Source organism: Heloderma suspectum, chromosome 13, assembly GCF_057233095.1.
Source record: "Heloderma suspectum isolate Gila_16-S chromosome 13, 16-S_ref, whole genome shotgun sequence".
Lineage (NCBI taxonomy): Eukaryota > Metazoa > Chordata > Lepidosauria > Squamata > Helodermatidae > Heloderma > Heloderma suspectum.
The window spans coordinates 1,728,125-2,016,482 of NC_139470.1; the positions used below are offsets into that span (position 1 = coordinate 1,728,125).

Consider the following 288,358-nt stretch of genomic DNA (forward strand, 5'->3'; position numbering starts at 1 on the left):
ATGAAGGAACGGGAGCAATCTGACTGGAGCAATATTTTGGCCTGATTTGTATGGAATCAGGCAGGCAATTGTTCTCCTGCAGAGAGAAAAAGCCGGGAAAGGGCACAAGGATTCTCCAGCAAGTCAGGATGATGGATCGATCTTATGACATACTCAGATGTTTGTGTGCATGTGTGTGTGTGCCATGGGCAGAGTGGAAAAATACAAAGGGGAGCAAGGATTACGACAGTTCCTTGTGGCTGTTTAGCAGGAATACAAATTCAGAAGTTCCACCTGACCTCTCATCCTTGCTTTTGTGCATACCCAGGCTCTCTCCACAAAGGCAATTTAGTCTGACCTCTTGCTCACAAATAGGAAAAAGGCAGGAAAAAAGGAGACTCATATCAAAGAACCAAAATGTTTTATTTTGTATAAATCAAAGAGAGCTCAAAAAGCAGCTTCCAAAAGGTAAGGTCTGCTGTATCAGTCTCTCTCTCTCACACACACACACAAACGTGTTTGTGTTTTGGGGTAGGAAAGGCAGCGGGAGAAGCCAATGTCTACGGATGAACATGTTGCCTACAGATCTGTCTTTGATGATGCTTCTGATGAAACTTTGGCTCCTGGAGAGGAAAAAAGATATAAGAGATGTAGCTCAAAGAAAAACTGAGATTTATTTGGGTTTGCCAGCACCTCCATTCTGGTGTTCAGAATGAGCTTCCTCCTTCTTCCTGTCTGTCTTGTTTTGACATCCAATCTCTCACCACTGACGTAGTTCTGATCACCTTTGTTGGGATTCCCCAAGTCATGAAATAACCATTTTAGGTGAACCGACCAAGAGCTCAGCTTGCTAGATTAGGGCAAAATACTCAAACCCAGCTCAGATCCCCTGCAGATGGCACACAACTTGCAGATAAGTAAACATAACATTTGTTAAATCTAAGCTGCTCAGATCTCATTCCTTAATTGGCTCCTAATGAGCTCATCTACCAGGAAGCTAAGCGGATGATACCGAGCTTAGAATTTGAAACATTAAAGCTTGGCAAAATGAATAAAGTTGGGGCACAGATTGCAAACAGAGCAAAATAATCTCAAACTTTCCCCTCCAATTTCGGCATATATGTAGGAGGTGATGACTGCAAACATTAAAATTTCTGCACTGGTTTTCTTGCCTTTAAAGTTTTATTAAGGGTGAAAAATCCCAAAGACCCCTGTGCCAAGCCGTCCAGATTGGTGGGAGAAAGCTAACAGCAGTTGGCGGATTTGCATGATTGCTCAACGCCAATTTGGTGTGCTGAGATGATGCACTGCTGCATAGTGCTGTTCCTCTCGGAATACCTGCGGTTTTCTTCCCCTCTCTGTGATCCTTCAGAGTTTCTGTGGGGAGGAAAGGACCACGAGAACGCCAGTCACGTGCATTTTAAAGGAGGTCAACAGTAGAGAATGCGCATGCCAACATCACATCAGATGCAGGACACATGTATCTGGAGGACAAATTCATGGGGAATCAAGCCATCGATGGCTGTTCGTCATGATCACTGTATCTAACCACCACTATCAGAGGCAGTATGCCAGTTGCAGGGGAACACATAAGAAGACCCATGCCAGATCAGACCCAGGGTCCAGCATTCTGTTCCCACAGTGGCCGACATGAGGAGGAGGGTGCTGTTGTGCATTGGGACACCTGGTTGATTGGCCACTGTGGGAACAGGGTGCTGGACTGGAGAGACCTTTGGCCTGGTCCATCTTCAGTACTCTTCTTTTGCCCTTATGCTTTTGTATGCTGGAAAAGCACTTTGAATCTGCTCTGAGGTCCCCTCTTTATTCTCATTCCTTCATATGTTCCTGGCTTGGAAAACTGATTCTAAGAGTGAGACCAAAGTTTTCCACCCCCCACCCCAAACGCCATCTCCCCATGAATGATTTAAAACAAAAGACCCTGGGCCACCTCAGTTATGCAGATGGTGCTTCCTAAAAGAAATGTTTTATTAACACATCCAAGCCGCCTGGTGCTGCTTTAGCAGATTTGATCACAGCGGGACCCATGAGAAGATAGTCCAAAGACAGCCTCTTCACAAAATGCCTCCTAATTTGTTTTCAGCTTAACTTAACGACAGTGGTAGGCTGTTTGTTCAGGAGCCAGTGTTGACACCTGGCTCACAGAAATAAATCCTCGAAGCCAACATGACCAAGTTACTGGGAAATGCAGAACCAGTGGATTTTTTGAGCCAAAACCAAAATTCCCATAGGATTGTACATCTAGTTATGTTCATGCTGACTGATATTACCAACCTACCTCATGGGGGGAGAAGAGTTGTAACAATGCTGAAAAAAAAAATAACCCCATTTGTACTGTAATCATTAGCCATTTGTAATCCACCCAGAGAAAATTTAATTATTGGATTAAAAATACAACAGATAGATAAGAAATGATATTGCATGAACAGTCAACTGAGTGATGGACCCCACAAACACAATGCAATGTAGAAATTGACAAGGCAGCCTTCCCCAGCCTGGTGCCCTCCAGATGTTTTGGACTTCAACTCCCATCAACCCCACCCAGCATGGCCAATGGTCAGGAATGCTGGGAGGTGTCAGTCGGAACATCTGGAGAGCAGCAGGTTGGCAAAGCTGAGTTGAGATATCCAACAAACAGTGGATGGAGACTCCATCCATTGCTGAACTTCCTTCAATCAACCGAGTGCCCCGTAAGAACATCAGAGGAGCCCTGATGCTGGATCAGACCAAGGGTCCATCCAGTCCAGCATTCTGTTCCCACAGTGGCCAACCAGCTGCTCACAGGAAGCCCACAAGTAGGGCACGAGTGCAACAGCACCCTCCTCCCACCCATCTTACTCAGCAACTGGCATACATTGGCATGCTGCCTCTGATCTTGGAGGTAGCACATAGCCATCAGGACTAGTGGCCAGTTCCATCACTTGGAAATGGCAAAATTCAACAATCGTTAAGAGGGAAACAGGTCTCTGGAATCCACCATCCCTGAAGATGTCAGCACATTACCTTACGCTTTTCCTAGGTATTTCATCATGATACTATTTACATCGTCTTCTTTCCCTTCAGCCTCAGACCGCCGGTCATCTTTAGAACCTTCAGTGGCTTCTTTTCCAACACATCCTTCCCCTTCCAGCCTTTGGATCTTTGGCCGACTCTTGATGCTATCGGCACTTTTGAAAGACACAACAGAACCAGAAGATGACGATGAGTCAGAGAGGTTTCCAGGGTCCTCCCTGGATTTTGGACTTGGTGATAAAGTGGCCTTTATCTCAGAGAGGAAAGTGCGATTAAGAGCGACCTGGTCTTCGAAATGGACACTCATGGCCCGTTGACCTTCCTTCCTCTCTTTGGGACCTCTGGACAAGTTGCTTGCTGACTGAGTTTTCCGGATGGCTGGGAGGAAGTCATCAGACTCAGTGTTCATTTTCCTTTCATAGCTTAGAGTCGGGATCTTCCAAGAGAATGGGTCACTTTCCGTCTCTTCACTTGGAATCTCACCAAATCTCCTGCTTTGAAACACCAGAGGTTCTTTCCTCAAATCAGTATCCACTGTTTCTTCCAATGATGTCTCCAGGCAACTTCTCCATGGCTTAAGCTGCAATGTACTGAATGCATCTCCACTCAGGGTTGGAGAGCTGAGCTTTGTGTAAGTGTCATCTACGTTCTGAACAAGGGAGTCATAGGACCCAAACTTGGAGATCCTTTTCAGCGCAGGTGAGAGCGATGGCCGTGCCACATTCTCAGATGATACACTTCTCAGACTGGAGGAGCGAACTAGGCCAGCTCCAGTACTTTTGCCAAGTTCATCCAGTTTTACAGGGAGATCTTCATCATCCTTCAAAGACCTGCACCTTCTAAGGGAGGAGGCCCCCGTTGTTTGGTAAATGGGCAAAGAGGAGGCATCATCTAATGCTAAGGTCCCTGGCTCTTTGTCTTTCAATCTTTTTCTCCGCAGCTCTTCAACGTATTCAGAAAGTGCAGAGGAAGAGCGTGAGAGCCTGTCTTCTGCCAAAGGAGACGTCCTTCTAACCATAGATGGGGATAAAGGACTTGGCAATTTCTCTGCTGCTGCTGAAGATGACATCCTTCTCATCATAGATGGAGGCACAGCTCTTACTTTTTGAGGGGTATCAAACTCCTCCTTGCAAATGGGTTTCCCATATTCCCATCTTTGAGTAGCAAGGGAAGGGTTTTCAGCTTTGCCAAAGCCAGACTCCCCTGCATTCCTTCCATAGTGCCTTCTTTTCACACTTAATGGTGGTGCTGGCTGCTGGCTTGTTTCTTGATCCTTGTTTATCCTAGGACAAAAGTTGAAAAAGCAACACTGAGCTGGCTGTTAAGTGGAACAGCACACCACAGCACAGGTTCAATCACCAGAATTCAAACACAGACACACATGCTTATTTAAATTCAATATATGCATTAGAAACTGTTTCAGGTGCATGCTGCTTGCTTTCCCTATTTTGTGGGATGTAATTTCTGAACATCATTAAGATAATCACAAATGGCTGAATTATTTATTTGAAATATTTATATCCTGCCTTTCAACCAAACTGAGCTCTCCAATTAGAAGAGCGAGGAATCAGAGTTGCAGAGTTCAAGAAATGACTTGAGCATTGGGCCATTTTATTTATTTAGAATGTACCACATTTTCTGATCTCAATGAGCATCACATTTTTATCAAAATACAACAAAGCCAGTAAACCCACAAAAAGATGGCAGAATGCGAGGACAGTTCAACGAAGCACCTATCAGCCCCAAAATAGCAGCTCACAGTGGCCCGTCATTAAACCCGCCTCCAGAACGTACCTGAAACAGAAGCTACTTGCATCCCCTTTGAAAGGTCACAGAAAAGTATGGGTTTAAGTAGGGCATGAGGAAGAATCTTCCACAATTCCATGGGTTTGCTGGGAATATTTAGGAAACTGGGTGAATCGTCCATTTCACTGGCAAGAATGCCGTTTTATTAATTCCCTGGCATTTGCTGTGCCATGGAAATCTACACAGTTTTGTACAGATTGGTTACGTTTGCGTCACACACAGAATAGTAAAGCATTTGCAGAGATCCCTTAGTGGGGATGTGCCACGTGTGCAGAGCATGCACCCACGCACTGCGGGCTTCCCCTTTCACTCCGAACGAGGAGATGTCAGCACATGCAGACAAGGAGGCAGTTTAGAACTGGGTTGCCCATGGAGCAGGGAAGACTGTATGTGCTGGAGCTCCAGGTCTGCCCCACTGCATGCATGGGACTGTTGATTGGGATGATGGCAGTGTTGGGGCAGGCAACTGGCTGTGCGGAGGCCCAGCCCAGCCCTTGAGGGTTTTCCATCCAGCTGAGCTGAGACACTAGCAGAAGTCTCTTTCGCCACTTCTTCCTGCCCAGTCTGGACAGCAAGAGAGGCCTCAGCAGAGCTCTCTCCCTTTATGCACCTTGGCTGATCTCTCTCCTACAGAGACAACTGGGAGGAACTGGCTGGTGTGCATGATCCAGAGAGGGCTCCTTCTCCAAATTTTGTCACACAAGAGGGGCATGGGCAAGGGCTAAAGGGCCCCTTGGTCATGTCTCTGCTTGTGCATGGATGAATCCATGGGCAGAGCCCAGGTTGCTTCCTTCAGCTCTTGCTGCCCCTTGTTAGAAATCCGTCCTCAGCCTGACTGGTAGGGTCAATAAAAAGAGATGGGCCAGGTATTTGTAGAAAAGCAGGATGGTCCCATCTGTTTCACCTCAACCTTTTACTATGGAAGATGCTGGCCCACAAGCCAAACAAACCAGCTGGGTTTTTCTAGCTTGCATCAGAAAGCTTCAGTTCAGAAGACCCGGTTTCCTTTAAACAGGGGCAGCAAAAAGGCTTTAAGCTCCCAAATGGTGGAAATGACATGAGAATGAAGGGCTCTTCTGGCTGCGCGGCAAACAAGCCAAGCTGCCTGTTTGCCACCTGCACAGGAGGAAACAGCAGCCACCGACCAGAAAACCAGTTCTGAAAGTCAACACTAGTCAGCAATGAACCAAGAAGTGGGCAAATCCTGAACTGGGGATGAGCCCAGGCAAAGCCTAGCCATGGGTGCTCTCTTGAGACAAAGGGTGGAAGAGATGGGCCTCCAGGCCAAATCGTGGCATCCCCAAGCAGGCATTTTTTAGAAATGGCCATCACAAAACCACCAATATCGTTTCCTTTTCTGCATTTGCTCAGAAATAATGCTAAGTGCTTTTGCCATCCAACTGGGAAGGAGGAAGGAAAACAACACTCTCTAAACAAGCCTTCCCAACACCTCTGGAGGCCACCAGGCTGGGGAAGGGTGCCCTAAACCAACTCAAAGGATCTGTTTCCAGCAGGAGACTCATCTACAACTGGTTTAATGGGAAAACCTACAGTACAAAGTCATATGGGAATGTTCGTTATTAGGGGCTAAGCCAAACCCATGCACTATTTTTTCCTCCCTCTTTCACCAGGAGTGCCACAAATCACCTAAACATGTTTGCTTGAAATGCCCTCGCTAGCTCTCATTCTCCATTGTCACTGCAAGCCAAATTTGGTTGGCTATGCAGTGGTGTTATGTAATCTGTCTGGGTAGGAAGGAAGGAGGAAAAGCAGCAACGTTCTTGGGAAAACAAAGTCTGGTGCTCAACAGAATTTTTTAAAAAATGAATATTCACTCAACGTTTTTATTTTATTGTAATTTTAAAAAAAGAAAATCCCTTCCCACTGAAATTGTAAGTTGTTAGGCTTTTAAAAAATTAAAAAATAAAAATTTATTTTCCAAATTCAAAGACAAGCACATGCAAAAGTGACATCAAATTTAAATCCAGTTATTGCTAGCTTTAATCCCAGAATCAGAAGCACAAAATATTTTGCACAGCCCAAGTAACCAGCATTTTGTACCAGCTGTGGGAGGAAACCCTTATGTGCCTGGGCAGAAGAAGGTGGCGGAGCAGGGCGGGGGGTGGGCAAAATTTGCAAATGCCACCACTTGCTTAGACAAGGTAAACCTGGAAGCAGTTCAGCCTAGCCAAACAAAACTGCAGTTCCACAGTGCTCAGAGCAGCAGACTGAGAGACACCGGCCAGGAGTCGTCCCTCCTAGCCTTTGGCACCGAGTCCTGGCCACTTCCTAACAGCAAAATATGGCTGAACAGCCATGGCGAATGAACTGGTGAAGAAATTGCTCTGCTGGTAGGCAGGCTGTTAAAACTTTTCAAGCAACTTGAAGTTCCTTTACATGCCCACCTCCTTTCACACACGCAGTCATGTCTAGGCTAGAGGGGCGCTGAGTTATGGTGGGGCATAAGGAGCCCAGTTGCTGTAGGAATCCCATTCCCTTGATAGCTTTGTGCAACTGTCTCCTTGCTTGTGACGACAAAACCCACGTGCCAACGTGTGCAGAGGTTGTACCTGGGGTGCCTCTGCAGCATCCCCCTTCCTCGCTGCCCTCGCCCCAAGATCTGGTCATGGCTGGAGGCATTCTCTTCCTAAAGTCATGCATGCCAAGGACTGAGTCAAACTTCAGGGGAGGCAGCCAGTCGGTGTCCTCCTCAGCCCCTCCATCCTCAGTAGTTCCAGGGCTGTTCCCAGCACTGAGGCTAATGGGGTTTGTCTTTAGGGGATGCCTGGGGCAGGATGCAATCCTGTTCAGGGGCTGGGAGGCAAGGGAGCTGGCAATTCTCTCTGGGCTCCCCAGCCAAAGGGGTTAACTTCCAAAGCTAGAGAGAGCCAACTGGCGCTGTTAATGCCATATGGTGTCAGGGTGGAAACTGAGCCGATGGAACCCCAGAGCAGTTCTGATTCTGAGGAGGATCAGCAATCCGTGGGAGAGGAGCCAGCTCATCCCTCACAGGCACAGCAGCTGGCAGAGATTCCTCCTGCCAGCATTCCTGGGATAGATAGTGACCCTGGCAGTGAGCAAGTGCAGGAGGAGGGCTTGCTGGATGCTCAATGCAGTCGCAGGGAGCGACGAGCGATGCAGGGCGCGGAAAGGAGGCGTAGCGCCCGTTTGGCGCACAAGCAACGGCTGCCTCCCTTGGACCCAAGGGAAAGAGGGAGGATCTCTCCCTAGCCCATAAGTTCAGGGTCTGCAAGTGATTCTCGTTCAAACGGGGACCAACTGTTTCCAACCTGGGGCATAGGTTACTCTGCTGTTCATAGCTTAGACGCTGGTGATAGAGTTATTAAGTTGTAAAAGGAATAAAGCCTTGGAAAGAATCCTTTGTCTGTGTCTGGAGTTGACTATTGGAGTCTACTGAAAGAGGCCGCCAGGGCACTCCTGACACACAGGCAGATCCAGTCCCAAATCCACCAGCCCTGTTAAGTGCTAGGAAGTTCCATTAAATACATGGCTAAGTGGGGTTGAAAGGAGTTCAAGGAGGACTGGGCTGCTGCAGGTTCCTTGGAGGGCTGTTTGTCAGCACTTCTGTGCTGCCAACATTTCACTCCAAAGTTACCCGCTCCCCCAGCCACAAGAAGCTTGGAGGGAAGGGAACACATGCCTGGAAACCCTCCAAGTTTAACCAGCACAGTTGCCAAAGGAGTTTCCAAAGAGCTTCAGCAAACCAGCAATGCGACTAAGTGAAAGGAAAGACACTCTGTACATGCTCAGCATTCCCCTTCTCTATGATTAGGCCTCATGATCTAGAAGTGGAGCTCAACCTTAAAAGCTGGTTTCCAGCTAAGTTAACCACAGCCAGTCCACACACGTCTAGAATGAAAGGAGGGGCGAATGTCTTAACCCAGGCCAGTGGGAATGCCAGTGTCTCTTTGGACAGGCCATATATTAAATTAATGGATGTGCCCTGTTCAAAACAACTAACACCATGCAGTAAGTAAGGCAGAGAGAGAGAGAGAGAGAGTAAATTGCTAAATGCCACCACACAGTTTTCTCATTGTGTTGGGGCACCACTCTTCACTCTTCTGCCCCCAAATCCAACCCTCGCTGACCATTTCCACTGGTGACAGGGAGCAGAGCTCATCTCTTGTGCAAGCACTGGGTTATTCCCAAATAGTTATGAGAGCTAATAGGCAGCGGCATGTGAGGCAGAAAAACAGCCACTGTCAGTAGGAATGGCAGTCATGGAAAAGTGGCCAATAAGTTGACATTGTCAAGTGTGTCCAAATATTAACTCCTCAACAAGTATAATGATATTAGTAGCTGCTGGTGAAGAGGACTAGCTGGAAGCCAGAAAATCCCCACTTCCAAATCTCTCCTCAGCCACAAATTGAGTGGCATAGCTAAGGCCTCCCGATATCTCAGACATCGTCCTTTCAACAGCCTTGAATGTGAACACTCAAGAAGGTGACACAACCACCTCTGCAAAAACGATGGTTATGCTCAGCACTGTGAAGTTGCCTTTTGGCGACCATGAAAGATGGCCACACTACTTCTGCTATGCTGGAGACAAGCAGCTGAAGTCCGGAAGAGTGTCGTTGCACAAGCGGGGCACGCGTGAGGGGCACGGAGTGCATCTTCTACCCATCAAAGCCACAAGCGTATCTCAAAGACTGCTTTGTTGCCTTAGAACAGCCTTCCCCAACTGGGTGCCCTCAGATGTGTTGCACTGCAATTCCCATCAGCCCCAGCCATCAAGGCCATTGGCCATGCGAGTTGCAGTCCAGGGCACTAGCTTGGAGATGCCTGCCTTAGAAACTAGCTTGCCTTTATCAACTCCAAGGTGGAGGGGGGCAGACATATTCCCCAACTCTTCCTTTCTGCTCATCAGCAATACCACCTGGTCTGTCCTCACAGCTGACCAGAGACTCTGCAGAAAAAAAAGAGTCAGGACTTTCTTTCCTAGTAACTATAGCAGCAGTAGTAGCAGAAATCACAAAAACGCCTTGAGGACACGGTCTGATTTAGACTGACACAAACACGCCCTGTGGATGGCACATTCTGTTAAAAATACAGGCACGGCCTCTGCTGAACCATTCCTTGTGCTCATTCAAGGCTGAGTTTTGTCTGCAGCAAAGTTCCCCTTGGGGACTTCGTGGCCACAGGGTTATGGATGCAGTTTGTGTCGGATCTTGTTGAATTCTTCAGGATTCTTAGAATGGCTGAAATCTTGCTTCCCCTCAAACGTCCATGGGAAGGGAGGTGGATGCTCCATCAGATAACCAGAGGCAAGGCAGACATCAGTCTCCTTCTCTGATGGCATTCTGTGACTCGGGCTGTCTTTATGGCGCTTGCCCACACAACAGCCTTGTGAAGCAGGTCATACGGCTCCAGCTTTACAGGTGGCGACTGAGGCACAGAGGGAGCACAATTTCCCAAGGCTGCCTCATGAACATCCAGGAACCCCTTGTTCCCAGATGCCGAGTCAGATGGGACCACCACAGAAGAGGAAGAGGAGCCCCCTCCAAGTGCATCAAATGGGGGCCAGGAGGAGCCTGCCCCTCTGACTGACAACTCCGGAACAGCACGGACACGTACCCCTTGCCACATCCCTGTGCTCCCCGCATGCCACAGGGCCTGCCCTCTTGATCATCTCCTGAACCCGGAAGGAAGCCACCGTTAGACAGGAGAGCGCTCGCTTGGCGGCACAGCTTCCCTTCCCCAGCTCTGCTCTTGAGGATGAGGCCCCCACCTAATTGCCCCCAGGATCAGGGCCTCCACTGATATACCAGAAGGGAAAGCGCAAGGCCTACTACAAGAACCCTCCGTTGCTGCAGGTGCAACACCCACCCTGCCCCGCCCCGCCCCCTGGCCTGTGCCTTGGCAACCTTGGACAGCGCCCCATGGAGTAGCTGTTCTGTTGGGCCATCAACCCCAGCAATAACCCGCTTTAGCCCTGCTCCAGTTTCTCCCTTGCAGTTTCTGGGGGCCACCTTGCCCGGATGTGTGTTTGGAAATATCTCCAGTCGCTGCCGAGGAAGACGGAGAGCGGCTGGACAGATGGTGTGGAAGCCCCTTGAGGATGTGTTACTCCGAGAAACGGGGATGAAGAAGCTGTGAGTGTTGCAGTCTCTGGATCCCCTGTTTAAAAGCCTTCCTGCGAGAGAGCGAACGAATGTTGCCTTCAGAGCCAGTCTGATTCCTCCACCTGAAATCCATGGGTGGCTCTGGTGAAACTGAGAGCAATCAAGCAGTGGAGCTGGTTTCTCTCCCCCCTGCAGGCTCCCTCATTACAAGGCAATACAGGAGGGACTGTCAGGCGGCCGCCAGCCAGGGGCTTCAAGTGACAGGAAGAAGGGACGCATGGTGGGAGATGTGGCGGCCATGCTGGGTCTGGCGAGAGCTTCTCCTCAGCTTTCCCTTCTCAGCACACCTGCGGGGGCACAGCCTGCCACACGCACGGCTTGCATTACACCCACACAGAATAAGGAGCTGCCTTATTCTGGCTTTGACCAGCGGCCCAGGATGCTCTCCTCTGGGCTGTGAGCTGCATGGCGCCCACAATCTCATGCAGAATGCGGCCTAGCATGACATCAGGTGTGGTAGCCAAGTGGCCCACAGCCCAGGCTCTGAGCCAGGACTTCCTCTATCCAAATCTCAACTCAGCCACAAATGCTTTAGCTATCTAAATTTTTAGCTTTCTAAATTTTTATCTTTGCTGTTTTAAATCTGTATTTTAAACTCCTGTACTGCTGCTAGGTTTTATTGTGGTTGTATTGTTATATTGTGGTTTTAATGTTCTATATATTTTAAATTGTTTTATTGTGTGTTGTTTGGTTTTAATTTTTGTGAACCACCCAGAGCTTCGGCTATTGGGCGGTATAGAAATGAAATTAAATAAATAAATAAATAAATAAATAAATAAGGACTGACTTATTGGCCTTGGGCACGTTACTCCTTCTCAGCCTGTCTCTGCAACATGGAGGTGATAATGCCAGCCCACCTTACAGGGTTGTTGTAAGGACTGCTGACCTAAGAAGCACTTTGAGCAATAGGAGAACATACTGTAGATAAGACAATGAGATGAGTAACAACTGCATCCCTCATTAGCAAGATCTTTAAGGAACATTGGAAGCTGCTCTGAACCAGATCAGATTATTTGTCCACCTCACTCTGGTCAGCAGCAAGGCCTCTGTGGCAGAAAAAGGTCTCTTATCACCTCCTACCTGGGCTTCTTTTTGCTGAAGATGTCAGGGATCAAACCTGGTCCCTTCTGCCTGCAAAACAAGTGCTCCACCACAGAGCTACAGGTCTTCCTCCCCTTTCTGTTGTATGGCTTGGATTATTTTACGTAGTACTAAGGCAAAGGTGAGCGAACTTCCCTTTCACATGGTCTACTTTTCTCTCTTCTCCTCTTTGGAATCCCTATGATTAGCCCCCAGTAGACTTTTAAATCTACAAGTGCTTACTCATGATCACTTAAAAGTTACTGCTAACTAATCTGCCTTCAGTGATCCTCAGTATGTCCTCTTGCTTGAAAACATCAGCAGCTCCTTGCTGGATGAGACCTACACTAGAATACATTGCAAGGATCCCAGCAACCAGCTGGTCCACCAGAAACAGGCCAGAGGTTTACTGGTGGGCTTTAAATCTACCTTTTCCCCACCCCACTCTAAGGTCAAGAAAGGCAAACTTTTCCAGCAATTCACCACTATGCTGTCGGCACAAAGCAGGACCTTCGATTCTTTTTTTCCTCCCCAAGTTAAAAAAAAGTGCAAGCTAAGATCTAATGGGAGAATCTAAATGCATCCTTAAGCCAAATAGAATTTTTGTAGTGTGCAATCTGCACCAAAGCAAATGACATACAACAGTAATTAGCGAAGATTACACAGCAATTAGGGTGATTATGCTTATGCTAGTTGAAATAATTTATGCAATAATATCTGTACTTGAATTGAAGCACAGTGCATGTCCAGAGACAAAGGGAGAGGCGCTGTGATTTCTGCACCAGGCGGCGGGGGGGGGGGGGTTGGGCTCCCCTGAAACGTCACTCAGGCCCGGCTGGCGCTGCTGGCATTTGCCTGGGACACAAGGCAGCTCGCAAAGCTCCGACGGGAACCAACCGCTCTGGGCACGGTTGTGCCTCAAGCAGCTGGATCTTCTTGGCTCCAGACCTCTCGGATGAATGTATTTCAGACCAATGTACAGACTTAAGCTGCCCTTGCCACCGAAGCTCCCGGCCAGTTCCACCTCCTCCTCACTCCCCATGTTCCTTCTTCAGGTCTCCTCTTCTTCCTTTCCTTCCTCTGGACAGCTTCCCTTTGCCACCCTCCCATGCTAGCCGCCACTTCAACGGGTTGCCTGCTCCAGCCTCTGCCTCCAGCTTTCCCAAGCCCACGTTCATCAGAAGCCTCCTTGCCACACAGCCTCCTGTTTGCCCTGCTTCCCCCTCTAGGACCAGAGCAGCTTGGCCAGTGGCAGCCCCAGAGAGCCCTCTCCCTACCTGTCCTTCAGGGACATGTGGTCACACAGCCGGCCGCTGCCGGAACCTTCCTCGCTGCATCGCACCGAGCCCCTTGGTGCATGTCAAGCCAGGGGCTGCTGTAATGCCAGGCTGGGGAACGCCTTGCACCCTGAAGGCCCAGGTCCTCTCCAGGGCCATGCTCAGGGGCCACAGTGCAGCGGGGAGCAGGGCCAAGAGTGGGGGGGGGACTCCACAAAACGCCAACACACGGCGGCGTAAAGCTCTTCCGGCCTGCAACGAAGCCTTAGGAGGAGAGGCGGTGCAGCCTTTCAGAAGGAGGGGGGACTGCGCAAACAGCAGGAAACCATCAAATGATTGGTGGGGGGAAGGGGCAGGGCCACCTGGAGAACCCTGGAGAACCAGATTGGGACCCTGGAAAGGTCAGATTTGGCCCCTGGGGCTGAGGTTCCCCACCCCTGCTCCCAGTGCATGAGGTTCCTCTCTCTCTCTCTCTCTCTCTCACACACACACGCACACACACCACGTACGACTTGACCGCATTACAAAGTAAGAGGATCTCATCCACATCCGCATTTTAGCTATATTATATGGATTCCCTAAGGGTCCCCCCACTGCACACCCGCTCAGTCTGTCACTGCACACCTCTGCTGCTGATTCCCTAGCATGGACTGTGCAGCTCCATGTGCAATAATGGCCCATGTATGCCGCCACATGGCCATGGACTCAGCCAAGGACTGCAGAGGAGTCCTGATGTTGGATCAGACCAAAGGCCCACCACTGCTTCCTTTGCTGGCCAACAAGATGCCTCTGAGAAGCCTCGAAGCAGGCAAGCACTCTCTCCTGTTGTTGCCCCCCTGTAACTGGTAATGAGAGGTATACTGTCTCTGAACATGGAGGTTCCACTGACAGGTCTCTCCTTGGCCAAGAATGAGACCTCCTTTTAAAACCATCTAAGCTAGTGGCCATCAGCACCATCTTGCAGCAATGAGTTCCATAGAATAATTAGGTCTTGTCTGAAGAGAAGAAAGGATTTCCTTCAGGCTGTCCTGAATCTATTGCCCACCCATTTCAGTGGGTGACACAGTTCTAATTTTATGGGAGGGGGAGAAAATCCTCTCTCCACTTTCTCCACATCATGCATAATGGGCCAAACAAATGTTTATCCTGTTCTTCCTGCCCCCTGCCCCCAAGCATCCTTTCTTCCACTGAAATGAAAAGCCCCAAACACTTTAACCCTTTCTCGTGAGTGAATATGAGACCCAAACCCTTCAGGGGGGCAGGGCAGGGGGGAACTACGGCTAAGCAGGTAAATTAACCCAGGCCCAAAAGTCTTGAACAGTCCTCCACATGGAAGTGGATCCACAGAAAGGGACCATTAGGGAAATATTCTGGTCTGTGAGGCAGGAGATGTTCGGCGGCCTGAGGCCCCCGGGCTGAGCCTGGGCCCTGGACTGCTGGTGGCCTGCAGCCTTCCTTCATCTTGCTTGCCTTTCCTCCAGAAAGGCAACCATTCCCTTCCCACCCCAAGTACAACCGCGCCACAATCTCTCCTCCCTGCCAGCAAGACGAGCATATGGTGTGAACCCTCAAATAGACTGCATTATCTCTTCAAATTATCTCTGGAGAACACATCAAGAAACATTATCCTGCCCGAAGTGAGAGTGTTTTGATGTGGCATCTTTCATCTAACATTTGACTCACTCCAGTCTAGCAGCAGCTGCCCTCCTGGATGTGACGTTTCGACTGTAAATATTGCTGTCCCCCACTGCGTCGCCTTCTCCACAGGCCGAAATCCAGCCTCTTGAAACGGCCCGTGCCAGCCCCTCAGGCAGGGCGTTCCTCAAGAGGGGAGCCGGCGGCAGGGTGCTGGCCTGTACCGTCTGCTGCTGCGACATATTGAAGCTCACGACACAACAGCATTAAGCGCCACAGTCGCTTTCACGCTGGACTCTCCAGATCTGAATTTCACTGTCTCAGGCCGCCTCTTTTCCTCTTCAGTCTATATAAATGCTTATATGCCTGCAAACAAGATGGGGGCGACTCATTTTCCCCTCTTTCCCTCCTTCCTTCCAACCGCACTTGAGCTGCTGCACCAAATCCCTTTTCTGGAGCAGATTCCACCCCCATAGTACTGAAGTAGGCAAGACTGAGATCGAGGGTGAGCAACTTGTGGCCCACCAGATGTTCCCATCCACCCTAGCCAGACTAGCCAATGGTGAGGGATGATGGGGGTTGTAGGCCAGAACATTTGGAGGGCCACAAGCCCCCCCCCCACTTCTCGAGGCTTTGCACTACAACTCCTATAAGCTCCAGCCAGCATGGCCAATGTTTGGGGATTTGGGAATTGTAGTCCAAACACCTGGAGGGCACCAGAATGCCTCTCCCTGTCTTAGAATGTAACTTGGGTGGTGCAGTAGGGTGCCTCGCTCTGAGTGTAACAGGGGCACCAGAAAGGGTTTCAGTAACTAGGAGCATATCACACAGTATTCAACTGTGCAATTTTTATTTTCAAGCGTGGAATAATTACGCATCTTTTCCAGACGGCAGATGAAAAGAGTCAGATTCTGGCTTGCCACAAAATACATTGTGGGCAGTTGGCTAGGCAAACTATTGCAGCTCCTCAGTGACCTTTGTGCCGGCAGCCTAGCACAACAAAGCACATTCAGCCACTGACTACTGTGGGAAGAAAGGGGGGGACTCCCAGGTTACTCAAAAGCCATTGTGCAAATAAAGTAAGCTCCTGCTGATGCCCAGGAGAGACCCATCTCCAGCAGAGCACTAGGAATTTGCATTAAGAACTGTCAAGGTCCGCAACTGTTCTGACCCATCCTGGTGCCAGTTCCTGGGGCTGGGGGCATCAGGTTAGAAGCCTGCCCGCTCTGAGTGTCGGCATGACTAGGTCCAGTAGCGCCGGCCCATGACCTGGTCCCAACGGCAGCTCCATGAACAGCTCATGGAGGATCATGTGAGTAACAGGGCAAACAAGAATAGGAACCCGTGCAAGAATATGGCACAAAAAATACATGGGGAAAATAATGGCAAGGGATCCAGCCTCCTGCTCTTGTGTCTCTTATGCAATGGCTACTGAGAGCACCCTTCCTGAAGCTGGTGCCTGCCAGGTGTGTTGGACTACAACTCCTATCTTCCCCAGCAGGCTGTGACCTCTCTGTAGCCAAGACCCTGGGGAGATGCTGTCAATCCAAATAGGCAATAATGGGCGAGGTGGACCAAAGATCTGTCTTTAAAAGTTGGTCAAAAGCCACTCCAGAAATGGCCTTGCAGTCTGATGGGCCAAGAATGATGACTTGTCAAAATCTTCCTGCTGGGCTGCTCTCTGGCTTCCTGCTCCAATGGAAAACCCCACCCCACTTGGACACATGTGGGATAAACGCTGCTAGTCTCACACGGTAACAGGTGTCAGCTGCCCCGCCTCGCCTCCCCGTCTTTGGAGTTTACAAACTGCCACAGGTTGGAAGGTGGCTGAAGTACTTGCCAGCAACAATGCAAGTTCTTTAGCTGACGATGGTATTTTCCAGCTGCTTCAATATTCTCTGTGTTATGCAAACTTTGCAAAACTGCACAGAACTCTGCAGATTTTCATGGCACAGCATGCACCAGGGAACTCATAAAGGGGCATTGTCGCTTGGATAAATCCAGCAGAAATGCTTGGAATTGATTCCCTCTGCCCCGCCCTGTAGTCTACGCATGCGCACACACCCACAGAGGCAAAACCGTATTTACTGGGAAGAGAAAGAACGGCAAAAAACACGGAACTCCACTCTGCTTGATGCTGTCGAGGACAATCACACCCACCCAAGCAGCCCCTCAGTTCCCAGTCCACGTCTCCCTCCATGAGCCCTGCTGCGTGCACCAAGCCACCTCCAATTGCCATGCCTCAGCTTCAACACCACACTCACCCTTGGGACCAAACTCGAAGTGATGCCAGGGACACGCAGATGCATTTCACACACCTTTTAGTGTGCGTGCTAAAAGCACCTCCAGGGCTTCAGCACAAGTGGGTAGCAGAGGGGGCAAACTTTCTTGTCCCATGCCTATTTCCTGATGCAAATTGCCCCCTTCCTGGGAGCTGCTGTTAGCTACGGAGAAAGAATCATAGAATCATAGAATAGTAGGGTTGGAAGGGGCCTATAAGACCATTGAGTCCAACCCCCTGCTCAATGCAGGAATCAAGCAGGCACCCATATTGTGCCTATATACCTTCCCCTCCATGGCTAATAGCACCTCTAGGGGAAAGGGGAGATGTGGATTGGGGCCACTGATGCAAAGGGAAAGGGTTAATCCTGTCCCACAGGCCAAATCTCCCCCACCCCCACCCCATGTGCAGCTACTTTTAGCAGCAGCAGTAAGACTAAGATGTTGGAGATGCCTGGATGCACCCTGAGTCTGGCCCTCAGGGCAAACTTTTATTTACACACGAATGTATGCAAGGCAGTTCCAGTGGCCATTTTAAAAAAGAAATAAAGCAGCCTTGATAGAGAGTGGTTCTGAGCAGAGTGGGAGGGGTTGTCTGAGAAATTCATTTCAGTTTGTTTTGGCCAGAATGCACTGAATTCACACCTCCAGGAACCAAAGGTGCACCCAAAAGCTATCTGCGATCTAAGCCTGTACTTTTCTGAGTTTGCAATACGATTCTCAGAACAAACACATACACCCTGCAGAAGTGTTCCGAAAAATGTGTACATCCGAAAAATGTACATGGAAAAATGCATACTTCTGAAAATTGCACACAACTGATGTGTACATTTGGGGAAATGCACACCAAAATACATACAAATGTTCATGTGAAAAGGAAAAGGAAAGCGCACAATGTGATACGGAAAAGAGTCAGAACACGCTTCAGGGTGGAAGTCAGACAACCTCGGCAAGGTTGAATCTGGCTAATCTGCAGACACCTGCAGAGTGGAACCTTGTCCTGTCTCTGCTGGCTCTCAGTCTGAGGAGGAGGGCCCCCTCAAGCGTACCTGGAAGCAGGGCCAGGAAGTGCTTCCAGGAGGCACCATTTTAATATCGAACAATGCCCAGGATGTAGCATCATTGTCAGAAATTAAAACAGCAGCTCCAGAACCCAGAGAATTTTTCAACATGGCGGGGGGACACGACTTCCTTCAGTGCATCTGAGCGGCCGTCTACGTCATGGGATCAATTCCGCTGCTCTCGTGCACTGTAGGGCCCTTGAAATGGGGAGAAACATCCCCGGGGGATTCTATCTGGTCTGTGTACATTCAACACGTTTGTTCTTGAAAGGCCTATGAACCTTTACAAGAGCTAAATATCAACAAGCACCCTGGATTGTGAGTAAATGCCATTCCTCCAGAGGTCTCTTAACAATCCGAAATGCCGAATATTCAGAAGTCTCTTGAAATTAAAAGTGGGGTTTGGTATGCTTCGCTTCCAGAATTGCAGAAATTGGGAAAACGGGGGTGGCTGGAGCCAGAGAACACCCTGGTCAATTCAAGGCGCTTGACCTGTTCAGAGGCTGCAGATCGTGCTTAGCAGTCTACAAAGTCGGCCTGAGGTCGTTTGTGAGAAGAATGCAAGAATCGCTTGCAAAACATTGTAGGATCCAGCATCCTGCTTCTAGCACTTTCAAAGCAGTGAAAAGTGGTTGATAAATTATTACAACTCTGTAAGGAAGGCCACTGGTGTTGTCCCTGTACTACAAAATGCGGGGGGTCTGAAAAAGAGTGAGATCGCCCAGGGCAGAGGTGTTGACACTCAGGCCTACAGGATGACTCTGGTCCTCCAGGGCAACCCAGATGGCCCAGCCCCTTCCCCAGGCCCCGCCCCCTTTCCCTCAACCACTAGTAGCTTGCTGGCTTCCTGGTTTGTGTATTCCCCCCCCCCCCCCTGCATTCAAAAAGGCTGAAATGCCTCTCTGGAGGCAGAGTTCCTGGTAGCTGTAAGTGAAAATAGGCCCCATCCCATTTGCCTTTGGCCACACCCTTCAGCCGTGCCCAGCACTGGAATGTGGCTCCCAAGAGCTGCTCCGAAATGGAATCGGCCCTTGAGCTGAAAGAGGCTCAGCACCCCTGGCCAGGGCCACCAGGGGAGATCATGGCTGAGAAGAGGCTTGAATGGGGGACCTTGTGGCTGAGCGGAGCCCTGCGACATGAGGCCAGAGGCCCATGCAGCCCAGTGTCTTGTTTCTCCGGGATGGCTCCGGGAGCCCCACTGCCGTGCTTCCTGTAACTGGTACTAAGTCTGATCCTCAGGGAGCCACACTTCCCAAAGGAAATCCCGACGTGACACAAGGTCACCAGTGAGGGTCCAAACAACAGAAGGAAGAGTGGCCCTTCCCACCAGAGATGACACAAAGTACACCTGGCACTGGCACAGAGAGGAGCCAGGCTGCACACCCGGCATGCAGAGGCGCCGGATCCTGCCAGTGATGGCATCCCTAACTACTCCTGAGCAACCTACAAGCAATGAGCAAGCCTCTCTGAAGCAGGACACATCACTCAGCTATTGTGACACAGTGATCTTCTGGCCAGATATTACCGTTAGGGCAGCTTTTCCACATTTGGTCCCCCTTGATTGTTCATTGTTACTTTCTACAGAGATGCCAGTGTGGCTGGATGCCAACTATTGATCCGAAGGCCAGGGCAGCCATCAAACGCCATGGAAACACGTGGGACAGACTGCCGCTAACATCCCCCATGAATCCAAGGGGGACCTAAACAAGAGCAGAGCACACAGAACGCCACTGCTGGTGGATTGTGCCCTGTCTCTCCAGAAGCCTTGCAAGGCCCTCACTGCCCCTTACAGTCTCATACAAAACAGAGGAGTTGGAGTGTGTGTGTGGGGGGGGAGAATGGCAGAGCAGATTCAGATTTCCAGAGGCTCACCTGAACACAAGGGACAGGACTGGTGGAAGGTTCACCTACTCTCACCCTGCGGCCCGTTGGATAACAGGCTTTTGCGTTTCCTTTGCAAAAAGGGCAATAAACCATCACGACAGATAACTATCCAGGGGATCCTCCGCTTGTGCTGCAAATGCCACTGCTCTGGAGGTCTGACCTAGCAAAGGGAATCGTCATTCGGTAATGACGGCTGCTCCTTCAGAGTTCAGCGCTGTGCAACGTGTCCCAAGTTCACACGGGTGGGAAAAGCAATGGGCCACTGGCATGTGCGCATTACAAAAAGAAAGGGCAGGCAATTGCAGGTGCCCCAGAGCCCATGGCTGTTTGGGTGGTGTACATGAAGAGCCAACAACGGACACGCACAGAGACCTCAGGTATTATCCTTTTAGCAGGCACACAAGGTGGGTCTGTAATGGGTAACCAGCAAAGTCTTCACGCAGCCTTCCCCAACCTGGCACTCTCCAGATGTGTTGGTCTATATCTCCCAGCACTGTACAACTGGGGACACTGGACATTGCAGTCCAACACATCTGGAGGGCACCACGCTGGGGAGGGCTGTCTTAACATCCCAAGATGCCAGCAAGTCCTCAGTTGGGTTTGCCTGACCGTCATGTTCCCTTGATCTTTGGAACTGTTCCATCCTAGAAACCAGGGTACGGAAAGGGGGACATGAAACAGGAGCCTGAAATTCTGTGTGGTGTGGAGAAAGTGGACAAGGAGACATTTTTCTCCCTCTGTCATAGTGCTAGAACCCAATGGGGTCACCCCATGAAGCCAATTGGTGAGAGAATTAGGACAGACATAAGAACATCAGAAGAGCCCTGATGCTGGATCAGACCCAGGGGCCATCTAGACCAGCACTGTGTTCACATGGTGGCCGCCCAGCAGTTGAGCAGACAAAAGGAAGGACCTCTTCACTCAGCACAGAGTCAGACTTTGGGATTTGCTCCCACAACATGTGATGAGGGCTGCCAGCATGGCTGGCTTGAAAAGGGGATCAGACAAATTCATAGTGGACAAGGCTGTTAATGGGGAATAGTCACGATGGCCATATGTTCCCTCCAGTATCAGAGGCAGTATGCTGGGGAACAAGCAGGAGGGTGCAATGCACCCATGCCCTCTTGTAGACCTCCTGTTGGGCACCTGGTTGATTGAACCCTGTGGAAACGGAATACTGGAGCATGGTGGCCTTTGTTCTGATGCATCAGGGCTCGTGTTATATTCTCCCTTTCCAGGATTGTCACACACTGAAAGACACCAGGGCTCTCCAACTGGGCTCCCGGCAGTCAGGGACCATCACCTCCCGCACCACCAGCATTTCTGTTCCATGGGACGCCTGGCAGGCCAAGCTCTGTGTTACCAGGGGCCTCCTTGGCCCCAGGACCAGCCTTCTTGAGCCTCCAGTCAGCTGCACCCCAGCAGCCAGGCCCTGTCTCCCAGGCCCCATGAAACCACCTCCGCACTTGCCCCTCTGTCCAAGCCGCTGGCTTCTGCCATGAGGACCCTGCCTACGCGTACGTCCTCTTGGATCTTGACCCCTGCCCAGCTTTGACCACACCCCAGCCTCTGGCCCGGCCGGCTTGGACTGCTGCTCTGCATCTGGACTCCTGCTCATCTGGGAGAGAGCTGAGCTGGATGGACAGCCAGCTCTCCCAGATCCCGGAAACTTGGCAAGAGGCCCTTGGGGAGGCTTGACACATGCAGAGTGCCAAGATGGTTGCCCATGCACCCAGCTTCGAGCTCTCAAGGGTAGGAAGCAAGTATTACACTGTGAGTGCTGACTATCTCAAGTAAACGCCCCACCTTTGGTATTCAAGAAGTGGGACTGACAACAAAATGTTGCCATGTGGAGAGATCCAGCCAGCCAGATTCCATTCTCCATTCCAGTCTCCCTCCTCCCTGATTGTCTGGTCCCCCACAGTCAGCCGGCATTCCGTGCTCAGTTCTCACTGGGCTGTTTTGGGGTTTTCCCCCTAAAGATTTATTTTTTACTTATGCAAACCTCACGGCTGCCGTCGCCTCTGTTTTGCATGTGGAGGCTGCTGGCTTAGTTACATGCCAGCCGGTGGTGGGAGAGACGAGGTCGGCACAAGGACACAGAATGCCAGAGAAGGGTATTTGTCGAACACCGAAACACTCGATTTTAAAGTGTGAAATACTGGAAGTTAAATACTGAATATCAAATGCACAGTAGCAGTGGGTCATGGGTGGAGTCAGTCAAGGTCTTTCCATCACTGCTCTCAAGCAGCAGGTCCGCCTTCGCCCGGCCTCGCCCAGCACACACCTTGTTCTTGAGCAGGACTGTGCTCCCGGATGCCTCCGGAAATTGTCCCCCAGAAACTGGCCCCCAAGTGTCCCCATCCCTGCTGTAAACCGTTCCTCTACCAACGCTTTTGGTTTCTGCCCCTGACACAGACCCACCGCCTGGTCTGCCATCGCAACCATTCACTTGGATCTTGCCAAGAAGTTGCCCCCACCCACCCCCACTCCCAGGCACATAAGAATGCTTCTCACCTCAGGCTCTGGGCGCTGTGGCTGTCCACGGAGAGTTTGGAAAGGCTTCCTGCCAGGCTGGCGCCAGATGGAGATGACCACCCCGATGCTGAGCCCAGCCAGGACTTGAGGCTTCCTTCCAGCTCCAAGTTTAAGCTCACCGTTGACCCCATGCTCAGCTGACTCTCCCTGTGGGGGGAAGAGCAGAGAAGCAGCCCCTCACGTTGTGTCCCTTTCCCCACGAGGGCCAGTCTACACGTGCAGCAAAAGCGCATGGCCACAGCCGGCCATATTCTGCTGTGATACATAATAGAGCTGGTTTTTAAATTATTATTATTTGTAGGCACTGTACAAAGATTTAAGGAACAAGATGGTGCCTGCCTGCCAGTCTGTGGCCTAATAACAATACAAAAGGAAAAAGCGATGGGAGGGAAGAGGAAAATAAGCCAATCTGTGGACTCATCCTGCATAAAGCTACACAAATAGCAGGGAGAATGGCAATTGAGGGTGACCATTCTGGGTGAAAAGGAGGCAGGCAAACAGGGTCAGCAGCTGGTCCCATCTGAGCCAGTGGCATGTGGGGGGGGGGGTCCGTTCCCACTTTTCCTTCTGCTGCAGCCATGCAGACAACTGCAAGTAGATAACAAATAATGCCCTTATTCATAAAGCTAAGTGCCACTATGTAACTATGAAGGAAAGTAGTGAACTCAGTGCAGAGTGCCATATAAAACCCAAGAAGGAACAAGAATAAAGTACTGTATGAAGATAGAAATGTATTGCAAGTACAGTATAAAGAAAAATACAGTAAAGGCTTTAACAAATCTATATGTACCATCAAATACATAAACCATAACACCGGCGAGCCATGGGTAAAGTGGTGAATGGTGGAGACTCGTGTTCGAATCCCCACCCAGTCAGGAAGCTCAGTGGATGATCTTGGGCCAGCCACTCCCTCGTTCAAGCTAATGTACCTCACATGGTTGATGTGAAGAGAAAATGGATGAGGAGAGAGTCACGCATGTCACCCTGGGCTACTTGGAGGAAGGGAAAGGTGGGATGGAAATGGAGTAAATAAAAGTTCATAACAAAACGCACTTGGAAAGAGTATAAGCATCAAGGACCTATTTTTAAAAAAACACCACCCGGTATATGATATCCACAGTCACAGCAGCTATGCACACTCAATACCTATATTTTATATTCTTTGTAAGTGTGTTTGCTGTGAATGTTTATGTTCACACATATATATTTAGCTATAGCCTTTATTGATTTTTATATATGCAATTACTGGTATGCAATGCAATTATTTATATAATCAAATTTCTCTCCCTCAGGCTTTGCTGTCTTGCTTGGGCTGTTCATTTAATGGTAGGAGTTCAAAATCTGAACGTTTCCTTCACACGCACACGCACATTGGAAAAGCAGTATTAATGTACCAGGGGAAAAGAGTTCCATAGCAAGTTTCTCCCCCCAAATGCTAGACAGGGTCTGGCCTGGAGCCACATCAAATCCTGGCTTGATATCCTGCCTTGCTAACAAACCATGGCTTGAACAAGCCACAGTTTGCCAATGCCAAGTGCAACCACCACAACAAACCACAGTTTACAATAAACCATAAACTGAAGCTTGAAAGCACCTCCCCCTCTACATGTGAGCCCCAGTTTGTTGTTGTGCCTGACCCAAGCCAAACATGGAGGGTGTTTTCCACAGAGTGGTTTTTGTGTCAACCAATGTGTACTGAGAACGTAAAGCCCACGTTGATCAGCATGTGGAGAAGGGCCAACGCCCGGGGCAGAGCGCGTGCAGGAGGTCCCAGGGTCACTCCCCAGCATCTCTAGGTGGGGCTGGGAACAGATCCTGCCCAGCCGCTGCCAGCCAATACCAGGGGTGTTGAACCTCAGGCTCACGGGCCACATCCAGCCTGCCTGGGGGTCCCCAGATGGCCATGCTCCCTCCCCTTTTCCCCAGCCACCGATTCCTTCGTGGTTTCCCAGCTTTTGTGCAGCTTTGTCCCCATTCCAAGTGACTGAAATGCCTCCCTGAAGGCTGAGCCAGCGGCAGCCCGAGCTCTGAGCTGGAAGGTGCCGGGCAGCTTTTGTATTCTGGCCCCAGCCTGCCACTGAAATGCGGCCCCCGAGGGGATTTGGCCCTCGGTCTGAAAGAGATTAAACACTCGTGAAGTAGGGGCTTATTTCTGAGTAAGCCTGCAAAGGGTTACACCGTACATGCATCTTCACCCCTCTGAGCCCCTGTGCTGCACCTGGCTAAAGTAGGTGGGCCTCCGTCCCTAGCCAAAAAACAAAGTAGATCCTAAGCACCTGAAGTCTGCCCACTCTTGCTTTGAACGGTTGAGCCAAAAAGAAACTCCCACTTATTTTTGAGGCTGGGGGACTGGGGGGCAGGGCGGGGCGGGGAGGGGAGAGAACCCATTAATATCGATTGTGGTTAAGAGGCAGATCAGTGTGGATTCAAGTCACATGAAAGGGAATAAATCCAAAGAATTATTGGAAACTATTCAAAGGGCATGCCCCATCCCCCCACCTGCACTACGTAATACTGGCGTCCATTCAGCCAGCATTCACAGTCGCTAATCAATTAGTTCTATTCTCGAGTCACATACAAGCGTGAATGAGGCAACTCTCCTTGGGGCTCACTTACGTGTCTCGCTGTGAGCTGAGCGATTCTCGGGCCGTCTGGACACTGCAAGGAAGAGGGGTTGGAAAGAGAAATCGATCACTATTCCCAGTGATGGGTTATGCTCTCATTAAACACCAGGGAATATCAGAAGATCAGTCTTTGTCAGAGGAGAACATTCGAATGCAGCCACTGGCCTTGAGATGCCAGGAAGTGGAAAGCAGCCCAAACCCGCATGCTGCCACCATCCTGTCTGCAACAGACTCCCTTGAAACCACACCAACGGGAGAAGGAGTGCTTCTCACTCTGCTGGAAGAGGAAACATTCAGCGTCACCTTGGTTTAAAGAAACTGGGCACAAGAGTCCTTGCTATTGAAAAAAAATTGGGGAGGAAATCCATCATTTTTATATATAGAAATCCTGCCATGAAATGAAGGATGTCTGTATATTTGGTCTTAAAATGCACGCACATGTGCGCACACGCACACACACACACACCTTGGGGTGAAAAAGAGATACAACCGTAGAAACATGTTCTTCAATGCAAGAAATCCCATGGATGCATCTGTATTTCACTGGGCAGAAAGTTTATTTACAAAGGCTGGGGGACGGACAGAGCTCCCTCACCTGGTGGCAGCATTCCTTTAGAGCCCACTGCAGCATGTGGAGGTCCTGAGGTGGCAAACAAAGTCAAAGGTTGTGCTCAGCGGGCCCCTTGTGACAAAGCCGGGTCCCAGCATCCACGCAGGAGAAAAGAAAGGCCCAGCGCCCATACGGAGGAGTGATTTCTGGGCTGTTCTTTGAGCTTAACATTTGCTGCTTGGGGTGCTGGGATGAACGGGGAGGAAATGTGGCCATGCAGAGGCAGGCCGCACAGAGAGCGTCCCCTGCTTTAATGTTGGCGTTGACTTCGATTTCACTCTTTTTATTTGCTTCATATAGGAAGAAGGCAAAGGACCAAACTGAGGAGGAGAGCGGGGAAACTATTATCAAATCAGGGGTGAGGGCAAAGAACAGAAAACAAAACATTTTACTGGAAAATGTGTTTTCTTTTGCAGCCTCGCCGCTCAGAGACCGGGCCAAGTCCTTCGTTCCCGAATAGAAGCACCATTAATGATGCCAGCTGGCGGCCACGCATTAGCTTTGGCATAGGGGGCGTGGCCTCCTTTTGCAAGTTCTAATGGAGGCGCCTCCCACTCAGCGTGTTGGCTCCCTCAGGTCAGCTGGCTCTGGACTCAGGTCTGCAAGGTTCCTCTTAACTGGCAAAGGAGCCGAGGTCTGGCAAAGTACACGGCTCTGGATCTAGCTGCTTAGGTTTTGCAAGACTGGTTCTCATGGATTTGCGCATGAGCACTCTTGTCCTGATCTGGCAGACGCGGCTGCTTAATGCTTACTTGATCAGCAATGCCAAGAGCAATGATCGGGAAGCATCAGTGAAAGGGACACTAATCGGAGCCAGGAGGCGGCCTTTCATTGCAGTGAGAAAGAGAGAAGCGATCGCACCTCAAACCTGGCTGGTCTGTCTAAAGGGCAACAGTCACTGGTGCAAGGGCCCCGTCTGTCTTGCACTGGGGCAGCCCTGTGATCACCACCACCACCACCAAACACACACATACAGAATAAGAAAACCACAGGATTAGACCCCAAAGGGTCCATTTAGCATCCTGCTTCCCAAAGTGGCCAATCAGCTGCTTCCAGGAAGCCCACAAGCAGGGCATTAAGGTGTCAGGACCACTGGGAGCTACCCACGGCCCTGTTTTCTGCCTCCACGTTGCCTCTGGTGCCTCGACCTGTCTACTTTGTCTGGACTCTACCTGCTTGACGTGACCAGCCTCTGCTTACTGGATGGAACTTTATCTGCCTTCATCTGGCTCCACTGGATGCCACTGGCTTCCCCTGAGAGTCTCAAGCAACCACAGGCTGGGGCAGCAGGGAGCAGCCCACTCTTCTTGCTGCTTCCCAGCCTTTGACCACAGAGGCTCCACGTTCGTAGCAACTAGCTGCTATCTTGTGGGATGTGAAACAAAACGCTGCAGCATGTTCAGGGTTCCAGACAGCCCTTTCCCAGGATACTCCATCCCATCCCTTCTCTCCTGCTGGTCTTCCATTCCCCCACCCAACCCTCTGTCAGTAATGTATGTCCACTGAGCATGCTCAGTCCTTGTTGGGCTGTTTTGGGAGGCATCCCCCCACCCCAGCTTTCTTTTTTTCTGAAGAGGTTTTTTTTGTAGTTCTGCAAGCCCTGGGGATTTCCCAAGACTGCTGATCCCTCCCCTCTTGTGTGTGGATGGTGCCATTTTGGCTACATAAAGACCGCCTCCCTGGAAAATTGAGTTTGCTATTAGTATATACCCTAAGAATACAATAGCCTTCTTAGAGGAGGCCAAAAGTCCTTCTAGCAACTCATCCCTTATCCTGCTTCCCACAAGGAGGGCATGAAGACAAAGAGCCATCACGCCCCCCTTTGAGCTCAGTGACAGCAGTCGCTGAGTGACACAGAGGACAGGGAAGGGTGCCCTGCAGGCCAGGGTCAAGCAACATGTGAGCTGAGTGCAGCCTCCACAGCCCCCTGCCACCAATGCCAAAATTGGCAGCGAAGGCAGCAAGAAAACTGGTGGCAAACTGCTACAGAACACGACAATGGCCAAACGGAACTCGTTTCCACATTTGTTGCCGTATTCCGTTGTGGTTCACCCATTTTTTTGCCGTTGCCCCCAGACTTCCCAGCTTTAGATGAAGTGCACAAAAATTCTGGTGGCATAGAGCAGGAGCCCTGCTCTTGTTCCACTGCTGAACTGGGGAGCGGTGGGGGGGGCAGTAATTCTGCCACCGATGCATTTTCACAAAAGCCCCAGCCGTAGCACGTCCTGCCTGCGAGAAACCCCTCGAAGGCACTCCGGTCCTGAGAAGTCCCAGCCTGGCCATTCATTTTGCCGAAGGAACGTCCTATTAAATCTGCCGCTGGAGCAAAGGCCTTATCGGGGGGCTGCCAGCAGAAAATGATACATGCTCTGAAGTTGTCAGAGTGACAAATGGCAGCTCAGAAGACCCCAGACTGATTTACTATGGAGAGCTGGGTGAAGATGTCTGACAAACGTGTGTGTGTGTGTGTGGGGGGGATACTGACTGGCACTTTGGCAATTTGATTTAGATTGTCAAGGGCAGTTCCAGCAGTAGAAGTAGCACTGGCTCAGACGGGGGGACATCTCGGTCTGAGAAAAGACAGAGGAATGGCCAGAAATCTGCTAATTTCTAAAAAGAGAGCTTCCAGTCAGTCACACCCATGCCCCTCTGCCCCCACCTCTGCCTCCCTCCTAATCCTTCACAGGTGGGCAGCAGTGCACTTCACATGTTCAGAGTCATGAGAGTAACAATCAGCAACATCTCTCAAATTTTTTCAGCATTGAGCCGAGACGCTGAGACAGTTTCTGGATGTCTAAAGGGGGGGGGGGGGGTTGCACGCTGCACTGACAGTGCCCTTTTCACACACTGCAGGTTTTTAAAAGTCCAGAATCCTTTATTAGGCCAACTCAGAGATCCCCAAAAATTGTGCAAGCTTTCAAGATCTCCAGATTTCTTCATCAGACAACATATTACAAAAAGCTGGTTGGTAGGGGGAATAGGAAGAGAGAGAAAAGGGCTGGCTGATGATTCTAAGTAAGTCTGCAGAGTCAGAATCTCAAGATAATATGGGGGAGAACTTGCCTGATGAAGAGACCTGGAGATCTCAAAAGCTTGCAATTTGCGGGGGGGTGATCTCTGAGTTGTGCTAATAAAGGTATTGCCCTATATGTATTTGGGAATCTTTCTTATGGTTAACATGGCTGCCTTTGAGTTTTTTGCAGGTTTTAAAATGCACCCCCTACAATTCAGGGGCTTTGGTTCATATGCAGGGGATTTGCTGGGACCAAGGAACCATTTGGCTGACTTTCTGGATCCCGTCAGGTGATGGATTTCGGAAGCAGAATGCTGGGCTGTTAACCCACACTTCCTTTAAAAACCAATGCATTTTTTAATTGTTTGGTCATCTGAATGCAGTAGATTTCAGCATGAGGCTTATACATGGTTGAATACGATGAACTGTGCTGATATCTCCCCTGTTCCTCTCCTCCATGTTACCCTCTTGACCTTTGAGGTTGTACAATAAATGATTCTGACTCAGCTTGAAGCCCCAGATCCTGTTCCTGCAGCACCCAGAGAAACTCAAGCAAGTGGGTGACGACAACAGCCACCATCGTTCATGTACCTCTGATTATCCCAGATTATGGGGGGCCATCCCCAAATCTGGGGGCTTCGTCCATGGCCAATTGCCACTGAGTAGCTCCACTCTCTCTACATTTTCCAGGTGAGCCACGGCATGCAGCGCACATCTTGAGCCTCATGGAGCTTCAGATCGCAGCCAGTACATTCCGGCCCCTTTTTGTTTGCCTGCTTTTTCCAAGACTCTTTTGTTGCTTTCAGCTGCTGGATCAATTCCCTTCTCTGTTCATTACCCACACCCTGGAGTCGGGAAATGCCGAAGGCTGGCGCACCACCCACCAGGAGGAAGCCTGAAAATACGTTGGGAAAATGGAGCCCTTTGGCTCCAGTTCCGTGTCGCTGAGCCTCCCGCTGTGGATGGGTATTCTTCTGAAAAGTGAGTCCATTATGTGACGCTACCAAGAAAAAGACAAGATTTCAGCCGAGGCTGTTTTATTTTGGCTTTTACAAACCTGGAGGGGAAACCACCCTGATGGAACTGCGCTCCACACTCGAGACACTCAGCATTCAATCAAGGAGTGGGGCAGGTCTCAAAATCATGGAAGCCAAGACTGGGGCTAAAGAGGCTACCAAGGGGAACTCCCATCCAAACAATGGAAACACACACCCCAAGGACACCGTCTCTCATGTGGGCCACAACCAGAGCGCAGGGATGCCTCTGAGCCAGCAGCCCATATGACTCAAGAAAGCAAGGCCAGCTTCCCACTCCAAGGGGAAAGCGAAAGACCTCCCAGAGTTTCCAGAGCCTTCAGACAGGTAATTGGTTGGGGTGTAATTCTAGGCATCCTTGTGCCCCAGAGAAAGAGTTGCAGTAGACTGGGCACCAGGATTGCCCACAAAGGTGACCTTGCAGGATAGTGTGGAAAAGCCCGGCCAAGCACCTATGAACGTAAGCGCAGCCCTGTAGCTGGATCAGACCAAAGGGACATCTAGGCCAGCATTCTGTTCCCACAGTGACTAACCAGCTGCCCCAATGGGAAGTCCACAAGCGGGACAGGAGCAGGCTCCTGCCCTGCCACGAGTGACTGAAGGCACTCCCCCACTCCTGCCGGCGATGCTCCCCATGATTCATACTCCAGTCCCACGCTCAGTTCCCCACTGCCAGGCACTTGCGGTTCTTATTTCCTGTGTTGGCAGCAAGCCCTTGCTTTTTCACATGCTGTCTGAAAGCACCCACAGTGTGGCCGGCTGGGAACCCTGCAGTGCCAACAACTTCTTAAATTGTGGCAAGTTTTAACTGGAAGTCACCTAGGGGGCTCTATTTGGGCCGAAAGGCGACTCAGACATTTATAAATAAATACTTTAAAACACACACACAATACAGCCTCAAGAGAAGGAAAACAGGGAGACGTGGCAGGCTGAGAACCTGAGCCCCCTGACCTATTGGTGCACTCACCTCTCTGTGTCACTCTCGTCACTCGACTGCACTTCTTCCAGGGCCACCTGCAAATCGGCAATGCGCCGGATCGAGGTCTCCAGGTCTGCCTGCAAGGTCTGCCTCACCGCGGTCAGCTCATCCACTTGCTTCTCCTGGGGAAACAAGTGCCAGGGTTAGGGACTGACTGAGGAAGGGGGCACCCAGACAGCACAGTTGATTGATCGGCACCTCAGTCCTGCTCAGAAGCATCCACATTTCTTGAATGCATTTCTGCCTTGCCTGTAAGGCTAGAGAGGAGCTGTGTGCCTTCTACAGAGAGCCAAAGGTTGGTTGAAAGAGAGGCAGTGTGGAATAGCGGGTAGAGTGACAGGCTAGGACTGGATAGGCCCAGGTTCGAATCCTCACTCAGCCATTAAGCTCACTGAGCGACCTTGAGTGCATCACCGTCTCGGCCTAACCTCCCTCACAGGGTTAGTGTGAGTACAGAACAGGCAGGGAAGAGCCCCGTGTGGTGCTCCAGACTTCTTGAAGGAAGAGCAAGATAAAAAATAAAACCCAAGCAGAGGAGATGGATGCTTGGAGGATGTGGACGCTTATCCTCCTATTTCTTTGCTGTCTTTGCATACTGTTTCTAATGATTTAATATTTTATATTGTTTTTATACTGTATTATATATGATTTTCATGTGGACCACTTAGAGATGTTATTATATTCAGCAGCATGTAAGCATCATAAATAAATAAAAATGAATAAATCACCTTCGGTCAAAACAGGTCAGGAAGGTTTTTCTATATTTTCAAAAACCTGCAAAACCTGTTTTGACCAGAGCCAGTGCTGGGACAAAATGAAATGATCCTGTGCACATTCCATGGCAAGTGATGCCTCTCGCAAAACATTCTCAACTCTTTTAGGAGCTGTTGTTTATTCTCATCAATAAGGCAAATCAATTAAAATTAAAGGAATTCTTTGTGTCAGTGTTCCCTGGGGTTTATTATGGCAATAGTGTTGCACCCATTTAACTTCAGCTAGTCCAAAACAGGACAGCAAGATTGTTAACAGGGACTGGCCAACGAGATCACATTACGCCAGTACTTTCCAGCTGCACTGGCTGCCAGTCCCTTTCCAGCCCGATTCAAAGTGCTGGTGTTAACATTCAAAGCCCTAACGGCTCGGGGCACAGTTACCTGAAGGATCATCCAAGGTGTGAAGCTCCTTTAGAGTTCTGGCTGGTTCTGACTGAAACCCGGAGCAGATTCAGTGCCCCACTGACATCGGAGCCCCCAGCCCCAATGGCCTCTGGCAAAAGCAGAGTGGCTTGTCATTTAAAAGCCGGTGGCACTGCAATCCAGTGCCCTGATCTTCACTTCTATGGAGCGAGCATATTAAGCATATGATACAAATTCTAACCATACCCTCACACACATTCTTGCAGCGTCTTCCATTTGCAAGAGGCCCCGAGGGAACCTTGGAAGCGGAGGGAGCTGGCTTACAACCAGTCCGGCCAGTGCTCACGTCAGCTCCGAATGGCCTACGCTGACTGTCAGCGGCTCTCCAGGGCTTCAGGCAGAGAAGGGGACTTTCCCATCCCAGCCTGGAGATGCTGCAGATGGAAGCTGAGTCCTTCTGCATGCAAGGCAGGTGCCACGCCACTGAGCTGGGGCCCTGTTCTCTGAGCTTCAGATTCCCTCTCATTTTGTACTTCCCATTTTCTTTCGAATGTGTGAGTCTCTCTGAATCTCAAAATGAATGACTTCAAAAAAGAAGGGCTTTTGTCAGCCCCTCCACGCTCCCTCCCTGCAAAACCAGTATGAGCACCGGAGCTGCATGACCCTCAAATTCCTCTTGATCGAAGCTGCCAGCTGTAAAATTACCATCTCTGTGGCGACAAGGTGAGCGATGGTGAGCCGCATGAGCGGTGGCGGGCCTTTGCACCAGAGCCGGCCGCTGATCAGAGTAAATCATGGAGGCCTGTGCCCATGGAGTGAACGAGACAGAGGGAAGCAGGATCACAGCTCATTTTTTTTAAGGGAAAGAAAAAAATACACAGGGAACTGTTCAGCTCTGGATGGCTCAGCCGTGTGACAGACAGCTGCTAGAGAATAGCCAAGAAACGTTCATAATAAGAGCTGGAGCAGTCCAAGGTGCTGAGAGAGCCTGGGCTTTGGCCATCCTTCAAGCAAGAGGCACAGGTATAGATCAGACAGAGAAGGGAAGCGCACTCCATCCCTCCCTCCCAAGAGGTCTCCTTGCTACGGAGGATCTGGCTGGATGTGAAAAGTTGGCTGCGACCCACCACGGTGGCACTTCCCTGTCTGGAAAAATGCGAGACGGACAGCTTTTAGACAGAGCCAATGTGCCAGACCCCAAGGAAATCAAAACCTATGTCACAGACGTGCATTCGAAGCTGCATTTTTAAGAGGGCTGGGAAGGAAGGAAAAGGTCTCAGGCAACCACTTCACGAGCACCCGGGAGAATTAAGGCCTTTGGTCCCTGGAAGGGACACAGACGTCGTCCCCATCCCCCTGGGCTCAAGGGTGGAGCCAACTTCCACTGGCTGCCATGGGGTAATGCTGAATCCAGCCAGGTCATATAACGCACTTCTTCCACCAAACATTACTGAACACTTAGATAATACATCAGCTAAAAACAGGGCAGCCCAAATAGCAGCCATTCATGCAACATTCAAAGTTTGATGATTTTTAAGGCTTTCAATAGATGCCTAGAAACATACAAAGAAGGATCCCAAAGGATCTCCCCAAGAAGCGCAATTCCAAAGTTTTGGTACCACCACCAAAAAGGCCCTGTTCCTTGAATTTGTTTCTCTGATCTCACATGAAAACAGGACAGAGGGCACAGTCCCCAAAGCTGATCTTAGACCTCAGGCAGGTTTGTATGTGAGAAGATGCCCCTTTAATCTGGTCCTTAAGTTGTTTAGGGCTACAGAAGTAAACCTAGAACTGATAGATGAATCTTGTCCATCTAATAAGGCTAATCTTTTGCCTCCCTTTAAAAAAGCATAATGGATATTCTTAGCAAATATATATTAATTAGGCTAAAGACTGGGTGTTGCTTTCCTGTGGCCCTCTGAGTCCTACCATAGCCATTGGATGAATTGCTGTGCTGTCATGAATATTCATCAACATTCCAGCTACTCGGTGGGGAGCCACTGCCAACAAAACATTAATACATTGATTCTGAGAGAACTGGAGGGTAATTTCAGTAGGGAAGAATCCTTACAAAGGGCCTAGGGACAGGAGAGGCTGTATGTTGTTTTCAGGAGGGAGGTTTGGCAGCTGGGGAGCATTGAGACAAAAGATGTGGTCCAGGGGATGGTGTTTACATATGAACTGGAACCAACATACCAGGCCTTGGTCTGTAGTTCTCTAATAATTTCTAGCTCACATCAATCTATTACAGGATAGCTAAAAAATGACTTCAAGAATGGTTAAGGAAGTGTTAAAAATTATTTATAACTGATACCTTTGTAGAAAGCATGACCCACTTTATACTGACAGATGCAGGCACTGAAAGATTGCATCTCTCGGGGAAAAGTGCACAATGTTTAAAAGACAGCAGTGGCTGTAATCGGCAATTTGTAAATGAGAAATCAGGAAGGCAAACAACCTATTGATTCAAAATAAACTCAGCCCCTCTAACATTCTGATAATGACAGCTATTAAAATAATTCCTCTCCCCCCAGGAGATGAGGTTCAATTTATCACAGTTCCTTGGCTCTGTTCTTCTTTTCCTTCTCCCTGACATCTGAGAACGTTTGCCTGCCAACAACAATGGGGCGGAATTGGTTGGCAAGATTTGGAAATGTTGCCACCGCTTTCTCTCGCGATTGGGTGCAAAATATTTTTTTAAAAAGACCTCTGTGCAGTTTTCTCAATTTGAGAGAGAGAGAGAGAGAGAGAGAGAGAGAGAGAGAGAACATGACTAACAAACAATGCAATCTCCGGGGCTTTCATTAGGGAGGCAGCTCCTGTTCTTGTGCAGCAGGTGCCTCTGTACGCCAGCGTGGAGCTTGCCTTCTTTTCATGGTGCTCACACATTGGGAGCAGGGGGAGAGAGCTACGGCCTGTTGGTGGAACTCGACGACTAAGAGATTTTCAAGCTGTCACAGGGGTTTAGCATCTTGGGCTCTGGCAGCAGAAACATGGATGGAACAGGGGCTAGTTGGACCAATGAGGTGTAAGACATTGCCACACATGGCACAGAGAAATTGGGGGTGGGGGAGGGGGCAGCCGTGGGCATCAAAAGGATCATTGACTGGGATCTGACAACTGGGATCATTCAGATCTAGAGGTAAAATCTTGAGCTGGTTGGTTGGTTGTCCCGAAAGGACTAGCAAGTCCTGGAGAAGTGGTCTGCCCCTCTCCGTCGTTGTGAGGGACATCCCAGGCCTAGCCTGGCTTGGCCCCCTGGCCGATCTCCTGGTTTGGCAGAGAAAACACACATCACGCCTCCTGCGTTTTTTCATCTCAAGCAAGTCTGCAAGGACATCATCCACATACGTGGTGCAATGGCCATCCTCAGCCGCTGCTCCCCTCCTCTCCTGCCTTCCTACCGATTACTTCTCCAGACTTTGTCCTCACCAACACCAGGGTAGCTTATGGGACCTGCCTAACTACCTCACCCCTGAATATTGGGCTTGGTGATGGGTCCCACCACAGGACACAGGTGAGAAATACCTGCTGCTCAGATTAGCTTTTGTCAGCACCAGCCATAAACACAGGTAGAAACCAAGGAAGCCATAGGGCAGGGGTCCCCAACACAGCGCCCGTGGGTACTTCCAAGGGTGTCCACAAAGGAGTCCCCAGCGTGGTGCCTGTGGGCATCAGATATTATTATTACTACTACTGCTGCTGCTGCTGCTACTACTACTACTATTATTATTTTCCATTTTTTCCAGTCTATGTACATAGATATGTATGAAATGTATAGAACCTTCTAGCAATTATACATGGATTTCAACAAAAGTGGACCAAATATCCAAATAAGTATCCATTTGAAGGTGAGGTCAATATGCCACCTATTATTGAAAGCGTTGCAAGGTCCTCAATCCATGGCATTATAGGAGGTGAGCATTTATCCTTCCAGTGTTGCAATATCAGTCTTTTAGCTGTCAAAAGGGTGCAGAGAATCCATTTACGCTGACTATTTGTTAATTTCCATGAAGCAGGTAAATAATTTCAAAGAGCATGTACATCAGTGAATATTCAAAGACTGTTCCAGCACAGTTCCCTCAAAGGAAGCAATTACTGGACACTGCCAAAACACATGTTTAAAAGAAGCATTAGCTGCATTGCACCACCAGCAATTAGCTGAATTAGACCATCCCTAATGAAAGAGACATTGTGGTGTCTAATAGACACAAGACAAAAGTTTTTCCTGAATAAGATGTAGCCTAAGATCCATAAACATGACAGGCACAATTGCCAAAGTGGAATCCACTGATTAGGCATTTTGTGGTGGTGTCCACAGCATGGTCTCAAATTCCCAAATGTGCCCATAGGTCCAAAAAGGTTGGAGACCCCTGCCTAGGGGAATGCATTAGACCAGGACTACCTGCCCATTAAGCCCTACATTTATTTATTTATTTATTCATTCATTCATTCATTCATTCATTCATTTCATAACTTATACCACCCAATAGTCAAAACACGGAGTGGCACCAGCTCTCAGGGTCTCGGGGAGTGATGGTTCTTTCCCAGCACCTGCTACTCAATTCTTTTAACTGGAGATCCTACCACAGACTTGCCTTCTGCATGCACAGCAGGTGCGCTGCCTAATGCCTCGAGGGCTGGATTTTGGCCAAGGAGATGCAGGTTCAAATCTCCACTCGGCCACACACTCTCTCAGCCTAACCTACCTCACAGAGTTGTTGTGGGTAACCTTCATCTATGCATGCCTCCCTGAGCTTACCAGAGGAGAGGGCAGGGGGAGATACAATTGTGAATAATAAACCCCTACACAGAAACTACATCTATGAAAGGAAGGCACGAGTAACTCACCAGGTAAGGTCAGCCTTCCTCAACCAGGTACCCTCCAAATGTGTTGGACTATGAGCCCTGTTATCCCCCAGCCAGCATGGCCATGCTGTCTGCAGATGATGGGAGTTGTAATCCAACACAACCAGAGAGCAGCAAGTTGCGGGAGACCATTGGAGACTATTGCATATAATAGCCACACAGACAGAGATTTCATGACATCTGCACACCCCTGGAACCATGTTTAAGCCTCATGCAACACTCATGTGCTGAGGGGGTTCCATGTTGCATGCATGACATTAGAATCATAGAATCATAGAATAGTACGGTTGGAAGGAGCCTATAAGACCATTGAGTCCAACCCCCTGCTCAGTGCAGGAATCCAAGTCAGAGCATCCCTGACAGGTGGCTGTCCAGCCTCGTCTTGAACACCTCCAGTGTGGGAGAGCCCACCGCCTCCCTAGGGAATTGCTTCCATTGTCGTATTGCTTTAACAGTCAGGAAGTTTCTCCTGATGTTCAGCCAGAATCTGGCTTCCTGTAACTTGAGCCCATTATTCCGTGTCCTGCACTCTGGGATGATCGAGAAGTGATCCTGGCCCTCCTCCCTGTGACAACCTTTCAAGTACTTGAAGAGCGCTATCCTATCTCCCCTCAGTCTTCTCTCCTCAAGGCTAAACATGCCCAGTTCTTTCAGTCTCTCCTCATAGGGGTTTGTTTCCAGTCCTCTGATCATCTTTGTTGCCCTCCTCTGAACCCTCTCCAGTTTGTCTGCATCCTTCTTAAAGTGTGGTGCCCAGAACTGGACACAGTACTCCAGATGAGGCCTAACCAGTGCTGAGTAGAGGGGAACTAGTACTTCACAGGATTTGGAAGCGATGCTTCTATTAATGGAGCCCCAAAGAACATTTTCCTTTTTTGCAGCCACATCACATTGTTAGCTCATATTCAGCTTGTGATAGACAACAATTCCAAGATCCTTCTCGCTTGTAGTATTGTTGAGCCACGTATTCCCGATCTTGTAACTGTGCATTTGGTTTCTTTTTCTGTTTCCTAGGTGCAGAACTTGGCATTTATCCCTATTAAATGTCATTCTGTTGTTTTCTGCCCAGCGCTCCGGCCTATCAAGATCACTCTGAATTTTGATTCTGTCTTCCAGGGTATTAGCTATCCCGCCCAATTTTGTGTCATCTGCAAATCTGACAAGCATTCTCTGCACCTCCTCATCCAAGTCATTAATAAAAATGTTGAAGAGCACTGGGCCCAGGACTGAGCCCTGCAGTACCCCACTCATTACCTCTCCCCAGTTTGAGAAAATCCCACTGATAAGCACTCTTTGAGTCCCATTCTGTAGCCAACTGTGGATCCACTGGATCGTTGTTTCATGTAGCCCACTTTGAGCTAGTTTGCTCATCAGGATATCATGGGGTACTTCGTCAAAAGCTTTGCAGAAGTTGAGGTATATTATGTCCACAGCATTCCCACAGTCCACAAGGGAGATTACTTGATCAAAAAATGAGATCAGATTCGTCTGGCAGGATTTGTTCTTGACAAATCCATGTTGGCTTCGAGTGATCACTGCATTGTTTTCAAGGTGCTTACAGATGGATTGCTTTATCATCTGCTCCAGAATTTTCCCAGGGATTGATGTCAGACTGACTGTTCTGTAGTTCCCAGGTTCCTCCTTTTTACCCTTTTTGAAGATAGGGACAACATTAGCCCTCCTCCAGTCATTTGGCACTTCCCCCGTCCACCATGATTTCTCAAAGAGGATAGACAGTGGTTCTGAGAGTTCTTCTGCCAGTTCCTTTATTACTCTAGGGTGCTGTTCATCTGGCCCTGGAGACTTGAATCATTCAAAGTAATTAGGTGTTCCATGACCATATGCCTATCGATCTCAAGCTGCAATCCTGCCCCTTCAGCCTGTACTTCGCCTTTGCCAGGGGGGTCACAGACCCTCTTTTGGGAGAAGACTGAGCCAAAGTAGCAATTGAGCACTTCTGCTTTTTGTCATCTGTTATCATTTTGGCATCCTTATTTAATAACTGAACCACCATTTCTTTCCTCTGACTTTTACTATGCATGTATCTGAAGAAAGAAAGCCATTTTGTTGCTTTTAGCATCCCTCGCAAACTCAGCTCATTCTCAGTTTTAGCCTTCCTGACACCATCCCTGCAATTCTGTGCTACCTGCCTGTACTCTTCCTTTGTTGCTTGGCCTTCTTTCCACTTCCCATATGTGTCCTTTTTTGTTTTCAGGTCTCTAAGCTTTTTGTGAAGCCACATTGGCTTCTTCTGTTGTCTTCTGCCTTTTTTTTCTTGTTGGAATTGTTTGTAATTATGCCTTGAGAATTTCCTTCTTTAAAAACTCCCACCCATCTTGGACTCCTTTTCTCGTTAGAGTTGCTTGCCATGGGACGTTACGTATCATTGTTCTGAGTTTATTAAAAACTGGCTTTGCTAAAATCCAGGGTACGCGTTTGACTACACTCGGCTTTTGCTTCCTTTAAAACCATGAACTCAAGTATAACATGGTCACTTTCCCCCAGAGTTCCCGTGACTGCTACTTGATCCACTAAGTCATCTCTGTTGGGTAGGATCAAGTCAAGGATAGCCAATCCTCTAGTTCCTTCCTCCACTTTCTGTAGGAGGAAGTGATCTGCCACACAAGTCAGGAATTTCCTGGAGGGGCCATGTTTTGCAGAATTTGTCTCCCAACAAATATCGGGGAAATTGAAGTCCCCCATTAGTACTACACATCATGCTTCCTTGAAACATTGGCTATTTGCTTTTCAGAAGTTTCATCCTCTTCTTCTCCTTGATTGGGTTGCCGGTAGTAGACTCCGACCACCAGGTTCTTTTTATTCTTTGCTCCATTTATTTTGATCCAGATGCTCTCGATGGGGCTACCAAGCTCATCCTCCTGGATTTCTGTGCAGAGATATGCATTTTTCACATACAGTGCAACCCCACCTCCCTTTCTGTTCCTCCTGTTCTTTTTGAACAAGTTATATCCTTCAATTGCTGTATTCCAGTCATAAGGAGCCATCCCACCAAGTTTCAGTTACACGTATCAAGTCATAATTTCCCTCTCATATTAAGAGTTCAAGTTCGTTCTGTTTGTTTCCCATACTCTGGGCATTAGTATATAGACATCGAAGACCATGTGCTTCACAGTCTGGCTTTCTTCCTACAAGTTTTTGAAGACTATCATTGGGTGCTATTAGAGCTGTTCTCTCCCTTGTGGTGCATGAGCCTTCATCCATTTTTACCCCCAACTTTATGTCTCCATCCCCCATAGGATTCAGTTTAAAGCCCTCCTGATGAAGTTCGTCAGGCTGTGGCCAAACACGTTCTTCCCAGCCCTTGTGAGGTGCAACCCATCCCTTGCCAACAGTCCATCTTCCAGGAGGTATAGCCTGTGCTCCCAGAATCCAAATCTCTCACGCCAGCACCACCTTCATAGCCAGTCATTCACCTGGAGTAGTTTTCTTTCCCTTTCTATTCTAGACCCATCTAAACCCATTTCAGTCGGGCTTCAGGCTTGGGCATGGGACAGAAACGGCCTTGGTCACCTTGGTAGATGATATGAGGAGGGCTCTGGATAGGGCCGAATGCTCCTTCCTTGTTCTCCTCGACCTCTCAGCGGCTTTTGATACCGTTGACCACGGTATCCTCCTGGACCGCCCAGAGGGGTTGGGCATTGGAGACACCGTATTGCGGTGGTTCCGGTCCTTCCTCTCCAGCAGGTACCAGACGGTAGCACTGGGAGAGGAGGTTTCAGACCCGTGGCCACTTACTTGTGGGGTGCCACAGGGTTCCATCCTCTCCTCAATGCTATTTAACATCTATGTGAAGCCGCTGGGGGCTATCATCAGGAGGTTTGGGGTGCAGTGTCATCAATATGCGGATGACACGCAGCTCTACCTCTCATTCAAATCTTCACCAAGGTTGGCTGTAGAATCCCTGTCCAAATGTCTGGAGATGGTGAGTGGCTGGATGGGGAGGAATAAGCTGAAGCTAAACCCTGACAAGACCGAGGTACTTTTGGTGGGAGACAAGAGGAGGCTGGGGGATGTTGACCTGGTGTTGAATGGGGTACGGCTACCCTTGAAAGACCAGGTCCGCAGCCTGGGGGTCATTTTGGACTCCCAGCTGTCCATGGAGGCTCAGGTGTCAGCTGTGAGCCGGACAGCGCTGTATCAACTCCATCTGATACAGCGGCTGCGCCCCTTCCTTCCCGACCATCTGCTCCCATCGGTAGTACATGCCCTGGTCTCCTCTCGTTTAGACTACTGTAATGCACTCTACATGGGGTTACCCTTGAAGACGGTTCGGAAGCTGCAGCTGGTACAGAACGTGGCGGCTCGCCTGATTAAAGGCAGCCGCCGGCAAGATCACATCACTCCAGTGCTGAAGGAGTTGCACTGGTTACCAGTTGTTTTCCGGGCCAAATTCAAGGTGTTGGTTTTGACCTTTAAAACCCTATATGGTTCCGGCCCAGCCTATCTTAAGGAGCGCCTCCAGCAGCAACAGACAGGCCGCTTAACAAGCTCAGCCTTGGATGGCCTTCTCTCTGTCCCATCAGCCAGGACAGCTAGACTAGTGGGGACGAGGGAGAGGGCCTTTTCTGTGGTGGCCCCCACTCTGTGGAACTCCCTCCCTAGGGAACTCCGTCATGCCCCCTCTTTAATGAGCTTCCATCGTGCATTAAAAACGTGGCTGTTCAGGCAGGCATTTGGGGTGGGTTAGGGTATTTTAAAAAATGTTTTTATTGTTTTTATTGTATGTTGTACATCGCCCAGAGTGGCTGGGTGACCAGCCAGATGGGCGATTAATAAATTTAATAAATAACAAATAATAATAATAATACTCCTCTTCTAACCACTGGAAGGATGGATGGGAAAACTACCTGGGCCCCAAAGTTCTTGAGTTTCCTTCCCAAAGCTTCAAAGTCTGACGTGATTTCTTCATAGCTCTGCTTGGCGGTATCATTTGTTCCCACATGGATGAGAAGAAAGGGATATCTGTCAGTGGGCTTTATGAGTGCAGGCAATCCTTCAGTCACTTCTCTAATCCGTCCTCCTGGGAGACAGCATACCTGGCAAGTCCACAGGTCTTCGCGACATACTTAGGCTTTAATCTCATGCAGCAAGGAGTCTCCCACAACTACTACCCTTCTCTTCTTGTTGTTGTAGGCCTGGGTTTCATCGCCTCTGCTTGACTGGCCTTCAGCCTCTTGCTCACTCTCATGCGGGGTGAGACTTCTTCCTGTACTTCTTCCTCTGCAGGCTGTCCTCCCGTCTCCTCCTCAAGTACCTGGAAACGGTTCCATAGCTCCACTGCTTCCATTAACTGCGTATTTATGCACATCCTCCTCATGCAACAGATATTCTTCAGCTCTCCCTAGGTGGCTTTGGGGCAAATGATGGTTGCTGCTGCAGTTGTTTTCAAAGGGTCTGGGAACCGAGTTTTGGTTCTGAAAGAGAAGCCAACAGACGTCGCGCCTTTCAGAGAGGCCTGCTCTGCATTCAGGAGATGTTCAGCAGTGTTTATTATGGCTCCAAGTTGTGTCAGTTTGTTTGAAAACCTGGTAAGTTAAGCGCTGAGGCAGTTACTTTCTGTACATTGTGTACATTTTACTTTGTGTACAAAAGACATTTTAATGCCGCTGCAGAAACAGGAGTCGCACACGACGGTATGTGTGCTACGAGAGCAAGAGAGACCAATTAAAGAGACGAAGTGGGGGTGAGGGGGGGTTCAACATAACTGCACCATTCCAAAGATGTATAACATGCCACATCTGGGGTTGGTCCCCCCCTCCTTGATATTTTAAGTGTACCTTGAAAATGTGTTGTCTTCAGCTCATAAACCCATTAGGATTATTGACAGTGGAACGTAGGCATTTACAAGAAATGGAAAGAAGATTGAAGTGAGCCCTTTTAGAGGAAGATTTTGGCAAGAACTCATAGGAAACCGACACAATGAAAGATGACTTGCCTCCATCTTGTTCCTCTTTCATTGGGGATTCTAACACAGCAGCTTCATTTGAGTCTTGCTTAGACAGCGAGTGGGGAGGGGATGATCCATTCTTTACTTGAAATTCTGAGCCAATATTTGTCCTTCCTGATCTAGAGCCTTCCTCATGCAGATCTGCACAGAAAGCAAAAGCAACCAGCATCCTCCAAGTTTTTCCTTAGAGGGAATACATGAGCTATGCACTTGCGTGGACAATCTGCCACAATCCAGATGGCACGGAGAGTAAGGGCTGTAGCTCAGTGGCAGAGCACCTGCTCTGCATGCAAAGCATCCCATCTCCTCCAGGTAGGGCTGAGTAAGGCCCCTGCCTGAAACCCTGGAGACCCACTGCCAGGCACTGTAGGCCTGGGATCTCCACCACGGTGCCTGTGAGCACCACTGTGCCAATGGACACAGTGATGGCCCAGAGAGCATTCTTGGCTCTCTGACCAGGCTGGTTTTTATTCTGTCTTTAGAATGTGTAACTAATTTTTAAAAAGAAGAAGAGAGGCTGGCATGCTGCAAAGCAAAGCACTTGCCTTCTGCACCAGCTTTATTTCCAAGAACAACTCTGTCCCCACATGGCCCCCACGAAAATAATTAGAAAATAAAAATGGGGGGGGGGCTGCAGCCTAGCACTTCCTTTTAAAATGTGCCCAGCCACCTAGAAAAAAAAGAAAAAGCAAGCTGGGAGTGGTAGGGAGTGTCCAACAGGGCTAGAAGGGGTGGGGGGGAATATTTGATTTGGCATTTGGGGCTCAGACCCTGCATCTGCCTTGTACTCCGTTTCTTGGCCAAGTTACTTGTGTCTGAGCCTCAGTCAGTTTGCTTTCTGTGAAATGAATGCTTTGTGACTGGCAGCCATTTTGTGAGAATGACATACACTCAAAATTTCAGATGTGCTCAAATAACTTTGGGGGGCCCTGGTGTTGACAACACTGAGCTGGACAGACCCATGGTGTGGCAGCTTCCTATGTTTCTAGGAGAGAGGCAGAAGTCTACTTGCGTGCCCGTCTACACGCACAGAGACTAGTACATCAACTCCCGTGCAGCTTCCCCTACTATCAGGGTGGGACGTGGGCAGCATCCTGGGGCGAGGCAGGAACCAGGACAGGCAAGTCATCAGAATCAGAGGGCAAGCCAGCAAGCAAGATCGGATAATGAGCCTCAGGACCAAAGAGCAAGACCACGCCAACACTCAAGTAGACCTTGTCGCGTAAGAAAAGTCCCACCGAAAGAGGAGGTCCTCTCACGGAAGTCCTCTTATGCTCATTCCTGCCCAGGAGGAGCCAATGGCCAGCTTGAGGGCAGCCAGTCCAGAAGGTTCCTCCCTGAGAGGCTGCAGGGACGCGGCTCACCACATGGGGCAGTGTCCATGCGGGTCCCAGGCCCAGGAGGTGGGCTCCCTTTCCCCCCCTTCCAAGGCTGGTTTGTATGAGGGCAAAACCCCCTTGGCAATCAGAGTTCAAGCCAGCCCAGATGGCCACGGGCAGGTGATCCACAATTCCATCGCTCAGCAAGGCTATTCAAAACTGGGAATGGGATGCCAGACCGCCCAGAAATTATTATCTGACAAGGATTAACAAAGAGATCTGATTAACAAAGAGATTTGAGATGCTGCAGGAGAATTTTTTTGTCTCCACCAAAGAAGGAAAGAGGAGTTAACAAAAGGATTAATTGGCTCAGCTTTGACAGGCTGGGAGCGAGTGTGGAATGCCCTGCTCCTTGTAGATTTTATTTCAGCCTCGCTCTTGCTGTACATATGTGTGGCTGAGATGGTACAGTTCTGCAAGGAGCTGTACTGCCTATTTTCATATGGGAAGTTTGCTTGGAAGTGTAAGAACGGGGTGGTGTTTTCAGTTCTACAAGGGAGTTCTCAGGGATGAAATAAATGTACTCTGCCCATGCTCAGGGTCACTCTCAGTAGTTACAAACCAGACTCTTTTGATAGAGATGCTTCTGATAGGATAATTGGCCCAGTGTGGTCTCATCAGGGCCCCGGAATTTGCTAAAAAAGAGATTCATGAAGAAATAGTCAAGGGGGTGGGATGAGGACAAGTTTACAGACCCTGAACTGAGGAAAGGTGGCTTTGGTGAGGACTTCTGGATCAGCCCACCCCCCATTGGCCAAGGCTGCTCACACTCCCAGAGGTTCTGAGTGGAGCAGGGCAAGCCACGGCCCCACTCCTTGGCACCTTTAAGCCCCCTGCAACTTCACTTGAGGGATGGCACTCTGGTGGTCGCCAGGGCCTGCCGGGGGATGTAAGAGCCCAGTAGGGTTTTGGAGCTTGACGGATGAATACCTGCCTTCTACGAGAACTCTGTCAGGTGCTGAAGAACCTGCCCTGTTCCTCAGCCCCAGAGCCTGCTACTTGCTTCCTCTGCTCAAAGTTGGTCCCTCCAGACCACCTTCCTTAGGGGCCTGACAGCTCACAACCACACCCATGGTGATGGTTGTTATTTTATAGGCCCCTTGGTTGAGCCCTGCTATCAAATTAGGCTGGCAAGGGGAAACCTACCTGAGTTAAAAAAATATTATAATAGATTCTACATCAAGCAGCAGTTTCCACCAGAGCAAGGTGTCCACACAAGGATTTTCTTAAGTTTCTTTCTTAAGAACTCTCTGGAAAGCTATTGTCTGTCTCCCGCCTTTGGGATCTTTAGTGCTTTCCCATCCATGCCCACGCAAGAGGGAGCTTTGACTGCAAGCAGCTAATAAGCCACCTTTTCCTCTTACTGCAAAACTGATGAGAGAGAGAATGAAACGAGAATGAATGTATGTGTGGGTCTCTCTCTCTCACACACACACACACACACACACACCCTTCCCAGAACAAGTTCAAGGACTAAATAGAGCTCAGCTCAGGTTCAGCTTCACTTCTCCTTTCGACACCAGGATGGAAGAAGGGAGAAAAGCAATAAAAGAAATGCACCTGAGCATACACAGAGTGCCATCCCTCTCAGCACTGAGCAGCCAAAAGATGTCAGGGATGCAGATGCTGAGCTTCCTTGTACTGATCAAGTCCTCATACCTCTCTCTCTCTCTCTCTCTCTCTCTCTCTCCTGCACTACGTCTCCCAATCACTCACGCACATCACCTTAAGGGCCTCTCACTCTAAAATAAAAATAAACGGGGCTGCATCTCCACTAACGTGCAAGTGATGGAGTGCAGAGCTGGGCAACAGAAGGCCAGAAAATTGACACAAATTTGGAGGGAGGCTGAGCAGCACATGAGAACAAGGAAGATTAAAAAGACTAATTAGAGGTGACTAATTTTGCTGGCTTTCTTCTGCATTAACAGCAGTGATATTGGGAGCTTTTGTGCTCTGAGCAGAACTACCAGCATCTCTGATCAGTGGCAGAACCCTCTCTCCTCGCCATCCTCAGCACAACCCCCCTAATGGCCTGGACTGATGAATGAGGCTCCACAAAGTAATTGTTGCCAGGGAAAATAGCTCTTTTTTCCTTGTGGAGGAAGGACGAGAGAGATGCCTGGGCAAGAAGCAGCTGCCCTTTTGATAATGACCATGGATTAAGATGGTGATTTTCAGGCCCCTGCAATTCCTTCTCCTGCATCTGAGGCTCCATGGACAGTTGTTGCCTAATGCAAGGAGGAAATTGTTGTTTTGCTCCTCTGTCTTTATTCCCTTTTAGCTAGTAAATCAAATGGCAACTTAATTCCTGCATACAGGTGAATACACATTTGCACATGTAAATGGGCACATACACGCTTCTGCTTTCCCTTGGGAGAGGCCTCTATGGGAAGTGAGTCTCCTTCTATTTATTGGATTTGAAAATAAATACATGCACCACCCTTCAGGAAAAGCTCTCAGGGTGGCGTGTTCACCCACCCGATCGTGGGCTTTCCCCTCCCTCCCCACCACCCCTAGTCTTCATGTCACAAAGTATGAATGTAACATGCATTGTTCTAAGAATTCGTGCTATTTCATAAGAGTGTTATTCATTATAATCGGTGTGTGCTAAATGTAAGCACAGAGTCATTAGCTATACGTGCTGTAAGCTTGCTTTAAGTGCCAATTGTGTTGGCTGGTTCATTCTTGGAAGTAAAAAGCTCATTATCTCCTGAGGAGGTGGACCTTGGCAGGGTGCTTCTGGAGTTAGCTGTAAGCCTGGCTCCATTCTGGGGGGCCCTCCTGAAGTCATAAGCAGGAGCTACAACAAGTGAGTCCAAAACGTCAAGGTGCGTAGATGCATTTTTAAGATATAGGAGCTACAGCGATTGCTAAGTAGAACGTTATAAAGAGCGAGATGTTAACAGGATTGAGCAGCAGAGAGGTCCTGGGTGAATGAGAAGCCTACCAAATATGATGACCTAAGCTCTGCCAACTGTGCCTGGTAACAACAGGATCTTGACGATGGCTGCTTTGTTGGTTGAGAGGAATAGAACGTTAATTAAATATGCAAGCCACTATTTCTATTATCCTTCTAATCGTCCTAATTGTATTGTATATGCTCGTTTCATCACTTGTCTCAATACTGCCCCTGGTCAAATGGGGGGATTTTTGGAACAGTGCTGCAAACCTCTGCGAAATGTCTTTAGCACAAATGATAGCAAGTGAAGTACATGTGGCAACAATGCCTTGATTGTGCCACCTACAACTCAGAAAAAACCCTGCTCTTCTCGGTCTCCACCCTAGAAGAGGACCAAAAGGCCTTCTGATCCAATCATCCTTATTGACCATCCACCAGCCTTTCCGCAACACACACATCAAAGTATGCTGCCAGGCGCCCATGAGACCCGGCTACAGTGCCGAAAAGATGCTTGTAGAGCAGACAGCCTCGGGTGGCTCAGGTCAGCGAGCCAAGCTGCGGTGGGGGAAGGCAAGCCTTCCATCAGAGTTGTGCCCAATGCAACTTCAGTGCCCCAAAAGAAAGGCAGAAATGAGATCCCATTTGCAGAGGAGAAGGCAGACGTCTTAAGCCCACAGAGCCGCAACAGACATTTCACTAGGAGCTGCAGCATGGCCTTCATAAACCTCTCTGACCAGTTTATCCACCCAGATAACCGTGAAAGGACACAACAGTATATATGAAAGAAAACTGCACCCAGCAAAAAATGGCTTGTCTTGGGGATACAAACATTGTCTTCGGAGATTCTCTTGGGATGTTTTGTTCTACGTTCTTTCTGTCCCAATGGGTGCATTTCCCTGCATCCCAAATGTGGCAACGTTTCACGACAAGCTATCTGCAGCTGACCCAATTAACGCGCGCGTGCACACGCACACACTGCAGCCCCTTGCACACACCGCAGCAGAGCCAAGCCGCACCTGTCCCAATTCAGCCTGCCACTGCTGAGACAAGCAGCCACAACGACCCTTCCATACTAAGCTCAATGTATATTTGGAGGCTCCTTCTCAGACAAAACACCCAAGGAGTTCTGGTAGGATCAACTGATTTCTCACAGTGATTTTGCACATCTCTTCATCACAGGAGCCCCCTTCATCCTGATACGGGAGTTAAGGGAGAGAAATGCACCAGACCAACCCAGGGACACTTTGAGAGCCAGAAAGAAGTTCAGAAAAATCCAAATCAAGCCCAGGTAACTTCTGGATAAACTAACATGCATGACTGGCCAGAACCGTCTCTCTCTTGCCTTGTCCTGATTTAGCATTACCCTTGCAGCCACATCTTCCCAGCCACCCCTTCTCTACAGCATAAGCTAATTAAAGTTGCTTGAACTCAGAAGTAAGCCAATTTCTGTCATTTCCCATTTCCCAACATCTATCCATTATCATTATTCGTAAATAACATACATCAGGGCTGCCTGACAGGTTTGAAGTGACACAACATCCACGCTTTTACAGTCTTGAGCGAGATGAGAAGATGATCTCTTGCTTATCCTGCAAGCAAAGGCAGTGGATGTAACTGGTATTAGCTGATCTTAAGTGCTGATTAATTGTTGTTGGACTGATAGAATGACTCCATTTTCTTTTCTAAAAAAACAAACCAGGCTTTAATAAGCATGGTAAGATAAGCTCCCTGTTGCAAAGGACAATAGAAAATTCTCAAGGTATCCCTTTGTAAATTTTTCCAGCTCAGCCTTGAATCCAGTGGGGGTTTTCCTCCCATCTGTATGACAGGAAGAAAATGTTAAAATCCCTTAATTCCCTCCCCCCACCCCTTTGCTGTGGCAGCTTGGCGTGGAAGGCATTCGGCCTTTTTAGGAGTCACAGAATGATTACTAAGCTGCTGTTTCTGTCAGACGAGCAGCCAAAGCTGAGAAACTATTAAGGCGTGCAAGTGAGAACAGTTTTGCAAACGCCAAGGCAGAGAAGTGCAAAGCTACCCAGGGAAGGCTTTGTGATAACAACTTCTGCAATTAGGAAGAATGTTTGCTGTCAGAAGGGACTCGGTGGCAACAGTATTCCGAGCATCAGGACTATTAAAATAAAGCCTACATTACATTCCACAAGGGAGCGGGCAGGGCAGGGCAGGGGCGGGGGGTGTTGCTTTTTTAAAAAAAGAGTCTCCAGCTTTCGTTCTCCATTTCAGTTTTGTTCTGCTTTAGTGTCTGCTCTAAGGGCCTCGGGTTAAATCAGATAATGTCTCCTCCCATGTCCCTGCACAATCTTCTACATCACTTCCTGTGGGGGCACCCTTATGGATAGCCCCCCCCCCACCTTAAGTTTTAGCTCTCTCTTTTTTAAAGTAAATTTCTAATCCCTTTTCTTGTGGAGATATAAGGAAAGCATGGGGGCAGGATGCAGGACTCTACTCAAAGGCTCACTAAGAAGGAACCACATTCAGTAGCTCTAAGCATCTTGAACTCCCCATATTTACGTTCTTTGCTAATGAGCAGAGATTCCTGACCCCTTTGGCCCCCTGACCACAAACTCTCTCTAGCTATGGGCCTGCAGACAGGCATCCGGGGGGGGGGGGGCAGCTCCATAGCAACATAGAGCTCGCTCTACCAGAGACTCACTCCAGTTCCAAGCCTCAGGATCATTTGGGAGTGTGGATGGACCTTCCAGGCTTATGCTGGTTGCTATCTCACCCACCACCCACCTCCCAAGGGGTGTGGGTGTGTGTGTAGAGAAGAACATTGAGAGTTTTAGCATTTATTATTTGCCAGGCCCCCTCCCACATGGTTTGTAGGCGTGCTCCGAAAACCCTCTTGTTTCAGGGGAACCGTCTTCTTCTTTTGGACTCCTATTTTAAAGACCCGCTCTTACTGTACAGCTTGCTATACTGCTTTTTTATTGTTTTAAATTGTATGTATATGTGTTTAATTCTGTAAGCCGTTCTGTGGATTTTGTTTTATTTTTGGCTTTGAAAGGTGGGCTATAAGCACCCAAATAAATAAATACATTTATACCTTAAATTATTTCTTCTGTAAACCATCCTGGAATCAATGACAAGGAGTGGTATATAAATATTTTAAATAAATAAATAACATTCTCAGCAGCTTCTGTTTTAATGGCATCTTATCTCTCTCTATTACCATTGAGCTGTAACTTCAGGACGTGGACCAACTGTAAAAGCAATTTTAAAAAAACAGTATCAAATCGGGCTTCTGCTCTCCCCACTCCATCAGGCTCGTGAGTGTTCTGGTCTGCCATGTGCAGCCAGCCTTGATTTGTGGGCTGTGCCTTGCCTGGACCCTGCCTAAGCTCCAGTTGCCAGCTAGCCCAGGCTGCCCGCCGGCCCCCTCACCAGCTCCACGCGTCTGCGACTCGCTTCCAGTTCCCTCTGGGCCAGCTCGCTCATGTCGGCCTTCATCTCCTCCATCCGCATCTGGTAATAGCGCGTGTTTCCCCTTTCCCGCGCCTCGCCTTCCTTCGCCTTCTCCAGCTCCTCGCCCATCTTCATCACACTGTCCCGAAGTCGGACAACCAGCATCTGGGGGGAGACAGGGGCAGGTCAGGGGTGCGGGGGGTGTTGTGGGAGGGGGCACTGAACTAAAGAGGGAGCTGCATGCTTTCTGTAACGGGGTGGGCAACATGTGGCCCAAGAACCATATGTGCCCCCCATGGGGTGGTTTTGGGGGCCCCCTGCACCACTGGATTCCTAGCGATTCTGCTCAGAAACAAGATGTGTGGGGAGAATAATGCCCCCCCAGCCCGCCAGAAACTCTGCTGGTGTAGCATCTGTCTTTACAGAATCTGTCATGGCAGATGCCACACACCCAGGAGCTTTGCACATTCCCAGTTCCACACAAAAGCAGCATGTGGAAGGGGGCGTGGAATTGCACCTCCTGGGAATCTCGGGTTTTACTTTATTTTTAAAGGGAAGTTTCTGGCCCTCATGGCTGCAGAGATATGCCTGCTAAGTATGTATGCAATGACTGGCAAAACCCCAGAAGTCAGCAGAATTGTAAAATAAGGTCGTCCCGTGAGCAACAAAACTCCAGTGGCATTGCTACGCCTGGGGCTGGCCTGCTTTGCGGGACAGATTCCGGACTAGTGACAAAGGGCAGCAAACAGGCAGTGGGGGCCCATTTGGGTCATTTCCATTCAGTGCCTTGCCCCCTTCCTTAGTCCTTCCCACCCATTTGTGGAACAAGTTATGCAAATAAGCAAAATGGCACAACTGTTCTCAGCTTGCAGAATGGCGTGCAGGTCATGCACCCAGCGACTTCCCTTGGCAAAGAACTCCCCCCACCCACCGCCCCCTAGCACCCCCTAGGTCTCTGGGGCCTAGGAACAAAGGGATCTGCCTTCTCCCACGACAGACCCGTCGTACATCTAGCTCAGTGTTGTCTGCACCAGCATTCCCCTCCAGGTGCGCTGCACTACAGCCCACATGCTGGCTGGGAATGATGGGAGTTGTAGTTCAACACATCTGGGGGGCCACCAGGTCAGGGAAAGCTGGTGTAGACACTGACTGGTAGCGGAGCTCCAAGGTTTCTGGCAGGAACAGCGTCCTCTTCCAGCTCAGGGTGCCCATTTTCTTTCCCTGGGAAGTACGAGGGTCTGAAGGCAAAGAGGGAGCTCTGCCCCTGAGCTACGGCCCCTCCAATTTTGCCAGTCCTAGCAATACACCTTCTGAAGGAAGCGAATCATCGGGATGACCAGCCGTTTCCTCCTGGCCCCAAAACACCTTCGCACAATTTGGTCCAGAATGGCACGAGAAAAACCACCCCATTAGTGTTTTCCCCACCTGGCCCTACTCCTGAGCAAAGGGGAAACATCAGAAATGGACCCACTGTTGCAGGGCAGATCAGGGCCTGCCTAGCGTCAGCCTGGAGCTCCGTCAATGTTTGCTGCTTGCCAGAGGCTCGAGTGCACAGCTGTTTCTGGAGGCTTGCTGAAGTGGAGCAGCTTGCCTGCCCTTGGCCGGAGGATCTCTCTCAAACAGTAGCCAAGCCAGAAAATGCAGGCCAAGACGGAGACGAGGCCCTGGGGGCTCCGCGGGACAATCAAAGAGCACACCTGCATCACACACTCATCTTTAGGCCCACTTAAGTGTGGTGGCTCCCTCCCAATAGTCCCGGCAAGAATGAGAAGAACTGTATTTGTTCACTATATCTGCTGCATTTTCTCTATTTACTGTATTGTTGAAAGATGGGAGCGTAGACCAGACAGGTCTGAGGGGGCCAGAAGGGCTCCCAATGTTCCTTAATCGTCAGCGGCAAAGTTGCCGGGTACAACTTGACTTAGGGTGATGGCTGGCTAGGTGTCCAGTGGGTGTTCCCTGAATGGCTAGCAAATACCAGGAGGAGGGGGCACACCTTTCCCCCGCCCCACAAAGGATAATGTAACATGGGGAGGGTGAGAGGGAGAATGAAGGAGACTGATAGGTTGGGGGGGAGTTTGGGGGGCTGAAGAACTAACCTCAGGACATGGAGGAACGCCTCCCTCTGCAGACCTGCTGTGGGAGCAGAGGACTCTGGCTGGCTGCCGGAGAGCCCGGGCAGCGCCTCCACCTCTGCACAACCAGCATGTTTGTTTTTTGATGCAAACGTTACAAAATGCTAACGAGCCTCTGGTGACCTTCTTTCAAAGGAAACCAAACCCCGTTAAGAGCTGCGCCCCTGAACGCCTCACCACTCGGAGAAGTGGGGCGAGCGTCACCATATTCACCCTACTGATCGTGCTCTTCCTCCAAGAGGCTCAGGATGGTTTACCTGGTCCCTCCCGCATTTTGTCCTCACAGCAACCTTGCGAGATAGGGTAGGCTGAGAGGAAGAGACCGGGCCAAGATCAGTGAACCTCACGACCAAGAGGGGATTTGAACCCGTGCCTCCCCAGTCCTGGTCTGACACTCAAGCTATCATGCCATACTTGCCCCCCTTCACAGAACCCAAGATTCCTTCAGAAGGTGGGATGAAAATGGAACTCATTTAAGCCTGTAGCCTAGATATACCCAAAGCTCCCCTGCCTTTCTGCCTCACTAGCCTACTGTCCTGCCTCCCCCAGACCAATCCCGCAGAATTCATGTGTAGACAGAAAACAAGTGTGCGTGACTGCTTGTTAATCTGGGGGCCCTGCTCACCCTCCTCTCTGGGTCGCCAAGCGCAAGACCACCCCGTACCTCAAAGCGCTTGATCTGAACACTCTGGAACTCCATCTTGTTCTCCAGGTCACAAATCAAGGCCTCCTGGCGACTGACAATGGATCGTTCCACCATCACTTGCTCCAAGTAGACAACCCGGGCCTGAGCGACCAGCAACTGTTTCCAGACAAGGGAGCATTTAACTTGATTCTTGGCATTTTGCATCATCCCCAACATTTACATTTTATTTTATTTATTTATTTCCAAAATGTACAAACTGCCCTTGCTCTACAAGGGATTCCAGGACAGTGTACACAACATTAAAAACAAACAAATCCAACATAAAAAATTATACAATTACGCATTAAAAGCCAAATTAAACACAACAAATCTTCAGCCAGAAAGCCAAATAAGAACACAATGATCAATTCAGTTTAAAAATAAATGAAATGCAAAAACATTAAAACACTTGGGCAAAAAGAAACATTTTCATTTGGTGCCAGAAAGAAAACAAAGTCAGTGCCAATCATGCCTCCTTGGGAGGGCGTCCAAAGTCAGAGCACCACCAGAGAGGTTTATATCCTACACACTCAGATGGGGGGGGGGGTGTCTCTTGCAGGGGCTCCCAGTTAAAAGCTATGGAAATAAAATCAATGCAGAGAACCACTTATAAAGTGATACAACAGGGGAAAAGAACAGCAACACTTTAGACGTGGCTGTGGTGGGGCTGAGCAGGTTTCAGATTTCAGGAAATAATTCAGAAAGGGTTGAAAGTGAACCCCAAGTCTCCTCTGGCTAATTCCCATAACAAGGACTTGCTATCTGCAATAATTAACACAGCGTATCCAGGGTTGCAACCTGTGGACTGGAGAATTTCCTATGGTTTCCTCTGTTAGAGTTTCCTGCAGATTGCAAGCAAACCCTGGAAGCTGAAGCATGACTCATCCGTCATGATCCAGTGACACTGGAGGAAATCAGATCCAGAATGGACAAAAGAAAACACTTCACCGTGCGTGTCATTAACAAGATGTAGCTACGGCCACTGGCTGAGACGGTTTGCAAGGGGAATTGCCATATTGTCCCTGGCAGCTGAGGCGAGCATCCAGATTCAGAGGCAGTGTACCGCTGCTGCGTACCAGATACTGAGGGGCAAGCGATAGGGGGCTGTCATCTCCACGGCTTCACGTACAAGCCAACAAAGGAACCTCTCTCTGGAGACGGAAGCAGGAGCAGTGTGGTCTGGCTGCCTCTTGGCAGGTCAGAGGCGTCAGGCTGGCCACTGGGGGAAACAGGGCACTGGCTCAAATGGACCTTGGCTGTGATTTATTTCATTTAACTTACTTTATTTCTTATTTGCTAAATTTATATTATGCCCAACTGGCAGATGCCCTCAGGGTGATTTACAATAATTCATAAAAACCAAAACAATAATAAGATAACAGCCAAACACTAAATTCAACCCTGAAAACTTCAAAACGTTTTAAAAATAATAGAACATTAACCATGTTAAAGCTATTAAGGAGCCAGCAGTGACGTTAATAAGCCAACAGATTCCGTGACTGCTGGAAGAGGAAGGGGTTAACCTAGTGCCTAAACGTGCACAGGGAAGGCGCCAGGCAGATCTCCCTGGGAAGGGCGTTTCACAGACGGGGGCCATGACAGTGAAGGCTCTTTCCCTGGTAGCCTCCCCTTGCACCATCATGGCCAACGGCACCCAGAGAACAGCCCCCAAAGGTGCTCTTACTGATCAGGCAGGAGTGGATGAGAGCAGGCGCTCCTCACCCAGGAAGGCTCTCCTCGTGGCCAAACAAGCCCACTCGCCCAAAGCGACACACAGTGCGGAGCCAAGTGCTCACCCTGAGGCATCTCCGTGCCAAAGCCTAGGACAGTTAAGCGCAGCATTTGCACATCTGCAGACACCCGAGACCCTCACGGAGGGGGGCTTACGTTCTCCTGCAGGCTGTGCTTCTCCTTCTTCGCCTCCTCCAGCTGGGTCTGCAGCTCTCGGATCTGGGCAATGTCTGTTGCAGACTGTGGAAAGGCATCGCCTCAGGAAAGGGCTCAAAGCAGACAGGGCAGGGGCTCCTTTGAAGCCCAGTGCGCACTGCTCTGGGCTTGTTTTGCTGGGAACCACCTTCTGGATTCCACAGACACATCCAACGCGCAAGCCTTTGCAGGAGGAAGCGCCGGCCCAGGCTAAATATAGACGGGAGCACTGCTGAAGCTGCTTGCCTCCGCTGGCCCATGGCCTGATGAGCCGGCCACTGATCTGTAGTGGTCATCAGCCACCCGGAAGAGGGAGGAGGAGGGAATGAAGCCAGGCCGTTCTCCAGCCTGCAGAGCTGGGAGGCTGCCGCTTTCCTGTCCTGCCTAGGAACTGCACGCCCAGGGCCCTCATCCAACCCCCCCGGACAAGGCGAGGCCTGCCAGGCGAGGGGGGCCTCCCTCGCCGCCCCTCCCCTCCGGCACCTGAGCAATCAGAGCCTTGTGCTTCGCCATCAGCTCGTTCAGATCCTCCCGGTCCTCATCGATGCGCTTGAGGAGATCGGCGTTCTCGTGCTGCAGCTGGCGCGACTGTTCGTCAACCTGCAGCGGAGCAGAACGCAGCAAGCTTCAAAATACAAGCAGTGCAAGCAAGGTGACCGACACTACAAGGGGCAGCAGGTTTGGGGCAGGAGCAAGCTAGAGGAGATGGCCATCACCATGGCGTCCTCTCCTCAAGAGGCAAGTTGGCCTCTACTGGAGACAGCAAGGCAAACTCAAAAAGAGGGACCTTCGGTCCGATTCAGCAGCCAGTTCTTCCTTATGGACACTGGCGATAACCATTATCTGCATTTTTGCTGCAAGCTCTTTGGGCTAGGTTGTTTCCTCATGCTCATGTTCCTCAACCGGTAGGCAGTGGGCCTCCCTGGCTGGTCCCAAAGCCTCCATCCTTCCAGAGATCGTTAGGAACTTGGAGGCTGCCTTATGACTGGACCAGACTGTTCGTCCATCTAGCCCACGAGCCCTTTGACCGGCAGTGGCTCCGCCAGCCCCCCAGCAGAGAAGGGCTTTTCTCATCACTGGCTACCTGGTCCTTCTAACTGGGGATGCCAGGGATTGAACCTGGGACCTTCTGCATGCAAAGCAGAGGGCTTGTCATCAAGCTGTGCTCCATACCTGCAGCCTCTGCATTTACACGTGTTCCTCCCAATGGCTGCTGGCACCCCCATCCCACCTGCCATGTTGGCCACATGTGGTGGCCGTATGTCCATGGCCCGTGGATGTATATCCACAAGGAAACATGGTGGCTGGATGGAGGCAATGGTGGATGATGAGAAAAAACACATTTCAAGACACGAGTCATCTTCTTCAGGGACCACAACCTGAACCTCTTCAAGGGGCGAGATTAAATCAAAGCCAGCGGGCCGTGAAGGTGACTCGAGGTGTGTTCGTCACTAAGATATTGCTCTGTGTGCCCCCTTGAGGTCTCCTCCCTCCTTTGTCTCTTTTGTGGTGCCTTCCCTTCTCCGGTTTTTATACCAAGGCTACAGCAGCCACCAGGAATGACCAGCCCTTGAAGCCAGAGACCACCCCTGAGGAGACATGTCGAGAGGCCTGAGCAGCGAGCCTGAAATCAAACACTGCTCTAAACAATTTAAACCAACTTAAAGCCAACAGCAAGTGGCGTAGTGACGAGAGTGTTGGACTGGGAGCCGGGAGATCCAGGTTCCAGTCCCCACTCAGCCATGGAAGCTCACTGGGAGACTTTGGGCCAGTCACAGGCTCTCAGCCCAACCCACCTCACAGGGTTGTTGTTGTGAGGCTTAAATGGAGGAGGAGGATTACGTACACTGCCTTGGGTTCCTTCAGGAGGAAAAAAGGCAGGATATAAATGTAATAAAAAAATATAAATAAATCAATCAATAAATAAAACGTCACTGGTGAAAGAACTCCTGGGCCTCAAGTGTCCCTGGAAATCACATTGCAACAGAGGTGAGGGAACTCTGCATATGCTCAGAAACACTCTGGTTTATTATTGATTTCATTTAAGTGTTTATACACCACCTTTCATTACAAAACCACTACCGTCTACTTGCATGACTTCTTGTTGGATCGTGCTTCATGCTAGCGCCGCTGTCCCCGAGCTGGTGCCCTCCAGTTGAGTTGGACTGCAACTCCCATCATTCCCAGCCAACTGACTGGGAACAATGGGAGTTGCAGTCCAGCACATTTGGAGGACACCAGCTTGGGGACAACTGGGCAAGTGGAAGAGGCCGCCGTTTCCGTGTGGCCGTTGCCCTGGCCCTGTGGCAACTCTCCGGTCCCGTACCAAGTTCTTGTTCCTGCTGATCGTCTCCAGCTCAGTGTGTAGGTTCTCCAGCTCCAGAGCCAGCAGCTTCTGAGATTTCTGGGCCTCTGCACATCTGGCTGTGCTCTCTTCCCACTGCAAAAGAAAAGGGAAAAAAGCAGAGAGGCCATCATTGCATCATACTCCCACCAGCTGAGTTTGTTTATTTGCAGGACAGGAAGGCCTGGCGTGCTCTGGTCCATGGGGTCATGAAGAGTCGGACACGACTGAACGACTGAACAACAACAACTCTCTCAGAGTGGTTCCACCTATTAAAGCCCATCAAGGCTCTGCCCAGTTTGAATCATGTCCCTCTGGAGGCCAGCAGGACCAGGAGTCCCCCCCCCCACACACACACACATTCTGCAGTCTTCCTTTCCAAAAAGCCCAAAAAATAAAGCTCTAGCCCGCAACACAAGTACTGGGCATCTTGGCAGGCCGGGGTGGCAGGTGGGGGGAAGCTTGCTTGCATCATCATCCTGTTCCCTTCCCATCTCAGCAGAAACACTTGGAAGAAGATGACAAACAGTCCCTTTCACGCCACACTTGCCAATGGCAGCCTCTTGCACCAGCCCCCTGACTTTATTTCTGGTGGCCGCGTGGCAGATCTGGGCTCATTAATTTGCCAAATGATGTGAATCTCATGTAATTTGTGAAGATTGGGGCAATTCACAAGGCGGACTTTACAAACGGTCTTTTTCCCCCCAAACAGCGTAAATTGCGATTTGCAGACACACACAAAAGATGGCATTTTGCAAGTGCTCCTTTGCTCTGGATATCTGTAGCTTTCCCCATTCAAAGCCTCACACACCACATCCCAAAGTACTTGCAAGGCAGGGCGAGGGGCAGCCAGACTTTGTTCTAGAAGAGACCTGGCACCACGGAACCCCAAGAGAGAGCAGGAGAGAGAGGGTGAAGTCCTCAGGCCTGTGGCTCCCACTATGGCTCGCTGTCAGCCCTTTGGGGGCCCTTTGTTCCTTCCAACAATGATCCACAGCTCACACAGACCTTTTTGATCTTTCCATTGCGTGTGTTTTAAAACAACTTTTACTTTTATTATTTAATGGTTCATAAGAAAAGCAGCTCCCTGCATGTAGAAGACAACAATTTCCCTTGACATCCTAGTCTTCCATGTGCAGGGAGCTTTTTATGGTGTTAGTTCACGGTTCTTTGTGCACACAGGGTAGAATTCAAAACTTTGTGGAAGCAGGAGAGAGCCAGTGTGGTGTAGAGGTTAGAGTGTTGGACTTGGGAGATCTGGGTTGTACTCCCTGCTTGGCCATGAAGCTTGCTGGGCGACTTTGGGCCAGTCACTGACTCTCAGCCTAATTGACCTCACAGGCTATTGGGAGGGTAACATGGAGAGCAGCAGCAGCAGGACCATACACCTCAAGAGAAGCTCGACGACGGGGCCCGTGGTGCACCTCACGCTCGATGTCGGCAATTTGTACAGACACTCTGTTTCTTTGGGGGCTGGGCAAGGAGGGCAGGAGGGGAGCTGCACAGGCCCATCTGCCTGGCACTGAAATGCTCCTTCCCAGCTATCCCCACCCCTTGTTTCTCTCTTCTTGGTTGTTCTTAAGAAAGTAGGTCGCGCAACTGTCCAGCACGCTTATTTGGTGGGTGCGCTGGTTGGTCTGCAGTTCCAAGAAGAGGAAGTGAGTCTGTGCCAGGAGTGCGTGATAAGCCAGCACCAAGCCAGCGTGGGGCAAAATAGGGCAAAAGGTCTAGGAGCCAGGTGGGCACGGAGGGAGACGTCCCCTTGCATTACAGGAATCCAAGCAGGTTACATGCAGCAGGGGGACAGCTTTTGGCCCTCCAAGTATTTTGGCCTACAACTCCCATTAACCCCAGCCAGCACAGCCAATCGTGCGGGATCATGAGAGTTGTAGGCCAAAACGTCTGGAGAGCCGCAAGTCGCCAACCCCTGATATAAAGCAACAAGAACAACAGGTATTTATTACATAGCTCTGCCTCTCCCAACCTGGTCCCCGCCCCTGATGTTTTGGACTGCAACTCCTGTAATTCCTATAATGGCTGGGGATTATGGGAGTTGCAGTCCAACACATCTGGAGAGTGCCAGCTCGGCGAAGGCTGCTCTGAGCTGTCAGTGTGTTCCTCATCTCAGTAGAACAGCCCATTTTGTTATACGGCACATCGTCACTACTATCTCTGCCTTCCATTGGGGGGTGGGGGCGAGGCTGAGAAACCAGCCACTCGCCTACAGCAGCCCAGAGAGTTCATGCTTCAACTGAGATTTGGGCTGGGGGCTCCTGGCTCACAGCCCCGTTTTAAAAAAGCAGGGCCAGTGCGGGGGCCTGGAAGTCCCAGAGCTGGGCCCACCTTCAGCCAGGGGGTGCTGATCTTGACTGGGCCCCGAATAGCTATGCTGGTGCAGCATCACCTCCCATGACGCCACACCACTGCAGGGCCCTCGCAGGCGATTCGGTCCAGTTTTGCCTTGTGCAGGAGGCCATCAAGAGGGGCTGCCTGGAAGTCTCGCGCTCCGGGCTTCTAAGCTGCGGGCCATCCTCCCTTCCCAGCACCTGCCACCTCTTGGCAATTTTTGTCTTACGTGCACCACGCCATGCATCTCACTCAGGAAAACTGGTCCTGGAGATGCAGGACCGGTGCTTTTATGAACAGGGATAAGCCGTCTGGTCCTCTGATCAGATCAGCTTTCAGCAATCCCAGATAATATGTCTCCATTGCTTCCATTGTGAGCAGCAGTCTCAGCATCTCCGCTGGGCCCCACAAGTCATCTTGAAATACAAGGCAAACAGCAACAACTGGGCCATAGAAGCATTTAGCACTTCTGAGAGTGGTGGCATTCTTGCCACAGTAGAATCGCCGTCCCTTTGGTGGGCTTATTTTGATGAAACACCTTGTGATTTACCATCGGTCCCCAGGCTAGTCTCAGGGGAGAGTTACGGCTTAGGTTGCCTCACACAAGCCATAGCAAGCCCCATTCCATGCAAGAGCTGACAGCAGCCTTGGCTTTTCATGCAGAACACTTTGGAAATAATAATTAAAGTTCCCCACCCAGGGGGTTTTAGGCAACGTTAAATAACATGGCTGGAAATAACAGCAGCTGATTCTGCAAGGGGAAACGGGCGAGCCTGGCGGCCTCAGCTGAGGAGGCCAAGGGACCCCGCACTGCTGCGATGTGCATCCTGGGTCAAAGCATTGTGCGAGAGTTTTGATAGTGCTGTCACCACCTTTCAACGCCTCGCACCTTTCCCAGTCCTGGAGTGTGTGCTGGAGAAGCTCATGAGCAGCTTTTCAGCTTGGCTGCATATTCAAGTTGCCAAGCTCTAACTGCCCAGGTCCCATCCAAACAAAATGGACAACGAATTACTCAGTGAAAACGACAGACAGCAGATTCTCTGCAGACCAAAGGAAGGACTGACTTCTCCAGGTCTCGGTTCCCTGGGAGTCAGACTCAGACTCTGGCCTCATCCATCAGGAATGGAACCAGGGGCCCCTGGGAGGCTGCCCCTCCCTTACCTCTCAGGAAGACCATCCCAGCCAGGGTGAGACCAACCCAGCCCCTCCATCAGCCAGAGAAGGAACAGCTGCAGGGAGCTTGCTTCACCCTTCCCCACCAGAAAGAACACCTCTGAGGAAACTCAGAACTGGTGCCGGAGTTTTGTTTCCTCCTCCTCCCTCCCAATCCCTTTTCCTTTTGTGTCATGTCTTTTAGATTGTAAGCCTGAGGGCGGGGACTAACCATTATTAATCTGTGTAAACCACCCTGGGAGTCTTTTTTAGCTGAAGAGCTGGGGAAAAATGACGTAAGTACATAAACTGGTAAGTAAATAAATAACAAAATAGGATGTGGTGATGGACACTAGCTTCTGTGGCATTTAAAAAGGCATTAGACAAATGAATGGAGGAGGAGGAGCAGGAGAAGCCTATCAATATCTACTAGCCATGTTAGCTAAATGGAACCTCCATGCCCAGAAGCAGTGTACCTCTAAATTTCAGATGCTGGAGAAATAGAATGGGGAAGGCTGTTTTCTGCATGGCATGCCTTGCTTCTGGGCTTCTCATTGTGGCATCTGGTTGGCCATTGCTGGAACAGGATGCTGGACCAGGAGAGTTCTTCTTATGTTTGGATGGGGAATGACCATCCACCAGCCATCATGAGCCATTGACATTCATTTTTATGCAGGCATCTTCTAGTCATCATAACTGTCGAGGAAGTATCTTTAACTATTAGCTGAAACTCAAGCTTAGTTTGACTGCTGGAACAGTATGATCACCTCACATTCACTCCTTCCCTTGTTTAAATAGGTAGGTGAGAATGCTTTGAATGTCAGATTATGGTTTATCCCCTTCACTCCAAAACCTTTTAATGACTTTGTACAAACTTGCCTAAATGGGTTAGGAATAACCCAGAGGGCTCCCCTTCCTCACTCTTAATTCATGTTATAAACACAGATATTTTAAAGTCTGTATCTATTGACTCGTTTCTTCTTCCTCTCCTGAAAGGTTGTTCCCATACATACACACACCCCTACATCTCCCTTGGTTTTCATCTCTTTCTTTTTTTTTTAGAAATCTGCATGATGGATTTTTCCCACTTGGGAACAAACAAATTGAAATTCTCATAAAAAAAGATGCATAATGTATGAATGGATCGACTGCGTTAAGTTGGCAATCTTTCGCCATCTGTTAGATACCTGCTTAAAATGGATGCTTACCAAACCTCCCCTCTAAAAAGATTTGGATTCTGATTAACATACTGAATGTCATATATATAATCAAAGTTGGAGAATTTCCCTCCCCCACCTCCAAAAGCCTCTTCTCTGCCTCTTCTCCACCCCCCTTCCCCCGCCCAACACATCTCTCCCTCCCCTCTTAAATCATCCTGGGAATGACAAATTGTAGAGCCGATTGCAGAAATGGAAAAAAATTCACCAGGGATACCACTGAAAAGAAAATCTTTCCGATTTCAGACCAGAGAGCAGGACAAGGCAATTTAAAGTGATGTGCCACCGTTTGTGTGCCAGTTTACATAGTGGGAAGCTGAAGTGCGCTGGCTTTCTTGCAGGCCTGCATCGCAGGCTGTATCTCACTGGCTGTATTTACCTTCTGCAAGGCCAGCTTCCTCGGGGAGAGTGCTCCCTACACACAGATCAGATCCACTGCCACCCCGCCACCCCCGAAGCTTCTCTCAAAGGGGGCATGCAGAGAAGGGCCTCTGAAGCTGGTCTCAGGGACCAGGCAGTTCATACGGGGAGAGGCGCTCCTTGAAGCAATGGAGATATATCTCCTCCCAGCTTCCCACCAAGACTGCATCATCACCATCCACCCAGCACAGATGTTTTCTCAGCGGCCAACCCTGGCCTTCTTTTGAGATCCCCACTTGAACATCTCCTGCTTCCAAGAAAAGGGGGCAACACTCCTGATCATCCATCTCCGTTTTCACCCCCAACTCCCCACCCACTGAACCCCTCCCAGGGTCCTGCTTTCCCTTCTCCTCCCAGGGTTTCCCACCAGTCACTTCCACTGAGCTGAGAGGCCTTCCACAGTTCAGTACTTCACTTTGGCCCCGGCAGGGCAGCTCCAGTTCCTCTTTCCCAAAGTTTAAGAGAAGCTTCCTCTGGCAGAGTCTGGCTTTGGAATACGCACACGCACAAACAGATCCCACTCACAGATCTGGCAAAGGGCTTACTCACATACAAGGCCCAGCTTCAAAAGCCTCTTAATAAATAAATCCCAGCCACCAGCTATTGCAGTGCTGGGCAGGGGCTGTGAACCGCATGAGCATCGGAGTGCTAAAAACCATGTCAGCCACAAAACTCTGTATTTAATGTTGCTGCAGCCTTTTCTTTTATCACTTGCACAGGGTTTGAGAGGCTATTATTGGCATTAAAAGATTTAGCAGGTAAATCCAAGGTTTAACCCCTTGTCATTTGCACCTGGCTCCACCACCGGGAACTCGCCCTCTCACGTCTTTACTAGCAAGGCAGGCAAATAGCAAACCCTTTCTCTATATACGGTATAGGCACACCAGGTCCCAATCTCCTCCCTCAAAGGCCCCAAATTGTACCACACTCTAGCACGCCACCAAGAACATGGATGGGGCCAGCTCAGTGGTCAGTTGCTCCCATCATCAACATCAGAGCAGAAGTAGGCTAGCTTGTAAATTAAAGAAAAGGAAAGCAAAGGAGATGAGGTCTGAGCATGCCAGTGCCCTCCACAAGCCACAGAACACTTAGGTGTCACGGGGAGAGGGGGATGAAGCAGGGAGAGACGGGATGTGTGCAGACCACCCCCCATCTAAAAGCTTGAAATGCCGCTCCTAAGACTGAGTTACTGGCAGTAAAAATGCTAAGCTAAAACAGGGAGCTATTCTGGCCCCGCCCCTTTGCCTCTGGCCACACCCACCCCGGGCACGCAGCCTCTGAATTCCATTTCTCCAAAGTGGAATTTGGACCTTGGGCTCAAAGAGGTCCCAGGCCCCTGCTGCAGAGGGCGGGCGCTTTCAGGAGAGGGCCTTGCTGAGCTCCAAACTGTGCCACCAGGCCCCCATTCTCCAAGCCGGCTGAACAGGAGCACTTCCCTGAAGGGCTGGGCTCGCCCAGCAGCAGGGTCCCAGTCCCATGGGACGAAGCGAGTGCCCTCAATCTGGGACGCAGTTGAGAAGGTGGTACAGTCAGTCCCTTGCCCCAGACACTGGGCTGGCCAGGGCAGCAGGAGGTTCCATCCTTGCCCCAAAGCTTTCCTTGAGCGCGGCTCTTGCAATGGCTGCCCCCACCCCACTCCCAGAGGAAGAAAAAGGTGCAGCTGCTTCCAGATTGTAGAAGGCACAGGCCTGTCCACCGACATGCGCCCTGGGAGCAGCTGGCCAGGGTTCCCCTGACAGGGCCCAGTCCCTTTCCACAGCTACCTCTGCAATACGCAGCCCTTCCTGCTCCACCCCATCACCACGGCCATTTTGCTCGTTAGCCTCATCCCCATGCCGCTGCCTCTTGCGCGGCCGTTTTGATTCTCCTTGAATCATCGGGTTTTGACACAGGCGGCCACGAGGGTCACATTTGCTGCAAGTTCTCTCCCCCCCCCCCGCCCCCCGCTTCTTCTTGTTTAAGAAAAGCAACTGGTACCTGGTAAAAGCCTTTGTCAAAATCATAACAAATTGCCCAATTAAGTCCAACTGAGATGAAGGGAAAACGTGAGTCAATGAACATCATCTGTCTTCACTGCCAAAGAAGGACCCAGCAGACCGGCCAGAATTAATTTTTAAATGTGGCATTAACACCCAGAAAGATGGAGGGGAGAATTCTCTCTGGGCCAGCTTAGAAATTGAACCCGTCACTTAAAATGGGGTGGGGGGGATTGATGAATGTCATAGAATCATGGAATCGTAGAATAGTAGGGTTGGAGGGGGTCTATAAGACCATCAAGTCCAACCACCTGCTCAGTGCAGGAATCCACATCAAAGCATCCTTGAGAGATGGCTGTCCAGCCTCGTCTTGAATGCCTCCAGTGTGGGAGAGCCCACCGCCTCCCTAGGTCATTGGTTCCATTGTCCTATTGCTCTAACAGTCAGGAAGTTTCTCCTGATGTTCAGCCGGAATCTGGCTTTCTGTAACTTGAGCCCATGATTCCGTGTCCTGCATTCTGAGATGATCGAGAAGAGACCCTGGTCTCCCTCCCTGTGACAACCTTTCAGGTACTTGAAGAGCGCTATCCTATCTCCCCTCAGTCTTCTCTCCTCAAGGCTAAACATGCCCAGTTCTTTCAGTCTCTCTTCATAGGGCTTTGTTTCCAGTCCCCTGATCATCTCTGCTGCCCTCCTCTGAACCCCTTCCAGTTTGTCTGCATCCTTCTTAAAGTGTGGTGCCCAGAACTGGACATAGTTGTCAAGATGAGGCCTAACCAGTGCTGAGTAGAGGGGAACTAGTACTTCACATGATTTGGAAGCTATGCTTCTATTAATGCAGCCCAAAATAGCATTTGCCATTTTTGCAGTCACATCATGTTGTTGGCTCATATTCGGCTTGTGATCTACAACAATCCAAGATCCTTCTCGCTTGTAGTGTTATTGAGCCACGTATCTCCCATCTTGTAACTGTGCATTTGGTTTCTTTTTCCTAGGTGCAGACCTTGGCATTTATCCCTATTAAATGTCATTCTGTTGTTTTCTGCCCAGCGCTCCAGTCTATCCAGATCACTTTGAATTTTGTTTCTGTCTTCCAAAGTATTAGCTATCCCGCCCAATTCTGTGTCATCTGCAAATCTGATCAGCATTCCCTGGACCTCCTCCTCCAAGTCATTAATACAAATGTTGAAGAGCACTGGGCCCAGGACTGAGGCCTGCGGTACCCCGCTCGTTACCTCTCCCCAGTTTGAGAAGGTCCCATTGAGAAGCACTCTTTGAGTCCGATTCTGTAGCCAGCTGTGGATCCACCGGATCGTTGTTTCATCTAGCCCACTTTGAGCTAGTTTGCTCATCAGGATATCATGGGGCACTTTGTGGAAAGCTTTGCTGAAGTCGAGGTATATGATGTCTACAGCATTCCCACGGTCTACAAGGGAGGTTACCTGATCAAAAAATGAGATCAGATTTGTCTGGCAGGGCTTGTTCTTGACAAATCCATGTTGGCTTCGAGTAATCACTAGGGGTGCACGAAAGCCACTTACCTGGTCTCGCAGCTTGCTTTGCGGTGGGGGGGAGGCGCTTCGCTGCTCCCCCCGAAGTTCAGGCCGGGGGGGGGAGGCTTCCCTCCTCGCCCGGCTGAAATTCAGGCCGGGGGGGGAGGCTTCCCGCCTCGCCCGGCCGAAATTCAGGCCGGGGAGAAGCGCCCCGTCTCCCCGGCCGCGAACTTCAAAAGAAAAAAAAAAGAAAAAAAAAACGCCCCTGTGATAGGCTACGTAACGATTAACGTAGCCTATCACGGCTACATCTGCAAAGTCAGCCATGATAGGCTACGTTAATCGTCACGTAGCCTATCACGGGTGACTTTAAAAAAAAAAAAAAAGCGTGTACGCAAATGGCGGCCCCCATAGGGAGCCGCCATTCGCGTTCCTTATTTGGTCGCTGTAGTCTACGTAAAGATTTACGTAGACTACGGCGAAAATAAGGGCAACGCTATTTTCCCAAGGATTGATGTCAGACTGACTGGTCTGGAGTTCCCAGGTTCCTCCTTTTTACCCTTTGTGAAGATAGGGACAACGTTAGCCCTCCTCCAGTCCTCTGGCACTTCCCCCATCCTCCATGATTGCTCAAAGAGAATAGACAGCGGTTCTGAGAGTTCTCCTGCCAGTTCCTGTATTATCAGCAAAGAGAGCTCTTAAGTGTGATGGCATTCCTCCTGGGCAACTGCGGCACACCATGTCTCTTTCCCTTTCCCTGCCCAGGTGAGCAATCCATTCACTATGCCCTCGAAAGCGGGGGTGGTACATCACCTACGTGTGCCAACGGGGGGGGGGGGGAGTTGCACTGGGAAGCCGTGAGTGGCATTAGTGCTCACAGCTAAATTAATGTCAGGGTGTCTCTGGCTGCTATTCATTCATTTATTTATTACATTTGTATCCCGCCTCTTTTCCTCTTGCAGGGAGCCCAGGGCGGCTTGCATGGTCCTCCTCCTCTCCATTTTATCCTCACAACAATCCTGTGAGGTAGGCTAGGCTGAGAATCAGTGACTGGCCCAAAGTGCGCCCTTGCAGTCGCTCCAGAAAGGTGGATGCTGGTGTCCAGCATGCTTGCTGCCGAAGGCTGAGAAGCGTGGACTGCAGGGCCAAAGTCCAGTGCGCTTCACGACCAAGCGGGGACGAGAACCTGGATCTCCGGAGCCCTAGTCCAGCAGTCTAACCACTACACCATACTCACTCTGGGGACGTATGACAAGGGCTGACCATCCCTATAATGCCCTGCTGACAAATGTCCAGAGAGGCACGTGCCTGGTGTATTTTGGAAAGTGAGTCCTCAATGCGAGAGACCCTGCGGTCTGATTTAGCAAAGGCATATATACGCTTTAAAGGAATACACTGGCACAAGAGCCTAACTTAGACCCTAGCCCTTTTTAAAGGCTTGTAGCAGGAGTCCCCAAACTTTTTGGGTCAGTGGGCACATTTGGAATGTTCAGAGTGTGTCATGGGTGCTCTCACAAAATGGCTGCAAGGAGGCTTTCCCATTCATAAAATGGCTGCCATAAAACTGTGGGCATGGCCAGTCATACAAACGCATTTTCCAGAAGACATAGTGGTGAGGGTAAAACGGAAGTAACTTGCCCAAGAGCCTACGTACAAATCAGAGGTGGAGTCTGAGCTCCAAAACACAAAACCACTTTTTGAACCCAAATAAAGGTGGTGCTGGAGGGCAGTGCTTTGCTTTGCAGCAGGGCAGCCTCCCAGTTAAAAAAAAAATGAAAAAATCTTCAGCAATAAAATTAAAATCAGAAGGGGCAGGGAGCCTAGTGAGCAGCAACTGAGGTACTCTCTATCAGTAGCTGGACTGCGGCATATCGTCTGAGCACCATATTTCAAGGATATTGATGAACTACAGTGTGTCCAGAGGAAGGCAAGCAGGATGGCGAGGAGGCCTAGAAACTGAGCCCTATGAGGAATGGTTGAAAGAATCATGTATCTTTTGCCTAGAGAAGAGAAGATTAAAAGGAGGCATGATAGCAGGTTTCAAATATCTGCAGGTCTGCCACACAGAAGATGGAGAAGACTCATTCTTTGTTGCTCCAAAAGGTAAGACATGAACCAAGGCATGGGACTTGCAGAGAAGCAGCTTTTGGCTAAACATGAGAAACTTCCCAACAGTGAGGGCTGTTCGGTGGTGGAAGCGACAGGCTCTTTTTACCGAAGGTATTTAAGAAGTGGCTTGCATGACCATCTGTCAGGGAAGCTGCAGCTGCACCCTGCCGTGCGGGTCCTGCGTTGAGGAGAGGGCTGGATAGAAGACCTCCAGGGTCCCTTCCGACTCTAGAGTGTTAGGACAGCTATTAGCCATGCTAGCTAAATCCACCTTCCATATTGAGAAGCTGTACATTGCAGGGTAACAGATGTTGGGGGACATGAGAATATTAGAAGATGATCCGGCACAGCATTTCTTACAAAATTTGTTATTATGTTGACAATTGTGGACCAGCAAATACAGCTTAAGAAAAAAAGAATGGAGCAAGACGTGCTGCTGGAGTCAAATCGATCCCTTGCAAAAAGCAAAAAACTAAAAGGAAGAACCACTCTTTCATTCCTGAAGGGCAACTGGGTGAACAGCCCAGGAGAGGTTTTGCCTCCCCATTGTAACTCACACAGCCCCTTCAAGCCAGGTAGAAACAGCTGCAGCTCACAGATGCTATTTACACAGAATTATTATCCCAATTATAGATGTGTGCTAGCTGTAATTGCATCCATCTCCAGAATGGCGTGTTTTCAATGGAAATACGCAAGGCAGATTATTTATTTAATGGCTCTGGAAGGCTGGTGTCACTAAATTGGCATTAGCCTCCCATGCAACATTTCAGGCATAGAGATGTGTTTTCCAGGACTGATTCAGGGTAGCTGTGAGCAGTCTTCATTGCCCACCCAGCCACCCCTGTTCTCCCACACCTCTCATCTGTTGTACCCGGGATGGCATTCATTTCCACGAAAAAATGTTTTCTTTAGGGCATTGACAGTTCCAAAACACTGCATGTGTCTCCCAATATAACCTGGATAAAGTCGTTGTGTCCTTATCACCTGCACTTACTTTCAAGATTGCAGATAATTTCAACATAATCTTCCCCTGCCAAATTTTTTACACCAATTGTCAATTGATGGTGGCTTTGGGTTTTTCCACTGGGGAGCCAATCAACATCCCTACCACTGCAAAAAAAAAGTCTGTTCACATCTTGTTATCCTTCCTCATGATTCTCCCAAAGGCATTTAATGACAATGCCTGTGGTGTTCTGGGATTCTGATCCCTTTTATCAGCTGAATTATTTCTACCAATTTTAACCCACCCGCCCCGGCCCCAACTGCTGAACCTTCCTCATCTGCCAAGAACTGCCAGAGTTCAGGTTTGCTACACAACACCAGGCACCTTCAGAAACCCTTTTTCCTGACAACAGATGCGGAAAGCAACACTTGGTAATTACAACTGGGTAGCAAGGCAGGAGCAAACACACTGAGGAGGGACTAATTAGCACAGGCCATGGAAATAAAGACAGAAAACAATCTATTTAACTAATTGCCTTAATTAAAACCTAAACACTTCCTGGGAAAGAATCCCATCTACACCAAAGGCACTTTTAAAAAGAGAGGGAAAGAGAAAACAGGTTGATGGGCTTAGATCTAAATTCCTAGCAGAGAGCTTTACACGCACATACAAGCTGCAAAGCTGTATGCGCAGCTAAGGAGGAGAGGCTGGGAGACACGCAGCTTGGCTTCACGTCAATCTGCCATTTCAACCACCTTGACAGAAGAATAGCTTGGTTGGAGAGGGCAGAGACAACGGAGCCATTCCCTCTGTCAGAGTATTGCTATTTGCTAGCTACCTCCAAACAATCGAGGGTGCCTGCCTCTTCCATCACAAACAAAGGGCAAAGGACAGTTAAAGTGCTCAGAGCTTTGTAGTTTAGAGAAAAAAGGACAAGGCAGGGGAGCTGTGATAAAGGTTTATAAAATTATGGTGTGGAAACCTAATGTTCTCTCTCTCTTTTATACAAGGGAGAGGCGCTTCTTCTGACTGGATGGAGGGTGCTCAGCCTGTTCTGGATGGAGTTGCACCCGCCCCGAGGGAGCAGGGTCACAGGTTGGGGTGCCCCTGGAGTCATCACTGACACTTTGAGGTGCAGGTGGCCTCACTGACACGGAGTGCCTTCTACCAGCTTCAGTTGGTGGCTCAGCTATGCCCCTCTCTGGAGAGGGATAGCCTGGTTTCAGTAGTCTATGCTCTGGTAACCTCAGGGTTCGATTGCTGCCATATGCTCTGTGTAAAGCTGCCTGTGAAGAGAGTTCAGAAACTGCAGCATGTGCAAGATGTGGTGGCCAGATTGATAACAAGGACCAGGAGGTCTGAACATAAAACACTGACTCTAGCCCACTTGCACTGGCTGCCTGTATGTTTCCAAGCCCAATTCATGGTGCTGGTTTTGTCCTATAAAGCCTTCTATGGCTCGGGACACAATACCTGATGGAGTGCCTCTCCTGGTGTGAGCCTACCCATACAGCCCTTCTCAGGCGTCTCCTGCAAGGGAGGTTTGGAGGGTGGCAACAAGGGAGAGGGCCTTCTCAGAGGTGGCCCCCCCAACTGTGGAACTCTCTCCTCAGTGAGGCCCACCTGGCACCAGCATTGCCATCTTTTCAGCACCAGGGTAAGATTGTCCTCTACTCCCAGGTGTATGATAAAGTTTTAATGGCTCCTGGGATTTATTGCTGATTTTTAAATATTTTTGTATGTAACTGCTTTATATTATTCTATTATATTGTATTTTTAGGGTTTTAATCTTTGTAAAGGGATTTGGCTGTTGGGCAGTATACAAGGTAATGAATGAATGAATGACACTATATCAGCCTTCCCCAACCTTGTGGCCTCCAGATATGTTGGGCCTCAATGGCCTTGCTGGCTGGGAATGATGGGAATTGCAGTCTGACAAGTCTGGAAGGCAACAGGTTTGGGAAGGCTGCACTAGAACTTGCAGTTACCCAATGAACTTGATGGGCGGCAGATTCAGGACAGGTGGCTGTCAGCCATGCTGGTCTAATGAAATGCCTGTGTTCGGAGGCCGGCACAAAGGAAACTGGGGCTGTGGAAAGAGCCGTGAGCGATCAGGACTAATCAGTTCATTAGGCAGCATCTCAACAGGGGCAAAGGGCAGAACTGCAAGTTTGTTAATGGGTCTGCAAGCAGAGAGGGAGGCTTGTCCTGGCTGGAGCTGGGGACATGTCTGGGCTAACCTCGACAAATGCATGTTACAGAGAGGGTGCTGCACAATTGCCAGGCCAGTCTGAAGTTTCTGAGCATTGGCTGTGGAGGCAAGAGAACAGGTGCTGGAGCCTCGCCTCCTTCAGGAAGGTGTGGTGGTCTGTCAGCCAGGACAGACCACCCCCATTCAGATCAGCCACAGGCTCCCTAGCTGTGTGGGGCGTGGGTGGGTGGGGGTGCATCTGAACCAGAGCTTCCAGCAGTCCAGCCCCAGAAATCTGTTTCTGCTGCAAGCCTGGCAAAGCGAGTTCTGTACTCCAAGGGCTCTGTCTCGGCTGCAGTAGCCTGAGCATCCTGTCAGCTGACCTCCAAGAGCCAATCCCATGTGCACCACGCCCTACAAAGCCCCAGTCTCAGATCCCACGCCTAAGTCGACGCAAGTAGCCCCTAGCAGGAGGACACTACCGAAGCGCCTGCTCCTTTTCTCTGATGGCTGCCTTGGATCGTGACCCCTGCCTGGCTTTCACCCTGCACTTGCCTCTGCCCTGCTCCATCTTGGATCCCGGCCTCAGATGAGGAGGCAGGATGTGGAGCAGGTGACTGGCTCAGAGCAGCTCTAGCACCACGGCCAGCCCTGCAGGCATCTACCTGGGACTTGGAGCTGGTTTCAGGACCGCGGAGAGCAGCCCAGCAGCCCGAGTAACTGGCAAGGCACCCCAGCACTGACCGGGACCAACTGCCAGGGATTTATAGCCAGGCCAGAAGGGTCTTTCTGGACTCTCCAGCCCCTCGGTGCTGTATCAGGGTCAGCAGCCCTTTTCTGTATGTGTCGGCTTCTCCTGGGGAGTGAAGGGTGAATGCGCGAGGAGCCCTCCAGATGTTTGGGACTTCAACTCCCAGAAGCCCCTGCCAGCATGGTCAATAGTCGGGAATGCTGGGAGTTGAAGTTCAAACATCTGGAGATCTAATTTCTGCCCACCCCTGACTTAGGTGGCCCACTCTCAGCTTCAGCCCTGCACCCATCTGCAGTAATACTGGGCACAGGGTGGTTGCAAAGGCCATTTAGAATGAGTGTTCAGAGTGCTTCATGCACAGCAGCTTTGCATAAATGCTGGAATCCTCCTTTAAGTTGAGCCTCTCAAACCTCAAGGCCACAACAAAGGCAGGAGCTGAGAAGACTTCTGAGTGAAGATCCGGCCAATAGGACAGCCTTCGCACACCCTGGGAATGCTGGGCGTTGTAGTCCAACGTATCTGAGGGCTACCAAGTTGGGAAGTATTTTGCCAGAAAGCTTTGCTTCTCACCTGCCCGCGAAGCTTCTCCAACTCCTCTTTGCTTCCCGCCAGACCCGGATCTGCCCCCGAGGTCTCCAGCAGAAGCTGCACGTCAGCCAGGAGAGCATGCGTCCGCTTCAAGTCGCGCCGGAGTCGTTTCTCCACATCAAAATCCCGGTGACCAATCTGGGGAGGGGTGATGGGAGATGTGAGGTGGCCTTTCATTCATTTGGCATATTTGATGTATTTATAATGTAATCGTATCATACAAGATTTCAACGAAGTTGATAGTATAGTACATTGGAAAATAATTGAAATAAGAGAACATACTCTATTTAAACAAAAGAAAAGCAGCAATTACCACAGCATTAAAATCTGGTGCCCTCCAGGTATTTTGGACTTCAACTCCCATCAGCCTCAGCCATCATGGGAACTGCAGTCCCAAACATCTGGAGGGTACCAGGTTGGTGAAGCCTGGGCTAAAACAAGAGAAAAACTCTATTTTTCCAGGTGTTTCAATCTCTGTTTCCTTTCAGCTGGGTTGTTTCTTAACACTACCTTCAACTGCTGTTTTTAACACACAAAGTTGTTATACTTATTTTATTCTGTTCTTGTAAGCTGCCCTGAAAATGTCTTTTAAATTGAAGAATGGTGTAGAAATATTTTAAACTAAGAAATAAATGCAGAAATGATTTTTTAGGAGTGCCAGTCCGCAAAGAGGTCCTGCACGTAGTCTGGATTATACATTTGCATTTATCAATATCATTTATATTTATTGAATTGCACATCAATATTGATCAATATTTTTATACTGTTGTGACTTTTTTTAAAAATTGTGAGCTGCATTGAATGCTTTTGTTGAAAAGCAGGATAAAATGAATACATTAAGCTACTCCAGCTGGGCAGGGAAAGCTCAGGGCCCTGACTGCTAAGGTAGCATTGCCAAAAAGAGGACAAAAGAGGGAAGATCTGTTTCTTTTAAAATGCTTTAATTGTTTTAATATGGTGTTTTATTCTTTTGTTGTTCACTGCTCCAAAATCCTTGATGTGGAGTGGTATATAAATATTGTAAATAAATACATAAAAATAAATAAAATGTGCATGTCCTAATTTAGATGTACAGATGCACATTTTGAAATAATCACTATAATTTAAACAGAAATAGAATACATTTCACCACAATGGGGAAGAGCATGTAACCAGCTGCGCTGTGCGCCTGCCTGTCCAGTTTGCTGTCCAGGCGCTTGCTGTGGATGGGAAACGTCAAGGGCCCTGTGGCCCTCCCTTCTTATGGTTCTTGCTCTTTAAAGTGGACTTGGACTGCAATGTCAGCCCTTCAGAAAGAGGACTGTCATTTGCAAAGTAGGACACATGGACCCCCTTCCCACAGCATTTGGTTGCAACTCATTCCACTGATTCCAGGGCTGGCTTCTGCCTGATGCTGACGTAATCTAGTAGAACCTTATTGCGTGACCATGGGTCCTAGCCACATGACTAGGCAAGTTACATGATTTGGTAATACAAATCAAATTTCAAATTGGACAACACTGGCAAACACATTCCTTACGAAAATAGCAATCATTAAAATAATTTCAATAAAGAGGCAGAATGGGTTTAAAATGGAAAGGCAGAATGAATCATTACCATACTTCTCCATGGAACAGATGCACCAGCCAGCATCTCTGCCATGGCCCTCCTCTCATCTAGAGAGGGAAGGCCTGGTGGAACCATTTTCACATGAAGAGCTGAACATGGCCCAACCATCGATTAGCAACGCCAGGGATGAGAGCATTCCTAACCAAAGCACCCTACAGGAAAGTGGCCCCCCGCCCAAGGCTCTGAGGCCTTGTTTCCTCACTCAGCAGCCTGTGCAGATGAAGGCTGTGGGTGACCAGAGCCAGAGAGTGCCTCTTCTCCAGATCAGGGTCCCCAAGGTTGCTTTCTGGAACAGAATGCTTGGGAGGGAGCCTGCAGGCTGCCCAGCCAAAAAAATGCCCTGCTCTGTTGAGCAAGCGAAGGCACAAGGCTCAGGGACATTCTCCTCTCCAGCTACAAATGCCCACTGAGCCCCTCACTCAGCACAGCAGAGTCCCCCTCAGACCCTCTCTTTCTGGCCTGCTGTGATGCTCTGCTGGTTTTTATCACATCTGCCACAATAAATTAATTCCAGCACAAAATACAAATCTGATATTTTGACACCACAGCCTTCAGACCTTGGCTCTGGCCTCAGCCCCTTCCAGCCTTGCATCACATTAACAAATGAAGGCTTGGGAGGGCAGCTGGAAAATCACTGGTTTTTGCACCCTTTCAAGGAATAATCAAATTTGCTGCTCCTTTCTTTTGCTAACAGAAACTGCCAATGAGTCACAAAAAAGAAGATGACAGAGGGCAGCTCCTAGGGATACATGAATGCTGTTAAATCCATTCCTCCTGTGTTTCATGGATTGTCAGGTGTCTTTTGTTCCATCGTCCACTCATTGGCAGAAGCAGGGTGGGCGGGGTGGGTAGGAATGTATGAGAGTTTCGCTCCTGTTTGCAAATGTGCATTTCTGCTAATGAGTATGCTTAGCTATTTTTTCCCAATATTGGAGAAGGAATATTAGACTAATTGGGTTCAGTTGAGTTGAATGGAGAAGGCTTAGATTTACTGGTAACCTAAATCAGCTTAGCAACCCAGCATAGGCTGCAATCCTAGACCTCCTTGCCTGGGAGTAAGTCTCCCTGAATGCAGGAAGTTCAGGGACAGGTCATAGCTCAGTGTGACAGAGCACATGATTTGTATGCAGAAGATCCCAGGTTCAATCCCTGGCTTCTCCAGGTAGGGCAAGGTAAGAATCCTGCCTGAAACCCTTGAGAGCTGCTGCCAGTCAGTGTTGGCAATACTGGGTGTGATGGACCAATGGTCCAACTCAGTATAAGGCAGCTTCCTAGATTCCTTCTGGATAGACATGCAGAAGATTGCACTGACCTGTTATTTATTTTGGCTGCAGGGTCAGTTGATGGTGTATTTTTTCATTGTTTTGCTATTATTATTGCATATACTTTTGATATTGATGATTATATAATGCAAAAATCCGGAATATAGAAATCTAGCATGTGAGGGGAAAGGGTTCTAGTTTAGTTTTCCCCTAACATGCTAGTTATCTACAAGAAGGATTAGTGTTTTTGTTTTAAGTACGGAAAGGCTTAAAGTGAAGTGAGCTCCCATTTGAACTCCAAAGGAGTACAATTCAGATGCAGGCTTACCACCTGTTGCAAGAACAAGATCTAAAGGTACTCCAGAGCTTTTTGCCTTTTCCCCCCAGCAGGCTGCAGTAGAGGGAGATGGAGGGAAAACAGGGCCCTTCTGCCAGCCCTGCTGAAATATGAAATTCCACTTCCTTTTTGCCTCTTTCATCCCCTTTCCATTTTCCGTTTGTGTCATGTCTCTTTAGACCACAAGCCTGCACGCAGAGACCATCTAGTGTTTGCTGATAGTATGTAGGCCTCTCTGGGAGCTTTTTTGGCTGAGGAGCTAGGGATGGCGGAGAATTTCTCCCCGAATCTTCGGGGGGCTGAGCGCCAACGCATTCGGCCCCCCGAAATCAGCGGTGAAATTCTCCGCCCCCCCGACCCCCCCAGGACGGGACTTACCTTTGGCGAATGTCCCTCCCAGCGGCGGGTCCCGGCAGTGGTTCGGCGGTGGTTCGTCGCGGGCGGGGGCGGCGGCCGGTCTCCTGACCGGCTGCCGCCGCCGCCATTACAAAAAAAAAAAACTAAAGTAAAAAAAACAAAAAACACCCGTGATAGGCTATGTAACGATTTACGTAGCCTATCACGGCTAGATTTCCAAAGACAGCCGTGATAGGCTACGTAAATCGTCATGTAGCCTATCACGGGTGACTTTGAAAAAAAAAAAGCGCGTACACAAATGGAGGCGGCCCATGGGCGCCACCATTTGCATTCCTTATTTTAGCACGTCTAGTCTACGTAAAGATTTACGTAGACTACGGCGAAAATAAGGGCACGCTATTTGCGTTGCCCTTATTTTCGCCGTAGTCTACGTAAATCTTTACGTAGACTAGACATGCCAAAATAAGGAACGCAAATGGCAGCGCCCATGGGCCGCCGCCATTTGCGTATGCGCTGTTGTTGTTTTTTTCAAAGTCACCCGTGATAGGCTACGTGACGATTTACGTAGCCTATCACGGCTGACTTTGGAAATCTAGCCGTGATAGGCTACGTAAATCATTACGTAGCCTATCACGGGGTCTTTTTTTTTTTTTTTTACTTTTTGTTTCGCAGCTGGGGAGACGGGGCACTTCTCCCCAGCCTGAATTTCGGCCAGGCGAGGCGGGAAGCCTCCCCCTCTTCGCCTGAACTTCGGGGGGAAAAGCAAAGCGCCTCCCCCCCACCGCGAAGCCAAGCTGCGAAAAGGTAAGTGACTTTCATACATCCCTATGAGGAGCTGGATAAAAATGCTATAAACAAATTGACTCTGCGATGTCAGATCCTGTGGTGATGGTCACCGGCGTATTACTGCCTTCGCTTACATGTTTATTTTATTCTGAGAAAGAAAAGGAAGACGTTGGAGGCTGCACTCCTCCAAGCAACCCTCATCTCCTCCCCCCTTTGTGGGAGGAAGAGAGCAAACACCTGTTCAGCTGTGGCAGGATTCTGCCTCATTTCCCCTCTTGGGCATGCAGGTGACACCCTTCTGAGCAGCTGATGGATTGCTCTTTCCTTACCTGTTCACAGAGCGTTGCAATGAGGCCTTCAAGGTCCCACTTCTCGCGAAGGATCGTCTGCTTCTCTTCGCACTCCTGCTCACACTGCATCTCCAGCTGACGGAGCTATGAACACAAGGCAAATACAGAGGGACATTGGAGTTGATATGGACCACCTTAGAGGGGAGCCAGTGAGCAGCAGGCTGCAGCAGCCACCCCCAACACCATCGCTGCTTTAGAAACACTGCTTTTCTTCCACTCCGATACCTAAAATTCCATTGGTGGGTTTTGTCTAGATTTTGCATTTTTTGCTCTGTGTTCTATGCTTCCAAGGCATTGCTCGGAAGCAGGATAAAAACTGAGCGAATCAAAGTAAAATACCATATTTGGGCCTTCTTTGTTTATAGGAAGATGCAGGCAACTGAAAGCTAACCTTCTGGTTCCACATGGGGGCCCTTTGTGAGTGAATGTACCCCAGCAAGGCTCATTTCCTCAAAGGCGCTGTTCATAACTGGCATCAGCATGATCAGAAAAACAATCCCACATTCATCACGCTTTCTGTCTTGCCTCTCTCCCCACATCAACTTGCCATGTACTCCGACGGGGTCCCACTTACTTCAAGGGAGGGTACGATTCACATGCATTCCGAGATTCATCTACTTTATACTGTTAAAATGTTCCAACTTCAGCATAAAGTGGCCCTAGACCATTAAGAGCCCAGCATACCAAGTGGTAAGCCATAACATTAAGCGTTAGACTGGGCTGTCTCATAAATCACTATAATTTTAAAAAACATCTGAACAGATGAATCTGTCAATTACAGTTTCTCTCACCTTCTCTTTTTTTCCATTCTTAAATTGGTTCATTCCAAAATGTGAGATTTTTTTAAAGTTCAAGTGAACATTTGTACCCATTGTTGTGTGCGTTTCTCCTCTAGCATGCATTTTTAATGTGTTCTGCCTAATATATACACTTCAGCCTAATATATACATTTTTGCAAACTATTTTCCTACCCTTAAAGGCAGGCTAAAGATCATTTAAAATTAAATAAGGGCACAATCCTATGCATGTTTAGACAGAGAAAGTCCTACAACTCCCAGCATTCCCCAGCCAGCCATTGCTGGTGGAGAATGCTGGGAGTTGTAGGCCTTTCTTCTGTCTAAACATGCATAGGATTGCCCCCTAAATAAATGAAGATGGCAGCCTTCACAGTTCCATACCCTTTTCTGGCAGGACTGCCGGACATCCTCCAGCTCTTCCTCTTTGTCCTCCAGCACCTTCTGGTGAAGCTGCTTCATCCTTTCTATTTCCAGCTCAAGTCTCAGGTGAAGCTGAAGGGGAAACCAGGGCAAGAATAAACATGTTGTTTGTGTAGCACTTTCAAATGTGCAAAGAGTTGCGCATACAGTTATCTCATTGCAGTGCTCACAAAAGCCCTGTGAGGTAGGTCAGAGACTAAGGTAACTTAGAGACAAAGCTTTGCCTGCAATTCATGGTGGAGGTGAGATTTGTTGGATGTCCCATTTTGTAGCTCAGTTGCTTAGCCCCACTGCTACCCAGGGCAAGCCCTTGTGCCCACCTCAGCCCCCGCTAGCTAGCGCTCTTCAGAGAGAAGGGCAGGGCTGCAGCTGAGTGCAGGCAGAAGCCAGACTGCCGACGTCCACTCTTCAGAGCCCAACGTACCTGTTCCAGCTGCTCGACGGTGCTTGCTTGGAGGCTCAGCTCCTTCTGCTGTTCAGAGGAACTTGACTCCAGGTCCCAAAGCTTCTTCCGGAGGGCAGCCACCGCGTTTGAATCCAGGCTGCTGGATGAGCTGAGCTCCTCCACTCGGGTGCCCAGCACTGCAATCCGTTGGCTGAGGCTGGAGTTTTCCAGTTCTTTTTGCTGGGGACATTTGTGTGTGTGTGTGTGTGTAGACAAACAGGATGGAAAAGTTGACACAGTCAATATTCTGGCCAGATTTAAGATTCTTTAAGCAGGTCTCCCTCAAATTAGTAATTGTAAAAATCAAACTTTTGAAAACCTGAATCTTGAATTCAAATGTTAAGATTCTGACAGATATGTTCAACCGTTCAAACTCCGCAAGAGCCGTGTCCACTGGCATGTACACCAGTTTTTGGATAGGGGCAGTTTTGGAGTAACAGCTGGATGCTGTATTTTCAAAAATGGGGGAGCAACCGCTGTGTGCTTATTTCTTCTCCCCAGCAGCCCTTGGGAGGTGCCAACAGGTACAGTCTAATCTGAATGCCTGTGGCCTCCTCCCACTTTCCACCTTAAGACTCCATGGCTTTAACTCCAGCCTCTCCCCCTCCCCCCTTTTGCTTTGTTTGCCAGCCCTGCTGAAGACAACCCCCCCTGCCCCAAATGAAGGCTCCTCCTCCCTCAACTCTCAGCATGAGCAGTCATTCCAGCAGGCAGTCCAGGGGCAATGAGAAGGGACACAGAAGCATCCCACCCATCCCTTGCTGAAAGACTACTTAATTGTTCCTCTTCCTCCCTATCCCTTTTTCCCTTGCGTGCCATGTCTTTTTAGATTGTACACCTGCAGGCAGGGACTGTCTTGTTTTACTGATTGGATGTAAACCATTCTGGGAGTCCTTTTGGCTGAGGAGTGCAATAAAAATGCTTTAAATAAATTAATCGTCTTGCCTGACAAAGAGCTCTGTAAAACTCTAAAGTCTGCGCAGTGTTTTGGGACCTCTGGGTTGGGCCAATAAAGGTATTATGGAGATGTGGATTTTCGATTTTTTCTTTTGGAATGATTCCTGCATGCAAACTATGCCGATGCCGCATTTCAGCTAGTGTGATCCATGGGAGTCTTACCTCTAAGTTCCTCTGCAGCTTCCCCAACTGAAACTGCAAGCCAGTGTTCTCCTGGGTCACCTTCTCGCGAAGGCTCTTCTCAAAGGCGGATTCCCCCAAAGCCTGGGCCAGTTGCATGTCAAACCTGCCAGAGGGGAAACATGCCATCTACCATGACCCATCGCCCTTCACCCAGAGCCCTGTGACAAGCCAAAGCTGTAGCCTGGGAGCGGTCGGAATGGCTGTGTCAGAGCTTTGGGTGGCCACGCCTGAGCCTTGGCCTGGAGGGCTTGTCCTCTGAGGACAGCTGCTGGAGCCAGGACTAGCCAGCAAGGGAGCCCAGCTCTATGAGTGAAAGGGAGCCCCAGTCAATCAAGGTCCCCAGCAGAAAGCATTAAAAAAGCCAGGAAGCAGCCAGGGGTGTTAAGTACCTGTGTGAGTTTACTGCCCTGGCTTCCCTGCCCTTTTCTTAAACTCCCTTCCAGTGCCAGGTTTTGGGAAGCCCTTGGGCAAGATGCCCCTAGTCAGCCCCATCCCTGAGCAGGCCTACCTCCTCCTCCCCACTGTTGCTGTTGCCTCCTCACCTGCCCTTTCCCGCTGGGCCCCATTCGCCCTGCCTACCCAGAAGGAGAAGGCAAGGCCAGGCAGAAACAGCTGCTCCTCCTCTTTGCACCTGCCGCTGCTCTCCGGCTTCCAGGGGACAGGCAAGCAGCCACCAGCATCAAGGACAGGCAGCAGCAGGGCCAGGGGTCAGCAGTGGGCCCTGTGCTGGGGTGTGGGCCATGGCACGTGCCCAATAATCCCCCCAGTTCTGGCCTTGCTCCTTTCCATCCATCACCCATCCACCCATACTCCAAGGTACAGATCAACTCTGAAATAAAAATGTAGCTTTCCAAGCAAACACAACCTGTAGACAGAGCCAGTCCTGATGGTAGAAAGCCAGCAGTGCTGTGGGAACTAGCCAGCACACTGCCCAGAGCATCACGTGTTCACCTGCCTGCTTGCAGGGCAGAAGCCATGCCGGTGTGCAGGGTCCAATGAGCTCCTCTGTTTGCAGGGAACAAGTTCATTCCCTTGAGGCCAAGGAAGAGAGACTGGCGATGCTGAGGGAGGCAGAGCGGGATGTAGGTGAGACCATCAGGGATGAGGTAGAGGCATCCCACTCCTGGGCTGAAAGCGCCTCTGCGCTCATGGAAAACAGGGGTCTTGGGGAAAGAAGGAGTCCTTCTGAGGAAGACCCTGCCACTGCCAGTGCTCAGAACTGGGGGGTGGGGGGAGGGCAGCACCTTCTGAATACAAGGGCTCTTGCCTCTGGTCCCACGTACTTTGGGCTTTGCATAGCACACTACTGGATTGGACTGCAATGCAGGGCAGTGACAAGTGTAGGAGGATTGAAGCAAAAAGGACTTTGTGAAGAAAGGGGTCAGTGGTGGAGCACATGCATCCAGTTCCACCTCTGGTGCCCATAGTTAAAAAGATCCCAAGCAGCAGAGAGGGGGAAAACACCCCCTTCCGTCTCGGTGCCCGAGACCCTGGATGGACCCAGGCTCCAAGAGCGCCTCATACGCTCATATCTTCTTTTCTTTCTTTTTGTCAGTGGATGCTCTGATAAATAATGATCTTCAAAATCTCCAAGAACTTCTGCAAAAGTTGAACACCTTCTAATAATGGGATGAGATTTGAATTATTTGATTAGATTAGCAATTCATGAGCTCACCATTCATAATTCATGGCTTTGCAATTTAAAATTCAGGGCAAAATTTCCACCGACTCGAATGGATGAACTTGGAAGTTCAGTGTCTTTAATAAAACACGTGATACGAAGGCATGACATGATGCATTACAGCAGTCTTGGCGGGGAGATGCATTTGTGCAGGATCAGGGCAGCAGAGGGTAGGACTCAGAGCAAGGCACAGGCTTGCAAGAGGTGCACATGGATTGGTCGGGGCAGAAAAGGAATGGGGCAGAGACAAAGAAAGGTGTAAGGATAGAGAACACGGGTAGGCAAGACAGTGCCCTTGGACTACAACTCCCACTAGCTCCTGCCAGCATGGCCAATGGTCAAGGATTATGGGAATTGTAGTTCAAAACACCTGGAGGGCACCACCAGGTTGCCTATCCCTGAAATAAAAGATGGGAAGAGGCACCAGCAAATAGGTCCAGGCCTCAGTTGTGGAGCAGCAGCCTTTCCCTGAATTTGTAGGACTTTTGCGTTGAATACAAATCTTTCGAAGAAGTTTACCAACTGCAATTTATATGGATGCACAGAAGTAAGCTGACCAAATTCCAGAAACCCAGCTCCACCTTGCAGTTGGGAGCTCCTTGCCTGGCAGGAGTGGAGGGGAGTGGAAGAAACCCTCCTATCTAGAAAAAGGGTGGGATACCAGAGTCCATCCACTTGTCCCTTCCCCGTCTCTTTTAAACATACATGTGGAAATCCATTCTGCAGCTCCTCAGATTCTGAAATGTCTCTCTCAGGTTCTAAGGTGTAGAAAGATGGTTTCTCTGCCTATTACCTTTATTGGTGTCTGAGTTTAAAAGGCACAAAATCTGGGAAGCCAACCATCCCCAAACTTCAGATAAGCAGACTGAGTGAAAAAAAGAAGAAAAGGAGGGAAGGCACCACTGAAGGAACAAAAGAAGAGAGAACCTTGGATGTGCGCAGAAATCTAATTTACTCAGCCCAACTTGTTTTGAATACCCTTAGCTGGGGGCACTGGTAAAACAGAGCAACACTATTTCCTTTGTAATAGAGCACAGGAGAAATAGAATGCTGCTCTATTTACTAGTGCCCCTAGACTAAGAGTATTCAAAACATGTCGGACAGAATAAATGGTATTGTTGCGCACCTTTAGAGGTTCTTCTGCCTTCTTTTGTTCCTGCAGACTGAATTCTAAGAAGACAAGAACATAAGAAGAGCCATGCTGGATCAGACACAGGGGCCAACCAGCTGCCCACAGAAAACCCACAAGCAGGACATGACTGCAACAGCACCCTCCCACCCATGTTCCCCAGCAACTGGTGTACGGAGGAATACTGCTTCTGATACTGGAGGTAGCATACAGCCACCAAGACTAGAAGCCATTGATAGCCTTCTCCTCCTCCAGGAATTTCTCCAATCCCCTTTTAAAGCCATCCAAATTGGTGGCCATCACTACATCCTGTGGTAGTGAATTCCATAGCTTAACTAGCCATCTTCAGATCCCAGAAAGCCCTTGCGAGACCTAAGTTTCCCCTCTCCCCCAGTCTTACTTCTTCTGCTTCTTCTCCAACTCATGATTGCGGCTTTGCTGACTTTCCATCAGCACCCGTGTATCTTCCAAATCGCATGTCAACTGCTTACACTTCCTTTTCAGCTGCTGTGCTGTCCGCCTCGCACCCTCATACGCTTTCTGGGCTTCACTGAGCTGCAAAGGGAAAATTCCAGCATGAGAAGCAAAAAGCAACAGGGAACCAAGGAGGAATGTTGTGTATTCCTTGAAGCATAACCAGCTATCAACTATCTAGAGAACATCGACCTGGCCACTGTGACAGAAGCCATGGTTACATCCAGGTTAGATTACTGTAATGTGCTCTATGTGGGGCTGCCCTTAAAGGAAATTCAGATACCGCAAGTGCTACAGACTGCAGTAGCTAGAACACTTCTGGGAGATCATATTCAGATCATATCACTCCTATTCTGTATTGTTTACTTTGGCTGCCTGTTAGTTTCCAGTCCTGGTTCAAGGTGCTGGTTTGGGCCTTTAAATGCTTCAGGACCACATTATCTGAAGGAACACCTACACCAGTATGGGCCTGCCCAAGCATTAAGATCAGGGTCAGAGGCCCTACTCTCTGGCCCACCTGCAAGAGACATGAGGACAGGGCGTTCTCTGTGGTGGCTCCACACCTTTGGAACTCCCTCCCCAGGGAGATACATACACCGGCCTAGGTACGAGTGCCATGTATTCCTTGAAGCATAACATCCAAGTACACACGTCTTTGGTAAACCACAAATACACACTCCACATGCCCAGTCTGGTCCTGAGCTACCTGGTGGTATGCCTGGTCAGTGGCTGACCAGGCAGCTCAGGCGCAGGGGCTGGAGGCAACAGGCTGCGCACCAATGCGGGCTCCCACGCACCTCATTTTTGGTGCTGGCTGAAGACTTGTCTTTTCAGGCAAGCACTGCCTGACTAATGACTAAATTATCCAGCCACTGTTGCATTGATAGTCTTGCTTTTACTGTAATTTCTTTGAATTTTATATTTTAATTTGTTGTATCCTGCCCCGATATCTCTTGATGTGGGGCAGTTTATAAATTCTATAATAAACAAAGATTAGTGGGCTGCCTAGAGCTTTCTTCAGAATGGAAATATGTGTGTGTGGGGGGAGTGTCATAAATAAATACACCATTCTTTCGTTTTACAAAAACCCTCCATACGTTTCTCAAAGCCCTTTTAATTATTTAATCTCCATATCCAAATATTACTTAAACAACAAAGCAAAACAAGGAAAATGAGAGGGTTTTTCACAAGAGTAATAATAACAGTGAAGTTAGTTTTTAACATATATAATCTAGAACAATTCTTTTGGAAACACTGAGAAACTTAGATCATTCGTAGGACTATGGCGGGGGTTCAGCCCTCATGATTTACTTCTAAGCCCAGACATAAAAACTGTTCCCTAGGAAGGTCAGGTCTGCACTTTTTACATGAACTTGCGTCCTCCAGCTTTTGCAGAGAAGGCGACTCAGAGCAGCAAGTGCTGTTAAAGAGTCACTTTAAATAAGCAGAATGTTGGATTAATGAAGCCTGTAATTCCAGACGAGTGTCTGAATGCAAATGGATTGTTTGCCTTCACCCTGGCTCTCAGGAATGGCCAAAGCTTCATTACGCTTTAATGTACTGTGAATTTAGGTAGTTATTTCTGTCCATGCTTTGAGCACAGTTATCATTGGCATGTATTCGTGGGGGGCTTCATATTGCAAAGCAAACAGTGACTCTACTGGAAATGCATCATGAAAGGCTTTGCAGACATGGAGGCCATGTTCACCAAAAAGGGTAACATTTCAAGCCTTGGATGCTGCCTGATAACGGGTCAGGCCCTCAGTCCATCTGGCTCAGTACAGTCTGCGGTGCCTGGCAGTGGCTCTCCAAGGATCCAGAGCTGGGTCTTTTCCAGCCCTACCTGGAGATAACGGGAAATGAACCTAGGATCTTTTGCGTGCAAAGCAGGTGCGCTGTCACTGTGCTCACAGCCCTTCCCCTAAAAATAAAGTAAGATTCCAGTCCTCATTGTTCTAAATAAAGTGCCAATTTAAATAAGAACATGGCAAGCTGCCTGGTACAGAGTCAGACCCTGGTCCATCTAGCCCACTATTGTCAGTATTGAGAAGCTGGGGCTCAACCCTGGGACCTTCCGCATGTGAAGTGGGGGCTCTGCATCTTTTCTTCACCACAGCAGGCACAAGAGGAAGTGTTGCTTTGCCCTCAGAGGATCTCACAGCAGTGACTGAATTACGATGGGAAAGGCAGCTCCCCCACCCCCAATTCTTCCCAATTTTAGCCCAGTCATGTCACACACACCCAAAGGTCCTCTAAAAAAAGAGCAAAGGGAGCCATCAGAAGAGGTGAGGAGGAAGGCCTCACTCCTGCCCCCACCCCTGAGATGTGAGCATCGTCTCCCACCCGGGGTCTCTGGGGAAACGAACCAGAGCTTGCCAAGTGCGGCCCCTCCAAGGGCCTTCCGCCGCCACCCCCATCTACGCCAGCCATTCCCCAACCTGGCGCTGCACAGGTGTGCTGGGCTACAACTCCCATCAACCCCAGCCACACAAACATCAGTTGGGGATTATGGGAGTTGTAGTCTGACACATCTGGACAGCAGCAGGTTGGGGAAAGCTGGCCTAGGACGAGGTGACCAATGATCAGGCCTCTGGGGGCGCAGCGTGTCTCTCCTTGGGCTTTCGGCTGGCGCTGCCCTGCTAACCTTCAGGTACCGGATGACACGGCGTTGTTCTCCCAGGTTCTTGAAGTTACAAGGCTGTTGATGGCTTTGCTGTGCTTGTTTTCATGGATGCTTTATAGATGCCCTGGTGCGTGTTCAGTGCTTCAGCTCTTAGCCTTCCCTTTTACTGTTGTTTTAACTGGGGTTAATATTGTTGTTTTATTGCCGCTTATTGATGTTTGTATTGACCGGCACTTTATTTGTATTTGTATTTTTAATTTATGTGTGTGTGTGTGTGTGTGTATTCACAGCTTTGTAAATGTTTGAAGTTGAACAGAATTTGGAGGCAGAATTTTGTCAAATTAAATATGACTGATTAGAATTAAATATTTATTTATTTATTACATTCCTATCCTGACTTTTTTCCACCTTAAGGAACCCAAGGCAGCATACCTAGTCCTCCCCCTCCTCCATTTTATCCTCACAACAGCAACCCTGTGAGGTGGGCTGGGCTGAGAGTCTGTGACTGGCCCAAAGTCACCCAGTGGGCTTCCATGGCTGAGTGGGGACTAGAACCCGGATCTCCCAGCTCTCAGTCCAGCACTCTAGCCGCTACACACTGGCTCTCGTAGTGATCGATTCACTCTGCTGCAGCAGGAGTTTTGGAATTATCGTGTCATCCCTGTCATAGAAGGATTACCCACACACTGCAAAGGCCGATTAGAGCAGGAACATACCCCCATGCCCCTCAACCTGCTTTTTGCAACATCTTGCCTCATGAAGAGACCTGGAGATTTTGAACATTTTGTTTGCACATTTTGTGACCTTGAGTTGGCCTAATAATGGTATTAGCCTCATATGGAGTCTGGATGTTTCTTACGGCCAGCATGGCTGCCTTTGCTTTCTGTGAGCCTCTTCTATAGGCCCATGGGAGCCTCTGAATATTTCATTTATTTATTTTCCACGGCACATGGGCAGTTATCTCGTGGCATGCTGGTGTGCCCTGGGCATGCGGTCTTGGGATTTGGGGCTGATCAGCTCCTGGCGTGGCTGGTTAAAAGGGCACCGTGACCATCACAAAGAGTTTACATGAAAAGCAGGAGGAGCCAAGATTAGACTGATTTCAGCTAGAAGTGAGGCATGCTGCTCGGTGAAGCCACTTCATTGGGGGGGGGATATGACCCTTTAAGGAGAGTGTCCCATTATCAGGTGTTCTTTTAACGGGAGCATTTCAGATCACATTTAGTCCACCACACACAAGTAAATGTCAGCCTGAAGCTTTCATGGAAATTTTCAGCGGGGGAGAAAACATTTTCCCCAGGGCTGAAATTATTAAAACACACACACCAAACTCCACTAAGCAGTTATGTGATTTGTTTCAAACCATATCAGACACTGTATCACAGGAGCCCTCACAACAGCCTTGTAAAGTAGGCCAGTAATACAATCCCTCATATTGCTGATTTCCTGCACCTGCAGGAAACTGCTTTGGGCATGAAGTGTGTGTCCCACCTCAGCCAAGGCCTCCTGCAGACATACCACCGCACATACGCTCCATGGCCTGCCTTTTGTTCCAGCGTCTTTTTGGAGATCTGTTCCATCTCCAGCCTTTCCTCCAGCTGCGTGATCCTCTTCCGGAGAAATCCAATCTCGGTCTCCGCACAGTCCAGACGCATCTGCCATTCATCGCCTGTTAAGGCAGAAGGAGACATGTTCGCACTGACCATCCACTCCACCCAAATAAATCCCATGCAGATGCTTGGGGCCAGTCCAACTTCCCAGAAGCAGTCTGACCACAATTGCTTGGGGCTGAAGGATCTTCAGGGGACCCAAGGGAAGCACTGTGGTCCCCAGACTCCTGGAAGGGATCGTGTACCCCTCTTGAGCTAAACAGCGCAGCTCCTTAAGGAAAACCAAAAGTCTTAAGCCAACTCTGTGAGCCTCTCCTTTGGCCCTTGAAAGACCTATGTACTTAAAGGAACACCTGACAACGGCACACTCCCCTTAAAGGGGTATCCTTTCCTATTACCTGTTTTCATATCCAGAGAGCTGTGCTTTGGGGGATGGCATTGGAGGAGACATGCCTGCTGACAAGTCTGGAATAGCTGAACTAAACTTGTAAGACAGTTCAGTGATGTTCCTTGACTTACACAAGTCCAGGGCTAAAAAGGAACACATATGCGGAGCACACCGCTGCAGTGTTGTGATTTAGCCGGTCTGTGCTGCTAAAATGTGCCTGCTGTAACCCATGAAGCAGCAACAGGTTCTAGGATGGAGCTGCCTGGACATCCCCCAGCTAAACTGATTTCCCCACGGATGAGGCCCCTTAGCACAACTTCACAAAGAGATCTGGTTGTGATTTGTGGGGTGGGGAGCTCCACTCCCTTCCCTCAACCTTTGTGATGACCTTAGCTGCTTCTCACACCCCAATTCCCAAGGCTTCCCAAGACATCCGTGGCTATGAAGTCCTCTTGACAGATCCGGAGCACACATTCTCCAGGGCGGCCGCGGGACTCGCTGAGGCTTTACACAAACTGACACACTCCCATCTCCACCCTGGTGCTTCTCCCCGGTCAGAATGACAAGAGGAGATGGGTGTCACTCTTGAGATCTGTCAGATGGACTCATCTGGAGTGGCAAGAGGAGTGGAGGGCAGTGTGCAGCAAGCAAAGGCCAGATGAAGGCCGGAGGGAAGGAGTGAGCTCAGGAACGCCTGCCTATCAGAAGCAGCCGGTTTCACAGATACAAAACGAAGGTCTAGGGTTTGAGAGAGAGGAGTCAGGCCTGGAGGGAGACTGCGGCACATAGCGACAAGGGCTGAGACAGCTGCAGCGGGCCACCAGGCAGTCAGGGCAGGCCTCCGTACCTTTTCCGGAGCCGCTTGCTCCGATTCCACGTAGCTGGAGCTGCTGCTGCATCTCCTCCAACTGCTTCTCCGCACCCTCCAGCTTTTTCTGCAGCTGGCCATGTTTGCCCTGAAACAGAGAGACAGCACGGGAGCTGTGCTACGTTTCACACAAGCCTTCCGCTTGCCACCAGCATTTCCCACAGCAAACACGGAAGAGGCTGGGTGGCGGCTGCATGTCCTTGGAACACCCCTGCACACGCACCCCAGAGTGGAGCTGCAGCTCTTGCACACAAACAGGCCTGCCGGCACTCACAGAGGCCTGTCCCTTATGCACACAGCGCAGGCAGCTGCCATGCTCCAGGACTCGGGACCCTGGTTCTCAGGGTGGCCCGCAGAGCCCCGGGGGCCGTGCCCAGAGCTTCCCTTGCTAGCAGCAGCTAGGGAAAGCCCACAGTTTCCACTGCCAGCCCTAGCATGAGGGCAGCAAGGGAAGCCTGCAGATCGGGGATCAGGGAGCTCTTTCCCTTGCTAGCACTCGCGCTGCCTAGGGAAAGCCCTGACTGGGGAAGGGTGTGCGTCTGTGTCTGTGTGGCTGTGGGGAAGAGCGTGGGAATGCGTGTGCCCTTGTGCACACACATGCAGCCCCCGGCAGCACTGCTGACATCCGATGCGGCCCTCGGGGCCCGAAAAGTTGTGTATCCCCACTGTAAAAACTGAGCAAACCAAACCCACCTCCCCCTCCCGCCCACCCCCACCCCAATACACCCACTCCTCTCCCATGCAACACGCACCTGCAGCTCCTTGACCTCTCTTGACCCTCGCAGCCTTTCGGCCCGTTCGCCTTCCAGGACTTGGCAGGCTACGTCTCCTTTCAGGCGCTCGTCTGACAGCTCTGTCGTGAGGTCTACGATCTGAGGAAGGTGTGACATCACCGTGAGGTGGGCTTAGCCTCAGTGCACTCATGCAAGAGCTGTGGGGTACTCCTCGCAAGTGCTCTTAGTGTTAAGGGTGACAGGGTGGACACTGAGCCCATAGAATCCCCGAGTAGTTCTGATTCTGAGGAAGAGCAGTCGCTCCTAGGAGAGGAGCGCACTCCTCTTTCCCAGGGCCCACAGCTGACGGAGATTCCTCCCACCAGCATTCCTAGATTAGATAGTAGTCCAGGCAGTGACTGAGCGTGGATAGCAGACTTGGTGGACGCGCGATGCTGACGCAGAGAGCGGCGCCAAATGGAGGGCGCAGAAAGGAGGCGTAGTGCCCGCGCAAACAACGGCTGCGCCCAGAGGATCCAAGGGAAAAGGGGAGGGACTCTCCCTAGTCCTTAAGTTCAGGGGTCTGCCAGTAATTCCCTTTCAAACGGGGACCAACTGTTCCAACTTAGGGCATAGGTACTCTGCTGCTCAGATCTAGTTGCTACCTGTAGAGTTGTTAAGTTGTAAAAGAAGAATAAAGCTTGGAAAGGAATTCCTTTGTCTGTGTCTGGACTTGGCTACTGGATTAGACTGAGAGAGGCCTCCAAGGAGCCCTTGACACAGGGAGACCCCAAAATTAAGCTAGTGTTTCATGATGCAAAGCATACATCTCATTAGTGACGGGATATTTCTCTTCATCCAACCTGGCAGAACCATAATGTGCTCAGGTTACAACTACTCATTTTACAATCATAAAAAAACTAATTATAACCTGAGCCTGCTCCAAAACTTGAGCCCTGTCATTCTTGATGGTGTAACTGGGAGCGAAAGAAAGCTTGTGGGTCTCCAGACGCCCTCTTGCACGAGCCCTTTCACTACCCTGTACCCAAAACTTACCTGACAAGAGCAATGACAATGCAGAGCTCTCACTAGGCTCTAGGTGCTACCATAGCCGTATCTATGGGCACTGGGGACCACAGGAAATGCATTTCCCATGATCCCAAGAGCTTGAGACATGGGTGGATACAGATGAGCAACTTCCCAAGTGATAAACATCTGGAAGCCTTGCTACTTGATGAAGCCTCCAACCCGTACAATGCCCCAGAAGGTGTGGCAGGAAAAGAAATAACACCACGTGTCACCACATGCTCATTAATGCAGATGGCCAAGCTGCAGAACTGAATAAGTGCTGTGCTGGATCCAGCCAAAGGACTCATTAGTCCAGCACTGTGTTCCCACAGTGGCCAAACCAGCTGCCTGAATGAGAAGCCTACAAGTAGGACAAGAGTCCTCCTGTCCGGGATGGGTCCCAGCCCTTTCAGATGTCTGACAGCTCCAGTCCTGAGTCAGAGTTAGAACTGCTAGATCAAAGCCTGGGGGAAGACCCTCCCTAGAGCGCCTAGAGGCTGGGGGAGAGTCCTCCGAAGGCCTTGACAAACAGATGGCCCAGGCTCAGCCCCTGCCCCCTCCCTCCACCACAGGAACTCAAGTTTCTGAGGAGTTAGGGGCAGGGCTCAGACGCTCCGCCCGGATAGCCACTCTTGGAAGCCGACGTAGGTGGAGGCCAGGCCGCCCTAAGGGAGGGGCATCACTGCAAAGCAAGCTTGGCTGTGAAGTTCATACCCAAACTGCTGGCAACTTCGCTAACCTCTGGTTCATCTCCTCTGCTTAGAGACTGTTGATTGGTTGGAGCACCCCCCTGCTCGTGTTCCCCAGCATACTGCCTCTGATATTGCCATTATGACTAGTAGCCACTAATAGCTTTATCCTCCCTCCATGAATTTGTCTAATCCCCTTTTAAAACCATCCAGATTGGTGGTTATCGTTACACCTCATGGTAACACATTCCATCAACTATGTACTGTGTGAGGACATCCTTCCTTTTGTTTGTCCCGAATCTTCCATCATTCAGCTTCGTGGGCTGTCCCCACTGGGTTCTAGTATTATGATAGTGCATTCCCCACACCATAGTTAGTGTTATACATCTCACTCATGCCCGCTGCCCCTTGCCATTTTTCCTAAGTGGAAAAGCCCCAAATGTAAGAGCAAAAGACGTTAGAAAAAACTGTGCCTGTGACTAGTCTGCACCGGACCTCTGCTGCTGTAGCGAGTGGGGTACGAATGAGGGTGAGCCCTCGCTCCGGCCTGTTGCAGTTTACAAAGCGCTGGCATGGCATCCGCACCCTGGCCAGGGCAGAGGAGCGGCACACAGGTTGCGCCTCCGCTTCATGCCCCCCACGCAGCTTGTTGTGTCCTGCCCCGAGCTTGAATTGCAGCAAGGTGTTGCTGTTCCACTTGGATCTGGTGATCGATGCACAAACCCAGCCACCTCCAGGATGTTTTCCTTCTGCTTGCTGGTGCTTTGTGGTGACTGGCCGGGTAGGAGGAAGCCGCAGCGTGTGCCAGAGCAGACAAGCTGGAGAGGCCGGTCGTGCAGACGCAGAACATCCCTGCTGGGCCAACAGGCACCAGCACATTGGCTCTGTGGGGTGCTGACGCACTGGCTTGTTCATGCTCCCACATGCTGTGGCCTGGCCTGGCCTGGCCCTCCACTGTGCCTTCCTGAGGTGAAGGCCTTTGGGAGTGACAAACAGAATTTGGCAAGCTGGCTGAGCAAACCTTTGCAGCTCAAAGCTGCTTTTCCTTGTGCATAGAAAAGAAGTCAGTTCCATCCCTGTTCACTGAGGCTGCGTCAAAATCTGGGGCCGGGTCGGCAGTTCACATTTCCCCTGGAGGGTGAAGTGGTCGACTGTGTAAAGAAGTAATAAGAGGGCAGTGCCGCCCTGAACGAACAAAGGGCATCTTCCGCCTCCACTGTGGGCAAGGGCCACAGACGCAGGCTCGCTGCACCACAGTGACCTGCCCCACCGGAAACTGGGCCCCATTGAGCAGCCCACTCAAAGCTCCGTGGGAGCAGAGGGGCTGATGCTCCATCGGCTGTTGAAAAGGGCCTGATTCTCTTTTGCTGGTCAACCAGAGGGCAACTTCCCTACCTGGCCAGCCAGCAAAGAAACAGAGTGCACTGGCAGGGACGGGATGCCCCTCTCCTGCCAGGGTGCTCTCTGTTCATGTTGGCCGGCAAGGCAGGGAAGCCTCTTCCTGGCCAGCCACCATACTGTGCTGGAGGGCATGCATGCAGGAGCAGGGGGCCACAGCCTGCTCAGGGTGGGTTCTGCTCTGAAAAACCACTCCGGGCTTTTTGTTCTTAAACAAGCAGCCCTACTCGATTTCTCATAGTGTCCCCTATTCCTCAGCAGCTTCCCAAACATCAGTAGTGGGGTTGATGAGGCAGCCAACACAGACCTTTCATCTTTTCTCAGGGCTCACATCAAAGTGCCATTTTTGCCCAGGGGGGCCTTTGACACATTCTGCTGAGAGTGACTGAGGGACAGACATCCAGGTGTGGAATCAGGCCACAGCAACTGCAGCCTCCCTGTGGAAGGGGCAGTGGCTCATATAGACAGGGCTGTTTTGCACGTTCACAATTCCGTGGATGTACAGAAACACCACAGAACGTGGCGTTGGCTGCATCATTTAGCTCCCCAAGATTTTCAGCTTTTGTTATTTTTAAAAAGAAAACCAAGGTTCTAGGCCTTATGACTGGAATGATAAACTTGAAAGTATAGTGGAGGCAATGTCTTCTGGAACCCCAGAAGCCAGAGAATGATGCAAAATAAATACTGCAACTGACCTGATTGAAAACCATGCATTTCTGTGTCAGTTATACAGAACTCGGTTTTCCATTGGGAATATACACACACTGGGGGGGGGGGGGTTTAAGTGCCAAGTTCACACAGCCCATAAAGCCTCCTCTTTAAGTACCTGGCAACATCTGTTGGCTTCCAACAGGCACTGTGCGAGTGCCGCTTGAGTCCTGGGATGCAGGGAAAAGGAGGAACAGCTTCTTGGCTGTCTTGCAAGCAGGCAGAGCAGTGGCCCCGGCTGCTTAGCTCTGGGCCATGTCTTACATCTAAGCTGCGACGGGTGATTTGGCATCAGGTGATTTAGCATTGTTTGCCAGAGTCTCTCTGCTCATGCAAATCCTCAGGTTTATTGGAAACCTGAAACAATTTGATAATCTCCAGGGTGCTCAGGGCATAATGATAGTGTTAATTAATTAATTGCTGAAAAGAGGCTTTGCTGGGGTTGCCAAACAACTGGTGTTTAATTCTCTGCAAGGCTTCCTGTGCAACGAAGGTCTGTCTAGTGCCGGAGTTCACACCAGGACCGGGGGGGGGGGGGGGCACCAAAATGGGAACCTGCTGTAACTGACTGGGGAAAACTGCAATCACATAGGAGGTGGAGGGCTGGGGAGATTCAGCTGGCTATGCTTCCTGGGCATCTTGATGTCAGGGGCATTGCCACCTCAGCCTACTGCTGTGTACAAGGCCTCTTCGCTGTAGCTCCTTTCATCCTGAGGGTGAGATCTTGTCTTCTTTTTCTTGATCTGTAATCCACCCTGGGAGCCCTTCTGGCTGAAGAGCAGGCTGTGAATGTTTTAAACAAATCGTAACTGAAGTAATATATTTTTCTTACACTCCCTTGTGAAGAGTGAAGTAGAGATACCTGTTGCGCATCATAAAAACAGAATTGCTGAGATAGCCGTGAGCTGGGAGGTGTGCAAGCAGACCTTGGAAAGACACCTGCACAATGCCAAAGACACCTGCAAACCCTTCTGCTCCATTCTTCCTTGCACACTGTCTGCTCCGGGATGGAATACCAGTACAGGGGGTGGGGGGTCCGTGGATTAACTGGTGCACGGACCGGTTAGCCTGGCTGTCCGTCCTGACGCCTGTCAAGATGAAGGTGTGCATGAGGGGAGGCTGATGTGAAGGGAAAGGCAGCACAGAAGTGCAGCCAGGCACCGTTGCTTGGGTAATGTGCCAGCCTGAGGCAGAAGCCTTCCTAGAGGGCCAGGGGCATTATCACTGTAGCCTGTTGCCGCGTACAAGGCTCTTTGCCGGCTGGGCTGGCGATTCTGTAGCTCCTTCCTTCCTACTTTTGTGGCCAAATTCCCACCTGACATCCCACAGGCACTGGTCTAGGACCCACCATGGATTGCAATCCTGACAGTAATTAGGGGGAAGAACACACCCCAATTTTACATTTCCAATACAACCTCTGCCGTCCAAAGCTAGGAAAAACAGAGGGGTGGTTACTCTGCATGGTGCATCCCATCTGAGGCACGTCGTTTCTCTGCACAGTCTTGTCAAGCTCAGGGTTGCTATTACAGCAACATCTCCCAGGGGAACGGCGAGGCCTCCCGCTTCACGTCAGCGTTTTGGGCTGATTCCACCTCTGCAGGTTTCGCTTCAAGCTGCCCACAGACTCTCTCCTTTTGCCTTTGCAACACAGGCTGCAAAGCTGACCCTTAGCTTATGTGAAACTCTGTGCCACCGGACCTGCTGCTGGGCCTGACTGACTCCAGCATACTGGAGGAGGAGGAGGATCCGGCCCAGTAAACGGAATGAGCAGGCAGGCCCCCTTCTAGGGGGCTACAGCTGCGTCAGCTCAAAACAGGTCACTTAACTCCCACAGAATGTTCCGAAAATGGGAACAAAAGGAGGCAACACGCCGGCTCAGAAATTGTTTTTCTTCCTTGGTTGGGCAGCGTTATAGAACTCGGCAGGAACCAGCACAAGCTGTTCAAGGCAGTTCCGCTGTGAGACGCCAAAGGAGGAGGAGACAGGTAAGCTGTACCCAGTGTGCGCTCTCCTTCTGGGAGCAGGGCCAAGGGGACTGTGGGCCCGAAATGCTGGCCTTAATAGCCTCCCACCAGCAGCAGCACAGTGCATCAATTTGTGGGGTGCAACTTCTCCTTGTAAATGGAAGCTTTGTGCCAACAGCCTGTCGGCTATCCGTCTCCCTGTGGAAGTGCCTGATGAAGATTCCTCACCTGAATGATGCAGTCCTCATTTCTGAAAGCCTCCATGGTTACAGAATGGGAAAACAGTTAATAGCTAATGAAGGTGAATGCCCACAGTCTCCACTTCTCCAGGACACAGCTAGACCTCAGGGAACTGGCCCCGCCACATCCGGAAGAAGCAGGACAAGCCACGAGACCGCCAAGAAATGAGCTCAATTTAATTATTGTGATTGGCCTGGCTTTATCGTGCAGCCGTGCAAATAATTAGCGCAAAGTGGGCTGTGGAGAGAAGCAGCTGGAAAGAATTTCCACCACCCTGGCCGTGCCTTCCCCAGCCTGGGAATTACTGCGCCTGTATCCACGCACAGCTCGGGCTATGCTCCCATTCCTCCAAGAGGCCGCACGCTCATCACAGGCTGGGATGACTTGTGCAGAGTGGGAAGCAGGCTTGCGACTCAGCGCAATGATAAACCAGGGGATGTGGGGAGGGGACACACGAACAGAGGAAGCTGCCTTAGACTGAGGCAGTATTCCAGCCCAGTATTGTCATTCCCCGCCTTACCAGGAGATGCTGGGGATTGAACCGGGGAGCATCTGCATGCAAAGCAGGGACTCTGCCACTGAGCTAGACCCTCCGTAAACTTCACAAGCAAGTGATGGGCTGGGGAGAGCCAAGCACCAGTGACTCGGAGCTAGGGAAGGCCTGGCTGGTTCCGGGAGAGGGCCTCCTGAACCCTGATGGAGGAAAGAGAGATGGGCAGAGACAGGGAAGGGTGCAGTGATCTCCAGTTTGCACCATTTAAGCAGTGGTGCTTTTCAGAACAGTTGACGCCATTGAGCCCTTCCAAGGCTATTTTGCTGCTGGCCTTCTCTACCAAGCCCATTAAACTCTGCTCCTCCCGGTACAAGAGGAGGTCGACAAGATTGCAATCGAGAGAGTGTAATGAGAGCGTGTTCCGTTTAACTATAATTTCCCCTTCTCATTATTGCCTTTGTCATGAGAATGGATTACATTTGCACTGCCATTTTTTTAAAACATCACGAGGCCTGCTGTCTCTGGTGGAACAGAACTGCAGGAAGAAGCACGTTCCACTTTCATTTGTACTTGGAGGTTTGTTTGCGGAAGTGCTCCTCTCCTGATCTCATCTGCAGAAATGTGGGATGAATTCAGACATGCCAGTCCTTAAATTTTCCCTCTGGATGTCACATGTGAAACCCTTAGGGTGGTCACATGAGCACCCTTCTACTCTCATGGCACCCTGATCTTTGCCTTCATGCACCTCGTAGATGCGTCTGGAACTAGAGTTCACAGACACTCCCAGCATCTGTTGGGGAATGGAAATTCATACTACAGAAAGTCCAGTTTTTGATGGATAGCTGCCATTTGCATGGTCAGGTCTTAGATATTTTTACAAGATCCAGTTTTAACTGCTGAATTCATTGCAAAGCAATGAACAAACTCATTCTGATTGGCAGCTACCGTCACCTGGTTAATCACATGATGTGATCCCAAGGAGGGAACAAATCAAGATGCTACTCAATCAAGGGAAAGAATTCAAGAAGGGGCAGTACAATCTGACACCAATGGCTTTCCACACTTTGCACAATGGACATATCACTCTGTCCAGCTCAGACTACTTATATGTTGGCAGAAACATGGAAATCTGCAACAAGAGACTCCACATTTTAGGAGAATAAAATAAAGCCAGCCTTTGATGGTAAAACATGCAGAGAGCTTATCCATGTTTGTCCAATTTGCATGAACTCTTTCAGCAATATTGTTTGGGCTTCCAAAGTGCAGAAATCCCAGAATGACGAACACTCAGGCACATCCATCCAGTAGAACTGGCTCTACCAAACTTCTTTCCCCGTTTAAACTCGCACTTCGCCTTGCACTTCAGTGCACTCCCCCAGCCTACAGCACCTCTCAGCAAGCAGCCTTCCTCCAGCACACCCATATTTGGAAATCGTGCACTGGGAGCATCTCCTGACAACTAGCACAGAGAGGGGACCTGCAAATGATTCCACTTCCTACCTTGGTTTCCAGCAATTCTGTGCTCTGCCGAAGCTCCTGGCGAGAAAGCTCCGAATTTTCCAGCTTTTTTCGGAGCATCACAAGTTCCTCCTAAAAAAAATGGGGGTGGGGGAGAAAGAAAGACAGAGACAGAGACAGAGACAGCGAGAGTGCTTCTTTAGGGTTCCTTATGTCCTCCCTTTGCTCACAGACTCCAGATGTTCACATTCATCCCTAGCTACCTGTGTTTCTCCCCCTCTCTTGATTGTAAAACTTTAGACTGTAAGCTCCTTGCAAGCAGGGACCTTTTTTGCAAATGTTGTAAAACACTACATACATTGATGGTGCAACATGTCTATATAAATACATTTGAATAGCAACAACAACAACATATTGCTGCACGTGGTAGAGATCCCTAAGTTGTATCCTGGATAACTCCCACATCTACCACCTGTCTTCTGCCAGAATCCTCCTTTGGGTGATTTGAGGATGGTGATAATTATTAGCGGCTTCTGAAATATCTATCATTATGACGGGGGAGGGGAGAAAGGGCTTGTGTACTGCAATGACACTGGCATGTTGCGGGGGGGCAGCCACAGCACATACTCCCAGAGGACATAAATCCTTTCAGACAACTGAAGATGTCCTCACTTCCAATCTAGACACACTGGATAAATATTTCTGTAAGTGGAGGTTACAGCCCAGTCCAACACAGACGGAAGTAACATGCTTCCACCTTTGTAATAGATCAGCAGGCAGAGAGCTCAACGTTCAATTTAAGGGAAACCAGCTCAGTCACAACATGCATCCCAAATATCGTGGGGTCACACTGGATAGGACACTTTCCTATAAAGAACATTTGGTGAAGACTGCTGCCAAACTGAGAAGTAGAAATAACATTCTACACAAACTATGCGGCACCAGCTGAGGCTCGACAGCGGATATGCTGAGAACGACCGCACTCAGCCTGGTTTACTCAGCAGCAGAGTACTGTGCCCCAGTGTGGCTTAACAGTCTGCACACGAGAAAGATCGATACACAACTGCATGAGTCAATGCGTATTGTTAGTGGGACGATAGCACCTACTCCCGCATACTGGCTGCCTGTTTTGAGCCATATACCACCTCCGGATGCAAGAGCGCCCTTCTTCAAGAATACTGGAAGATTATTGACAATCTCCAGCTACCAATATTAAATGACGTAACCTACTTGGAGCGAAACAAGTTAAGATCGAGGCATCCAGCCTTTTCTACTGCTAAAGCTCTTCTAGAAGATTATTTCAATAGCCACAACACGTGGAAACAACATTGGCTAGGAAATTGCCCTCCACAATGCCAAAGCTTGCCCTGCATCATGGAAAAACCACTTGGATTTGACCAGCCCTGTGCGATATGGACAACCTTGAACCGAATTCGCATGGGTCATGGTAGATGTGCAGATGCCCTTTATAAATGGGGCAAAACAACATCATCAAATTGTGATTGTGGGGCTGAAAAACAAACTATCCAACATATAGTGACAGAGTGGCAAAACCGAGCCTACAATGGAGACTTTGCTGATTTCCTGCCTGTGACAACAGAAGTAAAAAACTATATCTGTAACCTAGACTTACATTTGTAATATTCCTGTCTATATTTTATATTTTACATTTCATATGTATTATGCTCTATGTTTTTTATTGTAATGCGATGTAAATGTGCTATATGATAAAATAAAACAAATAAAAACCTCCACATCCCCAGTCATCCACTTCTTTGGGAGAAAGTCAACCCCCCCCCCGAGTTGAGATTTAACCCAGCCCCCCAGCCTCCCGTGACCTCAGCCATGGGGAACCACAGTCTGCTCCTGTTTGCATGGCCCTGCTGCCTCCTTTGCATGGCCTCTTCCTGGATTCTGCCAGGCTTGCTCACACTGTGGTGTGACAGAAGGTGGGGATGGAGAGAAAGATGGACATTTCGTTTGCAACCTGCAGATACCTCCATTCAGCAACCAGAAGGGTGACGAGGGAGGGAGGAAGAGAGGGAGGGAGAAGCTGCCATCCCAGCTCAGAGTGCTGATCCATCTGGCCCAGTATGGTCTATTCTAACTGGCAGGGGCTCTCCGGGGTCTTGGCAGAGAAGGGTCTTCACTGTCACCTGCTCCCTCAACCTTGTTGAACGGGGGATGCGCCAGGGATTGAACCTGGGCCGTTCTGCATGCAAAGCAGGGGGCTGGCACCACAGAGCCCTCAGCCCGCCACAAGAAAGGGAGGGGAAAGGTGAGAGGACCTGTTCAGCTGTGTCCCAGTCATTCCGCAGTAATCAGTCCTATGGATTGATTGGTCCTGAAGACGCGCGAGAGAAGGATTTGGACAATGGCCACCTTTCCCTCTTGGCGCTACAGTTTCGCCTCCTTGCCAGGAGAACTCCTCAGACCCACTCTTTCCACGTGGCCAGCACATACCTCCTGGGCTTGGAGCTGGCCTTCCGCAAGGCTGATGGTCAGCAGTGGCCGGACACAGCACATCAGCCGCCACCACGGCCAGCCCTTTACAGCTTGGAAGATGGCCAGGTTCTTCTGGATGCAGCGAGCAGCCAAACGCTGAATCTGAAACGAGGGCAGGAGTCAGCCGCAGAGCCCAGAGGGAGCCAACGTTCTGGGCAAGCGCCAAGGCCAGAAAAGCTGCCCTCTGCTAGCCCGGGCACAAGATGCTGGGAAACAATCCTGCCAGCTCCCTGGTGGAGTTTGCATTTGGGTTCCTTGAGGCAGAAAAGAGATGTTGCTATTTCTGATCTGGGAGAAACGCCACTGTTTCACTGGGCCGGAGTACAGCCAAGACCAACAGTGCTCACAAGAACCTCAGTGGATAGACCAAGGTGGACCCATCTAGAACAGCATCCTGTTTCCAACAGGGGACAGCAGCCAGATGCTTCTAGGAAGAGCCAAAAGCAGGGCATAAAGGCAAACACCATCTCCTGTGGGTCATGCCAGGCCTGGGGCTGGCAGGGGGGTGCAGTCCACACATCTGGAGGGCACCAGGTTGTGGAAGACTGGTGCAAAGAAGCATTTCCCATCCCAGTGCACTCCAGGTGTGTTGGACTACAACTCCCATCTGCTAGTTCTCAGGGACGTAAGAAGGGGTTACCTTTAATTTCTTATATTTCTGACGGGAGAGGAACCCCTTGCAGGCTGCTTGGAGGACCGTCAAATTCTGAGATACCAGCTTCTCCCTCTGCTTCTCCAGCCTGGAGAGGACACCAGCTTTCAGGAAAACCTTGGTCAGGAAAGACAGAGAAAAAGGGAAGAGCAAATGGTTTACCTCCCAGGGGTGCTGCTTCTAGGCAAAAGATGGCAGAGGCGGGGGGAGAGCCCGAAGAAAGCCCCTCCCTTAAATACAACTCAGCAGGCATCCTTTTCAACGGGACAGTCTCAAAACACAACCTGGCCCCTTTGGTACCTGGCTGTGGCCCACGGCAACACTCTTCTTCTCCAAACTGAGGGCCTGGAACAACTCCTCCAAAGCCTGCACAGAGAGAGGGAGAGAGAGGGAGGAATTGATCTCTCAGCATAGCACCTGAGGCCACATGCCTGGACCATCCCCTCTTCGGAGACTGTTCTCAGCCTGTCATTTTAAAATGTACTGAGGGAAGACTGCAAGAGCATCTCGGGGGCTGCCCCTCAGCAGCATAAGCCCCATTTGCTCCACGCCCAGAGAGCCTCTCATGTCCTGCCCCGCACTTCCACAGCCCTTGCTGGGGAGCAAGGACTGCCGGGCTGGACACCAGGGGGGCAGGACCTCAGGCCAGGGGCAAACCTGGCCTTCCTGAAGTCCCAGCCCAGCCCTCGAGGGCTTCCTACATCCCTTTCCACACCCTGGCAGGCACCAAGCAAAAACTTCAGCGCCCTCGAACCCTAGGAGAGGCTCCCCGCTCGTCCGTTCAGCAGGTGCCCGGCCTGTGCTGTTCGCGCCCCTTTCCCCACCACCGAGGTCTCCATTACAGATGCATCTATTGTGCCAAAAACAAAACAGGAAGACGAATCGTTGTCCGTTCTTTGAAAGGAAGCATGAAGCGCTCAGGGCATTGGAGGGAGTCGCACATTGAGTCCCACGCCAGCGCCAAGTGCAAGGTGTTGGGGGGATTGAACGTACGTCCACTTGCGGAACGTTCTGAGTCTGCCCAGCCTTCCCCACATCAGTCCTCAACCCTATAGTTAGCAGCAGGAGGTGTGAGGGCTTGCCTCATGCAAGGCATTCATAGAATCATAGAATAGCAGGGTTGGAAGGGGCCTACAAGGCCATCGAGTCCAACCCCCTTCTCAATGCAGGAATCCAAGTCAGATTCAACCGCCACACGTCTGCCCCTTTGGGCCTGAAGGAGGAGACGCTGCCAGGGAAGCACTTTCTCGCCCGGCGTCCTCCCCCAGCCGCTCGTGGACAGCAAAGGGAGCTCAGGGAACGTGAGCAGGGATCCGGGGACCTTGTCATGTGGGGCTGCACACCACAGAGGAGGGAGGGTCTCCACAGATCTCTAGACACAGCTCACAGCAAGGGGAGGGGCAGCAGGATGGCCTTGCTTCCAGCACCAGGAAAACCCACCCAGCCACTCACAGGCAGGCAGGTGGGATGGAGCAGGGGGCCCTGTGCTCCCTCCCCCCACCGCAGGGCTGCTGCTCCTCTGCAGAAGTGGAGGGTATGCCTGGGGATCTTCTTCTCCCCTCCCATTTTTAAGGAACTCCAAAGAGGAATCTCTCGGCAGATGCAGGATTTAAGTTGTGCCATCCTCCTGTAGGTTCCGTAGAACAGCCGACTTTCTCCTTGGAATCGGACAGCCTTCAGAAACATGCAACCACCCATCCAGCTCCCCTTTTCTCACATTGATCTGTCTGCTGAGGAACTTAAATGACTGATGCAGAACTCCTGTGTCAGCCCCCCCACACACACACACAGGGTGAACTGCGAATGCTCCTAGGATGACCACTTCTGAATCACTTGGGATTCAGCCTGCTGTCCAGGTGATGAAGGACAACAGTTCTTGTGGTTCTTTCTCTTTAAACCCAGGGCATCTCTACACCATCTAAAATCCTGCATTTGAACAGGGCTTTCTGCTTCCGTTTTAAATGCAGGATCACAAGGACTCCCTTTTTCACGTGATTCCTTTCCCCCAGCCCCTTCACCCTCCTTCTCCCCGTATCTGAGTCTTCCATTATCTTTCATTGATCTCGCTCCTCTTCTTGCCGCTTTTCCTCTTTTCACAGAGGGAACTCAAGAGGAACACAACACAACGGGGTAATTTGATAGCTCATTATCTGCAACAGATTTAAAAACGGAACAAAGGGCATTTAGTGCAGGGGGCGCCTTGGAGGATCACGGCGTCATGAAAGAGCCCGCAAACTTCTGTGAGGGAGCCATCTCAATCGCGGGATAATAGCTCTGTGTGAAGAAAGCCCTGGAATCGGACATCACAGCCCTTTGGAGGACGGTCCTCTGTAAAAGAGGACACATGGCTACCCTAAGGAATGCACCCGCCCCATCCCCACCCTGCAGCTATGCATTACAGGGGAACAATCCATGGGGGAGAGAATCCTTCTGTGGCAGCCAGTTATGAAGTCAATGTGGAACCTCTCGGCTCAGAGGGAGTCTACCTTGCTGGGCGAGAAATGGCAGAGCAGGACTGAGGGCTTCATGCCCTGCTGGTGGGCATGCTGGAGGCATGTGACTGGCCGCTGTGAGAAGAGAGCAAGGCCTTGCCCTGAACCAGGAAGGCTCCACTTTCAGTCTTAAGGAAGAGCTTGTCTGGGGCACCGTCAATATATGTTGTTGTGTGTGCGATTTGTTCTATGTCATTACATTTTATACTTTATATAATGTATTATAATGGTGTGTGGGGGGGTAATTGTGAAATTAAATCATTTTTGTGAACTGTCCAGAGAGCTTTGGCTATGGGGAGGTATAGAAATATAAGAAATGAAATGAAATGGAAGGACATGACATGACAGGGGTGTGTAAAATTAGGCATGGTGTGAAGAAAATGCATAGGGAGAAAACCTCTGCCATAGTACCAGAACCCAGCAGGCTCATCCCATGAAGGTGAATGGTGGGAGATTCAGATCAAGAAGGACCTCTTCACACAGCACAGAGTTTAGCGATGGAATTCACTAACCCAGGATGTAGCAACGGGCACCAACTTGGACAGCATTTTAGTTGGGTGATCTATTAATTGTTGTGTTTTTAATGTATTTGTTTTATCATTTTTAATGAAGTGTTTATGTAATTTCTTTTATTTTCTAGCTGCTATACTGTAAGGTACCTAGAATGCCATTTTCTTGGTAGGAAGGTAGGCCACAAATTTATTTATTTATTTGTTTGTTTATTTAATAACAAAAGGAGTTTAGACAAATTCATGGAGGAAAAGGCTATCAATGGCTGCTAGACATGATGGCTGTTTGTTACCTCCAGTATCAGAGGCAGTATGCTGAGGAAGATGACCGAGAGGGCACCTCCTACGTTTCTATGAATTGGCACTAGCAATGATCACACCCTGTGTGCCTCATGCAACCAAGCCACCTATCTACAGCCTGCCAAAAACTCAAGACCTCAAACGTAGAAGTAAGGATGGGCTGCATTTTTCCACTCCTGTTCCCTTAGTCTCCCCACAGCACTGAACAGCAAGATTGACCTTATCCAACTGTCAAGCTTTTCTTGTTAAATCCTTAAGTCTTAACTGAACTTGCGCATGGCGCATGGCGCATAGCGCACGTGCGCACACGCGCGCACGCACACACGCGCGCCAATGGTCCATGCAGACCATGTGCTAATGTATAATTCAAGTCCTGGCTGTGTTGTGGCCACAGAATATGAATCGGATTTACAGTACGAAGAGAGATTAGTCCACAACACAGTCGGATTTCGAACTGGGTGGCGGGGAGAGAGAGTTTATGAGGGAGGCTGCAAATCCATCAGCAAATTATTCATAGGAGAAGAGCTTTGCTCAAAGGTTTCTATCATACCAGAAGGGTCCAGAAAGGTGCAAGAAAGAGAATTATCTTGGGACTGAATTTTCAGAATTGTGTGAGAACTTGGGACTATTTCAGTTCACTGATGGCACATATTCAAGATCACTTGAGGTTTCACAGTAGTTCGGGGAGGGCTGCGGCTCAGCGGTAAGAGCCCCGCTTTGCACACAGAACGTCCCAGGTTCAATCCTCAGCAGCATCTCCAGGTCAGACTAGGAAGGAATCCTGCCTGAAACCCTGGAGCACCGCTGCTGCCAATCCGTGTTGTCAATACTGGGCTAGATGGATCCAAGGTCTGACTCAGTATAGGGCAGCTTCCTGTGTTCCTATGTTCTGTTTCATTGTCCCACAGCAACCATAGTGTGTGCAAAAGAGGAACCCCTGCTAGGATGCAACTGTGAAGGAAATCCCTTTCTGCTGGGAGGAGGGACTATAGCTCAGTGGTAGAGCTCCTGCTTTGCATGGTTCCCGGTTCAATCCCCAGCAGCATCTCCCGTTAAAAGGTTCAGGTCACAGAGGATGGAAAAGACCCTTCTCTGCCTGAGGCTCGGGAGGTCCACTGCCGGTCAGAGTCAGCAGTACTGAGCTAGGTGGACAAATAGTTTGATCTCATAATAAGGTGGCTTCTTAAGAAGAGGACTCCTGCAAGCCACCACACAGCCTCTTGCAAAGCCTTGTAAGGACGCACTGATTTGGGACAAAGCTGTTGTGGCCAGGATTTGCTTTGCTTGATTTATCAATCACACTTCTTCCTTTTATCATAATTAATATCTCACCCTTCCTCCAATGAGTTCAGGGTATTACCCTGTTTCATCCCCACAACAGCCCTGCAAGGTAGGTTAATTCAAGAATGACTTCTTCAAGAACGCCCAAGACAGCTTCATGGCTGGCCAGGTATTCAAAACCAAGCCTCCTGGATCCTTTAAACATCTGCCCACCTAATCTGTTCATCATAAGCTTAGGCTGATACCCCAACTATGCCCTTATCTGGACAGAGATAGCCTAGCTGCAGTTATCCATGCTCTGATAACCTCTCGTCTGGATTACTGCAATGCATTATATGTGGGGCTGCCTTTGAAAATGGTCTGGAAACTTCAGCTGGTCCAAAACAGGGCAGCGAGATCGTTAACGGAGACTGGCCAACAAGATCACGTTACACCAGTACTTTTCCAACTGCACTGGCTGCCAGTCCATGTCTGAGCCCAATTCAAAGTGCTGGTATTAACATTCGAAGGCCTAAATGGCTTCGGGCCAGGTTACCTGAAGGATCACCTCCTCCCACATGAATCTGCCCAGACCCTGAGATCATCTTCAGGGGTCCTTCTCTGGGAACCCCTGCCAAAGGAAGTGAGGCAGGTGGCTACCCAGAAGAGAGCCTTTTCTGCTGTGGCACCCTGGTTGTGGAATGAACTCCCTAGAGAGGTTTGCTTGGCGCCTACGCTGTACTGTTTCCAATGCCAGGCAAAGACCTTTTGATTTTTCCAGGTATTTTAGCATTTTAGTCTTTTAGCTCTGCTATTTTAAATTGGTTGCTGTATTTTCAATCTCTGCATTGCTGCTAGGTTCTATGCTAGTTGTTTTTATGCTGTGCTTGAGGTTTTAATTTTTGTGAACCACCCAGAGAGATTCAGTTATTGGGCAGTATAGAAATGTAATCATAACTAAAAAAAATAAAAAGTGGCTGTTCTGTATTTTCTGGCCCATACATAATCTGCGTGAAGCCATTTGGATCCAGTGAAATAAAAACAGAATCAATATAGTTTTAACAGCTACTTTTTCATTATTAAGATTATTTAGCATTATTATTTATTATTAGCTCACTATCATTGTGATTGGAGGCTTATTGTGAACCGCCCAGAGAGCTTCGGCTATTGGGCAGTATAGAAATGAAATGAAATGAAATGAAATGAATGAATGAATAAATAAATAAATAAATATCATCATCGCTGTTGTTGTTTTACGGTTATTATTTCTTATTTCTAAAGCACCTGAAATCTCCCCAAAGCCCAGCCACTCCATCCTTCCATCCTCCCGCTAGAGCCGATGATGAACTTGGCAGGTATTTTTCTCACACTTCACCCACCTTATTCTCATCCGTCATCTCGTAGGCCGAGGTGTATTTTTTCATCACTGGCTGAGCCAGGATCTGGAAGCGGCGTCGGAACTGTGTCAGCACCATGCGATCTGCATACCCTGCAGGATGCAAAAGAAGGGCGCAGGTGAAGGAGTGGGCAAAGGGCATTCTGTCATCGATGAGGTGGTTGCTGAGGCTCACGGAACCGGTAGGGCCCAAGAAGTATCTAATCCAGACACAAGCACCCCGTGAAAGCGACAGATCATTGCACACAAAATCAAGGGGCATTTCCAGGCAAAATTCTAAGTGCTGGGACTTGTTACCTACAAAGCCCTAAACAGCTTGTTTGTGACCTGCTTCTCTGAATTACTGCCTTCCATCAGCAAAGGCCAAACCTTTCATCAAAGCCACACACCCGGCACCTGCCCCCCCCTCAAAGACACCATCTAAAGTTAGGCAGGTGACGCCTAGGGAGAGGTGCTGTGGTGCCCCACATAGGGAATGTGAAGTTCACAAGAACATCAGGAGAGCCTTGAAGCTGGATCAGTCCAAGGTCCTTTGCTGTTTTAAATCTGTATTTTAAACTCCTGCACTGCTGCTAGGTTTCATCGTGGTTGCATTGTTATATTGTGGCTTTAATGTTCTATATATTTTAAATCGTTTTATTGTGTGCTGTTTGGTTTTAATTTTTGTGAACCGCCCAGAGAGCTTCGGCTATTGGGTGGTATAGAAATGAAATAAATAAATAAAATAAATCTAGTCCAGCATTCTGTTCACACAGTGGCCAGCTAGCTAACCACGGGAAACCCACAAGCAGGACATGAGTGCAACAGCATCCTTCCACTCATGTTCCCCAGCATATTGTCTCCAATACTGGAGGTAATATATAGCCATCTAAACGAGAAGCCATCGATGGCCTTATCCTCCATGAGGATAAGTACCAGCTCACCTGGTACTAACTCAGTGCCAGGTGACGAACTTCCTTTTATTTGTGCAGGCATCCCAGACCATCTTATTTGTCTCTTATAGTTTTCAAAGTATCATTTGTATGGCATCTGCAGGATTTTATGGCTGCTGCTTCTGAGATTTTGCAGGGTTCTTTTATTAAGTTTTACTGTCTTTACTTTAATTATTATTTTAAAATGTACACCACCCTGGAACCTCGTGCTGAAAGGCAGTTTATGAACTGACAGAAAAAGAAGGCCAACGAAGGCCCACACAGCCCCAGAGGCAGAGGATGAAGTACTATCTAGCTGCTTGCACAGTAAATAGGTCAAGATGACTCAAGCCAATGCAGCAAGCAACACATGGACAGAGGAGACGGCTATCCGGCAGGGACTCTAATCACTCTGCTGGGGATAGAGTGATTCCTCCACAACCAGAGAAGATCCAGTTTGTCTCCTCCACGTCCTCCCAAATCCAGCCTTTCTGTGGCTCCAGGCTCTCCCCCTGTATCTTGTCAGCCCTCCCCCTCCTCCTCTACCCAGTGTTCTATACTCACTTTCTAGCAAAGCCCCCTCCCCAAAGCACGCCGGCCTCTGGATTAAGCATTTCACCACTACACACCTGATGAAGTGTTTTTGGAGAACACTCCAAAAGGGAGTTCTTAAAAACAAATCTGTTGCTCTGATTATTAATTTTACTGCCAGCACTTTAATGGTTTTAATCTTTTAATGGTTCAATATTTTCACTGTTGTACCTATTGTTTTGGTTGTTATTGTATTGTTGTCTGGGGTCTTGTTCTTTGTGTTTTTTTAATGATTATAAACTGCTCCTAGAGCATCTGCCAGTTGGATGGTATATAAATTAAATGCATAAATAAAATATAGGAAGAGTCATGCTGGATTAGACCATCCCAATGGTGGCCACCAACTGGATGCCTCTGGGAAGCTCACAAATAGGGCGCAGAAATGTCTCTCTCCCAGCAACTGGCACTCTGGGACACGCTGCCTCTGAACATGGAGTTTGCAGCACTACCCTTTGTTCCATCCTCGACTTCCCCACCTCCTCTATCCCTCTGGTCCATATCTGATCTAATATACACTGAAACCCTGCTACACAGAAGCAGTGACTGACACCCCCATGCCCTGTATGGGGCTGAGCACACTGTTAGAGGCAGCTGTTACATGCAACAGACACCCTCCCGCACCGATCCTGTGGAGCCGTAACGCATCCAGTATCTGGCCCCCAGAGAGCTGGACTCGCAGGGACGGAACATCCCACGCCGTTACGGCGGCTCCTCCTGACGTCACACAGGGCTGCCGCACTGTCTCTTCTGCTCTGTCCGCTCCCATTCTCGGGATGAGGCAATGGATGAAGTGAATCTGGGACCGCTTCACTAGATTGGCAAGAGCATCCTATGGCAGCAGAGGATAACACAGAAGAAGAACAGGTTTCTGTTCCAGGCTTGACGCTTGGATGTGGGGAATAAACACAGCCAACCGGACAGTCATCATCTTTCTCACATCCCCTTGATGAAGAGTGTATGAGCTCAAAAAGCATTCGGACACTGGTTTTCAAATTCCACTGACTTACTGGTGGTTCTTGAATTTGGATATTTGTAGTAAAAGCAGGGAGGGGTAGGAAGTTAGGAAGCTGCCTTATACCCTCGGTCTATCTAGGCCAGCATTGCCTACACTGACTGGCAGCAACGGCTCTCCAGGGTTTCAGGCAGGAGTCTTTTCCAGCCCTACCTGGAGATGCCGCCAGGGACCTTCTGCCCGCAAAGCAGGGGCTCTAACGCTGCAGCACAACTCTTCCCGATATAAGAAGCTGCCTTCTGCCAAGCCAGACATCAAGCAAAGTGTTGTCGATACTGACTGGCAGCAGTGGCTGCCCTAGGTTTCCGATGGGGGCCGTTCCCACCTCTACTCCCAGCCCCCGGCCGCGTTTCTCAGTGGCACAGCATGGCACAGGGGCCTCCAGCGCATCGCTCTTTAAGACTGTTTTCTGCTCACAGAACAGGGTGCATCATGTGAAATGACGCTGCTGCACTTGCAGGGACTATCACGCAAATCGGAAAATAGCTGTTTTCTGCCTTGTCAATCATGTTCATGGGTTGCTTTAAAAAATCATTTAGAAGCAAAAGGAGAGGAAAGAACATCTTTCCCTCTTAGCATTACCTGGTTTTCCCTGGAGGAATTTCAAAAGCTGCCTCCTCTCCTGTCTCCACAAACAAACAGGTGTGTGCATACTCTTTAAGAAATTTGACTGGAATGGGAAGAGCAGGTAAACACCCTGTGCAGATGACCTGGAAGCTCCTTGCAGGCAGAGACCTCTGGCTCTGATCCCAAACCCAGGCCACAGTCGATGCGGCCGCTGCCACAGCCACAGAAAGACTGCAGTAGCGTGACACCCGACTCCCTCAGCCAATCCCAGCCCTTCTGCTTACCAGCTGAAGTTTGATCTGAGCGCACACAGACTTCTTCTTCACAGCCGCAAAGCTGCTGGTAAAAGTCTTCCTCACGCAGCCGATACGCCGCAAAGCTTGCTGGGAGTTCCCCTCCAGCCCCGCCACTGACCGGCATATCAGGGGCATTTTTGTCCGGGGCAGAAAGAGCTTCTTCAAAGCATCTCTGGGAGGAAGCAAACAGTGCAATGTGCATCAGGCAGCATGAAGGCTGTTACCTAATAAGACGGGCCTTTGGAGGACAGCGAGAGCGAGATGGTCATTCCCCTACAAACCCACAGCGGGTGCACGTACGCTGCAAACCCACATCAGTTTTATACCAGTTTAAATGTCATAGCTTCCCCCGAAAGAACACTAGCAATTGCAGTCTGGTATGGGTGATGAGAATCCAGCTCCCCTCACAGAACTACAGTTCCCAGAATGCCCTGGGGACAAGGAATGAGTCAAATAAGACCCAGACTAGACACTACAAGATGACAGATGGACACCCTCTCTCAGAAAGGGTTGCATTCTCATGGTTGCATACACAGGTAAGCAACCTCGTGCCCTCCCAATGTTTTAAACTACAACTCATCCTCCCCAGTCAGCATGGCCAATGGTCAGGAATCATGTGAGTTGTGTAGTCCAAAGCACCTGGAGAATACCAGGTTGCCTACTCCTGGTCTATTTATTGGTTTTCACGTAGGGGGCGGAGACCACTTAGGGCCTCATCCCAGGAAAGTCACAACTGCAGGACCAGCACAATCCAAAGAGAGGGTAAAAAAAAAGTGGCCGTCAAATGCATGTTTGGGCTAAAAATGGTTTTGGGGTCTGAAAAGGTTGAAGACGACCAGTCTAGAGTCCTGAGGCTGCCCAACCTCCCATCGCCAACCTCCATCCAAGGAGGACACCCACACCCTGACAGAGACTCTTGAGGGTCCAGATCACCAGGTTTGTTTATTCAGAGGAACTATGACAAGGAATGAAAATGGGCCAATATTCACCGTTTGCTCCAGAGTTATGTATCCCATGAACACCGTGTGTGTGCGCGCACGTGCGTGCATCTAGAACCACCTTTCACCCTGAGCACCTCGGAAGAAGCGCAGGAACTTTATGATGAAAAGGGCTCCTTTTCATTTATGATGAAAAGGGCTCCTTTTCATCATTATGATGAAAAGGGCTCCTTGTTGGGACAAGGGGAGGAGAGAGTCTTGGGGAGTTGAGCAATACCACCATCCCACTGAAACGTTGCAACGGGAAAAGGGCTTGCTGGAACTGCCATCTTCCAGGCATGGTCTTGCCATATTCCATAGGCCAGGCTAGCTTGGCACAACTAGGGGTTACTAGGGGTTACTTTTCCCACAAGCCCTCCCCAAAAGTCCCCCACGAGGGGCAAAATTCTGCTCTGGTGCTGAGCCACACCAAATCTGCTTTCAAAGGCGTCAGCTGTGTCGACTGAACCAAGTCTCTTACATTTTTAAAAAGCTGCAAAATGTGTCATTCCCACTTTACAACCCCCAACTCGCTCCCAAGCAGCCATAAGCAAGACTTTTTTAGCTTCATCATTGTGGTATTCTCTCTCTCCCCTCCACCCTCAGTTTAATGAAAAGACGGGAGGACAATGACCCAGGGCTACAGCCTGCTTCCAGAAAGAGAATCGCTTTCCCCTCTGCTAACTTAGCTTTCGACCCCCAAGAGAAAAACTTTTACACAAGTTCCAATTCCAATTAAAGCTCTTTGTTCATTAAGGGAAGGGATGCGATTCCCAGCACACGAAACACTCATTGACAAACACACACTCATTGACAAACACGTTACTACCAGAGCAGGTGCAGAAAAAGGGGGGTGCCAGTTGCTACTCAGGAGCAAATTGCTTGCTGGCAAAGCTGCAGAGGTAAAACTGCTCATTGGGGGGAAATACCAGGTTAGGACCTGCCAACACCTGTCCCACGGACCTGGCTCTCTGTGTCCCGGCCCACGATGCCACGCGTCCTTGCCATACCGGGTGTGTGCAGAGTGCACAAAGGAAGAGGACAGCACATGCACGGTGGCACGAAGAAAGATGGCAGCTGAAGCTGCGGCACTGTGTCAGAAGCGCCCCAGCTGCCTCTTGCAGTCCCCACCAACAGCCAACTCAGGACACAGACGACGAGGAATTCTTTCCAAGACTTTATTCCTTTATTCCTTTATGACTCTTTCAGATACTAATCACTAGCGACAAAGCAAGGAACAGCACTGGGGAAAGATAGCAGGGTAGCCTACGCTCCAGGTAAGGCAGTTGGTCCCTGTTTGAAGGAGAACCACGGGAAGACCCTGAACTTATGGGCTAGGGAGAGATCCTCCCTCTTACCCTTGGTTCCTCGGGACGCGACCGTTGTTTGCGCGCCAAACAAGCGCTACGCCTCCTTTCTGCGCCCTCCATCTGTCGCCGCTCCCTGCGTCTGTGCCGAGCGTCCAGCAAGCCCCCCTCCAGCGCTCTCTTAATGCCAGGGTCACTATCTATCCCAGGAACACTGGCAGGAGGAATCTCTGCCAGCTGCTGTGCTTGTGAGAGATGAGCGAGCTCCTTTCCCATGGACTGCTGTTCCTCCTCAGAATCAGAACTGCTCTGGGGCTCTATTGGCTCAGTTTCCACCCTGACACACTGGTAGCCACCACCAGAAGAGCTCTGCAGCTGGATGAGGCCAACGGCCTCTCTTGTCCAGTGTCGTGTTCCCACAGTGGCCAGACAAATGCTGCTGGGAAGCCCACAAGCAGGTCATGAGCACAACGGCACCCTGCCACTCACGTTTCCCAGCAACTGGCACTCCAGAGGTACCCTGTCGGCCTCTGGACCGGGAAGTCCTCCCCTGTTGTTATCTCGACTAGTGCTGATGGGAGGAAGAACGGTCTTTCCCAGCCCGTGGTGCCTCACCCTCTTAACCGGAGATGCGGGGACCTTCTCATGGGACGCAGGGGCCCTGCCACTGAGCCTTCCCCACATTCTGTGAAGGCCCAGGTGGGCTGACCCAGACGCCGCTGGGAGAAGGGTGGCCCCACGGGCTCTGCCCACAGGCACACCTGCCCTCTCACACAGTGCCACACACAGAACCCCCGCCCCTCCGCCACTCACATGTTCGACTGCTGCAGAACCTGGATGGCGTTCTGTGCCGAGAGGTTCCACTTGCCCTTATTCACCCAGCCGGTGGCGTCATAGCGGACGGGATCTTTGCCAAGCTGGTGGGCCACTTCGAAGTGCAGCGCTTGCTCACACTTGCGGAGGGGACCCTGTTCTGCTGCGAGCAAGAGACACCAGCAAAATGGGGTTGCTCAAGGGGGGGAATGAGCGCGTGGCAGGCCAGGGGGAAAGGAAGAGCTCCCCACCCAAAGAGCTAGCAAGCTGGAAAACCCTGGTGGGAGTTTGTGCAAAATATGCCTTGGCCTGGAGTTCAAAGAGGCAGGAACTCGGCAATGTCGCTAGCAGCTCCCTCTCAGCACCAGAAAGGTGAGGACGTTCAGCTGGCTATGCAGGCACCTCAACCTGAGGCTCCCCTGAGGAGGCCACAGCCAACGAGTTTCATTGCCTGCACCCCAATACATCCTTCCCCCTGCAGTTCTCCATGCAACCCCTTCCCGCCTACTCACATATATGCTGCAAAATATGAAGGTATGGACCCCCCACATTTCCCCCCATCCCATAAAAATATCTCTTGATCTCAGCACACGGGTTTCCTTCCAGGCTTATGACAGAGGGTCCTTTAACGAAGCATTCAGAAATGCCCTGGCTGCATCTCTCAAGATCTGCTTGCAAGGCCTCAAGGAGCAGATGTACCACCTCGTGCACCTTGCCCCAACCTGGCAATCTCCAGATGTGCTAGACTACAACTTCCATTGGCCATGCTGGCTGGGGACAATGGGAATGGTAGTCCAACGCATCTGGAGGGCACCAGGTGGGGGAAGGATGCCCTCGTCAGGCCTGGCATCCATGAAGGGACCCCCATGAAAGGTGATTCTGAAGCCACGCTGGGTCTTCCTGTGCAGGGCCCCCACCTGGGTCCAAGGGGGAAAGAGCCTGCCCTCCATTTTACCTTCCTCGCTCACTCCCTCCTTCACAAAGTAAGAACACAGGCGGTTGAGTGCAGTGCTGTCACCTGACCCATGGATCAGGGCCTCCTCGTCCAGAATCCAAAGGAGGCCCTTTGTGTCTTCTGCCTGGCCCCCAGGTGAGATATGAACCTAGAGAAGCAAGAGAAGCAGATCGTATGTGGGGGTCGGATGACACAAGAGCCCTGGAACATTACAGATAATCCAACACCCAGTTCTTCTCATGTGCTAAGGGAGCCCAGAATTCCCACCCTTATCACTTATTGTTATTAATCATAATTAATTATTAGTCATTATTGATAACATTGATAACCTGGGGACAACACTGGCTTTTGTTTTCCCATCCTAGCAGCACTCATCCCTGTAGGGCAGGGCTGGAGAACCCCTTGAAGCTCAAGGGCTGAATTCAGTGCCAGACAAGCTCTTGGGGGCCAGTGGGCAGGGCCAAAGGGAAAAGGGGTGGGAGCCGAAATACAAAACACCCGCCTGCTGTAGCGTAAAGCTCTTGCTGCCCATCACTGAGCCTCAGGAGAGGCGTTTCAGCCTCTCAGAATGGGGAAAAAATGGCACCAAAGCCAGGAAGCCCCCAAACAGTCAGTGGTTGGGGGAAAGAGGGCGGGGTCTGGGGAAAGTGGAGGGGCCCTCTGGGGAGCCCAGGTGGACTGGACTGGGACCCCAGGCCTGAGGCCCCCCCATGGCTCTAGGCCAACAGTTGCCATTCTGTTCCTGTCACAAACGCATCAAAGCCTTTCATGTTATCTCTTTGCTTCTCCTGCCAGCAAACACAGCACAGCCCCCCAGAGAAAACAAGATCCCTCAGCAGAGTGGCTTTGTGTAGCATGTATTCCTGCCAGGCCAAGGCAGTGGCAAAATGGCAGGCCCCCCCCTCCCCGTGCCTCTTTTATTTATCAATTACCTGGGATGAGTTTTGATCTACGATGGCCACTGTGGCTGCTGGGGAGAGCTCGGGCAGATCAAAAGGCACCTTGATATTTTCCTAGAATGCATTAATGGGAAAGTAAGAGCTTATAGCTGAGTGAAAGAACAAAAGAAACTATTTCTCTGTCTTTAAAAAAAACAGAGACCCCACCCCTCCCTGCATCTTTTCTTCCCCTCGATTGCTTTGTGAGACGCTGAAGCTTGCTGATCAAAGGATGCCTCTCAAACGTCTTTGAAGCGACGGCTTCGCCAGAGCCACAGCTGCCTTTCCCCAAGTCAGTCCTGTCACGATAACGTCGCTCACGGAGACGGGCATCGCGGCGGGCTGAATGTCAAACAGGCTGCTTGCACACAGTGGATGCCCTTGCAATGTGCCACACAAAGCCCAAAGGTTTACTGAAAGGAGGACTCCTGGTCCTGCACTCTCTCTGGGAAGGGAGCACGGCTCAGTAGCACAGCAGCTGTTGGGCATGCAAAAGGTTGCAGGTTTAATCCCTGGTGGCTCCAGGTAGGGCTGGTGAAAACAACACCAATCTGAAACCTTGGAGAGCCTCTGGTGTTGGTGAACAGCAAGCGAGATGGACCAACGGTCTGACTGTCAGGACTGGCACAAGCGCCTCAGTGGGTGTTGGTGCTGCAGAGCCCGGGTCTGACTCCGAATCAGATGGGGACGATTTAGAAGCCCGTACTGCAGTGGAGCATCCAAGGCCTGTGAACCAGGCAGTCTGGCTCTGCAACAGATTACATGCCAACGTGTAGCACAATTCCCAGACTGCCCCAGCTGCAAGACAAGGCTTTATGCCAAATCTCTGATGTATTGTCCGACAGGGTGGGAACAGGACAGATGGAGGAAGCTGAGGGGGGGGGGTGGTCAGGGAAGTCACCCAGGCTGAGACATCAAATCGGAAGGGAGGAGCAGGGATGCCCATTTGGCATTCTCTGTGTTTACGGGCTAAACCTTCAGGTCTAGAAGGGTGGTCAGAAGAGGGGTGCTGACAGGCCTACTTTGGGATTTATAGGAAGGCTCTAGCCGATGCGACCCACTGAGATCGACAGCATTAAGGCTTGGATATTCACCAGTCTGGGTCTTCCTGGAAATTCTACAAACTCTAGCCTATCTTAATTTTGTGGCTGCACTTATCTATGACAAACTCTTGCTGGGAATTATGATGCTGATTGGATTCCGGCTGAAGAATGTTTTCCCTGAGCTACGTTTGGGGCTTCTAGCTGTGAAGAAGCCAATTATTTATTTCACAATCGTTTTGGAACAAGTATCTATGTAACAGCAATTAAAAACCCAAATACAAATTGCCTGAGGGGCCAGGTGACCAAACTCCGACACTGACTTCGTATCGAGCAGGTCCCCATGTACTGATGCAGGGATAGCAAACTCCGGTGCTGAGCTGTGGCAGCTATGCTGCCAAAATCGGGTGACTGAGAAACAAGAGTGAGGGAGCAGCAGATCAGAGGAACCCCAAAGGTTGCAGAAGTTAAAAAAAAAAGTCTCTAGGGGGGAAAAAAACTAAGGGGAAAACCACGCCTCCAAGAACAGCCCAATGAGGTCTGAGCATGCTCTGTAGTCACAGAATGCCAAGTGTCCATGGGGGAAGGGGAATGGAAAACCAGAGTTTGGGGGAATGGAGCACCCTTGAGAGGGGCACGGTTGGCTGGCTCCAGGCATACTGAACAGGACCACTCCACACTGCAACATGTTGTTACAGGTCATACTTGTCCCATTCTAAGGAGAAGATTCTGTATTTAACAGCCAACTCCTTATTCAGGGGTTCTGGTTTGCGCTATCAGAAGGTGCCCAGAGAGGTCCCGATCCAGGGCTCCCAGTGTCATGTCCCTGAGCTGGTGAGCTCAGTAGCACCCTGAGGACTGTGAGTCCAGCAAGCCACTAGTCACCCCACTGCAGGGAGAACTCTTGGCAGTCCCTTCGCTGCTCTCCCAGCCTGAGGACGCGGCCCGACCTGCAACCTCAGGCTCCAAGGATGGCTCCCCCACAGCATCTTCCATCCCTCAGCCATGCAGGAGGCTACAGTAATGATCGTGGGCCCTTTCAGGGCTACTGCCAGCATCCAGCAGGGACGGAGCCACTGAAAGGCCTGGCTCTGCCAGCCCACTTAAGGCCTCCATTGCCTGCAGCTCCTTGCCGGGGCCAACAGCTCTTCTTCTGAGGGAACCCTCCAGCCAGCATCCCCTGCAGTGCGCTCTCCAAGGTCCTGGCCGTGCTCTACCTGATGTGCTGCAGCACCACCAGTGAGTGCTGGACTGTAGGCCACTTCCTCTGGGCCTCCAGTAAGGCTTCCACACCCCCTGCACCAGGGCTCTGAGGGCGCCGTCGAGGCTGCAGTGCCAACTTGCCTGAACCTCTAGTCAGCTCACCCCCATGGGCCAAGCCCTGTCCACCAGGCCCCATAAAGCCCCCGATTTCCTCCTTAGGCTGAGCAACCTGTCTTTGGTGTGACGACGCTCCTCCAGCGCCTGCCCTTTTTTCTGATCCCTGCCTTGGCTCCTGACCCCTACCTGTTCGGGGCCACAGATCTCCCCCTCCCACCCCCACCACAAGGTTCCAGAACCCGACTTCTTGGAGCCTGATGTTTGCCAAAGCCTGACAACTGTTCAAGTCCCATCTCCAGGTGATGACTAAGAGGCTGGAGCCTCTTAGGCTGGTGTGAGGAACAGATGCCTCTTTCTTTGACAATGGGCACCTCGTGACGTTGGGCCTCACCTCCTGGTACCTCTCCAATGTAGAGACAAAGGTCCTCTGGTAGAACAGCCCCTGCAGCCGCTCTTGAGCATAGTTGTGACAGAACTCTTCAAACGTTGCCGCCCGCTCCTTCTTCTGGTGCCGGGGGTTATGGAAGCCAGGGGTGTCCACCACCATGATGGAGGCCATGGAGAGATGACTAGAGGAGAAGGATCTGGGGAAGAGAGGCAGAGCTGTAGGTTAGGAATGACTTTTATTTAGTTACCCAACTATTTGTAGGCATGCAGAGGCAACAGTCCCTGTAGTCTAGTGTCTGAGAGAACATAGGCTTGGGAAAGATCACCTCTAGCTAGGAGTCTCCAGAGTTTGGGATCGAAGGAAGCACCTTTAAAAGAAGATTGCTTCCATGAGCAACAGCCAGGCCTTCCTAGGTCAGTGGCAGCAGTCATCATTTGCTGACTGGAAAAAACTAGCTTGACACCTTATTTGTATAATACCACTTCCAGTCCTCAACAGAGCAAGTCTCCATGCTTCCTTTCAAGCACCCAGCACACCTGTATACACCCTTCCATATCCTTTCGTAAAATGAACTGATACTCCTAACGGAGCTAAAGGTACAAAGCTTAAGCAGGCATGAAAACCCAAATACCCAGCTATAATCAACAATGGTCAGCTTCAGATCCTTTGGAAGCCAACGTAATGTTAGAGAAGCCAGTGAACAGCTTGTCCGCAATGGGCTGCTCCATCCGTAGCTGACTCTTTCACTCCCAAGCTATGAACCACCCTCTTGCTGTGTTTTCAGAAGAGCTGTTGGAACATCAGCCACCTCCAGCCAGGTGACTTCCTGACTCAAGTTTCCAGTTTGGATGTTCTTCTCAAAGATTCATGCTTTAGCGAACAGCAAATCCAGTTCAGTCGATGTAGCGAGAACTGGAGATGATTCCATGCATATAAAATGAAAACTAAAGGCGTCAATCCATGCCATATCAGCCTCTTCCATGCATAAAACATCACTGGGATTGCAGAAAGCAGATGAAAAGCTCAGAAAGGGGCTGACTGTTGAAGACCAATACTCAACAAGACCCCTTGCTTCCCTGCCAAACCATTACAGTGAAGTGCCCAGTGTTCAGGGGACAGACCGTTGTCTTCCTGGGGAGAGAAGACAGCCTCTGGAGGAGCAAAAGCCCTGTTCTTTTGGGAGGCCCAACAGGACAGAAGCTCAGGCCCTTCTTCTTCCAATCCCCCCCGCCCGCCCCCAGCCAGCCAGCCAGCCTACCTGCCTGCCAGCCTGGGAAAGGCAGGCAAGTTAGACCTAAGCCAGGATGAAACCAAAGTCCCTTGCACTCTGGTCTACTCCAAGCTCCTCATATATGGGGAGGGTTGAAGCATACAAACCATACCCAGGAAACTGGAAGTGGGGGCCATGTCGGTAGGGCTCATGCTCCTGTTTCTCATGAACATCACATATTTAATCACCTCCATACACCAGAGAGATCATTGAAAGAGCGTGAAATGACAACTTGGGAAGAGCGGTGTCACTCTCTTTTGCAAGCTTTAAACTGTCCCACCAAAGTAAACACCTGCCTGAATCACAACACAGCCCCCAAGAGACATCGCTCCACGTCATGCCATTGCTTTCCACAGCCTGACTGAACAAAGCAAGATGCAACACCTCATGCGTATGCGAGAAGGAGAGCAAAGGGCACGGGTTCCTTTTGAAACGGAGGCGGTCAGCTTGGAGAGCTGCTGACTATCCCTGGAAGGGAAGCAGGGGTGGGGGGGACTAGCATCTCTCTGCCCAGTTCCCGGAACAAACACAACATACATTTCAAATTAATTCAGAGCATTTCATGTTGGCAAGCAGTCTTCCCCAACGCCACCAACGTGTCCTCTGATTCCGAGACTCCAGCGGAAGCTGAAAGCAATTCAAGCCTGGTGTCAACTCAAAAGGGGGCAGCAACAGTTGTGTGATGGAAATGAGAATTGTGTCTGGTCATATCATCATGGGGATAGTTTAAAGGCACTGATGGTCCTTTTGCATGTGGGAAAGAAGGAAAAGCGTGCCACAAGCATGCACAACAGACACGCTGAAGCTGACTCCGGCTGCACACCACCTTCTCCAAAAGATTAGGGGCAGGAGCAAGATGTGGGTCCAGAGGGAGCGCTTTATGTTTTGCCTCTCTGCTTTTGAGGGCTCTGCAGCACTTGTGTGCTAGATAGAGAGGGCCATTCTCTCAGAGGCCTGAGGAGCTATGGAAGAGGGGTCGCCGCTTCGGGTGTTTACACTCATCTCACTGTTGCCTCTAGACAAAAGTGGTTTGTAGGGCTTTAAAAACCTGCAGCGGCGGTTTAAGTGGAAGTGGCCATAGGACAAAAGGACACATGGAACAGGGACGCAAGGCTTCTTTCAAGCCATGTGAGACTGAAGAGAGTCTAAGGACGGCTGCCTGACTCCAGCCTCAATGGAGCCGGCGATGCAGCAAATCTTTACTCCACCAATGAGCCTGGAAACAGCACAGCCTCCTCCAACCCAGTGCCCTCCAGATGTCTTGAAATGACACCAGCTACACTGGCTGGGGATTATAGAAGTTGTAGTCCAACACATCTGCACATCTGGAGGTCACCAGGTCGGGGAAGGCTGAGGTAGCGTATCCACGCAGCCCAAGATTGTATGTTGGGTTTGTGCCTTTCACACAAGTTTTGAAATGGGAAGGCCGAGGCGAGTATTGGGAAAGGGGGGAGGGGTTGAAGAAAGAGTGTAGGAATGGGCAGAGGCTATGTTGTGAAAAGGCTGGGATGATGAGAAATGGATGAAGGGGATTAGGAGGGATGGCTGGCACTTCTCTTCCCAGGAGGGGGTGGGGGCAAACCCTTGGAAAGAAGATTAGTTGGGGCCAGGAAGCCCCCCGCCCCCGGACCAGAAGCAAGCGAGTGGGATGCAGGGAGAGGAGGCAGCAAAAAACAGAAGTGGGGAGTGTTGGATAGGAAGGGGGTTTAGAGGGGTCGTTTGTCTTAATGAAGCTGGAATGTATCCTTACCCATGTGCATCCCATGCCCACGCAGTGGGAAGTTTCAGGGGCTCCAGCATCTACCCAGGGTGCAGTTACACTGGAGACTTACGGAGGTCCTGCGAGAGAATCACAGGGTCCTAACTGTCCACCGAGCCCACCCCCTGCCCAATGCAAGAACCCAGCGCAAACCATCCCTGCTAGATGGCAGACCCTCCAGTCTCCGCCTGAGGATCTGCTGTGACGGAGTGCCCAGTTACTTCCATTGTCTGACTGCTCAGACTGTCAGGATGTTTTTCCTGATATTCAACCGAGATCTGTCTTCCTTTAGCTTAAGCCTGTTATTTCATGTGCTGCAGTCTTGGATGATAGAGAACAGGGTGCAGCCCTCTTCTGTGTGACAACCTTTCAGGTACTTGAAAAGTGCTATAATTTCCTGCCTCGGTCCTCTCCTATCAAATCTTTCCCCATAGGACTTTCTAGTCCCCTGTGTACACACACGCGCACACTCACATACACACACACACACACCCAAGGTGAGCCTAAGCTGAGGGTTCAAACATTGGCCTCCACCAGACTCCTGTTCCCCGACAGGTGTCCAGAGGAGCCCATAGCGCCACAGGCCGCCCTGTAGAGAGCAAAGTCAGCCCTCCAGACCCATTTCCAGCAGGAACCGCCCGCTCTACAGACCCCACTGGCTTCTGGTGTTCTCACAGACCTCTGTGTTAGCACATTCCTGGGGCAGCGGCAGGGGGGGGAGGTCAGCCTCCTCCCAGAACAATCTACTTGAAATTGTATTTATTTCTGAATTGATGAGTCACCTTCTAGCCCAGAGTGTAAAATTTAATTTTGCAAACTTTTTAAGAAGTTTAAAAACAGAGACATCTCTGAGGACAGCCACAGTCTATCCTCCTCCCTGTCCAGAATCTCCCACTGTTCAGCTTCATGGGACGCCACCGTGGGTTCTGGTGCTGCGAGAGAGGGAGAAAAATGTCTCCCTCTCGGAGAGTGAAGCCCCCTCCCCTCCCTCTCTCCCACCCCATCCGCAGCCGCACATTGGTGGCACATCTAGCAATTATAACAAGCACCCACTTGTCAGGATGGAGTTTGGAGCCAAAGCCTCTCACTCACAACCTTTGGATCCACCCTGTAATGGAGCATTGTATTAGGAAGTGAAACTCTGCCAAGCCCCCCGTGCATAGCTTGTTATTTGACTCCCCAACCAGCTTATTCATCTGAACATGCTGGTAACCTTCGCTTCAATCCTGCAAAGTCACATCCATTATTAATAAGTAAACAAGCTCCACTCTCAACACACTGCAGTTTCCTTCCATACTTTCCCACACACACTTTTTTTTTAAGCAACCACCACCAAAATCAAGAGCCTTTGTATTTCCTGCCACGTGGATGGCAATGGGGTGGGGGGGGGGGAGGCTTCAAAAAAGACTGCTGCAGGAATCAGCCCAAACAGCAACAGGCAATATGAGAAAGAGTGACTAATTGGGGGCAATCCTCCGTCCTGGAAGAGGCTGTTTTCCATCCCAGAAAGCATCCATCCACAGAGAAGCAGGCCCAACTCCAGTCTAACAAGAGGGTTAACATGCCAAGAATTTTAAGTACTTCACAGGTCTTTGGACTATACCATGGGCCTTGAAGGGGAAAGGGAGTGAACTCAAAGCCGCTAAAAACCTGAAATGAAGTTTGAATTTGCTTGCGAAACTAGTTCACTTCCCTACTGGGTGCTCGTGAGACAAAATGGCAGAATTATTACTATGACGACTAGGATTATCGAGATTACGATTACTGTAAAAGCAGCAGAACCGAGAGCCGGTGTACACGCACGGCACATCCGCCCCGCATTCCCTCCACACAACAACCCGACGGTTTATGCCTGCATGAAGCCATGTGGAACTAGTCCCACGGGAATCAGGAGGACGTGCGCACCTATCGCTATCTGGGGTCACAGAGTCTCTCCGCTGCCCTAAAGGCAACGGAAGGTCCTGCTGAGATTTCAGGGATCACTGCAATTCCTGTAGTCACACGATCTTCTGCTAAAGACAGGCTTAAGGCGCACGTGCACCTCAGAACGATCCTGCGGATGGGATTCTGCCAAGAGACCAGCCACCTTGAGCACGGATTGTAGTAGAAAGGCAGGACATAAATTAATATGCTACTTTCAGGTTGAGCGTGAGCAACACTCATGTCTTTGCAACCTTGCAATGACCATCCTGATGCATAACTGGAGTCTGTCGCTCGGTGGTGCAGGGAAGTGTGTGTTTGGGATCATTTCATTCCAGCGCTAAAGCGTCATAGGGAGCTGTTTTCCCTGCGCCAGACCACTGGCCCATGTAGCCCAACGGGGCTCTCCAGGGTTCCAGGCAGGGGCGTTTCCCAACTCTACCTGGAGATGTCAGGGACTGAACTTGGGACCTCCTGCATGCAAAACACATCCTATTCCACTGGACGACAGGCCTGCCTGAAAACGGCACATAGGAAGCTGCCTGAATCTGACCTGCACTGCCTGTGTATTGTTCTCTAAGCATAAATTAAGGCACTTTAAAAAATCAATCAACCAAACCGCACCATTTTAATCAACCCACAAAACTTGGATCCGATATAACTAAGCTTGCTTTCACAAATTAAGCTTCAAGAGTTCTCATAAGAACATAAGAAGAGCCAGGCTGGATCAGACCCAGGGTCCATCTAGTCCAGCATTCTGTTCACACAGTGGCCAGCCAGCTGCCCATGGGAAGCCTACAACCAGGACAGGAGCACAACAGCACCCTCCCACCCATGTTCCCCAGCAACTGGTGCACACAGGCACACTGCCGCTGATACTAGAGGTAGCCTATAGCCATCAGAACTAGTAGTCATTGATGGCCTTCTCCTCCATGGATTTGTTTCATTCCTTTTTAAAGCCATCCGAATTGGTGGCCATCACTCTATCTTGTGGTACGAAATTCCATAGTTTAGCGATGCACCGTGTGAAGAAGCCCTTCCTTTTATCTGTCCTGAAGCTCCCACCAATCAGCTTCAAGGGATGACACCATTGGGTTCTAGCATTATGACAGAGGGAGAAAAATGCCTCCCTCTCCACATTCTCCACACCAGGCATGATTTTGTACACCTCTGTCATGCCTCCCCTCACTCACCTTTTTCCTAAGCTAAACACTCCCAGCTGTTATAACCTTTCCTCATTTCATTTGGTCTTTATTAATGCAAGTGGAGAATCTACAGGCCAAAGTTCTCATTCACATTACAAATGCCACTTATCTTCTTTATCAAGACTCAGATGTGTGCATAAACAGCAAGAGAAGGAGCACTTCAATGGCAATTGGAACCTCACAGACTAAAGTGTTCTAAAAATGCCTCTCCTTCCCCAAGTCAGTGAGAGTGACGGACTGGGAGCTGGGAGATCCGGGTTCTAGTCCCCACTTGGCCATGGAAGCTCACTGGGTGACTTTGGGCCAGTCACAGACTCTCAGCCCAACCTACCTCACAGGGTTGTTGTTGTGAGGATAGGAGGAGGATAATGTAAGCCGCCTTGAGTTCCTTGCGAGAGGGAGAAAGGCGGGGTATAAATGCAATAAATAAATAAATAAATAAGTCCCACAAGACTCTCTGCAATCATCACTCAAGATCACCAGATTTAACCATACAATCTGAAGCCAGAGGAAATGCAGGTACAATTGGTTAATTCCCTGAAAACCCTTTGCAATGGGAGGGGAGGTGGTGATGGTGAGCAAGAGAAATATAAGCCAAGGGATATTTGTTCAGGACGTTCTCTATTACGTCAGGATGACTCAAACCTTAAATAACTTTAAATATTGTAAAACAACTCCCTCAGCTTAGAAGAGCCCATGAGAAAGTGAAGTATTTGGATGAATTGATTCCCCCAGTGCAAAGGCAGGCATTCACTGCACTGCACTTCTGTGTGATGCCTTCCACCACAGTAGCAGGACACTCTAGCAAAGTGCCCTGGGAGCAGTGAATATGTGTCTGAAATGCCCACATCAGGTGGAGGACGTGGTGCTTTACCTTCTGCAGATGTGTCCTATTTAGTGACATCAGAGTTAAATTTATACATGATATCCTAGGAGCTCGTGAGTTTGCTTCTGATGTAGAAACAGCCTGTTATTTGCTGTCGGATCTGGATGCAGCAACTACTTATAGCGTGTTGGTGTTTGCACTAACAGCAAAAAATAGAGCAAATCTTGCCAGTATGTTGCAGGAACTGCGGTCTAGGGTCTGTACTGTACTGTACACATATTCCTCTCTTTACCTTTTATTCCTTGGCTATATGTATTCCTTGCAGTGATACTCCTTTTGTCATGGCCTTTGGCTTGTACAAGAAACATGAGAAGTGCGTATGACCTATGCAACATGCTTGGCGAGCAAAGATGCTTAGGGAGAGGCAGGGTTATTTAAAGGCGTCCATGACCGAGTGCCATGTTTCTTCCATTACAAGTGCACTCCACAGACAACATCCCTTTTGCACCAAGTTCTTTCCCAGCGTTCAACAAATGCCAGTGTTCATCAGCGTCAGGGGTGAACAACGAAGACAAATGCAGCGCATCACCAGTCTTTCCTATTTATTTGCCCAAAGCTCATCGCATCTTCTTGAGCTGATCAAAGTCTCTGTTTTACACATGTACATTGGAAGCACCTAAACCAAACTCTCCCGTACCTGTTGATCAGCGACACAACAGCCGCAAACAGCTCCTCATACAGTCCCGCGGCCATCCCCTCCACGCATTCCAGGCTGGTCAGCTTGGGGCCTAAAGGAGAAGGACACAGGTGGCTGAATCGCTCCGCCTCTGTCTTTGGGCACCTCCGTTCAGGACTCTGCCCCTGGTTCAGAGCTTTGCTATTGAACCAGAAGCAGTAACCAAAGCAAAGATGGGGCATCAGGCACCTTTGCAGACTGCCCCCCAACCGTCTTTTCCCTCACCACATTGCTTTGGAGCTTGTTTCACAAGGAAGCAACATGGAACACAATATGTGAAACTTAAAAATCCAGATCACCATGAGACTAGTAGTCCCACCCACCCCACTGCTGCTATTGTGCAGCAGCTGCTAGCATTGGGGGTTCATTGTTGCCTCTGAATAGTGGGGATCCATTTAGCCATCTTGACTAAGAGCCCCTGTCTCGGTCCGTGCTTTGCCCCAACCCCAAAGCATCCAAGCAGGGGCTGGCCGTCGCTCCCTCTTGAGGCAGCAAATTCCATAAGCTAAATCTGCACTCTGAGAAGGTGCTCTTACTTTTGTCTGTCCTGAATCTCTTGCTGATCAGCTTCATTTGGTGAACCCCCATCCAGACCTCATATAATGGGAGATGGAGGAAAACCTTATCCCATTAATTGTTTTGAACTGCCCAGAGAGCTTCAGCTATTGGGTGGTATAGAAATGTAATAAATAAATAAATAAATAAATCTGCTTTCTCCACAAGATTCATAAATGTATACTCTGCTGTTGCCGCAGCACCCTCAGACACCTCCTGACAAGCCCCCCGCCACTCCTGATTTTTCTTGCGCGGCTGGCATATGCCTGGGCCTTGGAGCTCCAGGAAAAGTTCTATTTCCTAGGGCCCAGGATTGTTTCCACAGACTCCTGTGCCCACTGGTGCTAATGGAGGGTCTTTTCTCAGCTGATTTGCCATGCAGGGGGCAATTTTCAAGGGGGGTTCATTCGGGGAGGGAAGGGTTAACTCTTGCCTTTACACACACACACACACACACACACACAATCTAAGCTTAGGGGAGGAAAACGTTTTGTTGGTTTAGGATGAACTGAATGAGGTGCAAACTGAAGAATGTATTTTATCTGAAGTGATTTGGATGAGAAATTAATTGGCTGTCATTGCCGCCTGAGAAATTTAAAGAAATCCTAGGCGTTTCTAAGTTTGCTTTCATATTTGTATGCAGATTTTGTGGGCCTGGGCCCCAAATCTTCCAAGTGCCTGGCAAGGACCCCAAGGGCTGGACATGTGGGGAGGCCAAAGGCCAACCTCCAGTCCCCTGCTCTCCTCCTTCCCCTCCCCCAGACTTTCCCAGGAAAGGAAAAGGGCAGAGCAGCTGGAGGCTGCATCCTAAAAACACCTTAAAAAGAAAGGGGGGTGAGAGAAAGGATCCCAGCCCTGAGTGTGGGGCGATGGGAGGGCAGTGATGGGGCCTTGGGGGATCAGCAGGGAAAAACCAGAGTGCTTTGTCTGTTGTCTTTTTTGTGGTGTGCCTGGGTTTTTCTTTTTTGATGGAGCATGTTTTGCCTGTTTTGGGGTGCATGTCTGGGGGGATGTATATTTTCCTGTGTTGTTTTTAGAGGGGGTGGGGAATGTTTCACCTGTTTTTTGGTGAGTGTATGTGTGATTTGCTTGGTTCTGGGGGACATCTGTGTGTTTCTGTAAACATCACCAGTTTTCCTTCTGTGAAATGGACATTTTCTTTTGCTTGTGGGGCAAAATATCCAGCTTGGCATTTGGAGCTCAGACCCAGCCTCTGCCTTCTACTCAGTCTCTTGGGCAAGTGACTTGTCCTTTGTGACTAGCCAGACCCCTATGGCAGCCATTTTGTGATTAGCCTCAACCCCACAGCAGCCATTTTGCAGCAGCGCCCACAACAGTTTCTCAGATTTCCAGATCTGCCCACAGGCCCCCAAAAGTCTGTTGTGTCCCCTTCCATTTGTCTTTTTTTCTAAACCAATCCATTCATTAGTTCTATGCTTGGGTATATTTTAAAACTTGCTCTCCACTGAGGAACTCAACAAGAGATGCCACTCCATCTCCATCACCCCCACTCCCCTTGTGTGCCAAACTGTTTCTTTGTGCATTAACCTAATGCGGGGGCGGGGGGACATGCAGGGAGCAGAGGGCCACTTTGAAGTATTGATGGGAGGAGAAGGTGTGTGGGGGGAAAACGAGGAATCAGGTAGCAATTTGGGCATTTTACAAGCTTGCATCACCTGGATCCTGAGCCAGTTGCTAGGAAACCGACCATCGGCTCGGCTGGCACCTTTCCGAAGCTGCGGCTTTCAGGCCGTTCCTTGGCACATTTCAACCATGATCACTGGTTGTAACACAGAGCACAAAAACAAGGGAGTGGGAGCGGGGATGAAAAGAGACTCTGAAAAAGCGGGGAGGGGGGATCTTGTCAAAGAAAGAAACAGCAAGAGGGCTGGCATGGAACAGCTCGCTAGTCCCCGATGGCAGCAGGCTGCACATGTCTTTAGTTACTTTTTATTTCTCCAACCCTTCTCTGGCTTTCAAACACCTGGTATTTACAATTCAAATGGCAGTTTGCAGAGCTGGCTGGGTCTCTGCCTTCAGGCCTGGTTTCTGGAAAGAGTTGAAAAGCAAAAGGAACTATGTTTTTGTTTTATTTTAAAAAGCATGGCCTCCCTCTTTTGTGTCTAAGCCTCAAACAAAAAATGTAACAAGTACACCTCCAATTGCCCCATTGAGGCCAAAGAAAGGAGAGGAGTTTGGACTCCAGGTTGCTTTGGACAAGGTGGTTTTTGCCTGCTTTGGCCAAGACGTTGCCTGCGTGGACTGCAAAACAGACACATGGGGTGGGGGAATGAGGTCATGAAGTCCAGCCCCCTCATGATGATTCAAGGCTGCTCATGCATCACCTCCTCCTTCCTCCCTCTCTGCAGCTGCGAAGGCACGTAATTCTGCAATAGGGTGCCACAAACAAGAGGAAGAACAAAGGAGGGGTGATGCCATGGGATGCCGACACGGCCAAGTCCCAGCTCGGTTAGAGGGACCAGAGCTCAGTGGCCAAGTGCCCCTTGGCACGGAGAGGGTCCCTGGCTGAATCCCTGGCAGGCATCTCCGGTTCAAGGAAGGCTCCCGGATAGCCCGGGCTGAGCAGAGCCACTCATTGCCTGAGACGGGGGGGGGGGGGGGGTTGCCAGGCACTTAAGGGGCTATAGCTCAGTGTGACAGAGCACACGCTTTGCATGTGGAAGGTCCCAGGTTCAATCCCCAACATCTAGGGCGAAGAAAGAATCCTGCCTGAAACCCTGGAGAGCCCCTGTCAGTCAGTGTCGACAATACTGGGCTAAATGGGCCAAAGGCCTGACTCAGTATAAGGCAGCTTCCTCTGTTCCTATGCTTCCTAAACGATTCGGGGCTCAGGCCCATAGAACACAAATCTGCATAAAATCTGCATATGCTAATTTATATCTATACATGCAAATTTAGAAATAATGACTAGGATTTAATTAAATTTCACAGGAGGCAAAGCCAGCCAATTAATTTCTCATCCAAATCACCTCAAATAAAATAAATTCTTCAATTGACTTGCACCCTCACCCAGATCATCCCAAACCAATGGAAAATAGTCCCCCCCCCCCCAAAGCTTAATTGCCTTGCAGGGGAAGATTTGTGTGTGTGTGGGGGGGGTTGCAGCGTGTGTGTGTGGGGGAAACTACCCCTTTGCTCCCCAGCTGCGATCCCCCTTGAAAATTGCCCCCGCATGGCAATTAAACTGAGGGGCGGGGACACTTCCGTTGGCACCAACGGACCTTCAGGGCTCTGGGGAATAGATTGGGGGCTTGCCCCATGGGCCCAGGACTGACAATGCCCCTGGCCTGAGACCTTGGAGAGCCACTGGCAGCCACAACTGACTCCCTGGAATGAGATGGACCAGCGACCCGACCTCTTCACAGGCCCCTCTCATGAGGGGCAGGGCAGGGCGGCAGCTCAGTAGCACACCACGTGCTTTGCATGCAGATGGGCCAGGCCCACTCTTCAGCTGAAAGGTATTAGGAAGCAGGCCTACTCATATACGATTCTAGAAGGATGCTTCTGCCAACGGGCCGGAGCTCAGTGGAGAGGTCCCAGGCTCAGGCCTGGGCAGGGGCGCGCAAGACCTCCTTGTGCTCAAGAGCACAGAGCGCCTTCTCTGACCTGGCTCCCTCCAAATGTTTGGACCACACAACTCCCATCAGCCGCAGCCAGCGTGGCCGGCGATCTGGCATGATAGGAGTTGCAGTCCAAAACATCTGGAGGGCACCAGGTTGGGAGAGGCTGCCCTAGAAAGCTGCTGCCAGCCCGGAAAAACTATGCTGGCTTAGATGGACCCCTGGCCTGACTCCGTCTAAGGGAGCGTCCAAGCTCAGCGACGGAGCACCTGCTTTGCATGCAGGAGACCCAGGTGCAGGTGTCTCCACGTGAAACAGGGGCCCTGAAGCGCTTTCAAGCCAAGGGCCAGATTCCACTGCAGAAAAACTCTTGGGGGCCGCATTCCAGTGGTGGGTGGGGCCAAAGGCAGAAGGGGTGGGGCCAAAATACCAGCCTATTTAACCCAAAGCTCTTCCTGCCAGTCACTGAGCCTTCGGAGAGGCATTTCAACCTTTCGGGGGGGGGGCTGCACAAATGCCGGGAAGCCACCAAATAATCAGTGGGCAGGGGGAAAGGGAAGGGCGCGTGGCCACCTGGGGGAACCCCCAGAGGGCCAAATACAGACCCCAGATGTGGCCTCTGGGCCTGAGCTGCTGCACCCCTGGCACAAAAGTATCTTGAGCAACAAGACTGGGAAAAGCTCCTCTCTGCATCTCGGTCTGAATGAACGGTCCCCAAAAGGAGTCCTGCACAAGCACATTTAACCAAGGTGGGCTGAATTTGGGGAGGAAGGGTGGGAAATGGTTCAGAAGGAGCTCTGTGTTTCCCTCATTATGCAAAGGCAGGAGGAAAGGGCAGTACCATCGGATGGATCCTCGTCCTGGCTGAGCAGTCCCCCCGTTCCAGATGTAACCTGCTCAATGATCCGCCTGAGGTGGTGTTTGAAGACGGCCGTGGTGAGCTCCTCAAAGTCACAGCCCAGCACTTCTGCCGCGTTGTTGGCCCACTCAAACTTCATGAACTGTTTCCTGCCAACTGAACAGAGAGGAGGAGGAGGAGAACAGAAAGGGAGAGTAAAGAATCTCTTAACAGAGGATATTTTAGCCTGCTGATCTCAACTACAGTTCCCAAGAGAAGCCGTATCAATGCAACTGAGATACAAGTTTGCAATGCAGATATTCCGATTGCTGTTGTGTAGGTTGTGGGGAAGAGGGTATCTCTGCATTTCTCCTAAGAGCAGCTGAATTAAGAGAGAAGAGTAAAGAAAGAGAGAGAAAAAGAAAGCCAAAGCAAAGTCACACAGTGTGCAAAAGCTTTATTAAAAAAGAAAAAGAAAATGTGGGGCGGGGGAGAAAAAAAAAGAAAGCAGCACAAAATGAATGGCTGTTCAGGTGAAATGCAGTGGGGCTAATTAGCTGCAATTTGATGGGAACCATTCATAAAAGAGACAGAGAGCAGAATTAAACTGATTGTTGCAATTAGATTTCATTTCACTTCTGCATGCTGCCTTCGATTTCACACTGCAGGAGCCATATTTTCATATGCTGAGATGCAGCATGGCCTTTGCCGACTGTTGTAAGGGCAGCTGCAAAGAAGAGGAAGAAAAGGCCCCTCATGGGGCTCTCCATAAAGCACCCCACAGCCGCCCATCCTGGAGGGAATTTGGCCTCCAGTACTCCTACAGCCCACTCCCGAAAGCCACGTCACGGTGCGCCTTCTCAGGAGAATCGTCTGTCCCCAGGAATAATGATCTCAGCTTCATGTTTTTTGAAGGATCAGTAGGGAGAAATAGGCAGTTTGCAAGCTGCAAAGGAATATGCTGGTAGGAAACCACCACACCCTGGCACTCCACTAGATGAAGGAGGCTAGATAAAAAGCGGAAGAAGCACAGAGCAGCCTCGCAGTCTCCGTGTGAGCACAGCGCGTGCTGTGGAGGCTGGTGGCTCCATTGTTAGTGGGGCAGTGCATCCGCTCCGGGTTTCGGTCGGAACCAGTCAGGACTCTAGAGGAGCTCTCCAAGGTGCCCCACTGACATCAGAGCCACCAGCCTCCTCTGAGCTAATGGCCAGACACAGGAAAGACGAGCAAGGGAAGGAGCAGTCCATGTGGCGGGCCTGTCTGCAGCACGAAGTAGTCACTGCCCTCAGAATTTTAGTTCTGCAATGGATGCAAGCAATCTCTAGCAAAGAGCTACAATTCCCAAGATTCTCTTTTTTAAAGGGGAGACCCGTGAGAGTTCAGCTGGTAAAAGTATGTAGCATACGGATATTCCAAGGCTCCTGAAATCTATCCGCTGACACCACAGCAGCATCAACCTCACTGCTGGACATCTAATGGCTTCATGTCATTACTGCCTTCAAACCAGTCTACAATTTCAGGAGTGAAGGAAAGGGATCGGGTTTCTTTCTCCCTCCCCCTATTCTGTGAGCCCCAAACCCTGTGCTGACTGGGGCCCTGGAACAAGAGCTCTCCACTCATGTTTTAGGAATACATCTCATTTTGTGGGTCCACAGTTATAACGAACCCCACCACCATGCCAGCATTTCTATATATTATTTGAGAGCAGTCAAAGCACTTTGCATCTGTTCTCTCATTAGTTCTTGGGACAACCGCAGGCACCATCACCTCCATCTTGGAGATAAGAGGCTGAGGTTCAGAGATGGCGGCTACTTGCCTGTGGACTCCAAGTAGGTTCTTGGCTGAAGGGAGTCTTAATCCAGGAACTTCCTGGTCTACACCAGGTCCATCTCTTAGCCACCATGCTACCGTAGATCTCACAGGCTCCCATGCCCAAGGACTCCTTGGTGTCAGGGTGGACACTGAGCCCATAGAACCTCAGAGCAGTTCTGATTCTGAGGAGGAACAGCCGCCCGTGGGAGAGGAGCGCGCTCATCCCTCCCAGGCCCTGCAGCTGGCAGAGATTCCTTCTGCCGGCATTCCAGACATAGATAGCGGTCCTGGGAGTGAAAGAGCGCGGGGGGAGGGCTGGCTGGATGCTCGACGCAGACACAAAGAGCGACAAGCTATGGAGGGCACGGAAAGGAGGCGTAGCACCCGTTTGGCGCGCAAGCAATGGTCGCGTCCAGAGGACCCAAGAGAAAAGGGGAGGGACTCTCCCTAGCCCATAAGTTCAGGGTCTGCAAGTGATTCTCATTCAAATGGGGACCAACTGCTTCCAACCTGGGGCATAGGCTACTCTGCTGTTCATAGCTTAGTCGCTGGTGATAGAGTTATTATGTTGTAAAAGGAATAAAGCCTTGAACAGAATCCTTTGTCTGCGTCTGGAGTTGGCTACTGGAGTAGACTGAAAGAGGCCAGCTAGGGCCCCCTGACACTTGGGAACTGAACTACTAACTGCAATAGCACCTGCCCACTCATGTTCCCCAGGAACAGGCATACAAAGGCATACTGCCTCTGATCCTGGAAGTAACATATGGTTATCATGACCAGCAACCCTCGATAGCCTTATCCTCCTCCATGAATTTGCTCAGTCCCCTTTTAAAGGCATCCAAATTGGTGGCCATCACTACATCTTGTGATAGTGAATTTCATAGTTTAACTCTGTGCTGTGTGAAGAAGCCCTTCCTTCTATCTGCCCTGAATCTCCCACCAATCAGCTTCATGGGAGGACCCACTGGATTCTAGCATTATTAAAGAGGGAGAAAATGTCTCCTATCCACTTTTTCCATACCATGCATAATTTTATACAACTCTGTTCTCCACACCATGTATAATTTTATATGCCTCTAACCAGGCATTGGGTAATTAGACTGCTGAGGTAATCACTACGGATTTTAGGATGCTGATCAGAGTTCTTCTTTTAGTGCTACTGTTGATTGCATTTTATCTCATTGTGTTTTAATTAGTAGCAAGAGTGATCTCCCCCAGCCTGATTTGGAACAGGTATTTCTTTTCAGAAACACTCAACGATTGATTGAAAGCTCGACCCATTCTGAACCAGGCTGTGTTGGTAGGGCAGCCAGGTGTCCTCTTTTCAGAGGACCGTCCTCTCTTTGAAAGGGCTGTCCTGTCCAATTCTGGTTTAAAGATAAAGAACCATGAGAACTGCTGCCCATCAACAGTTATCACCTGGACAGGTAGGCTGAACAGGCAGTGAGGCAGATCACCTGGTCACAGTCCTCAACACTATGGTGAGATCTACTGAACTTCTATTTAAATTATTATAATTATTTCTAAATTTGCATATATACATATACATTATTAGCATGTGCAGATTTTATGCAAATCATCGTCCTTTTTCATCCTCCTTTTTGGAGATTTATAAGTGGCCAGGCTAACTCCCAGTGATGTCATTGGGAGCACAATGGCTTTAGGCCTGGCACTGGGGGGCATGGGAAAGGTAGCAGCAAATGGGCACAACCCAGCAGCAAATGGGCACAACCAAACATCACCACAGACAGCACCAGCTCTCTCTGCTACTGCAAGACCTCGCCCAAGTATGTTTCAGAGAGGGGGCAGTGGGGCGGGATCACAGAATGAGCGTATTTCAATCTGAGCCCAATCTCAGGAGAAGTCTGTGCTCGATTTGGAATAGGCTGAGGAGGGTTGAGATAAAGAAATTAACACTTTGAAGTCCCCCAGTTACGTAGTATGGGGCCACTACATGACTCCCTGCGAACAGCGTCTGCGCTGATGGAGGTGCATGAAGGTTGCGCCATGCCGCCATGCTATTTGAGGCTAGGGAAATGTTTCCAGGCTATTAACACTCTCTCATGATGCGCATTCACGCCTCCAGCCAGTCGCTGTGCCAAGGGTGAATACCTGGCGAGGGAAACAGCGATTCATTTCCAACCTGGGCTTTCTGAGAATAGCCACACCTGGAATGTCACACTCCTTCGTGTATGAGGGGGAGTTACCAAGAGAGTCATTCGTGGGGGTGCGGAGTAGGAGGACAGGAGGCTGAGTTGTTTTGGTGAGGAGGGGTGCAATGTAGAATGTTTGGTACACTGGCCTCAGCGTATTAAACCTCGTACCATTTTGAGCTTGTTCAATGGTTATGCTGAATCAGCCTTCCTCAGCCTGGAGGCATACTTGGCCTGATAACGTCATGAAATGGTAAGTGTTTCTAAACATTGCAGGGGTGGGAGGAGAGGGCTAGAAGAACTCAGTGCTCCCCATGCTGAGCACAGCCCGCAGTGCCACCAATTACTACAAAACATCCAAACAAACCCAGCAAAAGCAGCTACCCCGACCTGCTTTGTATCTCAGGGCATCTCTTCTAGGGCGCTAACTGCAGGCTATGTTCAACATGGGAAGCGCTGAGTTCTTTTGACCCCCTCCCCCTGCAACGTTTAGGGACACTTACCATTTCATGACATTGTTATGCCAACTTTGCCCCCATTCCTTGCCAGCAGCAGCCCCTGATGTGGAGCAGACACAGATAGATTTATTATTTATTTATTTAAAATATGTCCTGGCCACCTTCCAGGGCAGAATCCCTCCCAAGGCAGCTTACAGCAATAAGCAATAAATGCATAAAATTATAGTGATTTCATGCCGCAGGTAAGTGTACTTATATGTTACAGGGAAGGATGACATGGAGGAGGAGATTCTTCACAGATGCCCACAAAAAAAGCCAATGGTTAACAGTGGAAAAATCAGGGAGTCTCTTATCTGCAATGTTCAAGCATGCCCAGAGGTGTGTGTGTGGGGGGGGGGGATGTTTTTCTGGTTTTGTAAACTAAAGAGTTCCTTAGATTTAGGTTTTGTCCTGTAGCCACATAACTGTCTATCCCTGGGACCTCAAGAGGAACACGTTTGCCAAAAGGGTCCAGAAGGGAGAAGAAAGGGGACTGCAGCCCTTCATAACTTGAGGCATTTCTAAAGAAAACACAGTGAAGATGATTGTGTTACAACATACCCCACTTTTGCTTCAACCTCTCTGCTAAACACAAGAATGCAGCAAGGGTCCCCAAGTGTCATCCAGACTTCTTTTCCTCATGTATTTTATGCTTAACTGATGATGGGACAATCATGAGCACCCACTTTGTTGTTGTTCAGTCGTTCAGTCGTGTCCGACTCTTCGTGACCCCATGGACCAGAGCACGCCAGGCCTTCCTGTCCTGCGCTCTCTCCCGGAGCGTGCTCAAGTTCATATTCATTGCATCGGTGATGCTATCTAGCCATCTCATCCTCTGCCGTCCCCTTCTCCTTTGGCCTTCAGTCTTTCCCAGCATCAGGGTCTTTTCCAGACAGTTTTCTCTTTGTATTAGGTGGCCAAAATATTGGAGCTTCAGCTTCATTATCTGTCCTTCCAATGAGCACTCAGGGTTGATTTCCTTGAGGATGGACTGACTGGACCTCCTTGCAGTCCAGGGGACTCGTAAGAGTCTTCTCCAGCACCACAGTTCGAAAGCATCAATTCTTCGGCGCTCAGCCTTCCTTATCGTCCAGCTCTCACAGCCATACGTTGCTACTGGGAAAACCACAGCTTTGATTAGACGGACCTTTGTCGGCAAGGTGATGTCTCTGCTTCTTACTATGCTGTCTAGGTTGGCCATAGCTTTCCTCCCAAAGAGCAAGCGTCTTTTAATTTCATGGCTACAGTCACCGTCTGCGGTGATCTTGGAGCCCAAGAAAGTAAAATCTGTCACTGCTTCCATTTCTTCCCCTTCTATATGCCAGGAAGTGATAGGGCCAGATGCCATGATCTTAGTTTTTTTAATGTTGAGTTTCAAACCAGCTTTTGCACTCTCCTCTTTCACCCTCAACAAGAGGCTCTTGAGATCCTCTTCGCTTTCTGCCATTAGGGTGGTATCGTCTGCATATCGGAGGTTGTTGATAATTCTCCCGGCAATCTTAATTCCGACCTGTGATTCATCCAACCCGGCGTTTCTCATGATGTACTCTGCATATAAGTTAAATAAGCAGGGTGACAATATGCAGCCTTGTCGTACTCCTTTCCCAATTTTAAACCACTCGGTTGTTCCATGTCTGGTTCTTACTGTTGCTTCTTGACCCTCGTACAGGTTTCTCAGGAGACAGGTAAGGTGGTCTGGTACTCCCATCACTTTAAGAATTTGCCACAGTTTGTTGTGATCCACACAATCAAAGGCTTTAGCGTAGTCAATGAAGCAGAAATAGACGTTTTTCTGGAATTCTCTTGCTTTCTCCATGATCCAGCGAACGTTGGCGATTTGATCTCTAGTTCCTCTGCCTCTTCAAAACCCAGCTTGTACTTCCGGTAGTTCTCGGTTCGCATACTGCTGAAGCCTAGCTTGTAGGATTTTGAGCATCACCTTGCTGGCATGTGAAATGAGTGCAATTGTGCGGTAGTTTGAACACTCTTTGGCGTTGCCCTTCTTTGGAATTGGAATGTAAACTGACCTTTTCCAGTCTTGAGGCCATTGTTGAGTGTTCCAAATTTGTTGGCATATTGAATGCAGCACTTTAACAGCATCATCTTTTAGGATTTTAAATAGCTCAGCTGGAAGACTGTCATCTCCGCTAGCTTTGTTGTTACTAATGCTTCCTAAGGCCCACTTGACTTCACTCTCGAGGATGTCTGGCTCAAGTTCAGTGACCGCACTATCATGGCTATCAGGGACATTCAGATCTTTCCTGTATAGTTCTTCTGTGTATTCTTTCCACCTCTTCTTAATCTCCTCTGCTTCTGTTAGGTCCCTGCCTTCTTTGTCCTTTATCATGCCCATCTTTGCACAAAACGTTCCCTTGAGATCTCTGATTTTCTTGAAGAGATCTCTAGTCTTTCCCATTCTGTTGTTTTCCTCGTTTTCTTTGCATTGTTCATTTAAGAAGGCCTTCTTGTCTCTCCTTGCTATTCTCTGGAACTCTGCATTCAGTTGGATATATCTTCCCCTTTCTCCCTTGCTCTTCACTTCCCTTCTTTCCTCAGCTACTTGTAAAGCCTCATCAGACAGCCACTTGGCTTTCTTGCCTTTCTTTTTCTTTGGGATGGATTTCGCTGCTGCCTCCTGAACAATGTTACGGACCTCCACCCGTAGTTCCTCAGGCACTCTGTCTATCAGGTCTAATCCCTGAAATCTATTCCTCACCTCCACTGTATATTCATAAGGGATATGATTGAGGTCATACCAGAATGGTTTAGTGGTTTTCCCTACGTTCTTCAATTTCAGCTGAAATTTTGCAAGAAGCAGCTCATGATCTGAGCCAGTCAGCTCCAGGTCTTGCTTTCACTGACTGTATAGAGCTTCTCCATCTTTGGCTGCAAAGGACATAATCAATCTGATTTCGATATTGACCATCTGCTGATGGCCATGTGTAGAGTCGCCTCTTGTGCTGTTGGAAAAGAGTGTTTGCTGTGATCAGCGTGTTCTCTTGGCAAAACTCTATTAGCTTTTGTCCTGCTTCATTTTGTACACCAAGGCCATGCCTGCCTGTTATCCCGGTGATTTCTTGACTTCCTACTTTAGCATTCCAATCCCCTATGATGAAGAGGAACTCTTTTTTTGGTGTTAGTTCTAGAAGGTGTTGTAGGTCTTCATAGAACTGATCAACCTCAGCTTCTTCGGCATCAGTGGTTGGGGCATAGACTTGAATTACTGTGATGTTGAATGGTTTGCCTTGGATTCGTACTGAGATCATTCTATCGTTTTTGAGATTGTACCCCAGTACTGCTTTTCCCACCCTTTTGTTGACTATGAGTGCTACTCCATTTCTTCTAAGGGATTCTTGCCCACAGTAGTAGATATGATGGTCACCTGAATTAAATTCGCCCATGCCTGTCCATTTTAGTTCGCTGATTCCCAAGATGTCAATGTTCAATCTTGCCATCTCATGTTTGACCACCTCTAGCTTACCTTGATTCATTGATCTGACATTCCAGGTTCCTAAACAATATTGTTCTTTACAGCATCGGATTTTCTTTTCACCACCAGACACATCCACAGCTGAGTGTCCTTTCGGCTTTGGCCCAGCCGCTTCACTCTTTCTGGCGCTACTTGGAAATACCCTCTGCTCTTCCCCAGTAGTATATTGGACACCTTCCGACCTGAGGGGCTCATCTTCCAGCGTCATATCTTTTAGCCTTGTGATACCTTCCACGGGCTTTTCTTGGCAAGAATACTGGAGTGGGTTGCCATTTCCTTCTCCAGTGGACCACATTTTGTCAGAACTCTCTGCCATGACCTGTCCGTCTTGGGTGGCCCTGCACGGCATAGCTTATGGCTTCACTGAGTTACGCAAGCCCCTTCGCCACAACAAGGGAGCGATCTGACAAAATGTGGTCCACTGGAGAAGGAAATGGCAACCCACTCCAGTATTCTTGCCAAGAAAACCCCATGGAACGTATCACAAGGCTAAAAGATATGACGCCGGAAGATGAGACCCTCAGGTCGGAAGGTGTCCAATATACTACTGGGGAAGAGCAGAGGGTATTTCCAAGTAGCGCCAGAAAGAGTGAAGTGGCTGGGCCAAAGCCGAAAGGACACTCAGCTGTGGATGTGTCTGGTGGTGAAAAGAAAATCCGATGCTGTAAAGAACAATATTGTTTAGGAACCATAGTGAGCGGGGCTTGCTGGCTTTATCTGCATGCTTAATGTATCTGTCAAGCAGTACATTCTCCCAAGGCTAGCCACTGTCGCGGACCCAAGGTCTAATGCAGGGGACAGAGGAAAGAAAGGGCCGTATCTAGCCCCAAACAGGAAGGGCTGAGGAATGACATCATTAAGGAAATCCACTCTCTGGCTCACCTTCCCCCACCTGTTTGTAATAAAGCGTCAATGCCATGAATGGAGAGGACCATAACTGGCAGTGTGAGGAGACAGCGAATGCAGATGGAGGTGTCACGGTAGCAAGAACAGAACTCTACAGGGCAGGCTAAGCAAAGTCAACAGGAACAAGTCTTCCTAGCCACGACCCCTTGGCACAGCGGCAGCAACAACAGCCCAGTTGGTAGGCAGAGAGAGAAGGGGCAGAAAGCATCCTTTTAGGAAGAAAAGACGGACAGTAGCAGCTGGTGCCCACTGCAGCTGGCGGGGCACAGGTCTGGGAATGGGACATCCTGTAAAGTTTGACTCGACCCAGATGTGTCTCACGAGCCTCTCCCGGGGGCCAGGTCTACACACACACCTCGTTACAGAGAGGGAGGAGCGGGAGATGCCAGCTCGCCACAGGCAAATGCCCCCTGTGGAAAGAGCGCCTCTGCACCCGCAGGGGAGGCAGCGGCAGCACAGAGGAGCTACCCACAGGACGCACGCAGGTGTGGAGAGCTGAATGTCAGCAGAGCGCAAGGGGGCCGCTCTGCTATGCACAGAACCCCGAGTCAGATTCAGGTGGGTGGACTGGGCAGGGAGGGAGGGTTCAGGGCAGCACGGCGGGTGCGGGATGGCGGGGTGATGCCAGAGCAGGGGAGGGGGCTAAGGGTTTCGGCCCTGGGAAACCAAGTGTCTGGAGCCAGGTCTTCCCACGGAGATGAGGAACAGTCCCAGATAGACAGACGGCACCAGCCATTCTTCAGGGTCTGAAGGACTCAGCGACCTTGTGGAGCGAGCCAAGCGGGTTACTATGGACTGTTTGTCATCCGGCCTCTGAATCGTCAGTCAGGCACAGAACAGAATGAGCATGTGCACGACTGGCCCTTCTGATCAGCAGGCAGAATGAAACTTCAGGTTTGGCCAGGCCTGGAAAATTTAGTGCTGATCTGATCTGCGTGATGCTGGCATTGCACAAGGGGGACGGTTCTGGGAAAAGATAATGGTGGCTACCAAGAAGATTGCAAAGGCACAGGACATTGAAACGTGATTTTGCAACCCTGAAACCTCATCCAATTCAGGCCGAAGGTCCAGCTTTTCAGACTTCCAGCCAATCATTATATAAAAACTCTTGGGCTTTTTGCCTTTGTCTGATCCAGAGAGTAGGTCATGCTGCACTCCAGCCTTTCAGACCCCCTTTCTGCCTCTCCTAGGTCAAATCTCCTTCTCTAAGCAGCAACCTCAGCGCTTCAGCAATGGAGCAGTACAGAAAGGTAAAAAATAAATAAACCTGGACAGAGTTTCAATTCTCTGCTTTCCAAGAGAAACATTTGACATATGACACTCTTATTTATAAAAAAAAAAAAAACCAGCCAAACTCTTTGGAAGTGTTTTGCCTGGCGGTGAAAGGAGGTGGTTCTTCTCACACAAGCACTAACCCACATCACGCCCGTGTGGTTTCCTCCACATTCCAGCCTCCTGCTGCCCACACAAAGATGCCAGATGGTTTCAGGCCTTGGTGGGCTGGAGTATCTATGTGCTAAAGATGGCACCAGGAACCTATCCCATCACAGTCCCTTCTCTTCCTTCACCCCCGGCCCCCCACTCCTGGACACATGTATCTCGTTTCATCCTCCCCCTGCCCCAAATGAAGAATTGGTCTTTCTGCATCGGCAGCAAACAGGGTCTACTCCACTGTCTCCCAGCCACTTTGCAAACAGCAGTCATGAAAGATGAGGGTCCATTTTGGCCTGGAGCCCAGCCGGGGAATTTGAAGGAGGAGGCCATTTTCCTCATCCATTACAGAAAAGGTCATTACATCACAGAGGATGGAAAATGAGCTAGTCTGAGGGCTTCTTGCTCTGGCTGCTCAAGAGGGAAGGCTGACGCAGCTACTGCCTGGCACCGCTCAGCTCTGGGAAATTGGATAATTAAGGCCTGCTTGATTCTGCCAGGTGCCCTAATTTCAGCAGTTTGATTGACACTCCAATTACCACACTCGTCTGGATGCTGCCCAGACCTCCTGGACACTTTCCACTTTTAACAAGGCATAATTCCTCCTCAAAGTGACTGTCCGCCACACTCTCGGTCGCTTCTGCAAAAACAGATGGCAAAGCCCCCACTCTGCATGTGGCGGGGAGTGCACCTCTGAGCATATGCAGCAAGCAGAGACATGTGTCATCAGCAGGAAGGGCTCTCAAGTCAGCAAGGAGTGTGGGACCCAGGACAGCTTGAGCCCCAGAAGCTATCACGTAGGGACATTCTAGAGGGTACCAGATCAGGGAAGGCTGAGTCAGAGGACCTGCGGCTTCTGGTACACAACAGAGGAGATGACAAACCTGTCCGGCCATGCTTGTTCTAAAGGATGCCGTACATCAGAGGTGGCAAGCCTCTTTTGGCCCAGGGGCCAAATTCCAATTTGGGAAAGGTCTGGGGGGGAGTGCATTCCAACAGTGGGTGGGGCTAGGGGCACAGGGGTGGGATCAAGGACAGAGTTGGAATGGCCAAAGCAAAGTGGGTCAGGTGTAATTCATAACGATTTGGATGTTTTCCACCAAATATACAAACCACCATTCATTTCTATGGCTATCTACTCAGGAGTAAGCCCCAGTGCTACAGCTTTCAGGTATACAAAGTACAGCTCAATACTACTCATGTCTACTCAGGAGTACGCCCCAGTGTACATTCATAGCACTATAAAACAAACAATAACTAAAAGAGGTTTCCCAGAAACAATACTCAGAAGCCATTCTGGAAAGAAAGAGGGGAGGACCACAGTTACAGAGACTAGTCTATCCACATTAAACTGCGCGTGTGCACACGCACACACACAGTCCTCTCTTCTGCTTTGATCCATTTTTAAACCTGCAATTCCTTTGATTCCCTCCCCCTCCTCCTTTCTTGCCAGATGGCAGCAAAATCGATACTGGAGTGAGAGATGAGGAGCGGAAGACAGGAGATACTGGGTCATTTTTTAATCATGTCCCCCAGCCAGGTCTGCCCCATCTAGCCTCGCTCTCATCTGACTGTTCTGAACACCAGCGCACCCAAGATTTCTTCCAGCCCAGCAACTTCTCGGCCTTAAGCTGAATTATCTGGTGCAGACGACAACAAAAGAGGAAAAGCCTTCCAAGCTGATGATGGCAGAGGCTGCCCAAGAAAAAGGAAAGGCGAGAAGCAGCTGCTTGGGGTGACCGTTTCTGGGTGTCGTTAAGGACCTGAGTGGAGGTTGACCAGTCCTCCCTGGGCAAAATGCTCCATGAAGATGAACAAGAGCTGAGCAAGAGCATGGGCAGAAAGAATGCCCTTGAGCGTCTGCAGAACTGGCTTTCCTTCACAAGGTGTGGACAACTCATTCCATTTGCTCCTTTCCTTCTGTTGTCCTCCACACTGCAGAAACGTAGGCTGCAAGCTCCTTGTGGGCAAGGACCTAAGACGACGTAAGAAGAGCCCTTCTGGACCAAGACAAGATGGCTCCAGCCTCCTCTTTCCCACGGTGGGAAGCCCACAAAAGGGACATAGAGACAATAGCCCTCCTTTCCTGTTGCTCCTCAGTAACTGCCATCCAGTGTTACACTGCATCTCGGTGTGGAAGCTCTATCTGGCTGCTGTGGCTAAAAGCCATGGAGAGGTCTATCACTTTGCTACATTACTCTGTAGAGAGCCACGTGCATTTATGGCACTGCAGCAATGGCAAGAATTACCAGTAATGACTCATGCACTTTTGTGGTGATTTTGCAACTTCCAGTAGCAAAAGAGTTCCCCATGTGAAGTCGCTGCTCTTAAAAGACGCCACGGGTTTCTCCCTGCAGGGAGCCACCCATGTCTGAAATGACCCATTGTCCAGAAATGGACAATAACATGAGAACCCAGTTGCACTTTCTGCCATCCCAAATAATCCTCACATAACGGGGACTACGGGTGTCTCTACATTAAGCAAAAAACCTGCAAAAAAACACATCCTTTCCGGAGCGACCTGCTTTCGGTTTCTTTGCGGGATTAGGAAGGACTTCTTTACATGGCAGCCATGTGGTTTGAGGGAGGTTTTGTTTTCGTAGCTCAACTTCTGCTGTACTGTTTTCTCGCAGCCCCCAGGAAACCTCTGACTTACTTCTGAGTAGACATAAAATCTAAGATTGTGCTGTAAGTCTGCAACCCTTGGCACACTTATGTGGGAGCAAGCTGCACTGAACTCAGTGGGACTTACTTCTGAGTAGACATAAGTTCACCCAGTAAGTCTGCAACCCTCGGCACACTTACTTGGGAGTAAGCCCCACTGAATGTAATAGGGTGCTCTGAAACAACAGAGGACATTGCTTCTGAGCTGGGTGGGGTGAGGGATCAGATGTGTCTCCCTTCATTGCAGGGAGGCATTTTACCCTCTTCTCCCTCCGACTGAGCAATGCAGAGGCTGCAGATGCAATCAGCGGGCGATTCTTGCCCTCACTCTGTCAAACTGCATCCTGACCGTGCCCCAACAATTGAAAACAAATGCCCACAGCAGGCAGACACAGCAGTTTCTTCGGCTATTGGAGAATTTCACAGGGAGGTCATGGCGCTCCTGTTCTGTGGGCTGGGGAAAATGCCACATTTTTTGCATTTGGGGAAAACACGAGATAGACTGGGGGAAACTGCAGGAGGTGCTTTGGACATTAACAGTGTCATGTAAAGAGCCCACAAACTTCCAAGAGAGAGCCATCTCAATAGTAGGATAAAAGCGGCGTATGATGAACCCCTATGGATCAGAGCATTCCAGAGGAACAGAAAGGACAAACCCCAGTGGCTTCCCTTTTTAGAAATTAAACCAGACACCACTGGGGAAGAGCAGGGTGCGATCTCAGAGACGGTGCAAAGCCTTCCTGAAATGGATCCCGCACCTCTCACAAAACGTCCTGGGTATTTCACAATGTGGCTTTTGCTTTTAAGGAAATGCTGGAATAAACAGAATGAGTGCATCCAGCGGACGACAAAGACCATCCTCCAGAAGGAGCTCGCTTTCCTAATTTTTAAATAATTAATAATTGATTAATGGGAGAAATTACCATAAGGCATGCTGCGACATGCTGCAGAGACGTTTACAAATGGGCCCCCCCAGCCGATTTCACGGCACCTCGTACCTAAGCCCTTTGAAACCAAAGTATATAAATCATCAGGAGCTGTCTTTAGAATAGGTTACAGCACATCTTTAAAATAATTTATGAGGAACATCACAGTCTCTCTCGCTCTTTCTCTCCCTGTGCACTTTAATAAAGTCTTCACAAACATCAGGTCTGTTGAAGACTCTCCCTGCTATAACTCAGACACGCAGCACCAAATAATAATCAGAAGAAAACAAAAACTCTTGCAGCCCTTCCTCGCTGATACCTCCTGGGAGCATGGCAAGTCAGAATGCAGCCAGCATGATCAGACCTTCCTCTGCTCATTACCATAATAAAATTCTATGGAACCACTGAACAAGCAAACTCAAAACTGAGCAGGATGGCTAAGGGAGAGGTGAAACGGAGCATGTGTGAGTCTGGGGCGCGTGCTGCATTCCGGGCAAACTCAGACGGTCGCTCTACCCAAAGACACGCCTCGTCTGACTCTGGGCCCAGAGGACAGATCAGAGCCAAGGGAGCGAGTTTCAACAAGTCACTGTTTGTTATTCGCAGAGTCCCACACAAACATACTTTGCCCCACTCATAACCCTAGGAAGGAAAAGAGCAGATCCTTCCACCAAGCCTCTTCATTCCTGGAAGTTACCCTAAGCCCCAAAGTCGAACGTTTGCAGCTGTTCTCCTTTAACTCAGTTCTAGAGCTGTATGAATCCCAGCTCCTGATGAGGGTCTGGGCACAAAGTCAGGTAGGGCTGGAGAGAGACAATTTCTTCCCCATACACATACCACCGCCCCCACTATCCAGGACAGGCTTCGTTACCCCTAGTAGCCTACCCCAAACTGGGCCCTCCAGATATGCTGAACTGCTGGCTATGCTGGCTGGGGAGGATGTGTGTGGCAGTCCACACTTCTGGAGGGCGCCAGGTTGCAGAAGCGTAATCATCTCCGCCATCTGCCTTGCAGAGGAGCCTGTCAGCCACAGAACGCCTGCTCTGCTCCCCCCCGGCCTTACCTTTGCATGCGCCTGCGGCTCCCAGGTGGTAGATGGCAGCCAATACTCGCCAAATGACTTCCTGCTCGCCAGTGGTGATGCCCAGGGTCCCCATGGCAGCTTGGAGCTGAGAAAATGCAGCTGACGCCTTCTGCTTCTCTTCAGCCTGCAAGGAGAAGCCATCAGAGAGGAGAAAACAGGACAGTCAAGTCTTTGGCAGGGGATTTTTGAAAAAGCGGAGAAAAAGCAGAAGACCTTGAGTGGAAAAACAGGGCAAGAGACTGCAGCACCTTCAAAAGAAACCAGGGCAAACAAAAAAAATCCCTGAGAAAAAACCTCACCGGTCAAGAACCACAAAGTTTTGTGCATTGAAAGTCACTCTAGGAATAAGCATCCTAGAGCCTTCCCCAGCCTGGTGCCTCCAGATGTTTTGGACTCCAACTCCCATCAGCCCCAGCCATCATAGTCAATGGTCAGGAGTGCTGGGGGTTGGAGTCTGAAACATCTGGAGTCACCAGGTTGGGGAAGGCTGATCTATCAAAGGAGATTAAGGGTCGTTCCTGGGTTCTGTCCCTTTGTCAAACTCTGGTGAGTCCAACAGACAGAGTGCAGCATGGTGGACCTCGGCACATGGGGGCAGACTTGATTCCATACCGGCTCCCCCACCCCACCCCACCCCACTAAAAATAAATAAGAAATGGGACAGCCTTGGCAGGGTTATTGGGGGAGGAAAAACAGACGCTGTGCTTGGGAGCCTCCATCACGTCAGGGGCAACATTTGCCCTTTTGCATGTAATGTGTGTGTATGTGTGTTGGGGGGGGTCACCTACAACATATGGGGCCCTCTTCTAATGAGGCTGCCTGTTGCTTCTCTGCATGCCACAGCTCTGTGCTCACTCCTATCCAAAGGGAAGGGACCTGCAGAGGAGTGACTCACACAGAAGCACAAGGGGACGACTCTCCACGGCGGAGTGATGCCTCCTTCAATAGAACTGGAAAGTGTTATATTGAAAAGAAATGTTTCCAAGTGCGTGTCTGGTTTTAGTTAAGAACAGCACTCCTGGCTATCAGACATTTGGGGCACTGGGCAATTATAGCTTTTAGAGGGAGAGCAGTGTTTGATCAAGGTTTCCTGGTCACCTGCTCCCTTGGAGGCAAGCTGGCATTGAAGAAAAAAGGGCTGTGCAGTTCCCCCGGCATGGGGGGGGGGGAGAATCCCCTTAGCCACTGTGACCCAGAAATCCTCCATGCATGTAAGGACCCTGCTTCCCTCCCTGTCCAACTGGAACAAATAGTTTGTGCCACTGAGAGCTTGCTGGCTCCAGCCAGCTCACAGAACAGAGAGAGAAGCACTGATCCGTAATGGTTCTTCTCCTCTGCTCTTCCACAGGATGGAATCTCTGGGCTCGAGCTGGACACCATTTTATTGGGAATCCTTTTTTTCCAGCAGAGGAATTTAAAAGTGTGTGTGTGTGTGTGTGTGTGTGTGTGTATCTCCAGCTGTTCTTTGAAGTGTTGCTTTTTAAGCAGGGTGCGAAAGGGGATTGAAGAAAAGTTAGTTCCATGTTCAGAACCTCAGCGTGCAAAAAACGAGAGAGGCAAGATCACAGGCTCAGCACTCCAGTGGCACTTCAGCTTCTCTGCATTTCATTTTTGAGGGTTTAATGCATTAATACCTGAAGGACTAAGGGCCCTCAGGCCTCAAGGTGGAGGGGGGGGACCTGTGACCCCAGTCAGGGATGATGAGAGGTGTAGTCCAACATCTGGAGGGCCACAGGTCCCCCCCCCGCCTGAAGATCTGCAGATGAACTTGCTGTGCCTCCACTAGCAGAGACAGAGGGGCTTCCAGACAGAGGGCTCCTAGCCCTCCGGCCAGTCCGAAGGAGCTGCACAACTACCAGGGCTAACAATATGCAAGACCAGGGGCAGGGGCAGGCATGGTCGGGCACCTGCCGAGGGCCCACACCCCAGCAGGGCCCGCTGACCAGAACGCCCTGCCATCGCTTCTCTTCCTCCCCCTTGCAGCCTGTTTGTTCACCTGCCTCTCGCTCTGGCCCAGACAATGGCGGTGGGGAGGCGGAGGAGCAGGAGACACTGCCACCAACCTGCCCGTGGCATACCCGCCCGTCAAGCAAGCAAGTGGTGGCAATGAGGAGACAGGAGGAGGGGCAAGAGCAGCTGGTGGAGAGGCAGACTCGCTGACGGGGGGCCGTGGAGGGGGCCTGGCCCAAGGGCCCCCAAAGGCCTGGAGCCAGCACCGGCAGCCACTCTGCCTTTTCTTCCGCAACACATTATCTGCAGTAAGAGGAAAGGTGGAAGCAGCAGTGGGGAAACGCAGGAAGGTGACAAGTAGAAGACGCCACTGTGTAGACCACCCCTAGAATTCCGTGAGGGAGGAAAGCCAGCAGTGCCGTGACAGCCTCGCCTGGAAGCGCCCACGGACAGAGACAGCGAGATCCAGGGCTTTTTCTGCGACGCTCTCTGGCACCCCTCCCGTGATCAACCTGGCCACACGACGCCCCTCCTTCAGTCCCTACAGTGGCTTCCTGTCTGCTGTTGGGTCCAGTGCAAGCTCCTCAACTTCACTTTCCAAAGCCGACGCAGCCTCTGCATTCTTACGACCCAATCTGTCCCTGCCCACAAGGCCCACCCAAGGTTTTGCACCCCCTCCCCATCCCATGCACAGACAAGACCAGCTGGATTGGCCATTGGTTGCATGGTCTGGGAGAGCCATCCCTTCTCTCCACCTCAGTTGGCCATGTGCTGTCTTTTACAGAGGACAGACCTCTGGTTGAAGGGCTGTCCAGCTCACATCTGAATTAAAGATAAAGAACCCTAAGAAGGGGGAGAAGGGGGCCTTGGAGTTGTCCATCACCAGTTGGCACCTGGACAGCAGGCTGAACAGGCAGGCACACAGCTCACCTGGCCATAGTCTGCCCACTGTGGTGAAATTGTAATAAATAAATGTAATAACAAATACATACAATTTGTATTTATATTTAAATTGTGTTAATTATTTCTAAATGTGCATTGATGCAGATAAATTAGGATATGCAGTTTTTATGACAACCTGTGTTCTGCCTTCTTTTTTTGGTGGCCCCCCTGACTCTCTCCACCCCCAAACAGGGCGATTGAGACGTGTCCCAGGCGATCTCACAGTTCGTATTATTTATTTATTTATTTTTTATTATTGCATTTCTATCCCGCCTTTTTTCCTCTTGCAAGGAACCCAAGGCGGCTTACATTATCCTCCTCCTCTCCATTTTATCCTCACAACAACAACCCTGTGAGGTAGGTTGGGCTGAGAATGTGTGACTGGCCCAAAGACACCCAGTGAGCTTCCATGTCCGAGTGGGGACTAGAACCCGGATCTCCCAGCTCCCAGTCCAACACTCTTGCCACTACACCACACTGGCTCTGTCTTGTGCCTTTGCGCACTCTCCTGCAGCCCAGGGGGAAAAGGCCCAAGGACACAACCTCTGGGGGCATTTTTCAGACTCCGAAGTCCCTGACGGCAGCACTTGGATTCTGTCTCCAGCTGCGCTGTCCCTCCAGAGACACAAAAGCCTCTGCTCAGCATTTCCACACAAGTCAGCAAGAATTAGACTCTGGTGGAAATTGCTAACGGGACCAGTTCAATACAGGGTCACCCCGGACACATATTGTGTCAGCAGCCTTCATACCGGGAAAAGAAGTTGAAGGAGATTTAGTGCAAGAGAAGCTGAGGTGTTGCCCCTTATGGAGCAGCTTTAATCGGCTCTGGATTAAATAAGTTTGTGATGCAAATGTGAAAGCACATCAGCCTAAATGAACATTTGCATTACAAACGCCTCTTTGCTGCTTTCTTCCACACTAACAATCAGATGTTTGCATAAACAATGACACAAAGGCCATTTAAGAGCTCACAAGTGAAAAACACTCTAATTGGAGTTTGAATTCCCACATCTGCAACTGGCAGGAGCATGTTCAAACAGTAAACATATCTGTGCTCCCAATTTTTACCAAGCTCACAAATTTCAAAGGCAGGAAATGTCTGAGCATACAGACATTAGTAGTCCTTCAGTTTTTTCCAGCTGGGACTCAACTTTAGCCCTAACATACATTTGGGGACCTACTTCCTAATGTTTTTACCATCTATTTGTAAATGATGATGGTGTTCCTGTGGCAACCTGCTTTAAGGTCAGTTTTAATGGGTCCCACTCACCAGCTAAAGACCAATGCTATAGTAGATCATCAGAATACAGGGGACAGGATATTCCTCTTTCTCTAAATTGCTATTCAGAGGGAAAGGGTTTCTACATCAAATCCACCAACCAGTGTCTGGGGATTTACCAGTGGGAGGGGGATCTCTTAACTGGATTCCACACATTCACACACAAGAGTGAGCGCATTTAAGCGCATGGAAGCATGGAGGCTTTTGCTTCTTCTATGCTTAGCTAACACCTTCATGGATCACTGCCTTGTTGTGGCAAAGGGGCTTGCGTAACTCAGTGAAGCCATAAACTATGCCGTGCAGGGCCACCCAAGACGGACAGGTCATGGCAGAGAGTTCTGACAAAATGTGGTCCACTGGAGAAGGAAATGGCAACCCACTCCAGTATTCTTGCCAAGAAAACCCCATGGAACATATCACAAGGCTAAAAGAGATGATGCCGGAAGATGAGCCCCTCAGGTCGGAAGGTGTCCAATACACTACTAGGGAAGAGCACAGGGTATTTCCAAGTAACGCCAGAAAGAGTGAAGCGGCTGGGCCAAAGACGAAAGGACACTCAGCTGTGGATGTATCTGGTGGTGAAAAAAAAATCCGATGCTGTAAAGAACAATATTGTTTAGGAACCTGGAATGTAAGGTCAATGAATCAAGGTAAGCTGGAGGTGGTCAAACATGAGATGGCAAGATTGAACATTGACATCTTGGGAATCAGCGAACTAAAATGGACAAGCATGGGCAAGTTTAATTCAGGTGACCATCATATCTACTACTGTGGGCAAGAATCCCTTAGAAGAAATGGAGTAGCGCTCATAGTCAACAAAAGGGTGGGAAAAGCAGTACTGGGGTACAATCTTAAAAACGATAGAATGATCTCAGTACGAATCCAAGGCAAACCATTCAACATCACAGTAATTCAAGTCTATGCCCCAACCACTGATGCTGAAGAAGCTGAGGTTAATCGGTTCTATGAAGACCTACAACACCTTCTAGAACTAACACCAAAAAAAGAGTTCCTCTTCATCATAGGGGATTGGAATGCTAAAGTAGGAAGTCAAGAAATCACTGGGATAACAGGCAAGCATGGCCTTGGTGTACAAAATGAAGCAGGACAAAGGCTACTAGAGTTTTGCCAAGATAACACGCTGATCATAGCAAACACACTTTTCCAACAGCACAAGAGGCGACTCTACACACGGACATCACCAGATGGTCAATATCGAAATCAGATTGATTATGTCCTTTGCAGCCAAAGATGGAGAAGCTCTATACAGTCAGTAAAAACACGACCTGGAGCTGACTGTGGCTCAGATCATGAGCTGCTTCTTGCAAAATTCCGGCTGAAATTGAAGAACATAGGGAAAACCACTAAACCATTCCGGTATGACCTAAATCATATCCCTTATGAATATACAGTGGAGGTGAGGAATAGATTTCAGGGATTAGACCTGATAGACAGAGTGCCTGAGGAACTATGGGTGGAGGTCCATAACATTGTTCAGGAAGCAGCAACTCAATCCATCCCAAAGAAAAAGAAAGGCAAGAAAGCCAAGTGGCTGTCTGATGAGGCTTTACAGGTAGCTGCGGAAAGAAGGGAAGTGAAGAGCAAGGGAGAAAGGGGAAGATATAGCCAACTGAATGCAGAGTTCCAGAGAATAGCAAGGAGAGACAAGAAGGCCTTCTTAAATGAACAATGCAAAGAAATCGAGGAAAACAATAGAATGGGAACGACTAGCTATCTCTTCAAGAAAATCAGAGATCTCAAGGGAACGTTTTGTGCAAAGACGGGCATGATAAAGGACGAAGAAGGCAGGGACCTAACAGAAGCAGATGAGATTAAGAAGAGGTGGCAAGAATACACAGAAGAACTATACAGGAAAGATCTGAATGTCCCTGATAGCCATGATAGTGTGGTCACTGAACTTGAGCCAGACTTCCTCGAGAGGGAAGTCAAGTGGGCCTTAGGAAGCATTACTAACAACAAAGCTAGCGGAGATGACAGTCTTCCAGCTGAGCTATTTAAAATCCTAGAAGATGATGCTGTTAAAGTGCTCCACTCAATATGCCAACAGATTTGGAACACTCAACAGTGGCCACAAGATTGGAAAACGTCAGTTTACATTCCAGTTCCAAAGAAGGGCAACGCCAAAGAGTGTTCCAACTACCGCACAATTGCGCTCATTTCACATGCCAGCAAGGTGATGCTCAAAATCCTACAAACTAGGCTTCAGCAGTATGCGAACCGAGAACTACCGGAAGTACAAGCTGGGTTTTGAAGAGGCAGAGGAACTAGAGATCAAATCGCCAACTTTTACTGGATCATGGAGAAAGCAAGAGAATTCCAGAAAAACGTCTATTTCTGCTTCATTGACTACGCTAAAGCGTTTGATTGTGTGGATCACAACAAACTGGCAAATTCTGAAAGAGATGGGAGTACCAGACCACCTTACCTGTCTCCTGACAAACCTGTACGAGGATCAAGAAGCAACACTAAGAACCAGACATGGAACAACCGATTGGTTCAAAATTGGGAAAGGAGTACGACAAGGCTGCATATTGTCGCCCTGCTTATTTAACTTATATGCAGAGTACATCATGAGAAACGCCGGGTTGGATGAATCACAGGTCTGAATTAAGATTGCTGGGAGAATTATCAACAACCTCAGATATGCAGATGATACCACCCTAATGGCAGAAAGCGAAGAGGATCTCAAGGGCATCTTGTTGAGGGTGAAAGAGGAGAGTGTAAAAGCTGGTTTGAAACTCAACATTAAAAAAATGAAGATCATGGCATCTGGCCCCATCACTTCCTGGCATATGGAAGGGGAAGAAATGGAAGCAGTGACAGATTTTATTTTCTTGGGCTCCAAGATCACCGCAGATGGTGACTGTAGCCATGAAATTAATGGACGCTTGCTCCTTGGGAGGAAAGCTATGGCCAACCTAGACAGCATAGTAAGAAGCAGAGACATCACCTTGCCGACAAAGGTCCGTCTAATCAAAGCTATGGTTTTCCCAGTAGTAACGTATGGCTGTGAGAGCTGGACTATAAGGAAGGCTGAGCGCCGAAGAATTGATGCTTTCGAACTGTGGTGCTGGAGAAGACTCTTACGAGTCCCCTGGAGTGCAAGGAGGTCAAACCAGTCCATACTAAAGGAAATCAACCCTGAGTGCTCATTGGAAGGACAGATACTGAAGCTGAAGCTCAAATATTTTGGCCACCTAATGCGAAGAGAAAACTCACTGGAAAAGACCCTGATACTGGGAAAGACTGAAGGCAAAAGGGGAAGGGGACGGCAGAGGATGAGATGGCTAGATAGCATCACTGATGCAATGAATATGGACTTGAGCACGCTCCAGGAGAGAATGCAGGACAGGAAGGCCTGGCATGCTATGGTACATGGGGTCACGAAGTGTCGGACACGACTGAATGACTGAACAACAACAATGCTTAGCTAAGTGAAAACAGCCCGATGAGACCACGCTTCCAAAACAGGCCAGGCTTCCATAAAATGAAAGAGCCATACCACAGCACGGACCCAAAGAGCAATGCCACTATCAAAATCACGCTGTGCAAACAGGAACAGAAAGTCTCGGCGGCCAAATCCAACCCAAGATCTAAGGACACTCCACCAGGGAAGGGGCACTAGCTTGGTGGCACCGCAATGGCTTGGCGTGCACAAGACCACAGAGGTTTGGCTTCTGGCATTTCCAGCTCAGAAAAGGATCTTAGCTAGCAGTGCACTGCAGCCCGAATCCTTGGAGAGCCCCTGCCCAGTGGGTGAGACCACTCTTCCCCAACCTGACCCCCTCTAAATCTGAGAGTAATGGGAGCTGTAGTCCAACAGATCCAGAGGGGGCCAGGCTGGGGAAGACTGGAGTAGACAATAACAGACTAGACAGGTAGACCAGTGGTGTGACTCTGCACAGGGAGCTCCTGGTGTCCAAGGGCTCTTCTGGCCTTCCCTCAGCAGATGGAGGGATAGGAAGGAAGACATGAGGGTGATAACCATCCCTTCATCTCAGCCCTTGTGCAAGAGCAGCCGTTTCACAGAACACCTGGATTTTTATTTTTTTATTTATTTACAGCTCCACATTGTCATGATCTAGCCTCAGGGTTTGGGCAACTGACAGGAAGTGTTCTAGCGGAATGGGGGGGGGGGAATGCATCTTGCAGCTCTTTCCTGTTCCTCATTTTTACCTCTCCAGGAAGCAGCAGGAGAGATGTTGCAGCTGGGGTGGAGGGATCAAGAGTCCCTCCGCTCGGAAGACAAGGTCATGGAGGAATCAGACTGGATCCAGATAGAGATCCAAGTGGCCATCTGGCATCCTCTGGCAACAAATGCTCCCAGAGGCCAGCCCCAGCCCACAGAACCTGGACTGGGTCCCAAAAGGGATGTCCATGTGACCAGAGGCATTTCCTAGTCAGCTGTGCTGCCGAGGTCAACAGAGAGAGAGCACTACCGTCCGCTTTGGCTACTGTGTTTGCCAGCTCCCAAGGATTGCCAGGGAGCCTCAATCATCAACATCATACCTACCTCCCAAAATAAGAAAGGAGCAAGAGTGCTGCCTGCAGGAGAGCATTAAGACTCACACAGCTCCCCCTTAGATTCCACCCACAAGTACGCAAGGAACAGAGATTCCTTGCCTGTTCCTTCCTCTGCTCTCCGCCTGCAAAATTATCACTTCCCTGCATAGCTGTTTCAGCCTCTTGCTGCTGGCACCGTCCCCAGACCCACCTTGGCTTCTTCCCACATCAGTCCGTAGCCCTGCCCTCTTTTCTGCTTGCATCTGTGTGTGCGTACACACACACACACACACACACACACACACCAGTACCTGGCATAATACCTAATGTATTGGGATTAACGACCCTGTGCTTAGGTACCTGGGAGTAAGCCCCACTGAACTCAGTGGTGCTTAGTTCTTTGACTGCCTAGATTCAACTTGTGAAACACACTGGGCTTTACCAAGAGACCTTCTGCCAGCTGAATGCAAAACCATCTTGCAAAGAAGTGTTCCCGCTTAAACTGCTAGTATGAAGCAGGAACCGTGCAGAAGAAAAGGAAAGAAGCATCCAGACTGCTTCCGTATTAATCCTCATTCCCTATGCCAATTTGTCACAAACAATAGCAAAACTTCAAAGCCTCGTTATCACCTCATTCGCTTGCCGGAGCAAGGAGGGTTCCGCCAATGGCCCAGGCTGGCGCTCCCGTGGATGACGGCTCCTCTCCTGCTCGCACAAAGCCCCAGAGGTGTTCTCCCCCACATCCCCCTCTGCTGCACCACTGCCCACTCCCAGGGGCCGAATCCAGCCATGGTGGGGTCCCAATCTGGTCCTCCAGGGCTCCCCAAGTGGCCACGCCCTCTTCCCCTGCCCCACCCCCTTACCAATTTTTGTGCCATTTCCCCTCATTCTAGGAGGCTGCGGTGCCTCTCGGAAGACTGAGTTACTGCCAGGAAGAGCCTTGAGCTACAATATGCTTGTGCTTTGGCCCAATCTCTTTGCCTTTGGCTCCACCCACCAACGGAATGCCCCTCCTCCTCCAGAATGGAATGCAGCTCTTGGGCTGAAAGAGGCTGAACCCCCTGCTTTAGGAGCTCCAGGCTGCTGTCACAACCCTTTGCACCACACTGTAGGCAACGTAACGCAACAAAGAAAAGAGTCCCACAGGTCAGAGAACTGGTCTCATTGCAGATAAATTAGGCCACAATTGGTTGCATTCTCTCCAGCGACTCAAGGACACATCCAGCCATGGGGGAGGGAGAAACTGTTTAGGTTCCTACCTTCAGACAGGGTCTGATGCCAAAAGTGCTGTTCTCCACCATCTGATGTAGATGCAAAGTTGTCCTAGTTGCACAGGAGAGAGAGAGAAACATACAAAATTCAGCTACCAAATCGAGAGGCTACCTAAAGAGGGTTGTTTGCTTCCATGGTGGGGAAGAGGAGATCCCAATACGAGAAATGCTAGAGGAAGAGTCAGAGCAGACACTCTGTGGCATTCAATGTTTGCTGCTAGAAGCTATGTTTGGACAGAAATAGCACATAAACCTGAGCGGTTAGTTGGGGGAAGAAGATGCAGCTTTTCAATACATTTTCTCACTCAGACATAGCATCTTCCCCAAGCACACGTGCACGCACACCCCCAAAAAGAAACCTGAGGCTGGCACTTGGAGTAGAACGAACGGGTGGAGATTGCAGGGAAGCAGATTTTGGCTAAACATTAGGAGAAACTTCTTAAAAGCGAGAGGCTGTGGAACAGACTATCTCAGTAGGTGGGGCACTCTCCTTTGCTGGAGGCATTTAAGGAGAGGCTGGACGGCCACCTCTCAGGGATGCTGTATGCATCCAGCACTGGGCGGGGGTGGGCTAGATGACTTCCAGGGTCTCTTCCAACTCAGTGATTCTATGAATTCAGAAACCTGTAGGAAAATTCAGATGAAGAAAAACTCAGAGGCTCCCTTCACTACAGTTGCCCCCAGTGGATTCTTGCTATTCTGGAGGTTTCGACTCACCGCTGAGAAAACAGCGTTAATTTGGTTTTATTTTTTTAGTAGAAATGCTTATATACCACTTACTATAATAAAATCTCCAAGCTACATAGAAGTAAGCACAGCAGGCCGCGTGTGATGCACAAACCAATGAATTTAGAGGAGGAAAAGTATTCCCCAGCCAGCGCCGGCTCCAGGCTTTGGAGGGTCCTTGGCCAAGACCCCTCAAGGCCCCCCCGGTGAGTCCACCTCCTCACCGCCACGGCCACCAGTGGCTCTTGCTCCTCCTCCTCTTTCGCGGCTCTGCTGCCACTTGCTTGCTTGGCAGGCAGCGTGCAGGGAGCACGGAGGCCGCGGCAGTTCCTGCTCCTCCTCCTCCCCGCCACCGTTGTCTGGGCCAGAGCGAGAGGTGGGTGAAGAAGCAGGCTGCAAGGGCGAAGACAAGGAGAAAGTCCGGGGGCTCGTCAGTGGGCCCCTGCTGGGCTGTGGGCCCTTGGCAGGGGCCCCACCATGCCTGCCCTGTCCTCAACTGTCCCGGGTTTGCAAACAGGAGCATCTCCGCTGTCCCTGGCACCTTATTGCAGAACCTTTTACATCTTGCACATTTATGTACCTGGAAAGAGAGAGAAAAGGGCCAGGGTGGGGGTGGAGGAATGCTGATGAACTCCCTGAAGAAGAACAAATTGGCTTCTGTTTACCCACCAATGCTTTCAAATACTATTCATCAGGCAAGGGATTATGGGTAGCCAGAATGGGCTACGTGTCGACTCACACAAGGAATAAAATCTGCCTCTTCTGTCCCAGGCAGGGCACACTAAGATACCTGGACTTCTAAAAAACCTGATGTGCTACTCGATCCCCTTCCTCCGCTCAGGGTAGCGAAAGGATACATCGTGCATCGGTAGCGCTGTTATGGACAGCCCCTCGAGCACATGACCGTAGGAGCAGCCCGCAGGAAAGGCGTTTCTTAGTTATCCTGCCCCCTCTGCTGGTGAAACGAAGCTCCTCCAGTAACGACAGTGATCCTGTCCTCCCAGCCGCAGGCGGTCCTTGCAGCTGATGAATCCATCCTCGCATTTACGATGACTTCCAGGAGGGATGAGAACTAGCCCTTCCCTGCGAAGGAATGCTGAAGCCTTGCACTCCTTGTGGTTCAGAAAGAAGGCAACCACGGGTTGGGGGGCATGGCTGAGGTCTATATAAGAATATAAAACACTGTCTCCAGAGAAAAAGCTTTCTCCTCTTTCCCTAAGGCCAGGGGGGCTTCCAGGAAGAGGGCTCCTGGCACCACCTCTCAGAAGGCCTGGAGCAGCTATTCCGTCTTTTTTCCCTTACAGATTTTCCGCAGCAAGATAAAAGGCGGGAGAAGCGATGGGGAAACATGGGAGAGTTACAAGTGGAAGATGCCGTCACCTGGAGCCCCTGTAAACTTCCATGAATGAGGCAGGGCGACAGTGAGATAAAACCCTCAGGGTCACACTGTGAAAAGGACCTTCAGGATGTTTGGGACAATCAGGTACATCTTCATGCAGTAGAGCTCCCTGACACAAGAAGATGGGAGCGACGGCCACTCCCTTAGGTGGCCACAAAAGGGGGTGAGGGAGATCTGGGGATGACTGACCTCACCCTGGCTGTTAGCCACACAGGGAGCCCCAGAAGATGCCTCGCCCTGCGTCAGACCACTTGTCCCCCTCGCTCAGCATCGTCTGCGCTGACTGGCAGCAACGGCTCTCCGGCGGGGTCCTTCCTAGCCCTACTTGGAGATGCCGATTGAACTGGGACCCCCTACAGGCAAAGCAGCGGCTCCACCTCCGAGCTGTGGCCCTTCCCCACACCCCACGTACAGAGGCCATCCACCTCCCAGCCCCCGACGCCAGGGCTGAACCCCAGGGGAGTGCCATCCTGCCTGCTGGCACACTCTCCCCATGGCGGGCTGCTATTGGAAGAGGAAGCTCAGCTCCCACAAGACGTAGTGATGGCCACCAATTTGGATGGCGTTAAAGGGGGTTCAGACAAAGTCCTGGAGGAGAAGGCTCTCAGCGACCACCAGTCCTGACGGCTACGTGCCACCTCCAGTATCAGAGGCAGTGAGCCTATGCACGGCAGTTGCTGGGGAACATGGGCGGGAGGGTGCTGTTGCACTCCTGCCCTGCTTAGGGGTTTCCACGGGCAGATGGTTGGCCACTGTGTGAACAGAATGCTGGACGGGATGGGCCCGTGGTCTGACCTGGCATGGCTGCTCTTATGTCCTTACTTCTTAACTAGACCAGGAGCATTGCGCCTGAGGCCCACCTGGGTGCCAAATCTGGCCTTCTGGGGTTCCTGAGAGGGCCATGCCCCCTTCCCCAGCCCCACGCCTTCCCCCACAACTGCCGATCCTTCAGCGGTTTCCTGGCGATTGCACATCACCCCCCCTTCCAAATGGCCAAGATGCCTCCCCAGAGGCTGAGCCACTGGTCATAAGGTTTTTAAGCTAAACTAGGCTGGCATTTTGGCCCCTCCCTCTCACCGTTGGCCCTGCCCACCACTGGAATGCACTCCCCAAAAGCTTACCAGGAATGGAATTCAGCCCTTGACCCCCGTGAACTAGACCAGCTGTTGGCTTTGGTTCAGCCAGGCGATTCTTACGCACCCTCTGAAATTACTCTGGAACAACTGGCTTTCAAGAAGGGGAGACAAACGTGGTGGGGGCGGGCAGTTCTCAGCAGCTACCTGCTCTGCAAGGTAAGAATGGAAGCCCCTGCTCAAAGGCCATAGGCTGCTGCATCCATGTCCTGCTTGTGGGCTCCCTAAAGGCATCTGGTTGGCCAATGCAGGGAGGGAACAGGAGGCAGGACTAGTTGGGCCTTTGTTCTGACCCAGCAGGGCTGTGTTGATGCTCTCGTGGCCCAAAACAACACAGCAGAAGCGACTTCAGATGCACTGGGTGCCATGCCCACCATCTCCACGTCCACAGGATGCTCCCCACAGCATCAGGCAAAGACCAGCTCTCCCGCCTTCCCCACCAGCAGCCTTCGCGGATGTACCTCTGATCCAAATCCAGCCCCGCCAGCATCTGAGAGAAGACATTGAAGCTGCTTTCTCCCTCCGGCTGCTGCGCCACACGGATCTTCTCCAGCAGCATCGTCTGGGCAGGTGAGAGAAGGGGAAAGGTGAGCATGTGGCCTGCTGCCTGCCAGAGGACCACTGGCTTGTGCAACAGCAGTGGCAGGCCTACCACGCCTGCAGGCCCGACGTTCCCCATTCCTGTTCTAGACTTTAGGTCGGGTGCTGAACCTCTTTCAGCCCGAGGGCTGAATTCCATTGTGATGGCAAAAACGATGGCTTGGTATCTTTTCCGTCTATGCCAACCCCCGAGTCCACCTATAGCGCCTTCCGCTCATGACCACCCCCACCCCCGCGCCACCCTTCCCGGACCCTGTTCTGGGACAGCAGCCTCCAGGGAGCGGAGGAGGCAGGCATAATCACCTCCACATTCCAGTCCCCTTCAGCCGCTTGAGGTCTCCCCATCTCACCAGCACCCCACGACGCTGAAGTGCCATGCAAGCAGGTTGGGGAGCATTACCTGGAGATGAGCGGCCATTATGCGGCCGGTGGGGCTGAAATCCAGCGCCATGAGCATGGAGAAGCGGGTGGAGGCTTCGTTATGGCTGGTGGACACCGTCCCAAAGGCTCTGAGCACCCTGAACATGGCCTGAATCTTCTCCACTGCAAGATCAAAAGACCCAACGGCAGTTCGAAAGCAAACCATGGAGCCAAGTTCCTCCCTTCCCTCCATCCTCCATCCACTGGTCGGGGTACAACCACTCCAGTTATGGAAGCACAAGAGCATTGATTGTATTATTCACTGAATGGGTTTTCAAACCTCCTTCCGGGATAGATCCCCCTCCCAAGGCAGTTTACAATAGTCAGTAAAACAACATAGGAAGATCATACAAAAGCAACATTAAAAAAGTAACGCGTAATAAGACCACACAGAAAAACCACCACAACAGCACATAAATCAATAGAACAGATAAAACCAGAAGATAAAAAAATTAAAGAGCAGCAGCAAATAAAAACAACAGTAACGTAATGGCAGCAGATAAAAGAATTACAGCACCACAATCATTCAGACGCTGTCAGGCAGTGAAATGGGGGTGGGAGCACATGATTTATCTTCAGACGATGGGTCCTGTTCTTCGTCCCCATAATACGGTCTGTTCATCAGATCTAGTGCAGGCGTGCTGAACCTCTCAGCCCAAGGGCCAAATTCCATTCCAGAGAAGCTTTCAGGGGCTGCTTTCCATGGTGGGCAGGGCCAAAGGCAAAAAAGGTGGAGCCAACCATACCAGTGTATCTTAACTTAAAGCTCTTACTGCGAGTAGCTCAGACTCAGCCTTCGCAGTCGCATTTCAACCATTTAGAAGAGTGGGTGCAAAAGCCAGAAAACCACCAAATGGTCAGCGGTCAGGGGAAAGGAGCGTGGCCCACTGAGAACCCCAGAGGGCCAGAATGGGATGCCAGGCGTGCCGAATTTGGCCCGCAGGTCTGAGGCTCAGCACCCCTGATCTAGGATATTAGGCTGCCTTTTTCCAGTTTGAGGACAGCAAGCAGAGGCAACGTTAAGTGCTGGGTGAAACTGGGGTGGGTGGGATGAAGATGCCGCCAAATTGCACCGATGACTAATCCAGCATGGCTGAGGTGCCACACCCCAAACCAAGCACCCTGCAGGATGCACACAGGGTCCCAGGCCCCTGCTGCCCCAGTGGAGCACTCACCGGTAACCCGGTTGTCCACGCTGCTGGTGCTGGCCACGAGGTACTCCAGGGCATTCTGGCAGCAGGTGGTCTTGCCAGCGTTGCTTCTGCCCAGGGGCATGATGGTTTGATCCTGCCGTTGCATCAGCATGTTCCAGTAGGCTCTCTGTGCCACAGAAAAGATGTGTGGGGGCAGCCCGTCCCGCTTGCCTTTGAACGCCTGGAGGGAGGGAGGACAATAGGATGCAGAACTAGCCAGCATCTGGTTTTTCCCATACGTTCACCCCAGGATGCAGAGCTGGGCTTGTTCTGACTGAATCTCCCTCGGGATCTCCCCACTTTTACTCTGCAGGTCTTCTGAAGACCCTGTGGGGCTTGGGGGTGTCTTTTCTCTTCACAACCCCATCTTTGGCACCCAAGCAAGAACTGGACCTCACACCATTCTTCTCATTTTGCTTTGCAGCAGGATTTGGACTGGACCTGGGAATGCTGCCCATTGGCCTCCACCCAGATTCATTCCCAAAGTAATTTTATCTTCCCCCTGCTCCTTGGCAACCCTATCTAATTATGGTCACGCCACGGTAAAAGGTTTCTCTGTAGCTTCACCGATAAAGGCTGGGGCAGGGCGGGGCGGGGGAAGTCATTCCAAGTGGCTTCAAAAGGAGGGATGTTCGCTTGCAAGTTCCATCTTTCTTTTGGATGTTGCATGTCATTCCCTGCTTGTATACATCACTGTCAAACTCTTGCTGCTATGGGAGTCAACATTCTCATGGAGCCCAGCTACTTGTGAGGTACCATTTGGCATGGAAAAAACACTCCTGGTCTGGTGGCCCCCGACAAAGGCTGGCACACATGGCCAGCAAGGCAAATGGCAATTTTGGCCAGCTAGTAACTTGAGTGGTGGTATTTGCAAGGCTGGTGAACACCCTGGGCAAGTCCCATGCTCTTGTCGAAACCATTGGCTCTAATGTGGAAGTTGGTCATGAAGCCATTAAAACTTCCCCTCCCCAAGCTGGTGGGTTCCAGATGTGTTGGCCTACAACTCCCAGCATCCCCCAGCCAGCTATGCTATGCTATGCTGGCTGGGGGATGCTGGGAATTGTAGGCCAACACATCCAAAGCCTACCAGCTTGGGGAAGGCTGCTCGAACAGATAAACTCTCTTCCCCATCATCCTCTCTGTATGGATGACTCTCTGATGCCACCTCATGGGCATCCACCAAACTCAAGGAAGGATCCTTTTGCAGCAAGCCAGACCAGCTCGCGTGATCACCTTCTCATTCATCCCAGAAAGGAAATATTTGGCAAGCTCCAGCTGCTCTTCTTCACCAGACCATGCTCTTTAGCCAAGGGCTTCGTTTCCTCCGAGAGCTGGGAAGAGCCAGAACTCACCCGGCAGAGTAGCATCACAAGATTTCCCAAGTGTGGGGCTCACTTAGTTATTATTTAGAGGTATTTAATATTAACATCTAAAGCTTTTGATTGTGTGGATCACAACAAACTGTGGCAAATTCTTAAAGTGATGGGAGTACCAGACCACCTTACCTGTCTCCTGAGAAACCTGTACGAGGGTCAAGAAGCAACAGTAAGAACCAGACATGGAACAACCGATTGGTTCAAAATTGGGAAAGGAGTACGACAAGGCTGCATATTGTCACCCTGCTTATTTAACTTATATGCAGAGTACATCATGAGAAATGCCGGGTTGGATGAATCAGAGGTCGGAATTAAGATTGCCGGGAGAATTATCAACAACCTCCGATATGCAGACGATACCACCCTAATGGCAGAAAGTGAAGAGGATCTCAAGAGCCTCTTGTTGAGGGTGAAAGAGGAGAGTGCAAAAGCTGGTTTGAAACTCAACATTAAAAAAACGAAGATCATGGCATCTGGCCCCATCACTTCCTGGCATATAGAAGGGGAAGAAATGGAAGCAGTGACAGATTTTACTTTCTTGGGCTCCAAGATCACCGCAGATGGTGACTGTAGCCATGAAATTAAAAGACGCTTGCTCCTTGGGAGGAAAGCTATGGCCAACCTAGACAGCATAGTAAGAAGCAGAGACATCACCTTGCCGACAAAGGTCCGTCTAATCAAAGCTATGGTTTTCCCAGTAGTAATGTATGGCTGTGAGAGCTGGACTATAAGGAAGGCTGAGCGCCGAAGAATTGATGCTTTCGAACTGTGGTGCTGCAGAAGACTCTTACGAGTCCCCTGGACTGCAAGGAGGTCAAATCAGTCCATCCTCAAGGAAATCAAGCCTGAGTGCTCATTGGAAGGACAGATACTGAAGCTGAAGCTCAAATATTTTGGCCACCTAATGCGAAGAGAAAACTCTCTGGAAAAGACCCTGATGCTGGGAAAGACTGAAGGCAAACGGAGAAGGGGACGGCAGAGGATGAGATGGCTAGATAGCATCACCGATGCAATGAATATGAACTTGAGCACACTCCGGGAGAGAACACAGGACAGGAAGGCCTGGCGTGCTATGGTTCATGGGGTCATGAAGAGTCGGACACGACTGAACGACTGAAAAACAACAACAACAAACCACCTTATCTGCTCCAAAAAAAAAAAAAAAAACAATCAAGGCAGTCTACAACAATTTAAAACGATAAAAACAAGAACGTAAAACATCAAAACTACACGTCTTGAAAGGCCACGTTGAAAAGAGGAGCCTTTGCACCCTTCCTAAAGGCCAAGAGAGCAGGGACCAGTCATAGTTCTTGAGGGGACACATGCCACAATTTGTGGGGAGCAGATGCTTGTGCTTTCAACCCTACGTGCCTCTCAGAAACGAGGCTGTCCGTCTTTGGTGCCAATGGGATGTGGCATGCTAGAACTAGCTACGCTCAGCCTGGGGCAGAACTCAGGATGTGGAGACCTGAAAACAGAAATGCCTTCGAGCCAAGTTCTCTCCAGAAAAGAGCATGCCTGCTAAGGGAATGACCTGCATGAAAGACATTTCCCCCCTCCCCCATAAGATAACACTGCAAAGCTTGCCTCCCGTTATATCTTCCTCACAAGCTGCAGTGCACCACGGAGGAGGCCTGTCTCTGAAATTCCCTTGCTTTGGATGCAAAGCTCCATGTGCATGCCTAGGCAAGGAGGGAGCCCTCTCCATATGCTCTGAGGATGGAGGGGGCAGGAGGGCTGGCTGAGCGAGGCTCTGTGTACTCTCAGAGCCTGCAGACCAGTCTGCTTCTCCTTAGGGGTCCATGCTTACATTTGATTCCTGCTCCCTAGTAATGAGCTGCCTCTGAAAATGTGCTAACAGCAAAAAAAATCCCCCCCCCACTTCTCACCCCCTAGTGAAACATCCAAGGAATTTTGAGCCAACAGAGATGCGATTATGGCCGGACCGTATGCTCACAGCTCAACATCCTGAATTAAGAGGGGGACTCTAGGAGGGCCCAAAATATTTACCCCAAAGGTCCTCCACATGCTTGTTTCTTCCATGACTGCGCAAGACAGGGGTGGGGCTGTAGCTCTGTGGCAGAGCCCCTGCTTAGCACACAGAAGGTCCTGGGTTCAATCCCCAACAGCATCTCCAGGTCGAGTCAGGAAAACCTCCTGCCTGAACCCTGGAGAGCTGCAGCTGCCAGTCCACGTCGACAATCCTGGGCAAGATGGACCAGACTCTGACTCACTATAAGGCAGCTTCCTGGGATTCAATGTACCTCGGTCACCTTTGCAGCCCCACGGCGAAGTGCTGCCCTTGGGTGGCGTCTTGGCTTGGGACCAGACCCCGCCTCTGCCTTGGACGTGGGCACTTGGACAAGTTACTTCCCCCAGTTTGCTTTCTGGGAAATGATGTTTTGGAACCAGCCATGTCCCCCACAGCAGCCACTTTATGAAAGGGTCACACACACACACACACACACACACGGCCGCCATTTTCTGAGAGTGCCTATGATGCACTCTCAGGATTCCAAATATGCCCCCGACCCAAGAAGGGCGGGATCCCCTGTTACCTTTGTTGAGCTGCTGGTTGCGGAAGAGTAAGGCTCAAGAGCTATCAGGTCAGGACCAGTGTAGGTGTAAAGCAGCTGCGACTGATACCGGTGGTGGAGTGTATTGATGACGCTCGATTCATTCAGATTGACCAGGGAGGCCAGATCTTCGGCATAGTCAAATCCTGAAGGATTGGTCTGTCGTGGGGGGGGAGAAAATGCAAGGCCTCCAAATGATGCTGTCTGCCTGCCCCGGAGAAGCAGGCCTTTGCCTTTGCTTGCCCCCTTCCCTTCCCCTTCCCCAGTTTCAAGGGTGCCTGGAAGTCAAGGGCAAGGAGGAAGCCAAGGAGGGGGAAGCTTCCCAGCGCGGATGCTGCTCTTGGGCCAGAGAAGGCGGGGGAGGTTCTCAAAAGGAGCCCAGGAGAGAGGGGTGATTCTCCGGGCCGGGGGTGGGGGGGATCAGAGCAACTCACTCTCTGGACATTTTGCTCGTCCACCTCAACGACAGCCCCATCAGCTTCCACTCGAACCCGGACTGTGCCTGGAGGGAGCTCCGGAGTCCCCACATCTGGCTTCAGTTCAGTAGCTGCCAAAAGTAAAAAGTGGGAGCAGGGAATGACTCTTGAACCCCCTATGGGAAGCCATACGAAGGGGCGGCTGCCAGGACAAGGCTGTGAGCAGCCAGAGCCAGATGTCAGCCGGAAGGCCATGTTCCCCTGCTCTGCATCCCTGGGTTCATTTGCTGGAGTTCTAAAAGCAAGAACAGCGCTCCTGCAGTGTTGGACAGCCCAAAGGAGGAGGCCAGGCTCTGACTGTTTATACCGGGCTTGGCCAATCCAGAGGCCTTATACTGCCTGCCAATCACAGGCACTGATGTTGCCCTGTCCTGCACCCCTCAATGCCTGCGCATGTCCAGCCTAGAGCAGTTCACAAGGCTCACTTCCATCCTCAGTTCATAATATTGGTGGCGTCCCTGCAGCAAACAGACAATGCCTGACGCTGCATCAACTCCCACGACCACTGCTGATGGTGCCCAGATACACCAGATCTCTTTTGGACAAGGCCCTAAGCTACTATGCCACCTCCAGCAGCTCCACTCCTCTCCATGCTTCCCACCTATCACATGGGATGCTCCCGCAACCTTGCACTCCCTGGAACAACATCCACATTTCTGCAGGTGCCCCTTCCTATCGCATCCCCCTCCACATCCTTACCGCTACTGCGTTTATTTAGGGGTGTTGAACCTTAGGCCCATGGGCCAAATCCAGCCCTGCAGGGTTTCCCAGATGGCCATGCCCCCTTCCCTTGGCCCCACCCCTTTCCCTCAACCACCAATCATTGGGTGGCTTCCCAGCTGTTGTGCAGGTTTTTTCCCCCATCCCCAAAAGCTGAAATGCCTCTCCTAAGGCTGGGTTACTGGCAGGAAGAGCTGGAAGCTCAAATATGTTGGTGTTTTTTGTATCTTTCATGGATCTGGCCCTGGACCTAATGCTTTGGGCGCCACCTCTTTTGCATATGGCCCCACCCTCCACTGGAATGGGAACACCCCGAGAGCGCCTGCAAAATTAAATCTGGCTCTTGGGCCGGAGGAGGTTCACCTCCCCTGCCTTAGATGGATGAGGCTCCATATGCCTTCAGCTCCATATGCCTTCCAGAGGGCGTGGGCCACCCCTGCATGCACCCCTTCTTGGCCCCATAAGCACAAAGGCTGGAGCCAAACTAACCAAGAGTGAGCCCATCCTTCTGGACCAGCCAAACCTTCTCTGCTTCGTACCAAACGTCCTCGCAGACCTGCGGAGGAAGGAAGCGTGAGTCAGTGAGCAAGACACTCGACAGGGGGAAGAACTCGGCAGGGGACAGATGAGGAACCTGTTTTCCATCAGAAGGTGGGGTGGGACCCCCGTAAGGATGCTCTGAGATCCTCCAGAGAGCCTCCCATAGTTCTGTGACCTCCCCCTCTTAAAGCAGTGACAGACGGATGAAAAAGAGGAACACTGGGAGGTCCCGACTGCAAACACTCCGCTTTGCGAACAAGAGCAGGTAAACCAGGGAGAAAATCAGAGGAGGAGAATGTTGGAACCACCCCTACTTGAGATTGCCTCTGTGCATGTGCAGAGTGTTCTGCCCTGGCCCAAGCCAAGCATGCAGGGCACAGCCTGTCCCATGCAAGTGGTGCAGAATGAGGCCCCAAAGGTGATCCCAAGATACCAAGCCCCAGGCCAACCTCACCTTGCCTGAATCGGTGCTTTCTCCAAGTTCTTCTTTGCTTTCTCCTGCCAACCCTTCCTTGGTTTCTTCCCATTTCTTTTTAATTTCTGCTGCTGGAGATCCTTGCTCGCTTTTTCCTCCAGTTTGAGCTGGTTCTTCTTTGACTGTTTCTGGCCCTTTTCTTAGTTCTCCCTGTTTCTCTTTGCTTTCTTCTGATCCTTTCCCAGCCCTGCCTGGCTTCTCTTTGGCTTCTGCCACCTGTTTCCCAGTGCCGCCTCCTGGCTTGTCTTGATTTTCTCCCATCTCCTTCCCCTTCCCAGTTGCTTTGGCCTTGCTGTCTGGCCTGCTCAGGGCCTCTTCCTGGGCCCTTGTTTTCACGTTCTGCTTCCCTGGGCTTTCGAAGCCTTTGTTCCAGACTAAATGGCCCTTCTTCCCCACTTCTGTGCCTGTCCCAGGTTCCTTAGTGCTGCTGCCTTTGCTTTTCTCTGGAGCAGGAACTTTCGGAGGAGGCTGGGGTGCATTGCTCTCCCCGACTTTTGGAGTGGTTGGTGCCAGTCCAGGCACAGACGTTGGTGGTGACCGCTTCGCGCTGCTCCTCTGGAACACTCTCTTAAATGGCAAAGGCTTCCTCTCATGAATCTCGGCCTCAGTTTCCTCTCCGTGCTTCTCCCCATTCAACGTGCCTTGCACCAGCTGCCCCTCACCGGCCATGTCCCCTCGCACTTCCAAAATGTTGGTGTCCTTGATCACAAACTGCTGCACAGGCCCATCAACCTGCTTCCCCGGAGGCTGGGAAACCAAGAAATACTCAAACCCATTAGCACCATAAAGCCAAGCTCTATCCATCACAAAGAGAGCAGAGACATCTCCTGGGGGAGCAGCACACAAGGCGTTCTGGATGGGACTGCTGATGCACGGCAGCGGTCACGTCAAGAGCCAGGCCCTTCCACCACAAAATGGTCTTCGAGGGTCATTTCGCACATGATGTAGGGCAAACCCAGGTTTGCCACCAAGGGCGCCCTTAACAAGGAGGCTGATCCAATCAGTTTCCTGATGAGTCCCCCTGTACGGTATCTCCATCAGGCGCCTCCCTCAACTGTCACCACCGCCAGCAGGCTACAGCAGAGGGGGATGAGATGGGAAGCAGGGTCATGCCATCAGCCCTGCTGAAAGACCGCTTGCTTTTTCCTCATCTCTCCCCATTCCTTTTTCCTCTTGTGTCATGTCCTTTTAGACTGTAAGCATGTGGGAAGGGCAAGTCTTGTTTTTAATGACTGTATGTACCCCACTCTGGGAGTCTGTCTGGCTGAGGAGCAGGATAATAATGCTTAAACAAATAAATCCAGGTATTCATTCCACTCCCTCTCTATATTTTTTAGACGTGCACCTAAAATTGTAGTAGGTGAGGGGACCCGCAAGCCACAAGTTCTCCATTACAATGTTTGTACATCTTTGCAAATTTCAGCAGAGCGTTAAGTCCTGATCGCCAGGGACTGGCCCACGATGTCCCCTTCCACGTGGAAGCTCACCAAACAGGCTCCCTGGTTACTTGCGCAAGCTTTTAGGAGGGCTTTCAGGGCCTAATCCCTTCTCTCCTCTTGGAAGGTGTTTAATGTTGCCCTGGTTTATGCCGATGTTAACTGTAATGATTGGCTGTATCATTATTTGTAGCCAGCTGCCCAGAGTACATATTTGGACAGCAGGAGGGTTATAAATTGTAACCATTTAAATGGATTCTCCTGAGAACTAGCACAAGGTGGTAAAGACAGCGCTGCTTTTCACAGATACGTATGAGCAACCCCTCCTCCCACATATTTTTCCCTACAGACCTGAATATGGTTTTTTGCACCTGAAATCTTATTGGACAGCGATGTTGTTCATATTTCAGATGGAGCTTCACTGTTGCGTTATTTCAAGCGTTCCCTCTAGTACTAATTTCCAAACTTAATCAATTCCTTTAATTTACTCTCATTGATTTTATTCATTTACCCTGGCAAATAATGGCAAGTCACATTTACGTTAATTAACGTAAGGAGCTATGTGCTGCCATTCCCAAGCAGATAAATGGTGCTTGTTTTTAAAAAAAGATAATGTCCCTTAATTATTTTAACCGGGCTCCTCTCCTGGATTTATTAGTTAATGCTGAGAATGTTCATAGATGATTACTGGAAGTCAAAAATGATACATTCTCTTAATAAATGGCTTAAACAGTGAAGCCCAGGCCTTCCTACCCTGGGGCCCTCCAGATGTTTGGGACAACTCCCAGTATTCCTGACCATTGGCTATGCTGGCTGGAACTGATGGGACTTGAAGTCCAACACATCTGGAGGATGGCAGGGTGGAGAAGGCTGCTGCAGCCTGTAGTTAGAATGACAACAGACTGAATACAGGTTTAAGGGCAGAAACAACAGACGTCTTGGTGACTTGTCTGATGCTGTGGCATTACAGAAGCTAAACAGATATGGACCCAGATGGTGCCTGGATCAGAGTCCACTCTGAATTTTCTAAAACAGCCTTCGCCAACGTGGTGCCCTGGAGATGCATGGGACCAGAATCCCCAGCATGCCCCAGCCAGCATGACTAGGTGGGGCAGGCTGGCTGTCCTCGTCCAACCAGTGCCTACTCCAGGTTTCTGAAGGCCCTTGGGACATCTTCAGTCGGTCCACTCTATCTTCTCGCCACCACTGTCGTGAGCTGTGCTTGCTCCTCATCCTCTTTCTCATCATGGCTGCCTCTTGCTTGCTTGGCAGGCAGAGAGCCAGGGCGCAAGGAGGCCGCGGGGCATCTGCTGGGCCTCCTTCTCACCACCATTGGTGCCTGGGGTAGAGCAGAGGCGGGGGAACAAGCAGGCTGCAGGGGGGACGAGGGGGAGCCACTCCAGGGGCTCTCATCAGTGGGCCCCTGCTGGGGTGTGGCCCTCGGCAAGCCCCCACCATGCCTACGAATGACGCCGGCCCTGAGTCCAACACATCTGGTGGGCACCAGGTTGGGGAAGGCTGTTCTAAACGAAGAGCCATGTATAAGTATAAGAACTAGATACATACAATGAGGTGGAGCTGTAGATGAAATGCCTTCCACGGCTACATTTTAAAAAGCAGGGAGGCGCACAGAAAATGGACAATTTTGCAGAAAAAGATCAAAATGAAGTCCCACTTTTTATTTTTTTCAAATGCAAAATATAATCACTCAGAGGCACTGAGACATTTCCCATTCTCTTAACTTAATTCATAAGTGTGAATCCTGGCTGAACCTGTTTTGTGAGATGTTGGACTGCACAATTCAATCTGAACCTTCCAGGTGCAAATGTTAGGATGGATTCTGATGGATTTCAACTGAGTTTTTATTATTTTAGTGTATATTTAGCTGGATGTAAAATTAAAATCCTAATCGAATTGTGTAGGGGTTTCTGTTTATATGACTGATTTAGGTCAGCCTTCCCAACAGGTGTCCTCCAGATGTTTGGAACTACAGCTTCCACCAGCCCCACTCAGCGTGGCCAATTGTCGGGATGATGGTAGTTGTAGTCCAAAACATCTGGAGGGGGCCAGATTGGGGAAGGCTTATTTAGCTCTTGATTGATTATGAACTGACTAGAAGTCCATATTTAAACACACACACACACACACACACACAGATGGACCAACCTCAACCCAAGCAAGAAATGCTTCACACGAGTTGCTTGGCCAGCTCTGCCCTGAACCTAGAATTTCTCAGTCCCCATAGATACTTGGGTGGTTCAGAGAGGGAATGCAAGACCTGGAATGGTATACAAGCTTGCTTGAAAGAGATGACACTTGTGTTCAGTTTTAAAATGGTCCCATCCGAGTCTCTCTTTTTCACGCTTTTTTGCTTCCCTATTGGGAAAAAGCCCAACACATGCATGCTAATATGCTTGTGAGGACAGCATCTCTGAGAATATGCGGACTGCTACCCCTCACCAGAACCAAAAGCTTAGGGGGCAGAGCTTGCAGGCAGTTTAAGCCCTGGCAGCAATTTTTTAAACAACAACAAAACCCCTATTTATGATAACAACAGAATGTTTGAGCCTTTGGGTTCTTCCCTTACTTACATCGTCTTTGGAATTTAATCCAATCTTCTCTTTCAATTTCGTGTCTTTGGACTCCTTTTCTGTTTCCCGCACAAGCTGCTTGATGAAACCCCCAGGAATGACTGAGAAAAGTGGGGGTGGAGATGTAGGTGGGGGGCTGCGGTCTTCTTCCCTAATCTGTTGGCACAAGCAGAGGTTGGGTCACTGAACAGCACCAGCAACTGTTGTTGTACTAACCCCCTGCCACACGGATACAGGCTATACCAGCCAACAACAGACGTCTGTTACTTCTGTGTCAGGAGAAAATCTACTCTCCGTTAAGATTTCCTAAGAGGAACCTCAAACAGGACAGATAAGATGCTTAAGAGACATAAAACTCAATGCATGGATGACATTTGTGCATGCAAAGTCCAGAAAGCAGCTTTGGTTGCAGAAGGACAATCATTTTTAAAAGAATGCACATATACATTCTTTTGACCCATTCAAACAGGTTTTGCAGGATTTTAAAACAGTACAAGAACCTGCCAACCTGTTTGACCAGACATAAATGTGGGATGAATGTATACACCATGATCAGTGATTCCCTATTTCAGCTCTGGGCAAAAAATTATAATCCATCTCCAGCCAAAAGCAACCAAATGCAGAAGGGACAGTCAAAGTAGAGAACCTCGCAATGAGGAGCCAAAACCAAAAGACCTTTATAGGGAAAGGGATGTTTGTTTAGTTAATTGTGCTAGTGAGAAGCTAGTTAAGATTGGGAGTGCTGAGCCACAACTACAGGGAGCTGGTAGGCATTTGCAGTGTTTTGACTGGGTTTGCAAAAGCAAAGGCATTAGAGGAGGGCAACGATCCACCACCCTTGTGCCACAGGTTCATGCATCTCTCTGCATGCAGCACTGACGGCGTGAAGGGGAACACCACTTTCCTTTTGCTCCCACAGAGCCAGACGTGATGAGATGGCCATGCTGATGTGGTGAGAGTGTCTCAGAGACTATGGTGCTTCACAGATGGGACACAAGGAATGATGCTTTATGGAGATGTGGGACACCCGCCTGCAACAGGACCAGAAACACACACAGTGCAGTGGGGAAGAAGAGGCAGAGATGGAAGAGACAGAAGGAAGGAAGGAAGGAAGGAAGGAAGGAAGGAAGGAAGGGAGAGATTTTTCAGACAAATCGCCTACAAATACAACTGTTTCCTTTACTCTACAGGTTTGCGGTGGGGGGAGGACTCTTGCAGGGAGCTGAATTATTCCTTTCCATTTTTCTATATCCCTAAATTAAGAAATTGCACAGTTCCATCAGGCGAAGAGTCACAGAGCAGGGCCACCCAGCAAACTTAAAACAGGTCATTCCTTTTTCCTCAGGGAACTCTGAGCATCATACTAATTCTTGGAAGAGGCAATGCAGAATCCTCAGTACCCTCTCCACACTGCATTGACCAGGATTTGTTGTGAGAAAGTGACAGTTAAAAGGCTATAAAACTCAGTATAGATTGGTAGCATACATATGTCCATCATGATGCAAATCTCTACACAGTTATTCTCCTTAGCTCTGACCACCAAGGGAAACACACACAAAGGATAAAAATCAGAAATCTCCCCTCTTTTCTTTTAAAGACTGGTTGTTTTTGTGCATAACAGTGTCACTGCTACGCAAAGTTATCCCCTCTATCAACACAGATCAAGGCTCCACAGTGAATCACTGGACATCGTTGTAGCTGGGAATCAAAGCAGAACTTCTGGGTCCCATGAGGCCCAGGTGACCTCTGTGGCTCAAAGTGGGCTATGGTCCACTTTGGGCTATAGCCCACTTTGAGCCACAGTCCATGAAAGCTAAGGCCAAATAAATGTGTTAGCCTTTACGGTGCCACAAGACTCTTCGTGGCATTTGCTGCAACAAACTAACCTGGCTCCCCCTCTGGAAGTCATCAGACAGCAGTCCTACAACAACGGTATGAGTCCTCTGAGCTACCCCCAATCCTGGATGCCACTGCACCCGGCCAAGCACTGGCCCTCACACAGCCGGCCTCTCCCCGCCAGGAGCCCTTGCAGTCCGGCGTCTGCAAAAGGTTTCCCAGGAGAGCACAGGAGACAACCGGGCGACCTTTTCCTGCTGACACTGTGGAAATCTGGCCTTCGCAGCTTCTCCCTGGAGCCACCTGGCCCCTCTCAGCCCAAATAGCTCTGTGTTCAAGTCACTTTACTGTGCACTGAGCAGGACGGCCAGGCCAGGGGCTCCTGCCTGCGTCCCAGGGCATTGCTGCTATTCTTGGGCAAAGCTGGGCGCCAGCCCCTGCTGCAGGGAAGGGTGGCTGCATCGTAAAAGCTCCACAACACCGCCTTCTTCTAAAGAAAGTAGCGCCTCCAGGGTGGGAGGGGCAGCTCTGACTGGATGCTACTAAAAATTAATGGGGAGGGGCATTATACTTTTTCTGGAGGAGTGGCTTTACATGATTATTTGGTGTATCTTAACCCCACAAGCTGCATGGGGTTTTCTCGTGTCTTGACACAGCACTTGAGAGCAAGAGGCGCACCAGTGGGAGCCCTGCCATGACAGAATCAAGGCTCTCGGGGCACACCTAGAGGCCATCCAACCCAACCTACTACTCTCCAGGCTGAGCCATCCATGCACTCTGTTTTTCCACAGGAGAGGGGATGTGGAGGGAGCTCACATGGAGCCCACAGCCAATTGAGGGAGAGTGTGTGGTGTATTGGTTAAAGTGTAGGACTGGGACTTGGAGACCCAGTTTCTATTGCCCACTCGCCCAAGAAGCTCACTGGGTGACTTTGGGCCAGTCACTGACTCTCAGCCTAACCTCCCTCACAGGCTGTTGTGAGGATAAAAATGGAGAGGTGGGGGATTTATGTAAGCCGCTCTGGGTTCCTTGCAAGTGGGGAAAAGGTGGGATATAAATGTAATAATAAATAAATACCCCTTTGATTCACCCAGGTGCTGGTCCTCCACAAAACACCAGAAGGCCCACCTTCGGAAGAAGGTCAGGCCCTAGTTGCTTTCTAGGCAGCACTAAGGGAGAAGAACAGCTCAAATATTTTCCATACGTCCTCAGAGTTGTCAGGGGCCTCAGGGCAGAGACCACTGGGTAACAAGCCTGGTTTTATCAAGGGCTCCAAGAACATGGAGATAAGCAAGAGGCCCTCTAAGCATGGAATCAAAACCAATTGTCATTCCCCCCCCTCTCTCTCTCTCTCTCACACACACACACACACACACACACACACTCCAATGAGCAAATGTCATGCAAAATACTGAATCAACACCAGCCATCCTGCCCCCCTGGCCCTATGCTGCAGAAATGTCAGTTTCACAAGGAAAGAATAAAACAAGACCATATATACAATTGGGACGCATCCAGTCTTGTGAATTCTGAACACAGTTCTGGGCATCCTATCTTCAAAGGATGCAACTAAAACCCCCAGGAGGATCTCTGCATTGGTCTTTAACAACAAAAGTGAGAAGAACAGACCTAGATATGTTGGGGCTCTGTTCACCAAAGGCTGGAGATGCACAGTCATCTTTAAGTGTTTAAGTGAAGTGGTTTAAGGCAAGCTTTGATGAGAAGCAAAGAGGTTTTGCAGGTTTTGAAGCACACACACACACACACACACCCCAGCTCTTGCACAGGAGGTGAATTTGGGATGAGATGTCCACAGCACACTTTTTTCAAAATACTTCAACTCTGAAAAAAACTAGGATCATCTCCAGAATGAAAGTCCAACGAGAAGAGCTGTGCGTGACTAGCAGCGTGCGTAGTCTCCCAGTGGGTGTCTCCTCCGCCCCACCTGGACCCACTGCATCACCCCTTTCCCTTTCTGTCTTTTATCCACTAAAAATGCCCCCCGCCCCAGCAGCTTTTCCCCGCAGGGAAAAAGAGAAATGGGACTTGGCATCTTTCCCCCTGTGGGCTCGAAAGCAGCTTGGGCAGGGCAATTTTGAGAGGGGGGATGCAGCAGGGGTATGGGAGAGGCCAGTCCTCCCCGCCATGCCAGTTCTCCACTAACACTGGTAGCCTCTGACAGCTGCTTTTCAGGGGCAGGGAGGAGCCATGGGGAGGCAGTTCCCACAACTCCCGCATGGTACCTAATTTACCGGGGAAGAGCTGTAGCTCAGCAGTGGAGCGTGCAGAAGATCTGCACGCAGAAGGTCCCAGGTTCGATCCCCAGCCTCTCTAAATGGGGCTGGGAAGGAAGCCTGCCCGAAACCCCAGAGAGCCGCTGCTGCCAGGCAGTGCAGACAATACTGAGCAAGATGGACCCAGGGTCTGATGTGGTATATGGCAGCTCTTCCTGTTTGAAGCAGCCCTTTGTTCAGAACCATGAGAACTGGGATCTTACTTTAGTTTTAGCTGAAAGAACATCCTCAGTGGCAGAGCCCCTGCTTTGCATGCAAAAGGGCCCAGGTTCAATCCCCAGATAGGGCTGGGAAAGAATCCTGCCTGAAACCTTGGAGAGCAAGAATTTTGTTGCTCTTTGAAAAATAGATGAAAACGCCCTGCTCGCAACCCCAAACACGATCACACTTTCTGAGAAAAATGCGCATGTTCTCCAGCTTACAATCACATTTGCAAATTGCATCCCTTTTGATAAATGTGCACTTTAAAACAGCCATTTTTAAAAAATGATGCATGCTCATGCTTCAGTCAAGCAGGGACAGTGCACGTTCGGCATGTTTGGAGAAATGCACATTTCTCCTATTCCAAAAAGACGAGATGAAGCGAGCGTCAAGGTGGGAAATGGGAGAACCTTGGCTAGCTCCAGCATCACTCGTTCGCCCTTTCCCGCAGGCTAGGGGCTAGGGGACCGGTGGCCTGAATCAGGAAAAGCAGCGGAGGGAGGGAGGCCGCGGCTCCGAAGTCAGCGCCGAGCGCCTTGGATGGTTCCTTTAGAGTTCTGGCTGGCTCTAACTGAAACCTGGAGTGGATTCACTGCCCCACTGACTTCGGAGCCACCTGCCTCCACTGAGTGAAAGACAGGTCCCCATGTCCCTGAGATGGCAACTGAAGAGGAGCAAGACAGGGCTCTCCAAGGACCTGGTTTTCAACACGCACATTCCCCAGTTAACAACAGACTTGATATGTGTGGATGAGCACAGATCAAACGCTGGAGGCATAACTCACGTATCAACCCTGGTCCCTTCAAAACCCCACAGCCTCTCCGGTGGTGTCCGTTTGCACGTTCTGACGCAGATCATCTAGCAAGCTGTGTACAAATATGAAGCCATCCTGAAGGCACTTCCTTCCCTTTGGGCTTGCAGCAACCCACAGAAGGATGAGCAGCCCTCACCTGGCATATTGGCCTCAGGTGCAATGCTCAAGACAACACACCTGTCCCTCACAACAACCTGAAACACCAGCAGGAAGCGTGAAGAGAGTTCAGAAACAGAGATCATGCGACTGAAGGAAAGGAAGCTCCAGTCCCGTCCCCCCACCCCCCACGCCCCCGGGTAGGGCTTGAGATAAGAGTAATAGGAGAGTTAAGATACGGGAAAGAAGCTTCGTTCCGTGACTGTTCCAGTCGCAAATCGCTGGAAATACATTTTCCCCAGGGATATGAGGGATATGGAAATAGGTCACTGGACCAACTCACACTGGGACTCTTAGCACGGTAGCATCTTTAGAAAGCCTCAGGCATTTTGGAAGCTTTGAATCTTTACCAGCCTTCTCCAGGCTGATGGCCTTCAAGTGTGGCCAGGAATGATGGGAGCTGTAGTCTAACATACCTGGATGCTGTTGAACCATGCAGCTATTTGTTCTGTCTGGAGTCGATCCAGGTCTTCAGACACATCCCTGCAGTGATTATTGCATATACTGCTCCAGGTGCCTCTGTCAACTGAGGTAAGAGGGTCTTGACCAGATACAGGCCCTTTTTGGTGGTGCTACCACACCTTTGGAACACCCAGCTCAGGGATGGGACCACCCCAGGGACACCCATCATTTTGCTAGCGTGGGCATGATTTTATTTTCTCAGGACTTTGGTTATACAGTGCTAAGCTGTTTTTAAAAAAAGTAAAGGTAAAGGTGTCCCCAACCAGTCGTGTCCGACTCCAGGGTGCGGTGCTCATCCCCGTTTCTAAGCCGAAGAGCCAGCGCTGTCCGAAGACGCTTCCGTGGTCATGTGGCCGTCATGACTGAACACCGAGGTGCACGGAGCACTGTTACCTTTCCCGCCGAGGCGGCACCTATTTATCTACTTGCAATTTCTTGCTTTCGAACTGCTAGGTTGGCAGGAGCTGGGACTGAAGACGGGAGCTCACTCTGTCACGCAGCACTCGGGTCTCGAACTGCTTCCGGTCTGCAGTTCAGCGTCTTAACCACTAAGCCACCGTGGCCCCTTAGCTGTTTTTTACCCTTATCCTTATAATACGTGCTGCAGAACTGTTAATTTTATGTTTAATTTAATTCTATTCTTTGTTATATTTCAAATATTTGTCTGCTGCTTTGGACACTATTCATGAGCACTTTAAATGCATTAAACAAACCACCATGATTTTGGGATTCTAAAATACTGCAACCATTCTACGCAACATCTATGATTATATTAGATCATTTTTGTCCTGTTTAGATCACTGAATGAAGTATAGATGTCAACAATCTAGGAAACAAATTTCATAAATTTGTGTATTACATCCTCAGTAAGCTGCTACCTTGATTATTTGGGTGAATTATTTTTGTGGGGATACTGGCCACAATAGACAGAAATACAGCCTCCCATGTTGAGAGACATACATTTCTCAAACCTTTGGAACTCAGCCTTCCTCCTATACTTGATCTGTGTGCACATGCGCGCACGCACGCACACACAAGCCCTTCAATCCACCAGCAGTTCCCATTTCGCCATGTGAATGCACAGAATCCTGGCTCACATAAGAACATACGAAGAGCCATGCTGGATCAGAGCCAGGGTCCAGCTAGTCCAGCATTCTGTTCACACAGTGGCCAACTAGCTGTTGCTGGAAAACCCACAAGCAACAGCACTTCCCACCCATGTTCCCCAGCACCTGGGGCACACAGGCATACTGCCTCACAGCCTCACACAAGCAGCGAGTGAGCAAGGGATTTGTGGATTGGGGAACTCATCTCCAAAACTGCAGTCAGCTCAGGCACCTTCTCCGGAAAGCAACCTGGATCAGCTGCCTGAAGACAGATGGCTTTGTTCTGACTGTGCGGAAGCAAGGTTGCCAGCAGCCACAGGGAACGGCTGCATATACGTCCCTTTGGCCAAAATCTAATCAGGGTGCAGCTCAGAGGCCATGTCCACACCACACGTGATGCATTGGTCAAATCCAGTTCCTTCTCTCCTGTGGGGGAAGGCAGGGGTGGGTGGCTGAGCATCTGCCTTGCTTGCAGAAAGTCACCGCTTGGATTCTCGGCACCTTCTGGTAGGGCTGGGAAAGACCTGCCCGAGACCCTGAATAAGAATCTGTGTTGGGGGAACACGGGGCCAGACCAACCTGCCTTGCAAGCGAGTCATAAGCCAACAGGGAAAACACAACAATGTGAATATACTCACTGGTTTCTGACACGTAGGAGCAGCCAGACAATTACTGTAATGTAATTTGGTGGCGTGCCAAGCTCCATTGCCAGGGAAACCTAAAGTCTGCGCTTAAAGGATATTTGCAAATCAAATCAAGCATGATTCACAAGTAACTGCTTTACCCATGGCCATCACATCCACTAGGACTCTCCTGCACGGTCACTGCCTCTCTGGCAAGTTTCGTGTGCCTTCAACACTTACGCGCACACACAGAAGCGTTTCCCATCATCACATCTCCACGGAAGGAAAAGCTCCACTTTTTGGTGTGTGATTTCTGCAGATATTTGAGGCACCAGGGCCTCATTCAGTAAAAAAGGAAAAGAAAAAAGGGCACTCCCATTGGCAGGCTTTCTCCACAAAAGCACAGAAAACAAAGTAGAAGCATATGCTAAACATCACATTTTTAGATTCTTAATTGTCTACAGGATATAGTTCTGCAGATCCCACGGCCACATAAACTCATAGACATTTCCCTCTGCTGAGAGGCTCATTTGTACCCTGAAGGCAACATTAAGCGGGGGGGGGGGGGTCGGGTCTCATGCAAACAGAATCTTGAGAATGGCCTCAAAAGAGGATTCTCTAGCACTTAAGTCCAGCAAACCAGAAACCAGACAGCCAACTAATCAGTGGATATGGTAACGTATGTAAACCACTTAGAGATCTTATGATATCAAGCAATATATAAGTGATATGTATGTATGTATGTATGAAGAAGGAAGGAAGGAAGGAAGGAAGGAAGGAAGGAAGGAAGGAAGGAAGGAGGGAGGGAGGGAGGGAAGGAAGGAAGGAAGGAATGAGGGAGGGAGGGAGGGAGGGAGGGAAGGAAGAGCAAGGAAGGGGTCAGACCTAGTGGTCCCTTCCAGTTTTATTAGTGATGTACAACACTGGTAAGGGAAATAAAACATTTGGAGCATGTATATTTTTGCTTTTTCTCCCCACAATCTAGGGTAAAGAAAGAAAAAAAGGAGGAAATTTGGGGAAGAGGGAGGAGTGAAAAGAAAGTAAAATATTCTATTAAATACTCTTTCATACACTGAAGGGCTAAGTAGAAAAAGAAAGGGCTGTAGCTCAGTGGTAGAGCACCAGGTTCAATCCCGGGCAGCTCCAGGTAGAGCAGGGAAAAATTCCTGCCTGAATCCCTGGGAAGCCGCCGCTGCCAGTCAGTGTCGACAATACTGGGCAAGATGGACCCCAGGTCTGACTCAATAGAAGGCAGCCCCCGATGTTCCTATGTAGATCTGAACACGTATCTGAGCACACTGATTGCTCCGCCGCTTTGCTGCATTATGGTGTCTGATACTATTTCTGAGTTCAAAGGCCATATATCTGCATTTGCTATCGACAATCAAGTAAATACCATAGTTATTTCAGTTTTTTCCCCAAGTATTCAGCTTCTTCTTTAAAGGAAAATATCCCCTCCTCCCATACCTTCAACATTTCAGGATTTTTTAATGTCTTTAGATCTTACTGTCTCTCACTTGGTCAGTTCCCAGATCAAAGGCTCTTCTGCACAAAGGTTCCGGAAGGGACCTGAATGCCCCCTTTGCAAAAGAAGCTCTGTTCAGGAAAACAAGGGTTTTCCTTGTGTCAGGAAGCGTGCTTCTAGCTTTCTATGGTGCCTGACAGGGGAGAAGAAAGGTCGATCAGCTTCTGATGGACAAATCATCCAGAAAGTAAATAAATGAAGATTCCTGTCCACTTAAGTCATTTCTCAGGCAACATATATGATTACATATATACACATACACACCAGCCATATGCTGAAGGATTAACTGCAACCAATTGCCAGCCCCTCGTCTTCCCGTAGCCCTTCTTCATACCTCTCTAAAAATAGCCCCCCATACCCAGCAACCAGCACACCCAAAGTAGTACATTTTGGATCCCCAGGCGGCCCCCTCCCCCATTCCCTTCCGACCCCCACCCCACCCCAGTGGATTTCTCCCCACCAAGCAAACCCAGGGGTGGCCTACCTTCTCTAATAGCAGCACTGCCAGCAACAGGATGGGGGCCTTCCTATACAAACACCCCCCGGCTCTAGGAGCAGCTACAGGTTCCTACCAAGCACGAAAAAGCAAAGACAGGAGGAGGGACGTGGCTCAGAGACCCCCTCCCCTCCCACCCGCCCCAGATGAGAGCAAGCAGCTGAGCCGGAGAGGGCATGTCATGGCTAAAAATACGCCCAGGCATCAGGCCTGTGAGATGGCTGAGTGACAGGGCCAGAGAGACCGCCCGACGGCCGGCCAGCCAGCTGGGTCAAGGGGAAGGGGAGGGGAGCAGGGCCAGGTGTCCCCTCCCGCTGGGCACATCTCAAGGGTCAGCACCCACACACACAACGCCTCCACACCTCCACACACACCCTCTCCAGGTCTCCACACCACGTCAGGGCTTTGCTTGGCCCCCCCAAACAAGAACAAACAGGTGCAAAAGATGGCTGTTAGGTAAAACTTACTAGCGAGTAAGCACATTGGGGACAGTGGAGCTGACTTCTGAGCAAACCAGAGTGCATTTTGCAGTTCCTCACAAAGATCAATGCTCCTGTTCTTACAAGAACGCCCATCTCCAACGTTGCAATGGTTTAGCTATGGAGATGTTTTGAAACATGTTTCCGCTCAAAGTCGAGCAACTGACAGCCCCCCTCCTGGTCTTCACATCTCACTTCTGCGTTGTGGGGGCTTTCGCTGACGGCTTATCTGTGCCTCTCTGTATTAAGGGCGGGGGTGCCATTTCAATATGCGATAACTCACTTATATCAGGGATGCATGTTTTAAAAACCTGCCCCACTAATTTTTTATTTATTTATTTATTTATTACATTTATATCCCGCCTTTATTCCTCTTGCAAGGAACCCAAGGCAGCTTACATTATCCTCCTCCTCTCCATTTTATCCTCACAACAACAACCCTGTGAGGTGGGTTGGGCTGAGAGTGTGTGACTGGCCCAAAGTCACCCAGTGAGCTTCCATGGCCGAGTGGGGACTAGAACCCGGATCTCCCGGCTCCCAGTCCAGCACTCTCGCCACTACACCACACTGGCTCTCTTACAGACTGCCGTGTGTACTCACATTGCTGCATGCACGTGTGTGTTTGTGTATATATACATACACAAACACACGCACATCAATATTTCTGTTTCTCCCACTCTGAAATCCAGTGTTTTGCCACCTTCTATGGGATTGTTTCCCCACCCCCACCCCCACCCGTCCCATGACAAGGCGCTCTTGTCTATAACAATACCGCTTGGTACTTTACACTGTACTTTTCACATGAGTTTGGAAGCACTCCTCAAAAACCCTGGCAACAACCCTGTAAGGTAGGATTACAGAGCAGGGCTGGGGTGAGGCTGAGGGAAACCAATGATGGCTTGCCAGCGGCCATGTCGTGAACTTGTGGTGGATGGGAGATCTGAATCGTGCTCGAGGCTGCTAGGCCACACGCTGCACTGGCCGGCTCTGTCAAGGGCTTCCATGTGAATATCTATAAATATCCCAGTCTTGCGACGGGGCCAACGGGATTCCAGGCCAATCTGTGGCCAGAGGCCCTGCGTTTCCCCCCAGGCCCTCGGGGCTCCTACCAGTATGGTGGCCGCTTGCCAAGCCCTCCGAGGCTTCCGCCAGATGGGCTGCTGCTGTGACACACACTCACGCCCGGCACGCACCGCTTTTCCGACTGAACACCCATCCCAGCAAAAGCCCAAGGGGGAAACGCAGCTGTTAAAGCCCATCACTGCCAGCCCCTTGGAAGGGGGCTCTTTCATTCTGCTGGGCCAAGCACAGCAAGGGCCTTCTTGCTGCGCAAAGCATGCAGGGTTGCCAGTGTTTTGACCGGGCCCTGCTCCCGGGGCATGCAACAGCAGCTTCACCTGCAGGCATGAGCTAGCAGTCAGGATGAGGCTGAGGGAGATGAGAGGGGAAACCGGGGCCATTCCACCAGCCATGCTAGAAGACTTAGCCCCCCCCCCGTTCCCTCCCCCGCGAAGCCTGCGGGCACGGACTGCCTTCCGTTACTGATTGTTTCTAAGCCTCTTCGGGAGACTTTCTGGCTGAGAAGCGGCATAAAAATACCCTAAATCAATAAATAACGCTCATCATCCCTTGCTGTGAAAAGCTTCAAGATCATTTCTATTATTATGATTATTATGATTTGTTATAAATAACACAACTTCTTAATACATTACTGGCTGGGGGAGGGGGATGCTGTTAAAGCCACAAGAGCAAACCATGTCATTTTTTCTGGTCAGTTGGCATGGCATCCCTTAAAAACCTCCTGGTGGGGCTAACCGGACAGTGCTTCCAACCAGCCTTCACCCACCCGTCCCCAAGCACCAGGGGCTGCTTACGCCTCTCCACTTCCAAGAGGGATCCCTTTAGTCCTTGGAGGCTGAGGGCTGTTGCTGGGAAATCTGGTTCGTTTTTGGCTCAGCTGAGTTCCACAGCTTGTATGCCTCACTTTGTGTCAGGCTGTTCCCCAAACTCTGGGAACCTTTTTGTGCACTGGAGGGGCTCTGCAATTGGCGCAAATTACAGCCAAATTTGCACAAATAACCCCCCCCCCAACTGAACTGAAATGAAGTCCAGGGGGCCGAACCGAAGAAAACGTGTTGAACTCCACCCTCCAAACGGATTTTTCCGACATTTAGCCAACCTGAAAGGCCTCAGGAACACACATCTGGACCCCACTTGGACATCCAAGACAGTCTTCTGATTGGCTTAGAAGCAGGGTTGGCTCCGGGTTTGAGCCCCCCCCCCCCCGATGCCCCTGACGCTGGTGGGGGCCCTGGCTGCAGGTGTACCTGGCAGTGAGAGTGGCAGGCCACCATTTTAATTTCCCACACAGCATCTCTCTGGGTCACTATGGGACATTGACATGGCGGTCCTCAGTGGCCATGTTAATTTCTCATAACACCCCGGATACTGTCCTGGAGGCACAGCGGGAAATTAAACAGCTGCCGGCCATCAGGCCAGCCCACAAGTGGAGACCCAGGCAGGAGTCAGGGTGCTGGGGCCCTGGCAGCTGCCCAAGGTTCCAGGGTGCTGATGTTGGGCCCACTTAGCACCCCATAATGAAACTCTTCTGGATCAGGCCAATGTTCTGGTGAGGTCCAAAGAATGCCAAACAATTTATTTGAAAGAAAGAAGATAAAAGGGACAGAGCAATGAAACAAATAATTCGTAGAACCAGAAAAAGCATATTTCCCTCAAGTCATCTCATTCCTCTATACAAGCAAAATATACTAGAAGTGTGTGAACATCACCACCTTTGACCAAATGAAGGGCCCATCAATATTCCAAAATGCAGGTATTTGGTCATCATGGAATCCAAAACATAATTGTTTTGTGTGTATATCACATTCCTCCTCACATCTGATACTTTTAATAGTTCCATACACAAATTCAGCTAAGAATTAAAAAAAACGTATTCTCTTCTTTCCAATTAATGAACTGTCTTTGGATCTGAATGGGGTGGTTTGGTGTAGTTTTAGGTTTGCCATGCATCTTCCTTTTCAGCTTTGTTCAAATACTCTTCTAGAACGTTCTGTTGGCAGCCATGGGAAGCAGCCAAGACCCTTTTACCGCTTCCCCCTCAGTCCTGGCTCTCAAAGGCCTTGCCCCCAAGCCTGGGCTCCCTCAGTTAACCCGCAAAACTCACCTAACCCCCATTCAGACTTGATCGATCGATCCCGTATCACCACTTAGCGGCCAGCCCAGCTTGGCTCTTCCCGCTACAAGCCTATCCCTTTTTTACCTCGGGGTTATTTCTGTGTGAGAGAGATTAAGTTTTAGCTGTTTCTTGGAGCAGACTTAGAGGCATTGTAATTCAGAAATTCTACAAGTGTCACCATGTTAGTCTGTAAAAACAGGGACTATGTGGGAAAGCTCAGGGATTGACTGATTTGAGGGAATGGCTTACAAGAACCTTAAACCAGTTGTTCCTTCTGTACCTCAAGACTCTCTCTCACTCTCTCTCTCACACACACACACACAACCTGCTGCCCCTGAAAAAAGAAACACCTGTCTGTTTGCCTGGGAGGTGATTTTAAGAGGGGGCTGACCCGCTTGTAAGCTCAGGATGAGCAATTGCTCATATATAAGCTCGGGATGAGCAACTCCTATCTCGTGAGGAGTCACCATTCTGATTTTTCCTCGACCATCCATCCGAGCTGGATCACCATCATGTGCAGCTCTGCCATTCGCCCCTTGAGATCACCATCTCAGATAAGCCCCAGTGATCCCAGACGTAAAAATAGCAAGGCACCACCTCTCCCCCTGCGGCGGGCACAAGGGCTGCACCGCTTGAAGGGCCAGCATACCCATCTAGAATGCCATGGTTTACTTTCTTGTGTCATGTGTTAAAAAATGTCCGACCCTCTTTGTGGGAAAGTAATGCTTTGAGAATTCTGGAGGGAAATCCAGGTGCCCCAGGCGTTTGACTGCTCCAAGTAAAAATGTTCCCTCGCTGATGGGGGTTTCCAAAGGCTCTCTGGGATAATGTTTCTGGATAACATTTGCAGTTACTGGATACCCTGAAAAATTGAGGCATTGCTTGCTTTGAGGGGAGAATGACTAACTACTCAGGATGAGTTGCCAGAGGCCCAGGTGCCGGGAGGAGGGGTTCAGATTTGTTAGGCACTGGAGAACATTTTGGGACAAGCCGGGCCTGACCAAGAGGGGTGAACCAAAATGGAACCAGGCTGCTAGCGCTAAACATAAAAAGGGTGGCAGAGCACCTTTTAAACTGAACTCCAGGGGAAAGCCAACAGGAGCTGGGAAGCATCCGGTTCGGGTTAAATCATCCCAAAGGGATGAAGATGAAAATGTTTTTGATTGCCCAAATGTAGCAGGGGAGAAAATAGGCCAGCAATACATGGTAGAACATAACAGCCAATCAAAGGAGCCAATGTCCCATGGCAAAAGATGCACACGCCAGAGGCATCTGGGGAAGGATCCCATGTACAGGTGTTTCTATGCTAATGCTAGAAGCCTCTGTGCCAAAATGGGAGAGTTGGAGTGCTTGATTTTAATGGAAAACCTGGATATAGCGGGCATTACAAAAGCCTGGTGGAGCAGAGAGAACCAGTGGGATACAGTCATCTCTGGATACAAACTCTACGGGAAGGACAGGGAAGGGCATACTGGGGGAGATGTTGCCCTGGACGTCAAAGAGGGCATAGTGTCAAGCTGGCTAGAACACCTCAAAGGGGTAGGCTCTTCCACAGAAGCACTGTGGGTGACCATACCAGGCTCCAAAACGAATTTAGTGCTAGGAACGTGCTATCATCCCTCAGACCAGAATGCTCAGGGTGACCTTGAGATGGAAAACAAAATCTGGGAGGCCTCCAAACAAGGAAATGTTGTAATAATGGGTGAATTCAATTACCCCATTGATTGGATAAATGCGTGTTCCAGCCTTGACAAAGAGGTTAAATTTTTCGATGCCCTAAACGATTGTGCCCTAGAACAGTGCTGTGTGAAAAAGTCCTTCCTTTTGTCTGTCCAGAATCTCTCACCAATCAACTGCACAGGATGACCCCACTGGGTTCTATCATCGTAAAAGAGGGAGAAAAACTTCTACTCACTTTCACCACACCTGGTATATTTTTATTAACCTTTGTCATGTCCATCCCCATCACTGATTTGCCTTGTTTCTAAATTATAAAAAACCCTGAGGTTCTGAACCTGCTCAATAAGGATTAGAATATTCCTTCTTCAGCCAGGCGAAGTGAAAAGCAAGGGAGAAAGGGGAAGATATATCCAACTGAATGCAGAGTTCCAGAGAATAGCAAGGAGAGACAAGAAGGCCTTCTTAAATGAACAATGCAAAGAAATCGAGGAAAACAACAGAATGGGAAAGACTAGAGATCTCTTCAAGAAAATCGGAGATCTCAAGGGAACGTTTTGTGCAAAGACGGGCATGATAAAGGACAAAGAAGGCAGGGACCTAAGAGAAGCAGATGAGATTAAGAAGAGGTGGAAAGAATACACAGAAGAACTATACAGGAAAGATCTGAATGTCCCTGATAGCCATGACAGTGCGGTCACTGAACTTGAGCCAGACATCCTCGAGAGTGAAGTCAAGTGGGCCTTAGGAAGCATTACTAACAACACAGCTAGTGGAGATGACAGTCTGCCAGCTGAGCTATTTAACATCCTAAAAGATGATGCTGTTAAAGTGCTGCACTCAATATGCCAACAAATTTGGAACACTCAACAGTGGCCACAAGACTGGGAAAGGTCAGTTTACATTCCAATTCCAAAGAAGGGCAACGCCAAAGAGTGTTCAAACTACCGCACAATTGCGCTCATTTCACATGCCAGCAAGGTGATGCTCAAAATCCTACAAGCTAGGCTTCAGCAGCATGTGAACCGAGAACTACTGGAAGTACAAGCTGGGTTTTGAAGAGGCAGAAGAACTAGAGATCAAATCGCCAACATTCGCTGCATCATGGAGAAAGCAAGAGAATTCCAGAAAAACGTCTATTTCTGCTTCATTGACTACGCTAAAGCCTTTGATTGTGTGGATCACAACAAAATGTGGCAAATTCTTAAAGTGATGGGAGTACCAGACCACCTTACCTGTCTCCTGAGAAACCTGTACAAGGGTCAAGAAGCAACAGTAAGAACCAGACATGGAACAACCGATTGGTTCAAAATTGGGAAAGGAGTACAACAAGGCTGCATATTGCCACCCTGCTTATTTAACTTATATGCAGAGTACATCATGAGAAACGCCGGGTTGGATGAATTAAGATTGCCGGGAGAATTATCAACAACCTCCGATATGCAGACGATACCACCCTAATGGCAGAAAGCGAAGAGGATCTCAAGAGCCTCTTGTTGAGGGTGAAAGAGGAGAGTGCAAAAGCTGGTTTGAAACTCAACATTAAAAAAATGAAGATCATGGCATCTGGCCCCGTCACTTCCTGGCATATGGAAGGGGAAGAAATGGAAGCAGTGACAGATTTTACTTTCTTGGGCTCCAAGATCACCGCAGACGGTGACTGTAGCCATGAAATTAAAAGACGCTTGCTCCTTGGGAGGAAAGCTATGGCTAACCTAGACAGCATAGTAAGAAGCAGAGACATCACCTTGCCGACAAAGGTCCGTCTAATCAAAGCTATGGTTTTCCCAGTAGTAATGTATGGCTGTGAGAGCTGGACTTTAAGGAAGGCTGAGCGCCGAAGAATTGATGCGTTCGAACTGTGGTGCTGGAGAAGACTCTTACGAGTCCCCTGGACTGCAAGGAGGTCAAATCAGTCCATCCTCAAGGAAATCAACCCTGAGTGCTCATTGGAAGGACAGATACTGAAGCTGAAGCTCCAATATTTTGGCCACCTAATGCGAAGAGAAAACTCTCTGGAAAAGACCCTGATGCTGGGAAAGACTGAAGGCAAAAGGAGAAGGGGACGGCAGAGGATGAGATGGCTAGATAGCATCACCGATGCAATGAATATGGACTTGAGCACGCTCCGGGAGAGAGCGCAGGACAGGAAGGCCTGGCGTGCTGTGGTCCATGGGGTCACGAAGAGTCGGACACAACTGAACGACTGAACAACAACGTCTGTAATGACGATGTCCCAAGAAGGCAGCAGCAGCAGCAGCTCTGTAAGGCCTAGATATCCCTGGGGAAATGGCAGGGGGGGGGGGAGTGAGGGAGGCAGCCAAGGTCTTATCTTGTCACCACTGCCCGCTCCCCCCACCCCCGCAAGTATGTGCCCAATACATCTCAACTGGCAATGAGGGAAAGATGGTGGCGGCAGCGGCAGCAACTACAAAGGGCTTCCATTCCACTCTTCTATTGTTCTGGAGGTTCCCTCTTTGCTGTATTCCACCCCTCCTTAATTCTGAATTAACTACAAGGATTTCTAAAATGAATTTCAGACTGGGACTACTCGTGCTTTATCATATTTTCAGTTCCTTCCTTCCTGGCATCTCCCCCCGCCCCCTGGTCTCTATGTTACCAATGAGCACTGATAAAATGCCATCCTCCCAAAGAAAAGCGGACTTGGTGCAGTTATATGTAAGGCCGCACCAAGCGTCCTTCTGTGCAGTGTTTCCCTGAAGTGCACCTGGTCCTGCCCCTCGATGAGAAGCCACCCAAGAACCATGACACACACCCTCGCATCGAAACTAGGTTTTGTGCAGCCATTCATCATGTGCATGCATGCACTGGGAACACAGAGGAAGGGGACAGAGAAAATGAACTGAAAGCTGTGGGACATCGTGTACGTGCAGCAGCACTTTGTACAAAAATGCAGGAGTTATGAAACAGAGAAATGAAGGATTCCTGATGAATTACTTCCACATTGGAAACAAGAGTAGGAAGCCCAGCATCCAGGGAGAAAAATTCAGGTGAGAGACATTCCAGACTCATACCTTCACATACGTGGTAAAACCAGAGAGATTCTGAGGGAGACACCGCTAGGCAAAGCGGCAGCAATGGAAACCAGAAGCAGAGTAAGACAAGTCCTCAGCCTCTGCCACATCCTGCTTCCATCCACTCCTTGGCTGAAACTCATGCTCATAATTATTCCTTCTCATCATTGCTACAGCCCCAGATAACAGTGCTCCCTCCCTTCCCACCACTAGCCATTCTTCTCTGACAACCCCCGCCCTGCAGGCGTTAGGAACTCCACAAACACATCTTATTGGGAGAACATCTCAGACAGCAAAAGATTAACCTTTTTGTTAGCTCGCCATAACCTCAGTCATCCGGTGTCACCAGCAATGAAAAAGAGAAAGGGGAATACTGCCTGTATTTTGTCCCTATATATGTCCCCAGTAGATGGCACCAGATATTCATTTGTAGCTTGAGTGAAAAGAAGTTCAGAACTTGGCTCTTTTGCACCTTAAGCGGACAACTGCCTGAAGACAACAAACCGTGGCGGGGTGCAGCTGCTACTTCTCCTAGCTAGACTGCAGCTGCTTCTGACATTTTTCTCAGAAGCATTTCATGCTTAGAAAATGTGTACAAAGGAAAACAGTCAAGAGATGTCATGCTGGAATGGACAGATGCAGGATGCCAAGAACAAGACCAGTAGTTTGCCAGGGCTTAGTTCAGCTTTCCCCAGCCTGGTGCCCTCCACATGTGGCTGGGAATGATGGGAGATGCAGTTTGACCCATCTGGAAGGCACCAGGTTAGGGGAGGCTGGTTTGGTGACTCACATCAGCAAGCAAGATCAACTGGGAAGCGTTTATATGGGGGAGGTCAGGAGGTATCAACTGACTCCCCCCTGCCCCGGACTGTTGGTTGTAAACGTTGTTCCTCTGGCTAGTCTTCCTGGAGTTTCTGCTTTGCTCAGAACCGTGGAGGCCAAGTTCCCTGACACAGCGCAGGTCTCACCATTTAAAGAGCTACTGCAGACTCAAATGTCGACATCAGCACTCCCGTCTATGATGTTCTGGATCACAGTAACGCACTCCAGCAATGCACAAGAAGCAAAGAGGCAGCAACACTAGCGAAAAGGTGGCTACATCCACCAGACACTTGCTTCTTGGAGAACATTCTGGTTTTTAAGGTGGCTTCATGGCATGACGCCACCCATTTAAAATGCTGAGTGGAATTTTGAAAAAGAAAAAGGACTCCCTCTCTCAGTTTCTTTTATTAGAGATGGAAAGGTAAACTTCTTGTTACTAGAATTAATTTATGGAAACCATAATAAAGCTGTTGAGTCCAATTGAAAAGGGATCGCTGTCACTTAAGTAATATACAGAGGAGAAGACATTGTACATGAAAACACGTTAAAGAAATGTGCAGACTTAAAATAAATAACATAAAAATGACTCTCTGTTAAAATAGAATTCTTCACGGGTGGGGTTTATACCTCTGTAGATAAGAGGTATAACCTGGTATGATAACAAAATAAAGCTGTAATTATTAGTTTAACACAAAAAAATTAAAAATCAGTTTAACAAATGTATTAACACGCTCCAATATTCAGTAGTGCTAAATCACGTAATATTTACATCATGGAATATAATATCAGCAGGCAACGCAAAAAAAGAAAATCCATGTGAACTGCAGCAGACATTTTGGATATACATATATTCTCAATATATTTAGATATACTTTCCTCCATTTTTTGTACAATACTAAAAATTAAGTCGTTAACATACTTCAAGATTTTTAAAAATGTGTATTACTGTCAACTTGTTCCTCTGTTATTAACAACAACTAGGTCCTTACTATCTACAGCACAGTTCAAAATAAATTTTCTTTCCACACATTTTAAGAGCATGAAGAACACTACAGCTCCAAGATGACGGATGCCCCAGAAAATTGCTCCAACAAGATTATGTTGAACAAGGGGAAAATTATAGATTGCAATTTGCACATCAACAGATCCTGAACGCAGCAGGAGGGCCGACGAAGAGATCAAAATGAGACAGGGTCCCACTGCTTAACTGTTCCTGAACTGGTCTGGATAACAACAAGGGGTCCAAATCCTAAATTAAGTGATTGTCTTTGCAGGCTATGGCCTGGGCAACAGATTCCACTCTTTTTACAACCAGATGCAAACTAGATGTGATCTATTCCCAGAAAGGACGGTGCAAACATAGATTTGAATTCTGATGCTGTGATTTTCAAAACTCACCTTCAAGGGCAAACCCCCATTGTGTGCACGCTGCCCTGGCTGAGACCCTGCCAAAAGCATGAGATGCAGAATATTCTTTTAAAACCCGTTTGGTGCATGGTCAGCACAGTGCTTTTATGACAGCCAGGTTAAATTTACAGTCTCTTTGTGGATTCACATAGAAGTTTTTTTTAAAAACAGATGAAGCAGCTCTTTGAACACATGCACACAGGCTTGCTACATGAGCCAAAAAATGGGCTTGTGGGTGCCAGATTGCGGGGGGGGGGGGGAACCATCCGAGTCTCTCATCATTTCCTTGTTGGAAAGGGTGCCTGCCACATCCTTTTAAAAGTATGATACAACAGGATATGCAAGACTCCAGCTCAACAGCAGGGGAGTGAGATAGCAACCTGTGTGGTAGCAGCAGTGCTCGGGGGTGGGAGCTGGAGGTACAGAGCTCACACGTTTCAGTTCAGGGCACACACAGGGATGATGAGAAATCGGGAAGCAGGGAGTTCTTCACACAACTGTCAGTGAGGTGCACAACCCGGGGAGGATTCCATGATCCCATCTGGAATGCACTGCCCCCCACAGGCTAAAGACAGCTTTCCCCAACATGGTGCTCTCCAGATGTGTTGGACTGCATCTCCCATCATTCCCAGCCAGCATGGCCATTGATGGGAGATGCAGTCCAAGACATCTGGCGGACACCAGGTTGAGGAAGGCTGAACTAAAGATGCACAAGGATGGTCAAGGTTTAGTCATTCAAGCAGAGACTGACCAATTTTATTCCACTCAAAACCGGTCAGGGGACCGGAACTCAACAGGCACAGAACCTTCTTCTGTCAGAAATTGCCACAAAGGTTCTTCCAGTGGTAAAGCCTTGCAGGCGGTAAAAGCACGGCACCGCTTCTTTCTCTCACACACTCACTCACACCAGATAAAATATTAGATACTATTATTACTGCAAATTTCTTCCAGCAACCTCTGACGCTCTTGTGACTTCTAAAATGAACTTTTTTGTGCTTTAAAAATATAAAAAGGAAATCGCTTTCCTAATTTTAAAAAAGGGTCTCAAATTCCTGACTGGAAAGTATTGCAGGTTAATTATCGTCCTAAATAGAAATGTAATCTCTTATTTAATTCTGTTGATGTCCTTGCAGGTTCTCCTCTTTTCTCTCCCACTTTGCGAACCCCTTGTGAACGTATGAAGTGGGGGGGGGGGGGCTGGCTTCATAGGTTGAGCACAACAATGTTCAGTTTGTTATCTCACTTCTGCCCATGTCACTTCCACATGTATGTTTTACATACTCCATGGGGGTGTGGGGGAAAAGCGAACTCCAAGAATTTTATTTAGCCTAAGGAGGGATTAAGCAAATAAACTGGAATCTACCAAAAAATAAAAATAAAATGGTTTTGTAAGCCTTTGTTTTCATTTCACATCTTTCGCGAACTAGATTTCCAAACTGGATTTTTAAAAACTTACTAGTGATAAAATACTTTAAAAATCAGCTGCCACCCCTGCCCCCATTCATATACACCCTGGTCCAGAAATACATCAGTGGGACTTCTGTTCTGCTGAAATCAGTAGAACTGAACTCACCACAAATTCAACTCCCGCTGATCTCAGTGGAACTTAAACACAGTAAACCTCCTTTGGATTGGGGAAGGTAGACATTTTTCTTCTTGTACACAGCAGTCAAACTAAGACACTGGTATGAAACTACCCCCCCCCCCCCAATAAACTTTGAGAGTATTCTAGAGCACAGTGGATCTGCAATCAAATATATAAACGCTCACACTCGTGTTTTACTCCTATTGGGAATTCACTAAAGTGGAAATAGGAATTATTATTACACTACTACAGTGAATTTTAGCTGCCTCTAGTAAAATACTAACAATAATCTAAAGCCAGGCTATTTAAAATAATAGCTTACTGAAGGTTTGCAGAAAGGTCATCATGTACAAGTACAGTCTACTCAAATGTCAGCCCAGCAATATTTTCAGAATCATATCCCCTTTTTAAAAGCTGATCCAAGAAAGAATGCAACATTTTGTTTCTTCCCACTGCAGATGCATCTTGCTCCATACAAAAAACTAACAGCCTGCATCACAAAACATCGGGAAGTCTGGAGGGGGGAAAATGTGGCTATGCTATACTCAAAACTAACTAAAACGTGTAACGCAAAGACAACGCCCAAGGACATCTCTCTGACGCAAGGACTTATCCAAAGGGCAGCCCTCCTCAGGCCAAGCATAGAATGTGCAGAGCCATCAGCAGCGTGGGAGGCATCCCCATTTTGCTTGAGGATATTCTTGTGCTGGAACTTGGAAGCCAGCCAGTCAACTAGCTGGTCGAACAGACTAGACAGGGCCCTAAGCAGGCCCCATACGGCCTCTGTTGCACATGAAGACCAGCATAGCCAGGAGCTTCGTACACATGCCCAGGACACAGAGCAGGTGCACTGACGCAAGACAGCTGATCCTTGGAACTGCGCAGGCACGGTCCAAGAACAAAAAGATCCAAGAAGAGTCCCAGGGATTAGTCTTTTTAAAGACTATGACTTAAGACCCACAGAGATACTTCAGCAACCCTTGAGAACAGCCATGCTGTTCAGCAGACACTGCAATTCATGATGGCTGCAGTTCCAAGTTCCTTAACTCAGTAGCTACTACATTGTTCAAGAACACCATTATCAAAATCTCTGGGCCATGGAAATTGACAGCAGCCAACCAAAAGAAATGAACTAAGCTCTGACTTCAGAGAAATTCTAGGAGAGCTACATGCATACAATATATAACGACAGAACCCAGAATTAGCAAGCATTCACACTAATCATATCCTAAAGAATAGGTCCTCTCTACAGAATCCACCCCAGTGGAAAGGGACTCCAAGACTTTGCAAAAGGGAGAAATGATCCAGAAATGGGGACGATATCCATGGGCCACATTTTGCAGTGGTTTCCGTGTGATCTCATGGATGGCCAGTGGCAACTTTTCCATTCCTTCCTGTTGCTTTTCCTCAGAAGAGATGCTCAAGATAGGCAGCATACTCGCAAGACAGAAATATCAGGGGGACGAGGACACTAGGGTGACAGATTTTGCAGCTGCCATCTAGATGAGCAAAGTCACCCATCTATCTGCAACCCAATCCTAAAATTGCTATGCACCACATTTGAATACTGGATTTGTTTAAAACTTTCTTTTTAAAGTGCTGTTGACCTGAAATTGGGAAAAGTTGAATCGGTCTTCACCGTAAACCCATCCAGTGGAACCAGCTCTTTAAAAAAGGAGGAGCAGCACATACACACAACTGAACAAGAGACAAAGCTGCCACCCGCTTCTCCCAGTCAGCCCACCATCTTCTGTGTCGGGCGTAACCCAGCATGCGTGTCAAGGAAGCAAAAACGTGGCAGATGCAAGTAGGAAGTGCAACCAAATGAGACTGATCAGAATTCAACGCTTGTGTTTCCCAAGCAGCAGCAGCAATAGCAACATTTAAAACCACAGGACGCTTACAGAGTTCAGTTCAGTTGAGCGCGTGACGAGAAGCATGCTGCTGGTAGCTGGCAGAACAGAAAGTCATCCATGATGGGTGGAAAGGGCATGGAAAGAGTCATCGTGCCCCAAAAGGTGGAGACTCCTTCCAAAGGTCAAAGGGCACATCCACCTCCTTGGCATAAAGACACAGTAGTCATTTCAGCTTGCAGGTCTATTGTATGTACCTGAAGGGGTTTATTGCAAAGACGCAACACCTTTCCTCCGCCATATTAGGGGGACCACCCGTCGGGTAACACCGCCAGGGTGTGTGAGGCATCCCCCCCACCCCACCCCCTGGCCATCGCATCAGCCTTCTTGGACGCCTTGCAGTAGGTTCCTGGCACCATCCCCCTGCACTCAGCATCCACACTTCTGCCCTACACCCTGTTTTGGGGACTGCAGAAGGAACTTAGAACGATGTGGTGACATACAGACAAATATTCCCTACAATGCTGTTCTGTCCACCTTGGTCCTAAAGGCCATTGCTGTTCCTGTGGCTCAGCGGGGGCTTGGAAAGTTCCACCACTGTGGAGCACGATTTATTCAGGAACTTGGGTGCCCGCTGTAACAGCCTCTGGGCTTCCATAAACGCTTCTGTCAGCTCCTTCTTCCACTGTACAAACTCTGGGTCACTCTGGAAAAAACAAGCACATACAAATCAGTTCTTCAGAATCCACTGTGATGACAAGAAAACCTAAGAAATTAAGTTCTCCCTGAATTGCAGCAAGAATCTTGGTAATGGGGGGGGGGGGGGCTGTTCAGGGGGGAGATGTGGCAAAGGTGCCAGAAGTTGGGGATGGGGACAAAGCCACTGAATTGCATGCAGAAGGTCTCAGGTTCAATTCCTGGCTGCACCTCCAGTTCAAGGGATCCCATAGCAGAAGCTGGGGAGAACCCTCTCGGCCAGAGACCCTGGAGCGGTGCACAGCTGCCGTCCCATGTCCCAACTTGCCATTTGCAAATGTTTCAAGAGGTGTCCATGCTGGCAGCTCAACCCTGAAGAGGGGCTAAGAGAGCAGGAGGCAGGCAAGCTAGAATGGTAACACTTTGCACGCAGGGGGTGGGTGGGTGTTGGAGCATGTACAAGGCTGCTTGCTACCCAAGAGGGGACAGGGGGAAGAGAGCCATGATAACTAACCCGAAACCAGGCAGCGAACACCTCTGTGCTTTTGGGAAGCTGGCTACGGCACACTGTAATGAGGGAATCAGGCGTTTCTAAATTTGCAGTCCTCAGAAATGTGGAACTTTAAGGTGAGCAATTCTGGTGCGCACACTTTCCTGTCCTACGGGACCGGGGGTCATAAAAGTCGTGTACTTTGAGCAAGCAAGGGGGAGGCGAGGCCTCTCAGGATGTGACTTCCCTTGCAGGAGTCAACAGCGGTGCGGGGTAAGCACTGGCAGTGCCCAAGGACGTTCACACAAGAGCCTACCCGATCTCGCCGCAGACGCAAGGAAAAGGTGAAGACACACCCGAGTGGCTCAAGACATGCTCAGAGCCTCGCCCAGTGACTTATGAAGCACTCTCTGTGCCTCTGCCACGCAAGGGGCACACAGCTCCTTTGCAAGCTAGTAGTGCAGCAGGGCTACTGGCAGCCTGGGGCTGCGCGCTAGGACGCCAACTCTCGCGTCTGCCGTAAACTCAGTGGCTTGCAGCTGCCTCCCTCTCCCCTTGCTGCTTCCCTCTCCCCTTGCCTTCCCTATGGGGTGGGGCTTCAGGGAGGGGGAGGTGCCTTAATGGGCCAGACAGGGAAGCGTGCCGGGGGGCCCAGGGTTCCCCACCACTAGTCTACAGTGACTAGCAGCAGACCTCCAGGTTTTCAGAGAGAGGTCTCTAGAAGTTCTACCTGGAGGTGCCAGGGATTGAACCTGGAGCCTTCCTTTCCCAATAATACTAGCCTCCCTTACAAGGCTGTTGTTTAAGGACTGCTGAGAAGATGCAGGTGATGTACTCTCAGAAAAAGCATTATTTTGCTTGCTTTTATTGTCAGAATATGTTCAGCTTTCCAGGGCATGGAAAGCTGAGCATACATGTGTGTGTATGTTTTGAGTTTAGAGCTGTCTTTCCTCCCCACCCACAAACAGACCAAAAACACAAAGCCACAAGTTACCTCGCACTGCAGGACAAACTGCTTCCCTCCTTTTATTCTGAGCAAGATGCATTTCTTGTCCTTGATCTGTGTTTCCTCCACAGACACGATTTGTTCCATCGTCAGCAGATTTTGCTAAGGGAGCAAAATGAATCCAGGCTGAATTCAAGGTTCATTGCAACCGCAGCCAGCAGGCCAAACTGACCAGGCCACTAACTGTACTTCTTGGTGTTTGCAAATTGTTTACAGAGGGAAAAGGAGGAGCTCAAAAGGAATCCACTTGTTCCATAGACAGGGCAGAAGAACGGGCCTTATAATAAGACCACTCAAAATGTCACAACATGGAATGCCGCTACACTAGGATATCTCACCAAAAGAAGAAGAGAGGATTTATGTTTTTCAGACCAGACATCTCTGTGAAACGACTGCCACTTATGGGAAGCATGCTTTAAAAAAAACTCCTCTGGAATTTGTTCGTGACTCATGCATGCTCAACCCCAAGTCCCTGTCCCTTGTCTGACTTGGATGGGAAGGAATGAGAACCAGCTCATGGCATCCTGCAGTTGGGGGCTTGGCCACCAACCTGCTTCCGATCCACCCATCCTGCCCTTTCCTGAGGCGAAAGAGAGGACAGCAAGGAAAGGGGCTGAGACTGGATGCTGCTGGGGAATCGGCGGGGTGGTCCTTTTCCTTCTCCAGCTTGATGGCTTTCCCCACGGGGTGTGAGGAAGCGGGAAGAACGAGGCTGTCTTGCACTCCAGTTTGCCGCACAACACTCTACATTTAAACCTAGAAGCAACTTGGCCATTACAGCCGCTTCTTTTTTCCTGTCACCAACTGGGAGATTTCTCTGCTATACACAGCAGAATCCTGAAGGCACTATAACAGCGATTCCCAACCTGGTGCCGTCCAGATGTGTTGGACTACGACTCCCAACATACCCAGCTACCATGGCTAGCTAGGGGATGCTGGAAGTCGTAGTCCAAAACATTCGCAGAGCACCAGATTGTGGAAGGATGCTCCACAATATTTACCAAGGGAGGGAGGGAGGGAGGGAAGTGGGGGCGAGATAAATTCACCCAAGGCATCCTGTAGGAAGGTAGACGCACCTTCCAGCCAGCCTCCTCACTTGGCACGTTTAGGTGCTCTCACCCTTTCCCTCTTTCTCAGGTGCCTTCCTTCATCAGTATCCTTTGTACTGCTTCACGTTATTATCAGCTATGCTGCTGCTGGTTCAGGATCTCTTTTCCCCCCCAATTTGATTTGTTTTTTTTAAATGTTCTGTTAGCCACTCTGAGGGCCCATTTTAGAGCTCTAGAAGTGGGTTATATCAATAAAACCAGCAAAATAGTAGGAATTAAAGGAGCAGGCTACTGTCACAACGGCAACAGGGAACGTAACGAGGTCTGCGGACAGGCTCCCCGAAAGGAAGCAACACTGCACTCTTCTACAGTTGCTACAGGGCTGCGTCTCAGGGGCTGATCCTACAGAGCAGCAATTCCCAAAGGCCCAGTAGCTGCGGCACACTTTTTTTGGAACTGAAAGTCAGAGATGCGCAGGCGTCACTCTTGCAGCTGAAAGCGATTCCTTTTAGGGAGTGTGTAAGCATTAGGCATTATGTGCCCTGGACAGAGCCCATCCTTGTGTTTCTGTGACAGACAGAGAGTGGATAATTCAGCTGTGTCAGGAGCAAGAAGGAACAATCCAATCACACCCAGTTCGGCAGAGCCTACCTGGAACGAGGCAAGGCGAGACCAGTGGGTCATGCAGAGGGACAGGGGCCACCCTCCCCTGTGGAGGGCTGCTTTGTGCTCCCAGGAAGCTTGCTCACTTCCCACAGCCAACAAATTGGCACTTTGGGAATTGCTGCTAGAGGGGTTCCGTCGCCTTACCCGTTTGTGTTTTTTTGTGTAAGTGTGCCAAGCGTCCTAAATGGGAGAAGGAGGCCGTTACAGTCTACCCAGAACTCTCCCACGCCTTCCCTATGTTTGCCCGCCAGGCCCAGCTGAAGAGGGGAGAAGGCGGCAGGGCTCCCCCTCCCTCTCGAGTGGGCACGCGATGGTAACTCACCCGCGACTCCCCTTCTCCCCGCCATTCCAGCCGGTTTGGAAAGAGGTAAAAATAGCGCCGCTGCCACTGAGTTAAGAAGGGGTTCCCCAACTTCAGCATGTACCCGTGCATAATGCAGTCCTTCCCGAGAGCGTAGTCTGTTGCAATATGGAAAACCACATTAAGGGAGGGCAGGGACTCGTATTTATATGGCTCCATCGGCACACAGACCACTTGGCAGAGTAACAGAAGCAAAAGGAGGTCCCCGCCACAAGGAGCTTACCATCTATCCCTGCCACAGGATGCTGTGATGGCTTAAGTGGCTTTAAAGGGATCAGACACATTCACTGAAGTCGATCAGTGATCACTAGTCACGATGGCTACATATGAAGCCCCTTCCCGCCAGTCCTGGTTCAGAGGTAGGTTACCCCTGAATACTAACTCCTGGGCAGCAACTGATCCCTTCCTGCCCTGTCTGTGGCTTCCCTTTGGGGCATCTGGGTGGTCACTATGGGAGGAAGGACACTGAACTAGTTGAGACTTTGGCCTGAACCAGCTGCATGGCTCCTCTTGCATTCTTTAATTTTGACAGCAGAGGGACAGAACAGTGGAGGAAAGAACAAGGCAGAGAAACAAGCTGAGGGAGGGAGGGAGGGAGGGAGGGGGATGAGAGAGCAACAGAAGAGAAACCTGAAGAAACATAGCAGTGATGGAGGGTCAACATCTAAACACAAACCACTACTCTGAGGATAACCAGCTGCCTAAATAACATCCCTGCTGTGACCTTCACTCATCAGCTCCATCATCCTCAGCTCTACAGAGGTCTCCTGCTCCTTCAAGTCCATGCCCTTTGGCCCTTCCTGCCCTTTCAGATTGGCACTACAGCATCTGTGTCAGGCTACCTCTCCTTCTCTCTCTCTCTCTCTCTCTCTCTCTCTCACACACACACACACTTACTTCACATGCCTCCTCAAAGTCCACATTTTCCATGACGTCTTTGGCTCTGCCCCCTAGTTATCAGGCCACACTGTAACTAAGCTGAAGCACATTTTTCCGAAATAATGGCGTCTTCGTCTCCTGCCTGCCTCTTGCCTTGCCTTCCCGTTGCTTCCTATAGATCACAGGAGGTTGCCAAATTGTAGATTGCAAGCCCCTTGGGGCAGGGACTTCCCTCTTGTACTCTGTCAAGTGCCATGCACATGGATGGTGCTATACAAAAAACAACAGGCCCCCAGTGGCCACAGAAAACCCTCAGGCATCTGGAATTTGGCAGGAAGGACGTCTGGACACCTCTCTTTTTAAGAAAACAAGCGGCGGTGCAAGAGTTCAAAGCAAGCATCATTAAATGCCAAACTGAAGAGGAGCACTTAATGCCAGAACGTTTCTCCTCAGCAATGCAGAGAGATCAATCGCCCTCCCACCCAACCCGCTGTACCCTCGCTGTCCATCCATGGAGGGCTCTCACATTCCAGAGACGAGAATCATACACCAGAGCCGCCTCTCACCTTCCTCGTGGCCAAGCTGCTTGTTTTTTGCTCGCTTCCTGGCTTCGATCTTGTCCGTGTCGGTGTTCACCGCATCGTAAACTGTTTCTGCCACTTCCTGTTGCCAGCGCTCCGAGATGACCAAGGGGAAGTTCTTATACAGTTCTTGGTCGCTATCCAGCAACTGGGAAAAAGGGGTGTGGGGGGGAGGAGAAGGCATCACCAAGAGGGAAAACCGGTCACCTTCCGCCATTGGCCCCATTCTTTGAAGAGGATCTGTATCATCATATGGATCTAGGGGAGAAGTCCTGCTCGGCACTATCAGTCCTCAAGAGGCACCCTTGTCTTAAGCAAAGCCTTCCCCAAACCCAACAAATTCTAAGCAATGATTCTTAACGTTTACATAGCACATTTCAAGTCTTCAAAGCACTTCATGTACATTCGCTTGGTAACCGTTGCAACACCTGTTGAAACATACAGTCACACTCGTAGCCCCCATGCGCCGCCAGCCCTCACCCACCATCACGCACCCTTCTATTAACAGCTCAAAAGCCTGGGGCAGGGGCTCTTTCTTACAGGACCTGCTTAATCCAGCTTCCTGTGTGGAACAACCAAGCTGTGAACCCAGGAAACTGCTAGGTCGACATACCCACTGCGGAATTCCCCACCCATCATATCTATTCTGAAACACCGAAGGAAAACATCCACCTCGCACCTTGATGCCTTTCGTGTCTTCTTCATCGAAGGAGCCGATGTCGAAAGCATCTGCAGCGTTCACTTCTCCCCGCGGAGGAATCAGGGGTGGGGGGTACTGGCAAATCAAGGGTAACAGAGTTACAAACCTGTGGTACATGGGGATAAGCCTTATTTTTATTTATTAAAACAGGAGTGGGCAACAGCAGGAGGTCAGGGGGCCATTTTTGTCCCACTGGACTCCCCCCTCCCCATAGGCCACATCTCCCTCCACCCCCCAGTCCCTGAAGTGAAAAGTTTTTGTTTTTTTAGTGGCATATGGAGTGCCAAAAGGGTAAAAAATACTTCAGAATGGCCATTCCAGATGCCAGTGTGTGTGTGTGTGTGTGGGGGGGGGGATTACTTATTTTTTTTTACAAATTGGGGAGGGCAGCAGGGGCCGCATGCAGACCATGGCCTGCACGTTGCCCAGCCCTAATAGGCTGCATCTTCAGCAAGCTATCAGGAGGCATACAGTAAGAATGATAAAATTCCAATATAAAATTGAACAAGAGAAGCGCAACCGTGTAAAAATTCAGCACAAAAACTACAGCGACCTCTTCATTCTGGATTTCCATGTCACCTAATACAGAGGCAAGCAGAGTCCTCGTTTACTCAAGAGCTGCCCATTGCAGGGCCTTTAGGAAGGAAGCCCTGCTGCGCTGGCAGAAGGCAAGAAATGCTGCCGCCATGAACTGCGATGCAGAATCCAGGCCTGTTGTTTATTCTGCAGAGCCCTTTAAAGGGTGGCTCAGGGCTCCTTGGGTCCCTTCCCAGAGCCTTCGAGTCTCAGTGGACCGATGAGCAGATGGCCTTGCCCCAGGGTGGCCCCTTGCTGCTGCCAGGTGAGAAAGACAGCTCACCTTTTGCAAGTAGACGTGCTGCCAATCAATCCCTTTGAAGAACAAGTGTCCTTTCACTTCTTGTGCACTGAGGAATAAAATCACAACCAAAATTTGATTCCCTTACACTATAAAGCTTAATATACAGTGCACTATCCTTCTAAAGGGAAACATAAAGAGCATCTGGATTCAAGCCATGGAACAGGGCAATATATTCTAATAAAACTTTTAACATACTGCAGCTTTCCAGGAAAGGGGGAAGCGGGGCAAAAAGCCTTTGTAAAAATGTAATATAATGAGGAGGAGCCATATCTCAGTAGCACCCAGGTTCAATCCCGAAAAATGTCCAAAAGATTAAACAATATTTTATTTTAGAACAATAAATAAAATGATTAAGACAAGGTGTTAATGCATTGCTACTTGTCCTTTATTCCCTGCAAAATATTTCTAAAAACTACATGGTAGGAAGGCTTTTATGTAAGACTAGAGATGAAATATGTCTAGAAATGTACAAGCCATGGGGAAAGGTGTTTTTTTTTAATCCTCGCTCCTTTACTTACAGCTGAAAGGAAACACTTTTTCTGACATCATGAAGCACTTATGCTTTCACTTGGAACTTACCCGCTTCCCTGGCAGCCAAGCCTCCTGCTAACATCTCGCTGAAGAAGACCTTCCAGGAGGGACTTAAGTTCGGGGGAAAATGAATCCGGTAATTCCACATTCTAGGGAGAAGAAAACAAGTCCAGAAGGTCACTGGGGTTGAACTCACACTCTCCTCCAAGGACAGATCCTCCAGAAAGACATCACACACACACACCCAAAACCCCACAGAAAATTCCCCAGACAAAGATAGCACCAGTCCAAGCAGTTATTTAAGGCATGGAAGGTCTAGAACTACCTTGACCAGCCAAGCAGCAGAAGATGCTCAGAAGATGTGGCCTCTTCTTGGGAAAAGCAAGTCAGGTTTATGTATAAGGCTTACTGAATGAACCGTGGGCTGCCGGCCACCCTCTCTCTCACTGTCCAGTTTGTTATTTTATCATCACCATTAATTAATTAATTAATTAATTAATTAATTAATTACATTTCTGTACTGTTGTTTCCCCAAGGAACTCAAGGTGATGTACATGGTCCTCTCCTCCCCACCTGTGAGGCAGGTTATGCTGAGAGATGCTGACCAGTCTAAGGTCACCCACAGAGTGTGTCATGGCTGTGCATGGCTTTGTGCCTGGTTCTCTTTGCTCCTAATCCGACACTCTGATTAACCACTTCCACACCCAGCATCCTGCCTTGCAGGGTCGTTGCATGGATAAATGAGCTGAGAATGGCAAAGAACTTGGGTGTGCTGAACAAGCAGTACAATGAACAATACATCACAACACATTAGATCAGCCTTTCTCAACCTGGCACCTTCCAGATGTATTGGCCTATGACTCCCAGCACAGCTGGCTGGGGGATACTGGAAGTTGTAGTCCAACACATCTGGAGGAGAAGACTGTATCAGCTGGGCATTTAGATCAAATATCCTCAGGGTATTTTCTGTTGTGGCACCTGAACTTTAGAATATGCTCTCCAGGGAAAGCTCGCTGGGCGCTTTCTTTTAATATTACTGAAAAAGACAGGTTGCTACCTGTCACTGTAGTTCTTTGAGCAGTCATCTGTGCATTCACATATATGGGCTCTGCACCTGCGCGGAGCCTCAAGTCGGGAAACTTCTACAGCTGAGGAGTTTTGGCAGGGACCCTTCCCCCACCGTCCCAGTGCGCACATCCCTAGAGGATTCACGCTTATTCCCTCAGTTCCTCGAGACCGACATTGTAGCCTCAGAACCAAGAAGAAATACCTTTGGTGCCTAACACTGAACTTAAGTATGACACCAAAGAGGGGACAGCGGGTAGGTTGCGTGAACACACAGATGACCACTCGAAGAACTACAGTGACAGGCAGCAAGCTGTCTCTCTTCTTTGTGGGCTCTGTGCATCACATATATAGGCAAGTAGCAAGCTGATTTACAAGGTAGAGAGTCAGTGTCCTATTACAAAACAGAGGAAAAGACGGCACGACCAAAAGTATAGTCAGCTCTAGCCCGAACATCCAGTCTATAGTGATGAATGCAGGTAGACAGTGTCGACCAGGCTGCAGAGAAGCACCGTTCAGGAATGGCAGCCCCCCTGTCGAATGCAACTGAAGTTGCTACCGCACGAGCAGAGTGAGCTCAGACTCGGGCAGGCATTTTGAGTCCAGCCAGCTCCTACGATAGCTCAATGGTCTTGACGACCCAGGAGGCGAAGTGCTGAGTTGAGAGAGGCCGGCCCTTGCATCCGCCACCGTAGCACACGAAGAGGCGAGGTGAATGTTAGAACTGTTCAGTCCTTGACTTGTAAAAGGCCAGAGCACGGTGAACATCGAGCATATGTAGGGTATGCTTCAACACCTTGCACCCAGAGGTGGGAACAGACCACTGCCATGCACTTGGTGAATACCCTTCAAACAGTGGTGGGGCTGAAGGGAAGTTCCCAGAACTGGTAGGTGTTGGTATCCATGGCAAAGCGGAGACAGCACTGGTATGACTCCTCTATGGTGATGCGAAAGTAGGCATCCTTGAGGTCCATAGAGGCAAAGCAATCTCCCCAGGAGAGGAGAGGGAGAACAGATGCCAGAGAAACCATGCAGAACTTCCTGGGTGAGATACACAGGTTCAACTCCCGGAGGTCCAGGATCCGACAGAGCCCTCCATCCTTCAGACATGAGCTCTTGATGGAGAACCGGTGATGGAGTAGTAACTCCTATGGTACCGGGGGAGGGGGGGCATCAAATTAGATCATGTACCCCTTCCGTGCGATGGAAAATCCATGGTGATGTTGATCCAGGCAGAGAAAGTGGGACAGAACGGTGCCGAAAATGGGGGACTGAGCAGCTGGACAAACAGAAAGGGAGAGACAGCCAAAGACACCACTTATTTCCCCCATCACCCCTTTGGCGGAAGGGACAATACTCTGACGCTGAACGGGGCTTCCTTGGTTGCAAAGGCTGCTGACGTGGCTGTTGTGGGCACCCGATGCTGGAGGCTGGTAAGGAGCTGTAGGGAGTTGAAACCAGTGGCACCGCTGCTGAGCCGGGGGCTGCTGCTGGAAGCCCATCTTGGGAGCCACGGTTCTCGCCTGCTGAACAGAGTCCAGCACCTCATCGGTCTTGCCATTGAACAGACCTTGGCCATCAAAGGGGAGGTCCTTTATTTGGAGCCGAGCCTCCTGAGAGAGTCCTGCTGACCTAAGCCATGCATGTCGTCAGAGAGCAATGGAACTAACCTGGAGCTTGGCGTCACTGTCCACCTGGTGTCTGGCGATGTGTATCTACTGCCTGGAAAGTTTCACTGCCTCATTTTGGAAAACGCAAGCCAAGTCCTTGTCCTCAGGGAGGTGCTTTAATAGTTTTCCCACCTTTTCTCAGAAGAACAGCTGATACCAGACATGGCAGCTTGGTAGCTGGAGACCTTCAGGCCAAGTGCAGCAGAGGAGTACATCCTACGTCCAAGAAAATCAAGACACCAGCCTTCTTCGCCCACCAGCGAAGAATGGACCCTGAGGGATTTCCCCTGGTCCACCTCGACCACACTTGAATTCAGGGCAGAGTGGTTAAACAAAAATTCAGCACCCACCTTCTAATACATTCCCTCCAACCACATAGACATAGAGACATGACGGAGGGGGCTTTCCACAACTGCTTAATCGTATCCCACAAGGCGGGCAGAAGAGGAATCGCGACTGATCTCGATAGGTCTGTGTTGATGGTGTTGAAGACTGGGTCCTGTGCTGCAGGGGCAGCCTGTTGGGTAGCAAGCTCCCGTGATTGGACCATTCTTATAACTTGATCTGATAAATGCCCCAGATCCTCTGAGGGAGAGATCGTGTCTTGAGATCCAACTGCCATGTCAGGAGACGACCAGGAAGGGTGGTGCGAAGTGAGAGAGGTGGAATCGGACTCACAGCCCTCCGCGCCCAAGGTGACCTTTCTGTAGGTAGCAGGAGGCTGGCCTACTCCGCAGCTTAGAATCATAGAATAGTAGGGTTGGAAAGGGCCTACAAGGCCATCGAGTCCAACCCCCTGCTCAATGCAGGAATCCAGGTCAGAGCATCCCTGACAGATGGCTGTCCAGCCTCGTCTTGAACACCTCCAGTGTGGGAGAGCCCACCACCTCCCTAGGTCATTGGTTCCATTGTCGTATTGCTCTAACAGTCAGGAAGTTTTTCCTGATGTTCAGCCGGAATCTGGCTTCCTGTAACTTGAGCCCATTATTCCGTGTCCTGCACTCTGGGATGATCAAGAAGAGATCCTGGCCTTCTTCTCCTCTGTGACAACCTTTCAAGTACTTGAAGAGTGCTATCATATCTCCCCTCAGTCTTCTCTTCTCAAGGCTAAACATGCCCAGTTCTTTCCGTCTCTCTTCATAGGGCTTTGTTTCCAGTCCTCTGATCATCTTTGTTGCCCTCCTCTGAACCCTCTCCAGTTTGTCTGCATCCTTCTTAAACTGTGGTGCCCAGAACTGGACACAGTACTCCAGATGAGGCATAACCAGTGCTGAGTAGAGGGGAACTAGTACTTCCTGGGATTTGGAAGCGATGCTTCTATTAATGCAGCCCAAAATACCATTTGCCTTTTTTGCAGCCACATCACATTGTTGGCTCATATTCAGCTTGTGATCGACAACAATGCCAAGATCCTTCTCGCTTGTAGTGTTTTTGAGCCATGTATCCCCCATCTTGTAACTGTGCATTTGGTTTCTTTTTCCTAAGTGCAGAACTTGGCATTTATCCCTATTAAATGTCATTCTGTTGTTTTCTGCCCAGCGCTCCAGTCTATCCAGATCACTTTGAATTTTGTTTCTGTCTTCCAAAGTTTTAGCTATCCCGCCCAATTTTGTGTCATCTGCAAATCTGATCAGCATTCCCTGCACCTCCTCATCCAAGTCATTCATAAACATGTTGAAGAGCACTGGGCCCAGGACTGAGCCCTGCGGTACCCCACTCGTTACCTCTCCCCAGCTTGAGAAGGTCCCATTGATAAGCACTCTTTGAGTCCGATTCTGTAGCCAACTGTGGATCCACATGATCGTTGTTTCATCTAGCCCACTTCGAGCAAGTTTGCTCATCAGGATATCATGGGGCACTTTGTCGAAAGCTTTGCTGAAGTCGAGGTATATGATGTCTATAGCATTCCCACGGTCTACAAGGGAGGTTACTTGATCAAAAAATGAGATCAGATTTGTCTGGAAGGACTTGTTTTTGACAAATCCATGTTGGCTTTGAGTAATCAAGGCATTGTTTTCAAGGTGCTTACAAATGGATTGCTTATCATCTGCCTGTTCCTGTGGACGCTGCGGTGTCTGTACAGGCAGTGGTAGCGTGGCTGAAGCAGGAAACAACACTTACTGCCTCAAAAGTGGATAAGGCAGAGGCATTTGAAGCACCAGCAGGCTGCACAATTCCCTGGAAACTGGTGGAGGAGCAACGAACAGTCTCTTGTGGTTCAGGAAGTCTTGAAGCTGTAGCCGATGGCCGGATGCAGTAATGGGTAGGCACCCAATCTGATGGGCCCTCATGGTGATAATGGCGATGCCATCCATAAGGATCATCTCTACGATCTTCCTAATCTCGGGGTCCCCTATATGGTAGATCCCAGTTGTAGTCTGGGCCCCACTCTGAAAACGGGGACCAGGACCACCCTCATGGTTGCTCACAGAACTTAGCGGGCTGATCCTGCCTGATGGAAGCGACCAAGAGGCTGGATGTCTATCTCGGAACCCATCTCCCCTCAGAGAATGACATGGATGAGGTGGCAGAGCGGGTGGCAGAGGCGGGGAGAAGTCCCGAATCTCATCCCTCGAAGTTGACCTAATTGGAACCGGGTCCAATCTTGATGCCAAGATGACCATCAGGATAGGCGAAAAAAGCATTGGTAGAGCAGTGGGAATCGCCTTCGGTACCAGGGATGGCGGTCGATCCCGAGGCCACGCAGGGGCATCAGCAGCAACTGCTGGTGTCAGAGACCTAGACTGATCCCAAGATGGGGAGCATGGTCTGGTCCGATCCCAAGGGGAGACTGCTAACCTCTTACAGGCTTTCTTCTTCACTTCTGAAGAAGATATTACCTCCTGTTTCAGCATCTTGGCCTTTTTGGTCAGCTTTTGGACAACGGAAGTGTCAGCGTTCTTCCAGGAATAGGGGGCTTTCTTGTGCTCGGTGACTTTTGTGCAGAATGCAGAGGAGACACGTCCCTCGATACCTGAGCAGGCTCCTGTGAGGCAGGAATATCCCCAGATGTGGTGGGTGGGTGTGTATTAAGTGACTGAACCATCGGAGTTGGCTCTGCAACCGCCTCCAGCGCTTTCTTCCAAAGTGAGGCTTTTAGCCGATCTGCATGATTTCGCCGGGCTTGTTTTGAGAATGCTGGGCAATGAGGACAACGATGTGGCCCTCTCCAAGGCAGGAAAGACACAGCAAGTGTCCGTCAGACAGCAGTAACTTGCTCCCTCAATGGCCACACTGTCTAAATGGCACCCTGAGGGCCATACACCCATAACGATTGCAGGATAACAAAAAAACTAAAGAAAATAAAATAATGCAGAAGATAAAGACAGAAGTATTGAGAGAAAGAGGGTGGGGGGAGGGAGATCAAAACTCACCTTTTTCTTTTTTCTTTTTTTAATACTTTTAGTGTTTTCAGACAAACTGAACGCAAGAGACGATCCCAGACGAGGCTACCACAATGGCAGTCGAAAGAGAGCTGAGGGAATAAGCGGGAACCCGCTAGGGACATGCACACTGGGATGGTGGGAGAAGTGTTCCTGCCAAAACTCCTCAGCTATAGAAGTTTCCCAAATTGAGGATTTGTGCAGGTGCAGAGCCCATAGGTGTGATGCACAGAGATCATGAAGAAGAACGGTAAACTACTTCTGAGAGGTTGCTGACGCCTGAAAAGCAGCATAATACATGTTTGAAACAGAAATAAATAAATGCTCAGACAGAAATAGGTCCAGCCGAACAGTGTAACTGAGAAGAAGGAATGAGATCATGACATGCTATGAAACTCAAAACACGGGGGCGTCGCTAAACATCCTTACCACAGTGAGTGTCATGCGGTCAATCTCATGCTTATCTTTGGTTTTGTGCTGTCTGAAAGGGCTGTGCCTGGAGAAAGAAGAAAAACAGAAACAGTGGTGCTGGTTCAGCAGAGTGTGAGGGAGGGAACAAGGAGAAAGGCACTGAAGAGAAAAAGTGCACAATCTCATGCAGAGGAGGAGGAGGCTGCGTCTTGCATCTCTGTATGATTAACTGCTTCTTCCAAACAAGAGGCATGCCCAGAACAATGACTCACACAGAAGCCCTGGAGGGGTGGGGCTCCTTTTATACCTGAAAAGGTTTTATCATTAAGTGTGAGGAAGGGTGAAGCATGCCTCCAATTCTACATAAAAATAACACTTTTAAGCCACTGAATAGTTCTCTGGGCAGTGCGCAACAAATTAAAAACATAAGATACAGGCAATAAAACAATGAAATCAACATGTACAACTTGTCAGCCTTTGGCCAAACAAACAGGTGAACCCTGATCCCGACAGGTAAGGGTCTTTTTATTCTATAGGAGCCTTTCTAACCAGGGCAAAGCAATGGCACTTTAGTTCCGATGCAACCGTACCATCCTAGACTGGACTGTCACATTCCTTACAACAGAACGCACCTAATCACAAATCCTGGTGCTCCAAGGAGGTCTGAGAACTTTTCATTCACACAGTAGAAGACAGTGAAGATTTTTGTTTCAGGAAGCCACACACACACACACACACACACACACACACACAGAAGATGGCAGGACTCACCCACGCAGAAGTTTGAAAAGCATGCAGCCCAAGGAGAACCAGTCAGCGCTGCTGTCATAAGCCGTTCCCTTCTGCAACACCTCGGGGGCCATGTAGCCATGTGTGCCCCTGAGCAAAGGGGTCAAAAGGGTGCAAATTAGAATCCTTAAACGTCAGAGCCTAGGGAGAGAGTGACGGCAGCAACAAGGCCAGAGATCACAGGAACATAGGAAGCTGCCTTATATTGAGTCAGATCCCCCCATCCCCATGGTCCATCCAGCCAACTATTGTCAATACTGACTGGCTCCAGGGTTCCAGGCAGGGTTCTTTCCTAGTCCCACCTGGAGATGCCAGGGACCGAACCTGGGACATTCTGTATGCAAAGCAGGTGCTCCGCCGCTGGCTATGGCTCCTCGCTCCTTAAAATAAAGGGAGGCATTCCATACTTGTGGAGCAGCCAAAAACCAAAACAAAAAACATAATATGCGAATGTAATGGCACTCTTTTTATGCAGTAAAGGGATGTGCAATTTGATGTTAACGCTTCTGCCATAACTCTGAAAAATGCTGAGAATTCAGCAAAGCTCCGAGAAGAGGTTCCTTACTTAAGAGGAAGCCGATGGGGAAGTCTCTCTCTCTGTGCACGTGCTGTTTGCCAGGGGTGAACTCAACTGTTCTTAGAGCAGAAGGAAGAAAAGGCCTCCTTGGCTAACTGTGCCCACGAGTCATACTTCAAATGCAGCACCCTGGGTGGAGCTCAAAGGCAAAGGGAGGGGGCACATATGTTGAGAGGACTCGTGTAGTGTGCTCCCGGCAGTCAGGATCTCAGCCGCAAAGGAGAGTCACAGAATGTGGTAATGGGCAAAGAATCACCACCTCCTGAGAACCTCCGCCTTTCACTTTGCGCGCCGAAGGTCCCAGGTTCAATGCCCAGAACCTCCAGCTACAAAGGATCAGCCAACAGCTAACGGGCAAGACCCTTCTTGGCCTGAGACGCTGCTGGTCAAAGTGCACAGCACCGGGCTGGATGCACACATAAGCTGCCCTGGCGTGCGGCAGCTGCCTATGATTCTCGAGGGCTGCCCTGCAGAAAGAGCATTCCATGAAGGCAGCCCTTGGAGTCAACAGCAAGAAAGCCACATGATCATGGCTGCGCTCAGGAGCACCTGTGCAAGACTTACACACTCGCATGAGGCTTCTTCTTCGAGAAATCGCAAGCCAGCCCCAGGTCAGATATCCTCACATGTCCGTGTTCATCCAAGAGGATATTTGCTGGCTAGAAGCACACCAGTAAGCACCTGTTACTTCACTTAGCAACTGAAACAAACACATGTTTGACCAGCCGCATATGTTCACCAACTTCGCACATACATGTACAAACACATGCGCACAAGCACATACACACATACAATGGAGTTGCTGAGCATGAACACCAACCTGTGCTAACTGCAGGAGAGGCCTATCTTCTGCAGAAACATCCCCCAAATTAAACCTTCATCTTTTAAGAACAGTGCTGGAAAGCCCAAAATGCTGGAAAGCTATACTAAGCACAGGCACAGATTAAGATGAAGAACTCTGTGAAGCCCCAGAAACTTACAGGTTTTTGTACCAACCTAAGCTGATCCAATGAAAGATATTTTTTTCCCAGTTTTGTATGCCCTGCTGTATGGGATCCGCATGACAGGCACGGTCTACAAAACAGCTACCCTCCCCTTTGCCATTTTCCCAATTGCCTCTAGAATATGTCTTGGGCCAGTAACAGCGACAAGACACAGCTCCATAAAATAAGTAGGCACAGCTGCAGATGCCATTTTAACAACATGTTTATCATCCCGCACAATGATTCCATTTCATTTCCCTTTGCAGTCTGGGAACTGAAAACTCACCCCACCCCACCCCTTCTCACAGCCAGCCTGCCATTTCCATCATTTCTCCGGTGCTCCTCGTACTATTCACCCCTCTGCTGCATGTGGCACTGTGGAGCCATTTTGTTCTTCCATGACAGGGTTACCTTCAAATCTCTGTAGACGACAAAGCGATTGTGCATATGCTCCAGCCCGAGGACGATCTCGGTGGCATAAAAGCGCATCTCCTTCTCCGAAAACACTCCATGCTGCGAGAGATGGTAGTGAAGATCTCCTCCTGGGAGAAAGAGGGAACACACAGAACTCAGCGCTGGAGCTCCAGCTTGGCATGCAGAAAGTCCCAGGTTCAATCCCTGGCATCTCCAGTGATGTTCCACAAGCATATCAGTGACACATTAAGGGAGCAATCCTATGCCTGTTTAGATAGAAAAAAGCCTTAAAACCAGCATGTCCCAGCCAGCCATGGGAGTTGTAGAACTTTTTCCTACCTAAACAGGCATAGGATTGCACCCTAAGAATTATAATCAGTGTGTTCTTCTATTTCTTTAATTATGTTATTATTTTGTTACAGATGATGCTCTTTTTTGTGGCCTTTATTTTTAACTTTATTTGAAAATAAAATACAATTTCATGAGGGGAAAAAAAAAGAGCTTGGGTGGAAGGACTGGCACAGGCCCAAGACCCTGGAAATCCACTGCCGTTTGGGGTAAATAATCCTTCTCCAGGCAGTGGATTTCCAAAGATTTTACTTTCCATGCGTTCAGGGGCGGAGATCCACCACACTTCTCTGCGGGTGGCCATATAGAATCATAGAAAAGTAGGGCTGGAAGGGGCCTACAAGGCCATCGAGTCCAACCCCCTGCTCAATGCAGGAATCCAAGTCAGAGCATCCCTGACAAATGGCTGTCCAGCCTCATCTTGAATGCCTCCAGGGTGGGAGAGCCCACCACCTCCCTAGGTCATTGGTTACACCGTCGTATTGCTCTAACAGTCAGGAAGTTTTTCCTGATGTTCAGCTGGAATTTGGCTTCCTGTAACTTGAGCCCATTATTCCGTGTCCTGTACTCTGGGATGATCAAGAAGAGATCCTGGCCTTCCTCTCTGTGACAACCTTTCAAGTATTTGAAGAGTGCTATCATATCTCCCCTCAGTCTTCTCTTCTCAAGGCTAAACATGCCCAGTTCTTTCAGTCTCTCCTCATAGGGCACTGTTTCCAGTCCCCTGATCATCTCCGCAGCCCTCCTCTGAACCCCTTCCAGTTTGTCTGCATCCTTCTTAAAGTGTGGTGCCCAGAACTCGACACAGTTGTCAAGATGAGGCCTAACCAGTGCTGAGTAGAGGGGAACTAGTACTTCACGGGATTTGGAAGCTATACTTCTATTAATGCAGCCCAAAATAGCATTTGCCGTTTTTGCAGCCACATCACATTGCTGGCTCATATTCAGCTTGTGATTTACCACAATTCCAAGATCCTTCTCTCTTGTAGTATTGTTGAGCCAAGCATCCCCCATCTTGTAACTGTGCATTTGGTTTCTTTTTCCTAGGTGCAGAACTTGGCATTTATCCATGTTAAACTTCATTCTGCTATTTTCTGCCCAGAGCTCCAGCCTATCAAGATCACTTTGAATTCTGGTTCTGTCTTCCAGGGTATTAGCTATCCTGCCCAATTTTGTGTCATCTGCAAATCTGATAAGCATTCCCTGCACATCCTCATCCAAGTCATTAATCAAAATGTTGAAGAGCACTCGGCCCAGGACTGAGCCCTGTAGTACCCAGCTTGTTACCTCTTCCCAGTTTGAGAAGACCCCATTGATAAGCACTCTTTGAGTCCGATTCTTTAGCCAACTGTGGATCCACCTGATAGTTGTTTCATCTAGCTCACTTTTAGCTAGTTTGCTGATCAGGATATCATGGGGCATAAGACCCATCTGTTTCAGCAGGCTTTTTAGTTGTGATGGTTGTTGGATATTTGAAATGATTTGTTGATGCTAGTGTGAATGTATAATTATATTAGTTTTATCCATATTTTAAAACTGTGGGATTTTGCTGTTGGACATTTAGCTTATGATGGGTTGTGGTAGCACTTTTAACAGAAAAGCAGGGTATGAATATATTGAAATAAATAGCAAAAGAAGAAGAAGCCTTCCGGAGCATGTAGGTATTTACTCACCCCACCTCCCACTACTCCTTCCTGGGCCCATCCTTGTTCTCTTTTCCCAGTCCACCATGGGATCATTCTAGCATGCTGCTTGCAATACCCAGCTTCTGCTCCAGCCTTCTGCACCCATTTCTTTGCCCACCACAGCAAGGGTTAAGACAATTCTTCCATTAAATACCTTACATATCCAAATTCTGTGCCAAGAACAAGCTGAATTCTGCAACCTGCTGTCAATTCTGCAGTTTAAGCAAACTGACAAGGATGTGCACAGCTGATTCTGTTCCACTCCGTGCATCCTAGTGCCAGGGGAGCAAAACTCCAAAATCCTAAGTCTCAAGAGTCGCTATACGCCTTGCACCAAACTGCCAGGGCAATTTGACTGCATCTGCCAGAAGCCTTGCTCTCGCTTACCGTTCATCAAGTCCAGAATGAAGCAGAGCTTGTCAGGGGTGTGGAAGGCGTAAGTCATGCACACGATGAAAGGGCAGTCCTAGGGTGGGAGAGAGACCAAAGGGTTCTCGTGAAGCAAGACCCAGCTCCCTTCCTCTGCCCAAGATGCTGTGCCACCTGCCCCCAGAGGTAGCCCCCCACTGACCCATTTTCTGTTGCAGGCAGGCAGATGTGCAGAAGCTTTGTTTCTGCACAAGTGGGGGAGGGGGGAAGCCCCTTGCCCAATGCACTTGCTGTTCCCAAGGGCTGCGGGCACCCTGTTCCCAACCACCTGAACATTTATATGCTGCTTTTCAAAACCGAACTTTTCCCAAGGTGGCTTACAAATCAGTATCATATTTAAAAATCAGTAACTTAAAAAAAAATTAACCTACAATCAGCGGCTTAACTCTTAATCCATGCTGCATACGCCCCCAAGTCGTAATTTTGCTGAAGGACCACTCTGAAACGGAGGTGGTGGTTGAAGGGTTGAGCCCCTTCACGTGAGCCTTTCCCAGCCTGGGGCCCTCCAGATGTTTTGGACTACAACTCCCAGCATTCCTGACCTTGGTCATGCTGGCTGGGGGTGATGGGGGTTGGAGTCCAAAACATCTGGAGGGCCCCAGGCTGGGTAAGACTGTCCTGCACCCTGACAGCAGGTCTTATCTTGCCCACCATTGTTTCCTTCCATTTGTCTTTCGTTTGGGAACTGGGATAGGCCAGATGGCAGCCTGCTGGGAAACAGCTGCCAACCCCTTCCATCCCCAGATGTTATGGCAGTGAATCCTAGGAATCAATTCTGCATTACATGTATTCGCCAATCCACCTCCCTTTGTGAGGATAAAATCAGATGCAGTGTTATAGCTATGGCTGTCATGGGCCCTTGGCAGAGGATGGGAGAAAAACATGAAACAAAACATGAGCCAAATGTCATTGCCACATGCTCCCCCAAGTCCCCAGCTGTGGTCCAAGGGCAGGTGGGTGGGCTCTATACACTGAGGGGCCTGGGACTTCTCTGAGGCAGCCTTGTGTAGATCTACAGAAGTTAATGATATGTTGTTGACATTCAAAGGATTTCTTTCTGGTCCAACGATACAGATGGAAAATGTGTGATGAATCAGGCTACAAAAGCTGCACTGAGCCCTTCTAGCCACACACTTGAGTAGTTCTGCCCAGCAGGTTGCCTTGGGGGATTGGAGAATCAGAGGCATAACTTCAACCCTCTTGGCTGGGGAGCCAATGCTTCCCCTAAACCCCTGAACACAAAGGCTTCTCTGCATGTCTCCCTGCCTCTTTCTTTTTGTGGTCACACAAATCGCTCCGGTTGCAAATCTCTCCTTCTGCAGTTGACAAAGGAGCCCCTTCCCAAGGAGTGATGTATTTGACAAGGGGGCCCATCTGTCGCATTGTTCACCTTCCCTCGGCTTGGCTAGCATTGTGTGGCATTTAGGCGCCCATGAAAAGGGCGCCCAGCAGCTCCAGGGCTCATTTCTCTGCTTGCTCAGATAAGCTACGGGGGATGGACAGGATGGCTCTTCCCGAGACTGGGAATGAAAGCAGGGGGCGGGGGGGAGGGATAGTGGAAGAGAAGCTGATCAGGGGGGAAGGCCTTGCAAAGGAGCGCTCTCAGCCATGAAACTTGAAGCGCCCTCACCCCAGGAGCCAGGTTCGGTGGTGGCAAGTGGAGCACAATTAGAGGAGCAGTGAGCCTAGAGTCCCAGGAAGGACCAGACTACACAGAAGATGAGACAGCTGGGCGTACTGGGTGGGTGGGATCAACTCAACATGCAAATGCCGCCACCACAGCCACCTTCTTGGTGTCCCTTGCCTCTCACATTCTGCCCACAGACCCCCTTTTCTCTTTCAGGCTCTCTGCAGCCCCCTCCTCTACTCATGTCGCTCCCTCAAGTTACAGCTTTTAAATCTGCTGCCCACTGTGTTCCCTTTCAGCCAGCCTGGTGCCAAGTATCAGCAGCAGCAGCCACTCCTTAGCTAAAAGCTCTTGGGCTTTCCTCCCCCTTAGGCCCTCTAGGTCTTGCACGCTCACAAGGCATTACAGCCTTCAGCCTCCCTGCCCCTCTTGACCCCAGGTCCTGTGCAGGGTTACACAGGACCTGCCCCTCTTGACCCCAGGTCCTGTGCAGGGTTACACAGGGTTTAACCCCAGCCAAACTCCAGCCTTGATCCCACCCTGTGACTCAAAGGACAGCTCAGAGGAGGAGGCGGCTCCATCCAGTAACCCCCATCTCCTACTCTGGGGCCTTCAGGCAGGAGGATGTGGCTTTACCAGACTCCTCGGACTCAGAGGACACCTCCAAGATGTGGTCCTCAGCACCTTCATGTCATGGGAGTCAGCGGCTGCAGAATTGGACAATGGCCCTTTAAGAAGCAGATAGCTCCTCAGACCTGCCAGCCTTCAGAAGGCTTCTGCATGTTGCTGAGACAGCAGCTCTTCCTGTAAGAATTTCAGCCAGTGTTCTGTCCGGGGTCCTGTTAGACTTTGCCTTGCCTGCTGGGATGTGCATAACCTGGCTTTTACCCCATCAGATGTGACCTTGCTGTGTCAGACATGATCCAGCCTCTCCGGGCAGTACCACCGCTGCAACCCAGTCTCCCCTGGGATCCCCTTGCCAAGCTAAGATGGGATATTGACCTCTCACTCCCCTCAAAGAAGCGACACTATTGATCAACATTCAGCTGAGCGACAGCAAGTGGTTTTTGCCGCAGTGCATGAGTGCGCAATCACATGTGATCAAAACTGCCTCATCATCTGTGGGTCGCCCCCAGAATCTTTAAGTAGGGTGACAAGCTCAACGTTGGCCCTGCCATACCATTCAGTACACGCAGGGGCAATCCCCGTACCATCGCCATGGCACGGCCATCTTTGTGCCATTTAGGTGCGCTTTGAAAGCCTTAATACAGGAAGTGCCAAAAAAGACCCATGGCTGAAATGGTGCTGGACCCCAGCCCTTCCAGGCCAAAGCTCAAATGAGCTCCACGGACCACTCTGGTTCTTAGGCCATCTGGAATTGGCTGGCAAAGAGGAGCCCCAGCATGATCCACGTCTTCACCATGTCATATCCTTACCCAAAAGACTCCTCCACTCCTTTTCATTTTCTAACATGTTTATACAGAGCAGGGAATCATGAATCAATTTGGAACAGAACTGTCATCAGGAAAAAAAAATTAACCTTTCTGCCAGCATCCCAAGTAACTATGGCAATCAGAGCTGCTTTTGGCTTGACGTAACAAGGTTATTATTCCATGAAGATGCTGCCATTTCAATGTCTGTTTCCTAATCAGCCCAGATAGGAGCATTGGGGGTGGGGGGCTTTAAAGCATACAGAATGCTTTACTTTCATTATGTGATGGTAAGTATATTGGGTCACAACCATGGAAAAGGCCAGGGCTGTTATAAAACAAGAAACTTGCCTCTCAAAATACTGTCACACCAGCTATACAGACAGGGCGCGCACAGACAAACCACTGAAATGACTCTGCTCCTCCCCTGCCACCATGATACTTTATCCAGTGTTTTCTCAGTATATAAAGTGCTTTTATCACAGCTATCATGAGTGTAAGAACAGCCCTGCAGCTGGATCAGACCAAAAGGTCTGATTAGAACTGTTACCACCAGCAACCGTTCCAGCAGGCTGCGAGAGACGGAGATGAGATGGGAAGGAACAGGGCCAGGTCACCAGCCCTGCTTAAAGACCACTTGCTCTTTTCCTCTTCCTTCCCCATTCTTTTTTCCTTTTATGTCATGTCTTTTTTAGTTTGAAAGCCTGCGGGCAGGAAGTGAATTGCTTTTATTGATGCATACACGCTGCTCCGGAAGCCTTTTGGGTTGAGGAGCAGGATAAAAAATGCTTCAAATAGAAAACAATTCCGGGGGGAGGGGGGAGGGCAGCCTATCTAATCCAGCACCCTGCTTCTCACAGCAGCCAGCTAAAGGGCTCTGGGAAGCTCACGAGCTGGGCATGAAGGCACAAGCCCCCTCCTGCTGTGGCTTCTCAGCAGCTGCCCTCCTGGGCGGACACCTCCCCCCTGGGGGCTCCGGATAACCACGTGGCTAAGAGCCCACAATGCACCTCCCCTGCTCCATGAATCTGCCTCAAGCCATCTGAGCTGGTGGCCATCATCATCACGTAATAAATGCCACAAAGTAAGTCTGTGTTGTTGGAGTCGTACATTTCTTTACCTGCCCTGACTCTCCTGCCCATATTACGAGAGAAAGAGAGAGAAACTCCCCATTTTATCCACACCATGCTGAGTTTATGAACCATTCTCTATCTTGGCCTTCTTCCGCCATCTTTTTTCTACATTAAGAAGTCCCCCCAAACGTTTTAGCCTTTCCTCGTCGGGGAGGTGTTCCTATGCCAGGGTTAGGCAACCCAATACTCCCAAGATGTTTTGGACTACACCTCCCACCAGCCCCAGCCAGCACAGCAAATGGATAGGGATGGTGGGAGTTGTAGTCCAAAACATCTGGAGGGTCCCCAGGTTTCCTACTCCTGCCCTATGCTCAGATTGCTTCAGTTGCTATTTTCTGTAGCTTTTCTACTTTGATGATATCCTTACTGAGATGGAGCAGCCCAAACTGAAGCAGCCTTCCCTGCCCTGGTGCCCTCCAGATTAATTTGACTACAACTCCCATCATTCCCAGCCAGCAGGTGGAAGGCTGCTGTTCATGGTATTTCAAATGTGGCCACATACATAGAATATAACAGCCATGATAACTACACTGATCCTGGCATAATCCAACATCCCATTTTATTAATTTATTTAGGTTTTCAGCCAACCCTAAGTGCTGAGATTTCATGGACTTTTCAGTACCATGAAACTACAATTCACAATGCAAGTGAGCATTTATGTGACAACAGAATAACTACAGGAAATTCTTACCTGGAGGCTGAATTTCCCTATTTTAACATCACATAACATATAAACTTGCATACTTTTCTTTGTACGTGTGAAGGAGGCTATAACATACTCACGCCAGTACTGACGAGGGACAACATGATCCTTTCGTTTAAGGCTAACGTTTCCCCTTGCTTCATCTTGATCCTCTTCTTATCCAAACATTTCATCGCATACCTGAAAGTGTTGAGTACTTGAGGAAGGTGCTTTAACATAGGTCTCCCCACCATCCTCACACCAAACTCTCATCCATGTCTGAGGTCTGAAGGCAGAAAAGTAAGTCAACTGGTGGCTCAGGAGAGGTTCAAGGAACATCAGAAGCTGTTCAGACCACATCAGACTGTCTAGCTAGGCCAGTATTGTCTCTTGTGACTGGCAGCATTCAGGCAGAAAAGGGTCTTTCCCACCAGCGGCTGCCTGAGCCTTTAAACAGGAGATGGGATGGATTTATTTAACAGCTGCTTTATAGGTACAGGAATATAGGAAGCTACCTTCTGCTGAGTCAGACCCTTGGTCCATTCTAGCCCAGTATTGTCAACACTGACTGGCAGCAGCAGGATTCCAGGGTTTCAGGCAGGAGTTTTTCCCAGTCCAAACTGGAGATGCCTGGGACTGACCCTGGGACCTTCTGCATGCCAAGCAGGGGCTCTATAACAATAAGCCACAGCCCCCTTATAAAATGCAGTTGTTTCAGCAACTTCCAGCGGGGTAGCTACATTGTTTTCTCTAAGCCAGGGGTGGGAAACTTGTGGCCCTCTAGAATTTTGGCCTGCAGCTCCCAACAGCCATAGCCAGCATAGCCATTGAAAAGGGATCATGGGAGTTGTAAGTCAAAACATCTGGAGGGCCACAAGTTGCTCAACCCCTGCTCTAAGCAACGTACAAGATAAAACAAAATTAAAATGATAACAATACAAGAACTCAACCTCTGCTGAGTTTAACAGAAATGTGAATTTAGTTTGAGGAGGCACGCCACACCAGGGATGCCCAACCGCCGAATTCTTGGAGGTGGCTTTATTCTCCTGACAACAGCCTGGGAGCCGAAAGTATATTTTGCAACACTCCACCCAAGCACATCGGAAGGGGTCGGCTCTGTGAGAAAGTCCATGTTGCCTAGCATAAGAGGCATCACAGCCATGAAGCATATGTGCTCAGGCAAAGCTGGGGCATTAACATACAGAAGTGTTACTCTCGCTCTCACAACTTAAGGTAGGGGTATCCAACCTTTTTGGGTTGGCGGGCACATTTGGAATTTTGAAAGTATTGTGGGAGCTCTCACAAAATAGCTGCCATGGGGGGGGCGGGGGTCTTGCCTATGCATAAAGTGGCTGCCATGGTGGGCATGGCCTGTCACAAAGCACTCATTTCCCAGAAGTCAAACTGGTGGTTGAGGCTAAAAGAAAAATAACTTGCCCAAGAACCTATGTACAAGGCAGAGGCGGGGTCTGAACTCCAAAACACAGAACCACTCTTTTGATCCCAAATAAAGATGGCATTGGTTTGCTTTGCATCATGGCAGCCTCCCAGTTTAATTTAAAAATCAGAAAGGGCAGGGAACTTGGAGAGTGCTAAGAGAGCTGTCTGCAGGCATAAAAACACTGGGAGATCCCAGAATTAAGGAAAGTTTTAAAGAATTAGCAGGCAACATTTTGTTACAAGGCGTGGATTAAAATTTGGTAACCAGGGAAACCTTCATGGGCTAGAATGCACCTTCCCTGACCCCCCCCCCCCCCACGCACACTGTGCTGCTGTTGGCTTGTTAGGTTAGCCAGAACATACCAAACACGACACGATTGGGAAACGGGATGTCTTTTCAAACTGGAGATGTTCTGCAACCCCCTGAGGAACTGGGACAATTAAATACACCACACCACAGTCCTTCTCACGCTGGTTGTTCTGCTGCTTGGGGGCGGGGGGGGGGGATTGTCTGGAGGCATTAAAGCTTCTCTCCTTATAAACACTAGCGAAGCTCCTTACATTTTCCCTGTGTCTGCTTTTCGGCAGCCATAGACTTCTCCAAAGCCTCCTCGCCCGATGATCCGGTGGACACTGAAGTCATTCATGGTCAGCTGTGGACAGAACAGAGCGAAATGGAAACGACATTTGCCAATGGCCAACGCACCTGCCTTCTTAGAAGAACCATCCTCTGAAATTACACCCAGACTGATGTGTCTGGAAGAACTATCTGCCTCCTTTTGCTTTTCAGGAATTGGGAAGGAGTCAAGGACAAAATGGGCTGTTATTGTTAGCAATACAGCAACATGTTCTAGAAGTCGGGGAGTCAGCAGAGGCCCCAGCAAACAAAACATTATCCAACACATTAGGACTCAAAAGGCAGCAGCGATTTCAGGGGGATCAGGACAAATGTGAAACCACTGGGGCACATGCATTTCAACAGAGGGCTTGCGCAGGAAGTGCTCCTAATGAACTGAGCCCAAAGCAGCGCCTAATTTGAACTGGGGCAGGGATGTAACTGAGTTCTGTAATCTCCAGTGCACTCCCACAGAACATGTGAAGTAATAGGACTTGCCTCTGGGCATGTGCCAAGTACCTTCCCCTCACCCCACGTCATGCAGAGCAGGAAGGAGGAATGGCCATTTGATCAGACCTCTAAGGATGATTAAAGGTCCAGCATTTCCCAGCTTGAGAAATTAACCGTTAACCCAAAGCTGCATTTAGGCTGCAATCCAATCCTACTAGGCAGAGGCCCCACTGAAAAAAGTAAACATGCATTGGATCACACTGTTTACAGCAGAACCTTAGGCCTGGGGACCAATCTGACCCCCTGGGACCCAAATGCAGCCCTCCCCAGAAGGCCACACCCCTTTCCCTGGCACCGCCCCCTTTCCCTCAACAACCAATCCTTCTAAAAAGTTAAAATTTCTCTCCTAAGAATTCATTACTGGCAGGAAAAGCTTTACGCTAAAATATGCTGGTGTTTTGGCCCCACCCCTTTTGCCTTTGGCCCTGCCTACCACTGCAATGCGGCCCCCAAGAGATTCTCTGAAATGGAATTTGGCCCTCTTGCTGAAAGGAGTTCTGCACCCCTGGTTTAAAGTGAACTGTTTTCGAGGGCAGAGGGACCCCATCGTTTTAAACAGGGCATAGCTGTCAAACCTCCTATGTGGTCTCTTTTTTTCCTTCTTCACTAGAATTCCCATGGTCAACTGATTCCCAGCATCTCCAGGCAGGGCTGGAAAAACTCCTGCCTGAAACCCTGGAGAGCACTGCTGCCAGTCTGTGTCAACAATACTGGGCTAGATGGACCACTGGTCTGACATGGTATAACGCAGCTTCCTATGTTCCTATATTAAATTCACTAAACAAGACTGCATCCTCAGGATCTCGGAAGCATCAACACACAACTGATCTTGAATTGGCACTCTTCTTTAAGAACATCAAAAGTGTATTTCTTTCTGCCTCGCATCGAAGTCCACCTAGACCAGGATCTTTTATGAGAATCCCAGTCACTGCTAGGTGTTCCACAAGAAAATGGCCAACGATCCAGAATCTGCCTCATGGCCATCCCTGATTTTAGGACCACACACACACACACACACACACACACACACACACACAGAGATCTGTAAATACTTACATGAATGTTAAGCTCTACATTTTTCCACTGACAAAATCTAGTAAACTTATCACTGCAAACAAGAAAAAAGATCTCTGTGGTAATGAAAAATAACACGATTCATGAAAAGTTAAAACTGTATTTTTAGTTTTAAAAACTCTGTTGATTAGCAAGTCTTCAGTGAGCAGATTCTAACCAGAGACAATTCTTTACCGATATTTGTTTTACAATGCTTATTATAAAAAGCATCAGACAGCATTCCAGTGAAAAATGCCTCCAGAAATAATGTGCCTCCATATTTCTCATTTCTGTAAGACTCTCATTTGTAACGTATTGAAAAAAAAAATCCAAGTATATCCTGAGAAAAATAATTAAACACTGTAATTAAGAGAACTCTGTGGAATAATTAAGGAATGAATTCTTTTTACTGCAAAATAAATGATTAATTGCTTATTCTCAAGGTAGAAAAGCAGACTCCTGAAATATCTCCCATATATAATCCAATGTTTTGTGTGTTACATTTGGCAGCAAAAAAAACAATATTGACGCAGATGTCTTTTCATTAAAGCAAGCAGATTTAAGAACACCGGACCCTTAGCACCTCACTTGCAGCACACTGAGGTGCAACACTCAGAAACAGACCTTGCAAGACCTTAGTTCTGAGCTATGTACACCACTCAGTTTCACCAAAACTATCTCAACTGGCAAGGAGAAAGAAGCAAGTGGCATCCTGCTCTGTGGCAGCATCCACACTTTGGAATTCTTTACCTAAAGAGAGGTATGCCAAGTCATTTGTTGACTAGAATTTTCCTTAATTACTTGTGCCGTTGCTGCTTTCCCCTTAATTAAAAACAGTGACAATTCCAATTAAGGGTCTTTTTATACTGCTTGTTTTGTTGTTCAGTCGTTCAGTCGTGTCCGACTCTTCGTGACCCCATGGACCAGAGCACGCCAGGCCTTCCTGTCCTGCGTTCTCTCCCGGAGTGTGCTCAAGTTCATATTCATTGCATCGGTGATGCTATCTAGCCATCTCATCCTCTGTTGTCCCCTTCTCCTTTTGCCTTCAGTCTTTCCCAGCATCAGGGTCTTTTCCAGAGAGTTTTCTCTTCGCATTAGGTGGCCAAAATATTTGAGCTTCAGCTTCAGTATCTGTCCTTCCAATGAGCACTCAGGCTTGATTTCCTTGAGGATGGACTGATTTGACCTCCTTGCAGTCCAGGGGACTCGTAAGAGTCTTCTCCAGCACCACAGTTCGAAAGCATCAATTCTTCGGCGCTCAGCCTTCTTTATAGTCCAGCTCTCACAGCCATACATTACTACTGGGAAAACCATAGCTTTGATTAGATGGACCTTTGTCAGCAAGGTGATGTCTCTGCTTCTTACTATGCTGTCTAGGTTGGCCATAGTTTTCCTCCCAAGGAGCAAGAGTCTTTTAATTTCATGGCTACAGTCACCATCTGCGGTGATCTTGGAGCCCAAGAAAGTAAAATCTGTCACTGCTTCCATTTCTTCCCCTTTCATATGCCAGGAAGTGATGGGGGCAGATGCCATGATCTTCGTTTTTTTAATGTTGAGTTTCAGACCAGCTTTTGCAATCTCCTCTTTCACCCTCAACAAGAGGCTCTTGAGATCCTCTTCGCTTTCTGCCATTAGGGTGGTATTGTCTGCATACCGGAGGTTGTTGATAATTCTCCCGGCAATCTTAATTTCGACCTGTGATTCATCCAACCCGGCGTTTCTCATGATGTACTCTGCATATAAGTTAAATAAGCAGGGTGACAATATGCAGCCTTGTCGTACTCCTTTCCCAATTTTGAACCAATCGGTTGTTCCATGTCTGGTTCTTACTGTTGCTTCTTGACCCTCGTACAGGTTTCTCAGGAGACAGGTAAGGTGGTCTGGTACTCCCATCTCTTTCAGAATTTGCCACAGTTTGTTGTGATCCACACAATCAAAGGCTTTAGTGTAGTCAATGAAGCAGAAATAGACGTTTTTCTGGAATTCTCTTGCTTTCTCCATGATCCAGCGAACGTTGGCGATTTGATCTCTAGTTCCTCTGCCTCTTCGAAACCCAGCTTGTACTTCTGGTAGTTCTCAGTTCGCATACTGCTGAAGCCTAGCTGTAAGTTAACTAAGTGGCGGATACTTTTTTGTTAGCTGCTTAGGGCACAATCTTGTGGGATTCTTGGGAGGGTGTCCCATCGGCAATAGAGTATTGCAAATACCCCCTCCACAGGCCCCAGATACCTCCACAGTGTGGCAGCAGAAACTTCCACCGCTGTCCCTCCTCCATCGTCAGTGCTCCGATGGCGGGGGGGGGGGGGGGGCACAGCAAGGTGAGGGTGGATCAGCAGAGGCTTTCATCTTCAGGATCCAAAGCCCTCTCATTCCCACAATAAGGGAGGGAAAATGCACTAGCCCTGGAGCAGGCATACTTATTTTCCTTCCAGCCACCTCCTTCTCCAACCTTTTGCCCCACCCCCTAGAAGTGGTCTGCCTATGTGTTTCCTTTAAAACAGAAGAGCAGCTCAAATTTCCCAAGTAAGGAAAATCAGCTGAAGTGCTGCAAATCTTGTAGAGGAACTGAGCCGCTTTGCAAAACGCTTTGCAGTGCAATGTACCCAGCTCAGCTCCTGCAAAGCTTGTCTTAATTGCCAAGATCAAACCTCATGGGAAACAAATCCTTCCAGGATCAAAAGCAACACCAGGAGATTAGAGATTGAAGCAGGAGGGAAGGGCAATCAAGTCTGCTGTGCCCCACTTAGATTGGCACAGCTAGTAGGTCCACGTACCACGCTTAGACTCTGGAAGGACTAGTACCTTGAGCCACAACAGATTACCATTCTAGAATGCTCAGCACATTCCAGACAGCTTCCACTTGCTCATTCTTACAAGCTATTCCAATCCCAACTCTGTAGGAACTCGCAATGGCCGTGCAAAAGGCTGCAGTGTATAAATGCACAATCAGTCACCATACCTTTCTAGAAACATTTGGAAGGTTTTTCCTCGGAGGCTGTCGCAAATTTCTTCTATGTAGGGCTACAGGAAAAACAAACACTGATTTTATTTCTTAGAGTGGTAACCTGCTTTTTGTGCTAAAATAAAAGAAGAAGAACCACAAGGAATCTAAGAAAATTTTAAAATCCGTAACATAAACCAAGATAAAAACAAAGCGCAACAAGGTAAGCAGCAGATCACAAGAGGAAGGTGATAATTCGTTAATTTATGCAGTATGACACAACCAAGAGAATCTTAAAAGGCTTTCTGAGAAGGAGCAGCCTGCCAGAAAAGGGGCAGAATGAACCTCTCCAGGAAGTCTACTGGGGCCACTGAGGAGAAGACCCTGTCCTGGGGAGCATTCCACTGGAATCTTGGAGCTGTGTTGGACTACAATTCCCATCATCCCTCAGAAGCAGAGCCTGCTATCAGCAGAACATGTCAGGATTTGCAGCCCTTTTATTTATGTAGATTTTTAACTGGATGTAATTGTAACTGTTTTATCTGCTGCCTCTACTTTACTGTTAGTAAACAGAAGCTGTTGATTAAAAAGCTGTTGTTTTCATGTTATTGTTCTACCTCATGTATCCATTTATACACTGTTCTTGTTCTAATATTTTAATATTGTTTTGTGTGATATTACGTTGCTTTACTGAGTATCATAAATCTCCTTGGGAGGACAAACAACAGAGAGTCTTGCGGCACCTTAAAGACTAACAAAACTCTACAGAGTTTAGAAATTCATCAACATTTATTAAAGTTCAGGCGTAACTAAACTTCGTACAAATTTGGAAAAATTGCTCAAATCTCAGGCATGAAAAGTATGGTTTTAAAATCCTGATTTTAGGAATCAAAATAATGTGAGACTGATTGTTTATACCAGTTTGGGCTTTAAACCATGTGGCACAATGCAGAAATACATTAACGGCCCAGTATTGCGGCCCAGACCCATCACAGCAAAGGAGAAGTCACACAGTGCTGCGCCCCTCGTGGATCGCAGCTTCCTCCCTCGGCCCTTTCACCAGGAGACATCCCCCATGGAGGAAATCTCCCATGTGAGGCAGTGATTCCCCTGCTCCACTTGGGATGAGTTTGATGTATAAGGGCAACTTGGCTTCAAGTTCCTACGGATCAGGAGCAGTTCGTTTTTAAAAAGCGGTTTCCCGCAGGTCAGTAATTAGGGGGTTATTCTAGAGGGGCACATTTCAACTTGATATAGTGAAAACGTGGCCACGTGGCCGGTGTTGCGAAAGTGGTGATACATCCATAAGTCCATTAGCAGAACAGCTGGGAGAGGGAAGGAGGCTGGATGAAAAACTCACAAAGAGCTGTTACACCTGCTTGGTTAAATGTGCACAGGGATTTCCTATGACCTACTTTCCCTCCCCACAAGCTCAAAAAGCTCCTGCTGTATAATGGCACTAATTCCACCCCATCATTAAGTGTAATTGGCCAGGCTGCGGCAGCTAACCGTGCATAATGCTACCTGTGCCCACTTGCACATGGGGCGAGAAACCTGTTCGGCACGGAGGACTGAAGGGCGGAGGGGGCACCCTCCAGCAGCAGCTGAGGGGCCTTGCAGCATCTCTCGTGCCTAATGTTTGGGTAGAAAGCTGCTGCCTGTGGGCAGGATCTGGTCCAGGCTGGACGGCATGATGCACAGAGCTATCCTGAGTCTAGCCCTCCGTTTGTCTCATTTTGGCTGCGAAGGCATCAGCGGGAGCCAAGAACAGCCAAGGACAAGTGGCAGGAGGAATGGTCACTGTAGAACAGCCCTCCCTTCAGCCCCAGGCAGGAATGGGCACCGAAGCCTGGTGGGACAAGCTGTTGGCTGCCAGGTGACTCTTCTGAGATGTTTTCGCTCCGTGGGACTGCTAGGCAGGTCAGGGATTCCATCCCTTAGAATGGCCTCCCCCAACCTGGCACCCTCCAGATGTGTTGGACCACAACTCCCAGCGTCCCCCAGCCAGCCTCCGGGTTGGAGGAGGCTGCCTTAAAAATCTCTGTACTTACATTTTACACATTTATATACAGCCTTCCATCCAGTTCAGATTCCAGGGCTGTTTATACCATCTCCCCACACAACTTTGCTTTCTTCTCCATTCTGACTCTCCCCGACACACACACAGACACACACATCTATGTTCACTATATATCCACCATGCCCTCTTTGTACCTGGGATTCTCCTCAGAACGCCTTTGCCCTCCCCCGCACTCCGCACTTCTCTCTCTCTCTCTCTCTCTCTCTCCCTCTCTCTCTCTCCTCTTAATAGCCATTTATCACAAAGATTTCATAACCCACTTCATAGACCAGGGACTTTGAAAAGCACCTCACAACTATTAAAAACACAACCACAACAATGAAATCTCAGAAGTTATTTAAAAAGCTAGAAGCAAAAAACAAAATCAAAGTCAAGGTCTAAAACAGGGGGGTTCAGCCTCTTTCAGCCGGAGGGCCAAATTCCATTTCAGAGAAGCTCTTGGGGGCCGCATTCCAGTGGTGGGCAGGGCCGAAAGGTAAAAGGGGCAGGGGCCAAAAGTGCCAGCATACTGCAGCTTAAATCTCTTCCTGCCAGTAGCTAATCCTTAGGAGACGAATTTCATCTTTTTAGAATGGGGGAAAAACTGCACAAAAGCTGGGAAGCCACCAGTCAGTGGTCGTGGGAAAGGGGGAGGAGCCATCTGGAAAATCCCAGGAGGGCCAGATTTACCCCATGGGGCTGGGGTTCTGCACCCCAAGTCTAGGTGGTCTTGACCCAATGCTCAATGGACATGAAGCCCAGGACCAAGCAAGCCTTCCTAGGGAGGCAGATGTGCAAGGCGGAGGGCCACAACAGAGACAGCCCTCTTCCCCAGCCACCAGCCACCCACCTCCTAAGGTGAGGAACTCAGGAAATCCCAAAACTTGGGCAGCCCCATGTGGGAGAAGGAGGTCCTTTTTCACCCACTCCCAGGAGAACCTTGTCCTATATGTATGGTGAACTCCTGACCATATTATGCAGAAAGGATATCCATAATATCCTTATAATAGCCCTCCTTACCCTTCCAGTCAAGTCATTATTCAGTGTTCCCATGCTGGCTGGGGATGATGAGAATTGTAGTCTAAGACATCTGGAGAGCTTAAGTGCTGCCCCAGGCCCATCCCCATCTTGAACACAATTTTAACTGCTCTGACCCTTTTGGAGGACACACCATGTTTAGGCAGGTTTATTTGCAGGGTACGTGTTTATTTCACCATTTCACTGAGCTACGAGTAAACCTTTAGATGCATAAAAATATGACTCATTCTGCACTCACCTGAAAAAGGGTTGTCGGTACTTGCTTCTTGGACAGGTGGGTTTGCACATGATTGACCGTTTGCTTTGAAAAAGGCTATAGGACAAATGATAAGAGCAGGTGTTTGAATGGATTACAGACACTCTGAGAATGGCTTGGGCATCACTGGGATTGCCTCTCCTTTCCCTTTGGAGATGGACAGGGCAAGCCAGGAGCACGTTTCGCCATCCTCTCCAGCCCAGGATCCATATTTTCAGGAGGAAGAAGCATGACAAATGGGTTTGCAGCACTCCAAACAGACATCATAGTCTAAATAAAGGAAGCCACTAGCATTAAGAGGATCAGCATACCAAGCCACTGGGACATTTTTCTCTGGCTTTGAACTCTTTTGGCAAAAGCACTATTTTAAAATGGGGTTCTGCAAGGCCACAGGGAGGAATCCAGAGCCAAGGCAAACGGAAGCAAATTGGATTACGGTCCCTTGCAGTTCTTGGAGAGCTGTTGTATTCAAGTCTCTGGTTAGGGTCTCACGTTAAGAATTCTCTCTCCAGTTTTAGGTGCACCCCTTTAAAGAATTCCAGTGGACTCATACGCACATGTGAGCAAGAGAGCAGCTCCTTCATGATGTAGGTGTCGTAGATCTGCCGGCTCCTGCTGAGACGATCCTCCTCTGAGTCCAATTTTTCGTATTCTTTTATCTGCAAGACACAACATGGTGAATCAGAGTGCTGAGCCTTCCTTGAACATACAGGTGGAGGACCATTCCACTCACACAGACCCATATGTCCACACACTCCCCCATGGTGACGTCTCTCATCTCTCATGCATCCTGGAACTTGGACCCACTGCAGGAGAGGGGGGCCAAAGTCGAGCCTCACATCCTATAGACCTTGCAGCTATGAGACAACTGCAGGCATGGGATAGCTGGGTAACTGTCTTGCCATGGCACAGAGAAATAAATCTTTTGCTCTTCCTTTTCTGAGATATTGGACCTATTAACAGTCCTACATTATTGAAAAGTGAGTGCTTTGACTTTTAATTCTTGGGCAGCCTTCCTCAACTTGGCGCCTTCAAGATGTGCTGGACTACAACTCCCAGCACTCCCCATCTGGAGGGCACTAGGATGGGGAAGGATGTTCTACAAGTTCCAGTTAAATGTTTTCCAGCCTGCTTCTGCATCTCTCGCTCTGTGGAGCCAACAGAGCTACTGCGGTGCTGATCTGTCAAAATCTTGTCTTTCAAAACAGATCGATCCCATATTCAGGTACATTGCCAAATGCGCACCCCTCTCCTCCTTTGATGATACCCTTCCAGCAAAGAGGAGTCCTGCTCAGATTTCTCCAGATGTCAAGAGCAGGGTGCTGGCTGCCGGCTGCCATCCTAGCAGGGCTGCTGCAGCCAGCACCTGGCGCTCCCCCCCATGCCTGGCAGATCCTGGGCTATTTTGGGAACTGCCCGAGAAGCTTTCCTGGCGCTGGGGAGCAGGCCAGGAGTTCGCAAGCTGCAATCAAGCTTCTTAGCCTATCTGACTCAGCTCCGTCCACTAATTCCTCTAATCAGTTTCCATGGAAAAGAGAGTTCTGCATTTACATCAGGCCTGCAGCACTGCCAACACCAGAAAGGGGATTTTCGTGGGGGTGGGGCAGTCACTTACGTCCTCTGAGCAGGAGACCCTGTGCTGCATTGACATGCTACCTGACCCTGTTGGTCACCAATATGGCATAGTCAGACCCCATTGGCACCAACACCCCTTGTTGCACTTCTTAGCACAGTGATTAAGAACAGAAGAAGAGCCCTGCAGCTGGATCAGCACAGAGTTCCACCCAGCCCGGCATCCTGTTCCCAACAGTGGGCAGCTACACGACTCTGGGAAGTCCACAAGGATAAAGGCCATTGCACCGCCCACCTGCTATAGTTCCCAAATCGTATCCCCAAGCAACTATGCTAACAGTTCCTGTGAGCCCAGAACATTCCTCCACCAAGGAGGCTGCCCTCCTGTGTCTCTGTACGAGTCACTGCTTGGCCCATGCCACCTTCCACTCAACCTAGAGGCAGGCCATTGTCACAACTCTGCATGAAATGGGACTGGATCATTTGACCATTCTGGACACAGAGATGCCCAGGAATACCCACCCTGAGAGGAGGATGTTTGGTGCATCCCTGTATGCTCTGCTGCTCTGACCCTGCTTCCCTCCAAAATCAGCCTCCATAAGACACGGGCAATCCTGCCACCTGTCAGTCACAGGTGCAATCAGATCTTCCACCACTCCCAATGCAGACGCTTTGGGAATCATCTACTCTCTGTGGATGCTGCCCCTTGCATACCTGGCTGGATTTCCTTCCAAAGGCAGGCAGGGAGCTCCTCTGGGGGAAAGTAATTCTTAATCAGACACTGAAGGTCCCTGAGGAGAATCTCCGGCCAGGGCCTGCAGCGGCCTGTCCCCTACACCTTCGTTACTTCCTGCACCGCCGCCACACCTCTGGGTCCCCCGGTGGCCAGGTGCAGACAGACCAGGCCTTGGGGGAAAGGGTGCCCTCTAGGCTGCCGTTCCAGCCTGAAGAGAACTTCAGCCAGCTCCCCAGCTGGAATACTGTCAGCTGACACTGCAAGCCAGTCCGGACCCACCAGGCCCTATAAAGCCGTTGAGGCCAAGCCAGCTCATCAGACCAAGCAACCTGTCTCTGGTGCGAGGACTCTGCCTTCTCTCCCATTCCCTGTTTTTGCTGGCCTCGCATCGGCTTCTGACCCCTCTCTGAGAAGTCACCCTTCTGCCTGGCCATGATTGGTACTTGACCCTGGCCCTTTGCTCTTCACCTGTCTCATCCAGGGTCTCTCTGCAACCACATTTATTGCCCTGTGGATCCTTATCTGCTCACACACAAACTGAACCCCACCAGGCACTAGGCTGAGTCTCAACAGACACACTCTGAAAGCAAACTTCTGGGGATGGAAGAGTGAAGCATTCTGCAATTTACATTTCAAAAGAAAAAGCATGCCTCCGCTATCAGGTGTTTGGGGAAAACTGTGTTAGGAGTTTCAGTTTGCCCCTTGATGTGCAAAGAGTTGCACTGGGACATGTCCATGTGTAGGCACACTGTGTCTGAGGACTACAGCAGAGGTGCTGAACCTCTGCCAGCCCCAGGGCCAATTCAATTTTGGTGAAGATCTTGGGGCTGCCTTCCAGTGGAAAAGCAACTAAAATACCAGCTCATTTTATCTTGAAGCTCTTCCTGCCAGGAACCAAGCTCAGGAGAGGCATTTCAACTTTTGAAAGAAACAATGCAAAAGCTGGAAAACCACCAAACGTCTGGTGGTCAGGGGAAAGGGGTGTGGCCAACTAGGGAAGCCTGGAGGCCCATACTAGGACCCTGACAGTGGGGACAGGGGGGGTGAGTTTCCCCACCTCTGAACTACAGGCTGCTCCTTGGGGCAAATTGATTTAGAATACACACAGAGAGAGGGAGAGAACGCTGGGTACACAGAGATAATTGCATACTCTGCCACGTTGCAAGTGCCCCGCGTACCTTGCCAGTTCATTCTCAACTCAGGTTCAGACCCAGAGAGCCAAGTAGGACAATGTCATGACATGGCAAACGTTCCTTCTGACTGAGACCTAAGCCTCTGTTATCAAACCAGGGTAGGGTCGGGGGAGTATTTATTCATTGCATCATTGCACTGCCCAATGGCTGAAGCTCTGCGCTAATAGGGCTCAGCTCTGAACTAATATTTGTGGAACATAAGAAGGACCTTGCTGGAACAGACCAAAGGTCCAGCTTGTCCTGCATCCTGTTCCCCAAACTAGCCAGCCAAACCCACAAGCGAGTGAAGGAAACCGCCTTTACTCACAACTGCTCCCCAGCAATGGGCGCTGGGTGGGATGCTGCACACAGCCACATCATGGCTACAGTCAGTGAGAGACGTATCCTGCTCCATGGAGTAGACTAATCCCCTTTTGAAGCTTCTTAAGCTGGAGCGGCCATCACCACTTCTGTGGCAGCAAAACTCACAGTTCAGCCACGCGCTGTGTGAAGAAGCAGCCCTTTTGCCTGTCCTGACTGTTCCTCCATTCAGCTTCGTTAGATCACCCCACTGAGTTCTGATATTTTAGGAGAGGGCGAAAAATGTCTCCCTGTCCACTTTCTCCACACCATGAATAATCTGATACACCTCTGTTGTCTCTTATCTAAGCTAAAGTGCCCCAGACATCGTCACCTTCCCTCATAGCGGAGTTGCTCCAGCCCCTTGATCATTTTAGTCACCCTTTCCTGCACCTTTTCCAGCTCTACAGAAAGAAAGTCTTCAGCCCTCTGGCTAGTGCAGCCTTGTCATTAAGTGACTGCCGGGTGCTGTGGGCCAGTAGAAATTGTTCCCAGGACAGGTAAGTCCTCCCACCATTCTCTATTGTGCCACACCATGCCCCCCCCCCCGCCCCCAGCTGCTACAACACAGCACCTGCATTTCCTTAGAAAGTTTATCTCTGGTCTGCTTCTAAGGCCAGGAGTGGGGGAGAACAGAGTGACATATGCCACACCCCAGGGAAACAGAGGCTGGGTCAGCACCAATCTCCTAAAATACATTTGGAAGATGTACAGTGCAATCCTATACATGTCTACTAAGAAGCAAATCCCATTAAGTTCAAAGGAACTTACTCCCAGATAAGTGACTCTACTGCAAGGGTCCCCAATCTTTTTGGATGCATGAGCAAATTTGGGAATTTGAGAAACTGCTGTGGGCACCACCACAAAATGGCTCCCACAAAAAATGTGGCTAGTTGTCAGGGATTCCAAGCCCTCCCACTGAGTAGTGAGGCAATAGAGACTCCTTGCTGTGCAATCCACAAACTCTTTTATTCAGTTAATAGCACCTCTTCACACTTGAAGCAACTAGAAAGGCTGGGAGCTGTCCTCTGGGTCTAATTAGCTAAATAGCGCTTTTGTTAAGAGAGCTACTGAAAGCAGGGCAGTTGCCTTTCAACTAATGGATGGGTTTCCCACCTTGTTCGGCAGGCTTTTGGGGGGCTCCTCCCTTCAGGGAGGATCCTCCCAACCCAACTTCTGATGGGCAGCCAATCTGGTGGGATGCCTCACACCTCCTCTCAGCTCCACCTGCTTAACTCAGTGGCGAGCTCTGGCATCTGTCAATTTTGCAGCTCCCTCCCCCTATGACAAAGGCTGGGTTACCACAGAGAGGGGAGAAGATGGTCTCTGAGCCTGGCCCTCCTGCTCGATAAGCCTTTGGGAAAGTTCTTCACTGCCTCCTGGAGAGTCCCGGGGAATTTCCTCCCCTGCTCCCTGTCTCAGCTGAGCTTCGTCTAGCTCTGTCTCCAAATCTGCTTGGACCCAATCTTGACACCAGTCACTTAATGTCTACCATCAGGGCCTGGCTAGTCAAAGAGGAATCGCTGAACAGCTGATCAGTGGCAGGTTCAGGAACAGAAAAGAGAACCTGGCACCCTCACGTTTTCCAACTTTTTTCATTAGAAACCTTTTTTTTGAAGGTGGCAGGGAGAGGAGAGGTTCTTGGGCACTGTCAGAGGTCCGTGTTGGGGATCCCTGCTCTACAGGACTGCAGCCTTAGCTGGTGATCCTCCAGAGCGCTCTTGCTCAAGACCACTGCACAGGACAGACTGCCAGAGTTTAGACACGATCATCTTGCAAATACTGCCTTCAAAGGAGACTCTCCACACAGACACACCGCACCATCTTTCCCACACTACACTACCTAGCAAGGAATCTTCTTAAATGCCAGAATTAGAAAGCACAAGTTACCTGACAACTTAAAAGCACTTATTTGACAGATTTGGTTGAATCATTCCCCAAAAAACTCTCAATCGTGACTAAAGCAGCAACAGATGAGATTCCTCAAGTGTGGAGCCTTCCTGCATCTGACAATGTGTTAACTCTCATTAGAAGATGCAAGGAATCAAATGTAGCATAATCTCATGAGAATTCATTCTGAGTATGTACACACACTCTCCCTCTCTCTCTCCCACTCACACACACACACACACACACATACACACACATACGTGGGGGGCTAATAGCTGTCAATGGAGCCACGCTTTATCATTTTTTTATCTAAGCTAAACAAATTCAATTCCTTTGCCTTTTACCCCTAGAATTTAGATGCAGCACTGAAAAGTCACAAAAAGGGGAACATCCTTTTGGGGGCATTCATGCAAATAGAAGGAGAGGTTGAAGGGACTTGACCTGTAAAAGGACTGTCTGCCTATGGCCAGCTGGTATCCAACCTTTCATGCACCTTCAACATTCTTCTCTGCAGTGAACCCTTTTAAAGGAAAAAAAGGCCCCCTTTACCTTGTCCAAAACAAGCCCAGGCATGACTCACCAGAAGGGCCATTTGAAGGGCATGGAAGAAAGGCCTCTTACCTCTTCATAAAACTTCAGTTGCGGAACCCCTTCGTCAACATCAGTCTGGCAAAAGTCTTTGAACAGCAAAAAACCTAGTAAATAAACAACAGCATCATTTTAATGAAGACATGAAATGATTAATCCCAGACAAGACTACACAGTCAAAGGAGCCCTATTTGCACATTCTTATCTACCTGAATCAACATCCAATATACTGGGATAAAAAGTGCCTGTGAAGCACTTTGGAGATGTAAGGACACAACAAGTTACATGCATTTGTTCATAGGTTTGTGTTCAGCCTTGTTTTTTATTTGCTCCTGACTTGCCAAAACATTTAACAGGGGACCTGTTTCACTTGAGTAATGGTCTGCTGAATTCTGACTGGTCAAATCTTTAAGGTCCCAGTAAATAGTTAATGCTTTTAATTGGCAGAATACATTTGATTTTCTGTACTACTGTTAGCATATGATGCCTTTGGAGTCGAGCTTGGTAAACATTGTCCTTGACTGCAACATTGCATGACATAACAGCGCCCATCACAGGGCAAATACAACATGCAAAATTTGGCATGATAAAAATCACTCCATGATAAATTTATCACATCAAAAAGTGGCATGCAAAGTAGACCAGGGTTTGGGATATAGGAAAAGCAGGATTTCACTCCCCACTGAACTTGGGACTCCCTCTGCACCAAGAGCAACAGAAAGTCTGAGAAGAGTCTATGTCCGTTTTCACTATAAAAGTGCTTGGCTTGGCAGGGGAGCCGATTTTGGCTGAAACTTTAATGGCTCAGAGGTCTGATACACGATCAGTAGACTTACTTCTGCTTGTGGCCAATACAGACATTATCAAACTGCAGACAATGGGTTCACCATACACTTATGGTGGCACTGTAATATTATATGAGGCTTTCGCAGGATGCACTCAAGAAATCAAGAGGTGATGTTCTTATATTTATTTCTCACATAAAGTTATTAAATGATCTAAGAAATCATGTAAATAAGAACCCCAGGAGATTAGTTGGTAACTCATAAGGAGCTGCTAAATGGTTAGCTGCCAAAAACTAGAAGAAGAAGAAGAAGAAGCAGCAGCAGCAGCAGCTGCAGCAGCCACCGCCATTGATTGAGGAATTACTTTCAGGTGTATGGGATGTCATATTAATGAGTAAATTAACTACCATAACTAAATCTATTATGTGGGAAATTATGCCTATGCATGATTGGGAAAACTTATACATTATAAGTAAAAATAAACCTCAGAAACATGCACATGTAGAGTTGTTGGCAATGTTGTAAATGTAATTGTCCACTGAAATACAAACACCAAGGATTTGTCAAGATTTTATATACATATTTATGAATACACACATCTCTATAATAATAAAGGAAGCTGTGTATTTGTCTCTCTGTGCCACAGCTTCAAGACTGCAAAACCTAGACATCTGAAACTTGGCATCTATACTAAGGGGACCCTAGGAGTTATTTGGTTTTTTAAATGTATAAGTAATTTTAATTAATGTAAAGGTGACCCTGTGTTCAAAGCCTGCAATACCACCTTCAGTCACTAGGTGGCAAACCTCCCCTACCAGCTGATAGTTTTCAGCTGATGAGAGTTTGAAGCTGGGGGGAGTCTTCCAAGGGACAGAGTTATATGGCTGTCCCCTCCTCTACTGTGGGGCATCTCCCCCTCAGGGATTGAGCAGGCAGACTCCCTCCCTCGGGGGTTATAGGGGTACACTATGGCAGGCACCATGCCTACGGGTGCCAGCAACTGTGGCTCCACTCAGATGGGGTGAGCACAATCTGTCGTACTCTGACAGCTACGTAAATTTGCTTAAAAGCTTTCCTGTATCAAATGAAGGTCCATTCTAACCTGTGCGAAGCCAGGTATGTTTGCTTAAGTGTGTGTAGTTAATAAAGGGACCTAAAAATATCTGTTCATTTATATTTGTTACAATATGTACATACGTGGTTTTATGTGTTTTAAATTTGTTAAAATACAGATTGAAAATATACAGCATGGCAAACAAGTTGGCTAAATGGGGCCCAGGAGAGCTGGTTTCTACTACACCACAAGGACACATCCAAACAACGTACCTGCCATGCAAAACTGACATGGTAAAATCCATCTGGCACACCCAAACGTAACATACAAATCAAGCCAGAGACTACTCAGGTGACTCAAGTGGGAGATGCCTGAAGCTTCTGATCTCTCTGTAGTCCTGCCTTCTATCTGTGCTTATCAGATGAGGCCCAAAGCAAGTAATACACATAGGCCTGTAAAGAGAGAGAACTAGGAGGGAGGGAACTCACTATGAGCCTTGGGCCAAGACGCACACTTCAGCGGAATTAAGCGCCACCAAAATCAGCAAGGCTTGCTTCTAGATATATAGCATTTGCTGCAATTATGCAAAATTGCTTTCCACACGATTCTGCTGACTCAGAGAATTATTTCAAACAAAGGAGCATTAAGTGAGACCAGACCAGCCCTACCAACCCTGCGTCACAGCAAGTGTTCTCTCTGACACACCCCACGAAAAACACAAGCAAACAAGATGCGGGGATTCTCTGTGCAACAGAAGAGAGAAAATCTCAAGTCTAGCGGTAAGTCCTCATGGGGTTACCCCTACAGTCCACATAGCGCCCAGGTTCACCCTCATCTCCTGGTGCTGGGCACAGGAAAGTGGGAGGATACTTCCTTAGGCTGTCAGCAGCCAAACCAGCAGCACAAAAATTCTCACACAGATGTGCACCAAGAACATTTTCCCACAGAGCCACCGATGTGCAATGTCTAGATACCCCGCTCTATAGGCAGCAATGCGGTAAATTTGTTTCTGCAGAAGACAATTCCCAGCAAGCCCAGCTTAAATCCCAGTGGTGAGGAATGTGGATCCAAAGCAAACATATACATCAGAGGTTGTGCTAACTGGCACAGAATTAAGAGCACCTCCAGCTTAATCCCCTTGGGAAACCGTGAGAAAGGGTTTACCCAAGAGGAGCAGCCAGACACCCACTTCTGCCTTCAGCTGGAACTGCTCAGCTACCGCTGCCAGAGAACACACTTGGACAGTACCACTCGGTGCCCACCAGCACCTGGTGCTGAATGCAGTTCATGTAAAATTAATACAATAACACAACACTGGATAGGAGGGATTCAGCAACGGATCTTCTAAGAGCATCTGGAGAATAACAATGCCTGTTTTGGTCAGGAACCACCTGTGCCCGGACTCTGAGCCTGATAAACCTGCCCCAAATTGGAGGAGGATCTTACCGTGGGCCTCAGCTCAGACTGGGAACCTGGGAGAGTTAAGACCCCCAGACGCATTTTAGTTAGCTGCTGGTGAAATAGTTCAGCAAGGAAGCCCCTCACATACCCATGCTAGGCCAGCTCTGAACTTTTGCTAGAGAGCAAACCTGCTGGTCTTGTCTGCTAGCCCATCCCTGCTCTAACTACTGGTGGCCTCTGCCCCACACAGAACTGCAAGAACGGCCATGTTTTGAAGGCAAGCAGGGAGGTGTATTGGCCCCAGGAGCGTAGCCAAGTCATTTATAGTGTTAGAGGGGCCTAGAGATCCATAATGCTTGCTTAAGATCATTATTGGTGCAGTTCCCATGCTAGTAAGCCTCTGAGCATGTGCAGATGAGTCAAAAGGCCAATAGCAGCCTTCTTGGTGCATTCTTTGCTAATGAGGAGAGTCTTTATCTCTGATGTGCCTGGGAAGCAAAGTCTGCTTACAGGTGGCTGTGCTTGAGAACCAAACACTTCTAGCCTGTGCTGGGAATGAACGTGAGGGGCGCTTGCTAGTGTTGTACTGCCTCATGGCTAACATGTATTATATAAAACCCATTTGACCCAATGGCTTGTGGTTCAGAGAAGCTGTCTGATCCAACCATTGGGTATGCCTGTGGGCCGTAAGTTACCCAATAAAGTACTCCTTGCAAGTAAACATTTGAGTCTGATGTATCACTATCTTGGCACCTCCAAATTACAAGTTCAGAGCCTATGGCCAGGGCAACACAGGAGGGAGAAGGTGAGAGTTCCACAGAGGGGAGCATGGCACATTCACCACATTAAGATGTGAGTGAGGGAGGCTGAAGCAAAAGTGCAGGTAGGCACCACAGGTGGGTGGGTGGGTGAGCGGCTAGAGCAGAGCAGAGATTTTATGGAGTTAAGACCCCCAGAGATATCTTAGCTAGCTGCTGAACAACTCCATGAACTATTGAGGAAATGTGTTTTACCAGGCCTGCTGATAGCATCTTGATGGAGACCCCTCCTATGGAAGTACTCCTTTACTGTACTTTTAGGTCGCAGCAAAGAGACACCATCCAGCTGGCAGTCCTCCTGTCATTGCAGTCCAAGGCTGACCTTTTCCCCCAAACCGTTGCTGCCTCTTTAAAAAAAAACACACCCAAAACAGGGAACTGTTCTTACAAGTCATTTCTTCATCTAAAAATATACAGCCAGTTAACTTCATGGCTTTCTAGACAAAAACTAGAACATGACTCTGAAGGAAAGGCAAATGCATGCAAAGTCCTCCGGGTCTCTCAAGAAGAGACCTATAGAAAGGCTGCAGCCCTATGCCTTCTCACTTGGAAATAAGTCCCACTGAATTCAGCAAGGCCTACTTTTGAATAAATGTGCATCAGATTGGGCTACCAGTACTGAGCCAGTGTCAGGAATAAGGGGAGATAGAGAGATATACATACAATTTCTCTCTCTCTCTCTCTCTCTCACACACACACACACACACACACACACACAATCCCACACTCACACTTTTGTTCTACTGCCTGCTTCTTTGCCTGCCCACCATGCAGGATTATCCCTCAGGCCCTGAGATTCATGCCTCCCGCCTCTCATCCTTCCCAAGGCCCAACATCCAACTGGCTGAATCAACTGGGTTATGTTTAGTTCGGGGGGGGGGGGGAGAAACGATCGCTCCCCCTTCCCACAAACTATGGGGCAAGCACCAGTGCATTTAAAACTACCAGAAGGTCGATTTAGGTTAAATGTTTAGAAGAAAAGTGCAATGGAAGAAGATGGCCGAGAAAGGCTGCAGAACATAAGAACTGCCTGGCTGGATCAGACCAGAAGATCCAGCACCCTGCTTTCTCGGGTGCTCAGCCAGCTACCTCCAGAAGCCTACAAGCTGCCAGCACCCTCTCTCCCTCCCTTCCTCTCTCCCTCCCTCTCTGTTGGGTTTCTAAAGTAAGACAAGCTCCAAAAAGTCTTGGGGCAAGGACTGGTCCAACAATGGGGTTCTACAAATCCTCCTCCCAAACTGACCCATCACGCTCGCAGAGACATGTGGCTTCCTTTGTGAGGATGGGTCTTATAGGGCAGGGGTGGGCAGAAGGTAGATCTGGATCTATTTATTTCTTTATTATATTTCTATACCGCCCTATAGCCGAATCTGTCTGGGCAGTTTACAAATGTTAAAACATTAAAATACGATATACGAAGTTTAAAAACCATTTACGTAAAAACATATGGACAATATATACAACAACATATAACTAAAACAACTTTGAACGAAAAACATTTTTTTAAAAAAAATCCAAGAATAAAACACAGCTTAAAACAACACTGCTTAAAACAGTATACAAACGTCAGCAGAACAAACAGGAGTTCTAAAAAAAAAGGTAGGCCTGCCAGAATAATAGCATCTTTAATGCCTGGTTAAGAACCTTCAGTGAGGTCAGCCGGCGCATTTCAACTGGCAGGTCGTTCCACAACTGAGGGGCGGCAAAGCAGACGGGCCTGTGGCGTGTGGCTGGCAGTCTCACACTAGGCAGCCGCAGCAGAGAGCCCTCAGACGACCTGAGGTGGCGGACTGGGATGCAGGGGAGAAGGCGCTCCCACAGGATTGCGCCCTAAGCAACTAGCAAAAATGACCCACACCCACCCCACTATTATACTGCTGAAGTGGAAAAAGCTTGGGGAAACCAGGGATGGCTTTTCGTGTGGAAGGACCGCGAGATTAATTTGGTTTGAGACCCAAACAAAATTCCAGGGCTCAGGATTCTTTAATCCTATGTCTTTTGCACAACAAGATTCCAGTTGGTGGATCTTGAGGTTCTAGTAAAAAACTAAGTGGATCCCCCAAGCCTGAAGACTGCTCCTCCCTCTTATTGGGCCACCGGCATGAATTACAGATCCATCCCAAAACACAGCCCTCACAAAACTCAAAGGAGACGTGCACACCCAATATTTTATTTTCATTAATTTATTTATTACATTTCTAATCTACCCAATAATTAGTTCTCTGGGAAGATTACAAACAATTAAACGGATAAATTGCAACAATAAATTTACTCCTTTCTCAGCCATGGTTTCTGGATATTCCCCTGCTCCAGATCCAACGGCAGAATGTTCCCACCTAGTATTTTGCCTTTAGATGACATTAAACAGCCTCCAAGGGGTTCCATTTCAACATCAGCAAACGCTGCAATAATCTCAAGCAGGCTGACTCACACACAACAGGATTGGGATGAATCTCCCTTATGAGTCACAAATACGAAACAACCTACCCCATCACACACTGTTAGTAGGTGGCCAGTTAAAACAGACACACACACAACCTGAAAACACAAAGGATATAATATTAGTTTTGTGAAGTACCGAAAAAGACCTAAACCAACATACCCTTAAGAGTTGTTTGGCATTTGCTGAAGGATTTATGCACAGCCCTGGCTTTATTTGAGTAAGAAATTCAAATATTTGCTGGGGGAATATTGTAATTTTCCCTCTGGGTCTTATCAAGATAGGCACATACTGTTTCCCAGGGAAGAATAACCAGGAGGTGTTGCATGTGTTAACACAGGCCCTATGAAACGGTGCTTTATCGTTTGTTTATTTAGATGTTTTCTCTGCACTAGGCAAGAATATACTGCAACCCACCCCAAACTCATTTCTCCCCGAAGCAACCCTTACAGACCAAAACCTAGTGTCCACTCCACCATAATGCCATAAGTCTTCATTGTATATTTATTTGTTTCTGTATTTATAGGCCATCTTTCAGAGTTAACCCTCCCAAGGCCGCTTGCAACGTATTAAAAGGTAGTATTTCAGTATACGATCCATTAACCACAATCTTAAACTTCTTTGCTTTATTGTTTTAAAGCAGAAGTGGGCAACCTGTGGCCCACCAGATGTTGTTGGACTACAACTGCCATATATCCTGACCTTGGCTATGCTGGCTGGAGCAGATGGGAGCTGGAATACAACAATCTGGACAGCCACAGGCTGCCCACATCCTCCGTTACAGCAGCATACCTAACAGTCAACCACACACCCCAAGACTTAACCTGCCCTTCCCCAACCTGGTGCCCTCCAGATGTGCTGTGCTCCAATTTCTCTTGGTTTTGCCACTCTATCTCAAGGTACCCCTGGAACACTGTGAGGGATTTGGGGCTCAGAGAATTCCTCACGGCACTCGGTAAACTACCATTCCCAGTGTCCCCAGACAGAATGCTAAACCAGATTACCACTATGGGAATAATCCTGGGCGACCCTCAGGTTCACATGCTCCCCTCTTCTCCTCTGGCATAGCCACGTGGAGCAGAGCAGATTCATTGCCTGTTTTAAATTAACTGCAGTACATGATTATGTCTGAACTACAACAAACTGTGATTAGCGTTGGCTATGATTTGTCCCAACAAGCCAACTTCAAACTATGGTTAATAGTCCACGTGGCTTCACCGTTCACACATGCCCAAGGAGAACCCAGGCTCATTCCCTTAGCACTAAACATTGCTGCAGTGTTACGTCTGAATGAGGCCAGTTCATGAGGAGGCGAGGTGCCAGAGGCCAACAACAGGAGAGGGCTCTTGCCTTTGTGGCCTGCTTGCAGGCTTCCTGGAGGAATCTGGATGACAAACAGGGGAAGAAAGCAGGATGCTGGACTAGATGACCCATCTTGGTCTGATCCAGTAGGAGGAGTCTTCCCATGTTCTTGTTAACCATGATTTTTAATTTTAAAACCATGGGTTTTAATTTTTGTGAACCGCCCAGAGAGCTTCGGCTATTGGGCGGTATAGAAATGAAATAAATAAATAAATAAATGATGGGAACAATACCTCAATACTGAGAGATGGTCTACCTCCAAGAACCAGATGGCAAGACGGGGGGGGGGGGAGAGCTCTTGCTTTTATGCCTTTCTGGAGGGCTTCTCAGAAGCACCTGGTGGCTGCAATGGAAATAAAGCAGGACAGTGGACTAAATAGCCCTACGTTAGTCAGATCCAGCAGGGGTTTTCTTGCATTCTCAACGCACAACAGTTAAACCACTTTAGGTCTGTCACACAGGCTCCCCAGAGTTATTAGTAGGTAGCTTGGTTGAGAAAGGCACGAAGCCATGCTCCTCCGCAGCCGGCGCACAACATAAACCACACCAGGATGGTACCGCCAGGCTTCTCCCCTTTCACGTTTCTGTTTCCAAGGCCACCATGTCCTTCTCTGTTGTGCATAGCAACTGGAAAGACCCTACACATGCAGTGATGAAGGCCGCCAACTTGGATGACTTTAAAAGGGGAGTAAACAAATTCACAGAGGAGAAGGCTAACAATGGCTACTAGTCATGATGGCTACGTATTACCTCCAGTGTGCCTCTCAATACCAGTTGCTGGGGTACATGAGCTAAGGGGGTGCTCTTGCCCTCCTGGTTGGCTTGTGGGCATCTCGTTGGCCACTGTGCAAACAGGAGGCAGGACAAGATGGACCCCTGGTCTGATCCAGCATCAGGGCTCTTCTTATGTTCCCTTACAACAGGGATGGGGAATATGTGGCCCTCCAGATGCTCTTGGATTGCAGCTCCCATCACCATCAGCTATGCTGGCTGGGGCTGATGGAGTTGTAGTCCTACAATGTCTTCAGGTCCACATGTTCCCCAGCACTGCCTTACAATGTCATTCATGAGCACCAATGCACGCCACCACCAGCAGCCACCAACCACTAGAAGCAGAAGCGTGGAGCAGGCAATGGCTCCTGGGTAACAGGCCAGCTCACTACCCCAGTTTGAATCACACGTACAAACTCGCAGTTTTATTTTAGCCTTCTGAAAAATCACAATCGCTTAGGAGACAAAAGATTCTTGATTACCAAAAGGAGTGTCATTTACCAAAAAGGCCACTTAACACATCTGGTTCCTTTATTTAGCCACAGAGTTTCATCTGTATTTATTTTTTTTAGCACTCCACGCTGTCTCGGGTACTTCTAATCCAACATCCTGCTGGAAGATTAACAAGGAGGATAGAAAGAAATGCAAGCTCTGCTCTGGGATATGGAACGCAACCTTGTTTCCTTAAAATATCACACTGGAGCTTGTAGGCATTCGAAAGCAGCAACTGCTCACCACAAACAAAGCCGAGCTAATTGGGTCTTTATTTGGCCAATGAACTCCACAGCCTCCAGTTACGCAATTACTAGCCTACTGCAAGAGGGACAGAAGCGGGGGGGGGGGGGGGGGATGGAACACCTTATTTGGCAGATCTCCAGAAACTAGAAGAAAAGGAGGGAGAGAAAGCGAGGGTTGGGGGCATGGGGAGGTGGAGACAACACAAAACAGGAAAATCCAATGGCAGAAAGCATTCAGTGCCACCGGCTCCTTCTGGATCGGCCTTTCCAAAGCTTTTTCACAGAACTGTTGCAGCTAAACAAACCATTCAACCAGAAACAACGAAGAGCTGCTCCGGGAGTTACACCCATGTGTTGTTACTGCAAACAGAGGGAACAAGTATGGTGTGTGTCTGCATAACAGCACAGTTTTAAAAATAAATCTCTTATCAAGTTTTAGCCATAATTTATCTTATCTCTTATCTCAGTAGCCATAATTTATCTTATGGATTAGCTACTGTTTAAAACATAGGGTTCCTCAACCAAGGCCGGGATGTCAGGAGTATAGCTTTAATTTGGAGACATGAGTCTTGCGCAAAGACAGGAAACATGACTATGTGACTTAGGACCCAGAACCCTGAAGGAATGCCTGATCCCATACCAGCCTGCTCATGTATCAAGGTTGTCTTCAGAGGCTCTCCTCCAAGGGCCCCACCCATCCGAGGGTAGGCAGGTGGCAACCAGAGAGAGGGCCTTCTCAGTGGTGGCACTCCACTGATAGAATTTCCTTCCCATGGAGGCTCGCCTGGCCACATTGTTATCTTTTCAGTGCCAGGCAAAAACCTTTCTATTCTCCCAGGCTGCTTAAGTATAACCGTTTTTGCTTTTATTGATTTTCATTAGGGTTTCTTGTTTGGTTTTATTTATGTTTTTATTGCTATGCAAACTGCTCTGGAAACATAATGAAAGGGGGTATATACATTTTTAAAACCAATCAAACATTTTACTGCCAGACTCAGCACATGGGATTTTCCCCCAATAGTTGTCTCCTCAGCTGCAAATGTTGGTTAAAAGGAGACTAGATTCCAACAAACCCGCACTTGAAGTCACAGCTCCACTCCCCATCAAAGCACAATTGTATCACACAACCTAGTAGGCTGAAAAATTTGGAAGTAATAGTGGGAGGGGGCTTGAGAAACAAAACCCCTGGTCCCTGCCACCTCCACAGCAAAGTTCCCCTGTCCATATTCAGCTGTATTCTTGTAACTTAGCCACAAACAAAAAGGAACGGCCTTATCACATCATGGAATGATCATGGGGGAAAACAGCTCTTCCTGACATTTGCAGAGACTCCAACCACTTACTTAAGAGCAACCCTATGAACACCGACAGGGCCTGCTGGAGAATGGCTCATGGACTGTACCTTACGCAGAAGTAGTTGCTGCCCCCAGTGAAGAGGAAACACATGCGCATGCACACACGCGCACAGAGAGAGAGAGAGAGAGATCAGGTCACTTTAGTTGCTCTGCGGTTCCTTCAAAGGTCATCTCTTTGTTTCCAATAAAAAACAGCAACAGCAGCATGCCCAGAATGCCAATTAATCACTCTGGAAAGAAATCAAAGCCAAAGAAAGAAGATAAGACCAAAAAAAAGTGGGGGGAAGAAAAGGAGAGTCTCGTTTTTCATAGCCTACAGATTCTCTGTAAGCATTACTAGGTTCAAATGCCTCCAGGAAGAGCAGACCGAAGCTTTCCTGGAAACTTCCCACACCAGTCTCCGCACACATCCTAGTTCACATCATCATTGACCAAGGGGCACCTCCCACTCAAAAGTAAAGGGCCACAGCTTAGGTGACTGAAACAGAGCCAGAAAAAGAATTATAATCTCCAAATCAACTATGGAAGCAGCAAGGTCAAACATAGGTCTTGGGTTTTGGTATACACACTGGATCAGGATTTGGGCCTGGTCTGTGAGGCTTGTTTTATTTATTGCTATATTTATACAGCGGTCCTATAACACAAGTTCTGTGGGCGGCTCACAAAACCAATACAACAGAAAACAAAAAACAATTAAAACTAAAACACAATTAACATATGGATCTTAAGTTGAAAGGTCCAGACTATAAAACATAGGTTAGAACATAAGAAGAGCTATGCTGGATCAGACCAAGGGTCCATCTAGCCCAGCATTCTGTTCACACAGTCACCCAACAGCTGTCGACGGGAAGCCCACAAGCAGGACATGAGAGCAACAGAACCCTCCCACCCACGCTCCCCAGCAACTGGTGTACACAGGCATACTGCCTCTGATACTGGAGGTAGCATATGGCCTTCAGGACTAGTAGCCATTGATAGCCTTCTCCTCCTCCAGGAATTTGTCTAACCCCCTTTAAAAGCCATCCAAACTGGTGGCCATTGCTACATCTTGTGGTAGTGAATTCAATAGTTTATGCACTGTGTGAAGAAGGCCTGGATGAATAAAAAAGGGTTAGGGCCTCAGTGATGCACGGTGGGTGGGTCCCCTCATCTTTGGATGACAAAAAAAGTTGTTTTGGACCTGGCATTCAGCAGCACATCTAGTAGGACAGGGGATAGGCTGGCAGGCTTATGATGTCAAATCACTCTTCCCCTCTCCCAGCTTATCCAACCCCCCCCACCACATCTCTGCCTTCTTGTAACCATTCTTATAGGGGCACCCTCATCCTCTCCCCACATTAACTCAAACACTCAGCCACATCATTAAAACAGCAGAAGCCAGAACAGTCCAGGAAATTAATACATCCCAGTTCAGGAGAGACCACATCATCAACTTGCTGTGTAATGGCAATGAAACTGCAGCTGTATCTTCTAGGAGAACACAAGGTGGACCTCAAAAGCTGGCCTAAGCCTGTAACCACCTGAGACTATCCACAGAAATCCAGCATTTTTATTTTTTCTACAGAGACAAAGACTGCTGACTTCTTCCTGCTGAGATTACCGAACACTTTCTGCTCCCCCCTGACAGCTCTGTAGGTAGATCTCATTTTCAAAGGTGCCGCAATAACTGCTTCCAAGATGCATATAAAGCCATACTTACCTTGCTCACAGCGAGCGGTGTGCCAAGATTTAATTAGGGCTTGTAACATGCAATGAGATGAAAGGGGCGGAACGATCCAGGCAAGTGGTACAGCGGCTTTCTGATGATGGGAAGGGTGGCAAGAGAAATAATGAGAACCTGTGCAGCTAAGTGAAGCGAGAGACCGGGAAACCGACGAGGATACAATAATTGAATGTCACCTTTAACCCAACAGCTCAGAACCAAACGAGACATGAAAATAAATGCTGCTCCACCACCACCATCACATGCCCACCCTGGCCACTTATAAAGGGGGGGGGGGTGTCTCTGACATTAAAAGAGCATGCACGAGAGAGGCCTGAGCTCCTCTCCAATATGTACACAGAGACACACAACGCCCTGCAATTTTAGCAATCCGAGGAAGATTGCTGTACCTTTGCTTACTCTCCCTGACGCCTGAACTAGCCATAGCCCCACACTAGAAATGAGAAGTCACAGCTTCCCTTCAAAAGCAACTAAAACCAAGGAAAATATAATGCAGTGCTGCAGTGGTTGCATTCACATCTCACCCACTCCCTTCCATGGAGACAACCGGTCCTGTATAATCATTTAAAAGGTTGCCACAATGCGGACATTCTGAACAAGGTTTACCCCGATCTACCTTTCTATACTCAAACCCATTGCTTCTTATTCCATCTGCAGGGAAAAAAGCGATGTTACACACACACACACACACACACACACTTCTTGAAGATGACACTTTTCTATACCTCTCATTTAATATTTTCCCCTCTCCATGTCCAGGTCTTTCAAGCCTTTCTTCATGTGGTTTTCTGCCCACACCCTTCATCGTCTTTGCAGCTCAGACCCTCCCCAAACTGCCAGCATTTCTTAGTTTGCTAGCACAGGTGCACACACACATGCACACACACACACACACACACACCAGCACATTCTGTGTCCATTATCTATCTTCTACAAGACGGCCGCCAATGGGTTAGGTTGTCTCTTAGAGAACATGCTTTACACAGACCTCTGCCGATGAATCGTTCTATTATTTAACAAAAAAGAAGTTCAAGCTGCTGCTATAAATAAGGACCGAGATCAAATATTTATCGGGGTGGGGAACACGCTTCATAGTGCGGTTTCACATGGTGCACTGTTTTGGAAGACTGAACATGCAGGCCTCCTTCCACTGCAAAGTTGCTGGCTGACAGAAAAACAAGAGTGACAGTCGCACAAACATTAACCAAATCCCTGCCTCGATCCAGCAACTTCCTTTCGGTGCAAGAGATCCAGCAGTGGTGGAGATCTCCCCCTTCCTGCAGTCACCACTGCCATCACCGGGGAGGGTTGCCCCCCTCATGTCATCCCTTGGTGTGCTTACAGCGGCTCCCTCTGCTGAAATGAATCAGGCACCCCATGCAGGCCATGCTCTGCATATGCATTAGAGTAAGGCTCCAGGTCAGGAAACTCGGATTCTTCCCAAAGTCACCCCAATGAAGCAAAGCAGATCACGTTAGAGTCCCAGCCTCTTTCTGCCCAAGGCCTTGGAGAGGCAGGCATGGCCACTTGGCATGAATCATGGGGAAATACTGGGTATGTTATACAGCCAGAACTGGGGTGGGGGAGGACGAGAGGCCTCTGATATCCATTTGCAGATACTCACACAAAATTTACCTTTTTACCTCCCCTTTTCCCCACTGTTCTGTAACCCTTGTGCCTCCCTTATTTATTTACAAGATTTATATACTGCTCTACATCCAATAAAATTCTCCAGTGGGGAAGGAAGGAAAAAAAGAATCAAATACAGAGTTAAAATCTTTAAAATCAAATTATGTTAATAAACCTGTGGCTGGTTAGTCAGGGAAGGCTTGTTTAAATAAAAATGTCTTCAGCAGGTGTTGAAAACAACATCAGTACCTGCCAGATATCAAAAGGCAGGGAGTTTCACAGGGAGCGAGCTGATACACTGAAGGCTCTATCACTGAGTGGCCTCCAAATGGACACAGGTCCATACAGAACTACCAGGAGTCCCTCATCTGACAACCTCAGTGACTGGCAGGCTGCTATAGGCGAAGGCGCGCTCTCAGATATCCTGACCCCATGTTGATTTGGACTCATATACCAATAACAAACCTTAAACATGGCCCAGTTGCAAATTGGCAGCCAATGCAGTTCACTCAGTAGAGGTGTTAGCATGTTGAAAAGAGGCAGCTCCCGACAACAACTCTCAATCTGTGCATTGTGCTGTAGCTGCAGCTTTCGGACCAACCTGAAGGGCAGCCCCACGTAGAGCGTGTTGCAGTAATCCAGTCTTGAGGTTATTAGCACCTGTATGACTGTGGTCAAAGTCAGTTGTCTACTTCCCCCTATGATTCCCTTACTTGTCTACTTCCCTCTATCTAACCCTGGGCACAGAACTGTCCGTTATGCTTGCATTATTCCGGCAAAGCACAGGGTTCAGACGTCATGACAAGCCACTCTGAACAACCCAACAAGCCATGGGTGCTCAGGGTGACTTGTTTGTGAAAAATAAGCCACCCTGCAGAACCCGCACCAGTTTGGACATCACGACAAACCACCATGGGTGATAACTCATGTTGGGTTGTTCTTTCATGTGAACCAGGTCACAATCTGGCTTCTGAAAAGAAGAAAGCTTGGGAATGAAGCAGGACAGCTGTGTGTGGAAGGACTGTGAGGTCAGTTTTGATGGGGAGGCGGGGGGGGGGGCTTCCCTATGGCCATATGGCGAATCCGTGGGGGAGGTGAGATTTGAATTAGGAATTCCAAAACTCACAGCTCACCCTCTCACCCGCTACACTACAATTCCCCATGACCAGTGCAAACAGCTGCAAAAAGTCCAGCCAAGGACTAGATAGCCATCTCAATGACATAGCTCAAATCTGAACCCAATTCTAAACAGGCACATTGTTTACAACCACTTGTTCCCTAAGATGACCAGCATTTGTAAATAAGCGGCCCTGAGGACACAGTAATTCCACTTAAAAAAAAAAAAATGAGAACATCAGCATCCAGAAAAGTCTAGCAGAGACCACATTCCCATTAGGGCAGCTTACATGATATGCATCCTAATGAAGGAGCAGTAATTTCCAGGAAATCTAGAAGCCTTCAGAAGACTGGTATCTCATGCATCTGGAAATCTCAACCTTGCTGACTCACAGAGGGAGACAAGAGAGATCCAGTAAATTCTTAAATCCCAATATGATTATCCTAGAACAAGAATAAAATAGTACAGATATTTATTTTTCTCTTCTTAAACACTAGAGTTTTGTGGATTAATGCATACAAAATCCTAGGAGAAATTAGACGGATAGTTTTTAAAGGCCATGTTTAGAGAATTGGCTTCACACGCAAAACACATTAATCTAGGTTGGGGGGTTACTGATGTTTGCAAGATCGACCTCACCCTTAGATTTTACAGACTGAGTCACTAGAGGTTTATGTTAACATGCACATGGAGCCAAACCTCATAGAAAGGAAGGCCTGCACAATGCATAACCCACCAAATGCGTAACCCACCAAAGTTAATGTAAACTCCCCACCCCCGTCACCATACACAGTGTCCTAATGGGGATGCAGTAAACCAGTTTTTGCTACCTTCAGCAAAATACTGGAGTGGGGGAGTAAAGTATCTGGCAGGCTGCAATAACTGCCTGGTGGCAAGGGCCGTAGCTCCGTGGCAGAGCCCCTGCTTTGCATGCAGAAGGTCCCAGGTTCCATCCCCGGCATCTCAGGATGGCTGGGAAAGATCCCTTGCTTGAAACCCTGGAGAGCCGCTGCTGCCAGTCAGCGTAGACCATTCTCAATTAGCTGGACTACAGCTACATGCTGGCTGGGGATCATGGGAGTTGTAGTCCAATGCATCTGAAGGGCACCAGGTTCAGGTCTATACATTCCTAGAGCACTGAGGAGGCAACCACGAAAGCAGCAACTACCACACTACTCCCGGTATCCAATCTGCACACACTTACCACATTTTTATCCTACCCCTCGTCCAAGGAGCTCAGAGACGTGTGCCTGGTTTTCCCTCTCCTCCCCTTGTTATCCTCACAACCAGCCTGTGAGGAAGGTTAGACTGACTAGTCCAAGGTCACCCTGTCAGCTTCATGGCTGAGTGGGGATTTGAATCCATGTCCCCCCCAGCTCTACACCAACGCTCTGTCTTAACCACAAGACCACACTAGCTCTCACATATAGTTGTTTCTATGTTTTGCCCCCAGCCCTGACACCTTGCCACCTCAAAACTATGATGCTTGGTGCCAAGCTATTTTTAATTTCCCACTGCCGCTGCTACCAAAGCAGGGACCTGCACTGTGAAACACCACACGGTTCTTTTGTAAAACCCTGAAGACCATGATCTGCATTCATTCATGTTACATATAACTGATTGAAGTACCAAGAAAAAAGAAAACAAATACACATACATAGTATAAGACAACAGAAAACAAGTAAAAACAGAACTACAATGTTTCTTCAGAACTTAAAAGGAAAAGTTAAACATCTTGTTTTGTGAACCACCCAGAGAGCTTCAGCTTAGAAATGTAATAATAAATAAATAATCTTTACAGAATTAAAACATTTTAAATATTTCCAAATGCATAACATCAAGAAAAAATATATGGATGATGTTTGTTGTTCCAAGAAGTCAATGAATACAGACCATCTTTCCAGAAACCTACCTGTACACAAACCGGAATAACTTCTTGTAAAATAGCAACAAACAAATAACAAAGATGTTTTTAGCAACACTATTTCCCAGACCTTTTTGAGCCAATCTGAAGCTTGTGGAATAAATTATTATCTCCAGCATCGAGCTTTGCATATTTTGCAGGAACCAAAAATTTTGTCTTCAACGTATCTATTTTGTCTTCAACATATCCTAATAAAGTAATCTTTGGTTCGATGGTTAACTGGTAACAGGTAATTTACCTTCATTTTTTAACATGACCCCCAAAATATCAAAAAAGTCAGCATGGTGTGCATTTATTTTTTTAAAAGCAAACCTTATTAATTCTACCCCTGCAGCCAGTTAAAATCCACGTTTATCCCTGGAGTAAAAATCCAGCGAAAGAAGCTCCATCCACCCCCAACATATAATACATGTTTTAGGCACATGGTGGGTTTCTATCCATCGCTAGCCTGCTTTTAATGGCTAAGTGCTCAGGTGCCTGCTTTGCCACCTGGCAAAGATGCTTTTATTGCTCCCACAATTCTTCTTGTATAGGATCATTAAATTATGACAACCTGCTACTGGAACACAGATCTGACACATATATTAAAACAATGTACACAAGGGGTCACGTGGGAACAGTGCCTTTCAAAGCACAGAGGTATCTAGGGGACCCAAAAGCGAGACAATGCATCAGGTGGCCATGGAGCACCCAGGGGTGGTCTGGAAGCAATTCCTCAAAGACGGTCGTCCAGGCATGAGCCCTCAAACAGAATGGGCTCTTTGCTTATATATACATATTTGCTTACAAAAGCTAAACACACTCTACACTGGCCTTCCCCGGCATGGCCACCTCCAGATGTGCTGGACAATAGCACAACATTGCTGCAGGTGATGGGAGCTGCAGGGCGCCTGGTTTTATTTTTATTTTTTTATATTCGATCTGTATCCTGCCTTTCTGCCAAGAAAAATGGCATTCAAATGGCTTACAATCCTAAACACAATTTGTTTAAAACGATAATAAAACAATGCATTAAAACACAAAAGCACAACAACAACAGAATAAAAACAGCACCCAACCCAACAGTCGCTTACATGACAAAGGCCTGCATGACTACAGAGGTCTTTGCCTGCCATCGGAAGGACAGCAGAGAGGCAGTGGACCTAGTCTCCTTTGGCAGGGAGTTCCACAGCCTGGAAGCGGCCACGGAGAAAGCCCTCTTTCACATCACCACCAAAGGCACCTCTGAAGGTGGTGGTCTCGAAAGAAGAGCCTCCTCCAGACTCCTTAAGGCCCAGGCAGGGAGAAGACGGTCTTTCAGGTAGCCTGGTCCCAAGCCATACAGGGCATAACTTTATAGGCCATAACCAGCACTTTGAAGTCTGCCTGGAAACAGATTGGAAGCTGCTGGAACAAGAGAGTCATGTGCTCCCTGTAATCGGCCCTGGTCAACATTCTGGCCACAGCATTCTGGACCAGCTGGAGTTTCTGAACAAGTCTCGAATGCTGCCCCACATAGTTACAATATGGGTTACAATAGCCCAAACAGGGTTACAATAGTCCAAACAGGATGCAACTAAGGTGTGTGTGACTGTGGCCAGATCAGACATCTCTAGGAATAGGCGCAGTTGGCACAAATGCACTCCTGATGAGATCTGGGCATCCCAGTTTAGGACTGAGTCCAGAAGTACACACAAACTGCAAGCCTGAGTCTTCAGTGGGAGTGCAACCCCATCCAGCAGAGGCCGAGTCCCTGTTCCCTGATCTGACTTTCAATTAACCACGAGCACTTCTGCCTTGTCTGGATTAAGCTGCAATTTGTTCACCTTCATCCAGTCCATTACTGACATCAGGCACCAATTAAGAACTAGAACAGCTTCCTTGGGGAAGCTTCCTTGGTCGGGGAAGGCTGCTCTACAGTATTTTTTTTAAACATACAATCCATAAAAAGAAAACATCACATAGGCTCTAATATTGTCATGGAATCTGTCGTTCCAATATAAAGCAAGCCTTGACCATCTCTGAATGAATGGATTTTGCACCATCACGCTCTCCTGAGCTTGCACATAGCACATCAGTTTCATCATTATAGCAATGGCCTACCTTCTATAAAATAAGTCTGAACTCCAGCTGAGGCCTTTAGTACTACATTTTACATAATCAAGAAACAATATTTGTTTGCAGACAAACTGGAGAGGGTTCAGAGGAGGGCAAGTCTAATGGGCTCAAGTTACAGGAAGCCAGATTCCGGCTGAACATCAGGAAAAACTTCCTGGGTGTCAGAGCAATACGACAATGGAACCAATTACCTAGGGAGATGGTGGGCTCTCCCACACTGGAGGCCTTCAAGACGAGGCTGGACAGCCATTTGTCAGGGATGCTCTGACTTGGATTCCTGCATTGAGCAGGGGGTTGGACTCGATGGCCTTGTAGGCCCCTTCCAACCCTACTATTCTATGATTCTATTCTATGATTCTATGAATATTCCTCTCAAGACTGCCCTAACACACACACACACACACACACACACACACTCCAAAACAAAATCCTTGCCTGGTACTAGCATAAATCCAGCAGGCCAGGAAACTGTCCTCCACTTGTGCCAAAGCTGAGCTCTCCAAACGTTTGCTGTACATGGTCCCAAACTCCTCCACCTTCACCAATGCTCTATTCACAATTTAGCCTTTAGGGCTAAGTCCTGCAAAAAAGGGAGCTCTGCAATATCTGGTCTACACTGGGTTGGGGGCTTATGGCAGCAGAAAAAACACTATTATTGCAGGGGAGTCCTCCTTTGTAATGGCTGGAGAGTATCAGAAGCTCTGTGGTACAGCCCCTGCTTTGCATGCAGAAGGTCCCAGGTTTGATCCCCAGGAACTCCAAGTAAAGCTGGGAAAGACCCCTCCCTGAAATCCTGGAGAGCCAGTCACCACAGGTTTGACAATACTAAGCTAGATGTACTGGCTAGAATCTGACTCACTATGAGGCAGCTTCCTATGTTCCTGTTTAAATCGGCCCTTTATTCAGATCCATGAGGACCAGAATATTACTTGATTTTTATGGGAAGATCATAGCTCAGTGGCAGAGCACATCCTCTTCACACAAATAGTCCCAGCTTCAATTCCCAGCATCTCCAGGTACAGCTGGGAAAGATCTTGATCTGAAGCCCTGGAGAGCCGCGGCCAGTCAGTGTCGAAAATACTGGGCTGATAGATGGACCAACGGTTGACTCGGTGTAAGACTGCTTCTTATGTTCCTAAGACTGGGTGACACAGAGAATTCATCCTGCAAAGAAGTGAGTCGCATTGGCCTTAACACTGACTGGTCCCATGGAAAGCGTGGACAAGCCCCTAAGGTTTCACCGCCACAGTTAATGTGTTAAGCGAGCCTGGGAAATTTGCTGCAGGAAATAAACTTCACAAGGCACCCTCCCTAAATGAGGAGTTTGATCCAAAGAGTATGGTGAAAACCCAGAAAAAACCAGATCAATCATCCAGAGATCTAGTCCCTGGAAGAGTGCCGATACAGGAGGGATCTGCCAACATGAACAGAAGCCCGTAGGAAGGCACCACTGAATCAGCAAGTGGAAACTCTTCCAAGTAGGGAAGGCTCAGCCAATAGAAAGGTCAACTTCAATTTCATTTATTTAAATTTCTCCCTCAAGGGTGCCCTTGAAAATAGTAATATATCCTAGTTTCACTTCATCTTCATAAAATAACCTTCGAAACAGGTTGGCCTGCAGAACAGCCACTTGACAGAGAAGGGACCTGATCCCACTTTCAAATCCAACCCATCATCTATGGCAGCCTTCCACAACCTGGGGCCCTCCAGATGTTTTGGACTTGAACTTCTATCAATCCCAGGTAACATGGCCTATGGTCAGGAATGCTGGGAGCTGTAGTCCAAACCATCTGGAGGGCACCAGGATGAGGAAGGTTAATCTATGGTGAGACATCCTTGCTCCAAGAGCTAAAACAGCAACCATACATGGATAGACGGTGTACCACCAGTGGAGGAGGCATGACCACCCAACACAACAATCCTAAGAGCAGCCATGTTGGATCAGACCAAATGTCCATCTTGTCCAGCCTCCCGTTTCTCACACTGGGCAACCCAATACCTCCGAGAAGCCCAGACGCAGGACGTGAAGACACGAGCCCTTCTCTGGTTTACTTCCTTGCAACTGGTATTCACAGCTATAGTGACTCTGAATGTTGAAGTTTCCATTCTCACCTTGTAGAGCAAGTAACCACAGAGAGAAGAACCATGCTTCTGCATGAATTGCCAGGAAAGGCAACAAAGAAATAAAGTGTAACGGAAAATAAAATAATCACTTTTTGAAGCAATCTAAATGCTGTAGCCGGAAGTACATCTTGCATCAGCAACTTCTGCAAGTTCATTATGCATTCTGTGAAGACTTCGTTTCATAGAATCATAGAATTGTAGGGTTGGAAGGGGCCTACAAGGCCATCGAGTCCAACCCCCTGCTCAATGCAGGAATCCAAGTCAGAGCATCCCTGACAGATGGCTGCCTAGCCTCGTCTTGAATGCCTCCAGTGTGGGAGAGCCCACCACCTCCCTAGGTCATTGGTTCCATTGTTGAATTGCTCTAACAGTCAGGAGGTTTTTCCTGATGTTCAGCCAGAATCTGGCTTCCTGTCACTTGAGCCCATGATTCTGTGTCCTGCACTCTGGGATGATGGAGAAGAGATCCTTGCCTTCCTCTCTTTGACAACCTTTCAAGTACTTGAACAGCGCTATCATATCTCCCCTCAGTCTTCTCTTCTCAAGGCTAAACATGCCCAATTCTTTCTGTCTCTCTTCATAGGGCTTTGTTTCCAGTTCCCTGGTCGTCTTTGTTGCCCTCCTCTGAACCCTCTCCAGTTTGTCTGCATCCTTCTTAAAATGTGGTGCCCAGAACTGTACTCCAGATGAGGCCTAACCAGTGCTGAGTAGAGGGGAAATAGTACTTCCCAGGATTTGGAAGCGATGCTTCTATTAATGCAGCCCAAAATAGCATTGGCCTTTTTTCCAGCCACATCATACGGTTGGCTCATATTCAGCTTGTGATCTACAACAGTCCCAAGATCCTTCTCGCTTGTAGTGTTGTTGAGCCACGTATCCCCCATCTTGTAACTGTGCATTTGGTTTCTTTTTCCGAGGTGCAGAACTTGGCATTTATCCCTGTTAAATTTCATTCTGTTGTTTTCTGCCCAGCACTCCAGTCTATCAAGATCACTTTGAATGTTGTTTCTGTTTCCAAATTATTAGCTATCCCGCCCAGTTTTGTGTCATCTGCAAATCTGATAAGCATTCCCTGCACCTCCTCATCCAAGTCATTCATAAACATGTTGAAGAGCACTGGGCCCAGGACTGAGCCCTGCGGTACCCCGCTCGTTACCTCTCCCTAGTTTGAGAAGATCCCATTGATAAACACTCTTTGAGTCCGATTCTGTAGCCAACTGTGGATCCACCAGATCGTTGTTTCATCTAGCCCACTTTGAGCTAGTTTGCTCATCAGGATATCATGGGGCACTTTGTCGAAAGCTTTGCTGAAGTCGAGGTATATGATGTCTACAGCATTCCCACAGTCCACAAGGGAGGTTACTTGATCAAAAAATGAGATCAGATTAGTCTGGCAAGATTTGTTCTTGACAATTCCATGTTGGCTTCGAGTAATCACTGCATTGTTTTCAAGGTTTTCATTGTTTTCCCCAATCTACTGCCCATGGATTTCACTGGGTGACTCTGAGTTTTAGTAACCCGAGGGAGAAAAATTCTCTCTCTCACCATCCACAATATAAGTCTTTAACATGTCACCCACACACACAGTTATCTTTAGTTTTAAACCAGAAACCCCCAAATGCCATAGCCTAGTCTTCTCCCAACATGATATCCTCCAGATGTGTTGGACTGCAGCTCCCATCATTCCCAGCCAGCCTGGCCATGTCAGCTGGGAATGTTGGGAGCTGCAGCCCAACACATCTGGAGGACATAAAGCTGGGGAATGTTGGGCTAGCCTTTCCCCCTAATGAAGGTGTTCCAGCTCTCAATCCTTCCTAGCTACTCTGGCATATTATCAGTAGTAAAGCGAAAGTGGTGCCCATTCAAGTCAGTCTCCACTGCTGTTTATCTCACCTCTGGAATTTATGCCTGCTAAGGAAGGTCATCCCTTACCAATGCCACCTGCATTTGCCTTATTATGGTGTGCCTGGTAGAATTATTGTTCACTTCTCTCAAAATGTACGAGCAATATCCTATTTATTTATTTATTGCATTTATACCCCGCCTTTCTCCCTCTTGCAAGGAACTCAAGGCGGCTTACATTATCCTCCTCCTCACCGTTGTATCCTCACAACAACAACCCTGTGAGGTAGGTTGGGCTGAGAGTCTGTGACTGGCCCAAAGTCACCCAGTAAGCTTCCATGGCCAAGTGGGGACTAGAACCCGGATCTCCCGGCTCCCAGTCCGTCACTCTCACCACTACACTACACTGGCTTTGGCATGAGCAATAACGTAGATTACGTTGCGCTAGCATAAGCTCCCTCTGGCGCTGTGCCAACAGCATCTGCTGGTGAGATGGGAAACCCACTGGGCCAGCAAATGCTCTTGGTGCTGTGCTAGAGGTAGCTGATGCTAGCACCATGTAATGTACGTTGGCACTCTTGCCGAACAGGATTCTGACCCCTAAATGACCAATGGACGGGGCCGGGGTGGGGAGAGATGGGTCAGCTTTGTTTTTTCTTGTCTGTCGTTGGGTGGGGATGTGATGTCTGCGTTTATGTTGCTTTTTCGTCGTTTGTAATTTTTTATTGTATTTCAGGAGGAAAACACTGTAAGTGTTAATGGCATGAAATGGTTGTGAACAGCCTCAAAAACAAACCTTTCAAAGTCAGAAAGACAGCATAGATATCAAGATAAATATTGTCAGGTACAAAAAAAACCCATCCCAATTTTTGCGCTAGGAAATATATTCTGGAACCTAAATTATGCTAATAAGCTTTGCATATATTTTTCATAATTTATTCCAGCCTGATAGATGTGTTGGAGTAAATGCCCATCACTCCCAGCCAGCATGGCCCACTGGCCTGGAGGAAGAGAAAGGACCTCACCCCACACACACGGCAACAGCAGGGATTTCACCCTGGGTCACCCCCAGTCCAAGTGCGGCCTTTGCTGCACTATGCCACACTGGCTGCATGATCAACATCCCTCTCTTAGGAAGCCTTGATTAGAAAGATCAATAATTTCATTCATATTTGTTAAAGTGTAACTGGCCATTCATCCAAAATGCATTTTTAATGCAAATATCGTTATTACTGCCTAATTTTAAATTGCTTAGAAACTCCTGCTTGCCACAAAGGCTGAAACCCAGCGCAATTAAGGAGCACTCACAGACTTTACAGGAACAGGCAAAACAAAAACAAAAACCCCATATGCACACATCTTATTGCAATGAGAAGCCCCGTGTCATCCTGCTCGTCCTGTAGCAAACAGGATGTGGAGAGGAGCAAAATGAGTTAAAGGTAGTTCGTTGACTCAAGATAGAACTCAAACTGTGCTTGCCCTCATGGGGCTGGGCTTCGGAGGAAGCAGCTTGCACTGGGACAAAAGACAACGGCAGCTTAATTGCTGATAAAAATAGGGTTTCGAATAAATGCGCTATCAGTACACTGCCTAAGAACTCTTCCACTTCCGATTTCATTTAGCCAGGGGCAGCCCTTCTGGGAGGCGAGGAGAGGAGGAGGATCTTGGCCAGCATTCAGGACAGCAGTGAGCGAGGAAGATATAGACAGATCTGACCCGGGGGTGGGGGCACAATCCCCTAGGAAGTTCTCCAACATTGTGAGCCTCATTGAAATGAAAGGGACCTACACAAGACCAGCTCTCGTACAGGAGAATTTCCTGGGAGATTGGTGCCATGTTAGAAAACAGTCTGAGTCAGCCATGCATTTGACCGCGAGAAGCACTTGCCTGAAGGGGCTCAGAAGGACACAAGAAACTGCTTGCTGCTGCCACCTCCTCCTCATTTAGGTAGCACATTTTCTACCTATTTTCTTTGTTTGCAACTATTCCCCCTTTTGCAATTAGGGAACCACAGAGGTCCATTTTCTCATTGGAGCAGGTGTTTCAGTGAGGAAGGAACAAGCCTGCCAATTCCTCTTCTTTAACTAAGGAAGCTGCAAAAATGCTGATTTTTGTACCCCATCTTGAGTTGCTTCAACTGGCAAAAGCAGAAGACCAGTGTTGCAAACTCAGAATTATGGCCCTATGAACTCAGCATGTGGCCAGCAACGTTCGCATTATGAGAATCTGCCAGAAATTTCTCCCCTCCCCAAACTCACTTCAGCTCTCGGCAATTCAATTGACTTTTCACTCCCATAGGTGAGGTGGACAGTCGCCATTTTGGGAGCAGTTTCCATCAGACAAAAGACTTCAAAGAACTCCAAAGTCTCAAAGGGCGGTCAGAGAGCCTCCTTGACTTGCCAGGGCCTCCAGCCGGCAATTGCTCAAAACAGCTCTTTACCTGACGGTGCTTCTGGAAGACGCGCCTGTGTACATTTTGCCAATGCTAGGCAACGATGCATTGATTATTCAGGAAGTGCAACGCATCGGGGAGACCAACACGCTAACAAGGATTTAGTGTTGTCAGGGCAAGATGGGCTTGTTCTCCAGAGCAACACGTCTGGCAAACTCTTCAAACAATCCATCATGGAGGTGGGGGAAATGCTTTATGGGCCTACCAGTCCAGGGAAGGGGGGGGGCACACCAACATTCCATACGCGAGACACAACCTGCTACAGCTCAGTGCTAGAGCAGCCGCTTTGCACGTGGAGGGTCCAGCTTCAACCTGTGCTGTCTTCAGGTAGGGCTGGGCAAGGGCAATTGTTTGAAAACCTGGAGAGCCCTTGCCAGTCGGGGTAAATAATACTGAGCTGAATGGACACACAGGCTGACTTGGTAGAAGGCAGCTTCCTATACACACCCTGGAATTCCTGGATTATTAACAAACATTACAATCCGCCCTTCATGTACCCAAACAAGGATGTCAAAAGATTTGCAAGAAATGATCCCAGTGTAAAGATGGAACACATTACATATGCAACAACCCAATTTAAGCAAGGGTTGAGGGGGAGCATTTTACTCTTTCAACATCAAGCTCCACAGACTATCTAAACACTGCCAAAAATAAGCTAGCAAGTCTCTCGACCTGTTTGACCAGTGGCCTCAACTACACTGACCCAAACCACTGGCCAATGGCCCCTCCACCTGAATTCAGCCCTATTCAGAGCTTTAAAGCCACAGAGTTACTCAAATTGGACAAAGAAGCATACAGCTGCAAAGCAAACATATATTGGTTTCATACCAGTTTAACTGTCACGGCCTCCACCCAAAAATCTTAGGAGTTGTAGCATGACCGTTCTCTGTCAGAGATCCCTAGCTTCCCTCAACACACACACTGAACTACAGTCTGTAGGATTCTCTAAGGGGAGAAAAATGACTTTTAAATTAGTTTAGGTCTGTGGTATAAATATGCCCTTGAGGCTCCTAACTCTTGCAGCCTGGAAGTTAAAAAGATTAGATGAAGGGAAAATGCCAGCAGCCTAATTTTTGCGGCTCCTGCCTGTGTGTTGCCAGCAGCACTGAGAAGATAGTAAGTGTGCATTACTGTGTCCCAATGAAGCCCAGATTTGACAATTTGTGGCCAACTGTGGATTAACTCCTGGTGCAACAAGAAAATCCCCCCACGCCCAGACATTCTGTGAGAGGTAGCATAAACGGATTTCAAAAGTGACAGATCTCCTTCAGAGATCAAGTCTGGTAGCCCTACAAGCTACTCAAACTAAAGCAGCTGGAGCAACATTGCTGGATGGCTGCAACCATCTTGCCCTGCTTGCAAAGCTTCTCCCAAAACATCTGGCTGGACCCTGCTGGACGACAGAGTGCTGAGCTGGAGACACCCCTGCCCACCTGATGTGCCAGTCCTCCTGCTCTCACTCCAGTATCTGCAGTCACAACCTCTCACACCGCTGACCTGAACATGGGTTCCACACAAAATGGGGCACACCTACACACACAACCCAGGCTCATTTACGGAAATATTTCCAAACTGTGTGCTGGGAAGAAGTGTGCCTTGAACAACAAAGCCACTACATTGGACAGACTCACCAGTCTATGCTCCTTGGACTGGGGCAGCCCTATGGAGCATGGATGCCTGCTCCCCCCATGCTGAACCAGTCAAGGCAGAGTGTAAGGCAGCATTCCCCAACTTGGTACCCTCCAGATGTTTTAGACAACTCCCATCATCCCCGACTACTGGCAGGAGCTGATGGGAGTTGAAGTCCAAAGCATCTGGAAGGCACCGGGTGAGGTCACACCAGGATTCCCTGAAGCAGCCCATGCTACAGCTGAGGTGGCAGGAGAATTCCAGAGGGATCACTGTCAGCCCACAGTCCTGGGCCAAGAGGCCATAGCAATGGGGGTCTGCCCACTGTTCTGGGAACTGATCTGCTTTGTTTGTTAAGCACCATTTGCTCCAAATGTCACCCAGGAAAGCACACAACTGGTCCCTAGGAATCAATACTTGGGCAAACACAGATGTGGCGTGTGCAATTCAGATCACCAACGTAATGCAGGGGGAATAAAATTCACACAACTTACCAATCTTCTGGCTGAAAATCTTATTGAAGGTTAACTCTCCTCTCTCCTCCAAATACTTCTGCATCACACTTCGGATACTGAAAGAGAAATCATTGCAAACAGATTACTTCTAGGTACCTCACCCTCCACAAGGAAATTAAGAAAGATCTGGCCGTGCTCAGACGATCAGCAGAGGAAACAACGCAGTATAGGTTGTTTCCCCAGCGCCACACATACCAGTTGCGCGACCAGCATTTCCCTCATCATCTGTGCCGCAGGCTGCCATGTTGTCCAAATCCAGTGTGCAGCACAGCAGGGGTGGTTTCTCACCCACCCCACAACCACTACTGCAAGCCATGGGTTCAGACCACATTGCAACCCACAGCGTGGGTAATTAGGGAAATGCTAGTCACGTAACCGGCACACATGGGGGAAACAACCCATACTGCGCTGTTTCCCCCTCTGATCATCCGAACCCAGTTAGTAAGTAGAACACACACACACACACACACACACATCCAACAGCTGGGATTGTTTAGCTTGGAAAAAAGGAGGGTCAGGGGAGACATGATAGAAGTCTACAAAATTATGCATGGTGTGGAGGATGTGGACAGGGAGACATCTTTCCCTCTCTTTCAAAACACTAGAACCCAGGGTCATCCCATGACATTGATTGGTGGGAGATACAGGACACATAAAAGGAAGGACTTCTTCACACAGCGCAGAGTTAAACTATGGAATTTGCCACCACAAGACATAGCAATGGCCACCAATTTGGATGGCTTTAAAAGGGGCTAGACAAATTCCTGAAGGAAAAGGCTATCAATGGCTATTAGTCTTGATGGCTATGTGCAACCCCCAGTACCAGAGTCAGTGAGCCTATGTACACCAGTTGCTGGGGAACATGGGTGGGAGGGTGCTGTTGCGCTCATGCCCAGCTTGTGGGTTCCTGATCGACAGCTGGTTGGTCACTGTGTGAACAGAATGCTGGACTAGATGGACCCTCAGTCTGATCCAGCAGGGCTCTTCTTATGTTCTAACCCCAAGGCTAATGTGGCCATGTCAAATGTGGCCATGTCAAAGCAGCTGCACAACCCTTAAATTATCATTTAAGTGATCATGTTTTCTAACAGAAATGGAAGTTCTGCAAAAACAAACCACCCCTAAAGACCCATTTCAGTCGGGCTTCAGGCCTGGGCATGGGACAGAAACGGCCTTGGTCGCCTTGGTGGATGATATGAGGAGGGCTCTGGATAGGGGTGAATGCTCCTTCCTTGTTCTCCTCGACCTCTCAGCGGCTTTTGATACCATTGACCACGGTATCCTCCTGGACCGCCTGGAGGGGTTGGGCATTGGAGACACTGTATTGCGGTGGTTCCGGTCCTTCCTCTCCGGCAGGTACCAGAGGGTAGCACTGGGAGAGGAGGTTTCGGACCCCTGGCTGCTCACTTGTGGGGTGCCACAGGGTTCCATCCTCTCCCCGATGCTATTTAACATCTATGTGAAGCCGCTGGGGGCTATCATCAGGAGGTTTGGGGTGCAGTGTCATCAATATGCGGATGACACGCAGCTCTACCTCTCATTCAAATCTTCACCAAGGTTGGCCGTAGAATCCCTGTCCAAATGTCTGGAGACGGTGAGTGGCTGGATGGGGAGGAATAAGCTGAAGCTCAACCCTGACAAGACCGAGGTACTTTTGGTGGGAGACAAGAGGAGGCTGGGGGATGTTGACCTGGTGTTGAATGGGGTACGGCTACCCTTGAAAGACCAGGTCCGCAGCCTGGGGGTCATTTTGGACTCCCAGCTGTCCATGGAGGCTCAGGTGTCAGCTGTGAGCCGGACAGCGCTGTATCAACTCCATCTGATATGGCGGCTGCGCCCCTTCCTTCCCGACCATCTGCTCCCATCGGTAGTACATGCCCTGGTCTCCTCTCGTTTAGACTACTATAATGCGCTCTACGTGGGGTTACCCTTGAAGACGGTTCGGAAACTGCAGCTGGTACAGAACGCGGCGGCTCGCCTGATTAAAGGCAGCCGCCAGCGAGATCACATCACTCCAGTGCTGAAGGAGTTGCACTGGTTACCAGTTGTTTTCCGGGCCAAATTCAAGGTGTTGGTTTTGACCTTTAAAACCCGATATGGTTCCGGCCCAGCTTATCTTAAGGAGCGCCTCCAGCAACACCAGACAGGCCGCTTAACAAGATCAGCCTCGGATGGCCTTCTCTCTGTCCCATCAGCCAGGACAGCTAGACTGGTGGGGACGAGGGAGAGGGCCTTTTCTGTGGTGGCTCCCACTCTGTGGAACTCCCTCCCTAGGGAACTCCGTCATGCCCCCTCTTTAATGAGCTTCCGTCGTGCATTAAAAACGTGGTTGTTCAGGCAGGCATTTGGGGTGGGTTAGGGTATTTAAAAAAAAAAATTATGGTAAAATTTTATTGTTTTAAATTGTTTTATGGTGGGTTGTACATCGCCCAGAGTGGCTGGGTGACCAGTCAGATGGGCGATTAATAAATTTAATAAATAAAATAAAATAAAAACTAAAGCATTCATATATATTCCATCACACTCTTTTAACATTTTGTCACATTCAAGAAACAAAATCCAGGATGGAGCTATTCCGAATGGTAGCAAAGAGCAGCCAAACAGAACACACACACGCAAAAAAAAAACAACCAGCAAAGAACTGAGAACACATCCCCCAAAGCATGCTTTGACTGAACCATAAGTGGAATCCCAGTGTCCCCAGAGAAGATATTGTGCTGAAATACCTGGGGCATTTTGTGCCTTCCAATTAAGTCCTCCATTTTTCAGCATCTCTTCTGAAGCGTTGCCTCTTTGCTAGGAGGGGCTTCCTGGGATTTTTGGGTGCTGCCCCCCCCCTTTTTTTGCTGTGCAAACAGGAACAGGCTTGATTCTTAATGGATTGTGTCACCAGGGACAGGAAACTAACTCTGTGCTCCCCCCTGCCACCTCAGTGGTGGCACACACACCTTTACTATCACGTACAGTCTGAACACACATGATGCATCAAACCTGCTGGAAACTGCGCAGCTCTGTGGCTGGTCATTGCCTAGAAAACCTGCACATGGCACCCTTGAGTTCCACAGAAGTAAAACAGGATATCACTATAGCCAATAAGTACATATAATTTTCTCCCATATATATGGATGGTCACTCCTGACCCCTGCTGACAGACTCCCAGGACGGGTTGCACACCCAGAGGTCCTTGCAACGCACAAACTGCTCGTATCCCACTAGCACAATGAGAGGCATCTGGCTGGCATACATCTAAATGCACCAGCAGAGAGAGCCAGCTATCTTTGCGCGGGCAATGAGATGGATGGCTTGGATCGTCTTAGGAATGACTCAAGTACAACTCATTTGCTTGCACAGAGTATTATGTTTTATAGGCAAAAGTGACGGGAGCTGAGAAATACCTCACAATTCTCCCGGTTTCCCATTAACAGAATTGACTTTTGGGGGTCCCACTGTTTTTCAATTATAAAAAAGCAAGTGCAGATTAGCACCAATTTGGGAAGGTTTGATGTACCACCTCCCCAAGCTCAACAGGAGACCTGAGATGATTTGGAGATGGGCTTTGCCACATTTGCAACTGCAGCATGTCTTGAAGACAGAGGAAGCCTTCGAGCAAAGAGGTGTTTCTTCCTACACGTTCCCCAATCTTCAGCTTGCTCAGACAAATGAGAATCCACAGCTTGCTTCATCATCAAATTCCTTCCTAGCTGTGTGATCATGTGACTGCTCAGGACAGTAACATGTGTAGGAAGTTGGAATAGTCAGCCCTCCTGATACCAGTGGGGGCACAGGTAAGATGCTGAGGAAAGGGCTTCTGGAAAAAGTGCAGCCACACCAGTAAAAGCCACTGTCTAGGAAGACCTCGCAGACAGACATTCAGCTTTCCTTGCATCCACTTGGTCAGGCAAGGGCCTTTTGGCAGTTGAGACACTACTCAAATCCTAACACATTTCTCATTATTTACTTTATTTGGCACCTGTGCCAGGAAACGATCCTGGGGTGATCCACCAAGGCTCGGAGGCTGTTAAAACCAGGGGAAGCTACAGCAACAACATGAGTTGCATTTCCAGAAGACCATTTGGGGAGGGAAGAGCAGTGGGAGGAGACTTGCTCCTGCTCAGGTTGGACTGGCTAGCAATACAAAGCAGGGGAGGCATTCTTGTCTTTGGGTGCAGGGCATGGTTTAACTTGGCTGGGCAAGCAACCTGGAGCGGTTAGCATCTTTCTCCCAGCTCCCCATACGTGGCTCCCTATGGTCCAGATGACATAGGCCCAAAGTATGGGTCTATGCCCCTGACCATTGGCCATGCTGGCTGCAGTTGATGAGAGTTGTAGTCCCAATCATCTGGAAGGCACCAGGCATAGGCTGATCTTTGTATAGGGAGCTGCTGATCTTGCCTTCAGACAGGAAGACAAGATGACTAAAACGCAATGGGGATCTCAAGCATGATGAACTGGGAGCATCCATGCCAGCTGTCCCTTAAGGCAACACATTGAAATCCACATGGCCATTGCCTCTTGCTCCTCAGGGAGCCACCCCAGCCATGCTTCCAGGACCATGGCTTTAGCCAATGACTCCACTCCAGACTAGAAAAGGCAAAAGGCAAGGGGGGGGAGGAGAGTACCCTGGGCTATTAAATGGAGCTGGAGCAACTTGATGCCTTCCAAGATGTAGGACATTAAGAAGCAGTTGCTCTTTTAGTCGTTTGCGAGAGCCGGCCTGGCCTTTGACAGTGCAGGCTCAGGACTCCTGAATGGCACAGCCACAGCAAGCGTTGTTAAAGGGAGGGCGAAGGTTAACGCCAGTGCAGAAGGTACACTCCACATTCACGTCAGGAAGAGGACGGACAGCACCACGAGGCAATGGAAGGTGCTCGTGAACCAGGGATCCTAGCAGTCAGGCTCCAGAGCCCAACTCCTGCACCAGCAGAGTCCCATGTCCACTGAGCTCTGGGCTGCAAAGGAGCCATCTGGGCTCCTGTATTGGCCTGCCTGAGCCTCCAGTCAGCGGACCCCATCCTCGCCCCCCAGGCTCCACAAAGCCCTAGCCCCAAGCTGGTGCCTTCCAGGTGGTTTTAGACTACAACACCTACAACTTTTTTAAAATATATTTTTATTTATTTTATCTTTCTAAACACTACTAGAATTACCAACAACCTACTCAGTAACTCCTACAACTCTTTACCATGGGCCATGCTGGCTGGGGCTGATGGGAGCTGAAATCCAAACCATCCGAAGGGCACTCTAAGTCACTTGCTTGTGGTGTGAGGATTCTGCCCAAGCACCTGTTTGCTGCCTTAGATCTTGACCTCTGCCTGTTTCTGGCCCACTTGGATGGAGAACCCAACTGCCAGGAGCCTGACAGGCAGCTTATCCAAGCAACTCTCTGCCACAAGCCAAGCAGCACAATGACAGGCCTCCTTCCTCAGTCCACAAACAACGTAGCTGACTCCATGGCTGCTCTACTGAGCTGTTTCACTGCCATGCTGCAATGCCCACCTGCCCACCTGGAGAGGCGTAAGGAGATCCGAGGTGCAGCAAGGTTGTACACTTCTCCCCTCCAGCAGAGGCTGAGTAAAGACAGCAGGAACAGCCAGGCTCCAATACAAGGCAGGCAGGAGGGATCACACTGAGAGGCAGCTCTGTCAGTATAGCTCACGCTAATGCTGCTCCAAGCAATTCCCCCTGAGGACAACAACAGAAATACCCCCCCCCCTGCTCCCAAAAAAAAAGCGATGGAGGAAGGGAGGGAGATTTCCAGTCCAAGGAACCCCTCCAAGTTTGAATAGATGTCACTCTATCTGCGCACTCCCTGCCCCTTGGCTCAGTTGAATGCAGCTCCCCTCTGGCACCTGCGTTGTCATTACACTTGCTTTACTCTTGGGGAGTCTAATCCTCTTGTCCTCACCCCATGCTTTGGAAGGACCAAGAAAGTGTGTCTGGGTTCAGTACACCAGGCCCCTTACTGAGGCACAACACATGGTCTCAATTCAGCCCTGCAAGTTAAGTCCACAAAAGCTAGCCCCCAAGCATTTTTACCCACTGGCCTGCCCAGGCATTCCTTCATTAGTAATTTGTAGCATATCAATGGCCAGATAGGAAAAAAAAAAAAGGAACCAGCTCTCTTTCTGTTTACAGATGCTCCCATGCTGGCTACCTGGAGGCAATTCTTACTCACCATAGGTGATCAGGGAAGTGGCTGTTTACAAGCCTGGTCCCAACTCCATAGCAATCCCTGCTCACAGGTGAGTTCAGTGTGAATAAATGAGCAAATCAACTCAGTCTCAGAGACTGAGAGACCTAATGGCCATGCAGTCCAACCCATATCAGTCTCCTGCAAATCTATGCTTACCAACACCCAAACCAGCATGGCAAAGCTGTTATTCAAATCCAGTTCTTCAATGTTCAGATGCAAGACTTTAGACCACTCTACAGCCTGCTCCAGAAACAAACAGATTTCTTTGAAATGAGAAGGAATAGCTGAGCCATTTGCAAATTTGCACAATTGTACAACACTCCAGTCCCAGAGCTGGAAACATTTCCCCAGAGAAGGGCTTTGACATTCTCATTTAGGATAATTAGTCCCATACAGGTTATTCATTATTTTGAAGGGGGGGGAAAGAAGTTAACACTACTAGTGGATGTTTCCTAGAGATGCTAGGAGGGAGGAAAGGAGTGGGAATGCATGGCTAACAAATTTTCTTTAACAATTCATTTTGGAGTAATTGCCAGGCTGACTGTTTGCTGCTGGAACACAACTGCTCATAAACACCAGCAGTTAGACACTGCCACCTTTCACTGATAACAGCTCTCTTTCAGATTGTATACATTTTGGATGGCTTTTACTTCCATTTTCCAGGTCTAACTGACCAGATCAATTTTCACATCTTTCTAAACCTGTAACTGTATTGTGTTTCTCCAAACAACAAATTATCAACAAATTGCACCCTGTCTTCATTCCTAATGTATAAGAAATGAAGTCAATTAATATAGTTGCTCTCCGTCATTAAACCAGCAAAGAGCCGAGGCAGAAAAGCCCTTAAGTGCTTAAGCCTTAGACTACAACATGCCCCCAGGAGATCAATAAGTGGGCTGTGTCTGCAAACAGGCTCTCATCCTTCCCTTGCGCTGCACAGATGGAGCCGTCCAGAAGGGTGGTCAATGCGAACACGGGATGCATCATGTGCAAACCTGTTTCTTCCCTGCAACAATCACTACAAACATCCACCCCGAGCTGCAGTGGCCTTTTCAAACTCTCTTTAAATTCTGTTTTAAACTGTTTGTTCTGATTTGTTTTGTTTTTTGGTAAGTTGCTCTGGAAACTTGTAGAAAGGTGGGATATAAACCCATAAAATAAATAAAAGCCTCTTCCAAAGCATTAAAAGTGGGGGGCAGGGAGGTTTGAGGGCGGGGAAAGTTGAAGCAGGAAATGCATGAAAAGCCATAGCATGTATTAGAGGTCTGCAACTGGAGGCCCCTTAGCCAAATCCAGCCCTTTTAAGGGATGCTATCCAACCTCCTCAAAACAGCAACCAAGGGGCAAACTAAGAGTGCACAGGAGATGCATCTGTGGCAATAGGACATGACAGTGGGGCATTATGGGGAATAGGGTTTGGAACATTCAATAAACTCTCCATGAAATGCAGGGCTAAAGCATAAGGTTAGGAAGGAATAGAGGAAGCCGCTTTATATTGCGTCAGGACTATTCATCCATCAAGCCCAGCATTGTCAACACCGACTGGCAGTGGCTCTCCAGAGTTCAGGCAAAGAAGGATATTTCCCATCACCTGCCCCTTTCCAGTGGAAATGCCAGGGATTGAACCTGGGACCTTTTGCATGTAAAGCAGGTACTCTACCACTGAACTATGGTCCCATCTTTGAACAAGCTGAACACCAAAAACTCAAGAATCAGTCAAGTAGCCCTGTTGCTGCCTTCACGTCAACAGCCAGCCAAGCAGCCTTGATTCTGCCATGAACTGAGACAGTCAAAATCAACAGAGAGCACTCTTCAGCCAATCCCAGAAGCCAGGATGTTCATTTAATAAGACTGGGGATTTTTTTTTTCTTTTTTGCAACCAGCAATCCTGAGCTGCTGTTCCACAGAGAAATCTGCATATCTGATTTGCTCAACCACAAGATAAAGCAAGCAGAGAATCTTGTTAGACACCATTGGCTAATGGACACTGGGTCTGATGTGGAGCTCTGTAAAAGTGTAAGCGTTGTTCTTTTCTTTCCCAGATTAGAATCAGCTTCTAACTTTAGTTTCTCAGTCTCTCTCTTTTTCTCCTTTTTCTGTTTTACTTCCTGGGATTCAGTATAAGCTCTTATACAGGCTGGAACCTTCTTTACATCTGTGGGCCCCACTAAGATTGCTAAAAGGCAATTTCTCAGTTCCTCTAACAATCAACTCTGCCTCCTTGCTGCGATTGAGCACCTGAATCTTTCTGCCTCTGTTCACACTTCCCCCACAACAGTTTCAGAATTTTTTTTAATGAAGTTTTATTTTATTTTGAAATAAAGTTTTAAAAAGGCAACAAAAAGAACACACATAATAATAAAACAAGATCACTGAAGAAACAAAGAAATTAACTAAATATAATTCTTCGTCTATTACCAATATTCTTCTGGAACAGCTACAGTAAAGCAGTCAAAGTAGAAGCTCACTATCTAATGAAAGTATGAAACATGCATGTGTGCATTTGTTTCTCTCTCTCTCTCCCCCCACCCCTCTCTCTGTATATATGAGAGAGAGTATTAGCCAGAAAAAATGTAGGCAACCATACTTGTTTGGACTTTGATCATAAGTCTGAAGGGCTTATAGGAAATAAATGGAAACCACGGTGCTATAATAACTTTTTTAAAATTAGGATTCCTTGCTTACCGCACTTGCTGAGTTTATCCATAACCATGATTTCCTAAATTTTATCAACCCATTGCTATTTTGTGGGTTATTTTGAAAATTTCCAATTATTCCAGCTGTACACAATTGCTTAAGAAGGTCTTTATGCAGAGCATTCGTGACATTCAAAAAGATGAAGAAGCATAACTTTAGGAATTATCAGCAGTCTAAGATGGCAAAATTCCTGACAGAGTACCAGGTTGAGGAAGGCTGCTCTAGAACGCCTGTCAGATGGTTTGGGATTTCACAGAAATAGGGTAAGACTCCACCACCAAGATATCCTTCATATTCAACAGATGTTCTGCTAAGAAAACAGGGAACTGAAACTGAAAAGAGCAGATGAGCAGGCACCATCTCAGAACTTCAGGCACCCGATTCCCATCCCTGGCTTTCAGATCTTAAAGCTTGCCAACCACAGTTTGACAGGAAGGCCTCCAAAGCAATCTTGAAGACTGCCCTAACCTTGAACAATAAAGGACCCAAGTGATTCTTCAGCGCTACTGCCAGGGCCGGGTTTTCATGCCTGGGACATACAGAGCTCACAGTTCAGTCAGAACAGGACAGGGCCCTCAAATTTTCATTGCACAATCAAGCACAGAGGTGAACTGACCCTGATCTCGTCTGATCTTGGAAGCTAAGCAGGGTCAGCCCTGGTTAGTACTTGGATGGGAGACCGCCTGGGAATCAGGCTTCCTGCATTGAGCAGGGGGTTGGACTTGATGGTCTTGTAGGCCCCTTCCGACCCTATGATTCTATGAACTCTATAAGTCATGGAGGCCTTCATCAAGGACCCAACTTATCTCTAGGAAATACGACCAAGAGCAGGTGCTGTGGCTTCAGCTGACTAACCAACTCATGGGACAGCCAAACAGTATTTGCCATATTTCTTAGCAAGAGATAATGTCAGTGGAAGACGTTGTCACAAGCCACCGCCACCTGCTGCAGATAAACAGCCACCAAATTTACAGCCCATTGGTTAATTTTGTTTAAAAAAACAACCGAGTACAGCAAAGTCCAGAAAGAGATTTGCAAAGGGGGGATGCTTCCTCTCGCCAAAGAGCCAGTGTGGGGTAAGGGACAGTGTCAGCCTTGAAACCAGGGAGACTTGAGTTCAGATCCCTGTTCAGCCATGGCTTCTCATTGGCTAGGCCTACAAAAGTCACTTTCGTTCATCCTAACCTAACTGCTTTGTCATGAACATAAACAAATGAACACATCCTGAGCTCCTCAGGGAAAGGGTGATAAACACAACACCAACAACTCAGAAAGCTGAAAGCCACGGTCGCTTTTATGAATCAATGTAGCTCTCTAAGACACTGCATGATGTTAAGCTTAAAGATCAATTTTATTTCTACTTCGGAAGGATTACAGACCTTCAGCTATGCACACAGAGCTTGACTACATGAAACTGTGTCATACCGTCAAATCATTGGTTCAGCTAGCCAAGTATTGTCTGCTCCAGCCCTCCAGATGTGTTGGACTGCAACTCCCAGCATTCCCAGCCTGGAGGGCACCAGATTGGGGAAGGGCCAACTGCTCTGACTGGCAGTGGCTCTCCACCGTCTCTGGCAGGGGTTGCGCCCAGCCCTGCAACCTCAGATGCAAGGGACTGAACCTAGGACAGACGCAAAACATGAGAACTCTAGCACAGAACTGTGCCCCTGCCCCCCATCCTGATGCAGCCTTACGGAAGGGTACGAGCAAAACTACCAGCCAGCTTACTCTGCATGAGATGAGGCAACTTGAGTGGCAGATCAAGTAAATGGCTTTTCTGGAAGGAATTGTTAGAAGCCCAGGGCAAGGCGCCAGTTCCAGGGTGCTCTCATGGTTGTTGCACTAGCTCAGCATTAAAAGGGGCAGGGGCAGTCCCTCTTGCTACCCCCAGTGATGTCACTTGCGCCATGCACCTGCTCCGCCTTGTGGCTGTCCGCGTCTCAGTCCTAATCACAACGTTTTAATACATCGGGCATGTGCACATTTGTACATGTGCGCATTTATCACCAGGAGACATGGCAGATCCCAGGACAAAAAGGTACAGAAAGCAGCACTGAAACGCAGAAGAGGAGAAGAGAAGATAATGCCAGGAGAAGAGGCAGAGGAGGGTAGAAGAATAGAGACTGGCTACTGAAGAGCTCAGGGCGACTGCCAAGAGCTACCAGAAGCTCTCCTGCACAAGTCTTCGGCAGGAGAATGTCCTGGTAGATTGTGCCCTTGGCAAATATGGAGATGTATCCGACACAAACACTCTTTTCCGGCCTTTTAAACCTGTAATGAGGCGCAAAAGGCAACTAAAAGGGTGCAAAAGGCAACTCATTCTAATGGGTCGTGTTCTAACTTGCACCACAATTTTTCTCTCCAAAGGGTTTGGGACACTTGAGCCCTCGCAGCCTTTTCCCAGAGCAAGGGTTAATTATCACCTGAAATCTGATTAGGAGGGCCTGCTCTCACCTCTTTTATTCTAGGAGGAGCAGAGCTTACATACCTAGGAACCAAACTGCCATGGTTGCTTTGGACATCTGTGCTACCACCCCACCCTGGTGCTGGCCCACAACCCCCATCATGATGGCAGGGTGTAGTCCAGTACAGCCAGAGCGTACCAAGGTGGGGGAGACCAATCTATGGGGAAAAAACTAGACAGATCGCCCTTTGAAATTTGTTGGCGGGTCTGATACAGGATGGTAGCTTGCCCCTATTCCAGCCTCCGCCCAACATGGCGCCCTCCCATATGGGAACTGTAGCCCAACACATCTGGAGGGTGCCAGGTTGGCTGCCCTGTTACTTCCCAGAAAGGTTTCCTATTCAGCAAGGAGCTAGCAACACACATGCACAGAAACACACACACAGACACACATTTTAGCATTGTTCCCCACTGCTCCATTCCCAGCCACGGCAGAAGGCCAGACACTGTAGCTGACCACGAGACATGGAGGACCATTCCATTTGTTTGTGCCAACATCATCTTAATGTGGCTCATTACTTCTGCAGCCAGCAATAGAAAATACTGATGACAGGGAGGTTTTTTTAAAAAAAAAATTATACGCTTGGGAAACCACTCTGGAATTGAAGGATGGAAGAGGAGACCTTTTTCTCCTGCCCCCCCAAAATTGTTCGCCTGAACAAAGCCCAGCCGCTCAGCACTCAACTGAAATCACACTGCAGCTGTTCCGCACTACGCTCTCTATTGCTTTGCACTGCGGGGTGGGGGGTGGAGAGGATTTTTCCCTGTATGGGTCTCAATCTAGGATTGCATCAGCGCAGTCATCTCTCTCGGAGCAGACAAGCACTGCATCTCTCCATAACAACCTAGGCCAGGAGCATTGACATTCAGTTCATGCACCAACCTCAGCTCAGCCTCTCTAGAATTGGAGAAATACCTGTTCCTGCAAAGAGCGCGGTCAAAAGGTAAACCAGTCCCCTATGCTAAGAGCACGGAATTACGACGATCATTCACTGGGATTTTAATAAGCCAACCTGGCAACTGACAGTCCTACACAGGAGAGGATGCATGCATGCACATACAGACAGACACGTGACATTCATATGGAAAACCGTGTGGGGCAACCCCAATATTGCTCACCCCAGAAAAACAAGATTACCTGTGTCTAGCTATATTCCAGTTCCTGAACTCCTGGTTAGCTAGAGATGTCTGTTTACATGTTTAAAACAAAAGTATAAATACCGGGGGGACGGGGACGTGTGGCACTCCGACTGTTATTGGACCGCAACTCCCATCTGCCCTAGCCAGCATAGCCAACGGCAAGGGCTGATGGGAGCTAGGCACACTGAAAGCTGCCTTATACTGTGTCAGACCCTGGGCCCATCTATCCCAGTTCTGGCGACACTGACTGGCAGCAGCTCTCCAGGGTTTCAGGCAGGATTCTTTCCAAGCCCTACCTGGAGACACCGGGGATTGAACCTCGGACCTTCTGCATGCAAAGTATGTGCTCCACCACTGAGCTACAGCCCCTCCTTTGCAGTCCAACAACATCTGGAAGGCCCCATGTTCCCCATCCCTGCAGTAAACGAAGACAACATTCATGTCCCTCTCCAAAGAGACCATATGTGCCTATCTTAAAAACCCATTTCACCTTGAGAAAGAATCACTCTTTTGCCCTCCTAAAGCAGAACTGGCCCCCTCATGATCAAGGCAGAAGTGGCAGTTGGAATGGGCAGGTGACCATGAGGAAACACAGGACACCAAATGCTCAAGACCACGGAGGTCTCCACCGAAGTGAAGCATAGGGAGATACGGTGCTAGAGATCCATGAACACACTAGTTTTGCTGGTTGAACACCCTGGCTAAAGTTTTCCTGAGGAGAGCTGTGTGCTGCTGAAAAGCTTGCAGTGAACTAATAAACTGTATTCAATAAAGCAAGTATTACAGTATCTCTGAGGAAATACAGTATTCCTAGCAGGGAATGTCCTTTCCCACAACACATTGTTCTTGCCGTTTGGCCGAGAATACTAGGATCTCACACTGCACACTTCCTTTTCAACTTCCCAGACATACACACACACACACACACAGCACCAGGGTGAGATGTTCACCCAAGCCACTGAAGAGGTTGAAGACACAATCGCAACACAGAGTCAGCACAGCTACTTGGATGGCGATTCGCACCCCACAGAGATTCACGCAGCAAGACAGTTCATGTGATGAGCCTTTGCCCAACGCAGCTTGGGGGAAATTCTAACCACATGCACACACCAGCCCTCTTTTTTACAGGTAGTTCCTGTCAGCATGGTGTAACTGACTTCACTTCTCACATGGCCAGCAATCTGGCTGCTTGAAATCTACACACGGGGATCAAGAAAAAGCACCCTGCGCCCATCCCTTGACACAGATGTTAAATACGGATACAGAGTAGGGGTCACTCACTCCTCTCCCCGTACCCCTCACACCACGTTTGGCCACCAGCAGGTCCTTGTGCCTTTCTCCTTGGGATACAGTTGGCTAAAACCTAGAATGACTGAGGGGGTTTTTAAGTCCCTCTAAAAAGGGAGCTGCAATTCAAGGGCAGCTCTGACTAACCCCAGCACCCCAGACTCTATGGCAAGGGATGAAGAGTCTTAACGCCCAGAATCCAGGCAGTATTTTCACAATTTCTTTGACACGTACATTCAGTTGGAAGGGAGAGAGTCTGACATGGGGGGGGGGGTAATTTGGTTCCAATATCTTCAGAAAGTCTGATTGGGGGGTTATTGATGGCCCAAATACATGGCTGTGGGTGCCATCTGAGGACAGACGTTGGAAGGAGAACTGTACCATCAGGGATGGAAAGGGGAGTCCATGTTCCCAGGAGGAAAGTTTGGGCTAGAAAAGGGGTGAGCGGAAGGTAGATCTCCAGATGCTTTGGACTTCAACTCCCATAACCCCTGGCCACTGGCTACGCTGGCTGGGGTTTATGGGAGTTGTAGTTCAAAACGTCTGGCAAGCACCAGGTGAGGCCTACTTCTGAGTTAAAAGAAGAGCCTCAGAAGCAAGGCTTGGAAAGGCTGGAGGCCTTCCAGAGCTGATACCAATCAAGACAGAGAACACTGGGGTGCGATGGGCCAACGGCAGAAGGCAGCTTTGTAAATTCACACCAATTCTCAAGGAGCACCAGAAGGTGTCTGAGGTGCTGGGATTAGTCAGTGCTGCCCCTGAATTGCAACTCCCTTTTTAGCAGGACTTTGTTTTGTTTTTAAACTCAGTCACTCAAGATTTTACCCAACTGCATCCAAGGAGAAAGGCACAAGGACATGCTGGTGGCCAAATGTGGCAGGCAGGGGGGGCGCCCAGGGGGAGCAGAGCGAGATCAGAATCTACAGTAAAAGAATACACAAATATTTGAAGTGAGCTGTGTAATTGCATGCAATTTTTTACACTGAGTTTGGCAAGGGGGGGAGGGGGGGAGAGTGAGAAGGTTGCTATAGGGGCAGCCGTTTGCAAAGCCTTACAAACGTACAGAATCCAAGCAGTATTTTCACCATTTCTTTGATACCTACATTCTATTAGAGGGAAGAGAGACTGATGGGGGGGGGTCAATTTGGTTCCAAAATCTTCAAAATGTCCGACTGGGGGGGTTATTGATGGCCCAGCTACACGGCTGTGGGTGCCATCTGAGGACACACACACACCCATCCCACTACATGTGGATGTTTATTATGGCCAGTTAGTCATAATACCGAAGTATTTTTTTTTTAAATGGTCGAAGGAGACAGATGCTTCCCCAGGGGTCCAATAAAGTCAAGTAAGCATTGCTAGACTAATTGGAGGGGGGATACTCATATGTATTGATGAGGAGCAGCATAAGGTCAAGGATTTTCTCATAAAACACGTGACAAGAGTAAGATGATGCTGGGATAAAGGGAATGCAAAGACCAGAAGGGGTGTTTTTCAGGGTGTGCCTCTTTTGTGGGCAGTCCAAGAGGGCCCAATTTGTGGGGAGGGGAAAACAAATGACACTAGGATGCAAGGGGGGGGGAGGCTGAGAGCTTCTAATTAGTATGCTGTGGTTCCAGGGTTGGGGGGGGTATCGCAAAGGGATAATATGCAATAAGAATTCACTCCTTCCTTCACCTCTTCTCATTCCACCCCTACCTCCATGAAGTGCTTGCTGCAAAAGGGTCCAATACTGGGGGGGGGGGGGGGTTGCAGGAAAATGCCAGGGAAGCCTCAAAAGGGTGAGGGGCTTATAAAAGAGAGATGATGCAGAAGGACAAGGGGAGGCAACCTATACTAACCTGTATCCTTCCATCACTTGATATCTGGGGGGGGTGCTTATAATATCCCTTACAATATTAATATTGTATATTACAAGCCCCCCTCCCCCAACTGGGGGGGGTTATACCTGTTCTGACCAGATGGGGAAGGGGTCCAGAAGGGGGTTTAAAGGGGGGTCCTCATATTTGGGATAAGGGGGTCGTCAGTCCTGACCTAACCTGCCCCCCACGTGTGTGGGGGGAGGTGACCCCACTCCCCCAATTCACCTCACCTGGGCTCAGGGAGGACGATCTTCTTGCTGGCACGAGCAGCAGGCGAGCTCTTGCTCTTCTCCATGGCCATGAGGTAGCTCACGTCCGCCAACACCGCCTCCAGGTCCGCCATCTTGGCCGCCCTCAGGCCTCGGACTAACCTTGGCCTGGCTGTCCTCGGCTCAACGTGGCCGCCTTGGCCTGGCCTTGGCCAATGCTGCGGCCGCCCCCTCACTTCACCTCACCTCACAAAAACTGACAGGAAAACAGGTGGGGATGACACCCACCTCAGCAACAGGCCCCCTCCCAACTGAGCAACCCCCTTTCCCGAACGTTAGCCCCTTTTCCTATAAGCCCCCAGCTAACCTGCACCCGTGAGGGCCCCCCAAAAACTCACACTTCCCTCTGCCTACCACCCAACCTCCCCTCTTTCCAGTGGGGGCAAAGACGCCCCCTAGCGCCCGCGAGAGGAGTGTCACCCCCCGGCGCCCCTTCTTCCAAATACGGACTACGCTACCCCCGCATTTGCCCCCTCAGCGCTGACCTTCTAAATGGCCCCCGCTCCCCGCGCTCCCCCGGGGCCCCCCGACCCCCCGCTCTGGGCGGCGCACTGACCCCCCCGCCGCCCCCACTCCCCGCCCCAAGCCTGCGCGCGCCCGCGGAGTCTGGGGGCGCGCTGCCCGCTCGCCCTGGGAGCCCCCCGCCCCGCGGGGCCGCCAGGCTCCCCCAACGCTGCGGCGCCTCAGGCGGGCGGCGGCGGCGCCGCGCGAAGCGGGCAGCGCGGCGCTCCCGCAGCCGGCGCCGGCCGCCCTGGACGCCCCGCTGCGGAGCGGCGCGGCGCGCGCGGAAGCGGGCGGCGGCGGCCCTAGCGCGGCGGCCCCCCGCCGCCTCTCCCCCTGTGGCCGGGGGGGCCCCTCCGAGCGGGCGGCTGCGCGCGGCTCCCCCTGCGGCTGCTCCGGATCGCCGCCGCCGGCATCGCCTGCAGCCCGGTGCGAGCGCCGCGCGGCCTCCGGCCCCGCTCCGGCTCCCGTCCTGCGCGCCGGGGCCGGATCGGGCTCCTCGCGCGGCGCGGCACTTCCTCTCCGCCCAGGCGGCGGCGGCGCCCTCCAAGCTGTGGCGCTGGATCGCGGCGGCGGCGGAATCCGGCGGCGGGGGGCGCGGGCGCGGGGAAGCGGCGGCGGGCGGGGGCGGCGGGGCGCGGGCGGGGGCGAGCCGCTCGCCGCAGCCGCGCGCCCCCCTCAGTCGCTCCTCCGCAGCGGCGGCCGTGCCTGGCTGGGCTGACGCGCTGCTCATCTGGGTCAAACGCCCCGCTCGTCCGGGCGCGGCGGAGGCCGCCGTGGCCAGAGTCGGGCCATGTGCCGCCTGACCCGCTGGTGCCGGCCTTCCGCGACCAGGCGCCTTTCAGGTGTGTTGGACTACAACTCCCAGCATCCCCATGCTAGCTGGGAATTATGGGAGTGGCAGTCTAACGCATCTGGGGGACACCAGGTTGCCGAAGGCTGGTCTGCGCCACCTCTCCAGTGTATAGACCAGGCGCGGGCAACTTGCCGCCTTCCGGATATTTTGGCCTACAAATCCCATCATCCCTCACTGCTGGAAGTGCTGGCTAGAGCTGATGGGAGTTGTAGGCCAAAACATCTGGAGGGGCACAAATTGCCCACCCCGAGTCTAGACAGAGTGAGGTCTTTTCCATCACGCCCTTTTAGCTGGAGGTGCTGGGGGTTGAACCAGGGGCCGTCTGTCCCAGGCACATGAGCCCTGCCATGGAGCTGCCCGTCCTCCTTTGTAGAGCATTGGCAGGGGAGAAACCCAGGCAGGCCTCAGCATTGCCTGGAGGCTAGTTTGGGATCAATGACTCCCAAACAACAAACTGCCGCGCCAACGTCAATGTTAATAATAACAATAACAACCAGATGCTACCTTTAATAAAGAGAGCAGTTGGATTAATTGATTTAAAATCCTATTTAACCAACTAACGAGGCGTCTCAGATTAATTGGGCAACATATTTTGTATGTTATATTTTTAATACTAGTGCCTATAAAAAACCCCGACATGTGATAGGTGCTGTCCCATCCCCACTTCACGCTCATCCAGAAGGAAAAGCCGATGTCTCCTGCAATACTTACATCCACCATCTGGAAAAAAAAAGAATAGGTTGGATCCAGATGCACTCATATGTACAGTAGTCTGATTGAAATCAGTGGGGCTTACATTAAATTAGCTATCCTAAATCTACACATTTCAATGGTTCAACTCTACATGTGACTAAGTCTGGATACAACGTGATGTTCAAACCTTTTTTCTATGCAAATTTAAGCAGATCTAATTGATTACAACTAATTTGATTAATTTGGTTCTTTAATTCGGTGACCACCATCATGCTAATCATAATAAAGCACCTGAGATAACGAAGTGGTTCAGAAAAACACTTGCTCAGATTCTCTTATTTGCCATGGCTTTGAGGTTTGCATGTTTGGTGCAGTTAAAGAAATTGAGTTTAGAAGGAACAAAATTGTACTGTGTAAATGAATTAAAGCAGAGGAGAGAGAGAAATGGGGAGCAAGAAATAATACTTCTCCCTACTCCAAGTTTTAAATCACCAAATTAAAAATAATAACAAGCAACCACTACATTCTAATATGCAAACATTTTATTATGTGGAAGAAAAATTATTTCTGTGTAATGTGTTGCCAACCCAACCAGGGTATACAGATCAGGCAAGCAGTGAAGCACTTTTGTTGCGTGTAACGCAATTGTGATATGAAGGGGGAGTCTTACACTTTTTTGATACACGCTTATGGGCAAAGTGGGGATTTTGCTTAGAATTAGGTTGGGGCTTAGCTGTATTGTGGTGTCACTTGTCTTATCAACTACTTCCCAATAAAAGCTAATGATCAGGTCATTGTAGGAAAACTGTACATTGGTTAGTTATTGTTTCTTTCTAAGAAACCCCTTATTAAATTGCAATGAGATCTTAAACAACATTTTCCTTTTTCATGAGCCTGGAGCTGGCACAGAATAAAACAAATCAAGTTGTGTGGTACACCTTAATCCATTTTACACAAACCTAACATTGTCACCACTTGCTCTTTTATTTCTCTGGCAAAAATAAGAGCATTACTTTTAAAAACGTAGGGAAAAGATGTCAGGTCTGCAAAGGATTCCCATGGAATCCCATGGTGACATAATCTCTTTGGTTCAAAAACAGGCTTTTCTTTCTTTTCTTTTTACAGTTCCCTTTAATTAGTACAATTTAACATTTAGTCCGCACCAGCACTGTGCTAGGTATTGTACCACAGTATTATAGACCCTGTTCAGTTACCTTACAGGGGAGGTATGGTTTGAAAACATCAAATTGTCTTAACGGTTTCTCATGGAAATTTTATTTTATTTCAAAATAAGGTAGTTTCAATAACAGTTGTCAAATACCCAACATTCCATTGCATGTCAGCAAACAAAGACTACTTCCCATTACACATCCACTGTTGAATACCCATCAATTATTATTATCTAAAATTTATTGAAAGAATTTATAAACTGTGCCTTCATCCCAAAATGGATTTCAAGGCAGTATACATAAACATTGAAATCAATACGACAGTAACACATAAAACCTTAACACAATGATATAATAAAATTGAGACAAATAAATCTAATCAATCAACTAAAAATACAATAATTTAAAATGCCTGGGGAAATAAGCAGGTTTCAACCTGGCACCAAAAGGAATATAATGCCAGCCCCATGTGTACCTTCCTTGGGAGGGATTCCAGAAATCAGGATGCCACCACAGAAAAGGCTCTCTCCTTTGTACATGCATAATGCACTTCTATAGATGGAATTCAGAGAAAGGCATCCTTGAATTATCTTGATACTGGAGGAGGCATTCCTTCCGATATTTGGACCTCAAGCCATTTAGGGCTTTAAAGGTTAGCACCAGCACCTTGAATTAGGTTCTCTAGTGAATGGGCAGCCAATTTAGTTCCTTCAGAACTGATGTAACATGACTCCATCCAGATAAACCAGTCAGAATTTGAACAATCAAAACTTCAGAGCTGTTTAAGGGCCAACCCATGTATAACACATTACAATAATCCAACCTGTAAGTTACTAGAGCAAGTGGCCAAGCTGTCCTTATCCAGGAAAGCTGACAGACTATGTGAAGCTAGTAAAAGGTGCTGTGATCCACTGAGGCCGCTCGGTCCTCCAGTGACAATGTGGGATCAAGGAGCACCCCCGGGGCATGCACCCTCTTCTTCAGGTGGAGTGGGACCCCAGCCAGAAGAGGCAATACAACAACATCTGGACCCAGGAACTACCAGCCCACAGTGCCTTCGTCTTGTCAAGATTCAGTTTATTGGCCTGTATCCAGCCCATTACTGAGTCAAGACAGCAGTTCAGCATGTCCACAGCCTCACCTCACTCTGATGACAAAGAGAAATAGAGCTGGGTGTTCCGAAGACAACTCACTCCAAATCAATTATTATCAATATCAAAACATTGATATGCATGGCACTTTACAGAGAAACATTAGTAACAAACAACAAAGACTGCTCCCTGCCCCAGGGAGATTACAGTTTAAACTATCACATATTAAAGTCAAATATAGCTGCATATCATACAATAATGCCAACTAGAGCAGGGTCAGCCTTTTAAAGCGGGTGCCTTCTCTCACTGGAAGAACTAGCAAGTCTGTTTTCCGTCCTTGCTGAGATTATTTTACATGACTCGTTGCAAATTTGCAGACAGGTGTGCTGGTTCTCAGATCTTGATCTCTGCATCATCTGTGGTCATGGCTGCAAAGGCTTCTTTTTTAAAAAATATGCCAAGGAAGAGGGATTGTTTGCTTCAGAAACACATTGGGCAAGTCATGTTCCTGACAAGAAAAATGGTCAAAACTGATCTTAGTTGATTGTTGCTAAACATCAAAACCACAGTCTAATTGGGAATCAAAATGAAAAAAACAATCTGCAGGACATTAGCAGCAGCACCTTAATAGTTCTGCTTCATTCAGATTTCCCCCCCCTAAAAAACAAATTAATGACTTAAAATGAGATTGATTGGGATCATGCAGGATAATGGGTGGCATCGTTTATGGCTCCTTTTGTATCCCTTCATGGAGGTTCTGGTCTAATTGTCTTGTGTTTCAATGGAACACGACCGAACGTGAATGTTTTAAGTGGAATCATTTCTGAGAATAGCTAATGCTGAAGGCACATTAAAACCATATTTCAGGCGTGAACGAAAAGGCATTCGTTCTGGGGTTTTGAAATGGGTGTTGTCGAAGGAAAGCTTCTGAGAAATTTAGTTAATATGGTCAAGGCCAATGAATAAATAAACAGCAAGCGACGGTGGGCTTGGTGCGATATATGTGGTGCAATTATTGGGGAATTGTTGTGGATGGAACCCTTATGTGTGGAGCCAGCAGTACCAAACAGGAACCCAGGAAGCTGCCTGATACAGAGTGAGACCCTTGGTCCATCTAGCCCAATATAGTTGACGCTGACTGGCTGCAGCTCTCCGGGGTTTCGGGCAGAAATTTTTCCAGCTCTACCTGGAGATGCCAGGATTGAGCCAGGGACTTTTTGCATGCAAAGCAGGAGTGCTGCCACTGAGCCATGGACCCTCCCTCGAACAATGCACCCCCTCTGCTAGTGGGAACTCTGGTTGCTAATTCAGTCCGGGGGCCAGCTATTTTGGACCAGCTATTGGAAGGACAAATACTGAAGCTGAAGCTCAAATATTTTGGCCACCTAATGCGAAGAGAAAACTCTATGGAAAAGACCCTGATGCTGGGAAAGACTGAAGGCAAAAGGAGAAGGGGACGGCAGAGGATGAGATGGCTAGATAGCATCACTGATGCAATGAATATGGACTTGAGCACGCTCCGGCAGAGAGCGCAGGACAGGAAGGCCTGGCGTGCTATGGTCCATGGGGTCACGAAGAGTCAGACACAACTGAACGACTGAACAACAGCAACAACAACAACAAGGGGACCGACCGTGTCCTGGGGTTGCTGGGTAACCACAGTGTGCATTACCACCTTTGCTTCTGCGAAGCAAAATAAAGGGGAAGAAAGCTGGAGACGGGCCATGTGTCTGGTGGTGACTTAAATCGCAGGAGAGAGAGAGAACAAGACAGAGGGGAGGCTGTCAAGGAGTTCACAGTACAGAAGGCTTAATTCCACCTTCTCTGTGTTATAGCTGATAGTCCGCAGACTTAAGAGCTACAGGAGTGTTCTTTTGATTAGAAGATACGCTTGGAAAACAGCCCTGTCTTCAAATCTGTCATCAATCAGCAGCTGGAAATATTACCTCCGCAGCCGCAGTGTTCAAAAAGGCACTACGTGATGGCTTCATTTTGCTAATGTGCAGGACTTTCTGTGCACCAACCTGGTGCCCCACAACTCCCATGGTTCCTGAGCTGTGCTGGGTGGGGGAGAGCAGACCATCCTCCACAAGATGGACCAATGGTCTCACGCAAAATCAGGCACCTCCTGATGTGCCCATGTTTGCATAAATGTTTGCCTCCTCCCCATACCCCACTTTCCCCAGTCATGCACCTTTGTGACAAACTGTTGCCAAAAGATGCTTCCTCGCAACTCCATTATACTCAGTGCTTGGTTTCTGGTGGAATTCACTGGAACTGAATTCCAGCACCTTTTCTTCTATTTTTTTTTTTATATCTATCCATCTGTCTATCCACCTATCGATCTATCGATCTATACACACCACGATTTTAATGCTCTTCATTACAATTCAGTTGCCATCTACTCCTGAGGAAGCATAATCCAAGAGTTCCAATACGTTTTTCTCAAGAAAAAAGCACTGTTCACTCCCTTGGCATGCCTCCCCAGCCAGTTCAGCAGTCTTCAGTCCAAGGAAGGCTGGATCGCCGACTTTTGAAAGAAAAATGGTAAACCTGCTGCTGCTCCTCCTCCGGAGCCAGGTCGCCTGGCCAACTTGAGAGGGCCTAATATTTCATCCCCTAGTGGCCACCCTCCACTCCAGACAAGGGCAAGCGATGGGAGCAAGGTTTCCCAGGCAGGGCAGCGCATCGGGCACTTTGTCTCCAGATAACATCTCCTTGGGGCTTTCCCAGTGGCCAAGCCACCTGCCAGCCATGCGAGGGCCGTCTGGGGAAGGCCTGTCCCTGTGCTACGGCAGGATTGGCTTCTCCAGCTCTCTTTGAGCCCTTGCTCTGGCTCAGGGCTCGCCATTACTGCAGACTCTCTCTGTGCTTCCAAGCTCTGGAAGCAACAAGCAGCCTCTCCAGGTGAACACGCAGCAACCTTAGACTGGGACTACAGACCCCAACACCTGGCAGAGAGGCTACCAGGAAGGGGAGCAAAGGAAGTATTTGCACCTCAGAAGAGCCTGGCTGGACCAGACCAAAGGCTTAGCCAGACCAGCATCTTCCTCACCGTGGCCGGCTTGCAGCCTTCTGCAACCTGGCACCCTCCATGCTGGGTGGGAACAATGGGAATTGTAGCCCAACACATCTGGACAGCACCAGGATTGTGTTCTGATCTCTGCCTGCTATCCCAGCCACTCCTGCCCAGCCTGAACCCCACTGGACTGAACCCTGTGGGCTTGGCCATTTGCTGGCTTCATTGGCTTGCTTCTCGGTCAGCCACAGCCAATGCAGGACACCTGCCGCTCCATTTCATTGGTTGAGCCCTCGCTTTCCACTTTCTCCACATCATGCATGCTTTCATATGAATGGATCACGTTCCTACCTACCCACCTGCAGCCGTCTTTTTTTCTAAACTACACTGCCTCAAACGCTTCAGCCTGCCTTGGTAGGGAAGAGGATCTGGCCCCTTGATCCTTTCAGTTGACCTTTTCTGCACCCATTGCATAAGGGCCCAGCAGCCGAGGGAGGGAAGGAGCATGGAGACGCACCATCAAGCCAACCGCACAGCACACCTAAGAGACAGGAAACAGCACATGACTCACCCTTGGAGCTGAACCAAGGAAAGGGGTCTGGAAGAGGCGAGCCTGCCAGCTGGGGGAAGCACCAGGCTAGTGATCAGGGGGACCAGAGATACAGAGAAATGGGTTATAGAATCATAGAATAGAACCTTATAGAATCATAGAATCATAGAATAGCAGGGTTGGAAGGGGCCTACAAGGCCATCGAGTCCAACCCCCTGCTCAGTGCAGTAATCCAAGTCAGAGCATCCCTGACAGATGGCTGTCCAGCCTCGTCTTGAAGGCCTCCAGTGTGGGAGAGCCCACCGCCTCCCTAGGTAATTGGTTCCATTGTCGTATTGCTCTAACAGTCAGGACGTTTTTCCTGATGTTCAGCCAGAATCTGGCTTCCTGTAGCTTGAGCCCATTATTCCGTGTCCTGCACTCTGGGATGATCGAGAAGAGATCCCGGCCTTCCTCTCTGTGACAACCTTTCAAGTACTTGAAGAGCGCTATCCTATCTCCCCTCAGTTTGCTCTTCCTGTGACCTTGTTCCTTTAAGACTCTCCTCAAAACACCCCTTCTCCAGAAACCCTGTGGCTCATCACTCTAGTCCAGGGGTGGGCAAACTCCGGGGGTCAGGAGGCTGCATTGCCTCCCTGGGACCCACTGGATTCGCCTACCCCTGCTCTAGACCCTCACCCTGACGGTAACTAAGCTATAGCCACCACCACCCCACTGTTTCCCTGTGTCTCTTTGAGATTGGAAGTCTCTTGGGGTAGGGACCTGGCATACCTCGTTCCTACCCCAAGCACCTTGTACATAAATGGCACTAATAATTGTTTGTTTGTTAGTTTGTTTAAGAACATAAGAGCCCTGCTGGATCAGACCCAGGGTCCATCTCGTCCAGCATTCTGCTTACACAGTGGCCAGCCAGCTGTCAACCAGGAACCCACAAGCAGGACATGAGCACAACAGCACCCTCCCACCCATGTTCCCCAGCAACTGCTGTACATAGGCGCACTGCCTCTGGTACTAGAGGTTGCACACAGCCATCAGGACTAGTAGCCATGGATAGACTTTTCCTCCAGGAATTTCTCCAACCCCATCATAAAGGC

General features: G+C 49.2%; 2 protein-coding genes across 4 annotated transcripts; both read right to left on the reverse strand.

The window, feature by feature from the left end:
- Window positions 1-384: 384 nt before the first annotated feature.
- MYO18B (myosin XVIIIB) lies at window positions 385-182,902 on the reverse strand. Its single transcript, XM_084820341.1, has 47 exons — window positions 182,289-182,902; window positions 178,791-178,890; window positions 176,720-176,885; window positions 174,479-174,528; window positions 173,437-173,478; window positions 171,439-171,594; window positions 167,391-168,158; window positions 166,886-166,952; window positions 165,635-165,747; window positions 165,183-165,359; window positions 161,231-161,429; window positions 160,036-160,178; window positions 159,497-159,597; window positions 155,766-155,829; window positions 145,791-145,935; window positions 130,852-131,025; window positions 125,836-125,926; window positions 118,162-118,354; window positions 115,405-115,485; window positions 114,473-114,620; window positions 113,518-113,680; window positions 110,409-110,592; window positions 109,167-109,374; window positions 107,027-107,136; window positions 101,387-101,452; window positions 101,075-101,203; window positions 100,393-100,536; window positions 97,972-98,061; window positions 89,951-90,070; window positions 89,178-89,286; window positions 87,877-88,001; window positions 83,636-83,790; window positions 80,405-80,528; window positions 79,265-79,465; window positions 78,802-78,912; window positions 77,603-77,707; window positions 72,906-73,061; window positions 57,720-57,833; window positions 55,877-55,993; window positions 55,355-55,438; window positions 53,447-53,584; window positions 50,627-50,812; window positions 30,962-31,095; window positions 25,330-25,371; window positions 22,693-22,860; window positions 3,001-4,292; window positions 385-602 (listed from the first exon to the last, which is right to left on the reverse strand). The coding sequence occupies exons 1-46, from the start codon at window positions 182,900-182,902 to the stop codon at window positions 3,002-3,004; spliced, it is 8,166 nt and encodes a 2,721-aa protein (XP_084676467.1). The 3' UTR covers window positions 385-602; window position 3,001.
- A 10,323-nt stretch (window positions 182,903-193,225) lies between these two features.
- Window positions 193,226-279,893, reverse strand: GRK3 (G protein-coupled receptor kinase 3). Of its 3 annotated transcripts, XM_084820348.1 has the most exons (22): window positions 279,347-279,893; window positions 263,456-263,532; window positions 235,735-235,808; window positions 229,941-230,042; window positions 229,366-229,440; window positions 226,049-226,110; window positions 223,093-223,144; window positions 221,472-221,563; window positions 219,572-219,671; window positions 214,557-214,635; window positions 212,134-212,264; window positions 211,304-211,398; window positions 210,145-210,252; window positions 209,392-209,458; window positions 202,893-202,993; window positions 202,293-202,359; window positions 201,413-201,508; window positions 200,719-200,881; window positions 199,235-199,371; window positions 199,057-199,092; window positions 197,186-197,299; window positions 194,988-195,711 (listed from the first exon to the last, which is right to left on the reverse strand). In XM_084820348.1, the coding sequence occupies exons 1-22, from the start codon at window positions 279,457-279,459 to the stop codon at window positions 195,550-195,552; spliced, it is 2,103 nt and encodes a 700-aa protein (XP_084676474.1). In that variant the 5' UTR covers window positions 279,460-279,893; the 3' UTR covers window positions 194,988-195,549. The 3 variants fall into 3 exon arrangements, with proteins under 3 accessions (XP_084676475.1, XP_084676474.1, XP_084676476.1); XM_084820349.1 differs by lacking the exon at window positions 199,057-199,092 and having other exon boundaries at window positions 193,226-195,711; XM_084820350.1 differs by lacking the exons at window positions 199,057-199,092; window positions 199,235-199,371.
- Window positions 279,894-288,358: the final 8,465 nt, after the last annotated feature.

Bases quoted from the DNA above. Each gene is read 5' to 3' on its own strand.
- MYO18B (XM_084820341.1), bottom strand. From the start codon at position 182,902: ATGGCTGGTGGAATGGCCCCGGTTTCCCCTCTCATCTCCCTCAGCCTC. The intron at 114,621-115,404 runs GTAATTGATAAA...TTGCTTCTCTAG, and splicing joins TAGATCAAAACTCATCCCAG to GTTCATATCTCACCTGGGGG. The intron at 88,002-89,177 runs GTACGGAGGCCT...CTGCCTTAACAG, and splicing joins AGCAAGCGGCTCCGGAAAAG to GCGATGAATGGCAGATGCGT.
- GRK3 (XM_084820348.1), bottom strand. From the start codon at position 279,459: ATGGCGGACCTGGAGGCGGTGTTGGCGGACGTGAGCTACCTCATGGCC. The intron at 235,809-263,455 runs GTAAGTTGTGTG...TTTATTTACTAG, and splicing joins GATTTTCAGCCAGAAGATTG to GTTTTTTGCTGTTCAAAGAC. The intron at 201,509-202,292 runs GTGAGCTGTCTT...TTGATTTGCCAG, and splicing joins AGCACGTCTACTTGCAAAAG to TACCCCCCACCCCTGATTCC.